The sequence below is a fragment of the Phytophthora cinnamomi genome (genome assembly GCF_018691715.1).
Source record: "Phytophthora cinnamomi strain GKB4 chromosome Unknown Contig102, whole genome shotgun sequence".
Lineage (NCBI taxonomy): Eukaryota > Oomycota > Peronosporomycetes > Peronosporales > Peronosporaceae > Phytophthora > Phytophthora cinnamomi.
Window position 1 is genome coordinate 526,676 of NW_027151035.1, and position 269,583 is coordinate 796,258.

A 269,583-nucleotide genomic window follows, 5' to 3' on the forward strand; every position below is an offset into this window, starting at 1 on the left:
CGGAGGGGTAAAGCTGACCACGGTCATTGTAATTGGCGGCACCCGGTATACCGGTGAAACACGTTGGAATGTTACCCCTACCCCGTTAAATTTAGATCTGTACCGGACGGTATTTACAACGTTTCGCACCGGTAGAAAACCGGTTTAAATCATTTAATTAATTGTATTTTAAATGTGGTATTCTATTTTTAGAAAACACAAAACCTTCTTTATTTTGGGGATCCTAAAGTAGGAGGTACAATCCAAATTAAGATTTGTCCACGTATTTAAGAACCGGCAACCTGAAATAGCGTTGTTTGAACTAGGAGGGGGTCGATCAACGCCATTGGTCGTTCTAAATTAGAAGGGATGATAGGTGGACAAGTTGGAGGACCCTTCTTGTAGACTGGGGGCCGATGTACGAGAAAGAGAACCCGCGGATTCCCGGGCGAACGCGACCTCAGGTTGGTGGTCTACGACAAACCTGGTATGGTTGTTTGCAACCATACCATTTGGTTGTTACTCGAGCTCACATGCGTACTGAGTACTGAGTCCATCAAAATTATCGTGCGTACGTTCGACTATTGCTTCTTACAAGCTGCGACCACGCTGTGGGCCATTACATTTCGTGTCGTATTGAACGACCTTCGCGTGGTGGTTGTGCTGTCCTGCTGGACGAATTTTTACCTGTTGACTTCTTCAAGAAACATACCTACGCACTTCTTGCTTTGTCATCTGTGTCGCTCCGTGGGAGTGACCAGTACCTGAAGAGCGCGTTCTTGCGCCGATCTCGGTTCTCCTTCACATTTCTGGAATTGTTGTGGCCTTAACCGACATGCGCGTCGAGTGCGTCAAGATCATTGTGAGGCCTTCGACTTCTGCTTCTTGCAAGGTTCGAACACGTTGTGGGTTATTGTGCTGAGTATTGAAATAAACGACCTTCGCGTCCTGGTCGTGCTAATTTGCTGGCTAAATTTCACGTGTTGGCTACTGCAAGAAACATATCTGCAAAATTCGGACCTCATTGTCGGTATAGGCTTTTGCGCATGGGTATTTTTCGTGATGCTGCTACCAACTCTATCGCTTGAACTCGTAGAGGGCCTCCAGCACTACATTTTGGTCACTGCTCGTCGGCGAAAACTTTAAACAAAGGACGTATTAGCAAATGCTTTGGGCACCATGGCAATGCTGAAGTTGCGCAATCTTTATCGGAGGTATCAAAACGTCAAATATTGCAAAATCAAACCAGGAGCGGCCATGCAATCGCTTGGATACAGGTGCAAAATCGCATTGGTGTCGGGCCCATTGGTCGACTCTAAACATCATTTCACCACACAACTGGGTAGAACCCCAGAGAGTACGAGGTCCTTCGCGCCATCACAGCTTGGGAATGGCTGGTGGTACATTTGCAGCGCTCTCCATGTTCCTCCCAGAGAACACGTACGGGGCAGACGTAGGTGCTGTATTAAGCGTTTTCACAAGCGCCATGTGTACCGGGATTTTTCATAGATGTTGCCACCGCCAGTTGCTCAAACGAGTAATGACTTCTTTTAATTTTCTGTCTATCGTAGCTCAGATGATCACCACAGCCTTTTGCGTTATTGACATCTTCAGCGGGCGATGGATCCCGACTTGCGGCGTCGTCTCTAGTGTTGGCGTACACTGCTTTAGCACTGACGCCTAGTATGAAGCGCTGACTTCGCTACCGGTACTCGATTGTGGTCGGCGGTATTATTTTCTTTTGGCTGGTAGAAGCAGCAGTGCTGTTAGACATCCTGGTGCTGGAATCTGCAGGATCGAGTTCTCTTGGACTTTACGATTACCGGTCGGCGAGCAAGATTTTACGTAGCACCATTCATGTTGAGTCGAGTAATTACAGTCATCATTTGGTCTGGGCGGTTCATGTTCGTCGCACTAACACGGCAAAACGATAATGCGCTGGTTTTGCTTCGTGGGGATGTGGAATTCGACTACGAAAGGTGGAAACGAGGAGCTTGTCGGGATCCTCTCAGCGTTGTTCAAGGTGTCATGTAAGAGTTCGTCTTGAATTTCGACACTTTCTCGAATGAAAAAGCAAATGCGGAATTGTTGATCGAATATGAATTCAACATAGCTTATTAAACTTGAGCGATTAGCACAGCTTTTGCTGCTGATCGTGAGAATAGTTTGAACACAGTATCAGAGCTCTGGTTCATGTGCATTAATTGGAAGTTTGTGTTATTGTTAGATAGGCCAAACTGAAACAAACATAGCAGCTCATCGAGCCGCTGTTAAGCATGATCTATCCCTGTGATTCTAGCCGCGTGACCAATGCTGCCGATGGCCGCTACCGAATAGTTGCGTGGAATGGCAGTCTACCAGCTTTTGACCCCCTGCCGACATTCAAGACAGCCTTGCTGAGCCCCAGCTCGATCAAGCAGTTCAACCGCTTCACGGTTGGAGTTGCCCCGTTCCTTGGAACACTTGGCGTTGCTGGTATCTCGGTACGAATTGCGACTTTCGCGACGCCAGCACCAGTTGGGTGTATTCTTGCGCCAGTTTCCGTGCTGTTGCAAACTCCTGGTTTAATCGTGGCAACAGCTCACATGCGTATCGAGTACATGAAGATTCTGACGTGTACCTTCGACTTTTGGTTTATAGAGTCGGCCAACACGTTGTGGGCTATCACGTTCTGTGCTGTCCTCAGAGATCTTCGCGTGATTCTCGTGTTGTTTTGCTGGGTGGATTTTACTTTTTGGTTGCTAGAAGAAGCATACATGCGCAACTCGCGCTTGATCGTCGGGGTAGCGCTAATGCAGTGGACATTTTACGCGATGCTGACGGTGATGCTATCGCTGGGGCTTGTAGATGACGTGCAGCACTACAAGCTGATCACAGCAGGGGGTCGAACGCTTTCAACAGACGACATACTTTCCAATCTCCTGGTAACGATGACGATGCTGTCACTGCGAAATGTTTATCGCAGATACAAACATCTCAACCATCAGCAAAACAAACGAATGAAATCGCTGGGATACCGTTGCAAGATTGCATTGAGCATTTTAAGCACCCAGGTCCCTTCAGCTTACGACATTATCGCCCCAAAGAAATTGCAACAACCAGATCGAACGACAAGAGGCACAAAGTTACCTGTCAAAGAACAATGCGTATCTTCACACACACACCAAGTAACCAAGCGCCCACTTTTGCAAATGGTATTAGCTGTGGAAACCATCCACATCGACCCTCGAAACACCGTGTGGCCTCGAATTGGAGCACTTACACCGCTTGCGATATGGGAACTCATCGCTCTTCATGTGTGCGGAGGAATGGGCGGTGTATTCGCTACGCTTTCACTCTTTCTACCGACGAATACTTTGGGCGCTCGAGTTAGTGGTGTATGTGGACTGGTAACAAGTGCTTTATACTGTGGCGTTCACACTTGCTGCTCGCAACGTCAACTACTCAAGCGGGTTGTGACATCATTCCACTTCCTTTTCCTTGAATTTCAGATTATTGCTGCAGGCGTGTGCGTCGCAGAAATGTTCGAGTGGAAATGGGCACCAACGTGCGGTGTTGGTACGAGTTTGCTTCTAGGTTTCCCCATACTATCCAACGACGCGCTGACACCCGTCATGAAGCATCGGCTGCGCTACAAGCACTGGATAATTATCAATGGGATCGTGAGCTACATCTTGGTAGAAATCATGGTTCTTCTAGACGTATTGATGTGGGGGAAATTGGGGTTGCACGACCGGGTGATCTTCGACTTGACAATTTTTACCCGACACACGAAATTCTACGCGGTACCGTTCTTTCTGAGTCGTATAGTCACCATTACCGTTTGGTCTGCACGCAATGCGTTCGTCGCGCTGACGCGTCCGGACGATAATGCCCTCATTTTGCTGCGTGGAGAAGTGGACTTTGACTACGAAGGGTGGAAGAAGCAGTTTATGTTGGGCCCTCAGCTGAGATAATAAGCGAATGGAGAAAAAAAAGATTCGTTTCCTTTGAATGCTTGGGATAATAGACTCTTTCATTGCTTGTTACAGTCCACCTAACACAAAGCCATTACGCTACGGGAATCACGCTACTCTGACGACACTTTGACACGACACATACCACGCCCTGACCACTTGACTTGGACGCTCATTCACTCATGACCGGACAGTACAGTACAGTACGGTACCACACTTAGAACTGGTAGTTGTAGTTGGGGCGCTGCTGCTGCTCCTCGTTCTTCATGAGCAGCGACGCGATGGACGGTAGCTTGGGGGACACGTTGCCCACCGGCTGCGCGTACGCCGCGGGCGTGGGCAGCTGGAAGTGCACGGCGGGGCTCACGACCTGCGCCTTGTCCGCGACGGTGGGGGTGGCCACGTCGCCCATGGGCGAGCACGGCTCGGACAGCACGAGCTCGAACGCGGCCTTGCTGCTGGGGCTGGCGGGGCCCTTGAGGATCGTGAGCAGCTTCGATCGCTGCTTCTGCAGGTGGTCGTTGTACGAGCGGCGCTGCGCCTCGGACTCGCAGCAGCGCAGCGCCTTCTCGATGGACCAGATGCTCTTGCGCAGGCCGCGGATCTGGCGGTGCGGCCAGCGCGGCACGCCGTTCTTGCGGCAGATCTTCTTCATGAGCGTCATGCAGATGCCGAAGATGTTGGCCACCTCGGCCAGCGGCTTCTCGAAGTGCGGGCGCAGCATGTCCAGCGTGATGGACTTGGACGCGTTGGGCAGCGCGCGCACGCGCTTCTTGGACGGCGACGCGGCCGGCTGCATGGCCAGCGACGCCGCCGGCGACGCCATGGGCTTGTGCATGGGCGAGTAGCCGTACGCACGCGACGGCAGCACGTTGAGCGGCGGGAGCGCCATGCGCTCCTGCGCCGGGTTCATGGCGTAGCTGGCCAGGCCGCCGAAGCCCTGGCACTGCGGATACTGCTGCATGGGGAAGGAGCGGATGGACGAGAAGGCGGACATGCTCCCTGTGTGTGTGTGTCTTTCTGTGTGTGGCTGTCCGCTAGGCGACCAAATGAATAATGAGGCTGCGAGACGCGCGCCACGCGCACCATGAGAGCGGTCGGACCAGAAGGCAGTGGCTCTCTCTCGCGGCGCCGGCGCCAGCAGGCAGCGGAGACCGGAAAGGCAGGGGCAGCGAATCCGATCCACAAGCGAGCATGGCCCACAATCCGGACTCTTGACACCTCGGCGGCAGCTGGGATTCCGGGTGGATGACAGCTTCCAGCTGGCGCCGCGCCGCGAGTGGAGCCCCAGCGGCTCGACGCCGCGATACATGCCGAAACGCGGCCTTGCCTTGCCACGTTCGAGATGGCCATGACACCGTTCGACTGTTTGTGCGGCGGCACTCACTCACGGACGAACGTGCGTCGCTGTGACGGACACGGAGCGCCAAGCTGGCAAACCATGCAGTCTGCAGCCGTCGAAGGCCGAGGTGGCGGCAGGCTGGCGAACCATGAGCCGAGCGAACCGTACACGGGTCTTATGCCCGGTGCCTACGTCTTTTACATGCCAGGATCACAAGTCCTGATGCATGGGTGCCCGACGGCAAGAGCACGAGCGCGAGTCGCCGAGTCGCGCCGCTACGTGCTGTCAACAGCGGTCAGAAGCGTTGTCCTCGCGCGAGACAGAGGCAGGCGGGGAGGACCACGAGAGAGCGAGCTGGTCACCGTCGCACCGTTACGCGCGCCGCGCTGAGCGCAATTTTTCAGGCGTTGCCCGACTGTACATGTACATGGGACGATCGCCGAAAGGAGCTGGCTAGGCTGGCTGGATTTTCCTGTAACCTGTACACGTACAGTAGCAGCTCGCGGGGCCTTTGCTTCCTCTTTGGACGCGGGAGCTCAAAGGCGTCCATTGCACCCTCGAGGGGATGCAGGCAGGCATCAACGCTACCGAAAGCTCCGGTATCTTCCTTCGGCCAGCTGACCCAGACCTTCCACTAGCTGTGGACGGCCACCACCTCCTGGAGCAGCCACAACTGGCGATTACCACGCCCAGCGCGGCGATCAATCAAGCCTCGCCCCATGGCCAGCGTTGCCAGCGGAGACTTGCGTGGCCAAGCCGGGCGCCGTGCCTCTCGGGGCGCTGCCAGAAGGTAGCCATCTGGCCGGTCAAAGGACACTGGCTCCACCGCAGGCAAGCAGGAGGGCCGGCCGGACGTCCGTCGTCGCGCGACAACGAACGTCTGCCGCGATTGAAGCGAGTCACCGCGATTCACCGCGATGGTGAGTCTGCCTGACAGTTGGTGGGCCGGCCAGCCAGGTGACGGCGCTTACGGGCAGGGCAACGCAGGTGTCTTATGTAGGGAACCGTCGATCTTGTCTCGCCGGTCCATTCCTACCGCCGGCGCGAGGCTGACGCTCGTGTTCATGCCACCGCGGTGCGGCTCGGCTCGGCCGCTGGAGGATACACCGATCTGGGCTGCCCAGACCGTCGCAAATTTTGCGGAGACTTTGCCCGGGTATCCGTTCCCGAGCTCCGCGTCCGCGTTACCAGCTGGATGCTCCGAAGGATGACAGTTGAAGCAGGATAGGCAGGCGTCGAGTCTGCGCTGGGCGTGTGAGGAACTTCCGCGTCTCGACGCAGAGGCCCCGGCAGAAGCTGGAGCTCGGGATACCATCGTGTACATGCATATATCGATGGCGCGGGCCGCGCAAAGGCGCGTTCTTATCCAGGTCTATCCAACCAAGATGTCGGCAGTGTAAGATCTGCTCCCAAAATTTGCGCCGCAGCGTCGGCTTCTACGCGTCGAGCACGCATGGCGTCCGGGTGGTTGCACCCGCTGCGGCCGCGGCTCCGTATTTTGTAGTAGCCGACCATCTGCTGCAAGATGTTCACCGTGGGTTGAAGTGGCCGATGGAGCAGCTTTGAAAAATGTTGGGTTTCTTCTTCGCGCCGCCACCTTATTGTACGGCTTCAACGTGCTGCACTACAGTACACTTACAATTGCAACGCGTTTTGGTGTAAACCGCGGTGGGGCACTCAACTCCCTGTGCGACTGTGTCGCGTAGGCAAAACGCCAGGTTCACGAAAAAAAAGATCAATATGTTGAAAATGCCTGCGCGGAAGCCTAGCCAGCACAGCCACCCAGGTGAGCCCACCCGCTGGTGTCCAGGATAACTGAAGCAGACAAGCAAGAGTCTCGCTCGCTATCAGCAACGCTGGCGCAAGCGTGGCAGGAAGCAAACGCCGAACGACAACGCGACCAACGTAGTTATGTCGAACAGCCGTCTGCATGGACACTTCCGTCGCACCTTCGACAGATGTGCACAAAACAACGGGTGAAACCGCATTCGTCTACAAGCGCTGAGCAAGATGTGCATGCCCGGATTTAACGCTGATGTTAAACGCTAAGGGCAACATGCACGTCAACTTTAGCTCTAGGATTCATCGGCGCGATATAATCGCCGAAACAGCTACACATTCTTACAGCTCGTTGATGGCCACGCGTGGTCCCCCAAGCGCCGTCAACCGACTGACATCTACTGTTTGCGTATACTATACGCAAACAGCAAAGTTATAAACTTTTGCGTTTATCGCTGCTACAGGCGCCGCCTCCGTGAAATGTGGCTCAGATTTCATTTCGACCATCATAGCCAAATAGCAGGTCGTTGTCCAGATTTCTAAAATATTTCCGCGGCTCGGATGGTGGTGGCGACAAGAGGCACAGACATTAGTCAGGGCGGTAGAATACTCGGTCGATTCGATTGTTGGTACAGCATTCAACCATCCTTTTCGAGTACCGTACTACAAGACTATAATATAGTCTAATATATAATAATCTTTGATGGAATGATCCGCTATTAGCTTTGTCCATTACATAACTGCCGAGTTAACCCTTTCGTGAACAGAGCTTATTGAATTCAATCAGCTGCCCGAGATATTCAAATGATTGCAAATTCAACGTTGCCTTCGATATACTACGCTTTTGTATGAGCAAAGTTGAAGTGTGATGATGGGCAAAACAACGGCCACTTCAACTCACGGTGAACATCTTGCAGCAGGTGGTCGGCTACTACAAAATACGGAGCCGCGGCCGCAGCGGGTGCAACCACCCGGACACCATGCGTGCTCGACGCGTAGAAGCTGACGCTGCGGCGCAAATTTTGGGAGCAGATCTTACACTGCCGACATCTTGGTTGGATAGACCTGGATAAGAACGCGCCTTTGCGCGGCCCGCGCCATCGATATATGCATGTACACGATGGTATCCCGAGCTCCAGCTTCTGCCGGGGCCTCTGCGTCGAGACGCGGAAGTTCCTCACACGCCCAGCGCAGACTCGACGCCTGCCTATCCTGCTTCAACTGTCATCCTTCGGAGCATCCAGCTGGTAACGCGGACGCGGAGCTCGGGAACGGATACCCGGGCAAAGTCTCCGCAAAATTTGCGACGGTCTGGGCAGCCCAGATCGGTGTATCCTCCAGCGGCCGAGCCGAGCCGCACCGCGGTGGCATGAACACGAGCGTCAGCCTCGCGCCGGCGGTAGGAATGGACCGGCGAGACAAGATCGACGGTTCCCTACATAAGACACCTGCGTTGCCCTGCCCGTAAGCGCCGTCACCTGGCTGGCCGGCCCACCAACTGTCAGGCAGACTCACCATCGCGGTGAATCGCGGTGACTCCGCTTCAATCGCGGCAGACGTTCGTTGTCGCGCGACGACGGACGTCCGGCCGGCCCTCCTGCTTGCCTGCGGTGGAGCCAGTGTCCTTTGACCGGCCAGATGGCTACCTTCTGGCAGCGCCCCGAGAGGCACGGCGCCCGGCTTGGCCACGCAAGTCTCCGCTGGCAACGCTGGCCATGGGGCGAGGCTTGATTGATCGCCGCGCTGGGCGTGGTAATCGCCAGTTGTGGCTGCTCCAGGAGGTGGTGGCCGTCCACAGCTAGTGGAAGGTCTGGGTCAGCTGGCCGAAGGAAGATACCGGAGCTTTCGGTAGCGTCGATGCCTGCCTGCATCCCCTCGAGGGTGCAATGGACGCCTTTGAGCTCCCGCGTCCAAAGAGGACGCAAAGGCCCCGCGAGCTGCTACGTGTACAGGTTACAGGAAAATCCAGCCAGCCTAGCCAGCTCCTTTCGGCGATCGTGCCATGTACATACATGTACAGTTGGGCAACGCCTGAAAAATTGCGCTCAGCGCGGCGCGCGTAGCGGTGCGACGGTGACCAGCTCGCTCTCTCGTGGTCCTCCCCGCCTGCCTCTGTCTCGCGCGAGGACAACGCTTCTGACCGCTGTTGACAGCACGTAGCGGCGCGACTCGGCGACTCGCGCTCGTGCTCTTGCCGTCGGGCACCCATGCATCAGGACTTGTGATCCTGGCATGTAAAAGACGCAGGCACCGGGCATAAGACCCGTGTACGGTTCGCTTGGCTCATGGCAACCGTGATGGTTTGCCCGCCAGCCTGTCGCCACCTCGGCTTTCGACGGCTGTGAGGAGGTTGGTAAAGAATCAGCGCAAATGCCGATCGATACTCTACGACCTGGAGGTGATGAATCATTCTTCGTAAAGACTCCTTACCGTAACGGGGACTCGCTACGAGTCAAGTCACAGTCAAGCTACTGTGCAGAGAGTTTGTCTCTTCAACTTCCTTTCAACAAGGTAGCACGTGATCTTTTACCTAGATTCACGAAGGTATACCGTAGTGCGAACAAACAGGTTTATAAATCTGTGCGTGATATTACTGGTGACGCTGCACGACGTTCCTCATGCTGAGCGAGTCTATCTGCATCTCGAACGCGGCAAGATTATCTGGCAACCCACAGAGCGTATGGGCTGCCAACTCGCGACGTGTAGGCCAAACGGGCCCACAGCCCCTGTCGGCTCCCGAATAATACTCAAGACTAAGGTAGCCCTTTTCGGGGAACCCGCCGTCTTTGAGCCACGAGTAGTTGAGTTCCCATCCTGGCATTTTCTCGTCTCGGCTCCAGCCAAAAGTTTCGTTCTGCCAGTTTTCACCAGGCTCGTCGATTGCGAGTCGCACAAGCGCCTTGGCCACCTCTCGCTCCTCGTAGCGAGAGAGCGCCAGTTCATAATAGTTGTCAGGCCATAACGGGGTTAGCACGTTCAACATACCCAAACGATACAGCGCTTGTGCAGCTTCTTCGTCTGTGAGCGCGGACAATACGCCACTAAAGTTGTGCAGATCCGTGACTCGATCGAATATGGCGCACACTAAATCACAGCGGGAGTTCGCGAAAGCTGCAGGCCACACGCTCAGCAAACGTATAGCCTGTTGCACAGTTATCCAGCGCGTTGACAAACACCACTGTATGTTAAACAATAGTCGGCGCGCAGTGCAGATGTTCGGAGCCACAGGGATCGCAGGGGTAGCCACGCGCTCAAACCCACCATTTTCTCCATCAACTGGGCTATCACTGCTTGGCAGGGATTTCTCTTCGGCACCTACGGACGAAGTTGCTGGGCGAGAACCAAAGTCGCTGACATTTTCATCTTCACTGTCGATTTTCAGAGGAGTGGCGTCTTCTCCAGGTAGTTGCGTTAATTCGATAGATCGATTCAACCCAGCCCCGAATTCAATGTAGTTCCTTAGGGTGTTCATCTTTTCGAACTCCTCAAACGTTTTTTGGGTGAATGGACGCTGGGGTGGAAATACATATTCTGCAGGGATAGACATGGGTGAAGGTGTCGACACCGAGTTCTTAGCCCCTCGTGCATTCTTGACACCTTTCGAGGCTGAAGGAACTGGGGGCGTTGTTACCCCCATTCCTGGCCCCATGCGGTCAATCTGACACAACTGAAGCATTTGCTCAAATCGCTTGGTCGAGAGCGCGTGAGCTGGGGCTCGTCCAATCTGAACGTAGTCAAGCTCCAAGTAGCCGAATTTTGGTGCGTTGTCCAGGAACTTAGGCTCCAGAACGATAGATTTACCATGAAGCACTTCGTTTCGAAAGCCGTGGTAGTTGGCATGCTGGCTTGTGTCTTTCATCCCTCCTTTCTTACGGAGAAAAGCTGTGCGATTACTATTCTCCACGAGCTTGCGTAGTGTTATCCGATCCATATCGTTACTCAAATCAATTCGATAGTGTCCTGATGCCAACCCCAGCATGGGTTGAAGCGCCTGGCCCATAAGGTGCTGTACGCGCAGCCGATCAGAGGCACTGAGGTTGCGCTCCATCAGCGTATACGAGTTACGAGGGTCCACCATATGAGGCAACAGCGCTATAACGGCTTGCGAAGGATCACAGACATCACGAACTGCTTCGAGAAGTAGTTGAGCCTCGTGTGCTTTGAAAACGAGGCCAGTCTTAGCCATATACAGCATCTGGGTCTTGTTCTTGCTCGTCGAGATATTTTCAATTAGACGCTCTACACTTGCGTCTGACTGAGCGCTATCGTTGCCCACGGATACGTGCAGATCCACAAAGTCTAGCTGCAATCGACCTTCAATAGGGATCTCGAACGGCAGATCGGTCTCGACATCCACGCATTCGCGGGCGAAACCACCATCAATTTCGTCTAGATTGAAGCTTTCCATTAGCTCCACAAACTCGTCCATCTCAATTGTGCCCGTGCCATCCAAATCGTACAGCGCGACATAGCGTGGCACATCGTCCTCGCGGAACTGCAGCCCAAGCTTCCGCATACCGACACGAAGTTCCGTCTCGTCAATAAATCCCGAGTTATCCTTGTCCAGCTCATGAAAGAGTTCTTTTAGTGAAGCTCGATCCAGACGTCGTGATATCAGTTCGCGAGCACTGGGGGCTTCCACGTCGGTCAAAATACCAGCGGTTTTAAGCAATTTACGTCTCGCTTCGAGCCCCTCTCGAGTCTCTCGCAGCTCAACACGAATATTGCGGCGCTGCTTATTGATCGATGTAGTGTGAACGATCGACAAGAATTTGCAACCCTGCTTCGTATTCGCAACTCGAAGCAGCTCCAACGCCACAGCGCGCTCGTACGGAATCTCCATGCTCAAGTCGTAGCTTCCTGTAGGATCCGCTGGGTCGAAGGACCCGTCGCCGTCACCGGAGGCATCGAAGTTACAGCCTTCGAGAGACACCGACAGCTTCTTCTTGTCTGCACACGCGGCGGCGGCGTGTAATACGGCTCGACCGCCCATGTTACCCAGCGGATTGCCACCCAGCGCCAGTTCTGTGAGCGGTAGTGCGTAATTAATCTTGAGTGCGCTTGCAATCGCAAGCGCACCTTGGGCAGGAATATTGTTGTGGCTCATGTCCAGACGCTGCAGCGTAGTATTTGATAAAAGCGCGTCGCCTATAGCCTGAGCACCGGCATTGCCGAATGCATTATAGGCCAGATTCAACTCTCGTAACCCCGAGTTGTAGGCCAATGCCTTCCCGATATCTACTGCACCTGCAAGCCTAAGATAATTCCACGATAAATCGAGAGACGTGAGAGTACTGTTGATACTAAGCATTGTAGCCAGCGCTTCGCCACCCGTGGTGACCGAGGGCCTAACAACGTTGAGATGCTCGCTGCTGCCCACAGAATTTCGTGACACATCAAGCGTTTGAAGCGAATTGTTGGAATGCAATGCTCGCGCGAAGGGCACGAGCTCATCGTCGTCCACATCGGCGTTTGCAAGACGAAGTGTTTGCAACCCGCAGGAAGCCGACCCCAAATACGACGCAAGTGCATGAGCAGCTTGGCTGTCCACCTTATTCTCCGACAGATCCAAGTGATACAGATCAGACTTGGACACGACCACATCGACGAGAGCTTGAAGCCCTCGATCGCGCAGCCGATTATTGCGCGCGTTGAGCCCTGTCACCATGGGTAAATCCAACAGACAGGCAGCAAACACGCACGCGAGGTCGTCGCCTATTGACATGTGCGAGACGTTGATTTCTGGAGAGAAATACTGGCGTATGATGAGTCGGATGCACGGAGGCAGGTCGCGCTCAAGACACAAAGACGAAAACTTGTGCCGTGCAGTGAACGGGTCGCCGCTTAACACACTTCCGATTGCATTTCGTTGACTCAGATGCGAAGGTGTAGACAGGGTACCGACTTGATGCTGCTTGTGGGAGCCACCGCTGTTCTTAACAGCCTCAGTAGATAAGCCAGGCACCGCTGAAGTGCCGTCTTCGTCTCGAGTGCCATGCAACGGTCTCGTTCTCTCTTGCTCCGCAAGAAACTCGCTCAGAGGCTCGACCGAGAAGTATTTCTGCGCTGCAAGCTGCCTGAAAATCGTGTAGCATTCGCTCTTCGCAGCCTTGCCGAAATACTTAGCCTTGGTCTCGGCGTTGACCGTGACTGCTCGTTGCGAGACGTTGCGACCACCGCGAATCGGAGTTGCCAGGTCTAACAGCAGTGAGTCAGGTGGAGGCGACGCCGGCAGCGGGAGCTTGCTCAGTCGCAGGAACTTGTTGCTGGCCGACTCGTTCTCAGCTCGTTTGGCGCGAGCAAGCGCAGGTAGACTCCGCCGCAGCTCCGGGTCGATCTCCCAGTGCCTATTGATACGCGAAATATCCCACTTGTCCCGATCCCTCCCGGGCGACACGGGGCTCGACGGGCTGCTGTTCTCAGCCGGCGGCGCATCCTTGCCTGGCATGACAGCTCAAAGTCTCGAACAGGAACAGCTTGCACTATTTCGAGTCGCGTCGTTTCGTGCGCACAATTGTACCATAAAAAGGGTACAAGTTGAAGTGGTCATTTCGACTTCAGTTTCTCTTCCCATGTCGAGACGATGCTGAAGCACTGGCACACGTGGATATGCAATGCTGTTGCCACGAGTTCTGCGCTCAATAGCGATCGCAACCTTGGTCTCGGCGGAGTTACGCGCGATGACGCACAGTAGTGAGCACGGTTGGATCCTGCCAGCTTTGCCCAGTGCCTCTTTTAGTCGCGCGCCAAGAATCCGATCCTTGTCTCGGGCTCCAAGGGAATCCGTCACACGCCGTCCAGCCATAGGCTTTGCGGCAGCAGATTCTACGGCGACGAAGACTGGTCAAAACCCACAGCCCTACCGCTAGTAGCTTGCGCGCAGTGCTCCAGCCGTAAACTGCTTTTGATTCAGTCGCCGTGCTGATTGGCTGCTCTCCGCCCAGGGGGCCTGGCGTGCGGAGGACAAAAGCACGCCAGCGCGCGAGCAATACCGGCTAGCGCTGACAGGCATCGCTGGGTGTTCGCCTGGGCCACTGGCTAGTACATGTATAGCTGCCGCTGCCGGGGCGGCAACATACAACCTTCGGTCTCCGAAGCGTAGATAGTCAAAGGCTCGCTCAGCCCCGTCTGAAAAAATCACTTGGTTTCAGTATGCAACCTGATATCGCGCCAACGTAGCGTCGTGGTCCCACACGCAGCACCGCCGCCCCCCGCTCGTGAGGCTTTAAAGGCGAATTATATGCTCTCTGTGCGGACTTTGTAGAGAGGAGAGAGGAAAGTCTCTGAATGGCGTAAAATTCAGACTCGCAACCGTCGCAGACGTCAGCCAGGGGTGGGGGCACGAGCCCCGATGGTGCCGAAACTTCGCACGGGCGAGAGCACACTCCTCTATATTCACCGCTCGCACCAAGGCAAAGGGGCCGAGAACCCCCCGCGGAGGCAGCAGCGCAGCAGCGGCGCGTCGCGGCAACCGGAAACCTTCGCCCGGCGGCAACTTCAACTCAAAAGTCTCTAAACTACTCTCACTGGCAAAAGGCAACTGGCAACCGCAACAAGAGAGAGAGGGAGAGGGAGTACAAGTAGTGTCTTCATCTAACCAAGCGCACCTTTCCACCTAAAGCGACAGGGGCATGTACGAGGGGATGTCCACCCCTCAGGGCGACAAGATGACGTCGCTGCGTCCCCGCATGTCCGACTCGGAGGCCAAGACGCTGTCCAACGAGAGCCGACAGTCGGCCGGCGGACACGGCGCGCCGCGCGAGGACGACCAGGAGGACGCTCAGCGCATCCCCATGATCCCGCTCATGGGGCAGGGCACGGCCAAGTCGGTGGCGTCCAGCGTGGTCTCGCGGCTCAGCGTGGGTTCGCACCTGTCGCTCAACCAGTTGGGGACGTCCAGTCAACTGCGCCGACGTCCACCGACGTCCATGTCCAGCAAGAAAAGGTCCTTCTACCACGGAGCCAACGGCGCCGTCAAGCTGCGTGGCAAGATGCCGCACGTGCCGCGCCACTGGCTCAACGCGCGCTTCCGACACAACACCTTCTTCGCGCGACGGCTGCTGCACACGGGGCTGCCGCTGGCGCTGGTGCTGGCCACAGGGCTGGGCTTCTACTACTTCTACAAGCCGGACTGGCTGGTGCTTAATGAGCCTCTCGCGCCCGATGAGTACGGCTTCATGCTGCACTCGCCGAGTCTGGTGTACACCTTCCAGGCCTCCAGTTGCGAGAACGTCGTGGGGTTCTCGGCACTGATCTATCACACTCTGCCGGCGGTGATCTTGCTGTGCTTGCCAGGTTCGGGCTGGCGGCTGTTCGAGCCGTTCAAGCGCGAGGAGGAGTCCACGCCGAGTGCTGGCGCTCCTGGCGCGCAGTTGGACAAGACGGACGTTGAGGCGGGAAATGGGGGAATGGATCTGGACGATGACGAAGAGGACAATGGCAACCTGACCAAGATCAAGCGACGACTGGTTTTCCAGTTCTGCGAGCTGGTCGCCGTGCTGCTGCTGCTGTTCCAGGCAGTCGTGGTCATGTTCTTCCTCTACATGTTTTTCAAAGGAGGCGTCTTCTCGTGCGATATCCACGCGGTGCAGTTGTTCGCCATCGTGAGCATCGTGTGCTTCGTGTGGATTTTCACCGAGCTCCAGTACTTCGCACGATTCCGGGAGCACGTTAAAATGCTCTTGGGGGCTTTCCAGGAGAGCGACCAGACTGGCGATGTGCGCAACCATGTCATGGACCCGGGTGTCGATCAACTTATGAACCAGTCCGACAAGGCGCTCGCAGTAGTGCGCAAACGTTTGTACAAGGCTACTCGCCAGGGTGACTTGCGTGAAATGCGCGACATCTTGGACTACGCTGAAGCTGCAGGGTTGACTAGTGAGGAGCAGGGATTTCCACGCAAGAGTTACGCTCCGTCTTCACTACTATTAGGCTTTTTCGCGCAGTCTCGCAAGAATCCAGTGCACGTGGCGGCTTATCACGGCAATATTCGAGCTTTGGAGCTGCTGGAGTCTCGTGGATTTGATGTCACTGCAATGGACAAGTTCACTCGAGTACGGTTTTCTACCGGAGATCTCTTTTGGTACTTCGCTCGGTTCTTCGTGACTCGACCTGGAGTCGATGGAGGTGGTGCTGATGAAGAATCGGCCGCGTCAATTTTCCGTACGACGTTGGTGACTCCGTTGCACTGTGCAGTGTCCACGGGTCAATTGGAAGCTGTTCGATGGCTACTGGAGCGTGGTGCCTCGGCTCGAACTCTAGCTCTTTCATCATACCGATCGGATCGTGTACCGCCACTTTTCCTGGCTGAACACCCTGACGTTGTCCGTGAGCTGCTTGTGAACGGTGCTGATCCTTTGGCGGTTCCGGATCCGGGCTTTATGAACACGCTAACTGCGCTGCAACTCGCGTATTTGCGTGGAAATTACGCCGTGGCCCAGGAACTCGAGGAGTGGGGAGGTGACGTAGCTCTCACACCCTTCCATTCCGCAGCGGGTCGGAACGACGTGCTGGCTGTGCGCAAGTTCCTGCGCAAGAAGACCGATGTGGATTGCCTGGGCGAATTGGGCTACGTAGGACTCAACCGACGAACTCCGTTGCACTGGGCAGCCGTGAGTGGTGCACTGGAGGTGGTTGATTTACTGCTGGAAGCGGGGGCTGACCCCAATTTCCAGGATGCCCACGGACGTTCGCCGCTGCACTGGGCAGCTCGCCTCAACAAGTCCGACGTGGCGCGCTCGCTGATTCAGGCTGGGGCCGATCCCAGGTTGATAGACTTGGACTTCATGACTCCGCTGATGTGTGCTGCGAGTGGACTGGATGCGTCTCGCGAGTTGTTTGGCGTCCTGACGTCTGCTGGTGCGGACATTAATTATCAGCTTCCCACCACAGGCGACACAGCACTGCACATCGCAGTGCGTGAGGAGAACGAGCAGTCCGCGCTTGCAATTTTGGCGAACGGCGGCAACCTCATGAAGATGAACATTGAAGGCTTGCGCCCGCTGGACTGCACGACCTCGACCCGACTTCTTTTCGAGGTCAAGCGTGCTGCTGGACAACGCGATGTGATGATCAGCTACACGCACTCTCATGCCGAGTTTGCTAAGAAGATTCGCAAGGCGCTTGAAGATGCAAATGTGACGACGTGGTTGGATTTGATGGACCCGAGCGGCATAGGCGGCGGATCCGTTTGGCGCGAGGAAATTGCGCGAGGTATCACGAATGCTGCGGTTGTGCTGTGTCTTCTTACTGAAGACTATGCGGCGTCGGAGTGGTGCTTGAAGGAATTGGCATTGGCCAAGCAGGTCGGCACGCCCATTCTGGCCGTGTCTTCTGAGAGCGTGAGCATTGGCGAGGACCTACAGGTGTACCTGTACACCCGCCAGATCATTCCGTTCGAGCCCGCCATCACTCAGACTCGGCGCAACAGCACTAACGTGCGGCAGATCGAGTACGATTACGACGAAGCCAAGTTCAAGTCGCAGTTCCGCCTGCTGCTCGACGGTGTCCGCGATGAAATCGAGAAGAATCGCGATGCCGTTCAGCAGAAGAACATCGCCAGTAGTCGTCGCAATGCTGCTGGGCTCAAGCAGACCGCAACCGGAACGATTTTGGCGAGCGGTGGCGGCGGGTTCTCGAGGCTCTTCCAGCAATGGGACCCGAACGCCAGTAGTGTGCAGAAGCAGTTCGTGTTCCTCTCACATGGTGACAAGCACGCAGGCTTCGTGCAGCAGCTGTACTGTGAGCTCACGGACTCTGGCATCATGTGCTTCGGCGACCGCAACGTGGAGGGCCAGGACTTTGAGGACCGCATCCACGCTGCTCAGGAGGCCATCATTCACTGCACGTGCTTCATCGTGATCCTGTCCAAGCAGACGATGAACAACGAGCTCGTACGCGATCAGTTAGCATTCGCTGAAGACAAGGGCCGACCCATTTTCCCGATTGCGCTCAACGACCTGGACCCGGGCCTCGACAAGCGCTACTCTCTCGCTCGCAACGAGCTGTTCCACTTCATGGGCAACGGCATGAGCTTCAAGCCCAGCGCCGACCGGCTCGTTCAGGGGCTTCGCCGCCACTATACGGCCCGCGACGAGAACCTCGGCACCATGCTGGACAACGGCACGCGCATCGCAAGTGCCAACACCTCGTTCGTGAGCTTCACCTTCGAGAACGAGGCCGCTGTGGACCACGACCACGAGGCCTCGGGCGAGCCGATGATCCAGGAGGGAGCCGTGCTGCGCGAAAGCTCCGATAGCAGCGAGCCGGACCCCAGCACCGTCACGCGCAACTTCGAGTCCATTTCGGGCATCGAGGACGCACAGCTCGACCTCTCGAGCACCCACGTCCGCATGTAGGGAGCGCCGATAGACGCAGGGTAGTCGTGTAGAAATACCTAAACAGCAACACCACCATAAACTAAAGGTGCTTATTGACAAGACCCGCGTTTCAATTTCCATCCGCGACGGATGACTCATTCGAGCGGACGACGTGGTGGTGGTGGGTGAATTCCATTCAGATCTTATTTTTGTCTTAAATAAATAGTGTTTCTGAGGGTATCTACAGTACACTACAGCTCGAGCTGGAAGATGAGGTCTTCCTGGTCCTGGGCGTCGCCGTCATCGTCGCTTTCGTCCTCAGATTCGGGCTGGGCCCAGGCCGCGAGCAGCGACGAGGCCGTGGACGTGTCGGACAGGTCGAGCGCGTCGTCCAGCAGGAAGGCGGCGGGCAGCTTCTGGCCGGGGCTGTAGTACGTGTGGTCCTTGCTGGCCTGGTAGTAGCCGCCCTCGTCGTCGCCGTCTTCATCGTCATCGTCGTCGCTGTCCTCAGCCTCGTCGTCGGCCTCGGAGGCGGCCACGAGCTCGTCGAGCCCGCGGCGGATGGACGCGAGGAAGTCCACGGGCTCATCAGCGGCGCCTTCCTGCTGGTGGCAGCTCTCCATCTGACGCACAGTGTCCTCATCACCGTCCTCCTGGACGCCCAGGCGCAGCGCTTCGTCAATGTCGGTGCAGCTGCCCACGACGGCGATGGGGTCCGAGTGGCGCAGGAAGGCGCCGGCGGGCTGGAGGGTCTGCGCCTGGCGGAGGAAGGCACCGGCGGGCTGGAGTTGCTGCAGCACGTCGCACATTCACGTGGGGGAGTGGGCTTCGGTGGAGTGGGGCGGGGCTTGAGGTCCGAGCGAGCAATTCGAGAAATGACCGCTGGGGGCAACGGGTTGGCGCGTCTACGCTTCGAGGGCATAGCCGTGCGCGGTCGCACTTAGGCGAGCGCGTGGTTCCGGTGCGAAAACGTGAGATTCGAACCGACCTCTATGAACGAGTTAAAAGTACGGTACTGTTTTTAGTGTTTGATAGGTGTTGCATCTGAATGACCTGCGAGATATGGTATGTATAGAGGCGGAGAGAATCTCGGCTTTTTGCACCGGGGCAACGCGGCGCTGGCCACCAACGGGCCTGCTTGCGCACACAGCTTGGTTATGAGTATGCGCGCCTCGCGCGACCAGTGATCTGGGTGGCCCGAGGTCCTGCGCTTGTTGGATGTTGGTGGGGGCCGTGCTCCACCGCCCAGCGCCGCCACTCCACGAGGACTGGCAGTGTTTAACGAGACCCGTATGAATGCGAATTTATTTTTAAAAGTGTGTCCTCATGCACGGCAACTTGAAGGTCGCCGATTGTGCGCTGGAGACGCACACCAACTTCACTGGAGCTCTGTATGGTCCAGGTTCAACCAGTGCATCGTTTTTGTCACAAACCGTAGCCAATTGTTGCGCTGTGGCAATGCAGGTCATACCGTGCCAGCCCCACCTTCGGCTCGCTCAACCGTCGGTTGTGTTGACAACCAAAGACTCGAATGGAAGTCGCTTGGGTGGCAATGCGTTCAGCGCCCGGAAATCAGCGGTGCGTGCGCTTTCTGGTGCAGTGGCAGCGGCGTTCTGGTGCGCTGCCATTCTGGTGCATTGGCTCGCCCGCGGCGGGTCGTCAGCGGCAGCTCTTCCGATCCCTGTACTGCAACTGCAACTACAGCAGTTAAACCGGCGGCAACTTCAAATTCAGGAAACAAATCGCCTACATTGGCGCGCGTTCAGCTGCACAATCCACCGCAGACTCTGCGGCGTAGAGCTCGACCAGCTAGTCGGGCTGGGCTCGAGATGACTGCTGTCGGGTGTGTCCTCGTTCAGCTTTGTCCAGCCAAGACTGCTGCGTTACTTTGGACATGAAAAATTACCACGGTGCTCGCAAAACGCCTTCACATTTTCGGCTGCGTCTGCGTCGATGACTGCGGCTGGGTTGCCTTGCACGAGCTCGTGAGTGCCGGCACTCATAGGTACACGTAGAGCATGTCATACGTTGGACGAGCGAGGAATACGGTGAAGATAAACAACACAAGTCCTTATTCTCTGAACGTGCACAGACTTTCATGCCTTTGGTAAATGCATGTAAGGTCAAATCTAATCCACGTACAGTCAAGTCAGCGACACTACTTTCAATGTGGTGCGCTCTATTCTAGGTTACACAGCTTGAGGTCGAGCTGAACTCACACGTCAACGCCGCGACCAACGACGACGAGCTATCGGCCCACGTGTAACTTTCAATAGTTTTCATGCGATGTCGTCGATGCGTGCCCCTGGGTTGCTCGCCGACTCCAGGTGATGTGATACGTGTGCTCCGATGGTTGTACTGTCGCCGCCGTTAATTAACAAATCGCACTAGGTGGGCTTCCACACTCCTTCAGCACAGCGCCATTAATAGTGATCGACGGCCTGCTGCCTCGCATGGCAACGATAGAGGCGATGCATGCGATGCTCAGGTCAAGGTTGGAGACGTCACTGCATTTTTGCATTTAACCTACAATTGTCCTAGTCCACAACGAGCTAATTCCTTCCTGCAGACATTCAACGTGGAGCTCTGCATCACGACGTCGGTGTGCACTGCAGTTATCTGGATATCGCAGAAGCTGAAACTGCTGAATTCATACGCACCAAATCGGCACCAGCAGCTTCGCAGTGGTATGGCTGCGGGTGCCGTCACTTCTCGAACTGGGCAGAAGGCGCCTCGGTACCGTGGATGTCTTAGTTCCGACGGCTAACAATCCCACAGCGGAGTCCAGCATTGCATACACCTTTCCTCTGCGCCCGTGGAGCGTGTTACGACGATCCCACATATCACCGTCGAGCGGTGCGCTCACTGCCGACAGGGCTCGGCGCTGGTGGGTCGGATTGGTTCATCACTGCGATGACGCAGCGACGGCAGCTAATGAGCGAAACTAGCGGTCTTAATGTCACTGCGTTCATGGTTATTTTGCAACGTGCCAGCCTCTGCCCCGACGCCCAATATCCACCAGCGCAGGATAAGACTCGAGTACATCCGGTATACCTCGACGACTTGGGGGGCAGCAATAAGCTTACCACTTCAAAGAGCGATCACGCCACATCTTGTGATAGATCGAGCCTTGCGCTTTGCACTCGCTGCAGCCCCAGCATTGCTGGCAGCGTAGACATCGTGTCCGAAGAGCTGGCGGCGGCTCTGCGACGCTCGGTTCCCCACACTGCAAATGAGTCACTACACTGGGGGCAGCCGCGTCGCACTTGACGTCAGCGAATTACCTTGATTTCTGTGGTATCTCGCCTATCTCACCCTTCTGACCCCTAAAACGCCGCGCTCTGGTAACGGCCGTTGACTTGCGTCTTGTATACCGTCCGACTCTCCACCCTTATTTAGCAGCTCGAGACGGGGTGTGTGTAACGCGAAGCGTCTATCCCATAGTCAACCGTCCACTCCGGCACTCGCCGACTTCCCCGTGTGCCGAGATGGAGATGGAGACCCCGGCCGCTGCGGACGACGGCTCTGCCGCCATGGAGCTCGCGCGCAACCTGCCGGCGCTGGTGAAGCAGCTCAAGGCGCTGCGCGAGGACATGGAGCGCAAGTCCAAGCTGTACGACGCGCTGCTGCTGAGCGCGGCCGACGGACTCGAGCCGCGCGCCGCCCACGCGCACTCCGCCGCCGCCGCCTCGGGGCTGGACGGCAGCCAGATCGGCATGCGCGGCAGCATCTTCACGCCCTTCGCCAACTCGCAGCTGGACCCTCGCGCCAGCCAGATGACGCTGGAGGACCTATCGGCGCTGGACGCGGCGCTGGACGACGCGCACTACTCGAACACGCTGGTGAGTCGCCAGAGCTCCATCATGATGCGCCAGCAGCAGCAGCAGTACCGCCAGGCGTCCCGCAGAACGCAGCACCGTCCCACCTACGCGGCCCCCACGGGACGTGTCGGGCCCGACAACTACACGGTCATGTGGGTCAGCGGCGAGTGCGGCATCTCGCTGCGCAACTTCTCCCGCAAGGACAACAAGGTGGGCGCGCAGATCGCCGTGCTGCAGCACGCGGACGGCGTCACCACGGGCATCAGCAACTGCCGCCTCGGTGACCAGCTCGTGAGCGTCAACGACGAGCGCGTCGACTCGCTGCGCTTCCGCGAGATCGTGGACAAGCTCAAGACCACGAGGCGCCCCATCTCGCTCGGCTTCCGCACCAACCCTAACGTGGCCACGTCGCCTCGAGGCGCCACCTCGCCTTCCAGCAGCTTCAGCAACACCACGGGCGGCTCCAGGTCCAGCAACTTCTTCTCGCGCGGGTCCTCCAAGAGGAACAAGGCGACGTCTCCGTCGGACAAGCACTTGGTCAGCGGAGACAGCCACTCGCACTCCAACTCGAACGGACGGGTAGATGAGGACGAGAGCAGTGACGTCGTGCACGAGATCATGGGCCAGCACGAGTTCGGAGACCTCGGCATCAATCAGCTCCCGAGGTCTAGCAGCGCCGGCGCCGTGCTGTCGGCGGACCGCTCTACGACTACATCGGTGCAGTCGTCCTCGTCAACGCTGTCGGAGGATGTGGAGGTCTGGTGCCGAGAACAGGAGGAGATGCACAGTGACATTATCGTGCTGCTGACGGAGACCGTCATGCGCTGCGAGAAGCTGCAGCAGGAGAACTTGGACCAGCTCCAGAATCTCATGCAGCTCTCGGCCGCCGAGTCGGCGGGTACTGGCAGCCCACGCCCCAGTGACAGAAGCAGTGCAGCGTCATCGTACGTCGCCATTGAAAATGTGGGCAAGGCGGACGATAACCAAGCAGATATGTTGGATGTGGAAGCTATCGCGCCTGCTACAGCAACTAGCCCGGCGGCATCGCCCCGGGCGTAAAGTTAGCAGGTCGTCCGAAATCCTGGGCTAGACTACTAATTGGGTGGGATTCTGGAGGAGATTCAGAGGCGAGGAGGCATGCTGCTTGCCATACCTGGTTCACTCCAGTCTACAGCTCTATATCCTGCGAGCAGAGGGCGTGTCGTTCGTGGTGGTACAATGTTTGAAAAGTGCATGTAGCTATAGCGAGTCAGTGGACCGATCTCCAGCGTAGCGCGTGCAATGTATCCGTGATCACCTCAACACCCTCGTCCGTGGCTGCATGGCGATAGACAGCAAACAAAGGAAGGTTTTAAGTATCTACCTACTGAGTATGAATTTGCATCTGTCCGTCTTGACTTGAACCCCGCTCATTACTTCGGCTTCCTGGTCGAATTCTCTGAGGCTTACTGTAGGTTATTGTTGCCAGAGTGACCATTACGCCGACGGACCCAGCAAACATTCACCTCGAGTGTAGCCATAAGCACTACAGTAAAAAACATGAAAGTACAGTACATAATAACCTTCATGAACGGCACCACGGCACCAGAGCTGTCGATGCCATCCAAAGCACTGCAATTTTTTTCTGCGTGCGTCGAGGCGCGGGACCGGGGTGTCTCCTTCAGTGACAAAGCGGCACTGCGGATGTTTTTCAGTGCCCAGCTAAACTTCAGGAACGGCGCACTCGACCTCGGATCGGTCTGCTTTTGCTGCACAAACCTTCACACGCGCTGTTGTTGTCCCCACGGGGTTTATGGTCACTGTTGCTACACCGAAGTAACACGCGACACCGAGCAAAAGCTGCGCCAGCCAGAAAATTTAGCAGCTCGCGATGCTCTGAGCCTATCGTGCGCCCAATCTCGCTTTTATCCTCTCCTCCAGAAACCGGGGCATGCTGCACGAATAGCGTGGCTAATTGGTCCATCACAGGATAAAGCGCTCTGCCAGACCGTCCGGCGCGTAAAGACGAACCCAGGCCTATCGGCGAGATCGGTTGAATTGAGCGGGCACCACTTCGCTCGAACCTACATCGCTCGTTCATTTTCATTCCCTCATTGCGTTCCCAGCGAGGCTAGAGCGTTTGTTGAATTCACACCACAGCAGCACTCGGGCGCGACAGGTGTTGCTACTAGCGAACTGGAGATTGGTCGGACTACATTTGCTGTTCGCAACCTACACGCAGGAACTCTCTCAACAACGTTTAGAGCAAGCGCACAGGCTCAGCACGGATCACATGATTCGTACACGCAGGTCTCTCAAGACGATGGCGACCTGCTCGGACGTGACGACGTGTCTGTCCGAGGGATCGACCGAGTGCAGCCTCTCGTCGAAAACGTGTCCGCCGTGCGTGTATGCGCTTACGGGCGGTGACTACTCCTGCTACAGCCGAGACACGTCCGGAGACTGCCCGTTTTCGGGGACCTACGCGGAGTGCGATAAGTCCTCGTCCTCTTCTTCCACGAAGAAGTCCACCTCGACTTCTACTTCTAGCAAGGACAGCAGCAGCAGTGATACCACTCCGAAGCCGACTACTAAGACGCCGGCTAAGACGACGGCAACCCCGTCGACTTCAATCGAGGACACCCCCTCACCTGAGACTCCGTCGCCTGAGACGCCGGCGCCTGAGACTCCGTCTACGGGAACCACTAAGTCTGGAACCTCTGCCACTACGCCTAGCAGCCAAAACAACGCGGGTGACAGCACGTACACGACGCAAGCAACCACGGCTCCGTCAACGACGACGGCGTCTGCCGATTCGGACGTGACCCAGTCGTCTAAGTCGGACAATTCGGATAACGGCACGGAGAAGGCGTTGACCAGCAGCACCACGACCACAACCGGGTCGCCTGCCGTTGTCAACTTAGCGCTCATCGGAGGTGCGGTGGTGTTCGTCGTGATCGTGATCGCGTTCGTTGCACGTCGGGTGGTGCGCAAGAAGAAGATGGCCCACTCGCAGGAGCGCACGGTCACGTCGCAGAACAGCGCGTGGTCGGACCGAACGCTCGGCACCAACACTTCTGGCGGCAACCTGTATTCGACGTACAGCTACAAGGACGAAGCCGGTAAGGCTAACGTTGTTTCGATGGCGGACTCGCAGACCAGCAGCACGTACGGCCCAGCGTACGCCGGACAAGCAGTGCACAGCAGTTCATCGCCCAGACCGACGGCCGACTTCTCTACCTACGGCGGTGAGTCGAACTACAGCGAGTCGAACTACAGTGAGTCGAACTACAGCGAGTCGAACTACAGTGAATCGCAGTACTCCGAGACCTCGCAGTACACGGGACCCGAGCTCTTGCCGGTGGGCGAGGTTGCTGGACACTACGGCGACAACAATATGCCTCCATCAGCAAGGAGTACCAGCAACTTCGTGAACGTGACGGCGTCGTCGATGCGGGGATCCGAGCTTGATTCGATTCGTTCAGGACAGCAGCCCCTGACTGTGAGCCAGCTTATGCCTACGTCGATCGGAGAAGACGAGGAGGAGGCCTACGCCAGCCGGAGGCCTGCCCCGAGGGCGTACAACATCCAAACAGCAACCCCCCCTGTCCCACCTAGCACCAGAACCCCTCAGGTCTATGCTACGTCCGGGGTTTCAGCTACTAGCAGCATGAGAAGCGACTACGACATCGTGGACCCGATCACAATGCGCGATGTTGAAGCTCGCAACACCGAGATGTTGGCCGAGAACGGCCAGTACCCCAAGTTCTCCTTCGAGTCCGAGGCGGACATCTACGACGGGTCTTCATCCGGCGAGGAGAGTAGCGACGACGAACGAGTGCACCAGGGTGAGCACACGATTTGAGGTGCCTTGTGAGCCGGAACAAGTCAAATCCGAAGCTGTGTCAAACAAGCGTTCGTTCAAGGATTGATAATTGTAAGCGCCACGCTCTGTCCGTCCCAACCGTCGGGCAGACTTGGTCGCAGAGTCTCCGTTTGCATCGCCGCAACGCTGGTTATTGCGGGAAATATGAGCACACCGTCGGTAAGGAGGGCGGGTTGAGGCGGACGCCGTTATTCATCGACGTCAACAGATTCAGTAGGAAGTTTTGAGTAAGGCAGTGCCAAATAAATTCGTGTTTTGTCTTAAACCTCCGCAACCAATCTCAGGTCAACTTCATACTGTACAGTGGTGTACATGCAACTCACAAGTTTAGTACTTCGAAGTATTATAATACGTGTAATGTTTTAGGCAAAGCATGATGGCATTAAAAAATCGATGTGGTCGCAGAAGCTAAGCCGATCGGTTCTGTCGGGAAGCATTTCGGCGCGGATGGCTGCCTGGGTAAGCGATGTCGCCCTGCTCTCGTTTTAACCCCGATTGCATGAGAGGATTGGGGAGCGAACCGAAATTTCACGCGGATGTTCGATGGGGCAGCACCACTCGATCGAGCCTCTATGGCACGGCCTCCTGCTTTCCGCGCCACCAGACAGATCCACCGATAAATGCCACCATCACCCTGGCTACGAGGTGTCAATTCATAAGTGCGTGTTAATAATTAGTGGCGCTATCTCTCTACATACATGTCTTCCAGTCGTCGGAGCCGCCTCCTGTTCACCAGGTTGAGGTTGGTGCTGGTGGCTGGATGCTGCTCACTACCAGTGACGAAATCGGTGGCAGCACCGATCGCGTCTCTCGTCGCAGTGGCGGCAGGTAGATCGGTGGCGACGAAACACCACCGCTCGACGTAGCCGCATCCGTAACGTAGTAGCTTGAGGTAGGGTAGATCTCCGGACGAATTTGCTGGAGCTTGGACAGCGGACAGAGCTGGTGGTACTTCTGGGTGTAGCTCGGTTCGGAGTGGTGCGCGGCTGACAACCACATCGGTGACGTCTGCGTCGGCATCGCCGCGGAGGATGCACCGTAGTAGGGCGACTCCACCAGCAACGGACCGGTGGGCGACGACGCGCGGGTCACCGATGCAGGCGGCACCTCGAAAGTGCCTTCGGGCTGCACCGGCGGAGCCTTGGCGCGGCTCCGGACCACCTCGTCGCGCCGGTCGTCATCCGACGCCAGCAGAGGGTTGCTCGTCGTCGGGTCCTCGAGCAGCGCGGCCAGCTTGTTCTTCTGCTTGAGCAACTGCTCCGCGTACGACTCGCGCCGGTCGCCGTCGAAGTAGCCGATGGCGTGCTCCATGGACGCGATGCTTTTGCGCAGGCCAGTGATCTGGCGGTGCGGCCAGCGGGCGATGCCGTGCCGCCGGCAAATCTTCTTCAGGAGCGTCACGCAGATGCCGAAGTTGGCGGCGACCTTGGCCAGCGGCTCTTCAAAGTGCGGGCGCAGCATGTCCAGCGTGATGCTGCTCGACGCCGTCATGTTGGGGCGCGTCTTGGCCGTCTCCACCGAGGATGTCGACATGGGCGAGCCCGGCGGTGAGACGGGCTCCGGGAGTCTGCGTCTCTTGACGGGCGATGATCCGGCGGTGGTGGTGGCGTCCGAAAGCTGGCGTTTGTGCACCAGCGGCTGTAGCTCCGCGGATCCGGCGGCCATGGCGACGATGGCGGTGTCTCTTGGGAGCGCGAAGGCCTCCATTTAGCTGGCAGGCTCGTGATCACTTGGGCGTAAAACGAAAGATGGGAGACGACGCCCCGACGACCGACTGCAGCTTGTGCTTGTCGGACTTGGCAGATGGCTGCGCGTTGCTGGCGTGGATGACTGGCGCTGAGTGTCGGATTTGAAGCGGAGACTTGCGTTGAGTCCGGTCGCTGCGTCTGTCCAGGAGAGAGGACAAAGGCAGTTTGCAGCTCCGTTTTCTGCAGCGGTGAATGCCGCTGGCACTGGCAGGCAGGCAGTTCTGTTGGACGAAGGCTCGAAAAGCTCGATGGGGTAGCGGTGACAAGGGCTGTACCTATCTATCGCTCACTTCAAAGAGCGCTTAGCCGGGATCGGACAGTGGTCGCGGCGGGATTCGATTCAGCGGACTACGCGGCTGGAGCAGCGCCGTGCGTGATCGAGTCGGCGGCGGCGAGCAGATTCGGAAATGGAGCACTCGGTTCGATTCCAGGCACGCAGCTGGAGCTGCGGCCGAGAAGCTCAGCTCGCGACGCCGTGTCTTTTTACTGCTGATACATGTACCGAGCTGAAGCAGGAGCTCTTGAGGACCTCTCTTGCGTACCACGCGAGTGCGACCGCGGGGAGGTCCACCGCCGCAGTCGGCTATAAGCTTTGATGAGTGCTTGGCATGATGGATGTGCCGGCGGGGACGCTGCATCCAAAGTGCGTTTGTCGCCACTTGGTGTTTAACAATGAACACCAAAGGCGAGCAGAGCGAGAATCTCCTTCATCGCTTCATGCAGCCAGCCCGGAACCAGGTGACGAAAAGGGATGTTTTGTATTCCACCCACACGTGACACCGAGGTGGACGTCTTGTCGCGCGTGGCTGCAGCTCGGTGCTCTGTTCAGCTCGGTGCTTTGTTCACGGGCTGCAGCCCGTGATCCGGTCTTTGCCCGGTTCGTCTTCTTCGGGTGGATCCTCGCCGCAGACAGGCAAGCGAGTTGCGGCGCTGCCCAAGGCGAGGCCATTCGTCTCGGCTCTAGCAAGGCGGCGTCGAAGAGCTGGAAGGAGGCGGAGGCGGCCAGGAAGCCCCCAGGCTCTCTGCTTCTTATGCCCTGGACACGCGCTGCATTTTTGCAGGGACTGGTTGGTTCTGGCCGCGGCGGCAACGCGGTTCCATTTTTCACCATGCACCAGCGCCGGAACGGCGGAGCCAGGGAGGGCGGATGGAGCAGGTGCCATCCCTGCATGATGCAGTGCATCGCACAAGATGTGGCCGGCCAGCCGCGGCCGCCGCCCGCAAGGGAGAAGCCCGGCTGCCGTCGCAGACCGCGGGCCACATAGGCTCCGTCGTCTGCGTTGCAGTCGGCAGGTGCCCGCGCGCGATAGACCGCACGCGCGGCTTCCGCGACAACATTTGCGCCGTTTACCTTCAACTGCGTATCCTGGGAGAAGGCGCAAGGGCGCGCGATTGTCGAGGCAAAGGCGCTCCATTGCAGACCAGGCTGGGCCGTCGGTCTCCGATACGGATGCGAGCGGATCCCGAGGATGGCCCGCAGCATCCGATGCGTCCTCGACATCAGTGGAAGCAGCAGAGAATCCACACATTCAAACCGGGTTCGTAATCCGCGCTGCATGGGGCACGCAAGCCAAGACGGCCAAAGCGATCGACAGACACCAGCGCGTCAAGCCATCATCTGCCATTTGGCGATGCCCATCCAGCGTCCAGCGTCCACCGTCCACGGCTTGATCACAAACGTTGTCTGTTTACTTTTGCAGGCGAGCCGGCTCTTCCGTGACCACCTGGCTGAAAACCACCACCTGGCCAAGTTGGCGAGCCAAAGTACACGTTCGGCTTGGCCATAGTATCTAGGATATGGTTGATGCACTTTTGCGCTGTCTTACGTACAAGGGCTACCTCGCGGCCACGCTGACGCCGAGCCCTGCACATATCGCACCGCAGTAGAGCCCTGTACCTCGAGACTCCCGCATGGAACTTTGGTGTCCCTCGACCACCAAGACCCGCTCGGCATCGCTTCAAATCTGAGGTGATACCGTTCATCTTACCATAAACGGAGAGTACATTATAAGAAGATCATAAACGAAGTTCGCGGCAAGTTAGCGCTCTTGAGCACACGTTTGATAGCAGCTCGAGATGACAACTGCGCACAAATTACCAGTTAACTTCAATCACGTCACGAGCAGATCCTTGAGGGCGTGAGTCAGGTTGTCGCCAACTACAGGCCCTGCAATGCATTGCGTCCACCATGTTAAACTCGTGGACACTGGTCACCCAATCCACGTTAAGCTCATTGTCCTCCTGAACTCTGGGAGTGAATGTTCACGCCAATTTGCAAACGTTCTGTATTCGTCTGCACGACAGTGTCCGCGCGAGGTATCTAAGCTACCCCTGGGTCCACCTACGCCGTCATACGGCATCGCCGTTCGTCGGGGGGAAGTATCGCCACTGTTGTTGCTGTTGTTGCTGCTGCTGCTCCTCATACCGTGTGGACACAAGCGTCGTTCTTGAATTTTGCGTCGACGCGGCTCGACTCGGGCTCGAGTAGCTCTGATGCTGCAGAATGGACGCGATCGACGGCAGTGCGCGATGATGTGTAGCGATCGTAGGAAACACTGGTGGCCCTTGCGGACGGGCGTGCATGCCATCCCATGGCCCTACTGTCGTAGCTCTCGTCGGTGTCGTGTGTTGTGTTTGCACTTCTGGTGGGCTCTGGGCCACGTGCATGTTACTATAATGCGGCTGTGCAATGCTGGGCCTGGTCGTCCATGTGGGCACCTCCCGCGCCTCCTTTTCCTCCTCCTCCTCTTCTTCGTTGTCAACCCTTGTTGTGTCCGAAGCGGTTCGATCCGATGGGCCATCGCTAGCAGCCTCCTCGCTAAGCGTTCGGAGGAACTCCTCCGTGGGTTCGTTTCCTGTACGAAGGTACGACTGGAGTTCTTGTTCGAGCTTCTCTAACTGATCCGCGTACGCGCGCTTCTGCTCGCCGTCAAAGTAGTTCACTTGCTTGGCCATAGACGCAATGCTCTTGCGAAGCCCACATATCTTGCGGTACGGCCAGTTGCTGATGCCGTTCCGCCGGCATATTTTCTTGAGCAATGTCGTGCAAACGCCGAAGCTGTCGGCCGCCTGCTGTAATGGCCGCTCGAAGTGTGGTTGCAGCATGTCGAACGTGATGTTGCGCGTAGCGTTCGAGATCGGGCGAACGGGTGGCGTTACCACCGACCCAGGAGATGCCGCAGAACCGCGAGATCGTTGAGCTCTCGACGCCTTGGTGCCGGCCATGGAAGGAGACCATCTCGTCGTGGTTGTAGTCCGTCTAGTGGACACTCGCAGTGGCGGGGGCATCTCGGCGACAGCCGGTTTGTGTGCTTCATTTCCTTGTGCTTCTTGCAATACAGCTTGGTCCGAAGCAGCATCGACGGTGTCGGGGTGATCCGCTGTCGAAACGACCGCCCGCTCTGGGAGATCCGGGCGGCGAATCTCGTTCCCGGCTTGTGGGGTGTCCGGTTGCATCGACTTGGACTCTTCCTCGTGGTGGATCATCTCGCCCGAGGCCCGGCGCTTGCCGGTGTGCCGCCGGGTGTCCGAGCCGAGGTGGGGGCTGGCAGTCGCTTCGACTGGAGACGGCGAGGCGGTTGCAGGGGCGGTGGCGCCGAGCGAAGTCAGGGCAAGTGGAGAATGCTGCTGCTGCTCGGGCGGAGTTACCTCGGAACGAGCAGATGATCCACGGTCGATTGGGGTGTGGTCTCCGGTATTCTCCGCGGAGGAGGAGTCCGGGACCGATTCGCCGGATCGGCGGCGGCGGCGTCGACGGGATTCCTCTTTCGAGTCACCCGTGGGTTCCATGCTGCTGTAGTACCTGATAACGCTGGTGGTGTAGTCCCTGATCTCGCTGTCCTTGCTGGAATAGCTAGCAACCGACTTGAGCATTCACGACAATTTGCGCGGGGCTCAGCGATCACTGTCACGGGAAGAAGCTGAGTAGCAGGAACGAGTTGGGCGAGTTGGCCACTCGAAGCCGAAGATGGTCAATGGCGGATTGGGCGCCGTCTAGCGGAAGCGGTTGCAGCGGAGCGGTGCCCACGGCCGAGAGACTATCAAGTAGGCCGGCAGCGAGCTTGTATCTATCCGGGATAGATGTCGGAATGAGCGATCTCAAGCCAGGAGAAGTCGGCACTGTACTCCTTCTCGGGGCTTCTCGCTAGTAGTGGGATCCGCTGCTGGCGTGTTGATGTGTTTGTGTTCGCTTGTCGTCTTCCGACCGGTGCGTGCTCGTGAGCGATGTCCCACAGCGGAGTTGGCTGCTCGAGCTACAACGAGGTAGAGTCTATCTCGCTGTCCAGGGTGGACCGCTCTGCTTGGAAGAGGGAGTGCAAATTGCAGCGGAGAGAGCAAAGGGATGGCGGGCGGTACTTCTGCCAACTTGGCGAGCTTCGTCGGACAGCTCGCAACTGCAAATGAGGAAGGAAGGGACGGCGTTCTCGCGTCGCTGAGGTCCGCCCTGCCCTTCATCACGACGCCGTCCTCTCTGTCCTTTTCTTGTTGGTGGCGGAGATCGGCGCTCGCAACCTTGATGGTGAGCGAAGCAAGCTCCTGATTCTCGCCACAGCTCTCGACGTTCCGTTGACCCCACCGCAACGCGAAACCATTTCCCGATTCCAAGCAAAACCACCGAGCTTGCTGCCATAACGAGTCATCACTACACAGAAAAACTTTCGCGGTTTGCGAGGCCTTCAGTCGTCTCCCGAAGGTTGTTGCTTCACTCAGCAATTTGCACCCTCGAGCGCATTGACATGCTCGGGTTGGAGGATGTTGTTTTGGTGCTTTGCGTCCAGAGGAAGGGGGGGGGGGGGGTAAATGGCATCATGCTACTCGTGCTCGTGATTCACGGCAGCAGAAACTGGCCGGCGGATTGCGCACTCGACGCGGACAACCAACTTCCTACCGATGTCTTATGCCGTTGTTGTTCACCATGGAAACGGGTGCACGTATTGTAGGCTTCAATCCAATACAACAGAACCCCTAAGCGAAGAGTGACAGGCTCGTGGAATGGCGTGTGTACGTGTATCTCGACGTCGCGTCTCTACTATCTTCAAAACTTTTGAACCGAAAGCGCTGTTGCTGTAAATTGGCGTCTTTTTTAGCGACGATCAAGTGACGGCGTGTGTACATACATGTGCATGCACGTTGAAGTGCACACGCGATGTGGGGTCCGATCGTAGGGATATTTTATAGAGGTGCGCGCGGGTACAGCGAGGGACACAGGACGCATCCCTTGACGTGGCGCGCGTACACAAAGCGACATTATTGCGGTGAGTAACGCGCAGCGAGGGGCCAAGCAGCAACTCGGCCGCCCGCGCTGCAGCCGAAGAGGTGACCGAGCGGATGGTGTGGCATCAATGATGCCTACATGTAGTTGGAACGGCACGCGCCTGGAAAATCAACGTACGTTCATCTTTTCATCCTGCAATCTCGTCGATGCTGTGACGTGCGGGCGCTGGAGAAGGCAGGCCCAAGTCGATTCACTCAACCAGAGGAGGTGTGTGCAAATCTCGCACTTGATGAAAGGCGTAAGTGTATGTAGCAGTGTGACACACTAGCGCAAAAGAGGCGAAGAAGTCGGCCTGCTTGGTGTCCAAGTCATGTTGAAGAGCGACAGAGCAAGCAGGCACAGTAGTCTCGTGAGTAACGCGCTACGTTGGGCTTTCGAAAAAGAGGGGCTCAGCTCGCTGCACGGCGCGCGGCGGCGGGCTCCTCCCAAGTCGACTCGCTGCGAGCGCAGCCCGTAGAGTACACGTGCATGCAGCAGTGCACCCACCGCACGCGTTGTTGTCGCCCGCACAGGCGTGGCTATTGAAGTCTGGGCACCGATCAACGCTGGCTTACGACTGCTGCTCGCTCCGAACTCGCAGTGCTGAGCCCTTCAACTTTCGATTTTGGAGGAGCGTTTCGTACGTTCACGCTGCGTGCGATAGTATGACCTGTCCTCACAGTTCGTGTAGGAAACGGCGAAGAAGGCAACCGAATGAAGACGTCGGGCACTCTGCGCTGCTGTTGCTGTTGTATCAGCAGCAAACTGTGGTATCCGCGCATCGGCGTCGCTCGCGTCACATTGAGACTGCTCCACATATTGAAAACATATTGAATACTACAAATGCATTGTGCGTGAGAGCCTTCTAGCATGGATCGCTATCAACAGATCAACAAATAGCAGCGATACAAGTCAAACGAAACCACTCCGAAACCACTTCCTGAAGAATGACGTACAAATATATTCGGCCTCTGCTCCTAATGGTCCTGGATACTACGCAGTGTGGAAAGCTATACTCCCGTCTACGAAGTCATTCGTAGTCTCGATCGGAAGTCTCACAAGTATGCTGTCTGCTCCGCTGCCATTTCCCGACAGCGGGAGGCGGGACAACTTAACATGGACGGTTGGGCGGCCCACTTCAACTTGAGGGGGCACCCACGCGGCACCACTCGATACCGAAGAACGCGCACGCGTCGAAGTCGGGGTCCTCCACGTTCACGTCGTCGAGCCTGCCCATGACTCGGCGGTACTTGAGCACCTTGCGCGCTACCAGCGCGTTGGTGGTCATCGCTTCGGGATCTTTCTGGACGACGTCGAGCAGCCGTTGCACGTTGCCACAGACCCGCGCCTTGGCGTCCTCGTCCTCGTAGATGAACCGGACGCGCGTAGGTGAAACAACTCTCGAGCGTGCTCTGGTGGTGTTTGGTCGGCGGGGGTAGTCGCATTCGTCGTCCGAGTCGCCATGGGCAGCAGCTCCGTTCCAGGACATCCGGCGCTGGCGAGGGTCCTCCTGCGCGATCGAGACGCTGAGGTTGTGGTGCGCCTCGCCGCCCGTGGGCTTCCAGGTGCCCGTCCAGCGGTACGTCGTGACCGGGTGCACTACAGCCGCCTCAACGGGGGTTTGCATGTTTCGTTCGAGGTGCCGCCGGAGACGTGCGCGAAGGCTCGCAAAAGGCCGAATGGGTTGGGGCTCCGCCTGGCGCGGCGCCGCCGCGGCGCTGGGCACCGTACAGTGCAGGGATCATCGGCCACTGCTGAGAAGCGCCCCCGCAAAAGGACGCACGGTTACTGGACGGAGAATTTCTCGGAAGACAGCTCCATCATGCGCGCTTGTGCGCGGTGCCGGCCACCGGTCCGCTCTGCTGAAGCGGACTTGCTCGCGGCAAAACTTCAAGCGTTGCAAACGCGGAAGAGGAAGGGATGACGAGCGCGCTCGTTCTCGTCCCGCGCTACGCTAACCAACCGCTCATAACGCCCCGCCAGCATTGCACGGAGCTTTGAGCTTTGAGATGCCGCGGAGACGAGCCCCCGCGCTAAATTCACGACACCATGAGACAGCGGCGAGGGCAGTTTTCCGGGCAGGAAGCGGCCACCGGTTACCGGACCGAGAGCTCTGAAGCCTCGCCAATGCGGCGCGCGAAGCCACCGCTGAATATTTGCTCGCCCGCGGCGAAGTAATAGCCGGAGGCTGCGTCAGGTGCTAGACGAGCCCCGAGGCTGACGTCGGTCGTTGGCGCGAGCGCGCGGGTCTAAAGTTGAACCCTTGAAGCACCAGCTCCTGGCCATCGACCAACAAATATCACGTGCGTCGGCCAAGCGCGCCGGCGCCGCCGTCAATTGAGTCCAGTCAATGCGATCGCGTGCCACATGCCCACTACCCGATCGGTTGTCGCGACGCTTGAGAGCTCGATATCTCTGAAGGGGTTTGCGATGCTGCTGTGCAGAGTTTTGCTGGCTGTGACTTTGCTCGCGATGCGGCGGGGCGTTGAGAGCTGCCCGACGGAGTGCCAATGCATTGGCCAGGCGCGCGTCTCCGTCCACTGCGACTTCCGCGGGCTCGAGGTGAGATTTCGCGATTTCGTGGGCGCGGTGACCAGTGCGCGGCCGATATGCTGGCTGACCCCTTCGGCCTTCGCTCTGCAGGAAGTGCCGATCAACATCCCGGTAACCACCACGCACTTGTACGAAGGAATCAAACCGCACGTGACAGCGGGCGGCAGAACTGAACGCCTGGGCATCATCTCATGTGGGGCGTTGGGCTGAACTGACAGGGATCTCTCGGGGAACAAGTTCACCAAGGTGGTGCCCGAAATGTTCCTCGGCTACGTGGTTGACAGCGACGGCGTATTCACCAAGCAGACAGCCGCGCTGGCGCAACTCAAAGTGCTGTACGTCAAGCAACGAGAACTCACCACTTTGGACTGCTTTGACACGTTGGCTCACAACGTTCCGGCCGCTGCTGCACTCACTAGCCACCTGGACTTGAACCCAGTTGCAGTCGTGAACGAGCACGCGTTTGAGACGACGCCATCGCTGGAGCTCATGTACTGTACTGCATTCGTCACACACCTGGCACATTTTCGCAGTCCACTTTGCTGACTAAAAAAACATTGTTTTTCGTTGTTCTGATACAGCTACCTGCCGTTCGACGTCAAGATCCAACGCCAAGCGTTCGCGGAGATGAAGACGGATAAGTTGACATTTGACGGCTATGATCGCGTGGAAACCCACCCGCTCGAAGATCCGCACTTCGTCGCGTTCTCCCGCTCTGCGTCCTGAATCATACTACTAGTACTAGTGAAGAGACCGAGCTTCCAACGCACGTAGCTTCATCGCTTGCTATTCACCGTTCATACTCTCTTACTACTGTAGTTAGTGCTCTTCCTAAGTACTTGCTTCTCTTCAAAAAAATAAAATATCGCCGTCGCCTTTTATACCAAACTACTGCTACGTCCTCCTCTTTGGCGAAGAAATCTTGATATACACCGCCGCCTTCCCTTCCCTCCGTCCGTCATCTTCTCCTCGTGACGTCGCCAGACTGCCTTCCTCCGCCAGTCTGGCCGTCGATCATAGTAGTTTCCCCAAAACAAAACAAAAAACCTTTTGCTGCCGTCGATCCCCATCAAATCCACTCACTTTTGGGCATGTTGGCGCTGCCCTTCTTCACGCCGAGGAGCAGCGGCTTCGGGGACGGCTCCATGTCCGGCTGCCGCTCCGGGTGCAGCGCGTAGTCGAGCGCGCTGATGGCCTCGGCGTACAGCTGCGTGGCCTGGCTCATGCGGCGGTTGACCTCGGCCGAGTACTCGTCCCGCTGGGTCTCGTGCGCCAGGATCTCGTCCTCGCGCTCCTGCTGCTCCTCGGCCGCGCTGCGGCGGCGCGACGAGGTGCTGGACCTCCTGGACGACGAGCAGCGCGAGTGCGCCGGGTTGCTGCTCAGGCTGCCGCGCAGCACGTCGTCGGGGTCGTCCACGACGCGCAGCCCGTCCTCCTCGTCTTCAGAGGAGGAGGAGGAGGAGGACGACTTGTCCTCCAGGTCGTGCTCGGTCTCCTCGGCCACGCCCTGGCCGTCCATCCGCCGCTGCACGAGCTGCAGCGCCTCGGCGGACTGGCGCTTCATCTCCTGCAGCTGCTGGCGCAGGAAGCTCTTCTGGCGCACGGGCTTGGGGCGCCCCAGCTCCTCGCGGCGCGCGGCGTTGGCCTGCTGCTGGTTGGTCACGGCGCTGAGCGTGCCCACGGGCCGCCGCCGCTGGTTCTGCGCCGTCTCCTCGTCGTGCTCGCGCAGCAGCTTGCTCTTGCTCTTGCCGCCCGCGAACTTGCTCACGAACCACGAGCCGAGCTTGCTGTTGGCCTGCTGCCGCTGGCGCCCCGCGCGCTTCTGCCACGAGCCGGGGGCGCTCGTCGGGACGGAGCTGCTGCTCATCTGGCTTCAACCTGCCTGCCCCTAATCGACCTGCCGCTGCTGAGGCGCGATTTTCCTTCTGAGCGCTTCAGGCCCTGGGCAATTAGCAAGGCCGTTTTTGTGTAGCCGGAATTTTGTGAGTCGACAAAAGGACCACGACAGAGGTTGGTACGAAGATCTGCCGCATGCGGGTACCGCGGATTTTCACGCGGATTTACTGTGCTGCGTTCGTTCGTGTACGCGACAGCGCTGACGCTGACGCTACGGCAAGTGCTGTGTTAATCGAAGAACAAGCAACGTTGCGGGGACAGCTTCAGTATCCGTCGGAGAAGACGGTCTGCGGGTGCGGCCCTGCGTCTCGTAGTGCTAGCCTAGTGGCGGGAAACCATGCTGTGATTCGATCCATGATGGTATCCATATAGGATACCCCCCCTTGTTGAAGTCAGATTCGATACTGAGGGATTTGACGTGCTGGCAGGCTATAATAACTCATAGATCGACCATAGTTTGACGATATGTTCAGCAGATAATGCAGCGGTGACTAGTTACTGTACTTGTACGCAGAGGACACTGGACACCCCGCTGTGCTTCATATCACGGTGGGGACAGCATGTCCCGACCAAAGCCCGAAAGGAGTGCTACGGAGCGCAGTGGCTTGGCCGCTGCCTCGCTCGTCATGCTTGAAAGTGCGTGCTTGGACAAGGGTACCTGTCCCTGCGAGAGTACCATCCTTTGGCAAAATCGCATCCGCTTAAGTGCGACGCCGAGCTTGAAGGAGTCGGAAAAGATACACTTTCTGGCGTATTCACGGACAGTTACGTTTTTGCGAACGAAAACGCCAAAGAAAATGCGGTCGTCAAGTCAATATTTGGGAGAAGTTGGGCTCCCAAAGCACGTGTCGAGCTCCATCGCCGCCGCCGCGGTCACACCTCCACGCGGCGAGGCCGGGCACGACGGAACATGGGCAGTCTCTGCTGCAGAGCTGCAAGAAGCAGGCAGCCAGCGCGAGGGAGGAGCCCTTCAAGGACCCCAACTGAGTGATGCGCGGAACTCGCGCGCAAGTATCCACGGGGACGGGTGTCATGGCTCTGGGTCCTGCGTCAGCGGCTCGGCCGCAGAGGGGGTGAATCCTGCCGTCGCGTTGTGGCGCTCCTATCGCGGTCGAAAGCGCAGCCGACCAGCCCCCGAATTGGGCTTGTTCACGCCATGGTCACACGCCGAGCTTCCTGACTCCGAAGCTGCTTGCATTGCACTGCACTGCACTGCAAGTTGAGTTGAGTTGAGTTGAGTTGCCGTGGCGTTATATTGCAGCGAGTTCTGCTGCGGCCGAGGAGCGTTGCACTTGTCCCGTGCCGACGTGGCGTCAGCCCCAGATGGCTGCACTTCCGCGGCAACAGCAGCGCCTGCGTCACTCGACCCCGGCAGATTTCGACACTTATGGCAGCGATCGCGGCTGCAACACCTACAACGAGCTCGTGTCTATGGTGTCTATTAGATTAGCTTTACCTACACAGTCGAGTCGAGTTCGGTTGATGGTACAGTCAGTATCTATAAGGTGCTCCTCGGGTGCCTGCGTGGTTATCGTCGCCACTTGGGGTCGTCACCGTAGGCCATGGTAGTGTTTCACAACTTCACTCACTAGTAGTGAGTAAAGTTGCTGCTTCGCAGCCGTCATAGCTCAGAGGATGCTGCTGCTGCAACGGCGGATCTCGAACAGCCCGAAGTCGCGGCCCCAGTACTCCTGCGGGAGCTGGAAGTCCGGGATCTTGTAGAACTCGAAGCCGTCGCGCTCGAGCTGCCGGAAGAACGTGAGCCGCGTGTCGGCGCGGTTGAGCCCCAGCAGGATCAGCGTGCGCGCCGAGGCCAAGCGGTTCATCGTGTGCAGCAAGGGGTCGTACAGCTCGCGGAGATAGGCCACGTCCGTGCCTAGGATGACATCGACCTTCCCGACTTCAACGTCGTCGGAGCCGTCGCTCGTCGCGGCGATGGACTCCAGCAGACCCGTCTCCTGCTCTGCCGAGCCCCAGCTTAGCTCCGACACGTGTACCTGCACGCCCGGGTGCAGGGCGCCGGCGTTGCGCTCGACGTTGCGCTGCAGGCCCCGGACATGGGTCTGCAGGTCCGTGAGGTACACGTGCGCCGGCTTGAAGCAAGCGGCGATCATGAGCCCCACGTAACCCGTGCCGCTGCCGAGCTCCACCACGCGCGCGCCATCGAAGATGGGGCGGTAGTGCTCGCGCTGCAGCTCCAGGTGCGCGGCCAGCAGCTCGCCGCTGGTCCAGACGGAGCCGCCGATGCCCGGCGCCCAGTCGCACTCGAACTCGAGCAGCGCCTCGCGCTGCGAGGCGTCGTCGACTCGTACGCGCAACGGGACGATCGTTGTCGCATGCTCCTCCTGTTCCTGCCGCTGTTGGTCTCCGTTGTCTGCACACGCGCTGGCATCTGCGCCGACCTGTTCCTGTTGCTGCTGCTGCACTTGCTGCCGCTGGACCATGGCGCTGGCATTGCTGCGTGGGGCCGCACCCATTGCCGCTGAATTGGCACGAAGGCCCCAGAGAGGGAGCTCTCTGTTGGTGGCGCTCGAGTCGATTCTGCGTTGCGCCAGCAGAGCGAGCGTAGCCATTCGACTTGTTACGGCCTTATATTTGGGGTGTAGCCATATGCTAAAAATGGCTACACGAAAGCTCGCACCGCTTCGTGCGCAAAGCAGCATAGTCATTGCAGAGTATTGCTGTATTGCTGCATTTACCCGGGTTTACCGCAATAATGGAGGAGAACTCGCCGGTTGTTTGTGACGATGGCAACAATGAGCACGCGGATGGAGCCGTCGCGGAATCGAGCGGCGAAGAGCTGCCCGCTCCACAGACAGATCCTGAAAGTGACGTCAAGGAATCGGTGGAGCCTGCCAGGGCGTCGCTATCGCCATCACCAGTACTAGCACCGCCGAAACGTCTGAGCGACCTGGAACAGTTGGAGGAGACACACTTCATCGAGAACCAGAAGGAGCTGGTGGCGCTACAGAGGCTTGACGACAAGTGCGCGCAGCTCCAGCAAGAGGGAAGGTACACCGAGGCTCTAGAGTGCATGGAGAAGGGGCTCGTGTTGAGACAGCACTTCTTCGGCGCCGACAGCGACGAAGTCTGGACTTCGTGTCGAACCGTGGGCGAAATGTGCAACCTGCTGGCGATGACCTATCTGCAGCAAGAGGAGTTCCGCGTGGTGCTCGAGCTATTGAAAAAGGCTGAGATTCTGACTGAGCGACACCCAGCAGGTCGAGCTGTCACGCTGAATAACCTGGCGTGCTACTATCGTCGACAAGGAAATCTACATAAGGCGCTTACTTACTTGAATGAAGCGCTCAAGATCGAGTCGCGACTTGATAATTTACCGAACAAAGCTGACACCCATCTCAACATGTGCGCAGTACTCTCGCAACTCGGCAAGCACCAGAGTGCACTTGGTCATGCGCAATCAGCACTTATCTTCCTACACGAGGAACTTCATTTAGGCCGCGCGGTGAATGGCGGGTCAAGCCCAACACGCAAGGGGAAATCTGGGGACAAGGTTGACCCGAGCGTCAAACTGGATCGTGTAGCAGTTCTGGGCATTGCCTACCACAACGTAGGCGTCGAGCAGGAGTTTCTCAAGTGCTGGGATCTGAGCCTGCAGTCCTACAAGAAAGGCATGGAAATCACATCGACATATCTTGGTGAGTCGCACGGTATAGTGATCACGCTGCAGAACTCATTACTTAGTGCGAAGCGCAATATGGCCAGCAAGATTCGCACAGCTGGAACGCGCGGTGACGGCATCTCTCTTCCCAATATCAACAGTTCTAGGAACGGTGGTAAGTCTGCTGGAATCAAAGCACTTGTTAGTCAAAAGGGCAAGGCGAAGAGGGTGATCCGATCAAAGGACGAGTCTCCCACCAAACTCCCACTGGCGTATAGCAACAACGGTAGCAGTAGCACTCGCTTTTAAGAATTATCTAGGCATTCAATCTGTCAATCTGTGCACTTGTGCATTGACCTTGGTCATTACTTTCCTTGCTGATAGCATGTTTGGGAACAGGCCGCCCAGCGCGTTCATACAGCCTCGAGTATTGCTCCAGTGTTCTGTGGGTTGAGAAACGCTCTATGATAGTCTGCCGTGCTTGCCTACCGAGATAAAACCGAAGATCGTTGTCGTTGACAAGCGTAAGGAGACCATCAGCAAACGCTGCGGGAGTAGCTTTAGTGACAGCTATGCAGTTCACACCATCTTCGAGAAACTCTCCCGTGCCGCCAGAAATGAACGCCACTATAGGAAGCCCTACGCTCATAGCTTCCAGAACGGCTAACCCCAGCGTCTCTGCGAACATGGGACTTACAAACACGTGCATTTCACGGAGCTCTTCCACTAATGCTGAATCGTCGTTATATATCCCATCCACAAACTCAACGCTTGTACCCAGCATACCCCACTCAAAAGCAATCGACTTGAGCTGAAGCTCTTGTGGGCCATCTCCAATAATTCGCAGCCGGCACTGAGAACAAATAGGAGCAAGAAGCTTCATCGTTGCCAGTAAAATTCCTATACATTTTTCTGATGAGAGTCGCCCAATGTACCCTATGACAAAGGTCTGGTCCGCAGAAAGCGGGGCCGCTCCAGGCGCAAACTGCAAAGTGTTCACTCCCGTTGAGAGCACAACTCGATGGTGAGCACGTATGTTTCTCGTAACGGAGTAGTGCTCCATTGCGAAGTGCGAAGGTGACAGCAGAATATCAACATCAACACGGGTTGGATGGAGATTCGCGAGCTCCATGATGATAGCTCGGGGTCCAGCAAGCCGGGCCGCAAGTACTAGCAATTCGTCCGAAACACTGCGTGAGTTTGAAAATACAATGAGCCCCTCGCCACACGGAGAGCGCAGTGCATTGACAAGATTTGTCCAAACTCGAGCAGCATAGGGGGGATGAAGCTGACGAAGAGCAGGCTGGTCCAGCACCGAAATTTGTCGCGAGTCATGTCTTGCGAATGGAAATCGTCGATAAAAACTCGCTAGCAAAGCCTTGATCACTCCATTAGGGGAAGTATCTTCACCAAACAACTCATTCCGGAAGATCTGCAAGTGTTAAACATCAATTTAGACTGCTCTCATTACCCTCAGCAATTGCTCACAACTTACCTCCAGTGGAAGTCCGTGAACACTGACGTTCAATCGCCGTAGAGCCTTTATGAGTGGATCGTCCACCACCACATGCTCAAATGTCTTCACCTCAAACTGAAAACCAATCGACCCCCTGCGATTCTCACCATGGAGCCCCTCCATAATCTGCAGCCACATCCGCCGCTGTCCGTCAAAAGCACCAGACGTAGACAACACGTAGCACACCGTGTCCATACCTACTTCCTGTTGAAAATTAGGATTGCTGAACACAATTGGCCTCCTCTCACGCTCCTGCAACCTGTATTTCCACGGTGAACGCTCGTCCGAGGGGTCCACCACGACCTCGACATGCAGCGTCGCCTCTGCAGCCGCAAAAGAGCTGTCGTTCCACGATCTCAGCTCCAGTTTCCAGAAGTGCGTGCCCGGGTCGATCCCGCCGAGCACCACCGAGTTAGCGTCCGCCGTTTGTCGATAGCCATCGTCAGGCACGCTGTCCCCCGTCACGAACAGGAATCCGTCGCGCGGGATCTTGAAGTTGTGTGTCTGGAAGTACACCGGTAGACTGGTCAATAGTCCGTCGGCGTTCGAGACCTGCCACCAGGAATGCTGCGCCGGGAATGTGATCTCAAGTTTAGGATCTGAAAACGAGCTGGATGCAGTCACCACAGACACTGCAAACCATAGTGAGCTCAGCAGCACCACGTTGCGCATGACTGTTGATAACCAAAAATGGTCCTTCGAGTCGCGATCTTTCACCAACGAATCTGATTCACTGCCGTTGTCTTGAGTTCACTATCCATACATCTGATTCCGCGATCATGGAAAAATGGGTTCATGTGAGGAAAACGCAAACTCACTGTACTACCGGTATATAGGTGCCATGGAGCTGGACGTGTTGGTGTGCTCGACTTCCGGGAAGCCCGTGTTCCGCCACAAAGTGTCCACCTCGAGTGACAATCGTCCACCCGAGGAGGACGACGACTCGTCCACCAGCTCCTTCGCGAGCTCGCTGCAGGGCCTGCTGTCCTTCGTGGCCTGCACGCAGCACGAGGAGCTGCTGGAGCTGCGGGCCGCCGACTGCCGCTGCGTGTTCCGCAGCTCCGACAGCCTCACGTTCGCGGCCATCGAGCGCTCTGTCCACGAGGACACTGGAGGTGTCCACAACGGTGAGACGCCCAGCGTTGCATCGGAATGTCTGCAGCATCTGCTGCGCCTGCTGCAGCACCAGATCCTGTTCGTGCTGAGCGACCGCGGGCTCGACGTGCTGCGGCGGCAGCCAGGCTACGACCTGCGCGAGCTGCTCAGCGGCACGGAGAGAGTCACCAGGTCTCTCACGGAGCTCTGGGCGTCCACGCCCAGCGTGAGGTTCAAGGACTGCGGCGTGCCATTCGTTCGACTCAAGCCGGAGAGGCGGCGAGAAGTGGCCAGGGCTTTGGAGTTTGAGGCGCCCAGGGAGAACACTACTACTACTACTACTACTACTACGACCACAATGATCTGTGGGTTGCTGCTTGCAAAGGAGAAGGTGGTGGCGGTTGCACAGCCCAACAAGAAACAATTCAGCATGCTCGTGGACGGTGAGCTTTCACTATATTCTTTTCAGAGGAGAAGATGTTGTTGGTGTATTTTTCTGCTGACAATGAGTTGTTGTACGGGTAGATTTGTTGTTGTTGATTAATTTCGTGTATCACACGCCGTCGCTGGAGAAATCGGAGACTTGGACGCCGATCTGTCTGTCGAACTTCAACGCTAGGTGCGTGAACGACTTTTCTGCAAGTGTTGGCTTTTTATTTGTGGCTGATACACTGTTGTCATTCTTGCAGCGGGTTCCTGTACGCGTATGTGGTTTTCTTGACGAGCGACGTTTGTTTGTTGCTGCTGAGCAGCCAGCAGTCGCCAGAACAGTTCCCGCATTTCCAGGCGAAGAAGGATTTCGTGAAGCAGCGGCTTGAAGAAATTGGAGCAATGGAAGCAATTGACGCCTCGGTGAAAAACCATTCGGAGTGGCGACCGCACAGCGATCTACCGCTATTGCACCACTTTGTCTACAAGAATGAGCTTACGGGAGAGTGCGCTGAACCCGACCTATCGTTCCCGTTTGATGATAGGGACTTTAGCACTCGTCTGCAGCTGTTGAACCAGTACGCTAAGGTACACCATCTCATGTTCCCGACGCCAGCCGAGCCTCAAAGCCGTGAAAGCCAAGTGCTGGGCAAGCGGCTATCATCGTTGCAAGAATCCACCGCAGCGCGTATGGTGTATGAGCGCAGCGATACAGGCCTTTTTGTTGGCATGTGTAGTGCCGACTATCGGCTGTACGTGTGGTTTGACTCGCTCGCCACGGTTTCCGACGCGCGCGAGCAAATGCAAGTGCTACTGGACCGACTCCGGCATGACGAAGAGCTAATGTCTGTAGCGCTCTTTCTTTCAGGTGGCGGATTTCCTTCGGTCAGCTCCCTTGGCATGTGGCCATGAGATGAAACAGTAGTCCCGTAGTTCAGTGTCTCGATCGGACTTGAGGTATCGATGCCACTTTATATTTTGAACGCGAGAGAGATCGCCAACACTCCAAGTATAAAACCAAACATTTTGACCAGAATGACGGCCGGCATCAACACAAGAGTTTATGCTTGACTCGTGGACAAGCATCTGGAAGGCGAAAACAATTACTTCGAAGTATGTTGACTCCGAGGCAGGAGTGAGTGCTGCAGATGCATGCGGCTTGCTGCTGCATTCCGCCCACAATCCAATTTCCTGATCATTACCACAAGCACGCCTCCTAAATCAAGCAAGATGATGATGCCCTCGATGCCTTCCGAGCAATATGAAGTCATGTACACGCTACGATCTGAGTTCGCCAAGAAGAATGGCTATGGTCCTGGCGGCTATGGTCCTCCTCGTGGGTTGGGCCCACGAGGCTTTGGTCCCGCACCCTGGCTGTAAGTGTCGACAGTATTTAATGCGTAGGAAATTTCATTGATAACACTGATTCATCGCTTTGTGTGCAGAATGGATGCCAGTCCGGCGGAGAGGGAGGTGTTCATGAAATTTCGCGCGAGAGGTACTAGCCGCACCGCTTTTGGAGGGTTGTTGGGAGCGACAGCTATGGCTGGCATTTGGAACGCGGCTGCGCTCGGAACGACGATGGGAGTCGTCGGTGTGCTCGGTTGGTCCTTCACTGATCACATTGAGCTATCGTTGCGAAACAACACCGCTGCTAACGTACCTGTTTGGCTTTAAATTCTGTAGTTGGTGGAGCAATTGGCGCTGGGGCATCGATTCGGACGAGCAACACCCGCCAAGAGTTGTTCACAGAGCTGTTGAAGCTTCCAAGTGACCAAGCTCCTCACGCAGCTCAAGCGAGAGAGATGTACGTGATAGACCCGAATGCCTTCTCGGTTTATGATGAAAGTAAGTAACCTTTGACATGCGTTGTGGTTGAACAATAGTCTCCAAACGAAGCTGGCCCACAACAGCTACGCTCAGGAGCTGCTCCGAGGTGCGGAGCCATCGAAGTACGTAAAGCACCTAACGGCTGGAATCTCACGGGCATTGCGGTGCTGACTTGAGCCTACCTCCTTAATTACCAACATAGGTCTCTCTAGGCAGGAGATAGTTTAGCCTTCGGGTGAATGACAAGCGAGCCTACGAATGCCGGCAGCATTTCCCCTTTACTGCCACTAACTTAGGACTACTGTAGTAATGCTGAACATCGACGGAGTTTCCAGGTCGTTTAGTACTTGTTCGCTCTGCAGCCTCGCATAATTTCCGGAGACTTACATTTGTGACTTCACGTAACCATGATCGGCCGCGGTCCGCACACGAAAGCTCGAAAAACGACGTCGACTTCACCCGCTTTTAACAGCGACATAATGCACATTAAAACCATGGTCACGTACCGGGCAGGATGTTTTCTTCTTCAACGTTGCGTTCCAATTAGTGTGAGTCGGTCGATAGATTCACCAAACGCGATAACTCCTTCGGATCTACACGGCGACGTAAACACAGCAACGACAACTGATAAAGGGATTCACTTGTGTCAACTGCGATGTACTATGAGATGCAGCGCCACCAAAGACCGCAGCAAGCCCTGCTACGATAGGTAAGAGCCGCGATTCCTACCTGGGCTCTCTAGGCGTGCTTCGGCTTCTTGTTCCGTGCATCCTGGAAGGTCGTCATGCCCTGGCCGCTGCCAATCACGCCCACGCGGCCCTGCACTGTATCTGGCGACGCAAACATACTCGAACCGCGCTTAGACAGCACCCCGCTGACACCTTTCTTCAAACCTTTCTTTTTGGCCTTGTGCTGGAAGGCCTTCCAGTCGTGCTGCTTGATGTTGCGCTCGTTGTCAATGTTCTTGTGTCTGTTTAGGCTCTTGATCGCGCGCACGCGTTTGCGCTTGCGCTCCTTCTCGGCCTCCGAGTCTGTGGGCAGAATCTGCAGGTTCTCCGGGATCTTAATGGGCTTGGCAATCACCGCAGGCGCGAGCGCTGCCGTTGCTGCAGCAGTAGGCGTGGCAGTAGCATCGGCTGCGTTAGTAGAGTGAGAGGCCGCCTCACCAGCAGTTTCTACCTGGTCCTGCTGCGCCGCTGCTGCAGGCTTCAGATACTCGTACGGCACCTCCTCCGAATTGCCGTAGCCGTCGAACAGCACCTGGAACCCTAGAGCCGTGACCTTGGTCACCGAGCACGGGTACACCACTGCGTCTGCGTAGTACTTGGCCCGGCACTTGAATCCCTCGGTAATAGTCTCTTTAGGCGGCAGTTTAGCAGCGTCTTCCGTATCCACCTCAATGTCTCTCAGAGCGTCGGCCTGGAGCTCTGCAGCAGTGCCGAAGCCCAGGAACTTGACATTGTAGCTGCCTTCACTCGTCACGGAGTCCACGTGCGCCGGGTACCAGACTCCCTGCTGCAGCGCTTCCACCACGGAGCCCGGAGAGAACTTTAGCTCTAAAATGTAGCAAAATAAGATAAAATCAAGTCAGCGTTTTCGTCCGCAGTAGCAGGTCCACGACGTCATTTACCGAGCGTGGGCGGCGTCTGCTGCTTCGTGTAGGGCTCCTGCGGCGCTGCAACGTGAGCGGACGACGCGGCATTCACCTTGAGGTCGATCTGGTGCAGCAACAACAATAAATAACGCCGAATTAGGCGTAAATAACGCCTCGAGCGCACTGAAACACGCCGCGCCCCACCGTCTCCTTGGTGAGCTGGATGACCTCCACCAGGTCCTTGGCGATGCCCAGGAACTCGGCGTTCGTCGGGTCGCTCTGCAGCAGCTCGTGGATGTTCTGCAGCTGCTCCGTGAACGTCACGAGGCGCGTCTCCAGCTCCTCCAGACTCGCGTCCGTCGCCATGGCCAGCTCCCCAGCGTGCAATTGAAAAAACCCTCTCCTAACTTTTAGCGTAAAACGCAGCCTCTCATTTTTAATTCCCCTACATATATATGTGGCACACACAACTTCCCGATCGTCGACGCTGTCATGCCAGATCCTTCCTGCCTTCCCGGACTCAGGTGCCTTGCATCCATCCCTGCATCCCCCGCTCGCGCCGCGCCGCCCGCCCGCCCGCCATGAAGAAGCTGGTGATCAAGCCGTACCGCCAGAACATGGGCATGGACCAGGCGCGCGCCGCGGAGATCTGGGCGTCGCTGCGCACGGCCATCCACGAGATCTTCTCGCACAACGCGAGCCTGCTGAGCTTCGAGGAGCTGTACCGCAACTCGTACAACCTGGTGCTGCACAAGCACGGGGACCTGCTGTACGGCGGCGTGGTGGGCGTCATCACCGAGCACCTGCAGGCCGTGGCGCGCCAGGTGGCCGCCGCCTCGGACGACCTGCTGCTCGTGGCGCTGCACGACCAGTGGGCCGACCACCAGGTCGTCATGACCATGGTGCGCGACATCCTCATGTACATGGACCGCACGTACGTCACGCAGAAGCGCAAGCTGCCCGTGTACGACAGCGGGCTCTACATCTTCCGCGACGCCATCGTGCGCCACGACAGCGTGCGCGAGCGCCTGCGCGCGCGGCTGCTGCGCTGCATCGAGCGCGAGCGCCACGGCGAGCTCATCGACCGGGGCCTCGTCAAGAGCGTGCTGCGCATGCTCGTGGACCTGGGCGTGCACTCGAACGCCGTGTACGAGGCCGACTTCGAGCGCTTCTTCCTCGACACGACGCTCGACTTCTACCGCGCCGAGGCGCAGGCCATGCTGGACGTGGCCACGTGCCCCGAGTACCTCGAGAAGGCCGAGCAGCGCCTGAACGAGGAGGGCGCGCGCGTGCTGCACTACCTGAACCCGTCCACCGAGCACAAGCTCAAGGCCATCGTCGAGACGCAGCTCATCAAGAACCAGGCCAAGGCGCTCGTGGACATGGAGCACTCGGGCTGCGTCGCGCTCTTCCGCGACGGCAAGGCGCAGGCGCTGCGCAGGATGTACTCGCTGTTCCGGCGCGTGCCCAGCACGCTGCCCGAGATCAGCGACTGCGTGCTGCAGTACATCAAGACGAACGGAGACGAGATCGTCAAGACCCAGTCCAACCCGGAGACGGCGCTCGACGCGTCGCAGTTTGTGGAGAAGCTGCTGGCCCTGCGGGAGAAGTTCGTGGGCTTCTTGTCGGACTGCTTTTTTGACGACCCGCAGTTCCACAAATCGATAAAGCAGGGCTTCGAGGCCTTCATGAACACGAACACAGTGTGCGCCGGATACCTGGCGCACTACCTCGATGAGCTGCTGCGGTCAAAGAACAAGTTTGAAGAGGAGATGGATACCCGCGTGACGCAGGTCATCGCGTTATTCCGATATTTGCAGGACAAGGATGTGTTCGAGGAGTTTTACAAGGTGCTGCTCGCCAAGCGACTTTTGAACAGCCGTGGCACCTCGGACGAGGCGGAAAAGCTCGTGATTTCAAAACTCAAGGCAGAATGTGGTTATCAGTTCACGTCGAAGCTGGAAGGCATGTTCAAGGATATGAGCATTTCCAAGGATCTCATGGAGTTATACAGGAAGTCGAGCTATGACACAAGGGGAAGCAGTTTCAATATTGATCCCTCCGTCGCTCCCATGCCGCTATCTGTGCATGTGCTGACAAGTGGATTCTGGCCGACAGAGATGGCGCCAATGTGCGCGCTCCCTGTGGAGCTCGTCCAGTTAACGCAAACGTTTGAATCATTCTACTGCGCACGGCACAACGGCCGAAAATTGGCATGGATGGCAAACATGGGTACAGTTGACGTTCGCGCTACGTTTTCTGCCGGCGTCGAGGACACGAAGCGCCGTCACGAGCTCAACGTGTCCACGTACCAAGCTGTCATTTTGATGTTGTTCAACCAGCGCTCCGAGTGGCGTTTCAAGGAGCTTGTGGAGCGCACGCGCATCGATGTGAAGGACTTGAAGCGGCACCTGATCTCGCTTTGCACGCCCAAGTACAAGATTTTGATCAAGAGTTCCAAGGGCAAGCGCATCGACGAGGAGGCCGATACCTTCTCGATAAACGATGCGTACAAGTCCAAGCTGCACCGCGTACGGATACCGCTGGTGTCGCAGAAGGAGACGTCGTTGCTGCCAGCTGTGGCCTCCAGTACGAGCAATCCGGCCGACGCGCTGCCGCCCACTGTCGCCGAAGACCGCAAGCACCTCGTGGAGGCCGCCATCGTGCGGATCATGAAGACGCGCAAGCAGATGCAGCATAACCAGCTTATCGCCGAAGTCACTCGCCAGATGGCGGGACGCTTCACGCCATCGCCGCAGCTCATCAAGCTGCGCATCGAGAGCCTCATCGAGCGCGAGTACCTGCAGCGCAGCACCACGGACCGACGAATGTACAACTATTTAGCTTGAGCGCGGCGCCGACAGCGACAGCAGCAGCCGATCCGACAAAATGGCAACATCAACCCTTACTACAGCCCAAGACAACGCCAGAATTCGAGCGACCGCAGCAATTTTAGAGCCTGGAGAGACAACCACCAACACAGAGAGCAGCAGCCTCCCACCAACGCATGCCCGGGACATGCCCACCCCCAATTGACGCTTGCTTGCATGCATTTCTTGTCATGACATTCGTCCCAGCATTTTCCTATTCGCTTCACTACTCTACCTGACTATAGCGACTTAATCCATTACAAATCCGCGCCCTCAACACCGGAATGCCTCTCTCCAGTCCCTCGTTATACAAACATGCCGCGATTACGACACGTCGCGCAATAACGCCTGAGCCCGAGCCAAAAGCCCAATAGGTCGCCCAATCGCGAGCCAACATGGCCGAGTCGGAGCTCGCGGGGCTGCGCTCCGTGGCCGTGCAGTCCACCCACATCCACCGCGTGCAGCTGCTGAGCCTTCCCGCACCTGCATCCGCTGCCGCCAAGCCGCGCGCCGCTGCCCAGCCGAGTCTGCGCGCGCGGCTGCAGCGCCAGTGGCGCGCGAACGCGTGGCTGCTGCTGACGCTGGGCTTCCTGTGCTGCCTGGGCCGCCTGCGCGCGGACGCCGCTGGGGCCACCGCAGCCAAGAGCAAGGCCGACAGCGACCTGTACGTCGTGCTGGTGAGCATCCCCGTGCTGGACAAGATGCTGCCGCTCAAGCACCTGGCCGAGACGCTGCTGTCGCGCGGCGCGCGCGTGGGCTTCGCGCTGCCCGAGAACTGCCGCCAGTGGGTGAGCGACCTGGACGGGCTCGAGTTCATCTCGCTCGGCAGCATCGTGGGCAAGGGCCGCGCCACGGCGCTGGACCCGACGCAGCTGCAGACGCTCGGCGTGTACGAGAGCTACGCCAGCACGCTGCGCTACTACGCGTCGTTCCAGCGGCCCATGTTCGCGCCGCTGCTGGAGGACCTGGAGGACGACCGCCCCGACCTCGTGGTCGTGGACAGATACACCTTCGCGGGCTTCGACGCCTGCCATCGCCTGCAGCTGCCCTACGTGGTGAACGACCCGCACCTGCTCTTCGACGTCGACTCGCCCCCCGCCTACATCCCGGCGCCCTTCTCCAACTTTACCATGCACGTACGAAGTTGGCTGTGATGTCGGGGGTGGTTGCTGGAACAAACTAACTTTTTTTTTTATTTTTCATGGTGTGTTGTGGTTCTTTGTAGACGACGAGTGTGCTCGAGCGGTGTCTGAATAGTTACTATCGCCTACGCTTCCGACTGGGGCTGGTTCATGTGTATAAGGAGATCAACGCCGTGCGAGAAGAGCACGGGCTCGAACCGATAGACAGCAAGCACCAGATGCACGGCCACTCGCTCGTGCTGGTGAACTCGGTGTTCGGGCTGGACGAGGCCCGCCCGATGACCCCTCAGTTCAAGATGGTAGGCTTGCTGCAGTCGCGGAAGCTGCAGCTTGAACGTGCAGCATACGAAGCTAGTCCTGTTGTGCATACCAGCCTCCCCGAAGCGCTGACCACGTGGTTAGAGGCTGCTGCGTTTCGCGACGACAAGCCGCTGGTGTTTATTAGTTTTCAAACGGACGTGCCTTTGACCCCAGAGTTCATCACGACTATTGTAGGTCTCGAGCTATTGCGATGGGTATTGGGTTTGCTGGCATTGACTGTGCTCTGTTGATTCTTTACAGATGAACGCGCTGGAGACGGTAGATGCCCGACTCCTGTGGAAGATAACTCTGCAGGAACAAGCAGCATTTGATTTGCGCTCTCGTCCCCGAGACTCGGTGTTATTTCTCGGCGACGGCGTGGACGATGCAGCAGTGCTTGCGTTGGCACCCGAGATAGAGCTGCTGATCACTGCAGGAGAGTTTCAGACCATGCAGGAGGCTCTTGTCGTGGGGGTGCCCATCCTGGGGCTACCTCACTCAGCTGAGCAGATTGAAGGCATGAATGCTGTCGTACGAGCGGGGGCTGGTCTCCGACTGGACGGGAAGTCGTTCTCCGAGGGCAATCTGCGCTTGGCAGTGGATAGAATGCTGATTGACGAGCGCGAGCGCTTTAAAGCAAAGGCCGAGCACCTCGGAGAGTTGGTGAAAACTGGCGGTGGAGTGGAGCGCGCTGCGGACGAACTGCTGGCTGTTGCGGAGTTCGGAGCCCGTCACTTGCTGCCCATGCGCAACCTGCAGCCTCTGTACAAGACGTACCTCGTGGACGTGTACCTCATCTACGGAGCCATCCTCTGCGGCGCGGCCATCATCCTGCGCACGTTCGTGTCGGTCGTGCTGTCCGTCTTCCAGCCGCTGACCCCGCTGGAGGTGCTCGAGGCGGAGGAGCTTGCCGCAAACGGCCTGATGAGCCGAGCCGACGAGGTGGGCCGTAAAGCGGTCCAATAAACCAACAACGACAACACTGCGCGCCGTGACGAGGTGCAGTGCCCCACCAGTACTGTAGTTGCAGCCCTCCTTCCGTGTGCACTCTTACCGCAGGCTTCAACTTCGCGCGGACGATGGGAATCTCGTCACGAGATCAGGTAAGTGCAGTACATGTATCCCTAGATAGGTATTTTGCTGGGCAGGACGAGTTCTACGGACCCCGCTTTTTCGTGGCAAACCTGCGTCTGAACTCGGGAGCACTCGCTGCAACATGACTGTCCACGGCACCAGCAGGCCGGCCACTTGCGGTACGTTCTTGTCGCACCCGTTGCGTGCAGTGGTACGTTGCCAGCTCTTCGGCGAGTCGGTCAAAGTGTAGGATCCATGTAGTGGTGAGGTGTCGTTCTCAGCCGTGTCGAGACTGCTGTGGCGCATTGCAATGCGTGAGTATCCTGCCAACGGAGCGGAACTGTGGATAGTCCTCAGCAAAAGTGCTGAACATCTGCAGACACACGAGCTGTCGTTACGTCGTGCCATCAGAGCGGTCACCACATCCCCGTCACTCGCGACGCAGCGAAATGTCCTCCGCGGCGCGGTGGAGTCCACCCCCGCCGAAGCCAGTCACCTTGACCGAAACTGCAACATGGCCAGCAGTTCCACGGGCGCAGGGCAGCACCACGAACGCTGACACTTCCGCAGTCCCAGAGCGTGGACTAATGCCCGCCCGATGGTATCACCGCGAGCTGCGGTCGTCGTCGTCGCGGCGGCCTCATGCACGAACGATGAACATGTCTGCGCTCTTCTTGCCAGCAGTCCTCGAGGCAAACTCGTCGAGGCGTCCACTGCAAAAACTGCCCAGCGCGTGACGTGGCGTGACGTCCACCGCCGCACCAGAACGTGTCCTCCGCCTGCTGGATCCGTTCAGACGCCACGCGCGCCGCGTCTCTCGCTGGCGGCTGTTCCACGGTACAATACGTTCGGTCCGCGGCGTGCTCGACGGCTCTTACAGCAAAGAGAACCGCAGGATTAGTTAGTTAGCTTCTACACTGCAGAGGACTGGGGACGACGACGACTCTGCTGCATTCGACTTCCACGCGCCCCAGCGCGATGGACCCCAATAGCCATGGCAATCCCCCTCTGACCGTGCGCACGGACCACGACGAGGCCGCGCAGCAGCAGGAACAGGAGCAGGAGCAGCAGGAGGACGCGCAGACGCAGTACGCCAAGCTCGAGACGCCCGTCAAGCTGCGCGCCAAGGAGTTCGCGCGCCAGGACACGTTCAACTCGGACGCCGAGTCGGGCGGCCAGGGCTCGCTGGCCTCGGCCGCGGACGCCGCGGACTACGCGGCGCGGCAGCGGTCCACGATCGTGGCCAAGTACCGGCCGAGCGGGAGAGCGGCGGACGGCTCGAGCGTGCGCTTCAGCGGCGCCGACAGGATGGCGCACGACATCCAGTTAGGACCCAGGGCCAGCACGCTGGAGGACGACGCGGACCACCGCAAGGGAGACGAGGTAGAACAGTCCCGGAAGGACACGGACGAGAGCAGCAAGGCCGACGCCACGGAGCACACCGTGCAGATGAGCTCCATCGAGCTGCGCGACTCCGTTCTACCCGTTCTACCCAGGCGGTACCTCAACGGCCAGTTCCTGAGCAACTCGTACTTCTCCCGCAGGCTGCTGAGACTCTCGCAGCTCATCGTGCTGGGCGACGTAGTGGCGCTCGGCTTCTTCTACTTCTACGAGTCGGATGCGGACGACATCCGCCACGGCAGGCTCTACGTAGGGTCCCCACTGAAGGTGCTGGTCTCCAGCGACGAGCCGAGCTGCTCGACGTCGCTCGCGCTCGCGGCGCTGGTGTATCACTTGTTCCCGGCCGTGTTCGTGCTGGGCCTGCCGGCGTCGGGCTTGAGGATATTCGAGCCCTTCAGGAGAGAGCAGAGATTCGACCGCGGAGGCAGGCTGCAGAAGGTCAAGCGCACGGTGTGCCTGCAGCTTTGCGAGATCGTGGGGGTCGCCATCTTCCTGTACGAGGCGCTGATCCTCGGCTTTTTCGTCTACTACGTCGCGAGCGGCAAGATCTTCGTGGACTGCGACTCTAACATCCCGGCCTATGTCTTCTGCGCCTGCGCCGTTGTCATGTTCTGGCTCTTGTTCGTGCTCATGCGCGCCTTTGCGAGGTTCCGGGAGCACTTGAAGATGCAGCTGGGCGCGTTCAAGGAGAGCGACCAGACAGGAGACGTCAAAGCGCACATGCTGCGCTCCAAGATGAAGCGCAAAAAGCGCCAGCAGCAGAAGAACAACAACGGCACCCAGACCTCGCCGCCAACTCCGTCCAAAGCAGCCGTGACGAAGGACATACGAAAGAGGCTGTTCCGAGGAGCGCAGCTGGGAGATCTCAAGTTAATTCGTCGCTCGATCCGCATCGCCAAGAAACATCTTGGAGACAATTTTGCGCGCGATCTGTACCCGGACCCGGTCATGGTGCTCGGCATTTTTGGGCTGGCCAAAAAGAACCCCATGCACGTGGCGGCTTATCAAGGCAATATCGCAGCGATGGATCTGCTGTTCAAGGCAAATTTCAAGGTAAATGCTTTTGACAAGGTCTCGCGTGTGCGATTCAGCACGGGCGATTTGTTCTGGTACCTCGCAAGCTACTTTATTCCCAAGCCAGTGGTGTCATCGGACGAGACGTACAGCTCCGTGTTCAAGACGACGTTGGTCACTCCACTGCACTGTGCCGTGAGCACAGGCCGTCTTGCTGCGGTGCAGTGGCTCATTGCCCATGGAGCTGATGTCAACCTTTGCTCCAAGTCTTCGTACCGATGCGAGAGTCGGCTCCCGCCTATTTTTCTTGCCGATCACCCCGAGATCGTGCACGTATTGTTGCGCGCTGGTGCGAATCACCTGGCCATTCCTGATCCTGGTCACATGAACACCATCACAGTGCTACAACTCGCGTATCTGCGGGGTAACTATGCCGTTGCGCAGGTGCTGGAAGATTGGGGTGGTGATGTAGCACTCACGCCGCTACACGCTGCAGCAGCTGTGGGCGATGTCGGGGCAATTCGGAGTTTTTTACGCAAGAAGGTAAACCCTGATGTTCTTGGTGAATTGGGCTACGTTGGACTCAATAAACGTACGCCACTGCATTGGGCTGCAGTGAATGGCGCAGTAGGGGCCGTCGAGATTCTACTGGCTGCCAAGGCTAACGCTAACTTCCAGGATGCGCATGGTCGTACCGCACTTCACTGGGCTGCTCGTGTCAATCGCGTGGACATTGTACGAGTACTTCTGGCGCACGGTGGAGATCCGACTATCGTTGACGACGGCGATATGACTCCTATTATGTGTGCCGCATGCGCCGGTGGAACAACTGTGGATATGTTCAAGGCGCTGGTTGCTAGTGGTGGTGATATCAACCACCAGCTTCGTTCCACGGGTGATACAGCGTTGCATTTGGCTGTGAAATTAGACGACCAGCAAACGGCACTGGCACTGTTGAGTATGGGAGGTGATATTATGCGCACGAATCACGATGGGTTCCGGCCGATTGACTGCACTACGTCAACAAGACTACAGTTCGAGATTAAGCGCGCAGCAGGAACGCGTGATGTGATGATCAGCTACACGCACTCTCACATGGAGTTTGCTCTCAAGTTGCGCAAGTCGCTGGAAGACGCGAATATTACGGTGTGGCTCGATCTCATGGATCCAAGCGGTATTGGCGGTGGATCTGTGTGGCGCGAGGAAATCGCGCGTGGTATCACTAATGCTGCGGTGGTGCTCTGCATCCTGACCGAGGACTACGCGCAGTCTGAGTGGTGTTTGAAGGAACTGGCATTGGCCAAGCAGGTGGGCACTCCCATCATGGCCATCTCTACTGAACACGCGAAAATTTCAGAGGAACTGCAGGTGTATTTGTACACGCGGCAGCTTGTCCCGTTTGAAAGTGCTATCGTGAAGGTGGAACAGGCTAACGAGAAGGAAACGCGATACGAATACGACGAAGACGCGTACAAGAACCAGCTACGTATGCTGCTGGATGGCATGCGTGATGAGATCGAGAAGCGAAAGGAAGATAATATTAAGCGCAACATGCGTCGTGCGGAGACGAACCCGATGGCAGGATCAGGCCACGCAAGTAGTGGAATACGTAGCCGCCGCCTCAATCACGCGGCGTCCGGTATGAGCTCTACGAACACGTACGGCATGGACTCGATGAAGTTTGACGAGCGCGCGCTGGCACTGTCAGCATTCGACACACCGAACTACTATGCATACGATTCAGGCAGCTCGTCGGTCCACGAACTTGGTGATGACTCGGCCATGCCTGTCGTAATTGGCAACAGCCGTCGGCGCGGCCCACCGGGATCCTCTCGGTCGATCGGATCCAATGGTGTGTTCTCGACCAGCCAGCGGCAAATGCGTCTGAACTACGACTACAACGCCACGAACCTGAGCATTGTGAGCAGCACCAGTAGTTCGAACAGCTTCGTGGACGATGGTGGTGTATCGGATAGTATTGTGCTTGACACTGGCGGATACTACTTCCACAAAGCTACGAACAAAGACAAACCTAAGCGCGGAGGACGCAACAACGCCATTACGGAACGAGACTCGAACGAAATCGACGAGCCTGGCACCAGTGACAGCATTGTCGAAGACTTGCAGGAGCTGAATACGGCTACAGCTAGCGGTGAGCAGTTTGTCTTTATCAGCCACGGCGACTACCACGGGCGGTTTGTTCGCAAGCTATGCGTTGAAATGTGTCGCGTAGGGGGTCTAAGATGCTATGTGGATCGCAAGCACATGGCGAAGCTGTCGACTGCGATTGACGAGGACATGGAAGAGGAGGCAGACAAATCCAAATCTAGCCGCCCGGTGTTGTCGCGGAACGAGGATATGTCAGTGCGAATCCACGAAGCAAAGGAGGCGATTCTTAAGTGCTCAGCTTTTGTTGTGCTCATCTCCGAGAAGACGTTGGCAAGCGAGTTAGTGAAGGATCAGCTTGCATTTGCGGAAGACAAGGGCAAGAAGATTCTGCCGGTTGTGGTAAACCGCATGGACTTTAGTCTCGACATCAAGTACAGCCTCGCGCGCAGCGAGTTTTTCCACTTCTTCACGAAGGGCGACATGGTAGGCTTCCGTCAGTCACTACGGCACCTGCTGGACGCGTTGCGTGAAGAAGTATACGGCATCAGCATCGGCGGTCCACTTCCCGGACAGCTTCCTAGCTTCAGTTCCGGCGGCCAACTCCCCAGTTTCAGCTCAGTGCCCAGCTTCAACGGTGGCGGTCAGGGCAACGGTAGCGACGTGAAGCTTCGTGGCGGGTTTGCGGATTTGCGTGACAGCTTTGTGTCGAATGGGTCCTACAACCCGTCCTTCCAGGGTCCTAGCGTTGAAAGCAGCATGCGTAGGCGCCGTCCAAAGTCGCAAGGCCTCAAGTTTGCGAGTGCACGGAGCGACACATCCAACTTTGGGTTGCCTCCCACGCGGCTTTCTCAAACGTTTGCCGAGACGACAGGAACTACGCGCAGCATCACGTCGGACATGAGTCTTTCGCATTCCATGATCGGCAACTTTTCCACGCTCGTCGGACGCATCGACGACTTCGACGAGGAAGAGGAGTTATCCTACGCTGGCATCCAAGACGACGACTTCGATTCCGATGAGGAGGTGGAAGTGGAGGAGAATGGAGAAGTGCGTGCTGTGCAGGAAGAGGCTCCATCGTTTTCCAGAGCGATGCGGCAGCACCCTGCTCTGGGCGCGCTCTCCAGTGACGGCAGTTTCGATACGCGCCAACGAGGATCCAACTCGTCCATAAGTATGCTCGAGCTTGCCGAGTCAAGCGAGACCATCAACATCAGCTTCGATGCCTTGCTCGGGGACAAGACACCGACAAAATAATTAGCTACCCCGGCCGTGCCAACGATACGCTCGTCCAACAAACCATCGATTGGATGTGCGCTCATTTTATTAGGTAGTTCCGACAAATTTTGCTCAAGTAACACAACTGTAATACAACTTTTAAACCGAAACTACATGTAGAGTACATATTCAAGCCTTATAAAACTCCAACATTGCACGTTGCAGTGCGGCACTTTCATTGAGGGATTGCTGCCGTGTATTGATCTGCATTACTAATCTATCGCAGTTAGTGCAATTTATGCAATATCCCCCAGTTTGCAGGCGCTTAGACAATGTCTTCGGCGGTGCTGATGCTGCCGTGTCGATTGCGAGCGGATACAGTCAATCGTAGACTGTTTTCCCTGCTCTGGCCGCCGCCGGCACTTCCGTTAGAAGTGCCTGACCCTGTACGTGATCGGTCATTTGAGCTGTCGTAACGAAGTCCCTCGAGGACGTCAGGATCACTCCAGCCGTGGCCTCCGAAGCTTGACGCCGAGCCACCTCTGCTCCCAGTTCTTGATGTGTTCAATGCCGCAGGCGAGGTCATAAAAGTCCGAACAGGTAGTGTGGGCAGCAACAACGACGAGTCCGATGATAAAAACTCCCCATCAAACGGTGACTGCACCTCCACCGCGTCTGTATAAGCTCCAAGTGATGATCGGCGTGACTGAGAGGAAACCGAAGACACTGGAGACAGCACCGCCATCGCCCCCAAGCCTAGGCCGAGATCACCTTGATCCTCGTCCTGACGACGCTGGAGACGCCGCAGCCGAGCTTCATTTTGTTGTTGCAATCGCAAAAAATTCGTGAGTTGTTCCACGCTCTGGTCGTAACCGAGCGAGATGTTAAAGTGATGCACCATACTGCGGGAAAAGGTATACCGCTTGGCCAGGTCCACCTTGTGCAGAGACAGAAGAATGGGGACTAAGAGTTTCCCACGGTCTTCTGCGAATGCCAGTTGATCAGCGAGGAGGTCACAGGTGGCTGATAGCGGTGACAGCACCACTAGCACGGCAGAGCACGCGAGAATGGCATCTTTCGCTGCCATTTGCCGTGCTTGAACAGGCAAACGTGCCACTGGCTGGTCAGCCCCGATATCTACGCCGAAGCCACCACTTTGAGCATCATTACTTGCAGCATCCTGTGATTGATGAGCATACTGCACCGCCGGCACAGTTTGATCCACAACACAACGAATGCCTTGCTTGAGCATTGACTTCTGCAGACGCAGACAGAATGAGCGGTGGTAATCTCCATGTGCAATGAACACGAACGCGTCGGAATCTGACGTAATAGCAAGCGACGATGTCAGGGATTTAATCCTTCGCAGTGGACGGATAAGGGGCACATTCAATGGGCCATCCGGGAAATTGATCTCCGCGCTTGAGGCTTCATGGTCTTCACTCTCGCTATCTTTGTTAGTATCGCCACCATTTCCACATAGTATTCTGTCATCTTCCTCAGGGTAGCATTCGCTGTCACCCCGACGGCTTCCGTGACGAGACGAATCCCCAGCATTACAGTCAGTCTCATGTCCAGGAAGTTGAACTTGTTGCTGCTGGTGCTCCTGTCGCCGAGCTAAGCGCGCTCGATGCTCCTCAATTTGGTCATGAAGACCATCCAGGAGCATTCGGAGGCAGTGACAGAAAGCCTCATCATTGTAGTCTGGTACCAGTTCAAGGCTGCTTGTAACGCGTTTGCCTAGCGTGTTGGTCACCTCGTTTGTGGCAGTATCACCCTCACTCTGGAAAATTGATTCACCTTCCCGGGAATCAGTATCTTCCATGGTGTGTGAGCTTCGTGGACGCTCGTCTTCACCATCTTCTTCACCAGGATCCGAAGCTGGCACGCTGGCACTTACATCATAATTGTGTTTAACTGCCGGCCGGAAATCGATCACCTGACGTGTCCACAAGTACACTTGCAGCTCTTCAGAAATCTCCATGTCCTCGCACTGGATGGCAACAACTGGGATGTTCTGCATCTTGGCAAAGGCAAGTTCCTTCATGCACCACTGGGACTGTGGGTAATCTTTTGTTAATACAGCCAGTACAAGTGCACTGCTCTGAATGCCGCGCGCGATCTCCTGACGCCACACTGAGCCACCTGTGATTCCTGTGGGTCCCATAGTGTCGATCCATGTGGTGACCCGTTGGCGTTCCAGCGCATCTCGGATCTTGCGTGCCAACGGCGCGTGTGCATGACTGTAGCTGATCATAACATCGCGCTGCCCTGCTTCCTTCTTGACAGCGAAGCGTAGCGCTGGCGAACGCGCACAGTCAATCGCACGCTGACCGAGGAGATTAACAGCCGTCAAGCTTAAACCAGCACGGACAAATAGCACGGCAGCGGTCTGGTTTCGACGCCGAAGAGCAACGTGCAGAGCTGAATCGCCGTTGTTGGTGCGCGTCGCGTGCAGATCTACTCCATTCTCCAGAAGCATCTGAAAGATGCGTGGGTCAAGGCCACGCGCTAGTGCGACCTCGCCCTCAACACCGCCACATTCGTCAATTTCATCGTCCTGCACGCGGTCATCACCTAGTTTGTCTCGTTTACCTGCCGAGGTTTTAGCGCCCCTCTTGATGGATGCGCATGCCCCAGCAGCACAAATGCAGAGCAACGGATCCCCTTGTGCGTCACGTACATTAACATCTGCACCGCTTTCCAAAAGAGCCTCCACAGCGCGTGTTCGATTCAAAACACAAGCCCACGCCAACGGCGTACGTCCAAATATGTCGCGTGCATCCACATTAGCTCCATATCGTATAAGGTGGCGAATGATCCGCGCGTGCCCACGCATCGCAGCCCAATGAAGTGGTGTACGGCGGAAGCAGCCGATCACTTGTTCGCCGAGTGTATCTGGATCTGCTCCGTGCTCCAGCAAAAATTCGACTTCATGCCGGCGTCCACCAGCACAGGCATCATGAAGCGGAGTTAGAGCCACATCTCCACCGTACTTTTCCATCTGCCGAGCGACAGCGGCATTTCCTGCGATCCGCGCAACTTCAAATGCAGTCAGCAGCAAACCGTTAGCATCGCCAGGCAGAGCTAATGGGTTACCATCAGCGTCCAAAAGCAGCCGTGTACATTCCTTATCCACGGCCCAATACAGCGGCGGAGTCGCGAATCGTGGATGGGTGGATAATGCGGGTGCATCCGGTTTTGCGCCGTACCGCAGCAGCAGCAATGTGAGCTCTACGTGGCCCAATGTTACGGCCACATGAAGAGGTGTCAAAAGTGTGGCTTGAAACAATCCAACTGGACCGAACGGGTGTGAGGCACTAGCTAGTCCAGGAGCAGCACCGCCATTACCTGCTCCGCCACCTGCTGAAGTATTGGCAACCACACCTGCACTAGACCGTCGCGCCACGAAGAACAGCAAGCGGAACATAAACTGATATAACCACGCCAGGTCTAACCGCAGTAGCTCCAGCTTATCAAGTTGTTGGACGTCGAAGTGCCCATTAGCAAGCAATTCACGGACAACCTCGATCTGGTCAAAAGCCACAGCCACGTGCAGCGGGTTGCGTTGGCCACGAGCGAATAACGCCATTCCTCCTAGCTTCCAAACGCGCGGCTCGTACCACTCGGTAGCAAATTCCGGGCCGGATATGCTGACTGCCGTCTCCAACAGCGACCGCACTTGGTCAACATCGCCACGCTTTGCAGCACTGTAGAGCCCAACCTTCACGTAGTGCACTTGCTTTCTGGTGCTGCCCTTCGGAACCGATCCAGCTTCATTTTGGCCGTCTTGTGTGCCACCATATCGGTTGCCTCGAGCAGCATGATGCAGTCGCTTACAGCGCCGCCAACACGCCCACACCGGAGCCGGCAACCAGGCGTACAGTGGCGTGGCAAACGATTGCTCCACATAGTCGAAGCGTGAATGGCCTGGCACGTAGCCGCGCTGGAACAGGAAGTGCTGGTGCAGTCGGTGGAACAGCAGAATCTGCCGCCAGCGCAGCATATACGCAAGTACTGCCACAAGTTGCACGCCGAGCAGCACCAGGAAATACCCCGTGGCGAGTTGTCGGTCGCAAGACACCATCATATCCGACACGCTGCTGGAGTGCGACGGCACGAAGATGGCCACGAGAATATAAATCAAATACGGGATCTCCAGCACCACAATGAGCTCGCAGAGCGTGAACAGGTACGTCTTCTCGAAGCGTTGGTGCTCCTTGGTAATGTCCGCGATCGCCGACGAGGGCACGACGACCGCCGAGGGCTCCGCGCTCGCGGCGGAGGCGGACGAGGACGTCGAGCTCACCGTCGAGTACTCCCTCCGCGCGCGGCGGTAGAGTCTGCAGGCCTTGAAGTTGAGCGCCGGCAGACACAGCAGCACGTTGGCCACGAGCGAGTACGCGTACATGTCCAGGAACTCGAGGGTGTGGTCTCGGCAGCGCGCCTCGGCCTGGCTGCCGGCGCCGGCGTCCCTGTGCTTGACAATAGCCGGCACGAGCGCGTGGTTCAGCAGCTCGCGCAGCAGGTAGACGGCCACGATGAGCGTCGAGTTGGCCACCATGCGCGCGCACAGGTACGTGTTGCTGTCGCGCTTGAGCCACGGGAACACGCACCAGAGCAGGCGGCGCACGCGCCTGTAGCACCACCAGAGCTTGCGGATGCGCAGCTGGCCGCCGGCGTCCACGTAGTAGTTGCCAGAGGGCAGCGGCGCGTCCTCCGCCACGTCCACGTGGACGCTGCCCGAGTGCTGCAGCGTCGCCGAGCTGCCGCGCGGCTGCGACGCGTGCGCGGACGCGGCGGAGGGCGCCGCGCGCCGCGGCCAGTGCGTCGTCGTGGCCTCTGACTGGATGGAGCCGTGCGTGCGCCCCGCGGAGCTCGCGGACACGGCGGCCTGGCCGGCGGGCGACGCCTCCGTGTCGCTCGGCGGCGCGCGGCGCCTGCGGCCGCTGGCGGACAGCGGCGAGCGCAGCGTCTTGAAGTAGCTGGCCACGCCCGAGGGTTCCTGCGGTTGCTGCCGTTGCTGCAGCTGCTGGCGGCGCGCGCCAGCTGAGGACGAGGCGGAGGACGAGCGCGAGGACGAGGCGCACGAGTCGGCGGCGCTGCTGGTGCCGCGCGCCGAGCCGCGCAGCGCGGAGAGCTGCGGGTCCGCCATGGCGGGCTGCTGTAGTAATTCTGGTGAGTGCGGTACTAATGCTGGGTCGGGCTGTTGCTGGTCGCGCTAAATATGAAACTGGATGTCGGGACGTTGACACCGGATTACTATTATATTTTACGGCGGATTACGCGGGCCGCGGTATTGGTGGGCCAGTTTACCGTGATGCGAGGCCCAATCAGCAGCCGAGTTATTTAGCTGTTGGAAAAGAAGAAGATGGCGGGTGCGTGGATAAAGAATGGGAGGTTTTATCTCGTTGTTTTATTTATTGATTGACGACGCGGCGCAGCGGCTATTGACGAGGGGCTGCAGCGGCTGCAGCTGGCGGACGAGGGCCTGCGCGTGATCGAGCTGCCGGGCGCGCTGCTGGACCAGCGCTACCTGGTGCAGATCTGGCTGCTGCGCAACTGCGTCTTCGTCTGGATGGGCTCGGCGGCCGACAAGCCGCGGCTCGGGTGCGTGCGCTGCTTGCAGCAACTTATTATTATTGTTCTTATTATTATCTTATTATTCTGATATCTTATATTGGGTGGGCAGGTCGCTGTCGACGGCCATCGCCACGCGCTACAGCCCCATGCCGCTCATCACGTCGGTGGTGGGCGCGCCCGAGATGGAGGAGCAGCAGATCGCACAGAGACTCGCGCGCCGCACGGGCCGCCAGTGCTTCGTGTCGTGCCAGCTGCCCGACCACGTGCCCGAGCTCTTCGCCTACGTGGAGAAGCAGATCACCAAGCGACTCGCGGACGAGGGCGTCGTGCTCAGCAAGTGACTGGCGTGGAGACCTACCTAAGTAGATAGGGGCAGTGGACGAGAGGGTACATGCAACCTGGACTTGAAGTTTACGGGTGCACGTGCTGCATTTAAAAAAAAATGTTACGGTGTTCTGCTGGTCGGAGCTGCACCGAAAACACGGATAGGATGGAAACATGTACGTAGCTCGATTCACGACAGCCAATCCGTATTGCTTTTTATAATGTCATAGAGATGACACTTCCGATTAGTCTCACGAAAGGAAGATCTCGAAATCGGGATGTGAGCTGGCTAACGCGCGAACAGAGAAACCGTTTCTTGGTCTTCACGGCACAACAAGAAAACGACAAACTGGACAAGCTTGAGATATAGTTGAACGAGGAGGAGTGCAGCGTACTGTACCTGCGCGACCCTGAATCTTCAGGCGAGAGCCGGCGCGTCCGACTCCCACAACACTTCATCGCACATTGAGGTTGTTGAGGAAGCTGAAACACACAATATCTCATTGTTTTTGGTCGAGTCGCGCAACCAAAGTGCTCAAAGGCTTACCACGCGAATACCATAGAAATGTTGTCAAGATTGTCTCTTGATTTCATTGCTAGGAAAATGGAGGAGAAAGCACACACTAAGAAAGGCAAAGCTACGTGTATGGTCTTGAGTTCTGGACTAGCCAGAATACGATTCGCATTGCTAAGCTGGTCCACATCATGCTTGCAATTTTTTGTTGTTGTCCATCGTTAGCTCAGGCTTTACTTGTCCTTGGAGCTTTCCGGTGCCGCCTTCTCCTGCTTCCAGTCACTAACATCAAATCGAGAATGTCAAACTGTTGCTGCGTTTCAGTGAGTTTAGACACTAAATCACTCAACAAACCTGGCAAGCTCCGCTTCCTTGAGCAGCTTCTGCGCGTAAGGGTTGGACGGGAGCTTTGTACGGAGACTACTCGTACAATACAGACAAGAAATCAACAGACAGCTCATAACTACTCAAGTGGAAAGTACTCAGGACACCCATACATTTCTCTCGCCTCGGCTGCGTGGGGGGATTTGTCGTCCGGCAGCTTGATCATCTCCTTGACCATTTTAAGGCGAATGCGACTCGCGCGCATTGACATCCAAGCTCCGAGTAGGCCACCCACTGAAAAAAAAATGTGTCCACTCAATGTCAAGGCCCATCGAGACTGAATGTGCTGTTGAGCCGATGAAACGCACCGATCACCCCGGTGACTCCGAATGCCGTGCCTAGCGCCGCAATCTTCCACACACCAGCCATCGCCAATGCTCCAAGCAGACCGCCGATGGCAGCACGACGTGCACCTTTCTTCCTGTACTTCATGAAAACCTCCCTCTCCGCAGGCGTAATGTCTTTCCTGCTCAATGTGTAAGCAAACGAGATTGAGCAACACAAACTTTGGAGGGGTGGTAAGCGAGAACCATAAAACACCTACATCCAGCTTCGACGGCATCCAAATCGCCCGAAACCTTTCTTCGCCAACTCGGAGCGCAGCGTGTAAATGACTTCGTATTGGTCGGAAGTCATCATCGTGCTTGTTTTTGACAGTGTTGTTGTGTTTTAGTGACTGTGTGCTCGGGGTCTGGAAAGTTGAAAAGTGAGTGGATAAATCGTGATCGCTGTGGTCGGACTTTAACGGCTGGTTCTGCAACCATTCTTGCTGGTTACGAATGAATGTTCAACCTACAGGTCGGAAGTGGGTAAAGTGCGTGGTAAGAAAACTGCACTCCACACTAGCAAAGAAATGCTGGTGGACGGTGGAGAGGAATACAGTATGCACTTCTCATGTCTCCAGTCCCGATCAAAGCCAGGTAACCCTCAAGGTAAATATCGTACGTCGAATTCATCGGTGACGGTGCTAAAGCGCCCCCCACCCATGCAACACTTGCACTTGCAGCTTGGACCATCTGCTATGCTGTAGCGACTCCAAACGGAACTCGTATTCTCTATTGAAGTTATTCGGCTCACACTGCGTTATGACCATGTTCTTTACTTTAGTAATGTATATCCGCGATGTGGGGTTTTAGGCTCAGACTGGAAATTCTTGTAAAAAAAACGCTTCAGAGACGCCTTGACATCTACATGCGCGCAACGTATGAGAATGCTATACGACTCGTACTAATACAATACGAGATAATGCACAACGAGCCAAGCACAACACTGAAAAACACGCTTCAACACGCCATGTGCCATCGCAGATGGTTACATTCACTCCTACCTTCAGGTGCCATCCACGAGTATCTACCAACAAACATTCTGTTGCACGCCTTGCCGCAACTGAAACAGACGAAGGTCTGGTGTGGAGCTGGTGTCGAGCTGGTGCACTCACAATTCAATTCTTCAGCAACCAAGATCCTCCATCCAGCACGATGACGTTCTGCATGTCCTCCGAGCAGTACGAAGTCATGTACACGTTGCGCTCCGAGCTCTTCGGAAAGCAGGGGAATTCTAGTCCTGACCGTTTCGCTGGTCGAGGTTTCGGCCGTACCTGGATGTACGTGTTACGCATAACACGAGAAACCATCATTTGATCGATCAATGCTGTTATACTTACCTTGCTTGTGTAGGATGGAGGCCACACCAGCGGAGAGGGACGTCTTGATGAAATACCGAGGGAAGGGCACGCAACGTGCCGCCGTCGGCGGACTTGTCGGCGCGACTGCGATGGCTGGCGCGTGGAAGGTGGCGAAGTTGGGCAGAGCTATGGGTGTCACGGGCATGATCGGTGAGTGTTCCTACTTTTCGTCGACAGACCGGCTGACAAGGTCCTGAGATTGTAACTTGTTGTGTTTGTGCAGTTGGTGGTGTGATCGGTGCAGGGGTGTCGATGCGCACTAGCGGAATCCGCGGGGAGGTGATATCTGAAATGCTCAAGCTTCCTGAAGACAAGTCGCCCCACGCGGCTCAGGCACGAGAAATGTAAGTTGATGCTTGATACAGATACTGTGCGGAGGCTAGGTATCTGACGTCCTTCCGTTCGCCTATGATCCTGTAGTCTTGCCACGAAGTTGCAACATAACTCATACGCGCAAGAGCTGCTTCAGCAGTCCGGCTTTGCCAAGTAGCTTTGGAGGAGAGGTGGGTAAGGCGACCGAAGCTTGAAGATACTTCGATGACGTAGATCTCGCGATGAAAAAGAAGGAAACAAAACACTTCATACACTTACACAAATGCACGTACTAGCCACATTACTGGCTAATTGTATCATCTGCTTAATAGTTTTCTAATAATTATTGAAGCCCTCCCCGGATGAGAAAGATTCACAGACGATATAATTGCCACAATCACATTGCTTCATTTTCCAATAAATACAGTCCTTTAACTTTTCCTGCACATCGTATCGCATGTAAACAGTTGCCAGTGTACGCGGGAATCAACACCGAATGGAGTCAACACGTTGACGCCCTGAACAAACATTCGCAGAGCGCTGCATCGATAGCCTTTGTGATCACAACTCAATCTGCAAACGCATTGCGAAGCAAGCCTACCGGAGATGATGTCGTCCGAGGAATACGAGGTCCTGTACACGCTCCGCTCCGAACTCGCCAAGAAGGGAATTAATCCAGGCGTTTTCGGCCTCGGAGGCTGCAGTGCCCCTGGCCCTTGGGGCTTTGGCGGACCTGCACACTTCGGCCCGTGGGGCTTTGGCGGATCCGCACATTTCGGCCCGTGGGGATGCAGCGGATCAGGTCCCTTTGGCCCAGGCTCCCGCCATGGCTGGATGTGCGTGCTGGCGCAACTTGTAATTGCTGTCTTCCGTCACTTAGCCTAGATTTTTTTTGCTTTGTGCGTAGGAAAGATATCACCCCGGCGGAAATGGGCGTACTCATGAAGTACAGGGGGAAGGGTAGACAGAGAGCTGTAGTCGGAGGAATCGTAGGGGCTTCGGCAATGGTTGGCGTCTGGAAAGTGGCTGCGTTGGGAGGCTTCATGGGTGTCGCTGGAGTGATCAGTACGCCATCTTGCTGTCGCGTTTTGGCAGGACGGAGACACTGACAAGTGCGATTCTTGCTCCCTTCCTGCAGTGGGTGGTGCGATCGGTGCCAGGGTGTCCGTGCGCACAAGCGGGATTCGTCAAGAAATGTTCACCGAGATGTTAAAGCTGCCGAGCGAGAGATCACCACGCGCCGCTCACGCGAGAGATATGTACGTTGTGGAGTTTGGGAGCTATGGATATCGCAACGTAGTTGCTGACCTCGCTATTTGGTGGACTCGATTTTTTCGTACAGAATCCGGCAGAAGTTGCCGCATAATGCCTTTGCGCAGGAGCTGCTGAAGTAACCGACCGGGTAGGCTGTGGGCAAAACGTTTGCCATCGCGAGCACGAAAAATTCTAAGTACAGGAACGCGTTGAGTAGGCCGGACTCGCTTGACTAGTACGAATAACTCCACAGCGCAGCATCAGAGGAGGATAGTTTCGAGGGAAATGCAACAAGAATTGATGATACTTACATACACTTTTCGTTTGCACCTAGTGGTGTGTTCAAACAATTGCTGCTTGCCTACCTGCAGCTGAATGGCGGATGGATACGGCTGTGCGTGGGCATGTCGTTGCATATTCATTCTGACACTTCGGCATCAACACGAACGTTAGACATGGCTAACCGCAGCCATAACGGACAGCACAGGATCCTGCTAGGAGTCATGGGATCCTGCTAGGAGTCGCTGTGCCAGAGGTCGCAGTGCTACGGACGACCATTGCAGGAGCTGTTGGCAGCACCTTTGATTCAAACTTTGAATTTCAAAGGTGTCAAAGTTTGATTGCAGCACTATCGATATCAAGAACAGCGCAAAAGACACGTTTACTCCAGCGTTGGACTATCGGAGCGGTCTCCTTGCTCACAATTCAATTCTCCATCCCACGAGCACAACAAGCTCCAACGCAAGCAGACATGATGCCTTTTATGTCCTCCGAGCAGCACGAAGTCATGCACACCATGCGAGCCGAGATGTCCGGCAAGAAGGACGACTCCGCCCCCCAGCGCTTCGGTCCTCCTCGTGACTTCGGGCCATGGGGTTTCGGACCTCGAGGATTCGGCGCTGCGCCTTGGCTGTAAGTACATATCGTCGTGCTGTTGACGGCTCACTGTCAGGAACAGACTGTCACTAACTGTTGCTACTAACTTTTCGTCGAGTAGGAAAGACATCACCCCGGCCGAGCGAGATGTCTTCGTGAAGTACCGCGAGAAAGGGACGCGTCGTGCCGCGCTCGGTGGCCTCTTGGGAACGACAGTCATGGCAGGCGTGTGGAAGGCCGCTGCTCTTGGAAGGACTATGGGCGTCGTGGGGGTGCTCGGTTCGTTCAAGTTTTCATCGATGGATGAGTGAGCATTTCGCTCCAACAGCTAGCTTGTTGTGTTTCAGTGGGCGGTGCGATTGGGGCCAGTGCGTCGGTGCGTTCGAGCAACATCCGCCACGAGTTATTCACGGAGCTACTACAACTCCCAAGCGACAAGGCCCCGCACGCTGCGAAAGCGAGAGAGATGTGCGTGGGGACGACTCGAATTACCCAAGTTGAGATGTGTGAAAACTTATGCCGTCAATGACCGTGATTGCTTCACAGCCTCCAGACCAAGCTGGCGCATAATGCCTACGCGCAGGAACTGCTCCGAGGTGCGGGAATCCCAATGTACGCACAGTACTATACCGTGTTCATGATCTGCATTAGTGTACTTGACGTAGAGCTAACTTGCCTGGTGGTTACTTTCTTTGCAGTGGTTTGGAAAAGAAGGAGGACAACCTCAAAGCCAAGTGACGGGCCCTGCGACACAACCTTTTCATCACCGGGTGCTGGGTGTGGCCACACTTCGATCGTACTGGCAACGGATGATCTTACTCACACAATACATTCAAACACTTTATTTTTCGAAAGTGATTGATCCATCATTATTCACGTTTCCGAGGCGGTTCCGAATCCCTGAGCGACTAATTTACGCCCTGTCGGGCATCTCTGCGCTGCCACTCGATCCCGAAAAATGCCGAGACATCAAAATTTGGGTCACGAGGAGCGACTTCTTCCAGACGATGGAAGATGTTGCAGGGAGGAATTTCCAGAAGTCAGTACCTGTGATAAGTACTGAGATTTAGTCAGATGATAGGATTGCCCCGCTAGTGGATCCAGACTTGGATGCCTCTGGTTATATTATATAGTTTTTCCACTGTGCTCGTGACCACAATGAGGAGATCGCGATGAAAATACGCCAAGTTCGACCCTGTTCGCAAGCCGTTACAGCTTGAATCGTTCCCACGATTACGATTGCGTCCACTGTAGGTTACGGGTTTCGAAGCGCTGTACTCGCTGCCATTCGCAAGATACACGAGGGTTCGTAACAGAGCTGGATTATGTTTTATTTACTGCGAGGAGTGGCTTGTCACCGATCAACCTGCGTTTAATAATATATTTAACACCAACAAGCATCGACAGGTGCTGATCCGGATCATTCCACTCAGATATAGTGTCCTGCATCGTTTCCGGCATCCCTGATTCCCGGAACATACCCCAAATGCGCAGCATAGCAGCGTCCCTATGGAGGTCGGAAAATATGCTCAGAGCTGTGTTACCCAAGCCATCGATCCTCATCAGCCAGCAAGAGAAGTCGTCTGCAAGTTGAAGTGCTCTTCGGTCTCCTATTGGTCCAAATCAATCACTCCTTTCATCCAATCCCCATTCCCCGTTCTATTAGCCCCACATTCCCTTACAAACTCCCGAGCGCTATGACGTCCTTCGGCACTGTGCCCGTGGACGACGCTATCCGCACGCTGAGCGTGGAGATGTCCAAGGACAAGGACGCGTCCTTCATCGGCAAGTACGTGGCATCAATTCTTCACCTAAAACAACGCGGATACCGCTTAAAACCCACCATAAAGCTAAATCCTACCAACAGTAAAAATTAAGATTAACCTAAATTATCCGCAGGACCGAGGCGGAGATGGAAATCCTGGCCCACTACGCGGCCACAGGCAAGCGCCGCGCCGCCATGGGCGCCGTCTTCGGCTCGTCGGTCATGGCTGGACTGTGGAAGATTTCCAAGAACCAGAAGAAAGTGGCGGGCGCCTTTGCCATGATGTGTGAGTTATCATCTCGAAACAATCTTTTTTTGAACCTAAAAAACTTTTTTCACTAAGTTTTTTTTTTTCATGATGTTGTTGGGTTTGTGTAGCTGGAGGCCTGTTTGGAGCCTCGTACGGCATCATCAGCATCCGCCGGGACCTCTTCTCGGACCTGCTGATGCTACCGTCGGACAAGTCGCCGTTCGCGGCCAGGGCCAGGAACATGTGGGAGTTTTTGCTGCTGCGAAACTAGCGCAGTTGGATAAAACTCTCACTTTTTTTGCTGTTGTTGTGTTAGTTTAATGAACAAGATCCCGGACAACCCGTTCGTGCAGGAGCTTCACGACAAGTTCAAGCATTCGGCGGCGTCTACGTGAGTTAATTTCTCCTGGTAAGAGGGTGCTTCAACTACGTCAGTGCTGACGTATTTGCTCTCTCTCTCTGTGTCTGTGTCTGCGGGTGAAGGGACTCATGGAATGAGGAGGCTGCGGAGCCGGGGAGCTTCGCGTCCAAACCGACGGCAAAACTTCCTCCTGCGCCCCGCCGCTCCGACAACGGCATCGCCAGCAGCATCCCGCCGATCACGGGTCTAGACACGCTGCGTGACAAGAAAGAATCCAAGGACTGGCAACGTGACGACCACGATCAGGAGGCTTTCGGAGAGCCCAACGATAGTGGAACTCGCTCGCCATTTTTCTTCGGCGCGAAGCCTCCTACGGCTGAGGATGCTTCCGAGTTTGGAGACCGTGATGCGCCTATTTCTCGTGACCCATACGCGAACTACTCGCGGGATTCACGTCGCCCAGGGTCCGATAAGAATCTGCCGCCTCTCCGCCACGATGAGGACGACTATTTCTTCGGAGTACCCAGTGATGCCCCAGCAAAGGCCACAACCTGGGAAGAGATCCGTCGCCGCGCTGCCGAACAGCGGAAGTGAGCAGTGGACTACCGTAGCAACTGCAAAATCAGCAAAAATGGAGTGCCGTGAAGCAGTGCTTGGGAGGCGACTGAAATTGGATCCGCTTTTCAAGCGCCGACTGTTCAGTATTTTGTTAGTGTGTGTGTTCCTAGGACGACCAGGATGCAACCAGCGAGCACCAGCGACGAAAAGCCTAAGACCCATGAGAATCTGAAGCCGTACATGTCTGGTGTGCAGAAGCAGAAGGAAGGTGGGCAGCAAGCTTCTAGCTCGGTTGTGAGGTTCTCCAGCACGAAGGCGCTGTCGTATGAGGGATTACTATCTGAAGAGGAGCTTGTCGTGCTGAGAGCAATCGTCGCTCGAGAAGCTGGGATGGATGAGCTGTTGAGCTGCTGCTGTGCCTTTGAGGAGGACCGAAGTGTTGAGTTGCTTGAGGCTCTAATTCGTGTTCGAGAGCTGTCTCTTGCGACGGTGGATGCTGTCGCAGGGTGGCGACGACGCATGATCCAAATTCAACCATTTCTGTGGCGAGACCTGAACTACGTGTTGAAGATGACCTGTGACCTCGACTTCGTGAGCAAGAGCCAGCTCGCCACTGCTGCGATGGATGGAGTACGTTTGCCTCGTCGAAATCCGTTCTCAACGATCGGAGGACTGGACAACAGCATGCGCATCTTCTGGGCGATTGAAATGCCCGAAGAAGATGACTTGTCCGTGCTGTTGGACTCGGCGTCGTTCGCACCCAGCCAGGTCACCGTCGACCTTCCGTCCAAGATTCGTCTTGCTGAGTGTTTCTTGCTCTACGAAGAGAAGCGCTATGGTAAGTTTTCAAGGGTGCAAGCTGCTGCAGACCACCGATTGAAGGAGTTGGTGCAGGGGGAAGCTGAGTACTCGTCCAAAGCGCGCTTTGGTGCTGTGACAGCGCCTGGAGAATAGCGAAACTACTAGTACAAGGAGTATACGTACAAGAAACCTGCCAATAAATAATTTTAAGCCTTTTATTATTGTACTCGTGGAACATCGATGATAACTTACTACTTCTGTAGTAGTTGCCGTCAATCCGAAATCCGGAGCAGTGGAAGTACTTCCAGCTGGCCGAAGGGGCCAGTCGCTAGGGGTTGAAGGTGTACATTTGAAAGTTCCTGTGGGTACTGTTGTGGGCGACTTCTGCGAAGTGCTCGCGACCCGCAAAACTCTTTTGCCCGTAAACGGACGCTTCGGCCATTGAAGTATCCGAACTGCGAGACGGTGGAGGCTGTGGGTATGAATGAAAGTTTTGGTGAGTACGGAGTGGATGAAGATGATTCTCTCTCTCATCGTGAAAGTGCCCACGATCAGGTTCCAGCTAACGGAAGCCAACGCACCGTTGCAGCTTGGGTCTCGTTCACCAAAGATATTCCAGTGCGGGGTCTACGGAATACAGTCTTCTCTGCGTTTCGACCCATTCTCCCCAATCTGGTGGCAAGTCAATTGGTGGTTTACGAGAGCCACGCGGCGTGTGGCACGAACGTTCATCTGGAGAGCTTAACTTGCTTGGTCAAACAGAGATGACAGCGCGTGTGCCCCGACTGTCGCAGCTTGCACAAGTCGACTTTCGTCCTGCCGGACCATCGCCTGGTGCAGCAGAAGGTAGCATTTTGTCCTGGTTGCCAGGCTACTGCGCTCAACGCGAAGGCCATCAAAGTAGCTCGCGACGAGCTGAACAGTGGGTGGTGGTCGTTGTACGAGTCGAAGTACGCGCAACACGTTTCTTTTTCTTTTGATCGCGACAATATCTGTCGTGAGACTTTGATAACTGAATTGAATTTACGCAGTTGCTTTGCTTGCAAACATCGACTGAAATTCACCTTATTGCTCGCGAGGAATCTAAGCATCGAGCACTCTGCCATCCAAATTCAAAACGTCACGGTAAGTTGCCAAACTGTTGCAGATCATCACTGCAAGATTGAGAGGGACCATAAAATAACTTCACTATCAATTAAAGCCGCAACAGCGACTAACAGATTATCCCTTGCGGTTCCTGCAAAAATAATAAGTTGGACCTCGGTCCACTCGGCACCACTGCCCCAGCGAAATCGAACTAATCGAACTTGGTCAGATCCAGCGTCATCGACTTGGACTGTTGCAACGTGATATCCTTGCAAATGCCGACGAGCGCATCCGCCTTCTCGTAGAACGAGTCCTTCAACGAGATCACAACACACTGAAAGTCGCAGTTGGCGATATATGTCGATACCTTGTTGACGTTCACGTTGTCCAATGCGGCATCCACTTCATCAAGCACGAAAAATGGAGAAGGCCGGTAGTTGTGAATTGCGAAGAGTAGAGCTAGTGCTGCAACGGTCTTCTCTCCACCGGACAATTGCTCCATCTCCCGGAAGCGCTTCATCGGTGGCATGGCGCTGTACTTCATTCCGCCGAGGTAAGGCTCTTCGGAATTCTCCAGGTTCAAATATGCCGTACCTCCAAGAGGGTGCTTGGAGCTCTTGGTAAGCTGCTTGTACGTCGAATCGATCACTCCCGAGATGTGGTTGAACGCCTCCATGAAGCGATCGAAGCGAGCCTGTTTAACTTCCTCGAACTTCGTCGCAGTTTCAAACGACTTGTGCTTAATACGATCCAGCTCCTCCTCTTCTTTTCCAATCCGGCTCTGGATCACATCAAATTTGTCCAGAGCTCGCATGTTCGGCCGCATGTGTTCCAGCTCGGTGAGCAGTGCACCGATTTGCTTTTCGTACTTCGCGTTGATCTCATCAAACTCCTTATCGTCCACCACCACGTGAGCATCAGGAAGCGAGGAGAAATCAACTTCTTGATTTGCTGCGTCGTCCCCTACTAGCAGATTCGAACCCCCAAGGTTGTCTTGACCATTTGAGCTGCTTGCGTTTGATGGAATGCTGGCCTCACTAACGTCTTCCATCTCGACATCATCAGTGCCATTAGAGGACTGATGAGGAATAGTTGGCAGTGTGACCTGATCCAATGACGCCCGCTTGAAAATTTCAGTCTTGTGATCTTTGAGGCGCTCCAGTACGGCCTCTTCGGAAGCAATTCTCCGTTGAATCTTACCCTTCCGCTCCTCGTACTTGGACTTCTTGCTGCCGATCTCTCGAAGCTCTTTCTCGAGTTCCTCCACTTTTGCAGACAGGTTTTTGCGTAGCTGTTCTTGTTCCTTCCTTTCTTTCTGCAAAACTGCCACTCGTTTCATCAGACCGGCTTCCTCCTCAGTTAATTTCTTCAGATGTTCTGCTTCCCGAGATGCCCGTTCCTTTGCGTCGAGCATTGGCTGGTTGAAGTCCTGCGACTGCAGGTACTCGATCTGGCAAGAACAATACAACCATACTGGATTAGAGCTGTACTAGATCTACAACAGCACACTGAATCACCAGCTAGTTACCTGTGCACGTAGTTTCGCTTCGTGCTCCGTGATTTTGCGTCGCATCTCGATTGCCTTTTGGTGCCGCTTCAATACTTTCTCTTCGTAGACTCGGATGCTTTCAACGCCCACTGCCTCGCTGAAATCAGCAAACATCTCATCTTCTACTCCGTGGATTTGCTCTTGCAGTGCTGCAATGGTGCCCTTACGAGAGCTGGCCGCTGCTTCAAACTTGTGAAGCTCAGGCTCGGTGCTCTTGAACATTCGCTTCTTGGCCTCGTCAATCCGCGCTTGGATCTTTGGTTTCTTAGTTTCGGTGATCACGAGGTCGGCCTTGGCATGACTCAGTCGGCTCTTCAACCCCTCCACTTGCGTCCGCAGTGACTGCATTTTTGCGTAAGAAGCACCATGCCGCTCCATTGCACGGATTGTATCAATGAGACCATCTTTTTGTTGCTGCAAAGCCTCGACCTCCTTCTCATCCCACCGACCTGCCCGACGCACGTCATTCTGGGTTCTACCTCCAGTCATACTTCCGTTCTTGCTCACAACCATTCCGTCCAACGTCACCGCCTTCACCTTCTCGTTCTGGCGGAAGCATAGGTCCCGAGCAATGTCAATGGAGTCGCACACGACAGTGTCGCCAACTGCATAATGGAGCGCCGGTTCAATCTCAGCGTCGCACTCAATCACGTCAACGACCATCTTGATGTTGTTGCCGAGACCACGGAAACGCTCATTGATCGGCTTCACACGAATTTTGTCTAGAGGAATAAACTGTGCACTACCCGCACGGGAGTCACGGAGGTACTGAATGCAGTCTTGACCTGTCCTGTAGTCTGTCACCACAATTGCATCCATGTGCTTTCCAGTTGCCACGGTCACAGCCATGTTGTACTTGCGTTGGATCGGCTTGCACAGATCTACAAGGCGGCCACGAACACCAGGGTACAGTCGTTTTAGCGTATCCAACGTCTCTGCTCTGCGCGCTTCCGCCTGTGACTGCCGCTTGTCGTCTTTAAGGTCGCGCAACTTGTTGTTGACTCGGTCCAACTGCTGTGAAAGCTTTTCTTTCTTCTGAGCCTGCCCTCGATTCTCCGCATCAGCATTTTGGATGTTCTTTTCAGCTTCCGCAATGTCTTGCTCCGTTTGGGAAATGACGTGCTGCATGCTGACGATGCGTTCATCGGCCTGCTTCAAGTCCTCCGTCAGCATTTCCACCATCTTGAGGTTTTCCTGGCGGTCTTGAGTGAGAGTCTGTACTTTGTTTTGGTCCGCCTTTTGCTGGCGCAGAATCGACTCCAGTTCGTTCCGCAGCAGGTTTGTCTTTACCTGCACGTCTTCCTTAATGCGATGGTACTCCTCCAAGCGGGTCCCTTCCAAAACCAGCGCAGCCGCCCCGCCTCCTTGGCTAGCATGGCGGCTTTGGTTTGCGTCGAGTTCTGCCTTCGCTCGCTCCAGCTCCTGCAAATCGCTCTTCAATGCGTCCACTTCCGTCGACTTCCCCTCCAGCCGCCCCTTCATCGTCTTCTCCGTGGTCTCCGCTTCCACGATCTTTTTCTGCGAGTACCTGGTCTGCTCTCGCAGCTGAATCACCTGCGGCTGGATGTCCTCCATCTCGTTCTGGAAGTCCTGGATCCGCTCCCGGTTGGCCTTGACCTCGCGCAAGCTCGCGCTGAGCTCCTTCTTCTTGTCCTGGTACACCTTGGCGACGGCGTCCTCCTTGGTCGCGCACGTGGCGCCAGCCTCCTGGTACTGCCTCACCGTCTCCTCGCGCTGCTTGATGTCGTCCTGCACCTGGAACAGCTGCCACAAGTAGTGCTCCACCCGCAGCTCATTCTACAAAAATAAACATAAACAATAAAATAAAATAAATAAAAGCTCCACAGCACCTCTCCTCCACCTCCCAGCAGCACACGCAGCGTACCGCCTCCTGCAGCTTCTGCCGGAACTGCTCCGCCTCCTCCTTCTGCTCCCGCACCTAACAAAAAAAAAAAGTCAACGACCAGTCAGCAAATAATAACAAAAAAAATAAAAAAGAAAGAACTTCCTGCCCTACCATCCTCTTCTCGGCCACGAGGCCCTTCCGCCGCTTGTAGGCGAAGATGGTGTTCTCCTCGGCCGTGTTCTTCTCCTCCAGCAGCCGCTCGTACTCCGCCCGGAGCGCGTCCGACGCCGACACCTGCTCGAACAGCCGCGTGAGCTCCGCGGGGCTCTTGCTGGCCACGCTCTCCACGTCGCCCTGGAACACCAGGAAGTTGCGCGCCTTGACCAGCACGCCGATCTGCTTGAGCTGCGCCTGGTACGCGTCGGCGCTCACGTCGCGCGCGTCCACGCGGTACGAGCCCACGCCCCTGTGCGAGATGAGGCGCGTGAAGCGCACCTCCCTCCGGGCCGGAGCCTGTTGTTGCTGCTGTTGCTGCTGCTGGGCCGCGGCGGAGGCGGACGGGGCCGCCTCGCCGTCCGCCAGCTCGTACACGAGCGTCACAACGGCGGCCCGGGCGTTCGTTGTGTCGCCGTTGCCGTTGCCGTCGCTCGGCGCGCGGTGCACCAGGTCCTTGAGCGCCGTCGAGCGCAGGTGGCGCGAGGGCACGCCCAGCACGAAGGAGATGGCGTCCATGAGGTTGCTCTTGCCGCTGCCGTTGGGCCCCACGACCGCCGTGAAGCGCGCGAACGGGCCCACGACGTGCGCGCCGCCGTACGACTTGAAGTTCTCCAGCTCCAGCCGTGCGATGCGCCCCATCGTCACGAGGTTGCTACAGTGTAGGTTGATGGAGTGCTGCGGGTTGCAGGGCGTTATAGGCTGTGGATTCTGTCGGGTACCTAATCGGTGGCGTTATGCTATGTCGTGAAAACGCGCATGTACTGTTCACACGCGAAGGCCGCGTGGGCGTTCGCTCTCACCCATTAGAAGCTCGATACGCTTTCAAACGATTTACGGAATCCACACGAGAAGAGCTCTTCTCAACTTTGGCGTAGCTCGGACGTAAATGAGCACTCAGACATTTCTGATGCCACACTTGGACTGGCTGGCGTTAGGAGACGGCAGTACCACAGTTCTATTGACCCGATCGAGTACATCAACTGTAACAACAGCACGCAGGAAGGAAGGCATAGAGTTGCCCTTGATAATTGAGCGTCGAGAGAGTGACTTATGACTCGCTCACTGAGTGTCATGTCACTCTGACTGTACGAGATTTTCTTGCTACACTAAACTCACTTCCGTGGCGAGATCCAACACCAATAACAAGAAACCCCCATAGGATACGACGAAACGGTACAGTTCCAACCAAATGGAAGAAAAACGCCACGCACATTTTTCTGGTCGTACGTTACTGGGGGCTGGGCTTCGCCCTGACGCTGTCGGTCCCGCACGTCGGCCGCTTGCAACACATGTAGGAAGCAACGAACGGATTGAGCCGTTGCAGCTGGGCCGTATCGGCCAGATAGGAGTTGCTCGGAGGAGATACTACCAACGATCCTTCTTCGAGGAACATGGAGTCTCCTCTGTGGAGAATTATATGCACCGTTCGTGTCGATCTTCCGTCCGTGGAAGATCTACGGTGCTCACCACTTATGTGACCTCCCTTATGGGTAACGGGGCTTACTCCGAATCCGAGACTCCAGCACTCTCCGGCGCTAAGCCTAGCACAGTTCGCCAGAGCGTCTCGAGATGGAGGGCCCGGCGATTGCTAGATGTTGTGGTGAAATCGACGTATCAGTGTACAGTGCGCTTAAGCACCTCGCTCCTAGAGAAGGGGCTCAGCGTTTAGGCGCAACGCACTTTTCTTCTTCATATCTTGTGTTGGTTGAATGCTTGAGCTATGCAACGGTCAAGCGCGTTCCGAGACGATACGGCGCGCTGTTTCGAGAGACCTCATTTTGCGATTCGCTTCCGCGGGCACAGACAACTCCAGACGCCAATGCAGCCCGACTCTACACGCAAACCACCCAGCATCGACGGCGCCCACCTCGCGCAACCAAAGAGTAATACCAAGCAAGAAATCCTCAACTTCAACACCCTTCAATGGCCGCTCGACAACGATGAATCCTTAGATGAGCAACTGCATCGATTAAGCGACAAGCTGCTGCGCACAAGCCACGCCGACGCAACGAAGTCGCCGCGTGTGCTTCTGCTCTACGACGACGAGCGAGTCCGTGACCGTTTCTGCTCCAACGCACGGCGTCTTCTGAATGCCGCTCTGGAAGATCCTCGCGCGACTTCGACGAGCGCTCTCATCGCCCACAAAATCCTCCGCTACCGGAAAATCACGCATCGGCTGGAAGAAGTCGATCCTCGTGACCCAGCATTCGACGTCTCTGCGTTCTTCGGGGTCGAGTGGCGGAGGAAGGACGTCCAAGTGCGTGCTGGGTAAGCTGGTAGCGAGACAGCCCGAGAGTGACCACCACCTGAAAATGCATGAAAAGTTTATGGATTCGTTTGGCAATATAAAACCCAACACTATTTGTAAAAGCGTACGTACGTTCCTTCACATGGAAGATCTCAACACACCACTACTGCAGCATGTCCGTTGAAGCCATTTGTACATCAAGAAGCGCTCGTAAACTAGAACGGCGGCGGAGTAAAACCTCAGAGATGAAAACGTATGCTCCATTTCGGCACAAGTCTAACTGAGGAAGCTCGAGCGGACAATTCGATGACACAATAAAAACTGTCTCAGTGCACGATATGGTGATTGTAGGGCGATGCATGGACGAGTGATAGCAAGAGATACTGCTCAGCGGATTAGTTGTATGCGCACTGAAGCTGGAGGATGCCACCGTCGTTCTCCACAACGGTGATCTACGCACGGAGGGCCCGCGCCCCAAACCGGAAGCTTCGACGCGCGAAACACGCAAGCGAGATGGCCCCAGAACGACCGACGGCTGTTGTGAGTCTTCAAATAGACCAGGTAGGAGAGGTGCATCACAAGGAGTTCCTAGCTTCTGTTTTTACAGCGCCCACCAGCGACGTTCGCGTTACCGTCCTCGCGGATGTTCTCTCCGGACGGACGAGACCAGTGTCGGTGTGTTCTTCGGGTGCATGCCAGCGATGTCGGTTGAGCGGTACAACACCTCGTAGAATTTTCGGGTGAGTCGGAGGCCTGTTGTCCTTGCGTGGTGCGCTCAAGGGTTGAAGCAAGTTGACTAACAACCTGTCCAGGCTATCATTCAAGTCGACCTTAGTAGTTGCTTACTTGTGCTGTGGTCTGGCGGCGCTTTGATTGGTCAGCAGGGATATTCACTCATTATAACGAGCATGCCGTTCATACAACCTCGCTGATTCGTGCAAGAAAGCAGCTCAACCCCAAAGCAAAACCGGAAAAAGTGTAGGTTTGGGTACACGAGTTACACTTTGTTGACTTTTATTTTTCTCCGCATCACTCTTCAAGCGATAAAGCTTTGAGGGCCAAGTCATCGCGTGGCCTGCGTCAATCAAGTCGACGACCTACTCGCGAGACGACGACTTGGTGCCGGCAGGGGCCGGGCCGGCGCATTCTGCACCGAGGCCTCCGAAATTGGCAACGTGGCCAGCGCGATCGTGGCGACGGTGACGACGATAAGGAGCTTGACGATCTTGACCATCGTGGAGTGGGGGTGAAAGGAATTCTGGAGAAGTTTCGGGTTGTGCTGTGGATGGCAGATTTCGCTGTGAGGGTTTTCCGGACGAATGCGATCGCTGCGACGGATATTAAGGCTCGTGTTCGAGGCAGCGACAACTAAAGCAACGATTTGTGCGTGGGATATTTTCCCTTCATTTGGATTCAGATGCTGACATTGCACGCTTCACAGAGCTTCGTCGAGTTTGTAGTCAAGTTTATATTCATACAAGCTGGGACGGGAGAGTGGAGCTGGAAAACAATGATGCATTTTCATTGGCATTGAAGCTGGATTGCTGGCGTGGAGGATTGGAGGACACCTGTAAGGATTGGATGATCAGCTTGTGTGTAAAAGGTCATCGGCGTAAGAAGCAGCGGATTGCGACAAACTTGGGGAAGAGGTTATCGGACACGTGATCGGGAGTGACGTGGTACCGTGGCAGTGAACAAGCACACACAAAACGGATACATCAGTCAGTTGACACTGCTAGGTTGTCCACCTGAACAATTCATGAGCCTCAAATACTTGTGTTGGGTTGAACATCTCAGCGTGATGCTGAAACTTTTGAGTTGGCCTCGAACGCGGCTTAGGTGCACAGCAAAGGTGCAGCGCAACCGGAGAAATCGTTGTGAGTTTTCTACTTTCACGCGGCGTGGAGGTGGCGCGTGGCACAATTCGATAACCTCAATGACGTCTCAGCGGAGTGTCATCTTGCGAGACTAGCAACACGATTACGCTCTGGCTATGATACGGCTCATCTACACCTACGCACTTGTGGCTTCGCTAAGCTGGTGCGACGTGCATCCGTCATTCTTCGCCAAGCTCTGGCAACCGAGTGGAAACCCACTGTTTGTATCACCCTCGACAACACGGGTGAATTTCTGGTCTTCTTCGACGATGGCTCTCGAGGCAATCCTGGTCCAGGAGGCAGTGGAGCGATTGTTGTACGTGTCGGCAGCTCCATTGCAAACATGGAAGTCTGCTGAGAATGATCAGTATGTCATATGCCGCTTGGTCCACCACCAACAACTCTGGGTGGGCTGAAGGCCCCAAGTGCCGAAAAATGCCCCATAGTGTACTGAGGGGTATCGGAAGCCGGTCCCGAAATGGGTCGGATAGCCACAGGCATCCCTACCAGAGCAAGCCTCAAGCCTGGTGTGTGGGTTCTGGTAGCTTAAATCTCTCTCCATCACCACCAACTCGCCGAAAATATGGGGCTACTATCTGGGCTACGTGCCTGCAAGGAGCACGACTGGTTCCCTTCGCATGTCGTCGGGGATAGCGCGATAATTATACGCCAGTACGCTACACGAACACCTCCTCGCGCCACTCGACTGAATTCTATTCATTGGCAATGTCGGAGGCTTGCGGACACGCTAGGAGTTATTTCTTGGCACCATTATCTACGGGAATTTAACAATGCGGCTGATGCATTGGCGAGTATTGCTCTGGACACCAAGAAAAGTGCTCAATGAGTACTACGTACTGTTGGACATGACCACCCAAATGTGGGAGACAGCTGCGATGCTGATTCATCCGGATGTGGGACACTGGATAGCACGCAACTGGAATGCGGACCCTTCGGGGCCCGAGGTATCACCGGTGTGATACCAGGGGGCCCTAGGCTGATGGAGGAAGATCAGCTAGCGATCACAGAGCAACTCGCGATTTAGACACGCAAGTTGGTATGGACATAGGAAGTCGTTAGATAACTAAGTGACATCGATGTTTCTAAAATAAAATCGTTGTAAGTTTGCTGGCTATCGGACCAGATCGAAATATGGTGCACGGTGTGTGATGATTTCCACGCATGGTTAAGTATTATGACAAAAGCTTGCCGACTGCGCCACACAACCCGAAACACATGTTACGTAAGTCCTCCAACTTCGATGTCAATACACGAGATCGAGGTGGATCTGCCAACACTCAGTATAAGTGCGTGTACAGCGATAGGTCAACACGAAACTCTCTCGAGATTCAAACGCGCAGATCAGCCTGCACTCCAGTAGCCGCAATCGAGACGTTCCGTGTGTCCTCCACATCTGTGAAGCGTGCAATGGCAGCATCTGAATCCAAATGAAGGGAAAATATCCCACGCACAAATCGTTGCTTTAGTTGTCGCTGCCTCGAACACGAGCCTTAATATCCATCGCAGCGATCGCATTCGTCCGGAAAACCCTCACAGCGAAATCTGCCATCCACAGCACAACCCGAAACTTCTCCAGAATTCCTTTCACCCCCACTCCACGATGGTCAAGATCGTCAAGCTCCTCATCGTCGTCACCGTCGCCACGATCGCGCTGGCCACGTTGCCACTTTCGGAGGCCTCGGTGCAGAATGCGCCGGTTCCGACCCCGGTACCAAGTGATCGTCTCGCGAGTAGGTCGTCTACTTGATCGACGCAGACCACAAAATGACTTGCTTCCCACTGAGAGGCTCCCAGAGCTTAGTTGTTGAACGCGTTCGAGTGGAGAAGAATAAAGTGATCTTGTATCCACATCTTTACGAACTTTTTTTTTGCTGAAGTGCCCTCATCTTGGCGTGGATCATTTCCTCCAAAGTGACCCACCATACCTATCACCTAGCATTTATCATGAGATCTCCCCAAAGGTGTAGAGAGATTTTCGCCACGATCGTTTACCGTTATTTCTCGCTCGGGGAGCTTGGGCCACCATTTAGAGCATTGATTTCTTAGTGTAGGGTCCGTCTTGCCGTTACTGCTGGCAGTCGGCTTGGCTTCCTACGTTGTAGCCTTTCCCACCGGACAGTCGAGAAAATACTCGTGCCTTGTGGTGAGGACGGTATCTTACAGTCAGTCAATTATCCGCTTCGAAGTTAGTGCGTCAAAACGGCACCATCGTTTACACCTGCTTGAAGAGTTCTCATTTTGACGTATTCTCTCGCCGACAATAGAGCGATTGAGTGCGCGCGGTAGATTGCAAACTCTTATCAGCATCTGATGGTTCAGCAGCAACTCGATTGTCCGCCAGAAACGCCTGTAGGCCTATCTTCTCGGTCGAACATAGTCGAAGTCACGGAGCGATCAGTGTTTCTGTGGACAATACTGAACGTGCCTACAAACCTGGGACTGTCTAGCGTGGAGAGATTATGCAGTCCGGATTGCAGCAGCGATGTGACCTCGAGTAACTGCGATCGGATGCTGTTGTAACGGACAGCGCTGGTTCGGAGGTCGCTCAATTGCGAACCCGAATCCGACCGAAGAAACATGTCGGCCCGCTGCTACGAGCGTAGGAAGCAGCAAACAGTGTGTGGGGGTGCCTTGCTTTGCACTGGTGTTTGTTGACAGCGTTCAAACTCCTTTGAGGATAAAAGCCGCTTTACACCGCCTTTCCGGCAAAATCTTGGTTCCGGCCTCTCCTTGAACGATGGCGCTTGGCTGCAACCATACCCAAGGGCTTCTCCAAGAAGACTCGAATGCTCGAAGATATGGCGGACATTTAACCTTTCAGCACAGCTCATTTTTCTGCTGGTATCTTCTGCTGGGTGCGTGATCTATGCGTGCGCGATACAGAAGCCCCTCGTGTTCCGAATGACTTTCCTCAGGTTCATTTACCGATTCGCGCCGACGACCACACATACCCGACGAAGGCAGCTAAGCCAAACATGGCAAGCAAGGGCGCCAACGTTGACTGCTCTCTCGCCACGCCACAAAACCCGGAAGCCAAGCAAGAGGACCAGAACGTCGCCGACCCCCTCCTACCACTTGAGATAGACGAATCCGTGGACGAGGAACTAGACCGTCTGCATGATAAGCTGCTGCGTTCTTGCAGCTCTGGTGCAGCGAAGTCACCACGCGTACTTCTGCTCTACAACGACGAGCGAGTCCGCGACCGCTTCTGCGCCAATGCGCGGCGCCTTTTGGATGCCGTGCTGGAGGACCCTCGCGCTAGCTCCAAGAGCGCTCTTATTGCGCACAAGGCTCTCCGCTACCGGAAAATCACACATCGACTCGAAGAAGTCGATCCTCGCGACCCAGGTTTCGACGCCTCCGAGTTCTTCGGTGTCGAGTGGAGGAGGAAGGATACCCGGGTGAACGCGGAGTAGGTGGCTGCAAATGAGGATGGTATCTTACAGCCTTGCATGGGTCGCGCATAAAATGCATGTAAGACGTTTGAATCCAGTTCCACTATTGACGACCTTCGTTCTCACCGTAAAGATAATTACTGTGGAGTGTTGCAGGTCGTCGAGTTGGTGGAATTGTTCTCATCAGACTTTGTTATGGTTGACGTGTCTTCGTGTCCATGCGACGATTAGTCCGAGGTGGTTCGAGCACATGTGCGTTTTTCAGAGTAGCCTCTGTGCTTGATTGCCGATCACAAGAGCATACCCAACAGTATAGCATGATGCTTCTCTTGACGACTTTTGGTATTAGAGCAATCATAGACGGATCTGCTCTATTCACGATAGGCTCGCTGCGCGGGAACGAGTGCTCACGTTCCAAGTTGGAGGAAAGCGCACCTGGGAATCAACTCCGATTGAATATTAGTTCGCAGGAAGAGGGAGTCTGTTACCGTACCACGACTGGAGAGGAAGTAAGATAATTCACAGCGCTCCAAATTGGGGGCGGCCGATTGTCTTAAAACGACCGACGGCTGTAATGCCGGTACCACCTGGAATAGCTCGAGTAGACTTCTTGCCCGACAATGACCTACCGCCTTTTATTTATGTTATTTCTGCGACGCCCGTGACTTTTACCGCCGCTGCGGACGCACACGAGTGCTTGTTCTCGGTTATTCTAGTGCAAGGCCCAGTTCGCATTGTTCAGCACGGTGGCCCACAAGTTGCTGCTGCCGGTATCTAGATACAACCGGCGTCATTGCGGCCTAATACTCCTGCAGAATCAGCTTATGATGACGCTGGTGTAAGCTGGTCATGGATTTGCTTCTAGCCTTCTCGCAAAGATGTGCTGATATCACCCTGTTTTTTTTTTTTTCTTTCGCCAAGACGCAGTGTTTGCAAGAACTCAAGTAGAGCGATTTGGCCAGGCTTGATTATTCTAATGCACTTGCGCTATCAAGAGGTTGTACGGCTCACCGGGCGGCTGGGCCGATTGTGCGTTTGGGTCGGCTTTTACTGTTCCATGCCATGACTCGACCAGATAAACCTGAATGGCGCAGTTGCTTAGCTGCATTGGTGCGTTGTCTGAGACGTCGATCGCTACGGTCGGTTCCCCAATTGCACGCAGCATTTTGTGTCGGATCCACCTTGCAGGGATTTGCCAGTTATCGCCTTTCACTTTGGGGGAATCCAACGAGCTGCCCAGGCACGATGAAGAATCTGTCGGGCTGCGGAGACAATTTCCTTCTTTCCTGAGCCGCTCCAAGTCACACAATTGTTGCGCTATGTGATGATGAAGAAAGCGTGTGCGCATGCCAATTTTTGCAAGCGAGGGCAGATATGGTAGATTCTCGGGAGAAAACGTGCAATATCTCCTGATTCAGTAATTCCAGTCGGATGTCGTTGTAGCTGGCAAATATTGCGTCCGGAGGTGGGCGACATATAGAAGAAAGATTTTTCTCGTTGTGACATCACCTACACGTTGGCCATCAGCTTTGTACTGGATGACTCCCTTCCTATGTGCTCGCAACCTCGCTGGCTTGGCTAAGAGGGAGGCCCACTATTGAGTTTTTACTGCCTCGATAGGGTGGAAATAAGGAATAGAACAGGACTGGGTAGTCTCGAGTTGGCAACGACTGATGCCATTAGTTTGATGTCAACACCAAGTGATATTCCCTTCAAATGCAAGAACGGATGCCTTACGCTGTCACGGTGAACGTGTTGGACGTGGCAGTGTACGCTGTGAGTGCACCCAGCAAACTCTTCGAGTACCCGCGGTGCACGAAACGGTAGGTGCCGGCGACGCTTGTGCTGCCGCCCTTGCGGATATTCCACTCGCACGTATTCTTGCTCTCGGCAACGAGGTACCGTTCCCAATGATAACGGAGATCCCAGTGTGCGTCGGTCATCACGGTGGAGTACGAGCCGCTCGAGCCGAGCTTTTGGACGTCACAGAAGGACGAGACCAATGTCAGCGCGTTTTTCGGGTGTGCGCCGGCGAACACAGCTGAGGCCACACTACCAACAGCGTAGGAGCTGGAGGGTTGCGTGCGCACGTAGCTGAATGAGTACAGCAAAGGGGAAGAGTCGAACACTACACCGGTCTGCAGCGTGATGAGTGAACTGCGGTCGAGTTGCAGCGGTGTGGGCCCCACGTCCAACTGCACGGAGGAATCCGCCACGGAAGCCGCCACGCGAGCCAATTCCTGCTGCACCGCGGCCAACTGGTTGGGGCCGAAGAGTGTCGACGCACCCTCGTAGTTTTGCGTAAGGTACTCTTCCTTAGTCGTCATGTACTGCGCGTAGGCGTTGCTGACGGCTGCAAGCTCGACCTCGGTTACCCCAGCTCCAGCCAGTGCCGTCTTCACGGTGTCTCGGATGCGTCTGCCAGCCATGGTGGTGACTTCGAAGTTGGTGACAGCGATGGCGAACTGACCGATCTTGACGACCTGCACTGGCAGGATGTTGGGCACCCAGGGCACGGGCTCCATGAGTCCGACGGCCAGCAGCGGCACCTTGTTGGCGTTCTGGCAGGTCTGCACCCACTGCGGCGTCTCCTTGATGACAGCTCCGATGGTCTTGAAGAGCACGTTGGCTTTCAGGTTACCCTCCGTGAACATGCTGAGCCCTCGTCCGTCCTCGGTGCCAGCGGCGAAATTCTGCCCCACAACGGCTGGGCAAGTTCGGTATGCGTAGGGATCGGCGGTGGTGGCCTCGACACCGTTCAGCGTTACATTGGAGAAGTCGACGTACGAGAGCTTGGCGACGATAGAGCCCTGGATGAGCTCCGAATTTCCGTTGATAAGCGCCGACAGCGTGTCGTACTGCCGCTTGCCCATGATCTCGGCGGACTCGATCGGCGTACTTCCTTCGCCACTGAAAGTGCCGTTGCCGTTGTCAATCAAGTTGGGGCTCACGTCACCAGCGTTAGCGATGCCGATGCCGACGACCACATTATCCAGCTCGTTCTCGAGTAGGAACTCGGCGTAGCCCTTGTTGTCTCCACTGATAAGCAGGTTGTTGGCAGTGAGACTGGTGGGATGAACTGGGTAGAAGGCCAACACACCACGCAGCTTCCCAGTGCTGCTGAAAAAGTGCAGTGCGCGCATTGTCGTGTCGATATTACTCGAGTACTTCGCCCGTTCGGATGCTGAGTTGGCCAGGTAGGCGTCGGGGGATCGGTTCTTGCCTCCTTTGGTGACCTCGCCCTTGTTCCAACGGATGGTGCCGCTCGCCACGGAGTTGTGCGCCTTGTCGATAGCGTCCATGATGCCACTGACGATCTTGTCGAAGTTCTCGTTGATATATCCGAGGATGGAAACGTCGTAGAGGAAGTAGCCTGAAGTTCCTCCGGGTCCGGCGTGCGTGTGCGTGGCGTGTAGAATGACGTTTTGCTCGGTGTAGACGCCGTTGTACTTGGTGGCGAGCTCGGCGAGGACTTCTTGGTGGACGAGTTGCATGACAGAATGCAAGTCGCAATGGACGAACATGACACGCTCGCTTGTGTCGGGATCTTCGATGAGGAAGGCCCTGGCATACAGTCGGTTGAGGATTCCGGCATCACTTTCGTCGGTGTTGGCGAACCCCATCATGATGACCTCCGCGGCTGGCCCAGTGATGTCACTCTTGCCGATGCCGATGTTGTATGGAGCAGCATGCTGGACAAAAGCCACACTGAGTAGGAGGAGAAGAAACCAGCGTGGCATCACGTCGTTCGTCTCGATTCGGTCTACCGATGAAGAGCTTGAGCACTTGTCCGTAAATTTGAAAATGAAGGCCTCGTCGGGGTCGAAAAGGAATAGAACCAAGATGGCCAACTTGAACATCCATTCCGGTGGAGAGAGGGCATGTTAAACCAGCTAGAGCTGATCGGACCTCTTCAGCAAGGCCAACGGTGGCACTCCAACGAGACTCATCAATGTTGAAGTGGTCTAATGATGGTTGAAGCACCCTGAACGAGCACCAAGAACATGGGGAAGTTATGCTGGTGCCGCCAGCTACGCATGCAAGACAACCGAGCGCCTGCATTAGCTGAACTGAAGCAGCGCGAACCGTGCCGAACTTGGATAGTCCCAGGGAGTTTCGTATCCTATCTTTTCAGCAGTCGCGTGAGTCAAGTCGTGCTCGCTTCAACTTACTAGAGTGAATTCAACCGATGAACAACTCGCTCCATTCGACTGGCGACAGGGTTCACACAATAGCCGAGCACCACATTGTAATGCCCTGTACGATTTTCTCTCTGAATGTCGGTCTTGGGGCAATGCGACGGGGGCGTCTTCTTCCATGCAGCTTTGAGCTTATATAAATCCTTATCCATGGCGGAGGCGAAAATAAAAATGCATGCCACAGCAGCAATTCGTCAAAACTAGGCAGAGGACGTAACGACTATTCGAGGCACAGGGGTCGGTCGTTCTAGGACGATCGACCCTGTTCCTGGAGCCGACACTTCCAAATTTGACAGATAAGCCAGACTTGCTGCGTTCACCTTTATCGACTACGACGACGACGCCAGTGGCAGTACCCGTGTCACGAGCCGACCAGCGGGACAACATTACCCGAGATTTCCCTTCCGGCAGTTGCGCCCCGGGGGATATCGGGTTCGATCTTCATTTGGTTCGACCCTCATTTGCCAGTTGAGCCCGACAACGGCAATCTCGGAGGCGACGAAGAGCCCCGAGGAATTACCACTTCACACAAACACGACCCCGAGCGCGTCTGCTGTATATTGACAAAGGTGTACGCGAACGCTTCTGCTTCAATGCGCAGTATCTTCCGCAAACGGCGCTACAGGACCCCCAAACTAACTCCAAGAACACTCGATTCGCTTGCAAAGCACTCCGATACCGCAATGCACCGGAGGAGCTGACCTCGAGGACCCCACATTCGATATCTCGGTGTTTTTTGGCGTCAAGTGGCAGCGCGACGACACCTTGGGGGCTAAGCGAGGAACATGGTGGATGAGACAAATTGCCGTCAATAATTTTACATATGATTCCTATCGATGTGAAACTGACACCTGAATACCTTTATTTCCCCACGAGCTGCGCCACGCACTCGCTGCGTATTTACGTGTGATCTCTGCGGCAATATTTTCTAGGTGTGCAACTTGTATGATGGTGTGGTAGATCCGAGCATGGTCAATTTCTCCAACTCGGCCCTAACTCGAGTGGCATTTTCCATGATGACCATTACTACCACTGACCCACAACCAAGTAATACTTGGCAAGTACAGCGACATCTTCCGATAGATGATCCGCGCAGCTCCCACAATACATGACTGCGCCCGCCCCAAACGGAGACGGGCGTGTTGGCCTCATCCCGTGTGCAGTTCATTACTGTTGTGCACGTCCAGCTACCTGCACACGCTACCGACTGGGCTCCTCGGCCGTCGATAGCGTGGCTTCGACCGTGTTCGCCGGCGTGTACCCGAACAACGCGCTGGTCTCGACCTTTTAGCGGCACCCAGTGTATTAGGTAGTTGGGAATGCTACCAAGAGCAAGATCACGTACAAATACTTCGCGCATGTACAGTTGAACATTCAGTGTGCTGTACGTGCTCATTCACTGGCGGCTCACTTCAACATGGTCAGCAACGACGTGATGGGGCCGGGACACGAACAGCACAGAACCTAGACCCTGCGACTCGTGTGCATTTGAGCAGGGTGGGATCTTGGATCAAGATTCTTGATACACTGTAGTATATAATACATGTAACAGTGTCCGCGATCTTGGTTTCAACTGGAGGTGACGCCTGACCTGCGTCACTGGTGGATGTGCAGTGCAAACACGATGGGAAGGAGTGCGGACTAAACGCCTGTAGAACAGAAAAGGTCAACGGGCGTTCCTGCCAATCTTTGAGACGAGGAGGCTGCCGTTCAGACGCTTTTTACTGCAGCTGCAATTGATGACCAGCTTTCTTTGCCGTCCCTATTTTCGCCACCTCACTTACGCACAATGCATGCATGTCCGATTATGGATGCTCACCCAGTGTTCGGGGCTGCAGTCCAACAAGATACTCCAGCTGGTGATCTTATACTGTTGTCATGACGTTTGCAATGCGAGTCCCTGTCTGGTCAACATTTGATAGACTCTGCCGGTTATCTTTGCATTTGTAGCTTATCAGCATAATAACCGCTCACCAAGCCTCTAAAATGCGGGAGCGCTGTCGTCCTTCCGGTAGAGGAGGTGACCGTGTGGCCACCGAAAGACAACCTGCAACTTCGTAGGACACAAGGTGTCTCCTCGAAGTCGTCACGAGAGATTGCCCCGATCTCATTTTCACTTTTGCTCCGCAGCAACAAGCACCGCGGCAAATAGTTCGCACTCTCAACGTCCAGTCCAAGTCATAAGTCTTTCCTGTCCAGTCCTCAGTGTCTTTGTTCAAAATGAACCTCACCAAGATCATCGCTCACCTCGCCATTATCGCGGCCGCAATGGGCTCGCTTACGGAAGCAGGCAACATCAGCCCGCAGGCACCGCAAACCGGCGTCTCCAACGATGATTCGTTTACAACGCCCGTGCCAACAACCGGCACCCCCATTGTCACGCCGGTTTCAGCGCCTGCTACCCCCAGATCGGGAGGTGCGCCATCCCCAATGGCAACCCCTGCTCCAACGATGGCAACCCCACTCCCAACTCCTTTTGCAACGCCGTCTCCGACGACTAACGCAGCGGTTGAAACTACAACGCCATGCCCAACTAAGCCGGGTGACGAGAAAAATGATTCCTCCAACGATAGCGACGACTCTCCTGCTACCAACAAGGGCAATAGCCCAAGCACAGTCGGCAAAGACCAAACCGAGAGCACAACAATGCAGAAGCACGGGGAGGACGAACGTACTATTAGCGGTGCCAAAACTGCTCCAGCAAGCGCTGGTCAGGACGACCACGTCGGCGGAGGAGCTGCCGGTGGCGTCGGAGCTGGTACTGGTGTCGGTGGCCACATCGGTGGCGGTGCTTCGGGTGGCGTCGGCGCCGGAGCTGGTGTCGGTGGCCACATCGGTGGCGGTGCTTCGGGTGGCGTCGGCGCCGGAGCTGGTGTCGGTGGCCACATCGGTGGCGGTGCTTCGGGTGGCGTCGGTGCTGGAGCTGGTGTCGACGGCCACGTCGGCGGAGGAGCTGCCGGTGGCGTCGGAGCTGGTGCTGGAGTAGGCGGTCACGTCGGCGGCGGTGTTTCGGGTGGCGTCGGCGCCGGAGCTGGTGTCGACGGCCACGTCGGCGGAGGAGCTGCCGGTGGCGTCGGCGCCGGAGCTGGTGTCGGTGGCCACGTCGGTGGCGGTGTTTCGGGTGGCGTCGGCGCCGGAGCTGGTGTCGACGGCCACGTCGGCGGAGGAGCTGCCGGTGGCGTCGGCGCCGGAGCTGGTGTCGGTGGCCACATCGGTGGCGGTGCTTCGGGTGGCGTCGGTGCTGGAGCTGGTGTCGACGGCCACGTCGGCGGAGGAGCTGCCGGTGGCGTCGGAGCTGGTGCTGGAGTAGGCGGTCACGTCGGCGGCGGTGTTTCGGGTGGCGTCGGCGCCGGAGCTGGTGTCGGTGGCCACATCGGTGGCGGTGCTTCGGGTGGCGTCGGTGCTGGAGCTGGTGTCGACGGCCACGTCGGCGGAGGAGCTGCCGGTGGCGTCGGAGCTGGTGCTGGAGTAGGCGGTCACGTCGGCGGCGGTGTTTCGGGTGGCGTCGGCGCCGGAGCTGGTGTCGGTGGCCACATCGGTGGCGGTGCTTCGGGTGGCGTCGGTGCTGGAGCTGGTGTCGACGGCCACGTCGGCGGAGGAGCTGCCGGTGGCGTCGGAGCTGGTGCTGGAGTAGGCGGTCACGTCGGCGGCGGTGTTTCGGGTGGCGTCGGCGCCGGAGCTGGTGTCGGTGGCCACATCGGTGGCGGTGCTTCGGGTGGCGTCGGTGCTGGAGCTGGTGTCGACGGCCACGTCGGCGGAGGAGCTGCCGGTGGCGTCGGAGCTGGTGCTGGAGTAGGCGGTCACGTCGGCGGCGGTGTTTCGGGTGGCGTCGGCGCCGGAGCTGGTGTCGGTGGCCACATCGGTGGCGGTGCTTCGGGTGGCGTCGGTGCTGGAGCTGGTGTCGACGGCCACGTCGGCGGAGGAGCTGCCGGTGGCGTCGGAGCTGGTGCTGGAGTAGGCGGTCACGTCGGCGGCGGTGTTTCGGGTGGCGTCGGCGCCGGAGCTGGTGTCGGTGGCCACATCGGTGGCGGTGCTTCGGGTGGCGTCGGTGCTGGAGCTGGTGTCGACGGCCACGTCGGCGGAGGAGCTGCCGGTGGCGTCGGAGCTGGTGCTGGAGTAGGCGGTCACGTCGGCGGCGGTGTTTCGGGTGGCGTCGGCGCCGGAGCTGGTGTCGGTGGCCACATCGGTGGCGGTGCTTCGGGTGGCGTCGGTGCTGGAGCTGGTGTCGACGGCCACGTCGGCGGAGGAGCTGCCGGTGGCGTCGGAGCTGGTGCTGGAGTAGGCGGTCACGTCGGCGGCGGTGTTTCGGGTGGCGTCGGCGCCGGAGCTGGTGTCGGTGGCCACATCGGTGGCGGTGCTTCGGGTGGCGTCGGTGCTGGAGCTGGTGTCGACGGCCACGTCGGCGGAGGAGCTGCCGGTGGCGTCGGAGCTGGTGCTGGAGTAGGCGGTCACGTCGGCGGCGGTGTTTCGGGTGGCGTCGGCGCCGGAGCTGGTGTCGGTGGCCACATCGGTGGCGGTGCTTCGGGTGGCGTCGGTGCTGGAGCTGGTGTCGACGGCCACGTCGGCGGAGGAGCTGCCGGTGGCGTCGGAGCTGGTGCTGGAGTAGGCGGTCACGTCGGCGGCGGTGTTTCGGGTGGCGTCGGCGCCGGAGCTGGTGTCGGTGGCCACATCGGTGGCGGTGCTTCGGGTGGCGTCGGTGCTGGAGCTGGTGTCGACGGCCACGTCGGCGGAGGAGCTGCCGGTGGCGTCGGAGCTGGTGCTGGAGTAGGCGGTCACGTCGGCGGCGGTGTTTCGGGTGGCGTCGGCGCCGGAGCTGGTGTCGGTGGCCACATCGGTGGCGGTGCTTCGGGTGGCGTCGGTGCTGGAGCTGGTGTCGACGGCCACGTCGGCGGAGGAGCTGCCGGTGGCGTCGGAGCTGGTGCTGGAGTAGGCGGTCACGTCGGCGGCGGTGTTTCGGGTGGCGTCGGCGCCGGAGCTGGTGTCGGTGGCCACATCGGTGGCGGTGCTTCGGGTGGCGTCGGTGCTGGAGCTGGTGTCGACGGCCACGTCGGCGGAGGAGCTGCCGGTGGCGTCGGAGCTGGTGCTGGAGTAGGCGGTCACGTCGGCGGCGGTGTTTCGGGTGGCGTCGGCGCCGGAGCTGGTGTCGGTGGCCACATCGGTGGCGGTGCTTCGGGTGGCGTCGGTGCTGGAGCTGGTGTCGACGGCCACGTCGGCGGAGGAGCTGCCGGTGGCGTCGGAGCTGGTGCTGGAGTAGGCGGTCACGTCGGCGGCGGTGTTTCGGGTGGCGTCGGCGCCGGAGCTGGTGTCGGTGGCCACATCGGTGGCGGTGCTTCGGGTGGCGTCGGTGCTGGAGCTGGTGTCGACGGCCACGTCGGCGGAGGAGCTGCCGGTGGCGTCGGAGCTGGTGCTGGAGTAGGCGGTCACGTCGGCGGCGGTGTTTCGGGTGGCGTCGGCGCCGGAGCTGGTGTCGGTGGCCACATCGGTGGCGGTGCTTCGGGTGGCGTCGGTGCTGGAGCTGGTGTCGACGGCCACGTCGGCGGAGGAGCTGCCGGTGGCGTCGGAGCTGGTGCTGGAGTAGGCGGTCACATCGGCGGCGGTGTTTCGGGTGGCGTCGGCGCCGGAGCTGGTGTCGGTGGCCACATCGGTGGCGGTGCTTCGGGTGGCGTCGGTGCTGGAGCTGGTGTCGACGGCCACGTCGGCGGAGGAGCTGCCGGTGGCGTCGGAGCTGGTGCTGGAGTAGGCGGTCACGTCGGCGGCGGTGTTTCGGGTGGCGTCGGCGCCGGAGCTGGTGTCGGTGGCCACATCGGTGGCGGTGCTTCGGGTGGCGTCGGTGCTGGAGCTGGTGTCGACGGCCACGTCGGCGGAGGAGCTGCCGGTGGCGTCGGAGCTGGTGCTGGAGTAGGCGGTCACGTCGGCGGCGGTGTTTCGGGTGGCGTCGGCGCCGGAGCTGGTGTCGGTGGCCACATCGGTGGCGGTGCTTCGGGTGGCGTCGGTGCTGGAGCTGGTGTTGGTGGTCGCTCTACTCGTTTTCTGCGGGACTAGGCTTGTGAATGTAGTCGTGATGTTATCTTAGTCGATAACCTGCTGTGAATGTATGCATGCATTTGATTGGTTTGATCATGAATTCAATAACTAAAGCCGTGCTTCGCCCGGAACAGCTCTGGATTTTGCGGTGAGCGTGCGAAAAGTAATATGCTACATGTATTCCAGCCACTCAGTTATAGGAAGTGGTAGGCTGATCCGCAGCACGCGCAGTGAAGTAATGACAGGCTGGCTGGATTAGTCTCTGCGACGCCGCTGAGCGTCAAATGAGTGCCAGGCGGCATCCACTCCGCCGTTTCACCGCTGGCACTCCATCTCGTGCACCACAGCGCCTCAGCATCTCGATAAGCATGCGAGCCCAGCGCTACTACAGCGGTCTCTCTTTCCACTCTTTATCTTTGGCTTGGACCCGCTCAGCCGCAGGCTGCGGCTGCGGACAATTATATTTATATCTATTTTATCATTTCGTTAAATAAATACCAGTTGCAACTATAACATACAAAATGCCAAAATGAATTATTTTCCTAGAATATTGTAAACATGGAATTGGTCGCCTTAAAAAAAAACGCACGACAAACTGAAATGCGAGAAAATAAATATCGTGATGGCAATCAATTCATACGACAAATAAATTGTCAGATCGTAAAATATAAATATATTTTCAAAAAGTATATTTTTCGGCTTCAGGAAGGGATCGATTAGGAATTCCACCCGCCCAGCAGCAGCAGAGACAACAACAAACCAGCGACGTCGGCCGTCGTCGCCGGCAACGCCACCAACGTACGCCCGTGGCAGCCACGTCGACTGCTGGACAAGTTGAAGAGGTGAGACGAGTTCGGCGACCCATCTCTTCGTCTTGGATCCACTATGGTCTGACTCCCTCCGCCGGATCAGCCCCAAGCACCAGAGAATCTCTCCTTGGAAAAAAAGTACTATAATAATAAATAATACTATTTGTGTACGGCATTTATTATTATTGTAAGTTGAAATGTCGGGGAATATTGCTACTTTTATAAATATACTTTTCCGAAGTAATGAGACCTCATAGTGAATGTAAGTCAGGTTGCTCGATGAAGTTGCGTCCACTCAATGTCCATATTCCTAGTCAAACGGGTTAACAACGTGCAAATGTATACTTTAGTGAACACAAGTAGTTTCTTAGAGTCCATCACATCCACTAATCACCTAGTTTGTTTCCCTGCATCGCAAATGGTGGATATATCTAGGCTAGCTCATGCGTGTCGGTATCGCGGACATCGAGGACGCTTCCGCTAATTAGGACAACTAGGTACAGCGAAGAGCAGTAGCGTGCGCGCAATACAATAGCTATTGTCCCGTTATTTATTATTGCTGAAGTCGCAGCGCAAGTATTTATTATTGAGTGGCGAAATTGACATTTCAATTCTTTATTGTAATTGCCAGAGATTGACAACCAGTTGATAGGTAGTGCCTTGCTCGTTCCTCCTCGAACGAAAAGCAACGGAAGGGGGGATGCAAATATACATGCAAGTCTATCGAGGAAGGCGCGAGAAAGATCGCGGCCCGAGCCGCTTACGCCAGCTCCTGCGCCAGAATGTTGAGTGCTTGAGGGGATTTACAAATAGGCACGCACGTCCGAGCTCTGCCAGCGCCATGGGTCCCGATTCAGAGAAGAAGACGCGGAGACTTCCCATGGTCACCTCCTGCAGGATATCGGCCTGCTGCAGTGGGCACCAGCTCGAGTCGCAGATTTGTTGCCGCGCCTGGGCGTACAAGGCCGAGGGCATGTCTAGCTCCGACAGCACCACACTGAACCATAACATATCGGCGTCGGTGCTGTACATCTCATCGCGAATGACCTCGGGGGCCATCCACAGAGTCGCATTCTTGCTCTGGTTGAGCGTCACGGTGATCTTGACTTCGGCCACGAAGCTGTCGACGTGGTCGTCGTTCTCGTGAGTCTCGGGCGGCAGCTTCTTCACCGCCACCCTGTCGCCCCTGAAGGAGCCCGAGAACACTTGGCCGAAGTTCTCTGATCGATGGGCTGGTCCACCTGCACCTCTTTCCACGGGATCCGCTAGCTGACCGATTAATAATCATTAATGAACGGAGGCGACCACCCCTCACCTCCACAATGACTGCATGTTGCCTGAACGCGGAAAAAATCCGCGGCTGTCGCTCGAGTGATCAGATAAATTACCTGTCACAGGCATTATGTACTCGAGTACAAGTTATTTGAAATAATAGGTTTTTTAACTTAATAAAAACTGGATGGGTCAACGTACCAGCATAATTTGAGCACAGGTAATTCAACATCACAGTCCAGTCAAGGGCCTGCAGAACCAAACTCAATGAATGATATTCAGCAGGTATTTCGATTGGAGAATAATGGCACCTGAGTGGCAACCGCATAAGGACTTTGGATAAAATCCAGTCCAGAGAAATGTCGTGACAGTTCTTTGGAATTACAATGTTAGTACGTTCGTAGTATAATGTTACAGGGAGGGCTAGGTAGTTTTGCCTGTTCGGCTTTTCTTTCGCTCCAAAATGTCGGCTGGGTTACATGCACATGTATTTTTCGTGTACCATCCCGTCAGTTTCGGCAACCTTAGCTCAACTAGAGTATCGTGCTATTCACTCTGCAGATTCGCTACCAACTTGGAGATTGTTGTGCCAGCGGCAGCAGCCTCTGTTCGGCATCAAGATGCGGTTCACGAAGGCCGCGAGCTACTTGACCGCCGCGCCGTACCTTTGCCGCGGGGAGAACGGGAACGCCGCTGTCACGCGCTGGAAGTTGTCGCCCTGCTCCAGCCACGGCACGATGGCGCTGACCAAGGACAACGAGAAACTCAGAATCTAGAGGAGGATCGTGCACTCAACGAGCGGTAAGTGTACGAGCCACTTGTAATCAAGGAGTTGATGGGCATGAAGCGGTCACGCACAAGTGATTTTTAAATCGATTAAAATCTTACCAATCGAGGTAATCGCGGGCGGGGGGTCAGAATTAGCAAATCGTCAAACCATTTCCAAAATATCACCCTGCTCAGATATAAGCTGACCGGTCATTTCTATCTGACAATCACTCTAAATAAGCCCCGCTCGAGCGCAGCAACCATGCCTTGCATCCCTCACTGCAGGCAGCTCATGGCGGGTCATCAAAGGAACACGAGTGGCGGTCCTCGACGAGGAGGACTATGAAGACTTCCTGTAACTCGATTTCCTGTTTGACGTTGGCGGAGAGCTCTCGTTGGTGGACGATCTCCCTGGCACCCGAGGGTCGGGCATTTTCTAGGTCGTTAGGTAAGCTATGTGACTGTAATGTAGCTCAACGAAAAAGGAACGAAACGATCTCGCTGGGGTGCTGGTCGAGGCCAACCGATACCTTTCCCCGCGCCAACTCTACGACAAAACCCGCAACTTTGTGATGAACTACTTCTTCAATTTGCGCTTACCAGTGTGGGACAGCAAAGGAACAGTGGCGGGATGCATCGTACTTGCTGCACGCGAGCGAGAGGTAAGTTGCCGCGGCTGCCTTAACCTTCCAAGTGTGCGCTGCGGGGGAAGATTCAAGACTGAGGGGAAACTTGCCGTTGCGGATGGTCGACTTTTCGGACCATTTCAGAAATAGTTGGTCATTTCGGAAATGGTTGGTCATTTCGGAAATGGTTCAACCAAAGAGCTGAGCGTTTTCGCAAAATGTTATGTCCGCTGACCATAAAAAATATGTTGACCATTTCGGTCGGAAAATGTTGGCCAAAAAGCTAGTTCTGACCCCCCCCCCCATTTTTAGCTCAAATAACGATTTAAGCGACAGCGATCTAGTTTTTTTAATGAAGTCCCTCTTTGTAACTTTTTTTTCGTGTTGATTATTGCCTCTCTTGCTGTCTTGCTCTGCTTGACCATGACCCGAGTCAAAGATTTTCAGGATTAAATGCGGAGTTGGTATTGACCCGCACGCGTAACGTAGCGAACCCACTTCGTCGTCGGGTAAGAACTCTTTTCGAAGACCTTGAGGAACCGCACGTGCAGCCCAGACGACGTGAACATGGGCACCTGGAACTCGATCTGAAGGGGCGGGCGTGACCACAACTTCTCTTTCGTGCCCTTCATCATCTCAACCTCAGCGTCCAGCATCCGCTCCAGTTTACCTTGGAATTTGCGAATACGCCACACAATCGCGTGATTTTCTGGTTCGTGCTTCGCCCTGCCGATGGGAACGTTAATACGAGCCCTGGCAGTGTTCGGTGGTGTCTGCAGAAATGAAAATGTGGTGAGTAAATCAACAACGGCGAAGGATCAGGGAGTCACCCTACGTACATACCGGGATTTTAATGACGACATTGGTGGCAAACAACCGTGGGCTGAAAAGCGAGGCCAGCTTCAGCGTGACAGAGAGACGAGTGGTGCCCTGCTCCTGGTAAGCCGGCATGATCTTGAACGGCAGGTTAATATTCTCGGTGACACGATACTTCATGAGCTCGAACTCTCCGTCCGGCGGGATGAAAGTGATAGTACGGTCAGCATCGAACTTGCCCAGGCGAACGCAGCGGTGGAAGGTGCAGTCGTCAATCTCAACCTCGCGCGAACCGCGCTTCTGGCCCGCCACTTTGGCGGAGGGGGCGTCACCCTTCTGCATCGTGAGTTTGTCGTTGAGTCCAAGCTTGCACTCCGGCATGCCCGTAAGCAGCGTCTTCATGACCACTTGGCCCGCCACTTCGTTGCGAAGTACCGTACCCGTCGAGGACATGAGCAAGTTCACGCTCTCAAATACGTCCAGGTACACTTCGTTCCTCTTGTATCTGATGCCCTCACGACGCCAGTCGATGGCACCGGTGATTTGAGACGTCAACTGCGAGGGAGGAGCTCCACCAGGATTCTCGGGGGTCTGTTCAGCCACAGCCAGTATATTATTGAGTATAGCAAAACAGGACAACATGACATACAAATAAAGAGGGCGTACCGCCAACGAGGATCCGAGGTTGATGAACAGCTTGAGCACGTCGCTGGAACAGTTTTGGGGATAGCCGTGGTCCATGGTTTCGTCCAGTAGCTCGTACACGAGCGTGAAGTTGTCTCGAATGGTGTCCTCACTGTACTTCTTGCCAAAGTACTCTTTGAAGATGATGTTGAGCTGGTAGAGGAACTGGAACACCAGGGCGGCGTTGATGTTGGCGCGCGAGACGGCCACGAGGTACAAGTTCTCGTGGCGCGTGTAGAGGAACGAGCACCCGTCGATGACCTTGACGGGCGGCAGTGTGCCGGTCTCCTTGGCCGCGATCACCTGCAGCCGGAAGTTGTCGGCCGCGCGTCGACTCACATCATCGCGATAGAAACGGTTGAGCACGACCTCGCCCTTCTGGCTGATGAGGAACAGCGCGCTGATCATCGGAGCTCGCGGACGCACCGATCGGGTCGAGAGATCTTCCGCCTCGCGCGAGCAGGGCTAGGATCGAGGGCTTATCTGCTCCGCGCCGCGCTTCCAGGACTGGTGCGACCGGTCGAGAAGAGAAATCCTCCTTGTAACGACCCGCCTTCGGGTCGCGTCGCTTCGCGGCATTTTGTGTAGCGGTGGTGTTCAACGGGAGTCCTCCCATCCTGCTTGTGGGCGGCTTTCACCACCGTGCGGCTGTCTTGAGAACGGCAATTTATGGCAAAGTTGGACACAACTTTCCTAGCCAAGCGGTGTGTCCAAGTAAATCTAACTTAGATTGAGCGGCTCTGTAGTTGAGGAATCCTCATCTACCGAGCTCCATGAGGAAAAGTGCAGGTACCTGCTAGCAACAAGAAGCTGGAATGACATCCCGAATGTGGTAGATAAGATTCCTTGAAATACGATGTTGCATCCTGCTGCAGGATTCTTGTATGAGTAGGTTCTCGGGAATATCTTCTCGACGGCCGCGGTTCAATTTCGCGGAAGTGACTTCGGTCGCAAATTCGTACAACTTCACATCCGCAAGCCACACCACATGGCTACAATCTGCTGCACACCAACACTTCGGTACAATCTATTGTGACAACGCGCATCAACATCGAGTCGTTCGGTGGCGCATGTTGACGCCAGATACCGGTGGCGCCATCCACCCATACAAAGTCCAAGCGAGCCCGACGTACGTCAGCCGGCCGTCGGCACCGCTTCAGCCGTCCTCTGCCTTCCCCACTTGCCAATTCGCCGCCCTCCTGCCACGATGACCTCCCCCGCCGAGAACTACAAGAAGTACCTGGACGTGTCCAATGCGCCGCCCGTGTACACGTCGGCCGAGGAGCTGAACGCGTACTTCGGCCAGTTCGGCGGCTGCTTCGTGGCCGAGACGCTCATCCAGGCGCACCACAACCTCATCGACGAGTACGTCAAGGCCACGCAGGACCCGGCCTTCCGCGAGGAGCTGGAGCACCTGGGCCGCGACTACATCGGCCGCCCCACGCCGCTGTACCACGCCAAGCGCCTCACGGCCCACGCCAAGGGAGCCCAGATCTGGCTCAAGCGCGAGGACCTGGCGCACACGGGCGCGCACAAGATCAACAACGCGCTGGGCCAGGCCGTGCTCGCCAAGCGGCTGGGCAAGACGCGCATCATCGCCGAGACCGGCGCCGGCCAGCACGGCGTGGCCACGGCCACGGCCTGCGCGCTGCTGGGCCTGGACTGCGTCGTGTACATGGGCTACGTGGACACCCAGCGCCAGTCGCTCAACGTGTTCCGCATGAAGATGCTGGGCGCCAAGGTCATCGCCGTCAAGAGCGGCTCGCAGACGCTCAAGGACGCCGTCAACGAAGCCATCCGCGACTGGGTGACCAACGTGAACAACACGCACTACATCATTGGCTCGGCCATCGGCCCGCACCCGTTCCCGACCATTGTGCGTGACTTCCAGGCCATTATCGGCCGGGAGATCAAGGCCCAGCTGCAGGAGGAGATCGGCCGCCTGCCCGATGCTATCGTGGCCTGTGTGGGCGGTGGCAGCAATGCTATCGGCATGTTCCACCCCTTTGTGAAGGACAATGATGTAGCCATCTACGGCGTGGAGGCTGGCGGCGACGGCGTGGACACGCCCCGACACTCGTCCACGCTTCTGGGTGGCCGACCTGGCGTGCTGCACGGCACGAAGACGTACATCATGCAGGACGCTGCTGGCCAGGTGCTGGAGACCCACTCGGTGTCCGCTGGCCTGGACTACGCTGGCGTGGGCCCCGAGCACGCGTTCCTCAAGGACTCGGGCCGCGCCAAGTACGTCAGTGTCACGGACAAGGAGGCGCTTGAGGCCTTCCAGCTCATCTCGCTGCACGAAGGAATCATCCCCGCGCTTGAAAGCTCTCACGCTGTGCACTACGGCGTGAAGCTCGCGTCCACATTGTCGCCCGACCAGGTTGTGGTCATTAACATCAGTGGCCGCGGAGATAAGGACATGCTGCAGGTCGCCAAGGAGCTCGGCGTGAACCTGAACGACGACCTCACCGACAACTAAAGATACATCCACAACACATGAGTAGCAGTGCATTAGGAGGAGCTTAATATGATCGCTCTTTGTCTGTTTAAAATTGTATGTCCACTCGGAGACACGGGTCCAGCTGCTGCTGCTCTAGACCGTCGCTTTGTGCTTCAATATTCTAGCGATGGCGTCTTGGAGGTGTGCTGGGCAACGAGCCTGATGCGTTGATGCCGTTGGGGTCGTCGTCGTCGAGGTAGTTTCCGTCCGGAATGGGTTCGTATCCGTCCTTGGAGTTCTCCGCGTCGTCCGAGCTCTTGCCCCAGAGCGTGTACAGCAGGAAATACAGCACGAAGATCTCCACGAGGTGTTTAGACGCGACAAAGAGCCACCACCACTTGGACTCCAGGTAGGCCCCGGCTTGGTGGAAATGTGCGAGGCTGATGATCGAGTAGGTCAGGAACACGCAGTTCGAGACGAGAAAGAACGCGCAGATGGACGTCGCCCAGTTGACCGCCTTGATCCTGTCGGTGGTGTCAATCTGGCTCACCTCGAGGAAAGCCTGCAGCACGGTCTTCATCCGGAATGAGTAGACGAGCACCGCCGCAAGCGAGCCCAGCGACAGCAGACACATGATGACGTCGTCGTAGACCATGAGCCAGTACGAGTCCTCCCGCTTGGCCGCGAACACCGCAAAACCCATAGCCTCGATGGCCACGATGGCCAGCAACACGAAGAAGAAGAGCCGCAGCGGGTGCGACCGCACGCTCTCGTGCGTGAAGAGCCGGCGCAGCATGTCGGCCCAGAAGACGACGATGAGCACGAAGACGCTGTAGAGCAGGAAGGAGCCCAGCAGCTCCACGGCCTCGGCCAGAAGGAACTGGGCCCAGCCGTCGTCGCCCATCATGATGCGTGGGGGCTCCACCAGCACCGACTGCACGCCGTAGGGCGTGGCGAACCACAGCACGCGCGTGAGCGAGGCCAGTCCCATGAGCAGGTAGAAGCCCAGCGTCGCAGCTTGGCGCGTGGGCGACTGCGCGTGCATGGCGAAGGCCCAGAAGGAGAAGAAGCAGGCGCCGCCATAGGCCAGCGCCAGCACTGTGTCCACCTGGCGGTAGCGGAACTCGAGGTGGATCAGCGGCGCTGGAGGTGGATCGGTTGATTGATTGATACACATGCGACAAGGGAAGCAGGTTAGAACGAGAGCGGCATGGCCAGGGAGAGCGAGCAGCGCTGCAATGGGAACGCACCGTGCGTGCCGTCGTCCAGCGGCAGGGCCGGCGCGCTGGCGTCCGTCATGAAGCGCACAGAGGTGGTGGTGTAATTAGGTCGGATAGTGGCGCTGTGTATCCGCTGAATTGTATTGAATTGAATTGCGGCGTGCAAAAACTCAGGGCTCAGTTTGTACGTACTGTTTTAGCGCCGTGCGAGATCGATGTGATTGGCTGAAAAATTCGAATGCTGTTCGGAAATGTGGTCCACACAAACGGTACATTGTACCAATCGCGTCAAATATCGTATTATTTGCCAATAAGAGGTCGATTTTTTGAAAATAAAAAAGTACTGTAATCTACACTGTAATAAGCCGTGCTGTAAAGCACGGAGAAGCTCTGGATTTTATCATGAGGTAAGTTTTGCGTCTAACCTACACAGCCTCTCTGTTTCTGTCCGTGTATCTTGTGTTGGCGTGACGTATTATAGGAAATCCAGTGTAAATCGTTCCTCTAGATAGAGTTCTTTCATTGTCTTAACTCGGGTCACCGCGACATAAAATGACGTTTAGACCGTGAGCCCTTGGCATTTTTCGCTTGCTGGTTGAAGTTGAGCGCTTCGATTGAGAGTAGTGCTGTGACTATAGAAAATGGGACTAGCAGAAGTCGAAACGACAACTCGCAGGTTGTTCTTGTCACGCGAATGTCGCCCCTAAAAGACTCAAGCAACATGCAACTGGACACCGTAAAATATCACAACGGTATAAAACCTAACAGGTTCGTATCGATGCAATATTATTTTGTCACCTTATAAGTAATTTAGGTATATGTGTTTTTTTAGTGATTTGTACCTCCACTCGTATCGCTTTAACAACTCTGGAAAAAATCCAGAGAACTGGCGCTGCCAGGAAGCATAATATTTCGTCTTTTCTTTCACAGACAACACCACACACATTCTCGATTCTACAACACACGTACACTATCACGGACACTAAAATAATCGCATAAGTTAGGTAAACACAACTAAAATATATGCTGTAGTTTTTGCATAATTAAAAAAATACTGTTGAAAAAATGGTTTTATTGACAGAATTTTAAGCGTGGCTATATAAAGAAAAGTGGATTTAGAAGACTTAAATCCAATTATCTTTATATCTTCTAAACTCAAATTTCGTTGTATGCAGTAACGAGAAGGTGAGAGTTACCCATTTTAGGCGTCAAATGATTTGATTCAAATCCATACCATGTATTAAGATAGGATCATAAGTGAACTTTTGTGTTCCTTGCCCTCCAAATTTTAGAGGCGGTAAGCAAACCAAGTGTAGTAGCAACCAGACTTAACTAGTTAAGCTACTGAATCTTACAACTTTCTTCCTTTATAAATTATACGACGGGCTCCACGTAAAACATCGAATCCTTGCTAACATTGTGATGCATCTTGGCAATAGGGGACCCTAGCATCCCTTTCGGTTGTCGTTGTGCTATGCGGAGCCGACGATTTTCCTAAAAAGTAAGAGTATGCGTATGTGTCAGCCAAATCAAGATGAACCACTTTTTCTAGGCCCCTACCTCTTCGAATGCTTGCTCGAAGTGAGCGTGGCGGTGCAAAGCCTTAGCAGCCAACCGCATGGCCTCGTGCTGCTCAGTAACCTTTTGCTGATGTTGCGAAAACGCCTCAATCCGATTGATATGCGCAAGCAAGATGCGTGACTTGGCTTCAGCTCGCCGCTCTTTCCTCACTTTGTCAAATTCATAAGATAAGCGGTCCACATCTGTAGCAGCAAAACAACTTGGATATTAGTCGGATACGATGCAGCCCTGGGCTTGCTAGAGACGCACCATTATTTTGACTCGACAATGCTTTTCGGCTTGGCCCGTTGTTGGTAAGAGGCGGGAGAACGATCGAAATCAGCTCTCTAGCGCTGTCAACCATGGCTCCTGCAGGGTTTCTTCGAGTAGACGCAACGTCTAACGCTGCTACCTTTTCGATGAGCTGTGCGGCGTGCGTCCGGACGCGATTAATGTAGCTTTCTTGATAGAATATGGTTGGGTCTTGCCCCGGCTGGTTCGATCGTTCGTCGGATAGCCGAAGGTGATTCACAAATTCACGGTAGGGCACCTTGGCACGTTCATCCAGTAATTCGGCATCGAAGTCAATCAACAGCGATCGAGCTTGCCGTCCTCCAAGCCCGAAGTTGGGCGCTTGCAGCGCCTCGATTAATTGTTTTGAAGTGATGACCCCGGATCCCCCAGGGTCGCGAGACTTGAGTGCCGCCATCAGCACCGACTTCTTTGACCCGAATCCGATGGGACTGCTGTACCAGTGCTCATTTTTGTAGGACTTGGATGCCGTTTCGTGGGCGTCTATCGAGTCCCCGAGTACGAGCTAAAGACGCAACATGGAACAACGCGGACGGGACGGGCAGAAAGAAAGTTAGTCGCTAACAGACACACAAACTCCGACTCCAACCGCGCGACTTACTTTTGCCTGTTCGTGCTCAGCGAGCTGAGCTTCTTCTCGCGGTGATAGCTTCCGTTTGGTCCTGCCCTGCCCAGCCCGGTTGGCCGTTTCACTGTTCGACGAGGGTATCAGAGGCAGCTTGAACTTGTCGTGCCGCGTCGGTTTGAGCTTCACGTCGCGGAGGCGCTGGTCCATCGTGTCGTTGTGGCATGTCGGCGCCCCGCCGCGTCTGGCCGCTTTCGCGTCTTGAAGTGTGGCGAGTGCAGTGCCTCTCGAACTCTGCAGATGGTATGCTCCAGTGCGGGCCTCACAGTGGTGGGTGAGCACAGGCAGGTTCGTGCTGCCCATGACACCTCGCCGCTGTCGCCCCATGGTCCGCCCCACAAACGGGTGCAAGCTGGTCTCCACAGGTGCCAGGCCACGTGGGATCCCAGCTCGAGCCTTGCCTTCCGACGTCTGACGCGGCTGGGTTTAACGCGATGCTCGTGGCGAGCTGGAGCCGCTTGGAATTCTCGATCCGCAACCGACTGCGATATGGTGGCGCTCGGTGTTGGCCCTGAGTCGACACATGGTGAACCTGTTCCTGAAGTTCAGGAAGGTCGGAAGACTTATCCGAGATGGCTACATCGGATCGGGTTGCAGGGACGAAATCGGATTTTAGCGGAGACAACGCGAGTTAGCGGAGACTTGCTAAAAGTTAGTACCGCCGATCCTTGCGTCTGACTAGCTAAGGGTTCAGCAGCAGCATGGCCCCACAGTGCAAGTTCGCGCCGTTACGCGTATGCATGCCTGCAGAGGACATGCGCACACGCGCGTACTCATGCTGACCAGCAAGCTGGCGCGCGGGTGTTCTCAGGTCTTGAAGCCGCTTGCTGCTGGTTGGCATCAACTGCCCGCGCTCTACGCGGCATTCAACTCGACGCACATCTGGTGGTTGCAGCTCGCAGAGCAGCGCGAATCGCGGCATCTCGACTCTGCACCGAGCTGACAGATACGGGTCTGTAGGAGACACCCAGCCAGCTCCGCACTGGTCCACTGTGTGGGTCTCTGCGCGCGGGGACCGTCCCCCGAGCCTCCGACTCTCTTCTACGTTGGGCCGGCGCGAGCGGGTTTGGCAGCCAAGTTGGCTCGGTTTGGGGCAAATTTTGCCCCGGGTATCCTCGCGCGAACCGCCGAGATGATGAGGGCTTCCCGACGGGGGAAAATACTGCCGCGCCGTCTCGTTACTCGCGCCCACGTGCGTCTGTATAGGGCTGTTCTTCCTCAGTGACATCGGCTTTCCCAGCTGGCTGGACATTAGCCGCCAAAGCAAAACAAGCAAGCAGCAGCGCTGTTTTGACGCGATAATAATCGCAGTAACGACGTCGTCGCCCAGCCAGGCTTCCGTCGCACCCACTCGCCGCAGACGGTGGCCGCGAACCAGCCAGCCGCGCTCGCTGAGGGGCAGGCAGCTCGGCTCGTGCGCCCAAATTTCCCGATCTCCCTGTGTCGCAGGACCAGGACCAGAAGCAGGCAGGCAAGCGCGACGGGCGACTCGGCAGACGAGAGTCTCGCCGTTTGTATGGCTCACTCACACCCAGCGGCGCTGGCCTCCGAATTAGCGCTAAAACCCCAAGCAGAGACTTCAGATTGATTCGATTGGCTCAGTGGGCCTTGTGGTGCACAAACGGGGCGCGCGAGAGAGGAGCGATTTGGTCGAGCCAGTTGGCGAACTGACTTCTACCTGGGCGGAGCGGCATCCGCGACCGCACCACTTTGGCAGAGACCGCGAAGCGCACAAGAAGGCGAGGAACGCTCAGCGAATCGCTTGCTCGGACTTGTCGAGAGAAACCGCTTCGAGTGCTTGTGACTTCAGCAGCAGCAGCAGGCCCCACAGCAGCAGATCCGAGGAGACTTGCCAACGCACCTCCTCCGCAGCATCAGACTAACCCACAGCAGCAGCAGCACAGGACGGCAATGAACCATCGCGCCCCCTCGTCGGGGCCCTCTCGCCGCGGCGGGGGCCGCAGCGGCAACGGCCTGAGCATCCCCGGGCTCAACGTGGACATCGAGATGCTTGTGCAGAGCACGCAGGGCTCGGCCATGCACTTCGGCCGCAAGACGGCGGGCGAGAAGTTCCACGGCTGGCTCTGGAAGAAGTCCGGCCGCTTCTCCAAGTGGCGCAACCAGCACTTCGTGCTGGACGGCGCGCTGCTGACCTACTACGACACGTTCCCGACCGACCAGTTCGTGTCCGAGTCCTCGCTAATGCCTATCGCCGGCGACAATCTCTTCACGACCAAGAGCGAGTCCACCCCTGCGGGGGCCGTGCGGGTGGCACACGTGGAGACGTCCCAGAAGTCCAAGATTGCTTTCAAAGTGTACGCCGTGAGCGGCAAAATCATTGACGTGCGCGCCAAGAACGAGACGTTGTGCAGACAGTGGGTGGATCGACTGAACGAAGCGGCGGCGCTGGCCAAGCGACAGGAATCACTAAACACTAGCACCACCAGCACGGCGTCCTCAACGCTGTCAGCAGGTTACTCGGACTCGGAGCTCGACTTGCAGTGCAACATTGTGGACAAGAGCGGCTGGCTCGAAGTGGGCGATCGCAAGTCGAAGCGAGCACGGTTTTGCGTCATGCAGGGCAACATGTTTACTGTGTACGACACGGAGGACGCATGGGCCGTTCCGCTCAGCCGAGCCTACGTGACCCACGCCGAGAAAATCAGCGAAGCCACCTGCGAGTTTTCCGTGTCGACGTGTGCTGGAAAGAGCACCAAAACGCTTATGGTCAAGGCCAAATCGCACGACGAAATGCACTTGTGGATGGAGGCGCTGAGCAATGCGTTCGAGTAGGCCCAGCAGCTTCCGTTGCATCGCCAGTTTTTCATTCACCCACCGCGATCAAGCGACCCGCGGTACCTAGCGTAGTAGATGTGACGGCCACGCCGAGCGCCATGTTCTCCTCGGTTCAAGCGGCAGCTCCCAAGCACCAGCTCGACTCTTATCATCGTTGCCACCCCGACTCCAGCGCTTCTGTTCAAATTGTCGCGAGGGGTGGCGAGCGTGTGCGGCGTATTTAAGTTATTCACCGGCCCGACTGAGACCGGCAAGTTAGTAGTAAGCGTTTTGTCGAGACCACGTAGTCCAAGTGCAGCCGATTGGAAGTTGCATGCAGTTAATCAAGCAAACACGCGATCTTCATCCGTTAAAAAAGTCACTTCAAACTAGGTGTTTTCTCGTTCTAGCAAGGTGTTTAATTCGTATGGAGAAGCAGAGGTAGCTCAATTCAAGTCGCCACCATTTGGCGTCGTCATGTAACCTTAGTGAACGGCGTTGAATGTTCAGCGAGATTCACGGCGTTGCACTAACGAGCGTTGCATTGCATCGCGAATCCGTAGACATCCAGGCGCTCGACTCCACGGTCTCCGTTGCCAGTGCCAACCGGTCACTCCGAACTTACAAATCGTAGCACGTGAGTTAAAGGATGGAGCGCATTGCTAACCACAGTTTTGCAATCGCGCAACCGATTCCTCCGCACTCATATTTCGTGCTCTCGCGGCAGCGAACCCACGAATTCCATGGAGCGACGCACGCGCTGACAACGACACGCTGTGCCCCAAATCTCGCAAGTCGGACTGTCCATCCGTTACAAGTGCACTTCAACACGTTGCCGTTCCATGGCTAGCGAACCCCTTCAGCTGCAAAATGCTCGGAGGCGTCCAGGGAAAGTTAATAAGATTCATTACATATACCGGGCTCGTATCCAGGTTCACCGACCGCTACTAGCGGTCTGCAGCTCCATCACATCTCCAGCTGTGCCTCATAAGACGCTCAGTCGTCATCATGACTTCGCATAAGATCCTGCAGTCCGCGGCGATTGAGTCGCTGGTGCTGCTGCATGAGCACCAGCCGGCGCTTGTCGGTGACGACATCCGTGGAGTTCTGGTCGAGCAGCTCTTGGCGCACCTTGTGCTGGAGAGCGTAGAGAATCTCCGTCATCTTTGGCCGCCGCTTCGGATCATTGTCCAGACAGCGTGCGATGAGCTCACGACGACAGGGCGAACAGGAGGGCGGGATGGTTGGCCGCAAGTCCCCACGTGACACGCCCATCATGATGTCGATCGTCGTGTAGTCCTTAGGGAGGTCATGGTAGGGTTCATGCCGCGTCTCCAGCTCCACCAGGATGACGCCAAAGCTGTAGCAGTCCACCTGCGTGTCGTACCGCTCCTCGCGTAGAATCTCGGGCGCCAACCAGTACGGCGTGCCTACGATTGTACTGAATAGCTTCCCCGGTAGCAACTGCCGCTTCGACTCGCCGAAATCGGACACCTTGCACGAGTACGTGCGTGTGCACAGCAAGTTGGAAGACTTGAGATCGCGATGCACCAGCGGTGGGTCACAGTTGTGCAAGTACGAGACGCCTTGCGCCACATCAGTAGCTATCTTCAGCAGCGGATCACTCCAAGCCAGCGCAATGGGGCTTCGCAACAGTGATAGCACGTCGCCACGCTCTAGATACTCCATCACGAGGCCTACGTTCGATAGGTTGTCGAACGTGGCGCCGATAAACAGCACGATGTTTGGATGCCGTAGGCACGCAAGCAACTCCACCTTGCTCTTGAAGGCTGCAAGGCCCTCGGCTGTTAGGCACGATTGCGCCAACCGCTTCACCACAACATCCGTCTGGTGGTATTCGCCCACCAATACTTCACCGTTTGGCGTCTTGGCCAAAATCTCCTTCAACTTCAGGTCTGCAAACGGGATGGACACCGTCATGAACAGCTCCATATCCCCGGTTGCACTCAGGGCTCGCTCCAATGCCTCCTTTTCGTCGCGCGTCATGGCATTTCGGTTCTCCAGACCAATCTGCTTGACGGACAGATCCAGTTTCAGTGTTGTGTTAATGCGCTCAGCACGTACTTTTGAAGCATATGCCATGCGAGCGGCACGATCCTCCGAGTATGTGGCCGTGAGGGCGAAGCATGTCGGTAGGAATACACACAGGAAGAACAGGAATGCCTCGTTACTCATAACACGCCTGCTGGATGAAATCAGTGGTGTCGCGCCCAAGAAGCACAGCATCAGCGTTGTGATCCATTCTGCCACGGACAGCAATAGTACATGCGTGAAGTCCAATTTCATTGCCACCGCAACGATGCCAGCAAATGCGGCCAGTATGGCAAGCACACCCATAAGCAACGAGTACGCCAGCTTGCTATCATATAGCTGCAGCCACGACAGCATGGTCATCTCGCCGTCCACACCCGATATTTTCCCCCATTCCGACGTGTCATACCACGACCTCGGCATCACCGTATCGTACGCGCAAACCATGCCATTCGCCAGACTCAGCTGCAAGTTCTTCCGCATGCCCACCAGTTCATGGTGTACAAACACCGCCAGCCCCACGGACCAGCACAGCACGATCAACGAAGCAATCACCTTCCAATGTCGCCGGATGTAGTACACCCCGATCCTGAGCCTCATACTCCCTTCAAAGTACTTCAACGGCAGCATGCCGTAGATCACCGCAAACGGCGCAAAGCTCCACAATAGCCACGTGAGTCCTTCGTCCTTCGACATGGGCTCAATGAACGTGACGCAGCTCGTCTCGGAGGCGTTGGAGCTGCCCGAACGCTGCTCCTCCAGCAGCGACGCGAGCAGATCCACCCACGCGTAGTCGTTGCCCGAGGGCGCGATGCACGTGTCCTTGAACCTGTGGAACAGGAAGTAGGCCGCCCCCTCGAAGGCCACGAGCGCCAGCATGAGTCTCCGCGCCACGGGGAAGTCCACCGTGGACGAGTAGAGCTGGTACGACTCCTCCATCCTCTCGTCCCGGAAGTGGTTGCTCAGCAGCTTCAGGTCCACGCGCGGGTCCATGTGCGCCTGCCACGTGGCCGAGCCTTGGGCCGAGAGCAGCTGCACGCCGCTGGGCGTGCGCGTGGCCTGCTCTGCGTCCCTGGAAGACGCGGAGGAACTGTGCGACGAAGACTCCGACGAGCTGGACGGCGAGCGCAGGCGCATCTGCGCGTCATGGTCGTCCGGCTGCCCGTCGGGGGTGGTCACCTGGCTGTACACGCTGGCGCTGCCGTCGTCCTGGTCCACGTCCGAGCCCTCCAGCACGTCCAGACGCCGCTCCAAGCGCGACGTCTGCATTATTGCTCGGGATCGAAAAATTGTGTTATTTTTTTGTGACGATGGGCGCAAAAATTAGGGTCGGACTAAAATATACTCTCTCCCAAAAACCACTTGGAGAATGTAACGGCGGCTACTCGCATCAATCCAAGCCAGGGCATCGAGGGGCTACGCTAGGCATTAACTTCCGGTAGCAGCTCGACACCTCCGCCCCGCGACCATGAACCACACGCGCCCGATCCCCATCGGGGGTAGCGGCAGCCAGCGCGGCTCCCCCGTGACGCGCAGCCCCAGCGGCGCCGCGCTCGTGGCGCACTCGCTGCCCGCGGACATGCACCACGTGCACCTGTCGCGCTTCATGACGAGCTCGAGCAGCGCCAGATCCGGCGGGCTGCAGCCGCCCAGGGCGCCGCTGGTGGGCTCCATGCCCGAGCCGAGCTTCCTGGAGCTGGACAGCATGCCCGACCTGGCGCTGGGCCCGCCGGCAGAGACCATCCGCGAAGACTCGCCGCCGCGAGCGCCCGCCGTGATCCAGGTACAGTTTTTTGTGTGTGCCAGTGGGTTTTATTGCGTGCGGTGCTGTGTTCTAATGTTTTTTATTTGGGTGATTGGGTTTTATTACTGGTCCTGTCGCAGTTTGCCAGCTCGTGTCCTGGGGATATCGGCTTTTTGAGGAGCAACCCGGCAAGGGGCTCGTGGACGCCGTCGCTGCAGCCGTACCCGGCCGAGCACGACGACTTTGACCTGTCCAAGAGTCCGGCGCTGGCGGCCATGTCGGCGCTGAGAGAGAGGATGCCGCCCGGTGGGTTCGGCGGGGATTCAGCAACTACACAACAAGCGAGCAACGGCTCGTCGTACAGGTCCTTTAGTGCGCGCCCGGCAGGAACACAGCCCACAAGGCATTTCTACGCCTCGGACGAATCGTCGAGCTACGCAGTGAGTGCGGAGCTGCTGGAGAGGCTGAGTATCACGTCGGAGGAGGAAGGAGAGGACGCGGAGGACAGAGAGGAGCGCTATCGGGTGCCAGAGTACAACTTGCAGATGCCGTCAGAGCAGAGACGGCGGTCCGAGCGGCACGGATCGTATGGCAATGTGTCGGATACCGGCGACACCGGCATCTTTGAATTCGACGACCAATAGACTCGGCAGGCAGTGCGATGATTAAAGCAGCAAAAATGACAAACAGCGAAAGACAGGTGCCGGGGCTGGTGGCTTATGTAAGCAGTAACAGGACGGACGGATGAAGCTGCTTGGCTTGCCAAGGCAAGACAAGGCTGCTGCTACGCAGCAAGACGAGAACAAGCCAAGAAGAGCGGGTGGCGGCGACGACCAATTGCTCCGAGACCGCCGTCCGCTCATATTTGTAACGAAATGCGTGGTAGGCGGCGAACAGGCCGAGTTGTTGCCTCCAGCAATGTATGGCAATTAATGGCCGAAACGCAGCGAAGCTGAGCGCCGCGAGCCCGTAGACGCAGCTAGTGTAGGTACTGTACCACGCCACTCAATGCACCAATCGTTTCTTTGAACTGCAGCTGAGCTCCTCCTGCTCGACCAGCGAAAAGCCGTTGCAGTCCGTTAGACTCGCTTGTCAAAATCCACCGCCCGCAAATGCACACTGTCCATATATTGCATGCAGCCCGCGCTTCGCATTCTTACGATGGATAGTGTACGCCGGAATCAATGCCTTGTGGCTTGCATCCTTGCGACGGCAGCACAGCAACCGAATAGCGGATCCCTTCGTTCTGGCTTGTAGCAGTCTCTCCGTCGCCTCGTCTGGCTTGAGGAGGGCCATCATGGACTTGTTGGCAGAGCTGCAGCGCTCGCTCGCTGCTTGGCTTGCATTTCGGTGCTAAGGTTTACCGTCGCCATTTCGTGGGTGGCGGCGACTGCGAACACTAAAAGCGCATGGCGGTGGATTTTGTCCATCTGTCTCACTGCGTTTGAAGCTGCTAGACGCCACACCACCCCTACACAAAAAGAACCCTTCAAGGTCAGGCGGGGCGACATCACACGCACTATTCAGCTCCCACAGTACCGGGAGGGACGACCCGCCTTCTGCGTGCATGTCAACGTGTCGTCTGGTCGAGCTCGAAATGCACCCAGCTGCGGTAGCGGGTCGGTCAATCATCGCGCTGTCGCTCGACCTCAACAATAGTCAGCGCGCACCAGTTCCCTACTTGACCAGCACGACTAAAATCACGCCTCCAGCCGCGCTCCCTGCCATGTTATTAGTCGACTCCAAGCCCGTGATGATACACGCCACGCCGGAGGCGGTGGAGCTCGCGCAGCTCCCCAAGCCTTGCCCCACCCAACCACCAGGTAGAGAAGCCCAGGCCGCCGCCCGCTGGGGGCTGCTCCGCGCGCACATGGGCCAGTTGACGCGCGGCATGAAGCGCTGCAGACGCCGCAGCGCCGACGGCGAGACGGAGCTGCTGTGCGGGGCCTCCATGCTGCACAAAGACTTCTGGCTGGAGGCGCTGGACGAGCAGCACCGCTACGGCTTCAACCTGCGCGCGTTCCACAAGGCCTGGAAGCACGAGATGGCCGAGGGTCCCCGCAGAGACAGCAGCGACGACGCGTCGTTCTTCCACTGGCTCGACCACGGCAACGGCAGCACACTGGAGCTGCCCGAGTGCAGTCAGCAGGAGCTGCGCTCGACCCACGTGGAGTACTGCACACACGAGCAGCGCAAGAAGTACGAGCTGGAGTTTACATCAAATGGGGAAGAAGGCGGCGTTAGGGTGCAGTACGCGGCATCAGGACGCGTGGTGCACACCGACGAACGCAGCAAGTGGATCTTCGTCATGGACCTGGCGGGGCGCATGTACCTCGGACGCAAGCGCAAGGGCCGCTTCCACCACTCGAGCTTCGTGTCGGGGGCGCCCATTTTCGCAGCGGGCAAGATCATCATCAAGAACGGCGTCATCATCGCCATTGAGCCGCACAGCGGACACTTCAAGCCGCGGCTAGAGAACCTCTTGTCGCTCTGCTCCATGCTGGCTAACCACGGCGTGGACATTGACGACATCGTCTTCATCAAGCCCAAGAAATGGACGTGCGAGTGGCCCTTCCCGCCACAGCCAGACGTCGAGCTCGAGGATTTTGCTGGTGCGTCCGACACGGACTACGGCGCTGACAAATCGGACTCGGAGGAGCCACAGACGTTGCTGCCTGTACTGTAAGAGCAGCAGAGTCGAAAGAAGATCAGATGTGCGAAGAAGTGTAGTGGTGTGTTGGTATTTATCGCAGAGCGGCGTCTCGAATAAATGTCCTATGAACGAGTTGACGTTTTCTATCGCCGTTTGTACTCGCAAGCCTTGAACTCGATCGGACCCACCTTCTGCGGCTTACGAGAGGACTTGACAAACTCAAACAGCACGAACATCTTGTTGCGCTCGTCCTTGTGTTTGCAGTCGAAGCCCATTTTGCGCAGCGTCTGCACGAAACCCTCGATGCCGCCCAGCGACTCGCTCTCAAATCGACTTTTCACCTCCGCAACCTTCAACACGCCACCAGGCTTCAAAACACGGTACACCTCGCGCACATACTCGCGCACACTCGTCCCCATAAGCGCCAGGCAGTACACACCGATATCAACCGTGCTGTCTTTCAATGGAACCTGCACCACAAAATCCCACAAAAAATCCTCATCAGCCACAAACCCCTCGTCGACACACCCGTGCAACGTCAAACTCACGTCGGCAATATTGCACGCAGTGACGTGCGACTTGCGGGACACCAGGTCGAACGAGTGCACCTTGTTCGGCACGCTCTCCGCCAGCCTGGCGTCTCCACAGCCGAAATCCGCCACCACCGCCTTCGGGTGACGTCTACAACACGTGAAAAACAACAGAAATAACATTAAAATCAACTGCAGCACCGCCTCCAATTGGGTTTCGTTGGCCACGCACTTGACGTAGTCGATGAAGGTGTCGAGCGGGTTGGTGGGCCACTTGTCCGCCATCTCGCGGAAGCCCTGGTGGTACACGTCGAAGAGCTCCGGGTCGCTCTGGAACGTGGAGAAGGCGGCGTCGCCCGTGGTCGTGTACAGCTGCTCGTTCAGCATGCGGAACTTGCCGCCGTCGATCTTGCGGCGCATCTCGGCCAGGCGCTCGGCGGGGGTCAGCGGCTTGGACTTGGACTTGGCTTTTCCCTGGCTCTGCTGCGACTTGTGCTGCGGTTTCGACACGGCTGCGACCTGCCGCGTCTTGTGCTTCTGCTGCACCTTCTTGCTGCTTCCGGCCGAGGCTGGCTTGCCCTTGGCGCCGCCCTTAGCGCCGCCCTTGCGACCCTTCTTGCCCATGGTCTCCGATAGCTGCTGGACGAGAGGAATTGGCAACAAGGAAATTCTCGCTCCGCCAATCAAAGCGCAGGATTGTCTACAGTTGAAAATTGGTGTGGACGTTGTGTACACGTTGAAGTGAGCAGGACATTACGGTCCGCTTGGTGCTTGTGGCATTCATCGGTAGAGATGACGCGGCGGGATCCAGAGTCGAGGCTCTCGCTTTCCATCGTTGTGAGTCCCACGGAGCGGGGTCTCGTGCCGGCGCGTGCCATGCACCACCAGAAGTCTCTGATTGGCGGCATGCATCCTGCCAGGAGGCCACCTCCTCGCTTCAATTAGAGCAGCTCGCAGGGATTTGTTGAGCGGCGCGCGTGGCTGAACCATCGGGATCTCGCGCGAGCCAAAAGGGGCGCGTGCCTGCAGGTTGCAAATTGCAATGGCGTGACACCTTCCGGGCCGCGGTCAAGCTCGGCATGACGCCTTCCTCGCTCACAAGTCAACTGGCGCTGTGGAGCACAAGTCGCGGATCCAACTACTAACTATGAGCACCAAGTCCGGCATCTCGTTCCTGCTCAACCCGCAGTCCTCCGATGAAGCGGGGCTGAAAGTGACGGCGCCCACCAGCCCGCCACCCCCCACCTTCCAGCGCCTGATGGCCATGGCGCAGAGTCCCGACGCGGAGGCCACATCGTCGCTGCTGCTATTGGGGTCCTCCATCGCACCGCTGGAGAAGAAGAACGCCAATAAGAAGACGGTTGTGCCGGCACTGTCACTGGCTGCACTGTGCGAGGCCAGTAGTGGCAGCAGCTACAGCACCAGCGGCGCCTCGTCCGGCGACAGTGACGATGACGAAGCAGAAGAACAGCAAACCGTAGTAAAGACAACGGAAGTGAAGGCGGATCCCCCTGCTCTCAAGACACATGCCAAAGCCAAAGCTAAAGCTACCCGAAAGCGCATCCGAAAGAACCGCACGCCGCCCTGCAAAGTGGAGGGGTGCACCAACATCACCGTGTCCCGAGGCTGCTGCGTGCGTCACGGCGGCGGCTCGCGCTGCAAGATCGAGGGCTGTCCGAATCGTGCCAAACTGTACAAGCGCTGCTTCCAGCACGGCGGATTCAAAACTTGTGCGACCGAGGGCTGCACGCGGAAATCCAAGCGCTACGGCCACTGCTGGTCGCACGGTGGAGGCCGCATTTGTGTGATCCCCGGCTGTGACAAGGTATCAACGCAGGGCGGACTGTGCTGGGCCCATGGTGGCGGCAACCGATGCAAACTAGACGGCTGCAGTCGCCGCTCGTACCAAAAGTATGGCTACTACTGCGTCGACCACGCGTCTCTGAGCAAGGGCGAGGAAGCTTGAGCCGATGACATCGTAATTGTCGATCGTGTACGCTAGTAACCACTTCTGCACGTCATGCTCCTTGTAGATTCCAGTATATGTAAATTGTAAAAACACTTCAAATAGTATGTTTAACCTCAACTTCGACCCGGGGTAAAGCTGGCGATTGTGTTCCCAACGACACTATTTTTATTGCTGTTCTGGTGGCTTCGCCCAGCTCGTCGAGAAAGATGATGATCCTGGACAGTGTGTCGGAGAAGCTGCGCTCGAAGCACGTACGCACATTGGAGCTGCTCCAAAAGACACTCGATGAGAACGTCGAGCTGCGCGAACACATAGCAAAACTTCAAAAGGTACAGCACAGTTGATTCCTAGGGTGGCCTCATCGAAATCGACTAACGTGATCCAACCTGTGGCGTAGGGAACACTCCATCTCGGCCAAGGTCTGCCACGCTCGAACTTGTCATCGGAACTGGAGGACGAGATCGAGCGGCTCAAAGAAGAACATGCACGAAAGTTGCAGGAGGTCGAAGAAGCTGCTAGTGCGAAACTGGCCGAGCAGGTTCATGCTGCGGAGGCAACACTGGCTGCAAACAACAAGCTGAAAAATGACATAATCACGATGAACGTTGCGTTGTGTGACGCGCGTGACAGGCTGAAATACGAACGGCAAACCTGGAATGGAGAACGCGCTCAGCTTGAAGCGACTACAAGGGAGGCGACGAGGACCCAGCCACCCCCAAGTCCCACTCGAGCGAAGCGAAATCAACCACAAACCGAGGTTTTGATCGAAGAAGAGAAGTCAAACCAACGTCTTGAAGCGGAGCTTGAGTTGAGTCGCCAAGCTTGCATCAACGCAGATGCTGCTCGTCGGTCAGCAGAGGCACGCCTTGTTGACGTGAAAAATGACTTCGAGCGCATAGCCAAAGAGGCTGCAGCTCAACGAGAGCAGATAATAGCGTTGCAGACGCAGCTGGCGACCGCACAAACTCAGCAGAAATCGATGTTCGACGAACTCAAAACCGTTCGCGACCGCAATCGAACTCTCGAAGCCAAATCTCCAAAGGAGCGTCCGTCATCCACAGCATCAGCAAAGCTTCAGCTCCAACAAATGACGCTGATGGCAAAATTGCAAGACACAGAGGAACGCTATACAAAACTCGAACTGGAGCACCGAACGCTTCAGTCCCAGACAGTAAGGCTACAACAACAGCTCGCCAACGAGGTTGCACAGCGCAGGGCGGATGCCGCCGAATCTGGGATCTTCGCGATCCATGTTGAGCTCAAACGCGAGAACTTCCAGTTACGAGCACAAGTTGAAGAGCTCAAGGCAATTCAGAAACGCTTTCTGACATCTGCAAAGAAGAAAACCATGAGTTTCCCCTCCCTTTGAAACAGATAGTATGCCTACATGAACACGGCCGGTTAAACGTTCACACCATGATTGCTCTATTTTCTCGATAGTTCCGCTCCACACAACATCACTCAGCGTAGTTGCGCACCCGAGAATTCAGCTTAAGTCTCCAACGATCCGTACGTGTGTCCAGCCGGATCAATACGTCGCCGCGCATCCGCGTCAGCCACAGGCTGATACTCCGTCATAAACTCGCGCCGGACACGGTCCCGATCATTCGCATTCGGTGTCCGGCGTGCAATTTCCGCAGCCTTCATAGCATTCCGCGTGATCAACGGCGAGCGCGAGAACGTCGACGCCGTGAGGGCCTCCGGAGTACGGATCGGCGTCAAGGCCTCCTCCAAAGGCTCCAGGTACACGAAGCCCGGCAGACGCAGCGTGCCGTTGTACACCGCCGTGCCCACCAGCAACGTGAGCATGCCCGCCAGCTGCAACCAGCTCCAAACCGTCCAGCGCTCACCGAAGTCGCCCTGCGTGAAGAGGTAGAACAGCAGCAAGTCGGCCCCCCAGACTGTGATCGGGCGGAAGTTGTCCAGGATCGCGTGCCAGATGGAGTTCAGCAGGTACGTGACCGACACGGCGAACACGTTATACCCCAAGATCACCAGCAGGTAGACCAGCACCACCACCTGCGCCAGGCCGCTGTTCAGGAGCATCTGGTACGCGTCGTCGAACCTCTCGTTCGAGCCCAGGTCGTTGCCCGGCACGAGGTAGGCGACGGGGTACACGACGAACGTGGTGAGCACGAGTCCCCAGACGCCCTCCATGCCCACGACCACGAGGGGCGGGGCGCTGTCGCCCTCGTCCATGAGCTTCTCCTCGAACACGTACTGCACCGCCTGGATGGCGCAGCTGAGCACCACCATGAAGACGCCGAACGCCGGGTGCTGCGCGGCCGCGTTGTTGTCCTGGCTGTCGGCGTCCGCGAGGCTCGTGGCGCCCACCATGAGCGCCGCCAGCATGTTGAGGCCGATGCCGATCCACATGTAGCTGCGCAGGCGGTCCTTGAGCACGAACACCTTGAGCAGCGCCACGAACACGATGACGGTGCACTTCATGAGCTGGAACACGCTCACCGTGACGTAGAGCAGCCCCAGGTTCGCCACAAACGTGGCCAGCAGGTCGAAGGCCGCCGGCAGCGCCAGCATCAGGTACATCTTGCGCGGGATGCGGTAGCGGTACTTCATGTTGTTGCGATTGCGCCGCCACTGCCGCTCCACGTGGTAGTGGTAGGCCCAGTGGATGGGCAGCGCGAACACCATGGCCAGGAACATGAGCCACGTCTGGAAGATGGGCTTCTCGAACTTCTTCACCTCGCCGTCCAGGCCCACCGAGTCCACGCCGTACAGGATCTGACGCACAACCGCGCGATTGGTGTTAGATCAGATTTAGGATAGTGTTAACCGGGTAGGAGGGTTTTTTTGCACACCTTGCCGGTTCTGGTTTAAGTGGGGGAAAGAAATGGTTGCCGTGACAAAAGGCAACATGCAACAGCCGGTGAGACTAGTGTTAAACGAGGAACTTGACTCGGCAAACACGTACAGTGTGGTGCCCGTGCCCGTGATGAGCCCCATGCCGAAGACCACCGCCTCCCTCGTGCCGCACGACATGGCTGCTGCGATGGAGAGAAAAAGTCTCGAAACGCCCAGAGCCTTGCGTCTCGCGCGGTCGAAGTGATTGTGAGGTCCTGTTGCAGGCAAGAAAAAAGAAAGATGAAAGATACCTTCAGAAGATCCCTGCGCAGTGCCCAATCAGCGCGCGTTCTGAGCGGCCTCCGACGCTGATTGGGCGGAAGTGGTGCTATCAGTCGGACAAAAGTTGACACATCCATACAAAATGAAAGTGACCGATAGAATCAGGTGCGGCAAAAGCACCAACAAACGTCGCTTATCAAAATGTGACGTGCGCGGGAGGGATCAGCAAGTACGTCGCCGAACGGATGACTGGCGCCCGTGCGTCGACACGCATTGCAACCCCACCTTTTCCAACCAATTGAGACTTTACCGTCAGCGTAACAGCTCGTGCTAAGCGTCCGTCTCTATTTGGTTTGGCTGGTTCTGATTAGCGCTGGATGTTGAAGTTGCCGTTTGCTTCAACTGCCAGTCTCCTCTATTGGTTTGGCTGGTCTCTCCGTGAACCCTCGCAGCATGGACGCGTAGATTTGCCCCGATGCGTCCCCCGACAGCTTTTTCCAGAGCTCAGTCACTGCAGCTTCCGTCAGTTGCGGCTCGCAGCTTTCTTGACTCGGCGGCTGCTCAGGTTCGGCGCCAGCAGCTTGGATGCGAGCTTCAGCTTGGCTCTGCAGCGTGGCGACAAACTTCTTCCGCTCTGCTTGATACTTAAACAGAGCGAGCGACGCGGTCTCTTTCGTGACGCAGCAGCGCTCGAGCATCGCAGTTTCCAGTGCTGTTAGCCGCTGGGCGGTGTGTGCATCGATGAAGGTCGGGGTGCTGGTGACATTTGTGTCCACTTCGGTGTCTGCACTATTGTCTGCTACACGTGACGAGCTCGATGCTCGACTAGACGACCGCGACGTTCTGGAGGAGCGCGATGAAACACCGGAATTGTTTCGACCGCTGTTACTTGTGGACAAGTTGCTGTCGGTTTTCGAGGCCACCCTCGACCAGTCCAACTTGTGGAAGACCACCCTGTAAGGCTTTCGCTTGAGAAAATTCTTCGGTGGTGATTTGGGCGAGTTCGCTTTCGTTTCGATAATCGGCTCTTCCTTCGGCGGTGAAGGCGTGGTGGGTTTGCTTTGCTTTTGCTGTCGCTTGGGCGGGAAAAAGCGTCGACCTACTTGGACCGGTCGACTGGCTTTAGGCGAATCAGTTGAGTGCGTGCTATCGCCAGCTTCCGATGATGTCACAGAGGACGGGGATGGAGGGGGCGAAAGTGCCTCGGCACGGGAAATCCTCCCTATTGGATTTGATAGTGAGTCTTTCATCGACAGCACCGGAGGCTTCAGCTTCTCTGGTTTGTTTGCTTGATCTGTAGCTTGTATCGCGCGTTTCCGATGGAATATCTTGTTATTTGATACTTTTCGCTGAGCCATCATCGTTACACCTGCCGTCTTCTTTATTCGTCTCGTACTCGGCTTATTAGGTTCTTGGGCTATGGTTTTCTCATCGAGTTTGTTCGAATTTGTGGTGTTCACGTATGGAACCATTGTGAACTTGTCGTTATTCGTCTGCCGCATAAGATAACATACACTGACTCGAAGATCACCACGAGCGGTATGTCCTGGATAGGCTTTCTCTAGTGGAAACCATCGACATAGTGCGTATTCAGTCGCCAGTGGTGTCTCGAGCAATGATAACGGGATGCCGACGACACCCAACGCGTTGGAACTTCCTCCGCCATCGTTGCTTGTATTCTTCACAATCACAGCAGCACTTATTTCATCAATAACGCTCTGAGGCGAAGATATTCCATGCTTCATTCCATTGTTCAGGTCGATTGCGAACCGAAGTGAACAATCGCGCAATAGAATCTCCGCACTATTGTCCAGAAAACTTGAAACAAATTGCCTCGTCGGCGCAACACGCGCGATTACTTTAGACTGTCGCTTGAGCAGCAGTTCTACCTCGATGTATTTTCCGTCGAAAGAACCAGCAGATCCAAAGCCAAGCGCTAGCTCACGGGCAGAAACCAACTCGACTACTACTTCGTACGGAGGTAAAGCAGTACTTCGAGGTGGGTCGATTTGAGGCACGTAAACATCAACTGGAGCAATCACGATTGGATTCGTAGGAGGCGTCGCAGGTTTCGCGACCTCCAAAGCGATCAGGATTGAAGTGGAGGGCAGCTCCACTTCGCCTTCTCTTGCTACATTTTCACGCAGCTTTGAACGCCTTCGGACAAAGCTCTGGATCACGCGAGCTGACTGGTGTCGCTGGGCTCTGATTTTCTCCCGATCAACAGCCAAACGCTTCTGCTCAATAACAAAACCTCGACATACAGGAAAGCCATCATCCTTGTTCTCTTCCTGATTCCCAGCATCCGTGCAAGCGTCGACTTGTCGCCGTCCATGATCAACCTCGGCGCCTACCGTCAGCAGAAAGTGTCGAAGATGCACTCGAAGCAGCTTCTGCTGAGCAGTTATCGTCCGCCCAGCATGCTGACTGGCAAATTCTTGTCGCCTGCACGCCTTGAACGCTTCGTACGTCTCCCCAACCACGCTCTTAGCCATGACCTCCTCTTGCAGCGACCTTTCATGGAACATGGCTACACTCCAGCCGTTACGCGCGCTTCAACCTGCAGCCCAGGTCCCCGCAAACCACGACCAGAACTCGAGTCGACCCCGAGAACTACCGTCCACTACTAAGTTACGAGATAATAGTTCTCCATCGTGCACCTTTGGGCCCCATGAGCTCCGTGCGCCTTGCAGTCGAAAGCCTCGATCCTCAGCTGTACCTCAAAGTTTGCGTCAAAGTCGCGTTCTGCACACAAAACCTGCTCGTAGAACCATGCACCAGCCGCGCCGTCATGGGGCGGACGACGTGGCCTTCTCGGCCTACAGCGCCGACAGCGAGGATTACTACGCCTTCCTGCCCAGTGACGAGTCCATGAGCGACGTCGAAGAAGCTCCAGCGTCGCCCAAACGCGCTGGAAATCGCGACCCGGTGGACGAATTGGCGTCGGCCTTCGCGTCCTCCAGCTCCATCGGCGCCACCTCGAGGGTCCTGACGCCCATCGGCAGCTTAGGCGGCAGTAGTTCAGTGCACAAGGAGGCTAAAGGCAGTAGACAACAGGTCACAGCTCCAGCTCCGGGGGTCTTCGACCTCGGAGGCGGCCAGCAGCTCAGGGTCTCACCTCGAGCTCTGGAGCAGCACAATGCGCGCAAAACGCAGCTGCAGGCGGCGCTGGACGCTGCTACGGGCGATACTATGAGCGACGGGGGCGTTGGGGAAGCCCCGTTCCGGTTCGTGACGCAGCACAAGAGAGCGGTCAAGTTTGCGGATGAGGTGGAGATGCTGGGGGCCTCTCCGGCTCCGGAGCTCGAAAGGGTGGAAGGCCATGCCCCCGAGAAGAAGAACGTAGGGGTTGACAGGAGGCACCGAGCTGGAGCAAGAGGAGAGCAGAAGGAGGAGGACAGTGAGGACGAGACGGTTGAGCCCGATCCGCTGTATGACGAGCAGCTGGACGAGGCGGACGAGCAGTGGGTGCAGACCAACTTTGGTGAGGTCGACGCTGGGGTGGAGAAGGCATTTGCATCGGATGGCTTACGTGGTGGCTTTGGGGCGTTTGGTGTAGGTGGAGCTCGGGCTGCGAAGCCAGAGACGGATGCCACGTTGTGCTGCCCGTGCTGCTTTGTGACAGTGTGCATGGTTTGTGAACGGTACGCATTTGCCGTCAGGTTGTCGATGCTGCGTGGTAATGGATATGCTCATGGTAGCTCGAGTGTTGCTCTGTTTGCAGGCATGCCACCTACGCCAACCAGTATCGAGCCACAGCAGCGATCAACTGTCGCGTGAAGAAAGATGAGATTCTCACATACGCCACTAGTGAAGGCAGTCGCGTGCCAGCATCGCTGCCGTTCCACAAGCGTCAAAACCTGGCAGCAAGCAGCAAGGCTGCTACGACCGGCCAGCAGATCGCACGACTGCTGCAAGAAGACGAGTTTTATCCTGTGGCATGCTCGGACTGTGGCACGATGGTGGGCGTCTTCGACCGAGAGCAGCAATACCACTTCTTCAACGCCTTACCCAGCAATTGCTAGCAAAGCTTTCCTGGCGTCAACGATGTGGTGGATGTGGTGCATCGTGCTCATCATGATAAGGGCTGGCTACACTGCCTGGTGGCCTCACGATAATGCTATATGATTACAAGAGGAGTTCGCCTCTGAATATTGTGTTCGACCTAGGTGTTGCCATGAAGATGGCATTTCGATGCTCATAGGCACCTGCGCTCGCATCGCTTTCGACTTTTGCTTTACCACTGTACATTTCACGCACGCACGATTTCGTGGGCGCTGATTGTTTTACTTCGCACACACAAAAAGCCACTAGTTAGCGAGGATCGCTTGTCTGCCAGGTCCCTTCCAGGTGTCGTAGGAATCCGCCAGAACCGCTTGCCTCGCGCTGCTTCGCTGCTATCTGCTTTTTCGTTGGGTTTCGGGATTTTCCGCTGCGGTATCTTGTGCGCTTTACGCCACAGAACCAGTTGCTCGCTTTCTCTAGGCAAGAGCAATGCCTACGTTCTGGACCTTGTCATTCAACTCGGACACCAGAGCTTCCAGCTGCAGAGTAGCCTGCGAGCGGTCACGCACCTGGCGAACAGCGGCAGCCAGCTTCGCTTGAAGCTCGCGCAACTCCTCCAGAGCCGATGCCGGCGTAACCGTAGTGCTCGACGCTGCTATTATTTTGCGTAGCTGCTCGCAAACTTCTTCACTCGTGGGTCGCTCGCCAGGATCAATCGAGGTCATGCGCAGCACCAGTTCCATCTCCATAGGAAAGTGTTCACGCGCCTTCTGAGGCACGACACCGTGGCGCACTCCGGTAAGAACCTGAGAACGCTCCATCATCGTACTGAACGGGCAGCACAGCTCCAACAGAATTACACCCAGCGCGAATATGTCCGACTTGATCGAGTACTTGGCGCTTTTGAGACGAGTAGCAGCATTCTTTAGCACGTTGCTACTGCTGAAGCGATACCCAAGCTGTTCAGGCGACGCGTAGGTAAACGTGCCTAGTGCAGTTGTGTGATCACCTTCACTTAGACCAAGCTCTTGCAGGCGTTCACGCGGAGACACTGATCCATCAGACGAACTGTCAGCGAATACTGACTTCGACAAGCCGAAATCGCCGATCTTCGCTACGTCACCGTGAATGAAGATGTTGTCAGGCTTCAAGTCCCGGTGGATCACTCCGTATGAATGCATGTGAGCAACGCCCTGTACAGCACCCAAAAACAATCTAAGACCCTCCAGGTGCTTCGCCGACGTGTTGGACCACGCAGACCGTTCCTCAATCGAGGACCGAAGCCAAGCTGACAGGTTGGAATGAATTTCTTCGCCAGCCTGCTGTCGCTCTTGCTGGGGTGTGTTCAACTGGTCCAGGATGTGATGAATCGGCTCGTGGCTGCCAGTCGGGGTCGAAGGAACGGAATTCACGGCTGTGCCGCATAGCTCCATCTGAATGTACAGGATAACCTGCGACTTCATGACCACTGGCTGGACAGCTACATCAGGGGGAACAACTTTGCCCTCGCTCTTCAACTCGCTGGGTTGTCCGAAAGACGCCTCATCATCCATACACAAACCGACAGAGTCCTCGCCCTCTTCCTCAAAAGTGAAACCAGGAGTGGAGTACTGGTCGTCGTAGTCCAGTGAATCCGACGAAAACTCCAGTGAAAACGACTGATCAGCAGCCTCCATGCTACTCATACGCAATTCATCTTCCTCGTCCAGCAGTTCCAGTTGCTGGCGGTGAAGATCCTGTGGACCACAGTCACTTTCCAACGACGGTACATCCGAGCCACGCACGCTTTCTGTTGATGAGCTCGTGTGAGGAACGCACGCATCCACTTCCGTCCACGCCGTATGGTAGCGCACTACGTTCGCATGGGGGGCCATGGAGGCCATCAAGCGCACTTCACGCAATGCTTGGCTTTCAGCACGCTTAGCGTCCAGCTCGGTAGCACGCGGCAGAACCACCTTCTTGACAGCGTAGTAGCAGCCATCCACCTTGCTGCGCACCTTGAACACGGAGCCTTGGCCTCCTTCACCGAGAGAGCCCACTACTGCAAAGTCCTGCTCGAAGCGGGAGTTCGAAATAGTCGAATCGTGAGAAGTCAATGACGCGGTGGGTTTCATCTCCAGCGGCGTAGTATCAATTGGAGTCAGTCCTGCTGCCGCCGCTTTGGTGGACATGGCAGCAGGCATCGACACTGTCCGCTTGAAGGAAGAACCCTGTTGCTGCTGTGCCTGTTCTTGATGATATTCATCCGTCGAGACCTGCGCCAGCGCTGGCGCGTCCAACTTCAGCGAATTTAGGAACGCCGCGCGCTTCTTCTGCTCGTCCTGCTGCTGCTTTTGCTGCTTCGACTCGTTCTCGTCGCGCTGCTTAAAGAACGGCGGGAGGCGACTCTGCGAGCCGATCCACTCCGTCATCCGCGTCTGCGGCGTAAAGAACGCCGACGGGTAAAACGACGTCATGGACGAAAGCGTCGCGCTGCTCTGCGTGCGGATCGGCACGCGGCGCACGGGCACTGGGGGCGACGGCGGCATCGGAGAAGCACTCGCCCTCGTCCGAGCTGCTCCCGGCGCCGCCGCCGCCAACACATCGTTCTCTTCTGTCCCTGTTTGGAAGTACCCAATGAACGGGTTCGTCTTGTCCACTGAGGTGCCGCGCTTGCTCGGGTGCAGGTCGTCTGCGGCCTCGCAGGGCGTCGCCGTCCTGATCACGCCGCCACTGTGTGCTGCGGCGGCCTTGGCTGCCAGCGCCGCCTGATCGCTCCCCAGGTCCGCGAACGCGATGGGCGAGGACGCCACGCGCGGCATCGCGGCCAAGGACGCGGCCTCGTCGAACGTGTCGTCGCCGCTCTCGGCGCCCACCGGGGAGCCCGGCGTGGACAGTCGACCGCCGACCTGCGAGGCCGTGGCCGCGCGCCGCACGCCGGGCAGCCCGTTGACCCCGTTCTTGGCGAGGCCGAAGGCGAAGGCGCTCTGCATGGGCAGGATTCCGGGCGTCTTGGCTGGTCTGGTGGCTGGGCTGGCTGGCTGGCTGGCGCGGCCAACTGCCTGTCAACTTATGATGAAGACGCAATCACTCGATTTCGGTCGCAAATGCCCCGCTGGCAACTTTTGCGAGAGACGCGGAGCGCACTGCCCTCGACCGACACGTCTGTCGCCACTCAGTCACTGCCGCCTCCCGCTCCCTCGGCTGCTTTCCCCCCTCCCCCTAGCTCTGTGTGCTGCGTGCGAAGAAGTCGCGCAGACCCCTGCTGCTTCGGGGCGACTAGCTGACCTGTAGACACCTGCTGCTGCTCCTGCCAATAGCGAAGTGTGGGGAGCACATGTCGACGGGCCGGGCCCCCCGAAAACGCATTCTAGCTGTTTTGACGGGGGTCGACGTCACTTCTCGAAACGTCGACCGGTTGTGCAACGCCCAAGAGTTGATGAGCATCAAGCACGCGCTCGGTACTGTACATGTACAGCGGCGACACTCTGGCATGCATTTGGGCTGAAGGCGGAAGATAGAGATCGGCCGTTTGCGCCTTGATGACCCCGTGGTGGCCGTCGCAGCGCGCGATATGTGCGTTTGGCATCCGTTTTCAGTGAAATGGCGTCTGATACACTGGATTTGGCGGGGCTGTGCGTCGCGCGTTGCACCCAACGCCTGCGCAGTCTCGACGTGCGAGTTCAACATGTTGGACATTATTTGCAGCAACGATGGCCGAAAACGTAGAGCAGCACAGGCCGGCAGGAACGTCCGGGTGTATTTCGGCCAGCAGTGCGAAGGGCTACAGTGCTTGGAGCGCAACGCCTGCTGCAACTTGTACATCAAGTTGCCCCCGCGTTTGGCCGAGCCAAAAACGGCTAATAGTCGCGGTCCGCGCAAAGCGTTTCTTTGCTCACTCAGGAAAGGCCACCTCCGCGAGCCTGGGCGACACGTGGGCGGCGCTGGCCTGGCCAAAACGCCCAGCTGGAGCTTCAAGCCGCGTTGAAAGCCGGTGTTCAACCAGGTGCGGCAAAGCCCGCCAGGCGCCTCTCAAAAAACTGCTGCGCATCCGCCCAAGCAGCACGGCGGGCGAGCTTCATCACCGCTACCGGCACGCGAAGGCCACGCTCCTCGCGGGGCTAATTGCGTGCACCAGTGCACCAACGGGCCTCGCCACGTCACCGCCGTGGTCTCTGCAGGCAGCAACGTGCGGGGCCAACAATGCGAGCCAACGTAGCATTTCGATGGCTTGCGCTGGGTTCCCGTACTGTACTTGGCATACAGCGGTTTTTAGCTTAAGTATCGTTCATACTCCCTCACTACAGCTGCAGTGGGACGCCGTTAACTTAGCCGAACTATCCTTCATTGAAGTTCCCGTATGCGACATGTGTGCAGAGTTGCACTTTGTAATCAGATCCATGTGGTCCACCCAAAACGATCTTATCACCTGAGCTGAGCAGCTCAAGACTGAGCACCATGGCTGGGCGACACCTGCGCCTGGAGGAGTACGCTTCCTCGGGCCTCGCGGTCGAGTGCGAGGACGCGGGCGACGCCCTCTCACGCGTGAAGGTCCGTCCCGTGCGTGCGGGAAGAGGCGGCGACCAGCAGGAGGCCGGCGGCGCAGCTCGCGTGGCGCACCGAGCGGCCGCCTCCCACCGCGAGAACGACCGCTACATGGAGGCGTTCGACGCCGCCTTCGAGGAGCTGTCGGCAGCGGAGGCGGCACGTTCGGGGAGGGAAAGACACGAACCCGACGAGGCGCCGCTCGACCCGCGAGAGGCCAAGACGAAGATGACGTTGCCCGCAGCCAAGCGGACGTCATCCGCGACGACTGACTCAGCGCTTGGAGGCGCGTGGCTGCAGGGCCCGAGTGCCCCTGAGGGCCAACTGCACGCCGTGTCGGCGCAGCCGCTCATGTGCATGAGCCTGAGTGCGGACGAGAGCGAGGTGGTCGTGGGCAGCAGCGACCACGCGCTCTACGTGGTTCCTCTAAGCGGCGGCGGCTCGTCCTCGTTCAGTAGACCATCGTGCGGAGCTAGCAGTAGCAGTAGTAGCAGTAGCAGTAGTGGTAGTTGCGCCAAGATGCTGTACACCAAGAATTCTTCTGCATTGGGCATTTCTTGAAGTAGTCACAGATATCCCGCAATTTAATGCAGGCGAGATAATGCGCGACGTAGAATGGCGAACCAGCAGCAACAGCACCAGCACCAGCAGGTGCTACATAGACCTGAGGCTTTGAAGATTTGCGCTGCCTCTCATAACATCGAATGCAAGCTTCGAGCTTTGTTGGTCAAGAGCGGTCGTTCAGCGGCTCCCCTGCTCGAGTAGGTGTTAGCCAATCCAAACTCACCAACATTACTACACCTTTGCCCGTCCAAGTTCGCGGTAGTGTAAAGCAACATGGAATGGGAGCAAAAATTTAGACATAAAATTGAAAAACACATTTTCTCAAATTTTGGCTTGTACTCCAAAGTGGATTTAGTCCACAGCTAAGTCCCGTACTTCATGGGCTCGCCGCGGATAGCGGCCGCCACGGACAGAGCACAGTGGCGAGCCATTTTATTGACCAGGCGGAGGTCCATGCATGGCATCGCATGCTCGGCTGCCTTCTCGAGTAGCTGCATTCGCAGCTCGGTCTTCTGACCGTAAGGAACGTTCATCACCTCCTCGTGGCTGAGCGCAAGGTAATCCTTAATGCGTGCTTTCAAGGCGCTGATGCAGCCTGTCAGTTGTACATGTACTGTAGTCTACCAGCGCGCTCTCCATCGCTGGTGTGCAGATAGTGGTGGAAGCACGCGCCCCGCCTCTCTTCATCAGCTCTGGTGTCCCCCGCTCGACAATATTACGTGCAATGGTGGGAGGAATACCATTGTGGTGCGCTACTAGCATCCAGTCGCCGCCGTCTCGGTGAGCATCAAGGACGCGCGCGCGTGCGGCGAACGTGTGTTTCGGCTCCTTCGGCATGCTGCCGCTGGAATACTCACCACCAATTTGCCCTGTACTAAATCCACCTTGGAGTAAACCCAAATTTCAGTATTTTTCTCTAAATATAGCAGTTACTTCAACTACTTCATACGATATTGCTTTATACTACCGCGAACTTGGACGGGCAAAGGTGTAGTAGCTGTCATAAACGACGAAGTAGCCAAGTTATCGAGCGATTGCGCAGCTCCGCTAGTCCCTTGGATCGTTGGCGTGGAATATTCATCCAATACAAAATTGCTGGTTGGCCCATGCTTGACATACGAGTTGTAATCGGTTTCAGTCAGAGCCTTGAACGTTGTATTCATATTCTCATGAACCTGATTCGTTTGGACAGTGGTTCTGTCAATAACAACTTGAACACTATCAATGAATTGCCATGCGCCGGCCTTAGGTACCAATTGGTCAATAGTACAGGCTGCAGTTGAAGTGACCGAACCGGCACCGCCATTGAGAATTAGAAGCTTAATTGGAAGCTCGATAACAGCTTCTTCCCAATTCACAAATGCGGCCTGCGAAGAGATGGTCGAAAGATTAAATTGGATTTGCCCGACATACTGACCAGTGTTACTAGTCGAATCCTGAACGTATGCCCATTTCTTATCACAGAAGAGCGTATCAGCTGGAGCTGGTTCGACGGAGTGTTCGAAAGCAGAAATATCGGAAGCGGAAGACATAGTTTATGCGATTATATTGATGACGATTATGTTGTACTTGCCGAAAAAATAAAAGCACCATGAGCAAAAAAAGAAGTATTAAATTGTCTAGAACGACGGATGATCAACTCATGAAACTCGCCAATTCTCTTGGAGTCAAAGTAGATCATATTGATTTCAAACAGAATTTAGACAAAAGCAAAGACTATTGCATAATCAACATGGGAAATCCGATGATTGGCGGCCAACACTAGATGGCAGTCTCAAACAGAGATAAGGCCTACTTCGACCCTCTAGGATTACCAAGGCCTCGTGTCATTCCAAAAGATTATTCCTACCGCGAAATCGGCATCCAAAATCCTCGATGTGGACACTGTGGGCAGTATAGTGTTCTGTGGCTCTACTATCTGCAACACAATCAATTAGATAAGTTCTTCAAACTCTTCAAAGATCAGTATGATAATTTTTGATCAATCGCTCAGTATAGAGATGGATCTTACAATTCTGGATTACAGAACAATCGACAAATATGACAATAATGACGGGTTCTTCGTAAAAGTATGTGGCCAGGGAGAAGCCTTTTGGTGCCGTTTTATATCATATGATCCAAACCGAAATGCGTTTGTTTTAAGGGTCGATCAATTGCTCTGCCGGGAACATCCATTCAAATACGGACAGCTGATTATGGTAGATATCGGCTGCTGCGAGATCGAGCTGTAATACAATTTTACTTCGTTCTAATATACACACAGCAATGGATGTTGAATACATTGAAACGCACGAGTCAGAACCAATTCGCATTGATGAGAACTACTACGCATTGCTAACTCCCAAATCAAAGCCAGAAGTCGTAGTTGAGTCGAAAATTACCCTGGATGACATTAATCGCATTACCAAGAATACTTCTCCAGCCAAGGTTTATATAGTGGAAATACCAAGTCTTGGGCAGTTGCGCGCTAAGTATCAGTGAGGATCATAATTTTTTTATGATGTCACACTCTGGAGCGCTCCAGCGGGAGTCACAATAGCGGATTATCGTTCGAGTGTCGCTGTAGATGTCGATTTCGAGTGATTCACCACTGAATCACCATGAGGTATCACTGAGTCACCACTATGGTGACTCATCAGCTATTTCATTTCGATGTTTATTCATTCTCTAAGTCATTGTAGAACGACCTCTATTTACCTGAGTCAACTGAGTCACCACTTTTTATCAATATTCAATATATATACTTATAAGAACGTATAGTATGATAGAGACATACATGATATAGTACAGTCTTTTGCCTGAATAAAGAACAGGTAGAAGCTGATAACCTTCTGTTTCTGATGTTACTGAAGTTGTAGCCACTTGCACTGCTACAAGAAGGGTTGAACTTGGGATTCCGCCAATTAGATGGTATCTACAACGATTCCGCCAATCAGAGACCGCAAACCGAGGACATCGACGAAAAGCTGGTATCCATGCACGAGATCGAAAATGGCAACGATCAACCCTACAAGGTAGGAATGCTTCGAGGAATTCAATGGTGTGCGGATGCATGGCGGGAGTTACCCGCTGAGACTATTGAGCACTGTTGGCAACACACCGGTCTGCTTAGTAAGGCTGATATCAGTTTCATCCTCAATTAACATAATTTAGTTTTTTGCTGTTATCGAGGCTCAAGCATTTTGCCTGTATAGTCCGATGACCTTGGGCTTTGAATATATATCAGGTGTTCTTTATTCAGGCAAAAGACTGTAGTGACTATAAAGTATATATAGTGGGAGGAAGTTGCAAAAAGTGGTGACTCGGCGACTCATGCTGACTCTTATATCTAGAGTTACTGTAGGCGGCTGTCATTGAGCGGAAGGTGGTGACTCATGGTGACTCAATCGTTTTTTAATGCCTCTTGGCCATTTTTTGTGAATACCGGGCTTTTTGTTTTGATAGTGGTATATACTGGTTCTGCTCGGTTAGGTTCAGAAGTGGTTGGTTCGTATTCTAAGGTGGATCTAATACATTTGGGCACTAAAATAAGGTAGTAGATGGTGAGAATATAAAGTTCATTAAACGCCGCCCATCGCTCCGCGAATCGCTGACGATATGCATCGACACTTAAACATGTCTTCACTAGTTTTCCTGAATTAGCCTCTCTACGAGCGGAAATAAATCGATCACTACATTGGGCCGAGAAAAGCCTTGGGGAGTGCCACCTCGTCCAACGAGGCCTAACAGACGGCGCGAATTGAATGCCACATTTGTCGGATTGACGATAGGTATCGGATTCATGGCCGGAAGTGGATTTGCTCGATTAACCACCGTGTAGAGCTTGTACTGACGAACCCGCAGCGCTGGTGATAGACGAATGCAGAGAATGTACTCGACGCCGGGAAATTGCCTCCATTGATCCGCTTTTCGATCCAGGTAGGGCCATCCTCGTGAGACTCCCACTTCCACCTTCAATGTGTGGTATTCTCCCCAATCCATTCCAACTGGCAGAGCGGCACCAATACCGGGAGGAGGACCAAAACTGCAATCGGGCTCAAGCTTTCGAAGAGATTCAACGTAACTCGATCCTCGTGGCCGCAAGTGCTGATTTCCCGTGCCAGTCGCAGTCAAGATAGCGAAGTCCAGGTCACGACAGAAGTTATCGTGTATCTCGGTCGGTAGCTCGACAATGTAGATTCTACCATCTTCAAATGCCATCGCCCTCGACACCAGCGCTTGATTCTCCGACTTGACATATCTCTCCCAGTCTTCTAACGAGGCTTCACAAACTTCAAATCCAGGATCCGCGTCAACGCGCTCAGTAGAGAACAAAGTAGCCTCGACTTCCTTCCAATCCAGCTTCTTGATGATGCCATTAATACGCTTGGTCGCCATGTTCCGCGCCGATGAAGCCGCTGACGGCGCAAAGTATGAATTGCATCGAGAATGTTCTTCTCGTCCGCTCGTCGTGCCCCCATCCATCCCATATAAGAGCATCTCCCATATAAGAGCATCGAGAGTACCCCTAGACACCCTCAGAGACAACCATGTAGTACAGCGGCGACACTCAGCTGGCATGCATTTGGGCTGAAGGTGGAAGCTAGAGATCGGCCGTTTGCGCCTTGATGACCCCGTGGTGGCCGTCGCAGCGCGCGATATGTGCGTTTGGCATCCGTTTTCAGTGAAATGGCGTCTGATACACTGGATTTGGCGGGGCTGTGCGTCGCGCGTTGCACCCAACGCCTGCGCAGTCTCGACGTGCGAGTTCAACATGTTGGACATTATTTGCAGCAACGATGGCCGAAAACGTAGAGCAGCACAGGCCGGCAGGAACGTCCGGGTGTATTTCGGCCAGCAGTGCGAAGGGCTACAGTGCTTGGAGCGCAACGCCTGCTGCAACTTGTACATCAAGTTGCCCCCGCGTTTGGCCGAGCCAAAAACGGCTAATAGTCGCGGTCCGCGCAAAGCGTTTCTTTGCTCACTCAGGAAAGGCCACCTCCGCGAGCCTGGGCGACACGTGGGCGGCGCTGGCCTGGCCAAAACGCCCAGCTGGAGCTTCAAGCCGCGTTGAAAGCCGGTGTTCAACCAGGTGCGGCAAAGCCCGCCAGGCGCCTCTCAAAAAACTGCTGCGCATCCGCCCAAGCAGCACGGCGGGCGAGCTTCATCACCGCTACCGGCACGCGAAGGCCACGCTCCTCGCGGGGCTAATTGCGTGCACCAGTGCACCAACGGGCCTCGCCACGTCACCGCCGTGGTCTCTGCAGGCAGCAACGTGCGGGGCCAACAATGCGAGCCAACGTAGCATTTCGATGGCTTGCGCTGGGTTCCCGTACTGTACTTGGCATACAGCGGTTTTTAGCTTAAGTATCATCCATACTCCCTCACTACAGCTGCAGTGGGACGCCGTTAACTTAGCCGAACTATCCTTCATTGAAGTTCCCGTATGCGACATGTGTGCAGAGTTGCACTTTGTAATCAGATCCATGTGGTCCACCCAAAACGATCTTATCACCTGAGCTGAGCAGCTCAAGACTGAGCACCATGGCTGGGCGGCACCTGCGCCTGGAGGAGTACGCTTCCTCGGGCCTCGCGGTCGAGTGCGAGGACGCGGGCGACGCCCTCTCACGCGTGAAGGTCCGTCCCGTGCGTGCGGGAAGAGGCGGCGACCAACGGGAGGCCGGCGGCGCAGCTCGCGTGGCGCACCGAGCGGCCGCCTCCCACCGCGAAAACGACCGCTACATGGAGGCGTTCGACGCCGCCTTCGAGGAGCTGTCGGCAGCGGAGGCGGCACGTTCGGGGAGGGAAAGACACGAACCCAACGAGGCGCCGCTCGACCCGCGGGAGGCCAAGACGAAGATGACGTTGCCCGCAGCCAAGCGGACGTCATCCGCGACGACTGACTCAGCGCTCGGAGGCGCGTGGCTGCAGGGCCCGAGTGCCCCTGAGGGCCAACTGCACGCCGTGTCGGCGCAGCCGCTCATGTGCATGAGCCTGAGTGCGGACGAGAGCGAGGTGGTCGTGGGCAGCAGCGACCACGCGCTCTACGTGGTTCCTCTAAGCGGCGGCGGCTCGTCCTCGTCCAGTAGACCATCGCGCGGAGCTAGCAGTAGTAGCAGTAGCAGTAGCAGTAGTGGTAGTCGCTCCAGGACGCTGTACACCAAGAAGTTCGGCCACACGGAGTGGGTCACCTGCGTCGCGCACTTGCCGGATCGGCGCGTCCTCAGCGGCGGCATGGACAGCAAACTCTGTCTGTGGGACGCCACGGGCGTCAAGTGCGAGGACCTGCTCGGCCACAGTGGATCCGTGTCGTGCGTGCTGGCTGTGGGCGACGAGGTGGCGCTTAGCGCGGGCTACGACAAGATGCTAAGGCTCTGGAACGTCGGTCGACGCGCGTCGAGCCGCCAGCGCGAGATCAGCGTCATTAAGGCGGGCACGGCGCCGATTCTGGACGTGTCGCTGCTGCTCGGCGGCCAACAGCAGGCGGCGGTGTGCGGAGACCGCGACGGAGGCGTGCAGCTGATCGACTTGCACGCGAACAAGGTGCTCCGCAAGCACGCTAATGCACACCGAGGACACACCACCAGCGTGCTGGGCAGTAGAGGCGACGACGGCACGGATGAGGCGTCGGTGTTCTTTTCCGGAGGGCAGGACGGTGCAATTAAGGTGTGGGATACGAGACAGAAGAGTGCGGCGTTCTCGCTTGAGCTCCACGTCGATCCACGCAGCGGCAAATCTGGTGCGGTGGGCTTCCTTCGAGAACCGGCGGAGGATGCCAACATACTGATAACAGGCGGCGCCGATGGAGTCATCAACGTGCTGGACAAGAGGCAATCCTACGGTGTCGTGCACAGCTTCACCGAGCACTTGGACTTCATTTATTCGCTGCATGTTCGCAGCCAGCTATGCTTTAGCGGAGCTGGAAATGGTATGCTGCATGTGCACGACTGGAAGCAAGGCAAGCTGTTATATGGTCTCGGCGCGAACCAGGCAGCAGTTAGGGCGGTAGAAGCATCGGAGAACCAGCTAGTTGCGGCTGGAGACGATGGTGGAGTTATTGTCTATGATATGTACTAGAAGGCCGAATGCTTCTCCTCAAAAGTATCTATATGCACACGAGTGGGTATACTTGACGCAAAGTATCCCAATGAGTTCAATATGAAAGCGGGGAAATTCTCAAGCAGCGCCCTTTACATCCACAAACTTGAGAAGATGCCAGATCTTTTGGAGTTACTGCTCGTCGCCCAAGCCACCTCCATCAAGTCAAGTTGTTGCAGCTTTGTTACGCCGCTTACATGCACAAAGTGACTATGAGTTGTGGCTGTAAGGGAATTTTTTGACGTCTGAAGGCTTTTAGTGATAGTCCAAAACAATATCGGGGCTAGCACAAGGCCATTCAAGCTGACCATTCTCAAAACTTCCTGCGCGAGCTCAAACCACTACTTCCAAGCTCAAACATCAACTAGCCAAGATGATTCGTGCCATCGTAAGCTCCTACGTGCTTTTCCTGCTGCTTAGTGTCCTAATCCAGCTTCCTGCGGCATACAACATCGGCATTGGAAAAAGCGACATCACTGGCCCCGCTGCCGACGTCGTCATGATGGGGTTCGCCGACTCAACGGAGAGCTCTGCTGGCATTTTAAACCGTCTGCACGCTCGCGCGTTCCTGATCGAAGATCCCGACACCAACAAACGCGTCATGTTCGTCCACTGCGACTTGATGTCCGTCATGCAACTTGTGCACCAAAAAGTTCTTGCCGAGCTTGCCATCAAGTATCGTGGCGCCTACACCGAACAAAATGTCGTGCTTCACGCATCTCACACTCACGCAAGTCCCGGAGGCACTGCCGGATATTTTCTCTACGACGTCTCTATCCTCGGATTCGTCAGTGAGAACTTCGACAAGATCGTCAGAGGCATCCTGGACGCTATCGACAAGGCGCACAGCTCATCTCATAGCGGAACGATCCGCTGGAGCAAGGGTGAGGTCACCAAAGGAGGCAACAACCGTTCACCAAGTGCTTATCTGGCTAATCCTGCGTCCGAGCGAGCAAGGTACAGCAGCAACATTGACACGACGATGCGCGCGCTGCAATTCTTCAGCAGCTCTGGCAAGCTTCGAGGGGTGTTGGCATTCTACCCTGTGCATCCGACTAGTCTCACTGCAAAGAATCGGTTGGTTAGTGGAGACAACAAGGGGTACGCCGAATTTCTGCTCGAGGACGAGCTCGACAATGTGATTGTCGCCATCGGAATTGCCAATGCTGGCGATGTGAGCCCAAACCTAATCGACAACGGCAACGGCACTTTCCGTGGGGAGGGCAACACCACGATCGAGTCCGCTGAAATCATGGGCAAGCGGCAGTACGACACACTGTCGGGGCTTATCAAGGGGAAATCGGAGCTCATCCAGGGCCCCGTCGTCGCCAACCTCTCCTACGTCGACTTCTCCAACGTCTCACTGAACGGCGTCAAACCCACCACTGCCAGCCCCTACGCCCATAGAACCTGCCCCGCTGTTGTGGGACAGAATTTCGCTGCAGGTACCGAGGATGGTCGTGGGCTGAGCATGTTCACAGAGGCCAACCTGAAGGCCAACGTGCTCTTCAAGACCATTGGAGCTGTCATCAAGGAGACGCCGCAGTGGGTGCAGACCTGCCAGAATGCTAACAAGGTGCCGCTGCTGGCCGTCGGACTCATGGAGCCCGTGCCCTGGGTGCCCAACATCCTGCCGGTGCAGGTCGTCAAGATCGGTCAGTTCGCCATCGCTGTCACCAATTTCGAAGTCACGACCATGGCTGGCAGACGCATCCGAGACACTGTGAAGACGGCGCTGGCTGGAGCTGGGGTGACCGAAGTCGAGCTCGCCTCCATTAGCAACGCTTACGCGCAGTACTTGACCACCAAGGAGGAATACCTCACGCAAAACTACGAGGGCGCGTCAACGCTCTTCGGTCCCAACCAGTTGGCAGCAGTGCAGCAGGAATTGGCTCGCGTGGCGGCCTCCGTGGCGGATTCCTCGGTGCAGCTGGACGTGGGGCCCACACCTCTGCAGCTCGACCGCAGTTCACTCATCACGCTGCAAACCGGTGTGGTGTTCGACTCGTCTCCTTTGCTGCGCTCCTTCAGCCACGTGCGCACGCAGCCCTCCAGTTCATACGCTGTCGGTAGTGTGGCCTCAGCCGTATTTGCGGGCGCGCACCCGAAGAACGCACTGGCATTGGTTTCCTCGTTCTGTGACGTCCAAAAACTCGGCTCGAGCGGCTCGTACTCAACCGTGATGACCGACGCACACTGGGATCTCCGCTATCATTGGGAACGGCACCTCATTGCCGAGAGCAAGAATACGTGCGAGTGGAATATCCGCAAGGGCGGCAGCACGAGTGTCGCCGGCACCTACCGCTTCATGCACCGCGGGTACTCGAAGAGCTTGCTGGGTGCACTCACGGCGTACACTGCCACATCCAATGCGTTTGTTGTGACGGCGTAGAATCCAAAGAAAAAATGTGGAGGCATCCACCTTGCGCCAATCTACTACTACCTTACATGTTGTTGTGGCTGCTACGTGTATTGTACTGAGGTTACCTTGGCAAGCGCGACTGGCTGCTACGAACGGTGCTGGAGCTTGTGTCGGCTGGATGCACAAAATCGTTCGTAAATGTAGCAAAAGCAAAAAAAAGGAAATGTACGAGAATCAAGGTTTGAATTACGGTTATCTCGTGCGAATCGTCAGGGTGCTGAGCCCAGAGGCTCACCTCTGCCAGCCAACGTTTTGATCGCCGATTATGAACGAAATTCCTGGAGATTCACACGCGTAGATGTGTTAGCCACCACCAGGACAATTGCTGTGTTCAATGGTACGAAGTATGCGAAAGCAGCATATGAATATGAAGGAAAACAAAATATCCCAGCAGCCCCATTGTCGTTGCCTCGAGCAGCGATCGATTTCTTCCGGAACACTGCACAACGAAATTTACCTTTGCCAGCACAACTCGGAACCACTCCAAACTTCACGTCGCCTTCACTCCACCATGATCAACATCATCAAGTTCCCACGATAGCCCTGGCCACGCTGCCGCTTTCGGAGGCGTCGGTGCAAAATGCCGGCCCCGACTCCAGCAGGCACCAAATGGTACACTCCTCACGAATAACTCACGTCACCCTGAGTCGAACCGAAGGTTTGCTTCGTACCGAAGTACCAGTACTACGGTAGTACTATGTAACGTTAATAGTACTACTGTATAATAATACCGTACGTTATTTGAGGCCACCCCTGGCACAGATGGCTACAAATCCTCAAAAAGACGAAAGCAATGGACACCTCGAGCTCGGACGCCTCCGACGTGACGTCTCCGCGCCAAGTGGAGCTGCAGCTGCAGCTGCCAGACGCGGCCGCCGCCGAGGACGCGGCCACCAAGTTCGCGTGCAAGAAGTGCCGGCGCGTGCTGTTCACGAGCGAGCAGCTGACGGCGCACGAGCCGGAGCGGCACCAGATCTCGGCGCGGCGGCGGCTGAAGGACCTCAAGCAGCAGGCGGGCGGCCTCGTGGACTGCTCGTCGCTGTTCCTGGAGGAGACGCTGCCCTGGATGGACGAGGCGCTGCTGGCCGAGGGCAAGATCCACTGCCCCACGCCCAAGTGCCAGTCGCGGCTCGGGGCGCTGCACTGGTCGGGCTCGCAGTGCTCGTGCGGCACGTGGGTCACGCCCAGCATCAAGATCACCAAGAGCAGGGTGGACGCCGTCTTCAGGCAGAGCTCCCTCAATATCGTCACGGGCGTCGTGCTGCCGAACGCCGCGCAGGCGGAGGCGCCCTCCAGCACCAGCTCAGTGAATTGACGGGGAAAAAACGCGCTGAACTGGCACTTGACTTGTTGGCTGTTGATTGAGTTGTCTTGGCCAGGCTCATTGGCAATTGAATCTTGGTTGGAAGTCTGCTGAGGCGCGATTCCTTCGTTCCACTTTTATTCGACTGCTACCAGCTGGAGGTGCAGGTATGAACTCAAGTGTTATCTCCCGCTGGTCAGGTATATATACGCCTGCTGTTTATTCTGGTGGTTTAACCTCACCACGCTGGCTGGGCGAGGACCGTGCTGCCCAAATTCGCATCGACGGTAATAACATTGTGAGAGGTTCAACGTGTGCCCGCAGAAATAGCATGACATGGCAGGTGAATTATTCTCGTCCACGGAGGGGGAGGGGGGGGGAGGAGGAACAAATCGCTTTGCTGCCACCTCTTGAGTCCTCTAAAGTCCATCCGCCACAAGACGCGTGCGATTGTCAAGTTCATCAATGATCTTGGCAGCGCCACGGTAGAGCACAAGCACAGTACTGAGATCGGGCTGAAGAGCTCACATGAAAACGAACACAAAAGGCTGCCCAGGTCGGAACTCGGTGGTGCAGCATGCAACGATTGTACCTCAGCCCGAGACAAACCGGCTTGGAAATACACGCCAAGCATGGCGGAGTTCACTGCACCAAGCATCACTCGGAGGATCGCCCGTGTTCGAGCTGGTGCCACTTGAGCAATTGCCTGCATTTGACGCATCAAAGACGCTCAAAACCATGCTGCTGACGCCGGAGCAGATCCGACGCCTCAACGCGTTCAAGAACCAATGGAAGTACATAATCGCTGTCATGCTACAGCTCGGAAATTTGCTTATGCTATTGACAACCGCTGCACCACGGCGAATCGGGTCCGTGATGGCAGTGCTAGCGCCTGTGATGCAGTTTCCGGGTATGTCGTTCATCCTGGCTTCTGTGCGCATCGATATGTTGCGCTTACTCTTAAGCACGTACGACTTCTGGTACTTCACTGTGAACAATCTTGTATTCGGGGTCTGCTTCACAGCAATGTTACGGGATATCCGCGTCACCACTGTATTTGTGGGCTGCGTGATTGTGCAGATTAGTATCGGCGCCGATGCACTCGTCGGCGATAGACGCCAGCTTTTCATTTCCAGTGCCATCAACTGCGGGACGCATTTTGCTATGTTCGTCGCTGTATTCTTAAAATTTGTGGACGACAACGGTAATGGTGATGCCTTACTTCTCTCCTATTCATCGACTGGCTACGGGTTCTCCGTACGCGACACCCTCATGAACGCCCAACTCAATATGGTTCTGTTGTTTGGGCGACTGGTTTATCGAAATTGGGTCGCCATGCGCGAGCAAGATGTTGCTAAGGCCCGACGTGTCAACTCCGAGACCAGCTATATCCCCGGCCGGCGTCGATGTGTCAGCTACTATTGCACAGTTGGACTACGCCCGAAAACTGGTAGCGCCCCAACTACATCTATTCGAGAAACCATTGGTCGAGCTAGGAGTACCAGCTCCATCCCAAGAACCAGTACTGCTGGCAGCACGAATGACAGATCAGCTCTCACCCGAACAGGTAGCGTTGTCAGCATGTACGCGCTGGACAGTTATCACATCCCAATCAATTCGCGGGGTTTGACGAGAGGAGCCCAACCAAGCGGAAGACGCACTCATACTCGGCATCTCTCTAAAATCCAGCTGCTGTTCGTGCCTATTGAAGAGGATTTCAATTCCTACAAGACAGTCGTACCAGGTTTTGGACGCCTCCTTGACCGGGTCTTAGGATCTTCCTCTTCGAACCAGGGACGACGCATATTGCTAGATCTCTTTCACGTGCTGGGTTATGTAGGGATGGGAGTGCTTGTGGTGGGAGCTTTTGTTGCTTGGGTATTGAAGGACCAGAATCTTGACCACCTGCGGCCAGGTCTAGCGCGGACCCAGAAGATGGCATTCTTCGCATCCCTCATTTTCTGCGGCGTGTTTTTTGCGGCTTATCAGCGAAAACTACTCAGGAGGCTATACTCATCTTTCAACTTTATTTTTCTGTCCACGAAGCTCACGGTGGCCTCGCTGGCACTGTGTCAATTTTTCGCTTGGGATCGACGCGTGGTTTGGGTGTGGGGTGCGTGGCTTTGGATGCAGTGGGCTATTACTCTGGATGCACTACCGCCGAGTGCTATGCGTTTGCTAGCATTTCGAAGAACCACACTCATGCTCTCCGTGCTCGCGTTTGAACTCACGGGACTAATCATTGTGTCTCTAGAGCTCTTTGTCTTCGATGGGTGGATCGTTCCCAACCGCACTGTAATCGATCGAGTCGTCAGGGGGCGGCATATTCAAGTGAGTACTCTGTCCGCTTTGGTATCCAGGCTCTGGACCATTTTTCTCTGGGACTGCAAACTCATTTGGTTCCTCACAGCTGCGCTGCGTCGCCAGCGGCGCCGTCGCATGAGCACAACCGACGTTACTAAAGGCAATGATGACGACGAAGGAGAGCGTTTGCTTCTCACGGGCCGAGTCGAGTTTTTCTACGAGTGGACCTCGCATTCACGAGCGCGAATTGCCAAGTCGCGCTGGTCGAAAGGTTTCCGGACGCTGCGTATATCTCGAGCACTGCTACGTCGCTACACAGATACGGCATTGCCCAGAGAAGAAGCCAAAGAACCAGAAGCCAAACCAGGTTGATACGCATGTATTCTGCTAGTCTACTCGCCAGATCGTTACGAAGTTAGCGTGAAGGTGTTAGACGTGCCCTCGTACGCTGTCAGTTTACCGGTGAGACTCCTTGAATACCCGCGATGAATAAAGCGGTACGTGCCAGCCACGCTCGTTCTGCCACCAGATCGGATGTTCCACTCGCACGTGTTCTTGCTACCAGCGATACCGTAGCGTTTCCAGCGGTAACGGAGGTCCCAGTGAGCATCGGTCATGACGGTGCTATAGGATCTTCCGTCTGAGTCGAGCTTCTCCACGTCACAGAATGAGGTGACAAGTGTTAGCGCATTCTTTGGGTGAGCTCCAGCAAAAACGCAGGAAGCCACGCCGCCGACGGCGTATGAACTTTCGGGCTGCGTGCGAACGGCGCTGAAGCCACCGGATGGAGCAGTGTCGACAACTACGCCAGTTTGAAAAGTTACGAGGGAGGCGCGGTCGATTTGCAGCGGAGTAGGACCCACATCCAACTCAACTGAAGTATCCACGATAGAAGCCGCGACACGAGATAGCTCCTGCTGCACCGCAGCAAGCTGGTTCGGACCGAAGAGTGTGGAAGCGCCTTCGTAATCTTGGACAAAGTATTCCTCTTTCGTGGTCATGTACTGCACGTACGCGTTGCTGATAGCTGCCAACTCGACTTCTGTGACGCCAGCATCTGCCAGGGCTTCCTTCACCGTGCTTCGGATTCGCCTCCCAGCCATCGTCGTGACTTCAAAGGAAGTTACTGCGATCGCAAACTGACCAATCTTCACGATCTGAACCGGGAGGATGTTCGGGGTCCAAGGAATGGGCTTGGCGAGCCCAGTGGCTAGCAGCGGCACTTTGACGCTGTGTTGGCAGTCTTGCACCCACTGCGGCGTCTTGGTCGTGAGAGCAGCACCCAGTGCCTCGAAGAATGGATTGGCCTTGAGGTCACCCTCGCTGAACCATCCCAGACCGCGTCCGTCTTCAGTACCAGCAGCGAAATTTTGTCCGACAATTCCTGGACACGTTCGGTTTGCGTACGGATCATCCTCGGTAGTCTCAACTCCATCAAGCGTCACGTTGGACATGTCCACGTACGACAGTTTGGCGACCGCGCTTCCCTCCACCAATTCAGATGTGCTATTGATCAGCGTCGACAGAGTATCGTACTCCCGCTTCCCCATGATTTCAGCAGACTCGATTGTCGTGTTTCCCTCACCGCTGAACGTGCCATCACTGTTCTCAACAAGATTGGGGCTAACGTCGCCAGCGTTGGCGATGCCAATGCCTACGACGACATCGTCCAGCTCATCCTCCACCAAGAATTCGGCATAACCCTTGTTATCACCGCTGATGAGAAGGTTATCTCCCGTTAAGCTATTCGCGTGAACTGGGTAGAAGGCCAACACACCGCGCAGCTTGCCAGCGCTGCTGAAAAAGTGCAGCGCGCGCATCGTCGTATCGATGTTGCTTGAGTACTTCGCCCGTTCAGATGCCGGATTGGCCAGGTATGCATCCGGTGAACGATTGTTGCCTCCTTTGCTAACCTCGCCCTTGTTCCAGCGGATGGTGCCGCTCGCCACGGAATTGTGCGCCTTGTCGATAGCGTCCATGATGCCACTGACGATCTTGTCGAAGTTCTCGTTGATATATCCGAGGATGGAAACGTCGTAGAGGAAGTAGCCTGCAGTTCCTCCGGGTCCGGCGTGCGTGTGCGTGGCGTGTAGAATGACATTTTGCTCGGTGTAGACGCCGTTGTACTTGGTGGCGAGTTCGGCGAGGACTTCTTGGTGGACAAGTTGCATGACCGAATGGATATCGCAATGAACAAACATGACCCGCTCACTGGTATCAGGGTCCTCGATGAGGTACGCTCTGGCGTACAACCGGTTCAGGATTCCAGCCGTACTCTCTTTGAGGTTCGAGAACCCCATCATGAGAACTTCTGCAGCAGGACCGGTGATGTCGCTCTTGCCGATGCCGATGTTATATTCTGCGCGAGCACTCGTTGACACAAAAGCCACCCATGCCAGCACGGGAATCACAAAAAACGTCTTGAGCCAACGCATCCCAAGCTGAGTCGGTGCCGTGTTCGTTGTGTGGGCAAAGGAGAAATGACAAAATTGATCGTGCTTCTTCAAAAGACCGGGCTGTGTGTAGGTAAGATCGCGGAGCAGGCATCGCCGATGTTGGAGCCGATATAGACACACGCCATCAGCGCCATTGAGATCTTTAGCAACAAACAGTGCACTGGTTCTCATCGGCTTGGGGCGCCCCGTGTCTTTATTCAATTTCTGGTCTGTCTTGCACAGCTCGATCGATCGTGCTGCTCGTATCCATAGCGTGCTGACGTGTCGTTCAGCGAGGCCTTGAGCAACAGCAAACTGCGACTGGCAGCCACCGCCATGGCCTCGCACGTAGTGGGAGGCAGCATGAATATGCCCCACGCCGTGTTAAGCGGGACACGAACAGCACAGAACCTACTCAGATGGACTGGCCCTGGTGCATTTGAGCAGGGCGGGATCTTGATTCCGTGATAGCAGTTTCCGCGATCTTGGTTTGATCACTGCAACGGGAAATGACGCCTGACCTGGGTCGCCGGTCGACGTACAGTGCAAACACGATGGGAATTACATGTAAACGTTCCTGCACCCCATCGCGCACAAGTAGCGTAGGGGGGGGGGGGGGGCTAGTTCGTATATTGCAAAACCCATATAAAACCGTTTGATCAGTTTAATCGGTAATGTATTTTAAATTATCGCAGCGTTTAATTAGAATGTTTTGGTCCGACCACTTTTTTTGTCGGATCTGATGCGACTTTTACGCAGCAACGTGATTAAACTAGAAACTGAACTTCACTATACCCGATTGGGGGCGCATTAAACGCGTCGTAATTTAAAATAAATTACTGATCAAACTATTTATCACTGGGGTTAAGGTGCATTAAACAGTCGAAAAGTAACACGGGCAATTTTCTCTCTGTGTTTTAGTTCCCAGCTGTGGTACACGCCTAGAAAGTCCAAAAGCAAAATACCTGCGCCATCTTCGGACTCAGATGACGACCTCGTGCAGCAGGTTAATGCTATGCCACGGCCCGACAAGTTGAAATGGCCTACGGGCACCAGGAAGCTTCCGACAACGAGGACTACCGTCGTGGAACTTTTTTTTTTCTTCTGGTATATGAGTTGGGTCAGTTTTAACTTACGAATTATTAAGTCGAGTCTTGGTATTGCTTAGTTTCTGCGTATGCCACCAGTGGGTTCCTAACACTTCGTATGTACGAGTCGATTCTGATGACATCAAATTACTCTGGTACATCAGACAACGGATAACGCTGGATACTGCAAGTCATCGTGATTCAACGACCCTATAACGACTTCGCGTTGTTGCTCACCAGCTAGCTTAATAATCACTAACTAGCAGCCAAGCACGGAATAATATCGAATTCAAGCGGATTAAGGCTTTATCGTATGTTCGCATGTAATTGTTTCCGATCGGCGTTCAGCGCAACGGACTACTGCGCGCTGCTGGAGTCCGATGCAGCCACAGTGGATGCAGGGGCTGTAGCAGTACTGGTGGCGGCGTCGGCTACGCTGTCTCGTACTCCAGATGCATACGTCTTGCGAACGAGCCTCATTTCTTCCGCCATAACTTGCGAGGCTACGGCGGAGAACTCCTTCTTCACCGGGTCAATAAAGAGTTTCTGCGGGGGGCAACATTCAAACGGGATGTCAGAGAACAACAAGGTACCACTGAGTTTAACCTGTTGGTCAGCCCGGCACCTTTATGCGATCGTCGAACCGGATGATGGCCTGGAACAGGTTCACGTTTTCGGAAGCACTGCTGTCCTCGATCAGCTTGCTGTAAATAAGCGCCAGAATGTCGCACAGAGACAGCAGCACCTCCCTGTAGTCCAGCGGGAAAGGCTGCCAGCACAACCAAACAAAGCAACACCGCGAGCCGAATTAGCGATCACATCGACAGCATGTAGGCGCAACAAAGCTCCAACGCAGCATACAATCGGCGGCGTCATGAGGCGGCGATATACCGGACGCTGGTTCCACTTGTGCATCGTGGGCCGGAACGGCTCGTCGATCGAGTACTGCGGGCTGCTCTCCTGGCCCAGCGGTTCGTGCAGCGTACTGGACGTCGCCACCATCATTTTCTACCAAAACAAAATCGCGCAACCAGCAGCAGCACCACCGTCAGTCCTGTCTGAACATCCACACCTTCTCCACCCGCCGCCTCATTGCTTACCATGCCCTGCACCGTGGACGACGAGAAGTAGAACTCGAGCTCCTCCAGCAGCTGGCAGCAGTCCATGGCCAGCAGCTCCGGGTGCAGCGACTCCCCCACGAGCCTGCCCAGGCCGATGCCCAGGTAGAAGAACTGCGCGCCGCGGCGGACGCTCTGCTTGTCGCCGAGGTGGCTCATCACCTGCTGCTCGCGCAGCAGCGCCACGTTGAGCCAGTAGTTGGAGCCCTCGTGCATGGCCTTGAGGTAGTTCCAGTCCGAGCGCCGGTGCTGCACCAGGTCCTCGAGGATGCGCAGCCGCTGCTGGGCCGTCACCTGGTGCAGCACGGCCGCCGCCTCCTCGGCCGCTCGGTCGGCGCCGTCGGCGGCCTCGTCTCCGACGCTGGAGCTCTGCGACGAGAAGAGCAGCGAGCCGAAGGACGACGACGCGCTGGCCAGCGACGACGTGAGCCCCGACGTGAGCGACGCGACGGACGCCAGCGGGTCGGCGTCGCCTGGCGCCGTCTCAGGCTCCGCAGCGGCAGGCTTGGCGCTGCTAGAGGTGGAGGTGGCGCTGCTGGGGCTCTTGGCCAGAGGCGACAGAACTTTGCGCCCGCTCTTTGCGAGCTTGGACGCCATGGAGCGTGCGGCGGACGAGGCCTTGGCCGGCAGCTTGGAGGCGGATGCACTGCGGGTGCCGTCGTCGTCCGCGCTGGCCTCGTCCGCGTCTGCATTGGCGTCCGCGTTGGTGTTGTCGGCCTCTTCGCTGCGCGAAGGGTAGTCCGGCAGCGCCGAGGGCGGTGGGGGCAGCGACGCCAGCACCTCCTGCTCGCTCCGCGGTGGCGCGTCCGTCGCTGCAGTTGCTGCTGGTGCGTCCATTGTTGCGCAGGATCTCGTAGACGACGAAAAAGTAGATACAGACTCGGCGCTGTGTCGCTTCCACGACATATCGTAACGCCACTGATGACCCGACAGAATACACAGCCTATAACGCCCGGCAAACGCAGGCAAAAATTGACACGGCAATCGCTATAATAGAAAAGGGGTGGTGTCCACGCGTCTGGAGGACATCCTGGAATGGAAATTGGTAGCTGGTTTGGAATCTATTGATGGTAATAATATGCTTAGAGCAATATTTATTGCTTTACGAGTGCAATTTTGCTGTACAACATCCCTGAACGTGCCCGCCTGAAGACAAAGTGTAGAGGATCATTTAGAAGCTCCCCCACGACCACTCTTCCCTTCTCACGTAGTAGCTATTGTGGCCGAGAGAAGGTTGCGACGCGTGGTCACCACCGTTTCCGAGCCATTTTCTATTATAGCGACCCCTCTCACTTGCCCGATCAAGTGGTAATTACCCAAACCAAAACGTTCAATTCAAAAATTGTTCTTGTGCAACCACGGCGCTGGATTGTTCTTGCGCAACTACGGAGCTGGTATTTGTCCCCACCCCACCCACCCACAGGCAAATCACGATACACCTTTTACGACGAGAAGAGCGTTTAGTGACGAAGCGCGCGGCGGGATTGAGTGGCAGACTGTTGTGTGGTTGAGTCCGCATACGAATCGGCCGACGAAGTACCCGAGGAAATGCTTGATGCCGTCTTGGTCGAGACGCCTGTTTTACCAGACTTGGTAGCAGTGGTGGTCGATGGGGTTGACGTCGCCGACGGGACAGTCGCCTCGGCAGTACCAGAGCTGGTTGAATCTGTCGAGGGGGCGTTGGTGGCCACTGAACTCGGTGACGAGACCGAGCCGGTCAGCACACCGTGCTTGTAGTCCGGTGTAGTCCAAGAAGTGGTTGTGCCCGTTGAACTTTGGTCGCCAGAGCACGGAGTTTCGGAGGATACACCGACTTGTCCAGACATGCCTAAGCCAATCGATCCTGATACAGTCGTCTGGGTCGACACTCCCCACTTGCCCGCTCCGCTCTGACCCTGCTGGGTGCCAGCAGAAGTTTGACTAGATTGACCCTGCTTCTTGTTACTGGTATCCTGCGATGAGTGGTCCCAAGTTTTAGCCTGTCCATTCGATGCTGAAGTCCAATGGCCATCCGTCTCCGCCGACTTACCTCCTTGGCCAGAACTCTTCACGCCAATAGATCCTGACACGGTAGTTTTCGAGTTTTGCCCCTGCTCCTGGCGGGAAGAAGACTTTGAAGACTTTTGCCGTTGCTGCTGTTGCTGCTGCTCACCGGTGGAGCTCTGGTCGCCCGAGCACGGCGTCTCCGCCGACTCACCCTGTTGGCCCTGAGCCGAGGTATCCACACCGACGGAACCCGACACGTTCGTCTGGGTCGACTGGCCCTGCTGGCCCTGCGACGAGATGTCCACACCGACGGAGCCAGATACCGTCGTCTGGGTCGACTGGCCTTGCTGCTGCTGCTGCTGCTGCTGTTGCTGCTGCTCACCGGTGGAGCTCTGGTCGCCCGAGCACGGCGTCTCCGCCGACTCACCCTGTTGGCCCTGAGCCGAGGTATCCACACCGACGGAACCCGACACGTTCGTCTGGGTCGACTGGCCCTGCTGGCCCTGCGACGAGATGTCCACACCGACGGAGCCAGATACCGTCGTCTGGGTCGACTGGCCTTGCTGCTGCTGCTGCTGCTGCTGTTGCTGCTGCTCACCGGTGGAGCTCTGGTCGCCCGAGCACGGCGTCTCCGCCGACTCACCCTGTTGGCCCTGAGCCGAGGTATCCACACCGACGGAACCCGACACGTTCGTCTGGGTCGACTGGCCCTGCTGGCCCTGCGACGAGATGTCCACACCGACGGAGCCAGATACCGTCGTCTGGGTCGACTGGCCTTGCTGCTGCTGCTGCTGCTGCTGTTGCTGCTGCTCACCGGTGGAGCTCTGGTCGCCCGAGCACGGCGTCTCCGCCGACTCACCCTGTTGGCCCTGAGCCGAGGTATCCACACCGACGGAACCCGACACGTTCGTCTGGGTCGACTGGCCCTGCTGGCCCTGCGACGAGATGTCCACACCGACGGAGCCAGATACCGTCGTCTGGGTCGACTGGCCTTGCTGCTGCTGCTGCTGCTGCTGCTGTTGCTGCTGCTCACCGGTGGAGCTCTGGTCGCCCGAGCACGGCGTCTCCGCCGACTCACCCTGTTGGCCCTGAGCCGAGGTATCCACACCGACGGAACCCGACACGTTCGTCTGGGTCGACTGGCCCTGCTGGCCCTGCGACGAGATGTCCACACCGACGGAGCCAGATACCGTCGTCTGGGTCGACTGGCCTTGCTGCTGCTGCTGCTGCTGTTGCTGCTGCTCACCGGTGGAGCTCTGGTCGCCCGAGCACGGCGTCTCCGCCGACTCACCCTGTTGGCCCTGAGCCGAGGTATCCACACCGACGGAACCCGACACGTTCGTCTGGGTCGACTGGCCCTGCTGGCCCTGCGACGAGATGTCCACACCGACGGAGCCAGATACCGTCGTCTGGGTCGACTGGCCTTGCTGCTGCTGCTGCTGCTGCTGTTGCTGCTGCTCACCGGTGGAGCTCTGGTCGCCCGAGCACGGCGTCTCCGCCGACTCACCCTGTTGGCCCTGAGCCGAGGTATCCACACCGACGGAACCCGACACGTTCGTCTGGGTCGACTGGCCCTGCTGGCCCTGCGACGAGATGTCCACACCGACGGAGCCAGATACCGTCGTCTGGGTCGACTGGCCTTGCTGCTGCTGCTGCTGCTGTTGCTGCTGCTCACCGGTGGAGCTCTGGTCGCCCGAGCACGGCGTCTCCGCCGACTCACCCTGTTGGCCCTGAGCCGAGGTATCCACACCGACGGAACCCGACACGTTCGTCTGGGTCGACTGGCCCTGCTGGCCCTGCGACGAGATGTCCACACCGACGGAGCCAGATACCGTCGTCTGGGTCGACTGGCCTTGCTGCTGCTGCTGCTGCTGCTGCTGTTGCTGCTGCTCACCGGTGGAGCTCTGGTCGCCCGAGCACGGCGTCTCCGCCGACTCACCCTGTTGGCCCTGAGCCGAGGTATCCACACCGACGGAACCCGACACGTTCGTCTGGGTCGACTGGCCCTGCTGGCCCTGCGACGAGATGTCCACACCGACGGAGCCAGATACCGTCGTCTGGGTCGACTGGCCTTGCTGCTGCTGCTGCTGCTGCTGCTGTTGCTGCTGCTCACCGGTGGAGCTCTGGTCGCCCGAGCACGGCGTCTCCGCCGACTCACCCTGTTGGCCCTGAGCCGAGGTATCCACACCGACGGAACCCGACACGTTCGTCTGGGTCGACTGGCCCTGCTGGCCCTGCGACGAGATGTCCACACCGACGGAGCCAGATACCGTCGTCTGGGTCGACTGGCCTTGCTGCTGCTGCTGCTGCTGCTGTTGCTGCTGCTCACCGGTGGAGCTCTGGTCGCCCGAGCACGGCGTCTCCGCCGACTCACCCTGTTGGCCCTGAGCCGAGGTATCCACACCGACGGAACCCGACACGTTCGTCTGGGTCGACTGGCCCTGCTGGCCCTGCGACGAGATGTCCACACCGACGGAGCCAGATACCGTCGTCTGGGTCGACTGGCCTTGCTGCTGCTGCTGCTGCTGCTGCTCACCGGTGGAGCTCTGGTCGCCCGAGCACGGCGTCTCCGCCGTCTCACCGCCTTGGTCGGTGGTTGTTTGTCCCCATTGTGACTGTTCTGAGGCAGCCGTCACAGTTCCCGTCCACTGGTTGCTGTCGGTGTCCGAGTTGTTACTTGCACACGGGGTCGCTGCCGATTCACCACCCTGGGTTGTTGTGCTCTGGGTTGCAGATCCCGTAGTTGAAGATGTCACGGCAGTAGACGGAGCAGTTGTACTCTGCTGGGTGGCCGAGTCGCTCGTGGTGCTTTGCTGGGTCGTCGAGGTGTACGTGTCATCGCTCGAGATCGATGAGGTCGTGGTCGTGGGTGAAACACCGCCGCCGCCGCCAAGCTTCCGCACTGCAGGGCCAGTTGCCGCGACGGAGGCGTCTGTGAGGGAGCTCACCGTCAGCGACGCGATTGCCAGGAACGCGATAATCTTGCCGATCTTCATCTTGTGACGAAGAGGAAGTCGAGGCGAAGGTAGCACGCCCAGGTGCTGGAGGAAGGCACGATGCTTGTGAGCGAAGCAAGGTAAGTTGGGGAATGGCCATGCTGGAGGTAGAAAACTCGATCGAGTGCCCCCACGAAGGGCCAGGCGGTCCCCATAGCACTCTCTCGATGTGCCGTGCACGGACACATTGGGTTGTCGTCGGGTCACAAGATGCAGTGAGCATCGGTAGCACGATCGCCAGCAGGAACCGATCGCACGGGGTGAAGAGTATCCAAGCATGTCCACTGACAACCATCACCAGCTGTCACGCGCGACTTCTCTCCGTCTGTAATCCGGTCCTGCGCCAGAACGTCGGAGACGAGGCCTGTGAGATGCCCACGCCGACCATCGAACTTCCCCGGGAGCTCTCGCGTTTCAGTCCAGCTGGTCGTGCGCGTGTGGCTGGGAAGTCGGGTATGGTGTCCTTACTAAAGAGTTTAACCAATGAAAACGCAAGTTCGTTCGGAACGACCAACTCACGAGCCGAACCGAGCTACCGTCTCAGACTCACCAGTCTCTGCAAGTTGTACAAGTTGTCGCTCCATCCTCTACGGTGTCAGACGTCAGACAACGCACTCAGACTCCAACGAGCGTGGCTGAAGTAACTTCCGACGGGATACTGTAGGTGTCCTGAATCGGGACCCGATACCCCTGCCTTTAGGAGGTACTTTGGAACTCCCACGATTGGTACTGCAGCTCAACCATCGAAAAACCTGCAGATGTAAGGCGTAACAAGGTCGCTGCGTCGTCGCATTACAGTCACTGCAGTGCCACGAGACTGCCTAGGCTTCCGGTGGATTTTCCCCGCGCCAGTGGGCTGTGTAAAGGCTCTTTACTATAACTTGCGTGATGGCGGTAGAATCGGCCCCAGCTCACCAAGGTGCATTGTCCAGTGCTCGCACAAGAAACGAGGTCGGACGCATCACGGACGCTCGCCAAACCAAACCCGATCAAATAAGCAGTCGGCAAGGTCGCCGGTGCTCTCGGAGTGCTGAGCCCTTATTGCACATACTCGTACAGACGTGAAGGGAAAAATGCACACCGACTGCAAGCAGCACCAGCGTCGGGGAGCCAACAAACAATACCAGTACGAAATGCCTCAGTCCCCCAAACATGCTCATGGAGGGAAGTTATTGCTGCAAATTTGCTGCACTCCCTGGCTGCATGTACATGGTTGTTCAGCCATGGATAATATAATAGCTCTCGCCACGCCCGCACTCGTCGAGGGCTACACGGTGCAACCAAGCCCTCCCGCCGCAACGTTGAAGACGCGGCTCCGTCCACCGAAATGGTCTCCGTGGCTCATCGCGTTGTTACGTCGTAGTGCTATGCTGGTCGGTGATGTGCCAGACCGATCCGAGCGCGTGGATACTTTCGTACAGCGTGGTGCGCCGCTTGGCAGGCCTCTACGATAGAGCCTGACCCCGCACGTAAAGACTTCATACAGGGACTTGCCCTCGACGAGCTGGTCCGGGGACATAGTGGCTGCTCGCACCTGATACGACAATGAAAGCGAAAAAATTGCCCCAACGATAGGCCTCTACGACCGCGAACCCGCAATGCGCCGGCGGGATCTCTCATGCAGTTCCATGTGGGGCGCGTTCCCATACGCACAGGCGGCTCGAAGCAGCCCCGAGTCCTTCCGAGTGCCAGCAGGATGTGAGCGGGGCGGATGGCCAGCTGCAAGGCCTGTGAGCTATTCGCTGTGTGACACAGGTGCCATGGAGCAATGGACACCTCGGTTGGTCATTAATTAGCGTCGCCGCCCATCGTGTTGGATTGTAACAGCGCAGTGAAATGAGCACGCCGGCGCACTGCGTTGCAATTTCCATCACACTAGTCTGCAGACTGCAGTGCGTGTAGCAGCTAGCGGTGAATCTGGAGCTTTACTGCCGCCGCACCCGACAGATGGCTGCCTCTGGGCATATCACTGAAAAGGATGTTCACCATGGACTCGATCCGCCTCTCGGTGTGAGTGAGGCTTAGCTCGAGCTGGAGCGAAAGGCTGCCGTACATCTGCACTCAAGACGCCGTAGGATGAATAGGCCTCGCCAATGCGGAGTTGCAAGAAGACGGCTCCAGCTCCCATTGACTCGAATCGAGCGTGTCACCTCGGCTCATTTCCAATTCTGCTTGGCTCTCCACAAGCAAAACATCCAACCCGAGCACTTGAGCTTGATACCTCTGCAACTCGCTCCATTCAGCAGTACCCGACACTTGCAGAATGAACCTCCGCAAGATCTTCGCGCACCTCGCTTTGCTGTCGCTGGCCGTGGGGTCCTTCGCGGATGCCTCTGTCAACGCAGTGGCCCCCATCACGAGCTCGGTGGTTCGACAGAACAACGCACTGCGCAACCTGAAGGTGGCAGGAACGGGCACGGGTGTCACCACTTCCACCTCGTCAGGCGACTCGTACACCAGCGGGACAGACTCGACCACGAGCACCACGACCGACTCGGCCACCCAGCAGAGCTCGACAACCGCGAGCACCCCGTCAACGGACACGACGACGACCTCGTCGGACACGACAGCGGCTTCTTCGCCGTCCACTTCAACCACCTCCACGGACACCACGACGCAGGGAACTGGCGCGACTACGCAGGGGACAACTGCCAGCACTGGAACCACCAGCGGCACGGGCGCGGGAGGAACCAGCACGGGAGCCGACACTGCCACTACTGGCGGCACGGGCACATGGGGTGCGAGTACAGGCGCGACCGACACCACGTCTCAGCAGACAACAGGCACGTCGGGCTGGGGCACTAGCACTGGAGCTGACACGGCCACAACGGGGACGTCCGGTTGGGGAACCAACACGGCCACGACTTCCGCCGAGACGCCTTGCTCGGGCGACCAGAGCTCAACAGGAACGTGGGGAACTTCGACCGACACGACGGGGACTTGGGGGGCTTCAACGGGCACTACTTCGGGCACGGACACGACCGGCACTACGTCTCAGCAGACGACGGGCACGTCGGGCTGGGGCACTAGCACCGGGACTGACACGGCCACAACGGGGACGTCCGGCTGGGGAACCAGCACGGGCACCACCTCCGCTGAGACGCCTTGCTCGGGCGACCAGAGCTCAACAGGAACGTGGGGAGCCTCGACCGGCACGACTACCGGCACGGACACGACCAGCCAGCAAACGTCGGGAGGCACCACTTCCCAAGACACTACGACGGGGACCACGTCGACTGGCACGACGCAGCAGACGAGTGGCACGGGTACGTCAAATGCCGACACTACCACTGGCACCTGGGGCGCCACGGGGACTGAACAGGCTGGAACGGTGACGGCCGCCAGTGAGACTTCCGACACGTGGGGTTCTTCCACCGGCACGTGGGGCGCTACGGGCAACACGGCGGAGACTCCGTGCTCGGGTTCGTCGGACACCACGCCGGGAACGTCGACGGGCACCTGGATTGAGATCACCAACAGTCCTAGCACCGGAAGCACCACCACCACCGATACGACCCCGGGCAAGACTGGTGTCAATTCTGCCTCGTCCGCGACGTCGTCAACCGCGGCGACGTCGACTGCTGCTACGAGCGCCTCGGAGACGACAGCCCCAGCAACCTCAGCCCCGGAGACGGCGGCTCCTGCTACGACGGCTCCTGCTACGACGGCCCCAACCACCACTACAGCGTCGACATCTTCGACTTCGTCAGGCACCACGTCAACCGGCACGACCACGTCGGGCAAGACGGGTGTCTCCGCGACCAAGACGGCGTCGACGACGTCCTCGGGCACCTCGTCGGCGGACACGTACACGGCCAGTTCAGACGAGTCGACCACGCAGCAGTCGGCGACGCAGTCCCGCCGCCGCTCGTTGCGCCACTAAGCGGTCCTCTCGCAGGCAAGAAGATCCCGGCGGCGCAACGGTCGTCACTCGCTCGAGCCCACCTTCGATGTAACCACAGGGACAGTGCTTTACTGCATCTGACCTTCCTCGCGTAAAACCAGTAAATATGCGTAATAAATACATGTCTTCAATCCGATCCAGCCTGAAAATGATTTTAGAGCTGTTGGTTCTGGGGTTGGAACTACAGAAAATCTGAATAATTTGAACAGATAATAGTTCGGATAAAATATTGGCCTCTGTAATACCTGTGTTTTTGTGATCGCCAATTTAGGTTCAAAATCTGAAATAGCTGCGGAAAATACAGTTCTCTATGTAGTATGCCTGTCCGACTTGCTTATTAGAAAGGATTACGATTAAGTGCCGGAAACATCAAGCCGATCCCTGGGCACAGGTAACTGACATGCGCGCTCTGTTATTTCGATCCTAATGCTAGGAATAATACACGCTACATCTAACAGAGAATGTTGAAATATCTGGGGTTTGAGCTAGGACAAAAGTTGGATAGAATACAGATAGATTATTAGAAGCAGATGCTGCGGTTGTTATACAGGAATATATTAAGACGTATCTGAAAAAATTGGCGAAAACATATTTGGTGGTCCTAAACATATTCTTGTTCTTCGTTGGTATCCAACTTTTGTCCTAGCTCAAACCCCAGATATTTCAACATTCTCTGTTAGATGTAGCGTGTATTATTCCTAGCATTAGGATCGAAATAACAGAGCGCGCATGTCAGTTACCTGTGCCCAGGGATCGGCTTGATGTTTCCGGCACTTAATCGTAATCCTTTCTAATAAGCAAGTCGGACAGGCATACTACATAGAGAACTGTATTTTCCGCAGCTATTTCAGATTTTGAACCTAAATTGGCGATCACAAAAACACAGGTATTACAGAGGCCAATATTTTATCCGAACTATTATCTGTTCAAATTATTCAGATTTTCTGTAGTTCCAACCCCAGAACCAACAGCTCTAAAATCATTTTCAGGCTGGATCGGATTGAAGACATGTATTTATTACGCATATTTACTGGTTTTACGCGAGGAAGGTCAGATGCAGTAAAGCACTGTCCCTGTGGTTACATCGAAGGTGGGCTCGAGCGAGTGACGACCGTTGCGCCGCCGGGATCTTCTTGCCTGCGAGAGGACCGCTTAGTGGCGCAACGAGCGGCGGCGGGACTGCGTCGCCGACTGCTGCGTGGTCGACTCGTCTGAACTGGCCGTGTACGTGTCCGCCGACGAGGTGCCCGAGGACGTCGTCGACGCCGTCTTGGTCGCGGAGACACCCGTCTTGCCCGACGTGGTCGTGCCGGTTGACGTGGTGCCTGACGAAGTCGAAGATGTCGACGCTGTAGTGGTGGTTGGGGCCGTCGTAGCAGGAGCCGTCGTAGCAGGAGCCGCCGTCTCCGGGGCTGAGGTTGCTGGGGCTGTCGTCTCCGAGGCGCTCGTAGCAGCAGTCGACGTCGCCGCGGTTGACGACGTCGCGGACGAGGTAGAATCGACACCAGTCTTGCCCGGGGTCGTATCGGTGGTGGTGGTGCTTCCGGTGCTAGGACTGTTGGTGATCTCAATCCAGGTGCCCGTCGACGTTCCCGGCGTGGTGTCCGACGAACCCGAGCACGGAGTCTCCGCCGTGTTGCCCGTAGCGCCCCACGTGCCGGTGGAAGAACCCCACGTGTCGGAAGTCTCACTGGCGGCCGTCACCGTTCCAGCCTGTTCAGTCCCCGTGGCGCCCCAGGTGCCAGTGGTAGTGTCGGCATTTGACGTACCCGTGCCACTCGTCTGCTGCGTCGTGCCAGTCGACGTGGTCCCCGTCGTAGTGTCTTGGGAAGTGGTGCCTCCCGACGTTTGCTGGCTGGTCGTGTCCGTGCCGGTAGTCGTGCCGGTCGAGGCTCCCCACGTTCCTGTTGAGCTCTGGTCGCCCGAGCAAGGCGTCTCAGCGGAGGTGGTGCCCGTGCTGGTTCCCCAGCCGGACGTCCCCGTTGTGGCCGTGTCAGTCCCGGTGCTAGTGCCCCAGCCCGACGTGCCCGTCGTCTGCTGAGACGTAGTGCCGGTCGTGTCCGTGCCCGAAGTAGTGCCCGTTGAAGCCCCCCAAGTCCCCGTCGTGTCGGTCGAAGTTCCCCACGTTCCTGTTGAGCTCTGGTCGCCCGAGCAAGGCGTCTCGGCGGAAGTCGTGGCCGTGTTGGTTCCCCAACCGGACGTCCCCGTTGTGGCCGTGTCAGCTCCAGTGCTAGTGCCCCAGCCCGACGTGCCTGTTGTCTGCTGAGACGTGGTGTCGGTCGCGCCTGTACTCGCACCCCATGTGCCCGTGCCGCCAGTAGTGGCAGTGTCGGCTCCCGTGCTGGTTCCTCCCCAAGTGCCCGTGCCGCTGGTGGTTCCAGTGCTGGCAGTTGTCCCCTGCGTAGTCGCGCCAGTTCCCTGCGTCGTGGTGTCCGTGGAGGTGGTTGAAGTGGACGGCGAAGAAGCCGCTGTCGTGTCCGACGAGGTCGTCGTCGTGTCCGTTGACGGGGTGCTCGCGGTTGTCGAGCTCTGCTGGGTGGCCGAGTCGGTCGTGGTGCTCGTGGTCGAGTCTGTCCCGCTGGTGTACGAGTCGCCTGACGAGGTGGAAGTGGTGACACCCGTGCCCGTTCCTGCCACCTTCAGGTTGCGCAGTGCGTTGTTCTGTCGAACCACCGAGCTCGTGATGGGGGCCACTGCGTTGACAGAGGCATCCGCGAAGGACCCCACGGCCAGCGACAGCAAAGCGAGGTGCGCGAAGATCTTGCGGAGGTTCATTCTGCAAGTGTCGGGTACTGCTGAATGGAGCGAGTTGCAGAGGTATCAAGCTCAAGTGCTCGGGTTGGATGTTTTGCTTGTGGAGAGCCAAGCAGAATTGGAAATGAGCCGAGGTGACACGCTCGATTCGAGTCAATGGGAGCTGGAGCCGTCTTCTTGCAACTCCGCATTGGCGAGGCCTATTCATCCTACGGCGTCTTGAGTGCAGATGTACGGCAGCCTTTCGCTCCAGCTCGAGCTAAGCCTCACTCACACCGAGAGGCGGATCGAGTCCATGGTGAACATCCTTTTCAGTGATATGCCCAGAGGCAGCCATCTGTCGGGTGCGGCGGCAGTAAAGCTCCAGATTCACCGCTAGCTGCTACACGCACTGCAGTCTGCAGACTAGTGTGATGGAAATTCCAACGCAGTGCGCCGGCGTGCTCATTTCACTGCGCTGTTACAATCCAACACGATGGGCGGCGACGCTAATTAATGACCAACCGAGGTGTCCATTGCTCCATGGCACCTGTGTCACACAGCGAATAGCTCACAGGCCTTGCAGCTGGCCATCCGCCCCGCTCACATCCTGCTGGCACTCGGAAGGACTCGGGGCTGCTTCGAGCCGCCTGTGCGTATGGGAACGCGCCCCACATGGAACTGCATGAGAGATCCCGCCGGCGCATTGCGGGTTCGCGGTCGTAGAGGCCTATCGTTGGGGCAATTTTTTCGCTTTCATTGTCGTATCAGGTGCGAGCAGCCACTATGTCCCCGGACCAGCTCGTCGAGGGCAAGTCCCTGTATGAAGTCTTTACGTGCGGGGTCAGGCTCTATCGTAGAGGCCTGCCAAGCGGCGCACCACGCTGTACGAAAGTATCCACGCGCTCGGATCGGTCTGGCACATCACCGACCAGCATAGCACTACGACGTAACAACGCGATGAGCCACGGAGACCATTTCGGTGGACGGAGCCGCGTCTTCAACGTTGCGGCGGGAGGCTTGGCTAGTGCGGGCGTGGTGAAATTTACCAACAAGATTTAGCTAAGTTTGATTTGGTGGTAACTGCCGCCCGAGTGCGGCAAACCGTAGGGAATGCCGCATTGAATACCGCAGCTCGTCCCGCTCTGCTAAATCGATGTGGGGGCGTGATAACTGGATAAAGTAAATACATCTACACGTACATACATGTTCATGTCGTTTCGCGTCCGATTTGCGCGCTGCAAAGCCCATTTCTATCGTCCAGTCCTACGAGACTTCACGAGGCGAAGCATAGGATATCAATTGTGAGGCGGCTACACGCTCAATCCGTTCATTAACGTCACGCGCGAGGTGCTCTCCACCTCTTGACCCACCTGTACAGAGGGGAGGGGTCCGTCTGAAGGCTCACCGCTCTCGATATTAGGAGCTCGCACCGATGACTCCGCTCTATTTAGCAGTCGCTTCTTCTACTGCGCTCTGCGAGGCGTGGATAATATCCATATTATGCCATGCCCGATCCTGCCGATTTGCATGAATTCCCTTTTTCTCGACACATTTCGCAGCAAAAGTCTCCATATTTTGGGATCACATAATGAAGCGCCGGACGCCCCGCGGCCGGCCCGAGCGCTCGCCGCCGGCGCCTGCGCGGCCCCGCAGCGCTACGCGCAAGCCCGAGTGGAACGCGTACCTGACGGACGACTCGCGGTACAAGCTGAGCCAGCAGCAGCAGCTCCAGCGCGCGCTGCAGCAGCTGAGCGCGGCGCACTTCTCGGCGCGCAGCCCGGCGGCCTCAGCCTCGGCCTCTCGCCGGCGCCTGGCGGCCAAGAGCGCGCACAGCTCCGCGTGGAGCACGCCGCAGGACGTGCGGGTGGGGCGCACGCGACTGGCGGACGTGGAGGACACGGGGCAGCTCAGGACCGCGAGGCGCCTGCAGTTCGCGGACGTGTCGATGGACCTGGAGGAGCCCCCGCCCGCCGCCGTGACGTTCCAGGAGCAGAGGATGGACCCGCAGCACAAGGCCAGCTTGCAGGGCGAGCTGGCGCTGCTGGAGCAGATGCTGTGGGAGCTCGAGACTGAGACGGAGCGGCTCGGCTGGCAGCAGACCCCGCAGAAGGCCAAGGCGCAGCAGAGGAGCAAGTCGCCGAGGGTGGCGAGCACAGGGTCGGCGGCCAAGTTGGAGCCCCGGGAGGAGGAGGAGGTGATGCAGGATGGAGAGGAAGAGGAAGAGGGAGGTGGGGCGGAGACTGCCGCGGAGGAGCGGCTTGGAGACGTGTGCTATAAGTCTCTGGAGATCGGCCTGGAGCTGGCTCGCACAATGGACACGGTGCGAGGCTGGGTGGACGTGGGAGGGGGAGGTCTGCGGGGTTAACGCTGGGTTTTTGTGTGAGTGTAGCTGAAGAAGGAGCTAGATAACGAGCGAAGGCTACGTGAGGACCGCGACCTAAAGGTGGAGATGCTGGAGCAAGAAGTGCGATCGACGCAAGCCAAGTGCAACTACTTAGAAGCCAAGTACCAGGGCATTGCGGCTCAGGTCGAGGGAATGGTGCGTGGCAGCGGAAAGCTTGAGCTTGATGCGCCAAGTACGTTTTTGGAATGCCTTCTCTCACCCGTTTCGATGTAACAATATGCCTTTGCAGCGAGAGGCGGTCATTGCCACGGAGGAGGCCGTTCACCGGATAACTCTAGAGTATTCGCAGCGAAGACGAGGCAAGACCTCGAATTCAACGACTCCTAGCAAACCAGGTAAAGCGCAATGCGTCTGCCTGCGCAATACTACGCGAACTTTTTACCAACCTCACGTTTGGTCTTCTGTTGGCAGGTGTTCTCCGGTCCCCCCACCCCGCCAACGATTTCAAAGAAGTAAAGAAAACCATGACACCAAAAAAGCAGAGGAAACGGTTGGATGGCCAGGAAAATTGGACACCCAATGGCCAACAGTAGCTCTGGCAGTTGCTAGTGGTACCGAGTCCGTGAAGCGCAGTCGTGCTTGAAGTTTTCCTTGGCTTCGTGGGGTACTTCTACTGATGCCCTATATACCCGACGAAGAAAGATAGACAACTTGAGTATTAGCATGATCGATGTATTCAACGTTTAATATGATAAAAGCCCGGTAACGATATACTGATTTTGTGCTGTACCAATAACCTGAGCACACTGTGACACGAGCTCAATAGAACAAGACTCGGGGAGCTTAGCTAGGATGACGCAGGCCCTTAACTTCACGTTTGTGGGTTTTTCCATCGTGTGTACTACAGTACATGTAGTTTGTAACTGCTGTTGCAGACGTGTTTGCCTGCCACCCTGTGATAACTCAAAATCAGCTTGCGCTAATTCGTTCTCACCATAATAAGCAGTCTGCAAACACTAATGTATACAACTAGTGTTTTGTGCGAACTATCGCGTACCTAAGTTTCGAACCTAATGGTGAATATTCTCTATTCACGTATTTGCGACTACCAACGACATGGAAATCAGATTTTCACTTAGATAAGGTAATCCCTCGACGGCAGAGCTGGCTTCCTGCAGAAAGTATCCAAACACGGTCGGAGCGCTTCAACCAGATGCAGTGCCTTCAGGGAGAATCAATCAGCGAAAAAAATTGACAACATGCGGAACCAACGACTATCCGAAATAACAGACTTCGACACCCAAGAGATGCATCGAAGACCCGGTTCGCCTGGAATATCGTTGGGGTACATGTGCGTCCACCACGACACGGCGACGACGAGGCTTTCCACGATGTCCATCGACAAATAATTTTGGTGGGGAAGCGCTTAGGCAACGTGGGGCCAGAGCTTGTCAACCGCGGGCGTTGGGTCCAGTTGGTGCCACTCGATCCTGGCGCGAGGTGCCTACAATGCGGACGATGATCCACTCTGCATAATGCCGGGTGGTCAACATTGCTCTTGCCAGTCGTCCTCTTGTCCATCCGGTGTTTGTCTTCAAATTAGAGTATCCAATGACAGTGAGCACATGGCGTTGGGTTCCTCCGTTATCTGCATGTGGCAGCCTAAACAGCCTGCAACACTAGAGAGCCGTGTCTGTACAATGGTTCTGTCAGACTTCTGGCAGATAACTAGAATCCGTGTGGCGGCGTTGGTGAGACGGCCTGCATCTCGCTGAGCGATGGCCCGTCGAAAAAGGATCGCTCCAGTTTTGCTCACTTTCAATTTTGCCTCGTACTCGTTAACAGCCCAGCAAGTGGTGTCCACCTTCTCAACGTTCTTTTGTCCAAGTCCGTCCAAGTCGTCTTCGTCCAACCCCAGCTCTCTTTGTCCAAGATGAACCTCACCAAAATTATCGCGCACCTCGCCATCATTTCTGCTGCCATGGGCTCGCTCGCGGAGGCTGGAGAATACAACTCGCAAAACCAGCAAACGAGCATTTCCGGAGATGACTCGTACACGAGCAAGTCTACGAGCACCCCAACGGCGACCCCAGTCGCCAACTCCGGCACCATCGCTGACGCACAAACCCCAACGCCTTCCAGTGACACTCCAGCGGTAACCATCACAGAGTCACCTTCGACTTCCTGGTCCAGCTCCTCGACCGAAAGCATTCCCACAAGTTCTCCTAACGGCGGCGTCGGTAGTGGTGTGAGCGGCTCGGCCAACGGAGGCGTCGGCGGTGGTGTCTCGGGCTCCACCAAGGGTGGTGTTTCCGGCGGTGTGTCGGGCGGCATCGGCGGCGGTGTGAGCGGCTCGGCCAACGGAGGCGTGTCGGGCGGTGTGAGCGGCTCGGCCAACGGAGGCGTGTCGGGCGGTGTGTCGGGCTCTGCTAACGGGGGCGTCGGCGGTGGTGTCTCGGGCTCCGCCAAGGGAGGTGTTTCCGGCGGTGTGTCGGGCGGCATCGGCGGCGGCGTGAGCGGCTCGGCCAACGGAGGCGTCGGCGGTGGTGTCTCGGGCTCCGCCAAGGGAGGTGTTTCCGGCGGTGTGTCGGGCGGCATCGGCGGCGGTGTGAGCGGCTCAGCCAACGGAGGCGTGTCGGGCGGTGTGTCGGGCTCTGCTAACGGGGGCGTCGGCGGTGGTGTCTCGGGCTCCGCCAAGGGAGGTGTTTCCGGCGGTGTGTCGGGCGGCATCGGCGGCGGCGTGAGCGGCTCGGCCAACGGTGGCGTGTCGGGCGGTGTGTCGGGCTCTGCTAACGGGGGCGTCGGCGGTGGTGTCTCGGGCTCCGCCAAGGGAGGTGTTTCCGGCGGTGTGTCGGGCGGCATCGGCGGCGGCGTGAGCGGCTCGGCCAACGGAGGCGTGTCGGGCGGTGTGTCGGGCTCTGCTAACGGGGGCGTCGGCGGTGGTGTCTCGGGCTCCGCCAAGGGAGGTGTTTCCGGCGGTGTGTCGGGCGGCATCGGCGGCGGTGTGAGCGGCTCGGCCAACGGAGGCGTGTCGGGCGGTGTGTCGGGCTCTGCTAACGGGGGCGTCGGCGGTGGTGTCTCGGGCTCCGCCAAGGGAGGTGTTTCCGGCGGTGTGTCGGGCGGCATCGGCGGCGGTGTGAGCGGCTCGGCCAACGGAGGCGTGTCGGGCGGTGTGAGCGGCTCGGCCAACGGAGGCGTGTCGGGCGGTGTGTTTAACGGGGCGTCGGCGGTGGTGTCTCGGGCTCCGGAGGTGTTTCCGGCGGTGTGTCGGGCGGCATCGGCGGCGGTGTGAGCGGCTCGGCCAACGGAGGCGTGTCGGGCGGTGTGTCGGGCTCTGCTAACGGGGGCGTCGGTGGTGGTGTCTCGGGCTCCGCCAAGGGAGGTGTTTCCGGCGGTGTGTCGGGCGGCATCGGCGGCGGTGTGAGCGGCTTAGCCAACGGAGGCGTGTCGGGCGGTGTGTCGGGCTCTGCTAACGGGGGCGTCGGCGGTGGTGTCTCGGGCTCCGCCAAGGGAGGTGTTTCCGGCGGTGTGTCGGGCGGCATCGGCGGCGGTGTGAGCGGCTCGGCCAACGGAGGCGTGTCGGGCGGTGTGTCGGGCTCTGCTAACGGGGGCGTCGGCGGTGGTGTCTCGGGCTCCGCCAAGGGAGGTGTTTCCGGCGGTGTGTCGGGCGGCATCGGCGGCGGTGTGAGCGGCTCGGCCAACGGAGGCGTGTCGGGCGGTGTGTCGGGCTCTGCTAACGGGGGCGTCGGCGGTGGTGTCTCGGGCTCCGCCAAGGGAGGTGTTTCCGGCGGTGTGTCGGGCGGCATCGGCGGCGGTGTGAGCGGCTCGGCCAACGGAGGCGTGTCGGGCGGTGTGTCGGGCTCTGCTAACGGGGGCGTCGGCGGTGGTGTCTCGGGCTCCGCCAAGGGAGGTGTTTCCGGCGGTGTGTCGGGCGGCATCGGCGGCGGTGTGAGCGGCTCGGCCAACGGAGGCGTGTCGGGCGGTGTGTCGGGCTCTGCTAACGGGGGCGTCGGCGGTGGTGTCTCGGGCTCCGCCAAGGGAGGTGTTTCCGGCGGTGTGTCGGGCGGCATCGGCGGCGGTGTGAGCGGCTCGGCCAACGGAGGCGTGTCGGGCGGTGTGTCGGGCTCTGCTAACGGGGCGTCGGCGGTGGTGTCTCGGGCTCCGCCAAGGGAGGTGTTTCCGGCGGTGTGTCGGGCGGCATCGGCGGCGGTGTGAGCGGCTCGGCCAACGGAGGCGTGTCGGGCGGTGTGTCGGGCTCTGCTAACGGGGGCGTCGGCGGTGGTGTCTCGGGCTCCGCCAAGGGAGGTGTTTCCGGCGGTGTGTCGGGCGGCATCGGCGGCGGTGTGAGCGGCTCGGCCAACGGAGGCGTCGGGCGGTCGGGCGGTGTGTCGGGCTCTGCTAACGGGGGCGTCGGCGGTGGTGTCTCGGGCTCCGCCAAGGGAGGTGTTTCCGGCGGTGTGTCGGGCGGCATCGGCGGCGGTGTGAGCGGCTCGGCCAACGGAGGCGTGTCGGGCGGTGTGTCGGGCTATGCTAACGGGGGCGTCGGCGGTGGTGTCTCGGGCTCCGCCAAGGGAGGTGTTTCCGGCGGTGTGTCGGGCGGCATCGGCGGCGGTGTGAGCGGCTCGGCCAACGGAGGCGTGTCGGGCGGTGTGTCGGGCTCTGCTAACGGGGGCGTCGGCGGTGGTGTCTCGGGCTCCGCCAAGGGAGGTGTTTCCGGCGGTGTGTCGGGCGGCATCGGCGGCGGTGTGAGCGGCTCGGCCAACGGAGGCGTGTCGGGCGGTGTGTCGGGCTCTGCCAACGGAGGCGTCGGCGGTGGTGTCTCGGGCTCCGCCAAGGGAGGTGTTTCCGGCGGTGTGTCGGGCGGCATCGGCGGCGGTGTGAGCGGCTCGGCCAACGGAGGCGTGTCGGGCGGTGTGTCGGGCTCTGCTAACGGGGGCGTCGGCGGTGGTGTCTCGGGCTCCACCAAGGGAGGTGTTTCCGGCGGTGTGTCGGGCGGCATCGGCGGCGGTGTGAGCGGCTCGGCCAACGGAGGCGTGTCGGGCGGTGTGTCGGGCTCTGCTAACGGGGGCGTCGGCGGTGGTGTCTCGGGCTCCGCCAAGGGAGGTGTTTCCGGCGGTGTGTCGGGCGGCATCGGCGGCGGTGTGAGCGGCTCGGCCAACGGAGGCGTGTCGGGCGGTGTGTCGGGCTCAACGGAGGTGTCGGCGGTGGTGTCTCGGGCTCCGCCAAGGGAGGTGTTTCCGGCGGTGTGTCGGGCGGCATCGGCGGCGGTGTGAGCGGCTCGGCCAACGGAGGCGTGTCGGGCGGTGTGTCGGGCTCTGCTAACGGGGGCGTCGGCGGTGGTGTCTCGGGCTCCGCCAAGGGAGGTGTTTCCGGCGGTGTGTCGGGCGGCATCGGCGGCGGTGTGAGCGGCTCGGCCAACGGAGGCGTGTCGGGCGGTGTGTCGGGCTCTGCTAACGGGGGCGTCGGCGGCGGTGTCTCGGGCTCCGCCAAGGGTGGTGTTTCCGGCGGTGTGTCGGGCGGCATCGGCGGCGGTGTGAGCGGCTCGGCCAACGGAGGCGTGTCGGGCGGTGTGTCGGGCTCGGCCAACGGAGGTCGTCGGCGGTGGTGTCTCGGGCTCCGCCAAGGGAGGTGTTTCCGGCGGTGTGTCGGGCGGCATCGGCGTTAGTGTGAGCGGCTTAGCCAACGGAGGCGTGTCGGGCGGTGTGTCGGGCTCTGCTAACGGGGGCGTCGGCGGTGGTGTCTCGGGCTCCGCCAAGGGAGGTGTTTCCGGCGGTGTGTCGGGCGGCATCGGCGGCGGTGTGAGCGGCTCGGCCAACGGAGGCGTGTCGGGCGGTGTGTCGGGCTCACAACGGAGGCGTCGGCGGTGGTGTCTCGGGCTCCGCCAAGGGAGGTGTTTCCGGCGGTGTGTCGGGCGGCATCGGCGGCGGTGTGAGCGGCTCAGCCAACGGAGGCGTGTCGGGCGGTGTGAGCGGCTCGGCCAACGGAGGTGTCGGCGGTGGTGTCTCGGGCTCCGCCAAGGGAGGTGTTTCCGGCGGTGTGTCGGGCGGCATCGGCGGCGGTGTGAGCGGCTCGGCCAACGGAGGCGTGTCGGGCGGTGTGTCGGGCTCTGCTAACGGGGGCGTCGGCGGTGGTGTCTCGGGCTCCGCTAAGGGAGGTGTTTCCGGCGGTGTGTCGGGCGGCATCGGCGGCGGTGTGAGCGGCTCGGCCAACGGAGGCGTGTCGGGCGGTGTGTCGGGCTCTGCCAACGGAGGCGTCGGCGGTGGTGTCTCGGGCTCCGCCAAGGGAGGTGTTTCCGGCGGTGTGAGCGGCTCGGCCAACGGAGGCGTGTCGGGCGGTGCGAGCGGCTCCGCCAACGGCGGCGTCGGCGGTGGTGTCTCGGGCTCCGCCAAGGCAGGTGTTTCCGGCGGTGTGTCGGGCGGCATCGGCGGCGGTGTGAGCGGCTCGGCCAACGGAGGCGTGTCGGGCGGTGTGTCGGGCTCTGCTAACGGGGGCGTCGGCGGTGGTGTCTCGGGCTCCGCCAAGGGAGGTGTTTCCGGCGGTGTGTCGGGCGGCATCGGCGGCGGTGTGAGCGGCTCGGCCAACGGAGGCGTGTCGGGCGGTGTGAGCGGCTCGGCCAACGGAGGTGTCGGCGGTGGTGTCTCGGGCTCCGCCAAGGGAGGTGTTTCCGGCGGTGTGTCGGGCGGCATCGGCGGCGGTGTGAGCGGCTCGGCCAACGGAGGCGTGTCGGGCGGTGTGTCGGGCTCTGCTAACGGGGGCGTCGGCGGCGGTGTCTCGGGCTCCGCTAAGGGAGGTGTTTCCGGCGGTGGTGTCTCGGGCTCCGCCAAGGCAGGTGTTTCCGGCGGTGTGTCGGGCGGCATCGGCGGCGGTGTGAGCGGCTCGGCCAACGGAGGCGTGTCGGGCGGTGTGAGCGGCTCGGCCAACGGAGGTGTCGGCGGTGGTGTCTCGGGCTCCGCCAAGGGAGGTGTTTCCGGCGGTGTGTCGGGCGGCATCGGCGGCGGCGTGAGCGGCTCGGCCAACGGAGGCGTGTCGGGCGGTGTGTCGGGCTCTGCTAACGGGGGCGTCGGCGGTGGTGTCTCGGGCTCCGCCAAGGGAGGTGTTTCCGGCGGTGTGTCGGGCGGCATCGGCGGCGGTGTGAGCGGCTCGGCCAACGGAGGCGTGTCGGGCGGTGTCGGGCTCCGCCAAGGAGGTGTTTCCGGCGGTGTGTCGGGCGGCATCGGCGGCGGTGTGAGCGGCTCGGCCAACGGAGGCGTGTCGGGCGGTGTGAGCGGCTCGGCCAACGGAGGCGTCGGCGGTGGTGTCTCGGGCTCCGCCAAGGGAGGTGTTTCCGGCGGTGTGTCGGGCGGCATCGGCGGCGGTGTGAGCGGCTCGGCCAACGGAGGCGTGTCGGGCGGTGTGTCGGGCTCTGCTAACGGGGGCGTCGGCGGTGGTGTCTCGGGCTCCGCCAAGGGAGGTGTTTCCGGCGGTGTGTCGGGCGGCATCGGCGGCGGCGTGAGCGGCTCGGCCAACGGAGGCGTGTCGGGCGGTGTGTCGGGCTCTGCTAACGGCGGCGTCGGCGGTGGTGTCTCGGGCTCCGCCAAGGGAGGTGTTTCCGGTGGTGTGTCTGGGAAGGCTGATGTATCGACTGGACGTACTACGGGGTTGAAGGGATCGAGCAACAGTCAGTCGCTTGTAAACAAAGACATTCAATCCGGTACTGCGTCGACGGCAACGAAGAACGGTTCGTCTACCACCGTCTCAGGCAAGGTGTCCGATGCCAGCAATACTGCAACCTCGAGCGGCTCCTGGCTCACGAACTGGTGGAAGCCTGGATCCACGACTTCGACGACCCCGTGCCCGAGCTCGGCCACGACTTCCGCCTCCTCCAAGTCGGGCAAGTCGTCGTCGACAGCGACACAGTCGACCCGTGCGCTTCGCCAGTAAGCGCCCAACCGCAACTCAGTCCAAGTCAACGTCGTGCAGTTCTGTGTAGTGCCCAGTACCTAGTTCCGTGTAAAACTTCAACCAGGCAGCAAGTTCACACCATTCCAATTCGTACTTAGCCTCTCGAATCTACACAAAACAAAGTCTCTAATATTATAATAAAAATCTACACAAGCAATTCGTGCTCCGCGATGGCGCAGTACACTCCGCCGGAGTGGAGCGCCGCGGGGCGCAACGTGTTCGGCATCTACCTGGAGGTGATCAAGGGCGGAGTCGTGGTGGAGTCGCTGCAGCTGCCCCGCCGCGACGGGCGCAGCTTCGCCGTGGCCGGGCGGATGGAGACCGTGTGCGACCTGCCGCTGGCCCACCCGTCCGTCTCGCGGGTGCACGCGGCGCTGCAGTTCGACGAGCAGGGCGCGCTGTTCCTGTACGACGTGGGCAGCACGCACGGCTGCTTCGTGAACAAGAGGCGCGTGCTGGCGGAGGAGTTCGTGCGCCTGCACATCGGGGACGTGCTGGTGTTCGGCGAGTCCACGCGGCTGTACGCGGTCTGCGGGCCGCCGGAGCTGCTGCCGGCCGAGTACGAGTCGCTCAACCTGGCCAAGTTCAGGGAGAAGCTGGACCGGAAGCGGGAGATGCAGCAGCAGAAGAAGCGGGAGGAGGACCGCGGCGCGTCCTGGGGGTTCGGAGAAGACGCAGAGGAGGAGGAAGAAGAGGAGGAGGACGAAGACACTGCAGCTACGAGCAAAGAGGACCTGCCGGACTACCTCCGCAATGTAAGGGGGGAGAACGGGGGAGGGTGGAGGCCGTGGTGCTGACTTTGTGGGGGGTGTATTGGTGTGGTGCTCTTGTAGTTGAAGGAGGAGGAAGACCAGCCGTACAAGTCGAGTGTGAGCCACTCGCAGGTTAGTGAGAAGGACCAGCGGCTGTACCAGCAGCTGCAGACACGGATTCGCAAGATGGAGAACTTAAAGCTGGAGCGCTCGAGGATTCTGGCCAAGCAGAACCAGCTAGATGGACTGTCGGAAGGCCAGCAGCGCACGCTGGATCGGAACGAGCAGCGTATTGAAGCGTTGATGAAGGAGATCGACGACTTGGAAGGGAGAATTCATGCGAAGAATGACCAACGATCGAAGACCGGCGCAGCGTCTGGTACTGCTGCGCGGAAGAAGCGGAATATTAACGAGGAGCTGTACGGCTACAGCAGTGACGAAGACGATTTCTACGACCGGACCAAGGCCAACCAGCAGAAGATTGCCGCGCGGAAGCGGAAGGTTACGGGTTCGTCGACGACTCCCGAGATGGCTGTAGCGACAACAGCAGCGCGATCTCAGAAGAGCGAGGTGCTTACTGCCGAGTCGATTCAGGCCAATGTCAAGAAGCTTGAAGCCGAACTAACAAAACTCCAGGCTGAGCTGACTACTGCGTCGGCAAAGGCGGTGGGAAATCAAGCAACAAGTGGCGAGAGCAAAGATGAAGAGGAAGCGGACTCGTTGGATTCCTTTATGGCTGCAACAACCACGCAGTTGCATGCGAGCGAGGTTGACACGTTAATGAAGCGTAAGACAGAGGTGGAGGTGGAGCTCAAGCGCCAGCGGCAATTGCTAGTCGTTGCAACACCAGCATTAGCTGCGTTGCCAGTTCAGAAACCGGCATCCAAGTCAGCAATGGAACCTGTCGTGACCCCCTCCTCATCACCAGCCCGAACTCCCGTCTCCACTTCTACTGCGGCATCTCCGCCTGGCAAAGTAAATGTGCCTGAACCTGTCAATGCTGAGGCTGGATCCTCCGAGAAGAATGACGCGGTGTCTGCACGGCAGATTTCTTCCGCGGAGAAGAAATCCACCGAAGACAAGCCAAAAGCACGCTCCGCACGTCAAGTCGTAGCGCAAAAGACTGCCGATCAAGATCAATTGGAGTCATCAGCCCCGAAACGACGACGAATCTCTGGTCCAACAATGGGTCCTCCGCAACAGTCGAAGCTTAGCGAGCAAAAAGGTGACGACGCGAGTGTTTTGGAGGGAGGTGATCAGGTGTGGGTCCCCCCGACAAACCAAACAGGAGATGGCCGCACGAAGCTGAACGACAAGTATGGATACTGATCTCGCTAAAGACTCCGTTCAAGCAAAGGTTTACTCCATTCATAGTTTGTTATTGTACTTGGAGTCTGTTTTACCAGTCACCACGGTATCTAGCGCTGCCTAGCAGTTGCTCTTCTCCTTGCTGGGCGGCCATCGTGTTGAAAATGTGCTCCAACGACGTCTCGCTCACACCGTATTCACTCACGTGCAGTTGCTCCTTGCTCTCCTCGAGCAGCCCGAAGATGGCATACGGTCGGAGAGCACGCTTGGGAACTTGGAACCGGAAGTGTCCACCTTGGTGCTCGATCAGCTGGCTGCCCGAGAATTTGACCTGGAAGAACTCTTGCAGTGCTGAGCCCAGGTTCTCCGTGTGCCACCACGCACAGAAGACGTCCATAGGGATGATGCCTGCCGTCTCGAGGTAGCTGTGAAGAACGCTGCCATTGCCCTCGCCGTTCGTGATCTCGGGCGCACGGTTCGGCACCCCGAGAGATGAGCACAAGCTAATGACGTCGTCCGATGTTATGCCAGCTTTGTTGCCGCCCAGGATACGATACACCTCGAGCTGCAACCGGCCCACCGAGGACGAGCTCGGCTCCCGCAGCTTCACCTCCACAATGTAGCCTCGGCCAAATTTCTGCTTCAGGTGCTCGACACTGCCCAAGCATTTCAGCTTTCCGCTCACCAAAATTCCCACACGCGTGCACAGCGCTTCAACTTCCTCCATACTGTGCGTTGTAAGGACCACACACGATTCCTTGGCAGCGCAGACACTGGCGATCACGTCCCACATTTTCCTTCGCGAGCTCGGATCGACTCCAGTCGAAGGTTCATCAAGGAAAATAATACTAGGGGAACCAATCAAGGCGATGGCGGTCGAAAGCTTACGCTTGTTGCCTCCACTCAGTCCACGCGTCAGTTTAGTGCGGTACTCAGTGAGACCCACTTCCTCGATCTTTTGCTCCACAGCTTTCTTGACACGGTCGCTCGGGATACCCTTAAGACGTGCGTACAACTCAAGCTGTTCTTCCACAGTTAGCAAGTCGTGCAATGAATCAAATTGAGGGCAGTACCCAACCACTCGACGCGCTTTATCGCGATCACGAGACAAGTCGTAGCCTCCCAGCGTCACGAAGCCGTTGGTCGGAGCAATCTCGCCTGTCAAGACTTTCATTGTCGTAGATTTGCCGGCTCCGTTGATACCAAGGTAGCCAAAGCATTCTCCCTTTGAAATGGAAAGGCACAAGTCATCCAGCGCAACTTTGCCTCCGTCAGCGTACTGCTGGCGCAGGTTTCGGATAAAGACGCTGTCATTCTGGGTGGGGTACGAGCGTTCGACTTTTTGACGCTCTTTGGCCACATCATCGTCCTCATTGCGCGGCCATTGCTGGCGTTGTTCTGAGCGCCAGTGTAAACTGCGGTTCTCAAGCACAAATACCAGAATCATGAACAGCACGATTTCCACCACTGCGTACGCAACGGGAGCTCCAGCTACATCAAGGTCAAAAACGTTTCGCTCACAGCAATTTTCACCACTTGTAGCATCCCAACACGAAGTGCACGTGTAATCCGTGCCGAGACCAACCCAGGCTCCGAAAAACGAGGGCGGAGCAACCGTCTCCGTGTTGCTACCATACAGCGAGCTACGACTCAACTTTCGCGTGGCAATCTCATAAATGCCATTGTTCAGGCTGTAGCCAGGGAAGAGAAGGAAAATCCATCGCAGATAGTTTCGGTCGAGCGACGACAGCGTCAAGTTATCGGAGGAGTTGTTTGGGGTCAGGTCGAAGTCGATGAGCCGGCATAGGAACGAGAAAATACTCAATAACCCGCCGGTGCAAAGCGCAAACACCAGCAATGAGGTCTGCGCCACTGCGTGCTTCTTAAACTTGAAGCTGAATAGGTATGCCATTGGGATCACTGCTAGAGCGTGGGAACCGACCAGGCATACAACTCCCCACACTTCCATTGAACTTGTCAGCGTCCGATCCGACAAAGGCACAATGATCATGGCGGCGATGACTGTTACCATCATGATGACAATATCGTGCGTCCATGTAGACAGCCAGTAAGCTGACACGTTCGCACCACATATCAGTTGCAACCCCTTGGCGTTTTGGATAGGATTCTTCTCTCGAACGACGAAGGCCACAATTGCAGCTGGAACGAAGGCAAATGCCAGCATCACCACAACCGACGTCAAGAAGGCGTTCAACGTAGCCTGAAGCTTCGCGCCATCCCGGTCGAGGCAGTATTTGTTGTAGCACGGAGTGACTGGGTTAGATGATGACGTGCCAGCGCACATGTTGCACGCGTAGTAAGGAGATTCAACATTCGTTTTGTCGCAGCAAGTCGAAGGGCTGCAGTCGATCACACCGAGGTCGCAGTAGTTGAAATTGTAGCTGTCGCAAGCGCTAGGAACGGATACCAACGAGAAATTGGCGCTTGAACATCTACCCTGTCGCGACGATGAAGCAAGGTCAGTTGCATAATCACTCGTCGTTATAAAACTTGCCACTTTGATCTCAGGAAGCGAAACCAGAATAATCAGGAAGAGCAGAGGAATGCACACGGCATTCAGAAGATTCTTCTTGTCTCTTTTTGCAATCCGCACACGCTTTGTCAGAAGCGCTGCGTATTGGCTCCACAGTGTTGCACGGTTAGTCGCCTCGGATGAGATGGCGCCCGTAAACGTGTCACGGGAATTTGCTGATGTTGCCGACGTCTTACGGATTTGGTCCACAGCCTCCACTCCACAAGCAGCAACGCCCAATTCAGCTTCCTCTTCACGGTCGTGCGAAATACGCAAGAACACTTCTTCCAACGTCGTCACGGACACGCCATATTGAACGACGCGCAGACGACGCATTTCATCGTCAAGCACCTGCAACATCGTCGAGAACACTCCCGACGATTTTGATGGGAGCTGGAATACGACCTCGGAGCCAAAGTTGCTCAGGCATTTCGCCTCCGGGACGAAGCTACGCAAGAATGCGCCAACAGCTTCGACGTCGCACCCAGGCGCCTTAATCATAGTCAAATTGTACCCGGCACCATAACGGTTTTTCAAGAAGAGCGAGCTTCCAGCGCAACAGAGCTGGCCGTCAGCCATAATGGCAATCCTATCGCCCAGAATGTCAGCCTCGTCCATAAAGTGCGTCGTTAGCACGATGACACGGTCATCGCGGTTCCGTTGCAGCAAGTTCCAGGTGAAACGACGAGAGTAGGGATCCATTCCCGACGTGGGCTCATCCAAGAAGACCAGCTTGCTGTCTCCCATGAACGCCAACGCAACGCTAAGCTTGCGCTTCTGGCCACCCGACAGGTTTCTCGCGGCAACCTTCCTTTTCTCCACCAGGCCCACCTCTTTAATCATGCGCTCCACTTCTTCCTTCAGAGCGACCAACGGAATATGTTTCATAGTTCCAAACAGCAGCAAGTGCTCTTCCACGGTCAATTCGTTGAAAAGCACGTCATGCTGCGGGCAAATGCCCATGATCTGGCGGAGCTCGTTGAAGTCTTCACGGACGGAACGGCCGTAGAGCGTCGCATCACCCGACGTAGGCGGGATAAGGCCTGTCAGCATCGAAATTGTGGTTGTCTTTCCTGCACCATTGTGGCCCAGTAGCGCGGATATCTGTCCAGCGTACAGCGTAAGATTCAAGCCGTGAACTGCTACCTTCACCTCGCCATCATCCGACGGGAATTCCTTACGAAGACTGCGAATCTGAAGACACGTCCCCTTTTGTTCCTGCGCAGCAAGTGTAGTGTTGACCGGTTCAACAGACGCTACGAGACCAGGTCGGTCCTTCATCATCACGATCGATCCATCCGACGAAGCCTGGTGCAGGAGACGCATGCCCCGCGGTGACCCAAACGAATAGTTGGTTTGCGGCGATGAAGCCGTGCTGGGGGATTCCAACACCATCACTTCCTTATCAGTTTTGGCCGCACTCGAGGGTAGCCAGTATTCCTTCACGAAAAGGAAGTTCCACGGTTTGCGCACGCCAAACTCTTGTGGGAGTACGTTGTCGAAGTACCAGCCGAGTGCGACTAGAATGAACGAGTCGAGAATCAAGAACCAGCTCATCGCAAAAGCCGAGGGGACCGTAATGGGAGATTCGATGAGTCCAATGGCATATGCCAGCCCCCTTCCGAGCTGCGCGCGACGCACCAAATCATCAATACCCAGCGCAAAGGCAGTCGGGGGCGCGAGCGCTCCCCAATACTTGGACGAGTTGGACTTGGACATGACCGAGAAGAACGGGAAGAACAGCACGAGCCACAAGAGAACGGAGGCGATCGACGCCGCGCGGGACTTGTTGAAGAACGGCGTGATGAAGTAGCTGAAGCTCACGATCGACAGGCTCAGCGCCCAGAAGAGAAACACCAGCGTCGCGTACTCGGTCATGGGGAACACCTGTCCGTACTTGAGCTCCGCTGCAATGACGAACGCCAGGGGCGTGGCCAAGATGGCCGACGTGAGGCACCACGAGCTCAGCAGCGTGACGTTGGACAGCCCCATGATCTTCATGACCTCGCGGATCCGCGTCTCCTTCTCAATCACCATGGTCGTCGTGGTCGTGGACACGAACTTGATGTAGCTGATGAGCAGGAAGAGCCCGATGACGCTCTGGCCGCTGCTGTAGAAGGTCGACATGTTGGTGCTGAGCTTGCCGTAGTCCGTGTACTGGAGCGAGTCCAGGCCCGTGCACAGGATGGTGCCGGACAGCGACGCCGCCTCGGACGAGCTCGAGTACTTGTTCCCCGTGCCGAAGATCGAGTCCAGGTTGGCGATGAACACGAGCGCGAGCGTCAGCACGGGCGGCAGCAGCAGCTCGAACACGAAGGACACGGGCTTGCGGCGGCGGATGACCAGGTTCTTCCAGATGAGGTTGGTCACCTGTCTCCAGGCCGCGAGGGCGGCGGCCCACGTGGCCCTGCCGGCCGCGGCGAACCTGGACTCGAGCGCGGCCTCTCCGTCCGCCAGGGACGCGTGCGTCGCCTGCCTGCGCGCGTGGATCCTGGCGGCCAGCATGACGGCCGCGAACAGAGCGACGATGGCGGCCACGCACGCGATGAGCGCCGTGTTCTGCGCCGAGAGGCCGCACTGCTGGCTGTCGGCCACCGTGTCCTCGATCACGTCCTTGCAGTACGAGATGTTGCTGGACGACTGCGGACAGCTCAGCACGGTGCTGGCGGCGGAGCAGCACGAGCTGGAGGCCGCCATGGCCGGCTTGGTGCACATGAGGCTGCACGTGCCGCTCGAGTCCACGGCGGTGGAGCCGCTCGTACTACTGAGCGAGGCGATGGCGGTGGACGTGGCGGCGCCGAAGCGAGACGAGTCCACCTTGAAGAAGCCCGAGTTCATGACGCACAGCGCGTACGTGTAGTCGTTGGCGACGATGGTGGACAGGCACGTGGTCAGCAGCTCCGTGCCGGCCGAGGAGGACGAGGAGGAGGAGGAGGAGGCGGACGTCGACCCGGACGTGGAGGACGTCAAGAGCGACGCGGCGGACGAGGAGGAGGACGACGTGGCCGTTCTGCTTGTCGTGGTGGACGAGGGTCCACCATTGGGCATCATGGTGGCGGACTCCTGGTGCCTCCTGCGCCTGCTGTAGACGAATGCGAGAGATGCTGGACGTGCGGCGGATTCCAGAGTGCCAACCTATCGGCCGCACGTCAGGATGGCCAGGCAGCAGCCATCTGTGTCCTACGACAGGTTTCGCCACGCGACTGGGATACTGGATTATGAGACCCGCAATCTGAGAGATGATATCCCGACGTAACGAAATGGATACATAAACGATGTGTGTCCGGGATGTTGACGGGACGGGCTGTGTAGCTTTATATTCTGCTTTTGTCATAGCGTACCGCCGGAGTTCAGTTTTTCGCTGCTTGTACCCAAAGTTTTTGATCGCAGAACTGATACGTTCCGCCCGCCCGCCGCGAGGACGTTTGGCCGTTGATTCAAGCAAGCTGCTTTTAGTAACGCAACTAATCAAGCTGACTTCTACTTCGCGGAGTTCCAGTTCGAAACCGCGCTGGTCGGAAGGTAGTCCGTAACGGTGGGGAGCTGCTTTCAAGTGGGGCGCGTTACTCGGCTTGGGATCGGGATAGTAACCTTAGTAGATTAAAAGGAGGCGGCAAGTCGCCGTCCGTAACTACAGCAACCCCCAACGTCTATCACCGATAACCAACACCCGAGCAATGCCATGCCATGCATAACGTGAGCTTTTGCGCTGCAGGGTGCATGCCGGATGCGGGGCATACTTGGCCGCGGTAGATGTACGTAGGTACAGTGCCCATGTCCAGAAGCTCGAGTCCGCACGTTTACCGATCATGTCCTGCCTTGTCACAACTTGAGACTCACAAGGCTCTTGTGCAGGAGGCCGTGCTCAGGCCAACGTGGGCATCGGTGCCGATCCGGATGTGCTGTTCGTGCACTGTGTTCTGGCATCCAGTATTCCTTTCGCCAGTCCATTTTCGCGACTCATGGCGCGGACACCTCCACCGCGGCATGGCGCAGATTCCCATGCGTCCGAGAGCATGTTCCAGCGGTACGATCCCCACTCTTTCACGTCCGCCATATTCACCACCGTCTCCTCCATCCATCCATGTAGTTATCTCCCTCAAAGACCCCGTAACTCACGAGAAACCCAACGGTATCTGACAGCCACCAAGCGCTAATGCGACTCTACTCCGTCTCCACGCGCCGCAGCAACAGCGTCGGCAGCCACACAAGCTCCGTGTCAGCCCGTAATGACGGCGGGATATCGCAGACCGACCTGGCGGTGCTGAGGCAGCAGTTCCAGTTCATCCGCGATGACGAGGCCGACGCCGAGAAGGGCGAGACGGACTGGCAGGTCCGCATGAGCGTGCGCTACTACCAGCAGCTCTTCCGGGAGTACGCGCTGGCAGATCTGTCACGCTTCAAGGAGGGCAAGATCGGGCTGCGGTGGCGCACGGAGATGGAGGTCGTGGCGGGCAAAGGGCAGTTCTCCTGCGGGAACAAGCGCTGCGAGGAGCGAGCGGGGCTGCACAGCTACGAGCTGCTGTTCGCGTACGTGGAGCACGGCGAGCGCAAGCGCTGCCTGGTCAAAGTGCGTGTCTGCAGAGCTTGCGCTGAAAAGCTGTTCTATAAGAAGTTGATGGAGGTGAAAAAGAAGCAGGAGCGGAGGATGGAGAGGAAGAGAAGGCAGATGGAGGAGAAGCGGGGCTGTGGTGGGAAGCAAAAGGCGAAGCGACGGAGGCGGTCGGTGTCTAGCTCCGAATCTGGAAGCAGTAGTGACAGCGGTGAGGAAGCGGAGGAGGAAGACACTCAAGACGCGGTGTCAGGCGAGAACATCCACGAGCTGTGCGCGAAGATCAGCGCCGAGCAGAAAGCTGCGTACCCTGCTGACACTTCTCGAGCCGATAGCCGCCGAGCAGATAGCTCGGACGAGCGTGTGTTTCATGAGCTATTACCTTGACGTAGGTCGAAGAAGTTCAGCGTGTCGTCACTGTGCCAGTCTATTACTCATAGTCCTTGAGCCAGCCCTTCTCCTTGGCCTCCTGGAACATGTCAGTGATAGCCTCGCGCTCCCCCTGGACGAGATCCGGATGCCAGAAGTCAAACAACAACAGCACGCGGTCGCCCTTCTTCCCATTGTGCCAGACCTCGTGGTCAAACGCGTCTACGAAGAAGTCACAAGCACGTCAGAGCCATCATCATCGTCATCAACTCAAGCCTAGCACTAAATACCACACACTGCCTTACCGTCCAGCACGAGCGCCTTGCCCTCTTCCCACTGTCGTGTCTCGTCGCCCACGCGAATGCCACAGCCTTCCGGCACAAATAACGGGAAGTGGCAACGCAAGCGGATGTTGCACGGAGCCGAGTGAGCCTTGATACTCGATTCCGGCTTGAGGACGGAGAAGAACGCGTAGGCGAACGGCAGCCCCGCCATAAAGCCCGGGATGCTCTCGAGGATCTCCACCGTCTTGGGGCAGTGCACGGCGAAGTCCGCTTGGCGCCGGCCCTGCGTCACGTACGAGAGCCAGTCCCATTGGCCCTGGTGCAGCTGGTGCTCCTTGTCGTACACCTTGTAGTCACTGGAAGTCTGCTCATTCTCAGCCAGCGCCTCGCGCTGCCGCTTGAGCGTCAGGTACTCGTTGGTGATGGTCTCGCGGTTGGCCTCGAGGCGCTGGACCCAGTCGAACTTGCTGGCGTCGTGCCAGGGCGCGGACTCGAGCCCTGGGAAGCAGAAGAGCGTGGGCGACGGCCGCGGCTTGGCCGTCGTCAGGCACAGCGCCGAGCGCAGCAGTGCCGCTCGGTGTGTCATATTGGTTCAGTGCAGGCTCCGCCCACGTGACGAAATGTTACGAGAAGGTCGCTTGAAATAGATGTTGCGCGAGCGAAACACGACGCTGATTGGCTGGGCAACTTCAACGAGATCATATCACGGATGTTGGCGCTGACGAGGCCATAGAGTGCGGTCGTCTTCGCCGTCAGGATGAATGGGGTGCTGTAGGGCTTCTTGTTACAGCGCGGCGACGAACTGGTCGAGAGGAGGCCATTGTCTTTCGGCTTGGCCTTTTTGCTTACAGTCAGTCTACCTTTGTTGTGCGCTCCGAGGCGGAAGACGTGCTCTCGTGATATCTAAGACCAAGACAGGGAGGCTGGCGCCATGCGCTTGTGGCAAGGCGAGCTCGCTCTTGGAGCTACACATGAATCAAGCGGGCCCTTTCTGCTTGGCAGCTCGTGGCTCGCAGCTCGGCCAAGTTACTGATGGATCGGCGACATAGCAAATAGCTGTTTGGAGTTTGCATCTTCTGATGGGATCAGGCAAGGAAGCAGAACACTAGCACTGGACCGCGTTGGACTGGCCCCATCGGTGCCGGTCAACTGCGCCGCGGTGGAACCGGGGGTCGAGCCTGCAAGCTCGAGAGATCAGCTCGCAGCGGCTTTCCTTCGGTTTCCCAACCATTAGCGAAAAAGGTGGTGCTTCGCGCGGCGCCGAACATGTAAAACCAGCAGAGAAAATTACCAACCACAACACTGCGGCGGTGTTTGGCGGAGTCTACTGTACTGTACGAACGTCGGACTTTGATCCCGTGGCGCACCCGTCCATCCGCATGGAAAGTGTCGACCAGCGCACCTCCCCCGCCGCGAAAAGTACACCCTCGCTTGGCGCCGGCCTGCGCCGGCCAAGCAAACCAAACGCCATTTCTCCAGCGAAACGGACCGCGAAATGTCGTGGTGGTGAGTGCATCGGCTAGGAGTTGGAGGCTGCTAAGGCGGCAAGCGAAATGGCCAGAGCTTATTCGGTCAGGCGCCACCGCTGGAGCAGTTGTGGTGCGAGGCTCGGCTGCTGTATTTAACGCTGGCGCCGCCCCAGCTGGCAACGGAGTGCGTCACTAGGGACGCGTATATCGTCCGGTTGCACCTGGCTTCAACTTGGCTCAGCCAATGGGCGATTACGACCTTTCGGCGCGTTGATACGCGGCGTGTAAGGTGAAGGTGTGAGAACAACAAGGCCCGGCGGAGCCGTCTTCTTGCTCGGCTCATTCCTCATCTTCCGCCCGCGAGGCAGAGAGCGAGCGCGACGCAGCAGAAAGCATGGGAAGAGGCGGCGACGAAAACGAGGATGCCAACGCCTGCGCCAGCGAGGAAGAGCTGCTGGACGAAATGTTCACGGAGCGCAGCGACAAGGACGACGACGACTTGACGATCTCTTTGGACTGCAGCGACCACCGCATCGAGACGCAGCGACCCGATGACGACCTCGTATCCAAAGACTCGTCGGCCAACAGCGCCGACTCGGACGTCCCGACCACCGACCGCTCGAGCTCGAGCAGCGCCGTGGAGCGGCTACCCGTGCTCTTGAGGGCCACCAGCCAGGGCGCGTACTTCGACGAGCACCAACGAAGTTTAGACCCGGACCACACGGTGGGGCGCACGCGGGTGCCGTGGCACTCGAAGAGTGCCTCGGACCTGAGAGACCCGTCCACCAAGCCCACGCGCATCGTCGCGTTCGACGTCGGGGGCAAGCTCTTCCGCTGCAAAGAGAGCTTGATCGCCAAGTACCCGCTCAAGAGACTCAACCAGATCATCACGTGCGGCTGTGGGAAGATTAGCTGCCTGGACGACGCGTTCTTCATTGACCGCAACCCGCAGCACTTCGAGATGATCCTCGACTGGTACCGCACGGGCAAGCTGGTGCGCCAGCGCAACGTCGACGAAGAAGCGTTCAAGGACGACGCCATCTACTTTGACTTGTACGAAGAGCTGTTCCCTACGACTCCTGCTGGAGACCCGCCGCAGTCGTGGCCGACCACCAAGCCTCCGCCGGGGCTGCCCACACGAAGGCGGTCGGTCAACGACGTCGACTTGGGGCGCGGTAACACCAAACGGGTTAGCATGTTTGCCAGTATGCCGTCCCCTCCGGCGCATCAGGTGAAGAAGGCACCGCCGCAGAAGGAAGCGACCGAGTCGCCGACTGAAAGTGAGGACGAAAAAGCAGAAGATGTAGGCCTTCCTGCTACTACAGACGACGGCCCATTGCGCTTCTATCGACGCGAGAGACGCGTATTGACGCCTACTAGCATCCCTTTAGTTTTCAAGATCCGCAAATTCGAGCAGCTACTCGTGGAAAGCGTGAAAGGCCGAGGCAAGCTCATGCTTCGTGTGTGCGATGTTACAGGGATGCAGGCGGTGGATGTCCCTGAAGCCGTATTATTTGACAGTCATTCCCGTTTTTACTTGAAAGGTGAACGTGCGCAACTGCAGCACACCGCGTTGCTGCCCGGAGACCATGTCTACACATTCTGGGTCGAAGAGAGCACGAATGGTGCGAGCGTTCAGACTTCTTCGTCTCCTGCTTTGGATATCGAGTTTAAACTTCTCTTCACCTTCGATCCCGGTGATCGTATCACTCCAGCGATGGAGTCCGAATTGTCGCGCGCAACATCGGGAAGCCACGATATTCACGCGCTCACCCCAGAGGGGACCCCACAGCCAAACAGCAAGACGGAGTCGTTCTCTCCGTGTTTGTTTTTGCCGCCGTCACAGGTACAACGCGCGCCAGAACTCACCTCGCTCCAGGACGAAAGTAATGACAGGGTGAGCCAGGCGAAACCAGCCAAGAAATTGGCGCCGTTGTCGAAGAAGAACGGGGTGAAGCGTGGAAACCAGCACCAGCACTTGTCTTCTCCGATCCGCCACGCTGGGGCTGCGATCGTGCGTAGCGCTCAGCAACCTCACCCACGACCTGCTGAGGGAAAAATTACTGTTTACCGACCGGAGAAGCTGGATCTGGACCCTACGTTACTTGGGCTGCATCGCCACCCTGCGAGCTCCGAGCGAAGGATGATCAACCAGGCAGTGGAGTCAGCGTACCAGGACATGCAGCCGCGTCTATTTCGATGAGTAATTTGCCTTGCGGCTCCTGCTGATAGAAGAAGGATGTCTAACGCTAATCGACTTACTGTTGTTGTCTACAATGGTGGGTTCACGCTCCTTGGGGGAGCAGCGACGTGAGTAGCCGCTCCATTTGGCCGAGACTGTCGGCCGACAGACACATTTCGTCGCCCTCCGAGGTGCTGCAGACCTCCTGGAGCAGCTCGAGCATGCCTAAGTACTCCTGGAACTCCTGGATCGTCCACGACGGCTCGTCGCCCCGGACGACCTCATCTCGAGCGAGCGCGGACACGCACGTTGGGCTCAGCGTGGCGCTTCGCGAGCAGGCGGCGTTCGGGTCCGCGGGCTTGCAGATAATGGGCGAGCGGACGTTCACGACGTCCTCCTCCTCGTCGTCGGCGGCCAGGGCGAAGCGGGGCAAGGCCGCCATGCCAAAAGGCTTGCCCACCGACTCGAAACCGTCGTAGGTGACCATGGGCTCGCAGGCGTCGTCCGCGCAGCCGTTGATGCCATGCTGGTTGCCACTGTAGTCGCCGTCGTGGCTCGCTCGTCGGCTGTGCCGCTCTTGCTGGGACTGCTCGTCGTCTTCGTGGTCGACCTCGGGGCCGTCGAGCTGCTGCTGCTTGGGCCCTTTGGCGAGCGCCGTGGACGGCGCAGGAGGAGGTCCCAGCGGGGCCGACTCTGCAGCCGCCGCCAGGTGCGTGCGCGGGTCGCGGGCGACGGGTGCCTCCAGTTGGTTCATGCTCGTAGCTGGTCGACGCGTTGCTGGCAGGTAGCGAATTGCAGAGTGCATCGAGCTCGCGCGCGGCCGGCGGACAGAGTCGCGCGTGGCGGCGTTGGCCCTTCCGCTCTATTTCCGGCCCTCTCTGAGCTGAGCCGGCAGTGAGTCGAAAAATAAATGCTGCTAGTGCATGTACCACGCGATCTTGGGCGTGTCGCCCGCCGGCACGACACCGAAAGCGCGTTCCCCACCGCTTCGCGCGGGATGTCGCTGCAAGCGGCGCCGGCTTGGCGCCGCTGTTGGCCCTGCCACGGGGACTTCGAGCTGCCACCTTGCGGTGCCGTGGACTAAGATGGGGCCGTTGCGGCTTGCTGGCAGAGTTGTTAGGTGGCTGGCTTATCCTGAAGTGCCGTTAAACCGGCGACGTGCTGAGTTTGGGGACACACCGGCAACCTTGAGGGTCCGACTTGCATTCGATGGGTTCACTGGCGTAGGCAGCTTCGGTGGGCTTGTAATGGCGACATTGGTCCAGCGAGTTCTCGAGCATGAGGAGCGCTTTCGCCCGGCACGCGCGGGCTCACCCTGCTCTGTTCGGAGCGTGCACTTTTGGCTGACTTAGCCCACGCCATGCTATCCAGCCGTTACGCAGGACTTGCGCCGCCGATTGTATATCGCTTTCTCTTGCCATTGCCATGCCGCTTGCGATCTCCCTGCCTTCACCCAAGCAGTTTGGAGTTGCCACTCCAGGCTTGAGTCTCCAGCATTACCCACACTTCCGTCCTTGAGCTTGGGCGCATTCAGAGCCCAGCTTGACCGATTTGCCCGCTAAGTCGGGCAAATCGGCCCGAGGTTTCATTGGCCGCCCCAGTTGAAGTGGTCGCTCCGTGTCGCCACCTTGGGCGAACGCCCCGGGAAGGCGTCCCGCGAGGTCGCCGACAGTTCGAAATCTTAGTCGTGCGTTATCCCGATTGCCGAGGTGTCGGTGAAGCCGCCTTGCTGCCTGCGTCGGGTCCACACTGCCTTCAGTGCTGCAGCCTACGCTGGTCCTCCGCCGTTGGAACCCGAATCGAATCAACTGCAGCTGGACTGGAAGAAACGTATCCGTAGCATGTAGGCCTCGAGCAGCAGCAATTTGGTCCGTGAGTCTCCTGGTTGTCAGTGCTCGGTGGACTCCACCGCGGAGGCTGCAAGCCGATCATGGGCTGGTGCAATTGCTCCGCGGCTGGAACCGTGAGCCGCACTAACACATGCAGAGTCAAATGGCTAAGGATGAAGAGCATTTCCGCTGACGTTCTGTAATAAGGGCGACGTTGCGTCGGGTAACTTAAGTCAGTAGAATCATGGCTGCCCTCAGCGTCGTATCCAATAGCAAAATGTCTAAAACTTGCTGCTCTTGAAAACCACTTGTGGAGCAATTTTATCGGCACCCCGTCTCTGTCCCGTTTTGCGCTCGCCCCTTCCCACCTCCCTCGACTCCGGCACAACAGCATAGCGCCACTTTTCCTGCCTGCCAAGCCGCCGTCATGTCGGCTTCGCGAGCGAGGCACCACCTGACCATCGGCGACAAGAACCGGCTGCGGCGCCACCACCGCGAGCACCCGGAGCTGACGCAGGAGCAGCTGCGCGAGTGGGCGTATGCGGCGTTCGGGCAGTGGGTGGCGCGCTCCACCGTGGGCCACATCGTGCGCGCGCCCGAGGAGGCGTGCGCCAACCCGGAGGCCACGCGCTTCCAGAGCGGCCGCTACCCGGACATGGAGCAGGAGCTGTACGCGCTGATCGCGGCGCGCGGCGCGCAGCTGGGCGTGGACATCCGGCGGCCGGACGCGCCCGTGCTGAGCGACGCCGAGCTCTGGGCCAAGGCCAACGAGATCCTCAAGCGCACGCGCGGCAGCGACGAGAGCGTGTCGGTGGCCTGGGTGCACCGCTTCAAGAAGCGCCACGGGCTGCACCGCTCGCAGCTGAAGAGGGCAAGCAGCACTGATAGTCCTACTGCTGCTGCTGGAGCTGCTGCTGCTGCTGCAGGTGGACCAGAGGTGCAGGTGCAGGTGCAGACGCCCGAGCTCACAGTTGCAGAGCAGACGCTGGAGGCGTCGGCAGGAGACAAGCGGAGTGCGGCGGACGCTGCAGTCGGTGCAGAGCTGGGTGGGCTGGAGCAGTCGACGGCGCCGCCCACGAAGAGGCCAGCTACTGGCTCCGCTGCTGATGTTGTGGTAGTTCCTGCTGCTGCTGCCACGGAGGCCGCTGCTGCCGCCGGCAACCGGTCGCACTTTGTGTCGTCGGAGGACATCTTGCTGCTGACGCAGGCGCTGGCCGTCAAGCCGTGGGCGTTCCCGTACGCGATGGACGGGTGGCAGCAGGTGGTGGAGAAGCTGCGCGCGGACGGCAATTTCCGGCTGGAGAAGACGGCGGGCGCGTGCCAGGCCAGGGTGAACTTGCTGCTGGGCCACATGAAGGCGGGCAACACGGCGGCGCTGCGCAAGTCGGGCACGGAGGACGAGTTCGACCGCAAGTGCGCGTTGATCGGCGAGGTGTCGGCGCAGATTGAAGCGCTTGGAGGCACGCACACCGCGGAGACCCCTGCGTCGGTCTCAGCTGCAGCTGCAGCACCTGTGGTCGTTCAGGGTGCGGTTGGCAGTATCGACATGCCGGACCTGGCTCAGGAGCGCGAGCGAATGGCTCAACGTCGGCTGGAGTTGATGGAGCGGAAGTTGGAGCGGGAACTAGCCGCTCAGAAACGTCACTCCGAGGAACAGGTGAGTCGACTTGAAAAGCTTCACCGTGAACAACAGAAGATCCAGCAAGAGCAGCACGCCCAGCTACTTGGTACGATTCAGCAGCAGCAGGCGATGATGTTTGAGCTGATCAAGTCGTTAGCTCCTGGCGCTAGCAACCAGGCACAATCTCTGTAAAATCACGATGAAGAGGAAGCGATGAACCTACGCATAGTTTTGTCAACAGGAATGAAGAACGTCAAAATGAATCATGCTGTGCATATATTAGTGCATGACACGTCTACTTCGTCGAGTCAGCCGACTTCAACTTGGCCTGGTGGTCCGAGCGACCACGCTTGACACACTCCTGGAATCGGCGTTTGAGCAGCTTGTCATCAGGAGCAAGCTGCATGGCAGACCACATAGCGCAGGCGGCCTCTTCGTACAGTCCAAGCGCCTCCAGGCACTGGCCCTCGCGGAACAGAGCCTTCGGCCATTCCGGCCGTAGCTTCTTGGAGACACGCACGTCGTGCAGGGCCTGCTTGGCGTCGCCCGCGCCAAGGTGGGCCGCGCAACGGTTGCTGTACAGCACGGCGTCAGCCGGCACGATCTCAATCGCCTTCGTGTAAAGATCCACAGCCAGCGCGTAGTCCTTCGCCAGATACGCCTTGTTGCCCTCGTTCTTGAGGTTGGTGGCCTCCGTCTGCTTCTCCTTGCTCACCTCGACGGCTTCAGGTACGGCGATATCCTCCTCCTTCTCAATCTCAGCCAGCTTCTTCTGGTTCTCAGCCTCCAGCTTTTCCTCCACCGTCTGAGGCTCGTCCGCTCCAGCAGGGGCAGCCGGGGCCTTGTTCTTCGCAGCCTCCTCGTAGTACGCATCCAGCTTCACCTTCTCCTCCGCCATCAGCTTGTCCAGGTCAGCGTCCTCGAACCCCTTGGTGATCGGCTTGAGCAGCGTCACGATCTCGTGGTGTCCCATGCCAGCAGCAAGCTGCAGCGGCTTGGCTCCAGCGTCCGAGGCCGTATTCGCCACCTCTTTCGTGTCCTCCAGACGGCAGTTGAGGAACTCCTGCACCACCTCGGTGAAGCCGGTCTCAGCAGCCATGTGCAGCGCCGTGAGCCCGCCCTCCATGGTGAGCGACAGCGTCGCGCCGCCCTCCAGCAGCTCCTTGACCACCACGGGTTTGTTCATCAGACACGCCAGCATGAGCGGGGTCACGCCTCCGGCGTTGGTCACGTCCGCCTTGGCGCCAAGGCGCAGCAGCTCCGCCACCGTCTTCTCGCGGTTCTCGCTCACGGCAAAGTGCATGGCCGTGCCGTTCTTGGTGGTGGCCTCCAGCTGCGCCTTCATCTCCACCAGCAGCTTGACCGTGCGGATGCTGCCGTTGGCCGCGGCCTCGTGCAGCGCCGTGGTGCCGTTGGTCATGGCCGTATTGGGGTCCGCGAAGTACGCGAGCAGCAGCTTCACGGCCGCGAACTCGTTCTCCTTGGCCGCGTACAGCAGCGGCGTGGCGCCCTCCTCGTCCACGCACTCGACGCACTCGGGCGCGCGGTCCAGGATGAAGCTGATGACCTTGCGGCGCCCCTTGGCCGCGGCGAAGTGCAGCGCCGTGCGCTTGTGCGCGTCCTTGAAGTCCGTGAGCGCCTCCTTCACGTCCGTCACGCCCATGACCTGCAGGGACTCGAGCGTCTTCTCCAGCTGCTCCAGGTCGCCATCTACACGTGCGCAGAGAGAGTTAGAGGCGGCGGGCGCTTCGGCTGGGGCGCAGAGCAGCAAGACACGCACTCTCGGCGCTGGAGAGCAGGTCGCCCACGACCTTCTTCTGCTTCTGGTACTCGGACGCGCCCTCCTCCTTCTTCTTCGCGAGCTGCTCCGCCGTGTTCGCCGCCATCGTCTCGCCTGCCTTGGTGCCTGCTTGTTGCCAGTCAAAAGTGATGGCTACGGCGGGGGCCAATGAAAGCGCACCTACGCAGTAGAATGGAATGACGGAGGCGAGGTTGCAAACTTCAACGCCTCCAGCCAATCGACTGCGCGCAGCAAGGCGATGCGGATATTCACAAGTTAATTAACTCACTTGTCTTCCACCGTGATTTTGTACGAGATTGTTCTTTTCCGCACTTCAATCTGATAAAGCGACAGGAGGAGAGAGGAACGCAAACAAAGCGAATGAAGTCTACTCTTTCGCGCGCGCTGGTCTCGGCTGACTCGTTCGACGAGACCAGCTCACGATATTAATGACAGTTGCGTTGTGGTAGATTGATGAATACTTGTCGTCAATCCAGATCGACGACGATAATCCGGCTTTCCTGTTTGACTGGCAAGAAGACAGCGTGAACGCGTTCGTGGTCGCGGCAAACGGCTTGAACCCGGCTCAAGCGCCTCGGCGGCTGCGAACGCGACCACCACATGTCACGGCGACGTCTTTTGTAGACGATGTCGTGCACAGACTTCAGCCACCACTGGCAGGAGGCCGCTTTGGACATATAATGCTGGCGCCAAATAACCTGCAGCAGTATGGCGCCATTGCGGTGACGCTCGCCTCTCTACGGAATGACGCGTTCTTGCAGAATGCCGTGCAGCTGGCCCTTCCGGTGGTCAACAATGTCGAGCGATACCTCGCCGTGACGCCTCACCTCACTGACTCAAGAGTGCACAACGCGCGACCGAACACTCTTCCACAGACTCTTCTCAACGGAGAACCAGTGCGTCGGCATCTAATGTACTGTTGTCTGTGCGCGTATCGAGCCCACAACGCTTGTGAATGGCAGCCACCCGTATGCGTCACTCAATGAGTACTTCAGAAGTAGTATTTAAGCGCCCTATCGAGACAATAAAAAAAAACTCACAAGAGCGTCATCACAACTGGCAAAACCATGCCTCAAAGTCTTTTCGAGTCTCTGATGGGCCTACTTGTGGCTTGTTCGACTGTTTAGACAATCTAGCTTGACGAGCTATCTTCTTTGAGTATGCCTATGAGGAACCCTTCTTTGATCGCAGTATCGAGAACGATGGAGATTTGTTCACCGCTCGGAGCTTGTTGACCCACAGCTGCTCATACAGCTCAAGATGTATCTTGTCCACAACGTCATACGTCTCAATCACAATCATCTTCAGATCGCTCCACTTGAATTGACTGCCGTAATCGTAAACGAATAGACCGTTGCATCCATCCCAATGGGACTTGTGAGAACCAAAACGAATCCGTGAAGCATTAAGCGTTGTCCCACCGTACAATTCGTTTTTCTTTGTGCAGACAAGCTTGTAGACGTGTCCCTTTCGAGTTGAGCTCATGATTTATATATTGCAGTGCTAACATCATGATCATGCAGTCTGCACCATCCGCGCTACAATTTTCTCTCCTTTGAGAACTACAATGCACGTCAAAGTAGGAATGGATCGCAGTGACTCTATCGTCGGAAATATTTCTTGGAAAACGAGATAGAGCAAGAGAGAATAGCTCTCGCGATATTTTATAGTTGTCTTGAAGAAAATGGCATGCTTTGATTTGATTTGATATCGTTTTGTACACCAATACAAAGGCAGGCAAGTTTGCTAACTTGCTCCATCAAATTTGAACTACACCTGTTTACTCAGTTGGAAGACTTTCAAAGTTAAAGGGTCTCTTCGTTGGCAGCTTTGGTGTCGTCGTCTCGGAGAAGCCTCTGCTCGTTGTTGTACTTGACGAAACTTGGAAACTGCTGCGAGAACCGAGGCAGCAATCACGAGCAGAATGTAGCTGAGTCGCGTGGTTGCCTGAGGGTAATTGCTGGAAGTCGAATTGTAAGGTGAACTGAGTGTTCGACATGAGAAAGTGGCTCGGCCTGAAGAAAAGCGGTGCCACCAACGCTGCTGTCAAGATCCTCGAAGTAGATTTTTCTATGGAGACCATCACAGACGCGCTGAACGTCAAGGCGGCCAAGAAAACACTGTTCAAGACGTGGAACCACTACACCACGAAGCACGAGCGAGTTGGAAACTACTCAGGGAATATATCCCCCACGGACAGGGGGCAAAGTTGCCGATCTAACACCCCTTTAGTACAATGATCAGCTTTCTTGTTGCAATGGGCTCAAATGCAAGTGTCACACTACATATTCGCCTTTTGATGCTGCACCCTCAACCGTCTTGCCTTCAGGGTAAAACAATACAGATACATTTCCACATCCTCATTTCAATGTTTCCTCTATGCTGTTCATCATGTAGGGTTCATTACACATTCACTCACTCGAGATCATCACGCTATTTTCTGGAGTTAGTGCTCTACAAGAACGTTGCAGTAGCGTGCTGCACTTCGAGCAAGTTGTGAATGACGACCTCGGGCGTGGTACCGATGCACCGTGCGAGCTCCTTCTGCGCCACGTAGTCGAGCTGCAGAAAGCGGAAAAGCACAAATGCGTCCAAGAAACTCTTCTTCCACTTCTTCTTGCTCCATGCATCAGGCCGACCGCATCGTCGCTGTGCATTGGTTTTAAGCATGCGGAACTCCCTCGGGTTTAGCGCACAGTTCTGCGGCAGCGTGTTCACCATCACGTTCTGCAACGTAAAGAGGCGGCGGAAGACACGCTCGCCCACAGGAATCAAAGCGCCAACTCCGCCCTCTGAATTGCCCATAACGTTCACGTAGCAGGATGGTGGAGCCGATGGCCCCCGACCATTTGCAGCCGGCGCGACATGCCCAGGACCATCCACCTGCTTGCGAAACATGCTCGCCACTTGCACACCCAAGTGGAAATCGCTTACACGTAGAAGACGCTGACCGCCACGAGACTCAATATCCTGCGGTGCGAATTGCATCACGTGCAGATTTTCATCCATGTCGACTGCCAGCAGCGCCAACTTCTTCTCGAACACGCTAAACTCAGTAGCCGAGACCGCCAGCGGCTCATAGTCTTTTGCAAGAAGCACCAGCTGCCGCTGCATCTCCCTCCAGCGCAAGAAGTGCACACCCTTGTAGACATCGCCATACATGACGAAGTCCTTCACGACATTCAAAGTAACGATGAACATCTGCGCATCGTAGAACGCACAGCCGATCAACTGCTCCGACTTGAACTCGTACACAATGAGCTTCGATCCAACGGCCGCAAGTACGTACGGCCCGAGCTGTGCAACCATCGAAATGGCTCCCTGGCGGTGTTCCTTGATGAATACTAACCGCAACTTGGGCAGTTTGCCACTCGTGGAGCCACCCTCTTCGTTCACGTACTGGGCGTAGTCGAGTTCGTACAGTAAGAGACGACCGCGTCCACTTTCGTCTTCTCCATGCGGGCCGACCCACCCCGTCCCTATCACTAAGTACGGCCGCTTTTTCTTGTTCCACTCCGCCGAAGTCGAAGCCACTTCTTCCTTCATCAATGACGAGTCGTAGAGGTACATGAGTTTTACACTCAGCACGACCTCGTACCGCTCAAAATGCACGCGGAAAACCCCACGCCGTCCCCACTCGCCGAACTCATTTGTCTGTACCAAGCGTAACTCGTAAACTTCCTCTTCTGTGTGGGCCATTTGGTCGAGCTCGTAATCGGGGAACATCTCCGCTGTGGGTGCCATCACATTGCTTCCGACAGGATTTCCATTTGCGTCCAAGTTTTCAGGCTCTTCCTCCTCCTCTGCATCCTCAACTTCTGTGGCTCGCTTCGCATCTGCCGGCTTCATTTTCACACTGCAAACCACAGCATACGTGGGCGCTTCAAGCGCCTCGGACACACCACCAGGGCCGTGGTTGCCTAAGTACAGCATGTGATGCAAAGTAGTGCCAAACTCGGCTTTCTGGAGGACGAATCCGCCACTTGACGGAAGGATGGTCGATGTTTTGCTCGAAGGAAGTTCGCACACACGCAGTGCACCACGAGAATGGAAATAAATGAAGCCATTCGGACAGTTCCAATGGTGAAATGGTGTAAAGCTCAACACTGGCACACTCACCTTGGGGGCTACGTTCTTATTTGATGCACCATTTGCTCGTGGAGCTGACGGGGCAGATCCAGCAACACACATCGGGATAAAAGACGGTTGCCCTCGGTCGCCCAAAATCCACATCGGGTGCGCACCTCGGAAGAAGGCACCGCTCATGTTGTTCACATTGTAGAAACAGGTCAGCATAGGGTATCTGAAACCAGCTCGGAGTTTGGCCAGCACTGCGCTCGTGTTCACTTCTGGATTATTACCGGCCTCGTTGTGAGTGCTGGTGCGCGTTCGTGGAGGGAGGAATGGCCGCGTGATTAAATCGGACCCCACACGAACGAAATGGAACACGGGGGCAATTTCTCCGTTTGCTCGTGGTTTTAAGCTCTCGAACTTGGGTGTCGCAGAATACATCAGCAAGTCGCCATTCGCCAAGAACACCAGCATTACCATCCGCGAAAGATATTGCGCGTTGTGTTGGCCTTCACTTGGGCCGACACGGTGGATGACAATGTCGGCCACCGGCGAATTGATTGTGTGCGACTTCTTGATACGACCGTCGTTCGCGGAAGATGTCGATGCGTTGAGGCCGAGAACTGGAGCGGAGAACTTCACGGTCTTGTTTTTGCCGACGTGGTAATGCTCCAATGTGTTCACTAGTGACTGCGGAGCAAAGGTAAGGTAGGGAAACACGCCTCGTTTCTTAAAGTCGGGGAGGGAAAACACATGCAGAGAGCCATCTCCGAAGCACATGCCACACATCATCTTGGCATCCTTCTGCTTCAGCATTGGGATCGACACGGAACCGTCGGCATTCGTTTGGGCACTTTGACGCACCGACTTTGCTGCGCTGCTTCGGCTAGCTGGAGCCACCTTCGGGCTTGGTTTCGAACTGTACAAGGCGTCCATGTCATCGTCGTCGTCGGCAGCAGCGCTTTCTGTCTTCCTCTCGGCCGCAGTAGACTCAGTACGCTCTTCTCGGTCGTCTTCACCCCAAGCATTTTCACGGAACATACCTGCCCAATCGTAAAACAGGCAGGCAGAGCTACTACCATGCTTGGATGCGTCCGCAGTTCCATTCGCTTCCACAACTCCATCGAGATAGTCGATATCTGGATCGATAACTGTTAACTCCATGTCTTCGTCGTCCCCCATCAGCAGTCGAACCGACCCGTCGGTCAGAAGCAACAAAATGTAAGGATCCACCACATCCACAGATACAATTCCCACGGATGCAGTATCCACGTTCATGCCTCCACATTCGACATCACCCTCCAACGTAATCTCCTGGGTGCAGACCAACTTGACCTTCGGTCCGTCATCTTCATCGTCGTCATCGTCTTCTGCATCTGCAGCCTTGTCTGCCCCGTCGTGTTCATTTGTTGTTTCCTCCTCGGGCACCTCCATCATTACCCTCGCGCCTTGCTTAAATATTTGAACAATCCGCTGCTTGTTAAAAAGGTTTGCTGCAGCCAGCGTTGGGCCAGACGTGTAAAAACCGCTGTCATCTTCTAAGGGCTCCATACCCTCTCCAGTTCGCAGCACCATCGTTCTGTGTGCGACACTCAAAATTAAGTACGCGTTGTAACTCCGTCCATCCGAGCTCTTCGTTGCAGAAGGCAGCGACGACGACACTGTCCACATGGCGCGGCATCCATTCAACTCAGCTTCCGTTCCAACAATTGGGCGCAACCCATTGTGCAGCACTGAGATCGCGCCGCTGCGCTCGTATCCACCACTAATCACAAGCTCCTCGCGTTTTTCATTCGAGTCAGCGTTGTTTTCAATACCCAACTCAATTGACGTGATCTGCCCGATACTCGGTAACACATCAATTTGGCGGAGCACGTAATCGTATGGGCCACTTTCATCTTCGGCAGCATGCCCGTTCTCCTCTTTCTTGACAGTGGATCCATTTGTGCCATTGGCAGCCACTGCAGACTCAGTTGCTGTCGGCTCTTCTTTCGTTGGCGCCGCGCCATACAGGAACAAATCATCTTCGTCTTCCTCCTCATCTTCAGCGGGCTCAGTCTTTACCTCAGCCACGGCTTCTTCCTTAACTGTCTCCTCTTTGATCGGCATTTCCTCGTCTTGCTGCTTCGAACCTTCATCTTCAGCACTGATCAGCTTCTTTTGGTCCAATGCGAACAGAACGGAGTCGCCTGACCGTGAACCCACAAACAACGTCCGTTTCTCTTCATTTACACAAAGGCAGTGCGCCTGAATGCCAGATCGGAGCATTCGTAGCGACAGTGACGCATGTCGGCTAGATGATGCATTTCCAAAACCGTACATGCTGCGGCTGGAGGTGTCTTCGTACGGCAAGGACAGAATATACGCATCCCCGTTCGGCAATGTCAGCAACATCTCCTTCTCGTGCAAGTACTCGTACTGGCAATCGTAGAGAACGATGTTAAGCTGCGCCGTCTCGTGGTCTGGTGTCTCGTAGACAGCATCACTGAGGGGGAACACCGACTGGTTTACCGTCTTGCTCGCGAAGACGTTGGTAGCAAGTCCGTGGAACTGTGTCTGGTTAAAGTAGAGGAAGGCGTTGGCGGACAAGACCACCACGCCACCTAGCGGCGCGCGGCACGGGATCAATCGAAAACAGTCCGACGGCAGGTTCTTCACCGTCCAAATCTTCGGGTGCAGTCTGGCCACGCATCACACAAAAAAAATCATCAGCACAATGAGCATCTCCATTCAGAGCCCCCAACAGCAGCACTCACCGCGTGTTCATGTTGATCGAGATGACTGTGATGCAGTACGTGTCGAAGCCGACGGCCAGCCGGCCGCACGTCGAGTTCTTCTCGTTCTCCTCGTGCAGCACCATGAGCGTGGGCTCCAGGTACCCGTCCAGGAAGGCCATGTCGACCACTTTGCCCGTGATCTCGAGCTCGCGCAGACGCAGCAGGAACTCCCGCCCGGTGAGGTCGTTGGGCATGAGGCCGCTCATGTGGTTGCGCTTCCTCTTGGCGCCCACCTTGACGCTCTTGTCCAGCAGCGCGCTGAGCGTGGAGCTCATGTCGCTGGTCACGCCGCGGTGCCTGCTCTCGATCACGAGCTCCTCGAGCTTCTTCTCCTCCTCGTCGTCCTCGTCGTCGTCCGAGTCGGCTCCCGCCTGCTCCGCGTCGTCCAAGTCGTCCTCGTCCTCCTCCTCGAAGAAGGACAGCTCCATGGACTCGCTGCGGAAGGGCACGACCACGAGCTGGTCCGAGTACACGAGCATGGCTGCGCAGCGCGTCTGCGGGTCCACGCGCGCGGCGGCGTGCGTGGCGAGGCCCAGCAGCTGCTCGCGGCCGTTCCTCTCGCCCTTGAGCGTGGCGCCCGGGCCGATGGCGTCCTCCTCGAAGGAGAACATGGCCAGCGTGGCCAGGCTGCGCGAGCGGCGGTCGAAGCCCACGACGACCCACTTGAAGCGCGGGAAGGCCAGCAGCAGCACGTCCTCGCCGCCGCAGAAGCGGTGCCTTCTGCGCAGCAGCGACCGGTCGAAGCGCAGCACGTGCGCGCTCTGCGCCACGCCCGCCAGCGGGAACGACGCGAGCAGGTGCAGCACGTGGCCCTTGGACGCCTCGGCGCTTGGCGACGGCGACGGCGACGGCTCCACGCGGTAGATGCGCAGCCACTGCGGCCCGAGCAGCACCAGGTCCGCCTGCAGGTCGCTGGTCAGCCGCGCGTGCACCGCGTGGTGCACGGCCGTGGCCGCCACCAGGTCGCGGTGGAACAGGAAGTGCTGCCCCATGGGAGCTTTGGAAGTGGTGGGAGCCCGTTATTGGATTGAGGGTACAGGGTACCCATTGAGGAGTGAATGTCCTCTGTAAGTGTATGTGAGGGAGTGTCGCAACTTGTGCTCTGCAACTGTTGTGTGGAGAGTACTGTAGCCATCTGTGCAGACGAGCAAATGTGGCGCCGCGAGCTGCGCTGGATGCAGCACGTGGTGCGCGCGCAGGACGCCGAGCAGCGGCTGGACCGCTGGCTGCGGCGCCAGTTCCCGGCGCTGCCGCAGAGCTTCTTGCAGACGCAGCTGCGCAAGCGCAAGATCCGCCTGCAACCCCCGGAAGACCAGGCGGTGGCGGTGGCGGTGGCGGCACGGGCCAACTCGCTGCTGCTCGAGGGCTCCGTGGTGGCTGTCGACGCTCACCTCTTTCAGCACAAACTGCAGCCGATTGCAGAGCAGCAGCAGCGAGGCGCGGAACAGTATGGCTCTCCAACGACGGCGGAAGACCAGCAGAGGCTGCAGCGATTGATGCAGCGCGTCGTGTACCGAGACGACCACTTTCTGGTGATGAATAAGCCCCACGGACTGGCAGTGCAGGTACGTGGGAGGCTGCTATGATACTGTGGAGTATCCGTAGTGCTGATTGATATGTTGTGCTACTCCAGGACGGCTCGGCGTTGACGGAGTCGCTGGCGCGGTACTTGCCGTGGATTGCCGATGCGCTGAGAGGAGGCTGTCCGCAGCAGTACGAAGAGCAAGAGCTGAGGTTGGTGCATCGACTGGATAAGAAGACGTCTGGCGTGCTGGTGCTGGCGCGCTCCCGGCTGGCAGCGGCCAGGTTCTCGGACATGCTGCGAAGTGGTGATGTGCACAAGACCTACGAAGCGCTGGTGTCGCCGCCTGGTGCAGCAAGCACTCGCGACAGCTTTTCGAGCTTGAAGAGATTTGAAGGACGAGAAGTGAAGCTGCCAGTGGACGGAAAGTCGGCTTGTACGTTAGTGGAGCGAGTGCTGCGGAGAAACGATCGTAGCGAGCCATCGGGGACGTGGCTGCAGCTCCAGCCGCGCACAGGACGCAAGCATCAGCTCCGGGTGCACTGCGCTCGAGAGCTTGGGACACCAATCGTTGGGGATTACAGGTACGGTGGGCGTCCTGCCGATCGGCTTTACCTCCACGCGAAGCGTATTCGGTTCCCAGACCCGTTCGCACCTGGACGTTGGATCGATGTGTCGGCTAATCTGGATGGTGTCCAGCCGAAGCAAAAGATCAGAGAATGCCTTCGGACCACAAGATGAGCCGGCCTCTTGGTTGTCGGCGAACACCTCACACTGAGTTAGCAAAGGTTCACTACGCACATTGGTGAACCAGGCCCACGGTACAGCAAGATCACCGAGCAAATAGAAAATATATCGATAAAGTAAACTCTAATCCTTACTCTTGGACTGAGCAGCGACCGATTTAATAAGATCCAACATCATTGCCTGCTGCTGCTGGATGGTAGCCAGAAGTTGGGCGTGTTGATTCTGCTGGGCTTCTAGCTGGGCACGCTGCAGTCGTTCGAGCTCCCGAACCTGCTCGTCGGCGTGTCGCCGCTGCTCTGCGAGTTCTCGTTCCATCCTAATCTCCAGCAGCTCCAGCCGACGCTGTCCATCCAGGGCTGCCTCCCCTGTTGCCTCCGCAACGGCGATAGCTGCGGCGACTTCGCCCACCTTGGCGACAGCAGCGTCGTGCTGCGTGACGCTAGGTGGCGGAGACGGTTCACCCCTTCGCTTGCGCAGGTCCTCCTGGAACTCCTCGAACGCGGCCTGCTTTGCCTGTACATCAACCAACAGTTCGCGCTTGCGCTCATACTCCTCCGACGTCCCCGACTTCCTCAGCGCCGCTATGTTGCCCGCTTTCAAGTGGTCCAGCAGCAGCGTCACGCGGGCCTGACACGCCCCTGCCGTCTTGTCCAGATGAAAGTCGCTGTGTCCCCTTAGCTGGTCGCACACCTCCTGCCACCCGTCCATCACGTGCGGGTACGCCCAGGGCTTCGTGGCCAGGACCTGCGTGAGCAATATGATGTCGTCCGCCGACACAAACTGCTTCCTGCTCGCCGCTCTTGGAGTTGACGCCGTGCTCTTCTTCGACGGCGGGATCAGCGACAGCTCGTCCTCCGTCTCCTCTCCGTCGTTCGCCTCCTCCCTCGCTCGTTTCCCTCCAGCAGCAGCAGCGGAATCCCCCTCCACCTCCACACTCTGCTCCACTCCCTCTCCACTCTCACCACCCCGCACAGCCTCTGCAGCTGTGTCCGTCACTGTAGCCGTGACAATGGCCGTCTCCGTCGCTGCCTCAACGCTCAACTCCACAGTTCCAGCAGGAGCAGCGACGGCCGAGCTCTCCTCCGCAGCCTCCCCCGGCTGCGCGCGCCTCTGGGAGCGGTGCAGGCCGTGGCGCTTCTTGAAGCGCTGCACCCAGCCCAGCGACACGGACTGGCTGGGCCCGCGCGTGCGGCGCAGGATGTCGTTGGCCCTGGTCCACAGCAGGCCCTCGCTCAGCAGCGGCAGGTCGCCGCCGCCGCGCTCCTGCTCGCCCTGCCTGGCCAGCACGAACTCGAACAGCTCCTGCTCCATCTCCGGGTAGCGGCCGCTCTGCACGCGCTTGGCGCTCGGGTTGGCGCACAGCTCCTCGGGCGTGGCGGCGATCTTGCCGATGGTGGAGCGGCCGATCCACTTGCCGAACTGCACGTGCGCCCACTCGCGCAGCTGCTCCTGCGTCAGCTCCGGCCGCGAGCGGTGGAAGGCGCGCAGCTGGTTCTTCTCCTGGATGGTCAAGTGGTGCCGCGCCACGGCCATGATGCGCTTCAAGCAGGCGCTCTTACGCTCTTGCTTTGGGTTGTTCTTGTGCTCGTGCGTTGATGGAGGCGAAAGGGCCGCCAACTGTCTCTTCGACCTTAAGTTCGAAACGGCGACGGCGCTAAGTACGCACAGACCAAAGTGGCCCCTCCCAAATGGCTACCCCGCAGGAGGAGGACACTTTCCTGCACGACTGCGAGCACTTCGAGCGCGTGTACCAGCGCCGCAAGCGCCGGTTGCTCGCGCTCCAGCAGCGTCGAGACGTGTCGAAGGACCGCCTCTTTCTCGTCGGCGACCAACGACCCTGGCGAGTGTTTCAACATGGCTACAGTTCCGGGAAACTTCAACGTCGGCAGCTGGTCTTCGAGCACAGCCGAAGTTTCCCAAAGTTGCACGAAGCGTGCGCCAGCGGCGATCGAGAGCAAGCTCGACTGCTTATTAATTGTCAAGGGGTTTGTGCGTTAGAACGAGATTCGTGCGGCAGAATCGCACTGCACCACGCCGTCGTAAATGAACAAATCAAAGTTGCCAAGAAGTTGCTGCGACGGCGAGATGCCAAGCTGCAAGTTCACGTTCGAGACAATTCTGGGCGGGCTGCTCTCCATTTTGCACTAGGGAAAATGGAGTTATTAGCACTGCATCGACGTAAAGGGCTGAGAGTTCCGGCATTGGTGACTGCAGAGATGAGAGCGGAGAACAGGCGGTATCGGCGACTGTGGGAATTGTCGGACAGAATGCTGGAGATGGTTGGTCGGAAAGTGTTGGAGGGAGAATTGGCTATTGACGGAAGAGATATTGAGGGTTTGAAAGTGCTGGACATGCGCTGCCGTGGTGACGCCTGGGATGTGTGTCGGTCCGGAGACGTGGAGCGGCTGGAGATGATCGTGAAAACTTACGGCTGTTCGACGGATTTGGAGTTGAGTGAGTTAAAGCGGACACTACTGCACGAGGCCTGTGAGAATCAGCAGCTGCAAGTCGTACACTTCTTACTGTCCACTTTGGGAATGCCAGTGTTAGTGCAGGATACGTCGGGCGGGACGGCGTTGCATTGTGCAGCACGAAGAGGCTTCCTTGACGTCTGCCAGTTGTTACTTGGGAAATCGCCAGGAGATTGTAGTGAACCGTTGAATGAAACTGCAGAGCAACTCGCGCTTATTCAAGATGTTCGTGGTAGAACTGCGTTGCATTGGTGCTTGCTTGGACCTAGTGATTCACTGGCACGACTGGAAGTTGGCGTGCTGTTATCGCAATCATGTCCAGCCACACTACACATTCGTGACCATGACGGTGTATCCCCGCTACATCTTGCTATTTGGCGGGGAAATCTCGAGTTGGTTCAGCAATTCATTAGTCTGGGTACGAATGTGTGCTGGTCTTCTTCTAGCGGTCCTCCACTGTGCCGTGAAGAGTATCCCGAGAAAGCGCCATGGGCACCATGTGGCATTTCCTTTCAGCACCGCCGCGTAAGAAGATTAAAACAAGATGAACCGACTAGTGCGTCGATTGATAAAGCACCGGATGCTTTTGATAATGACGAATCTTGCAAAAAGGGGGCACCCGACTGGGATAACGTACAGCATCCAGTAGAAACATTGTGGTATTGGACACAGCAACGGCGATCATCTATGTCTGAGGAGAAGACAGCTGCATTGACATCAGAGGCGATCGGAGATGCTGAAGAAATTCTCGCCGAAGACGAGTTAGGCTGCCGGAAATACGGTGGGATTTGTGATCACTGCAAGATCATTGCCACAAACAGCGCTAAGGATTCGAGGTCTACGTGTAGTGTCAACCGATTCCAGTTATCGCCGTTATTACTTGCAATTCGAGTTTGCGCGTTGAATTGTTCATTGTTGGATCATCGAATCAAAATTATCGAGCTACTTCTAGTGAACGGTGTGAATCCTGACGAACCGCATAACGATGGTTGTACAGAACGTGTATGTTCAAGCACGCTTACAGCTCTGGAAGAAAGCCTCCGTGTCTTTCCTCGGTATCCTCAAATACTGTCAGTGCTGCTTCATCACGGAGCTGAACAAATTAGTGTTGACTTCATTGAACGATGGCGTTTTTCACTAAGTTCAACAGATGCAAAGAAGGTGGAAAATGCATTGTGCGCACTGCTTGCGCTTGATAATATCGCTCGCAGTCGCGAGTTTGTGGTCATGCTCTTTGTTCGGAAGTATTTTTGCACGTTGCGTGGATTGCTAGAGTTGTGGTCACAGATGGCATCCAACTTCAGTTTGGTGATGGATTCAGCGGTGGCTGATGACGGTAAAATTATATACTTATCAGGAGGCTCTCCATGGCAACTGATCCATGAAAAATTGCTGTCTTTGAGGAATAGAAGGAGGAAACCTGAGGTTGTATACACTATTGACACCGAGCACCTGGAATATTTGTGCGGACAATTCTCACTCATCGAGCGAGACAATGGCGATGTTGCTACACTATTAGAGCTTCTTGAGTACTGCGTTAGTCAGTACTTTCAGCAACAAAAATATCTATGCACTTCCGCCGGGTATGCGACAAATGCTACAGCAGAAAATTTGCCCGCGGAATGTGAACGTATCCTACACCTTTGTATTCGAATTATCTTTAAGCGCTGGAAAACGATTGAGAAAGGTGGTCAAAGTATGAAGTCGAACGTGGCCACTTGGCTGCAACCTACAATTTTTCTCGGATATTTTGAGTGCGCTTTGGTTCTCCTTGAAACGTTAAATCGGCTGGGAGGCCGATGCGGTTTACTGGACACTGTTTTCGAGTTCTACGCTTCAGCAATAAACCATCGAGGATATCAAGGTCGTACAATACCCTGCTACCATCGAGAGTTTTTAGTAATCTGCACTGAAAATCTGTTGACACCCAAGCGCGGTACTAGTACGACGGGTCCAGACCAACCTCAGTCGGATGAAGTAGCCTCCGTCCGATCATTAGTGTACATGTGTAGCTTCAATATGGCTCTCCACCTCATCAAAAGCTGCTTTAACGTGGTGTTTCGAGACGGCATCATGCTCCCAACAATGAAAACAATTCAAGTGGGTGGAAAGACAATGGTGCAGTGGATTGCTTCTCACGCTCGAGTCGATATCATGGAGTGGCTTCTGGCCACGATTCCAGAAGGGCAAGAGCGCGTCTCATACTGGATCGATTTTGTTGCTGCATCGGCAACTCGATTTTCCGTTTGTGAAGAAGGAGTCGAGGATGCCTCCAGCTTTGTGGGCAAAATATTTACAGCTTATCAGAATCGTGTTCAACAGCACATCAGTATAAGCGATCGTATAGACCTGCTTCTAAATTTGATGATAAAACACGTAATCCCGAACGACAGTGTTGAGCTTACAACACGATTACTAGACGCTTCGAGGACAATGAACATTTCGAATGTAAGCGACACAGGATGTATCACGCGTGCATTGAAGGAATCACCTGTTCTCCACAGTATAGCTCGATGGGGTGCTGTACGGATTGCTGAGTATTGTCTGTCTGGACGGTGTTCAATCGATGACACAGAGAGCGACCGTATAAATTTGCAACAGATATTCGTCGATCAAGTTCAGAAACGACACGAATTAGATGAATGCACTCCGCTAGAGTTGTGCCGATTGCTGGGACATAACCACCTGTACAACCTGCTAACAGTTGGAGTGCTGCAAGCGAGTATTTCGCCATTGAAGACCAATGCAGACACAGAAGAAGTGGTGTTCGATGAGCCTGAAACCGCGATCGACAGTGATGCAGAAGAGGAATCGACTACACATTGGCAAGTCGGTGTTCTTCGCAGCGTTCTCGATACCAATCAAAAAATGTTGGCGGAAAACATGAAACAAGGAGAAGCCTTCAATGGCTATCGACGCTGGACAAATCTGCAAGATGACTGGATGTGTGCGGTGGCGCTGAATCAAGTGTCACACTTGCAAGCAATGGCGATAACACGCCCTCAATGTATCGGCCCAGACACTTTCGTGTATACATTGATCACCACGGCCGTAAAATATGCCTCACTGAAGTCTTTGAAGTGGATTGTGGAAGCAAATGCCCCCGTCACCAAACACTTGACAGACACAGAAAGTGTTGAGTGCATCTACGCTGCAGCCAAGCATCCAGGCGACGTATATGCAAAGATGACGTTGTTGCTTTTAGAAAACCAGCTCAGTCCTGGACGTTTGGCCGGCGATGGAATGGGTATACCTCTACTGCATCGTGCAGCTTGCTTCTCCAATGCGTTTCTTGCATGCCGTATCATGACGATGCTGTTAGAGAGGAGCGATTGTGACGTGAACGCCCTGGATGCCTTTGGAAACACCGCTGTGACGTATGCACTTGCAGCCGGACGCTTGCACAATGTGTGTTTCCTCATTCAGAACTTGAAATGCCGACTGGAGGCTGAGTACGAAGGCCAAGCATGCTTTTACTACGTGCTCCACCTCGTCCCGTCCTTCGCCTCTCGAGTGATAGTGCGGATGTTGTTGACTGCAAAGCGAGACCGCGCATTCCTCCACTGCGATGCCGTTAACAAGACTTGCGGTTGCAAAAGCTACGAGCACCCTCGAGACAACGAAGGTGATAGCCGATCATTGTGTGGCTTTTGCGGCCATGAATCCTCCAGCCACCGCACCATGCCGCTTCCGTCGTGGTTTCGAGACCAGTACGACACGTACATCGCTGCGCAGATTTCAGCCCGGGAACGTTCACGCTCAGATGATGAAAGCAGCGACAGTGATGGCGAAACGCCCCGGCACTATCTAACGGACGGCGACTGTGGTGCTGCTGGTGACGAAGACGAGGAAACAGTACTTGAAGACGGCCGTGGGCGCTTGGACGTTGGTCTACTGAGGCGAATAACCGTGCTCCGATATGACGACCTCCTTCAGGCCAACGGACTCGCCGTTGCTGCTCAGATAGATGAAGAAACAGTCACCGCAAGTTCAGATCATGTGCTGGGCGATAACTGCAGACCGACTTGGAATAGCTCCACCGAAATCGAGCGTGTTGCGGAGGAGAGCTGCACAATGCAAGAGACACCGGTTCAAAGTGCTGCCGCTGGTATTTTGCAACGAGATGCAGACAAAAGCGTTGGTTTGAACGGTACGTGCTCACGTCGACGAGATGCAGCCAGCGGTGCGAGGTTCTCGGACTACCCGTGGTGGTTACGATCAGAGCTTGCGATGGTTCACTCCCCGCGGTGTCTTTGTCAGCAGTCTGCATTCGTGACCAGCCCGACGCAACTTTTGCACGTTGCAGTGTGCCGATGGCTGCGCCACGCTGCGGTCGTCCATAGGCAACAGCACCACACAGCTCCGATGAGAGACTTTGGCCCATCTTGTTCCTCTCCTGGCGTAACGGAGAGCGCGATTGTCGCGTTAGCCTCCGTCCAACCGGTCTTCGAGCATTGGCGTGACGTTGCGCGGTTAGATGCGCGATTGCCCGCTAAAGCCGTTGCTAGCCCGCCCACGCGAGTTCTTAGCAGCGTACTGTTCCATTGGCAGCATGGCAAGGAGTTCCTCGCCTTTCAACGCTGGAAGAACCACCGCACGAGCGCTGAAGTCACGCACCATCGCCTCGCATCGCGCCTAGAGCAAGTCGCCGCTGACATGCGTCGCAATCGGTTCGCAACGCTGCTGCTCCGCCAGCAGCAGCTCCAAGACTCGACACGGGACCTCATGGTGACGCCGCCACGACAACACTATCCCGAGTAAAAATGTACAGTGGTCGTTCAATATTAATTCCATTCTTCACGCTACTTCACCTCCTTCACCTCTGCTCTCTCACACCTAAAAGAACTATCACTATCTGTCGATTCGTCCTGCTGTCCCCTTATCCCGCCACCTCTCGCGTATTGGGCTCCACCAGTCCGCACCGCCTTGAAACTATAGGTCGTCCATCTCAAAGACGCTTCCGTAGCGGTGCACGTGCTCGTCTTCCTCGGGACCAACGCTGCCGTCCAGGTCTTCTTCATCCTCGAGCACTGTGTCGGCTGTGGAGGTCATGGACGACTCGGATCTGTACTTGAGCAGGCGTCGCTCGTCCACCGAGTGGTCGCTGCTGGCGCGCGCCCTCGTGCCGCACTCCTTCAGCTGGCAGTTGTTGGCCTCGAACGACTCGCGCGACTCGAACGAGAGCTTGTAGTTCCAGAACTCGTCCCAGAGCCTGGCCTCGCACTGGGATTTGCTCAGATGTTGAAGTTGCTCGGCGTCCACGCCGTGCGTCATGTGGTCGCCCAGGCCGCCGGCGGCGCTGTAGCGGCGCTGGGCCTCGTGGTGCTGCGGGATGGGCACGGGCGGCGAGCAGGGCATCGGCGCGGGGCATTGGCCGCTCGTGAAGGACGCCGCGCGGCGCACGAGCCGCTGCTGGCGGTAGAGCCAGTAGGAGCCGCCGGGCTGGGCGTCGTCGTCCTCCTCGTCGTCGTCCTGCGCCACGGCCTTGGGCAGCGGCGCGTCCACGTCGATCGGCGGGGGCAGCAGCCCCATCTTCTGCAGCTCCTGCTTCTCGAGCTGCACGGCCTGCTTGAGGTCCATCTGGAAGCCGTGGCTCAGGCCGGCGGCGCAGCGGCGCAGCCCGGGCTTGGCGTCGATGCTGCGGCTGCGCTGCATGGGCGGGCGCGAGCTGCACGTGGAGGTGACCATGGTTGTGCTCAGAAAAATCTTGTTCGGAGCTGCTCGCTGCGGTTTCTGAAGTTTTGACACGCAACACTTCAACGTGTGGGGGGAGGAGTGTGTGTGTGTGTGTTGATTTGTGTGGATGTATTCTCGGGTCTGAGGGTATCAACCTCGAGGAGAAGCTCGTCGAAGCGTGGCAAAATTGACTGCGGCGGGTGTGCAGCGCCGACCGGGTCCGTTTCGATGTGAGCGCTAGCCTGCCGTTTGCTATCTGAGCTCAGAGCGGCCCGGGGCGAAGGAGAGGCGCAGACGCGGGCGGCTTCTTTTTTATTGCGGCTGTTCGCGTGTCTTTATCGGACGTAAGCGGGAGCATACTCAAAGCGAGTGCCGCGTTGCGTTTTCCAATGTGAAACCTGGGGCGGAAGGCTTCGAGAACCTGCGTGCCTTCAAGTCCCCAAGCAGCGCCCCTCCTGGGCGGGGCGGCGTTCGTTGAAGGCGAGCGGCGCGGACTCGTCTTGCTGGCTGTAGTGCAGCGGATTTTATCGAGCCGGTCGGCGGCCTGCCTGCCGGCGTGCCTCCCAACATTACATGTACTACGGTGCTTCTTGTGGCTCCGGACGCAGTGATTTTTATCGCGATCGCAAAGATTTGAGAACACGTGTAGTTTCGCGCGCGCGGATTGGCCAGATTCCTGCGACTTTTCATGAGCATCAGCGCGAAATATCACCAAATCGTCCAGGAAAAGCTGAGTATTACTGCCCCACCAAGCACAAAGACAGCAGACACCGGGTGGCTGCGCTCGCTGCTAGGGACTTGTACGCGTCCTCGGTTGTGGTCCTTGTCAGACATGGCGCGGCTGCAGCTGGCCGCCACATGCTTGCGGTTTCCTCCTTTTCGCGGCATCTGCAGCCGCGTACGACAATGGGCGGATCTCATGCTTGTAATCCTTGTACTCCGTGCCGCGGGTGTGCCGCGGGTTGCTGGCGCTCGCAGGGAGCAGCTCAGCGTGATTTGAGGCGCCTCTGGCTCCACCCTTTCACCCTGAGGAACTTACGGTACGCGAATCGAGAGATTCAACGAGGCAGCACGCTACAAGAGCATGGGGGAGCGCAGCCTTCCTAACGCTAGCCGCCGCGGCGCGGATAACGCGGAGGTCTTGGCGAGGGCGCTCGGCCCATTTCTGCCGATCAGGACGCAGTGTTAAAAATGTTCGTCAATCTTGGCGGATCGCACAAATTGACAATGCGCGTCGAATATGAGTAACGAGTAACGGCCGCGCGAGGAGGGGCTCCTCGCTGGATCATCGGAAATGCTAGCGCTTTGCCATTCGTGTCGACCTTGCCGTGTGGACGGCAGGCGTCAAGCCCGGATCCATGACCGGTGCCGCCCGGAGCTGGCGATTGGCAGGAGGCCGCTCCGGCCAGCGGCCACGCACGCACGCAACGGGTCAAAGCTAGCGGGCGGGCTCCGCTGGCCTGTCTACCGTTCCATTATCCAAGGCCACCCGTCGGGGCTTCATGTGCATTCATCCATCGCCGATGGCAGGAGGCCATGAATACACACCGCCAGGTGATCGCTGCGGACTGCGCTCTCTAAGTGGAATCTGGGCGCAGCGGCATGTTGCAGCAAGCCGAGAGACTCGGCGAGCCGGCATACAAAGCGTAAGCCCCTCTCTAAACTGCCAGTTGAGGAGCGCAGGAATCTCTGCAACGCAACAGCGTATAAAGCTGCCTGCAAACCGAGTTTCGCACAGACCCAGTCGAGCTCTATAAGTGTAGGATAGATTGTTGAAGCCTCTCCAACTGTCGTTTCCCATGTCGCAGCACACCCTCCCCTCCCCAACCGTAAAACTACGGTACGCCCTCCGCAGAAAAACGCACTTACGCGGACTCGACACACGGTGCCACATCATAACCGGAGAAACTGTACCAGCCGAGCGGTACCATTCTGACGTCAGCACAGCACAAATGCATACCAGTAAATGCAGAAGGCAATAAATGGAGAAGGCAATAAATGCAGAAGCGTCACCATGCGAGTCGTTCCAAACACGCGGACAGATGCGAGCAGCCCGCCGCGACGTCCTCCATGAGTTCTCGCTCACCAACAGCGCCGCAAACGGGGCCAGCGACCAGTGGCGCAGCTGCTGGTCCAACACTCCGCTCCACCGAGGTGTCACTGCCGACGCACGATGAGAGAATATCGGTTACGCGGTCAAAATTCTCCCGAGCAGCAAATGCCTCGATGACTCCAGCCTCGTCGAGAGCGTGACGATGCTCGACACGCGAACCCGGTAGACAAAAATCGGATCGTGTGGCGGCGACTGCAGGACGGGCCTGGCCTTTCTTGACTCTGAGGGCAGTCCCGTTCACAGGAATACTCGACTCTGTTGGACCGAACGACGCTCGTGGCAATGCAACTAAATGCAGTATCTAGTGGATACGAATATTGCGAGTCGCAGTCTGTACCGCAAGCAGGGTACCATTTTGTCGCGAAACGGTTTGGCCCAAAAAAGACAACAATCTCGCCAACCTCACCCCACCGCAAACTTTGTCGAGCGTCGACACCATGGACCAGCACTACGACGAGCTGTACAAAGGTGTATATGCTTTGGCCGCATGCGATACTTGTCACTGCTGTTGATTAACTACTACGTGCTTTGTGTTGCCAACCAGTGGTGCTCGTGGGTGACCCGGGCGTGGGTAAGACCAATTTGCTAGCCACCTTCCTCGCTGCAGACTCCGTCAATGAGAATGGCGTCTCGCCCTCCTTCTCAGCTGTGCGGAAACCCACAATTGGCGTGGAGTTTGCCACCGCTATTGTGTGCCATCCCAACGGCAAGCGCCTCAAGGCGCAGATCTGGGACACAGGTACCCAGTTCTCGTACCTAACTACATCGTGAAAGAATTTTTGCGCTAATGTGTGGTTGCCACGTTGATGCCGTTGCTGTTAGCCGGACAAGAGCGCTATCGCGCGATCACTAGCTCGTACGAATCCGGTTGTACATTATACATTTTGTGATTTCAAGAGGGACTAACACTTGCTGCTGCTCACAGGCACTACCGCCGAGCAGCAGGGGCACTCATCGTATTCGATGTGACCAGCCGCGAAACATTCATCAACGCCCAAGAACATTGGCTTAAAGAGCTTAAAGCTGCAGCGGGTCTCAGCACCACACTGACAAGCTGCATCATGCTCGTAGGCAACAAGGTGGACTTGGAATCACCACAGGCGATTCTGGACACAAACTACGTCGACCAGGAGCAGCACGAGGCAGCGGCCACAACTCTTGGTATCATGCACCGGCGTGCATCTGCCAAGACCTGCCACAATGTGCGTCAAGCGTTCAAAGATCTTGTGATCGCGATTTACAATGCCGACAAGAGCAAAACTCAGCGACCCGACGCACTCCCAACGATTCAGCTGGACCAGCGAACTCCAGTATTGCAGCAGTCTACCCCGAAAAGCCTGAGACTTGCGAACAACAAATGCTGCTAGGTAATCACAATAGTTAGACAAAATGCACCTCGAGTATGCATCAACCGGCGTGTAACCTCTATACACACGCTGTCATCAAAGCGGTCTACAGTTTGCTGAACGAGTTTCGAGCTTGTTTAGCGATTCCAGAGTACAGTGGGTCGATGTGTTGCTCCTCCGTAGCTGCATCTCCGATAGGCTTCCCGTCTGGCGATATGAACAGCGTTCCTACTTGTTCCCCGTTCAGAATTCGCAATAGCACCCCAGGCTCAGCCTTGGCGATAACAGCCGCACGAACAGCCCCGCTATCCACGGCTCGGATGCACGAGTGCACCTTATCGTTCTGTCCAACCGAGGACACCCTCGATTCTGGCGCAATAAACGGTTTGTCCCCGTGTTGGAATCGCGAGGTTAGCTTCCGATCCTCGTCCGAGGACATCGAGGCCGCGTAGACACCGTCGACGTCAGTGATTAACACCATGAGATCAACGTGCATTTCTTGAGCAAAGAGCGAAGCCAGCGAATCGTTGTCCCATGCCATCTTGTCACCGCTCAGTAGAGGTGCCGTCCGACGCGTGATGACATCGTTCTCGTTGATAATCGGGATGATTCCAACCTCCAGAAGCGTGCGCAACGTGCGCTTCAAGTTCTCGCGGATCTGCGGCTCTCGGAAGTCTGCGTCGGACGCCAGCACCTGCGAGCAGTTTAAGTGATACTGGGCGAAGAGCATCTCGTACAAACTTTGCAGTCCGCTCTGCCCTGCGGCAGCGCACGCCTTCTCGTAGAACTGCACGTTGTCCCCCACTTGACCACCAAGGTGCGACTGCATGGACCCCGACAGTAGATACTGTCGGTGCAGCACCATTTTACCAATAGTGATGGAGCCGCTGGACACGAGAATGATGTTGTGGCCGCGCATGTGCAGCATCGCGATCTGCTCCACGATGTTGCCGATCTGCCCCATGGCCAGCAGCCCCTCGGGCGAGTGCACGATTTCCGTGCCGATCTTGATGAGGATAGTGCAAGCCCGGTTCAAGTCATGGCTAAATTCCCGCATCTTCTGCTCATTGCTAGACATGCTCGCTTGAGTTCGTTGGCGGATATGGCGAGTTCTGGAATGGCAAGCACTGGAGCACGAAGCTTGCTCGCATAGATTAGATGTACTGTGCGATTGGAAGGCCCCATAACCTGGACAAAAGCGGGGGCCATGAACGTTGCTTACATTCATTTGTTAGACCGTGAATCACGTGTCATGAAATTCGGAAAAGCTCTGAGTTTGTCAGATAAAAAAATGGCAACATCTTCCAGATGGCTACCTTGGCTGTTAGTGACATCTGACGTGAAGTATTTCCTCGCGCTTTTGCGTAATACTCCTAAAAACGCTAAAAGAAAACAAAAAGACAGTTCCGATATAACGTTAGTAGGCGAGCTTCTCGTTCTCGTTGCCCTTGTCAGCATCGCCACGGGTACTCTTTTTGCAGTATCTTCAGGTTGTCCGCAATTTTCGAAACCGTTCCACAACGCCCTCCGCAGTTTTATCTCCATACCCAACAATTTTGTAGTGAGAAGGGAGTAATGATAGAAATCGCAGCACTAATATCGGTTGCCCCAATCCAGAACCACCACTCGCGTGGCTGAGGATGTTGGACGAGGAAGATGCTTGGTTGAGAAATGGATGTGAAGGCTCAAGGAACGCTATATTACGTCATCCATTTAGAGAGTTAAGCGCCAATCTTGGCGATCATTTAGAGAATACCCAGAAAGGTAAAGAGGCTTTTGATCAGTTAGAAAACCACTGAAGTGAAATTCATATAGTCCGGCTTGCATGGAAGAAATCCCAGTCAGATAGGGAACGCGTGGTCAGTTAGAGGGGCTCAATTAAGGAGGTGTGACTGTACCAGCCCAACCCTCTTGTGAAACATCGCTCCTCATTAGATTTGGTCGTTTTTTTCTATCCACAATAATAACAATGTTTTTAAACCCAGGGATATTTTCTTTTACCGGCCCGATTCTCTAACCATTGCAAGGCATCCACTTGGTAAAAAGTAAAATGGGAGAGTAAACAGAGTAACTGAATCAGAGCTACATCATTATAGGGGGCTTCGGTGATAAAGACTCAAACCCTTCGATCAATCAAGCGCGTATCGACCAGATAGAGATTACCCACGATAATTAGAGGCACTCTACAGCTTGCTCATGGGATTACGAGCCTGCGGGGCGATGCCCGAGTACAGTGGGTCAATGTGTTGCTCCTCCACGTCGGCGTCTCCGATGGGCTCTCCGTCCGACACGAAGAGCGTGCCCACCTTTTCTCCGTTCAGGATGCGGAGCAGCACGCCCTGCTCCGCCTTGGCCACGACCGCAGCTCGCACGGCGCCGCTGTCCACGGCGCGGATGCACGAGTGGAGCTTGTCCTTCTGTCCAATGGCGCCGACACGGCTCTCGCTGGCGATCAGCTGCTTGTCGCCCCTGCGGAACCTCGAGAGCAGCTTCCGGTCGTCCTTGGCGCCCGAGTAGATGCCGCCCACGTCCGTGATGAGCACCATGAGGTCCACCATCATCTCCTGCGCGAAGAGCGCGGCGAGCGAGTCGTTGTCCCACGCGATCTTGTTCTCGTTGATGAGCGGCGTGGTGCGCCGCGTGATGACGTCGTTCTCGTTGATGACCGGGATAATGCCCACGTCCAGCAGCGCGCGCACCGTGCGCTGCAGGTTGGCGCGCACCTGCGGCTCTCGGAAGTCGGCGTCAGACGCCAGCACCTGCGAGCAGGCCAGGTGGTACTGGGCGAAGAGCATCTCGTACAAGCTCTGCAGGCCGCTCTGGCCGGCGGCGGCGCACGCCTTCTCGTAGAACTGCACGTTGTCGTCCACCTGGCCGCCCAGGTGCGACTGCATGGACCCCGAGAGCAGGTACTGGCGGTGCAGCACCATCTTGCCGATGGACACGGAGCCGCTGGACACGAGGATGATGTTGTGGCCGCGCATGTGCAGCGCCGCGATCTGCTCCACGATGTTGCCGATCTGCCCCATGGCCAGCAAACCCTCGGGCGAGTGCACGATCTCCGTGCCGATCTTGATGAGGATGGTGCGCGCGCGCCGCAGGTCGCGGCCGAACTCGCGCATCTCGGGAGCGCTGGACATGGGCAGGGGGACGACAACGAAGGAGTTCCGATAGGGGAATGACGTCGGTCGGACGGGCTCAAAGGACATGCGCAGGCGCCGTGTGATTGGTCGACGGCGACTTCGCGGCTTTTTCTTCTGGCGTCTGCGACGTGTGAGAAAGGCAACAACCTGTCGAGTGATGATGACTCAACAGGGAGTTGGGTTCTACGGCAGCGGGGCGAATGGATCGAAGCCGAGGGCGCGCCTTGTTGGTTTGTGTATCGGAGGCCTGCCAACGGCGAAGTTGAAGGTTGGGCCTGGGACCTGGACCAGTGGTAAGACATGCAGAGAACCAGGTCCCTGCATGAGAAAGGGGCAAAGACCCGTAGGAGCTGGTAGTAGCTCAACCGCTAATCACTTAATATTTGACAAATTCGTAGGACAATAATCCTATGATGAAGGAAAGGAATTTTATTAGTCAAAATTAACCTAGTCGTTGCGTTTGTGCTCTGGTGTGGATGTTGAAGTCCGAACTTGCTGTTGCCGTACCTCCCTCACAAGCCGAAGTATAGTAGTGATTAACAGCTCTGCTACGCGTCTTTTTCTCTTCGAAGGTGCCAGTTGCAGATAGTCCATTCCTACACGAAAAACTTCCGCTGCCTGCTGCTCAGACATACTCGATGGAATAGCCAATCCAGCCGACACAGCCGCTGCTTGAATGTGCCGAATCATGACCGTCCAGTCAGAGAAAGTTTTGTTCAATGCTTTGCTAAGCAGATCATGTGCTCGAATAGTTTTAAAAGGAGGATATTCTTTGTGGGAATCGCCAAACCACCACAGTTTCCATGCTCCAAATGGACCAGTTTTTGGAAACTCAAAAGACTTCGGAAGTAGATGAAATTTCCCGTCACAGTAGTGTACTGTTCGGCGGTTGTTTGTGTCCCCATCACTCGAGGCTCCTGGCGCTGGAGGATGCGCAATCCCTGCGCGATCAAGTAGTTTATCAATGGTCGATTCGAGCTGATCCTTGATAAAATTTCCAGCTGCAACTCCCTTTTCCTCAATTAGGTTGCTGATTCCTACCAAAAGCACTGGCGGCAACTTGTCAATAGAGTTTTGCATTGCACGTAGCTGCTTGCACAGTTCTACATGTGGCGGAATTCCCGTTGCATTCATCCACAAAGGCGTGCTCACCACTAGTTTAGATCGTAGTTGACTCAATTCATCATCATGTCGAAACAAGTATGTTGAAAGCAGTGGGTGGGTAGCTGGCAATGTCTCTCCGAGGTACTTAGCATGGTAGACGAGAGATGCTACGCACAATTTCAGGATATCTTGAAGAGTGCTAGTGGTGTGAAGTGCGGGGAACATTTCAGCTAAGCAGTTACGCAGACTAGAATCTTGATTGTCTTCAAAATGGAGAGGAAGTATTGAAAAGTCCGCACGATTAAGCGGGAGCCCAGCAACAACACGCCCAAGGTACTGATCTCCAGCTGATTCGTATCGAATATACCGGTCTTGTACAGCACCTAACGACCAGCAAACTCGTAGACAATCACTAGCAATAGAGGGCCCACCGGTCGTCCCGCTGCAGGAAAATGTTGCGACACCTTTTCGAATAGAGTGTGTTCCATAGTGATTCATGCCTGAGCGCTCTGTAACGAGCTTTCTTAAAATTGTTCCAAAACGCGACTTCTGTTGGGACCCAGGAAAACGTGATCCAGGCTGCTGCGTAGGGCGACAAGCTAAGTATATTGCCAGGGCTGTGATCCAGCAGGTTGCAGGGTTGAACCGGTTCGCATATATGTGCCGTGGGTCTTTAGGCCCGCTTCCTTCCTGATTTGTCTTGGACTTATGCATGATGCAACCTACACTATCATCATGCGCGCTTAAGTGCTCGGTGCAAATGGTCTGTACCGATTCAGAACGGCACATGAGATTCCATTGCGTAGTAAGGAAAAAATGCGCAACTCCGGCGTCCTGACGCTCAATAGTTGCATTGCACAACTCCTGGTAAAGTGAAAACGGTAATGGGTCTTTGCGAGACTCGCGCGGGGCTCCCGACTGATACTTTGATGCCTGTAGCCGCTTCAACCCCGAAAAAAAGGTTGACATGCTCTTCTCGCACGAAAGAGGAAGAGGGATCTGCTTCCGACGGTAAAGATCTTTGATAGCACTTCGGTAGTTGTTCAGCGTGCTAACATTCACTGTCTTCCGCTTCTCCACTAGAAACTCTTCAAACTCTTGCTATGTGAAGCGGCTAAGGTCGATCTGGCCGCTTCTGCCGAAAAAATGGCGTGCTTCACTGTTTTTGGTGCTGATGATCCATCGCGATATGGCTCGCAGACTTTCTGCGTATGCGTGCCGAGTTCTCGTTGAAATGCATGCATCGCGTACATCTTGGGCGGTAATGTCTCTACGTGCATTGGTAGCAATCGCCTCATCAACAGCTAGGACTTCGCTCTGCTCATCCGCAGCGAGCACCAAAATGCAGTCTGTCGCAGTCTCCTTAGCTCCTGGAGCAACCGCTGGAGTGGGAATGCTGTCCACGCCCGAGGTGCACTTCGTCCCTTTGTTACAGGGCCTCGGCTTGTCCGTCGTTTGAGACACATCACTGGCATCATCGAGCACAGGGGTGCAAACCGTGGGCTTCGAGCTCGGAATGGCGATGGCATTGACGTCCTTAGCAGTAGTCAAGACGAAGTGGCAGCTGTGGCGGTGTTGGGTGAGCACGTACTGGTCGATGAGTGACGGGTAACTGCTGCGGCCACTGAGGCATTCTTTGAGGCCGTTGCCGAGGTCACGAAGTGCTTGGGAGTGTGGTGAAGCGGACCGCGAGACGAGAAGTGACGAGCACGGCGCGCCAGAGGACCGTTGCCCAGAGTGAAGGAACGCGATCAGTACGGAATCTTCTGCGGAAAGGGGTGAAAGACGCCCCAAACGCCAAGTCTGAGTCGGAGCCGTCATTCAGAGCTCTAGGACGACCTCATTTTAGTGACAACCCGCTTGAATGACCCGTCTCAGGTCTGGGACGACCCCGTCCTAGGAACCCCTGAGACGCGGTCTGGAGGACCCCGTCTCAGAGATCCAGCATCATAAATCAGGGTATGCGTCATCGAAGTAGGGTTAGGCATGGAACCGTAGCTTAGCAATCTTCAAGTAGTCGGTCGGTAGCATAGGATAGGTGTAAGGCTCAGTCCCGAATCTTCTTTGTGCCGCTCAAGTGGATTTCTCCCTTCCGGTCCAAGGCTTCCGAGTGCCGGCGAGCAGAGCCGCCCCGATAACGCGGCCCCCGTCCCTCGGTCGTCGGTGTACTCACCCTCAGACCCGTGCCCAACAGGAGGGACACGTTAAACGATACCGCTCAAGCATGCCCGATAACGCGTCGCTGAAAGCGAAGACCCGTGCTGGCCCCGATAACGCCGCACAAGACCGCGTCGGCCCCGATAACGCCACGCACCCAAAGGACGCGACGCACCGATAACTGCACGTGTTCAAGGGCAAGACAGGAGAAAAGACGGATCAAGGACAAGACCGTCCCAGTAAGGAAGACTTCACGCTCCAAGCTTGAGCTACTCGTTACCCTATCCTGAGATACGCTACTCATGTCTCGGGGAAATATCCGACGCGCCCACCGACAGCGGACGCGACGGGTTTGTGCGAGGACGACTTTGCAGATTTCTGTGAGGGCGCTACTCCACAGGAGTGCTGCCGGAGTGGGTGGTGAGTGATGAGTCGATAGAGAGGCCGTTCTGCATGCTGCGAGACGCGGAGACGGGAGGTGCCGGGATCGATCCCCGCCGAGTGCGGGACTTTCCACGGAGGCCGGAGATAGTCAATATCTTGGACGAGCAGCCACTCCGTGGAGTGGTCCGCCCTGCCAACCCGCACCCCGGTGTGGGATAGTTGGGTGGGCTGGAGGCCCCAAGTGCCGAAAACTGCCCCATAGTGTAATGAGGGGTATCAGAACCCGGTCCCAAAATGGGTCGGATAGCCACAGGCATCCCCACCAGAGCAAGCCTCAAGCCTGGTGTGTGGGTTCTGGTGGCTTAAATCTCTCTGCATGCTGCGTGTGCGGATCGTGCGAGAAGTGCGCGAAGTTGGCTTGGCGTTTGGTGCTCGCGTTTATGCGAATCACTGTCGACTATTTCCCGTCGGATTTTTCTCCGACGAAACACACGCCACTCAAGCATCATACAGCAGCAATACAAACTTCAAGTCATTCGCTTTCTCCTCATTTATAATTGCAGCAAAAACGTAGGCCAAAAATCCTACGATCCAATACAAAGACGTAGATACTGCCTACGAAACAACGACAATCTATTTTATCTTTCCTTCCCTTCTTCGGTGAAGAGCGTTCGACCGTCGGGTTTGGTTCGACGACCAACACGCCTTACTTCCTCCTCAACAGGTACGTGTCTCGATGATTCGGCGATTGAAAGAATGCTGGGCTGCGAGTTGAGACCGTGGTCAGTCCGACGTCGTAGAACTCGTACGACCAGCTCTGCAGTTCTGTGGACATCTTGGCGCAGAAGATGTACTGCACGTCAGAGATCTGCCGATACATTTGGCCCTTTGGCTTGACTTCGCTCCACTATTCGATGTGCAAAACCACCCCACTCTCCATATTGTACACGCCTCGGTGCCTAGGGCAGCCCATTCCGGGGTCTGGGGCGTTGAAGAGAAGTCAACAATGGGGCAGATCAAGTAGTACCGGCTGGTCCACGGGGCGAGTCGCCTTAGATATCAGAGCGATGGTGAACGTTTGGTGCTTCCTGGTGGTGCTGATCTTCGCGAGGCCGTGTTCGAGGAAAATAAGTATTCTCATTCGCCAAATTTCCACACTGAAGCCCTCCAGTGTTCGAGAACAGCGAGTCCGAGACGCCTCTGGCCGCGGGCTTACGTTGAGATGGCTATAGAGAAGTGCCCATGGTATGATTTCGGCTACAAGAAACCGGCAGTCGCACTCCGTTCGCGGGCACCGGCGCGGATTACGCCTCACTGACCGCAGAGAACGCAATATGGAGCATGCGGGACGCCGTGTTCGCTGCGTGCCAGCCAATTCTCCCAGTTCTGATACCGAGTCAGCTCAGAGTATACGAGAACCAAGAGGCATGCGGTTTAAATCAGCCTTTGATCCCCGACTCGCAAATTAAAGCGCTCGGTCAAACAGAAGCGACGGCGATCATCATGACCGTGCCAGTACGGATGAGATCACAGGAGGAGTCAAAGGATGAAGTTGCTGATGTCACGTAATAAGCTGAAAGTCGATGAGTCTTGGGCAACTTGGTAGGTTGAAGGCAAAAGAAAGACTGATGTATTTTGGTTAAGGGAAAGAATGCCGTGCGCTGGTGGTGGTTACCTACGAGCACAGGGGAGAGTAAAGAGTAGTTACTAGCGACTGCTGCGTAGAAGCTGCAGCGAAGCCTGACGTCTGAGGAACGGCGAAGCTGCCGATGCTGTCGTGCTCGTCCGTTGGGAACGGATGCTAGATCCGTTACAGTCCCTCCTGTAGACGAGCTGTTGTCCTCGTGGACGGCAAGCTCGAAAGATATTCGCGAATAAGACCACGAACTTGATTGAGATTGGAGAGCGGTTCCCAAGAGGGTTTGATGCCTGAGTCCATCCAGCAAACACGATACTGCTGGGCACCCTTGCGGCGGCGATGCCCCGTAATGGATCGGACGAGCAAGCCCTCGCTTCCGTCGGCGACAATGACGCGAGGAACTCGATTAACACGACTTGGGTCGTCGTCGTGGACGTAGGGCTTCAAGAGGGAAACGTGAAATTCAGGAAAAAGACGTAATCCTGGAGGTAGCGTGAGCCGATATCGCGAGGGACCTGCCACTGCCTCCACTGTGTAGGGTCCGAGGAATCGTGATGCCAGCTTTCGTCGGCCTGAAGCGCCGATGTGCGCCAGATCGAGGTTCTGGCTGTCGAGTAGGACTTTGTCACCCACAGCGAAGCTCTGATGACGCCGATTGCGATCAAATGCGGTACTCATACGCTGCTGAGCTCTTGCCATCGCGTCCTGGGCTTCGAGTAGGAGCGAACGCTGGTGGTCGACGAATGATACAGCAGCAGGAAGCACATTCTGCTGGGGAATGGTGAGGTCGAGCACGGACCGGGGCTGATAACCGAGGTCCGCTTCGAATGGGGACATGCCGATCGATGCATGTGGACGCGAGTTGTAAGCAAATTCAGCGAAGTGCACGTAGTGGTCCCAGTCAGTCTGATGAGGCCCGATGAAATGTCGTAAAAATTCCAAAACAAACTTGTTCGTCACCTCCGACTGGCCGTCCGTGGCAGGCTGGAAAGCTGAACTGAGCCGAAGCTGAGTATCCTGGAGCTGCATGATGCCAGACCATAGCTTCGAAGTAAATTTCACATCACGATCGCTGACAATCGTCCGCGGGAGACCATGTAGCTTTTGGTAGGACGAGCAAAACAGTTGAGCGATGTCCTTGGCCGTCGCGTCCGTGCGGGTTGGAAGAAAATGCGCGCGCTTCGTCAGTCTGTCCACGATGACGAGGATAGAGTCGAAGTGAGTGTGTTGGGTCTCTGGTAGTTGAACGAGAAAATCCATACTGATGTCGCTCCACCTTCTATCCGGAATATCCAAAGTGTGCAAATGGCCAGGTCGCTTGCCGCGAGGTAGCTTGTTCCGCTGACACCGTTCGCAGGATGCAACGTAGGCTTGAATATCGACAAACATGCGCGGCCAGAAGAATTTCGCCGCCATCAGCAGTCGAGTCTTGTGCTGTCCTGGGTGTCCGCGGGTGACTGCGTCGTGTTCTTCAAAGAGAAGCTGATTGCGAAGCTCTTTGTCCGTTGGAATACACAGTCGACGCGGCGCCGTGGGGTTGACCTGAAAGTACAAAAGGCCGTCTTCTAGGGAAAATTTAGCGAGCTGACGCGAATCCTGTGGGTTATCTTCGCCCAACGCACGAAGAATCGGAGCAAAGTACGGGTCCTCCAGATAACCACGACGACATCGAGTCGGTAAATTTGACCGCGTAAGGCGCTGATACAGTAGCGCGTTGGGCTCCTCATCGGGTTGCGACGTCGTTAAGGCCTGGAGTACTGTTTGGAGGCTCACTGCGCGTGACGTTCTGTCCGACCAGAGTGGGTTCCTCGAAATTGTGTCCGCGACGACGTTGGTGTTGCCAGCCACCCAGCGGAAGCGCGGCTGAAACAGAGAGCTCGTTCAACCAGCGAGCGAGTCTCTGTGAGCACGTTTGTTGCGTGAGCAGGCTCTCGATCGTCTTGTGGTCAGTATTGATGAAAAATGGGCTGTCGAGCAGGTATACCTTCCACAAGCGCATGGCATGTAGTGCCGCCAGCAGTTCCTTCTCGCGAGTCGGGTAGATAACTTCGGCCTTGGACAATTTGCGGCCACCGTACGCGATAATTTTCTCGGATCCATCTTCTGCTAGCTGGAACAAGTAGCCGCCGACAGCAAAATCACTGGCGTCCATATTAACGTGAAATGGTCGAGAAAAGTCAGGATGTGAGAGAATGCTTGGCGACGACAGCCTTGACTTCAGCTCGTTGAACACCCTGGTGTGTTCCTCCTCAAACACCACGGGGTCTCTGCGACCCTTTCCTTTGGTAAGTTCGATGAGGGGCACGCTCAGCTCAGCGAAGTCAGGACAGAAGCGAAGCACGTAAACGCATGTCCCTAGGAAAGACTGCAGCTCGTGCTTGGTCTGAGGAACGGGCCAATTGCGGATCAGCTCCGTCTTAGCGGGGTCCATTCGAACGCCGTCACGGCCAATGCGATCGCCGAGACAGGGGATCTCCTCAGCGCAAAATGTGCATTTGGACAGCTTGATAAAGAGCTGCTGCTCCTTGCACCGCTCGAACACCTGCTCTAAAGCGGCGAGATGGTCGTCGATGGAATCGCTGGGCGTGAAGACGAAAATGTCGTCAAAATACGTTCGGCAGAAGTCTTGTTGGTCGGCGAAAATGTGCTGCACCAAACGGTTGAAGCACGAAGGACTGCTAGACACGCCCATCGGCGTGACTAGGTACTCGTACAGTCCATCGGGCGTAGCAAAGGCTGTAAACGGAATTGAGTCCTCGCGCAGTCGGACTTGGTAGAATCCCCAGAGTAGATCCATGGCGGAGAAAACGCGACCCTGAGCCATTGCACGGTAGATATCGTCCTTGCGCGGGATAGGATTGGCCGGAACTCGCATCTTGGCATTGATTCCTCTGAAGTCGTGCACGATTCGCCACTCGCCGTTCGCCTTCCGAACGCAAAAGGTCGGGGCGCAGTACGGGGAGTTTGAAGGACGAATTATCTTGGCGGCGACCATCTCCTGCGTCCACGCACGTATGGCCTCGCGCATTGCGGCAGATAGGGGGTACTGCTTGCGGTGAACTGGCACGTCGTCATTGAGCTCAATTGTCGCCTCCATTCCGGTGAAGCGAGTCGGCGGTACTGACGGCAACTCCGAGCGGAAAATAGAGTCCTTGTAGCGAATTGCAAGTGGGTACACGGGGTTATCGACGAGATTTTCCCATGTCAGCTTCTCTGGAACCGAAGCATTTTCCTCAGCATTTTCGCCCGCAGTGATGAAGAAGCAGAATTCGTTATCGGAGGCACGCAGCAGTTTCTTGAGCCGGTGACTCGACACCAACCGAGTCATTCCGCGCGCCGACAGGTAACCGTGCTGGTGAATGTAGTTGAGGGAGCCCTGGTCTGTAGCCGAGGGAGCGCGGTGTACAGCCGAGCGGCGCGAGCCCCAGCCGTACGAGCTCGAGCAGGTTGCACGCACTGCTGAAAAGCGAGACGGAGGTCAGTCGAGCGAGGGCGGACCGTGCGTTCGGACCAGTCGACGTCGGGATTAGCCGTACTAAACCACGGCATGCCGAGCAGCACTTCGCGCTTCTCGGGGACGTCCATGACGAAAGCCTCGGTCTCGTAGGGTCCGAAGCCAGCGATCTGAACCGTTATTGTCGTTACTTGCCGAGGAATTGTAATAAACTTGTTGCCGCCCAGTTGAAGCTCCAATGGAATAGGGAAGTCGCGAACAGCGAGTTGAAGCTGGGAAGCAAGCCGTGGGGCTATAGCATTAAAAGAAGCTCCACAGTCGAGAAAAATAGAGCAGACTCGGTCACCAATCGAGCCTGTCTGCTCCAAAAAACCATAAACACCACGTCGCTTGCGGGGCAGTCGAGGGTTGTCCGTCGCGTAGTTGAACGAGTGCGAAGACTTGACCGCGGCGCTAGCAACATGGTTGGCTGGCTCGCCTGCAGGTGTATGGCCACCGCCTACAGGGAGTTGCTCAGCGGGGCGCCAGCCCGCCGAGCCACTTAGTTTTTTGCCGCGCGCGGCTTGCCCTTGTCTGGACAATCCGGCGCGATGTGGCCCTTCACGCCACAGATGTGGCAGATGGCGTTCTTCAAAAACTCGGGATCGTGGCGGCGGGCTAATTTCGGCTTCGTAAATTCGGTCGATGCCGCGGCAGCCTTGGCACTGGACCACGATTGTTACCCGTTGCGCTCTTCGTTGCCGCGGCAGGCTTCCGGGCATCCTCGAAGCGCTGGGCATGCTCAATAGTCTCCCGCAGAGTAGTTGGCACATTCTGGGAGATATGAGTGCTAGTGTCCGGTCGTAGATTCTGCTGGTAGAGCCAGCGCTTCATCAGGTCAGGCAACTCCAGCGAGGATTGGGAGAGTAACAGCATAAACTTAGCTGTATACTCCTGCTGGGTGCCCGTCGCACGCAGGTCATAGAGACGAGACAACAGCTTGTACTCGAAGTCGCTGTCCCGGAAGCGAATCCGCAGCTGTTGCTTGAACAGGTACCAGGTGCGTGGGTGTTCACCAAGCGTTTGTTTGAACTCTCGGTACCAGGACATTACGTCCGTGCCTAGGTATGGCACCACCAAATCTACGAAGCGCGAGTCGTTGCCGTCTCGCTCGGCTGCGTAGCTGCTGAAGTGCTCTTCAATCTGGAAGAGCCACAGCTCCAGATCCTCCTTAGCCGAGCCGTTGAACTTCGGCGGCTCGCCCTTGCTCCTCTGTCGGCTGGCCTTGGCCTGCTTCTCGAAGAGCTCATTCTGTACTCGGGCCTGGTGCTCCAGGAAGGCCTGGAACTGCTGCTGCTGGGTCTGCATGGCCTGCTGCTGCACGGCCATCATCTGCATCATCTGCATCAGCACACTCTGCTCGGAGACTGGAGGTTGGGTTGTAGACGAACCCACCGGAACTCCCTCAGCCGATGGCATGCCGGCCCCTACGGGTGGCGAAGTACCAGTTGTGCCACGCGGCGACGCAGCCGGTGCACTAGAAGGAGCTGGATCATCCATGTCCGTACGAGGTTGTTGGTGTGGGCGGAGGTTGGGCGACTCGTCTTCGGCAGGGCGAGGTGTTTTCATACCCCGTGTTGAAGTTGAAGTGGTCGAAAATAGTCGGGTCCGAAATTAAGAATCCGGTGCCTTGAATTCGGTCGATCAGAGTTTTACTCTAATTTCGAAATTGTCACGTAATAAGCTGAAAGTCGATGAGTCTTGGGCAACTTGGTAGGTTGAAGGCAAAAGAAAGACTGATGTATTTTGGTTAAGGGAAAGAATGCCGTGCGCTGGTGGTGGTTACCTACGAGCACAGGGGAGAGTAAAGAGTAGTTACTAGCGACTGCTGCGTAGAAGCTGCAGCGAAGCCTGACGTCTGAGGAACGGCGAAGCTGCCGATGCTGTCGTGCTCGTCCGTTGGGAACGGATGCTAGATCCGTTACAGCTGAGGTTCCATCGAAACGACTGGAACTCAATGCCTCGTGGGAAAGGAAAGAAGAGGAGCTAGTCTAGTGTGTGTGTGTGTGTGTGTGGGGGGGGATTATTTTTCGTGAGCCGGGATCGTGCGATTCAGCAGTTCCTGGGGTTTCACGGAAAAAAAAATATCGCGCTGAGACGCATGATGGAAACACGCGGGTGGACCTTTTGGTCGATAGTATCTCCGGCCTAGGCAAGTCAACGTTTGGCCAGGCGTACATTCTGAGAAGCAACCGATGATTCGACTTCTACCAGTCCCATATTCTATTGTCACAGCCCACTCCCAATCATAGGATTCAACTTCAACCAGCAAGCGATGTCAAGGGTTCACGGTTGATCGAATGATTCTCGGTCTTTTGCGCCCAATCAAGTCATTCAAGGCGTACTGCACCACCTGTACTGTAGTTCAAGTAAAACTCCAACTCCTGTACTAGATAGACTGAGTGCAGTACTAAAGTACAAATCTACCTCAGCTGCATGCCAAGTTGCCTGCAAATTAAAATCCAGAACTGTTCCGGGCGAAGCACAGCTTTGTATTTAAGCTGGTGTTGGGTGCAGCGCCTCCACCATCCCTCGAACGCGTTCACTACCATTCTATAATATCGCTCAAACTGCCCCTCCTGCACCAATCAATCACGATGACGCTCCCAGTCTAGCCGGTCACGCTTAACAACTTTCGCACGTTTTCGGCGCCTGTATTCGTTCGCTATCACAACCGCGGCAGCACACGCGAAAATCCGAGACAACTTTATTGTGCTAGCCTGTTGGCTGTTGTGAATCACAACTTGTGATCCGTGATCCGAAAGTGGATCACGCTCTTTGGCTCGGATCACCGAGTCATACCGAACCCTCCATTGTAATCAGCCAATCAGCACTTTATAAAGAGGATCATGATCCGAGCATGATCTCGTTAGGAATCGCCTTAGGATAAAGTCGCCCAACTCCACCAACATGTTGCTTTTTTTCGCTATACACTAGCAAACAGTTTGCAAACGTTAGCGTTTGTTATACAGCCAGTGTTTGTGCAAACACTAAGTACACTAGTTCGCAAACAAGTTGCCAGACTTCCATATCTTCCAAATCTGGCCACGAATTCATCGCATGATACTAATACCTGATCGGTTGAGTCAGGAAGACAAACGTTAACTTAGACTATTGGTTTGTAGAGAAATTAGAGCTCGCAGCCGTTGCTCGTAATAACAACCAACTTCAGGATACAGAAAGGAGATGTCTATTATAGCTCCAACATTATGAACAGCCGGATTCGCATTGCATAGAGCGACAAGGTGTTCAATTCGCGTTTAAGGCAACCTGCCTATATGTAACGCAGTGGAAGTTTGGTTTTGATAAAGGACTACATGAAAAGTGATATTGTAAGGGTAATCGGAACCAACTTGGCCGACTTTTTTTCTAAATTATTCACATTTCAACAAATATTGACTCAAAAAATATGGTGAGCATACCGATCGAAAGCTGTGCGCTTCAGCTATCTCCCAGATAGCTCCGAGCTGAGACTACACGCGAACTCAGCGACTTCTGACGTGTTCAAATGTTCACATATTTTCAGAGGCCCCAAATGGTTTGGGAGCCTTCTTGCCATCCCATTACCATATGGATTTTCGATCAAAATCTCACGAGCGCCACGATCTTGGGCGGACCGAGCGCGCTGCCCAGCCCGAAGCGGCGCTGCAGCAGCAGCTCCTCGCGCTTGTTGCCGCGCAGCTGCTTCTGGCGCTGCAGGCGGGCCGCCTTCTGGCCCGACAGGCTCATGCTGCCGATGCTCGAGCCCGTGCTGCGCACGCTGGCCCGGCGGCCCTCGACCTTGCCGCCCGTGCGGCGCGCCAGCAGCGTCTTGGACTCATGGCGGCCGGTCTTGTGCTTCTTGTTCTTCTGCTTGAGCGGCCCGGAGCGGTGGTGGTGCGACGTCATGGTGGCGGGGCAGGATGCACTATGGCCGCCATGGCATACACATTGTATTCAAAAGCTAAAGTCGGAGGACTCTGGTGTGGATCTAGATGCCTGTTCTACTTGCTCAGTAAAGCTCAGCGTAGACAATGACGTTGGCAACGACCAGCTCGGAATAACGTCGGGTAATGTCTCCGCTACCGGGCTCTTTTGCGTTTGCTTCGTTGGCCTTCTCCCAGTCTTGTTCTTTTGATTGCGCAGTGCTTGTGCTTCTCGCTCTCGCTGCTGCTTGAGTTCTTGCTTTTTACGCTTTTTCTCTGCCTTCTTAACTTCAATCTGTCGGCATCTTTCGGTTCGTTCTGCAGCCCGTAGGTGTTTTCTGGCTGCAGCTTGCTGCTTCTTTTCTAATTCGTCCTGTATCTTTTTCCAGGCTCGCTCGGTTAGTTTTTCGGCTCTCATCATGCGTTTGATTTCTGCAGCCTCAAATGCTGCGGAAGCTTTTCTTTCTTCAGCAGCCATGCAAACTTCTTCAGTAAGAATACGTTTTGTAGTCAGCTTGATTAGTGTTTTGTTTGGGGATCGTTTCTTCACGGATTCGGTCTTCGCCAAGTTGCGGTTTGCAATAGTGTATCCTCTAAAATTCTCGAAAGGAATGCCTTCTTCGCGAGGCCTCTGGTGGCCTTCGGCGTCGACTTCTTCCGCTGGGAACTCTCTTCGCTTAGCAACAAATTTGGAGTATTTGGATTTCGGCACTGTTTCCACATTGGAAGTTTTCTGTACCCGTGACGTCGCTTTTTCCAGAGCTATAGGCCACATTCCGGTGGACTCCAACGACTTCATCATCCCCGGAATGGTTACTGAATTCAGCAAACAACCACCAATTAAGGATGACCGGCAATGCCTTGGTAAATTTTCTGCGTTGTGTAGTAGAGACCATTCTTCAATTGCATCTCGCCATATCACTAGGTAAGTACTCTCCCTTGAAAATGTATAGCGGTGGGATTAGCTGGCCAGTTGCACTGATTGATAGCAGAACCGTTGTGTTCTCCCTGTCTTGGCCCCGACAAACTGAAATGTTTTTAGCTCCGCGAGGAGCAATAACTCCCTTCGGAGTTCCTCCTTGAGGATCAACTCCAGTCTCATCGCAATTAAAGATTTGTGAGGGAGGAATCGCATGATCCTTCAAAAATGCGCTGTATTCAGCGAAGAAATACTCGAGATCCGACTTCTTCACCGCGTTGACTCGTGTTGTGTCGAGAATTCGAACCTTTCGAACAGAAATTCGATCTTTGTGCCGCTTGAGAAAACCGGCAATCCATTTGACCTGCCGCACTGAATTGGTGTTCGCGACCATCGCTGATCATATCAAGAATAATTCCTTTGAGGCGTAGGCGTGTAGCAGGAAATCCGCGCCTAGCGAGGTCGATCAGTCCGTCGACTATGCCTTCTTCTTCGCCGTCTGACAATGCGGACTTGCGTCCAGGCATGATACCAACTTCAGCTCCATCTAAATAGCGAGTCAGTGTACGAACAGCAACTCCGTGCGCCCGTTTCGCTGCATTTTTAGAAATCTCGCCGTTTCTGACAGCACACACAGATCTCTTCAGATCCACATCCGTCCACTGCTTGTAGTTCCTCTTCAACGGCTCTTGCTTGCGTTGGACCTTGCCAATCTTGGTCTTGCTTAGCCGAGTAACTGCCATGCTATCTACCTGGTAAATTTGAGAATGACTTCAGGTTGAGCAGTACTATGTGCAGGTAGGAGCAGTGTGGGTAGGAGCTGCTTCGAGGAGACAGGAGCAGATTCACAGCTTACGCGCGGATAGACGCCGAAAGCAGTTCACAAAACGTAAAATAACTCGATTGTTGAAGAAATTCGCTTGTTGAAGCTGTTTTGGGTCACATTCTATACAGGTGGCGAGTTGGGTATCTCGGCAAGTTGGTTCCGATTACCCTTAACCTAAAGTCTGTGCTCTCTTGTACTCTAGACCAGCTACTCACTGGTCATTCGTAACGTTAGTTGAATGCAATTGTTAGTTGACGGGTCGACCCATAAACTTCACCAGCCGTCCCGTATGTCGTCCCGTAATACGTATCGTAAATTACCACGTAATTATAAATTACGTGCCCCGCAATAAATTACGAAATCAGTCATGTACATAACGCATTTACTTCAAGATCAAGACACTGTCGGAGTGACTACACACTGGAGTTGACCCGATGCAGGCTGAAGTCGGCGTGGAGAAAGCGCACGTCGTTTTACAAAGTTCGGAGGATCGGAGGCATCATACATGTAATAACAAAACGCGTGCTTTGTCTGATACGTTTATTATAATACATAGCGGCTTTAACTGCAGAATGTAAGTTTTGCGAGAGGCTCTTTGACATCCCTCACAGTTATTGTGCCCACGCGCATCCACGGGGAGACCCAGTGCGCAGACGGCTACCATAATACGGAGTTGCCTACACCTTGGAGAGAACTCAACTAACGGGTAAGGGCACCGACACACTGTTACCTTTTGCCAGGCAAAACAGAAGTCAAGTCGGTCTGCCCGTGCTATTTTGTGCGTATACCTTCGTGTGCACCACATAAAAACAGTGCGTGCCACGCTATTTAACGAGCAAGTTGCTTCGAGCAACAGGGGGCAACGTTCTTCCTTTCATGACCAGTATGAATTGGAGTAAGTTTGTACAAAGTATTTTTTAATAGTTTGTATCAGTGTACTAGTACTTGTTATGGATACAAACCAGCTCAAAACCGGCTCCCTGGTTTGTAACAATAGTCTCTGTCACAGTACTGGGCAACCCCCCTAACCTGGTGGACAAATCGCCATCTCGTGAACTTTCCTATTTGCCGACGGACTGCTATCCTGTAAAGTCCATATCGGAATCGGCTCCACACCCACAGAGTGGAAAAAACTTTAAAACCAACGAGAAGGAACTATGCAAGCAACCTACTTACTGCTTCTGTCTCTGGCTACACTTGTCGTCAGTGTCAATGCTGCTGCTACCGAGGAAATTCCCCCGACAAGGAGCCTTCGCTCCCTCTTGGACAAAGATGACGGCAAGCGCGGAGGGTTGTCATCACTAAACGACGACGGTATGAGCGACTTAGTGGAGAATGAAGACAGGGGCTTTACGTCCTCAGTAACGGAGTCACTTGCCTCGAAAATCAAAGGCTTGTGGAAGAGCACTGGTCTCAGCAGCAAGTTCGGTCGTTCTAGAAAGAATGCCTATCTGGTGGCGACTGTGGAGAGAATGCCTATAGTCAAGAAACTGGAAACTACGATTAAGAAGAACCCGAACTTCATCAGCCAGTTAAGTGAGAATCCTAAGTCGATCAAGAAGCTGGCGGAGAATCCTGAAGTTGCAAAAATGTCGGTTATTCTCAAGAATAACAACGTCAAGGTCACCAAGGACGGCATCAATAAGCTGCGTACTGCTGCATCGAATGATCCCGCAAAGCTGAGCACGCTGGATGCAATCGAGCGTATAGCGGAGATGGGAACTGTGGCAGCGTTTGGCGCGCTGTTCTTGTCTATATTGGCAGGTGTAGGTTATGGGATTTACATGGCGGCGACTCTTGAGTTTAAAAGTTGAGGCAGCATGCAGGTTCCAACTATGTGAATGTTGCCTAAAACAAGTGGAAAAGGAAGGGAAGCTGATTCACCGCTAGAGAGTAGAGCTACAGTAATAACTAGCCTGCGGAGTTCGGGGTTCTCAGGGAGAAGTATAGGGGGTCCTTTATTTGTGTTTACCCCGAAGCTACCTTCAAAACTGCAAATTCCAATTGCAAAATGTAAGATTGAAACAGCAATATTACATCATTGTATACACTAAGCCGTCCTAAAGCACGGAGAAGCTCTGGATTTTATCGTGAAGTAAGTTATACTTCTAAGCTACACAGCATCTCTGTTTCTACGAGTTCCTCTTGTGTTGGCGTGAATGGGCGATCCCGACGTTTACGTTGGAGGCCTTCCCAAAGTTGGTGGCTGTGGTCGCGAACATCGCCGCTGACCCCAAAAGAGCCGCCTACCTTGTTCAGCAAACGCAAAAGAGAGTAAGTTTGGCTCACATTGCGCCTGGCCACGGTGCCTATGCCAGACCACTATGAACAGAACCTCGTACGAGTGATAAGAGTGCCATCACGCTGATAAATGAAAGAAAGGCAAATAATCAGTCGATCATAGAAACTTCGCTTTAATTATGCTACCGCACTTCGCGCCGCAGCCCTACTTAGTAGCTGCTCGCGTTGAAGTGGTCGGCTGTCATGTCCTTGACTCACGCCGAAGAGAACACGTGCTTGAAGATGCACTCCACCGAAGCGAACAGCTGCACCGCCTCGTTCAGCTCAGGCGCGGCCGGCAGTGCCAGGTCCGTGTCCATCATGTACACGTCCTTTCCCTCCGCCTGCGTACTCTGGATAAAATCCAGAGAATAGTACAGTCTTCCCTCCCACAGATGATTATCACGGGAGAACAGGCCAGCTCAATCAGTTATCATACTTGGCAAATCATCATATTCAGAAGGGAGCATGATTGGCTCTCAGTGAGAGCCTCTCACTCAAGAATCCCTCCCTGTTCGCCACACCCACACCCATTCTTCGCACCCCAGCTCGCGATCATGCCATCCAAGACAACCACGCTCCGCACAGGAAACCTTACTCAAAAGGAGAAGCGGCAGCTGATCGAAAAGCACGTGCGCGAGCCAAAGCTCACGCAAAACGAGCTGAGAGAGTGGTGTCGCGTTCACTTCCAATTGTCCAAGGCCCCCGCACAGGCAACAATCTCCAGTATTCTCAAACGTTCCACCGAGATCCTTGATGCCGTGGTGAGCGACGACCGCAAAACGAATCATGTCGTCAGCTACCCTGGCCTCGACGAGGCCCTAAAGCTCTGGGTACTCGCGCAGCAGGGCAACCGGGTCCCCATTTCCGACGATCTCATCCAAACCAAAGCCCGGAGCCTCTTCGTCGATATGCAGCGGGGAGGGCTAATCGAGAGCTCGGCGGAGCCCCCCAAGTTCTCAAACGGCTGGCTGGCCACGTTCAAGAGCCGTCATGATTTCCAGGGTCTTAGTCGCGTCTAGAAAGCAGCAAACAATCACGCACCACTTTAAACCTGTCTAATATAGATGATATTTGGTCCCAGAACTTATCACTTATCAGTACTGAGAGGGAATATCGAGTGCTTAGCTTTAGTATCGGAAACTCCTATTGCAACAATCGGGGGACGACAAAAATGAAAAATCTGATCACTTATCATATCATATCGATTGAGGGGGGTTCAGATTTGGGAGGGCAGACTGTATTAGCCCCCCCAACCCGAGGCCTTTTGGTTGCGCCCGTCAACCGAATCCCTAGACACGATAATTTTTATCCCAAGGATGGGCTTCTATAGTGAAATCAACATATTTGGTAACGTGTCCTTTTCAAAGTCGGTACGGCACCCGACCCCTAGCTCTTCCTCAGCTTCCTTACCGTGTATATCGGATACAACGTGTCTTCTTGATAAAGGATAATACATGATAACACGTACGTCGTGGCTTTTGGTGATAGGGAACAAGCACTGTCTAGCCAAAGACGGAGCAATCGATGAGTATTCAGCGCACAGATTTGTTGAAGTAACTGCATGGCGACGTGCAAGCACGACAAGGTAATGTAGTATATTATTATCGAGTCAATTACACCTACGTGGACCGTGTCCGAATCATCAATGGCGGGTGTACGCTGAAGCCACTTCGGGGGGGCGACACTTGCCGAATCGTGGCTCGACTAGCCAACCGAATCGCATTTACCACCGAGGCGGCCTTCAGATTACATACCACACAGTAAAACGCCGTCTCCCCTTCACGCGCTTTACTCGCGCCACGATTAGGGAACTTGTCGCCGTAGGCGTAGTTGATCGTGGACATCAACACCGCCCACGAAAGTCTGGTAGTCCTTCTTGATTCATGGACACTAATTCAGCTTATTCTCCGGTAGCTGGATCACGACGTACAATACGATCCTGCGTAGCGCTGCCTCCTGCTGCGAACACGAAGATCCCTTGGTTACCCCACCAGCGAGTGAATTGGGCCCGAATGACTGTAAGAAGACCAATAAAGATGCAAAGATTTCTGCCCAACATTTCATGTTTTTTTTTACAGTTGTCTTGATTTGTTGTGCGGTTTACACTTGAAAAGTTGGTCGCCTTCGTGCCGGGTCTGTTCGCTTGACATGTTGTGTTTGCACGCGAGCTGTAGTGGGTCTAACTTGACTCACTACTTTAGCTTACACGTTGCGCAACGTGTATGAGGAAGCGTAAGTACTTAGTAATTACTTAGATTAATTATATTTGAATACACAAATATAAGTTAAGTAACAAAAGGATTCCAAGTGACTTAGATTAGGTAAAATGAGAACTGTATTGTTTGTAAATTGATCTTCCTCTAAAATCTGCTAAAAACTGTTTATCATCTATAAAAGGGTTGGCAGCGGCTGGCTGTCAGAGCCCCGCTAATATGCATGTCTCTGATTGGTAGAAAGATGCTGCTTTCTACCAATAGGATCTTTTGGGTATGTGTGGACCACTCACTGTGGTGGTCCACTTCAATGTATCCATCGGTGTGTCTTACACCAATGTGAGGAAGTATCCATAACGTTTAACAGATAACCTATCTGTTAAATTCACAAGTGGCTTGCAGCCACTTGTACGTGTAACCCCGTTACACCATCCCCCCTATAAGGTTAGACGCGCGGGGTCCCCGCACGTCAATCTTTGGAATTGACCATTCGTCAATTCTCCGCGTTTGGAGAAGAAATCCGCGCTCATTCAACGATGAGCGCGCCTCAGAAGAAGTCCGCTAAGTCGATGGGGAGTCATCTCTCCATCGACGACTACTCGAACGCCAGAAGGCGAAGTACGGTGACGTCGTCGACTTCGACGACGACGATGAAGACATGGAGGGCGAGGAGGACTCGCCCTCAAAGCGTAAAGACTCAGTGTCGAGCGAATCGCTCGACCCTCACGCCAAGAACGTTCGCCCGCGTGAAGGGGGACGAATCGGACGCTTCGAGCTCGAAGCGTTCGCGTACTGAGAGTGATACCCCACTCGCTTCGGCTGGGGCTCTCAGTACTCCGCGCGCTGCTGCTGCAGCGCGTGATGTTAAAGCTCAAGGCTCTCCGCGCGCTGCGCCTGCAGCGCGCGATCCATCGATGCCGTCCGCGTCCGAGATCGCGGGCCGGTTTGGGAACTCGGTACCTCCGAATGAGGTGCCGCTGTACGTATGCAGCGCCATCAAAGATGACGCTGTGGCTGCCGAGCTGCACTTTGATGCGGAAACGCATCAAAGGCGCGATACTACATCGGACTCTTTCATGAGCTCCGATGGTTTCAAAGCAAGAAGACCTCTTCTCGCAGCAAAGTGCCCGAATGGCAGGCACTTTGTCAAGCTGGAACGCCTTTGTTGAGAACTTCAACAAGAGGCCGAGTGCTTACCGTGATCGGATTAAGCAAGCGCGTGATCGCTTCGAGACGTACTCGAAGCGTGGAAAGCTGGAGCAACTTCATGTTGCTGCTGAGGAGGCAAATGTGCCGTGCGCTGTGCCCGAGGGCTTTCAGTGCACGAAGTGCTTCCAGGTGCGGTCCGCTTGAGCGACCGCGACCTGAACGGGTACACGTCGTTCCGTGTGCCCGAAAGTCTCAAGAGCTCCGTGCTAAGTTCTTAGCACGTGAGGGTTCGGGCGCTGGCGATGATCGCAGCGCTCGCTCTACTCCGCTGTGCCAGTGCGTACTGCTCCTCGTACGCCCTCACCATTTCCGGAACGTCCTCCAGCAAGACGTTCCGCGGCTCCCATGTATCTCGATGGGGAGGAAATCCTCTCCAACGAATACGAAAACGAGCCCCTAGAGGGTTCGTTTTCGGGATACTATGGTCAACAATCCGCTCAACAATCCAGCGGGTTGAGCCGCGGGCGTCACGGATCGGCGGTGGCGGGGGTGGGAACACGCCCCGGGTATGATCAGCCCCGGGCTGATCAGTATGCGCCTCTCCACGACCGGGTGACCGTCGTGGAGCGTCTGCAGGGCGCTGAGTTCGCCGCCCTGAAGCAGGAGCTGGCGAACCAGAAGGCCCAAGTCGCGGCGGTCTCGCAGACCGCCTCGAATATCCAGGTCGAGCTGGGGACCCAGATGAAGGGGTTGCTCCAGCGCGTCCGCGCGCTGGAGGAGAGGTTGCTCGTCGCCGAGGCCAAGTCCTCCGCTTCTGCCTCGGCTCCTGCCGAGGCTTCGGGTCAGCCGAGCTAGATGGCTCGTGCTGCCGGTATGGCTTCAGCCGTCCGACGTAAAAGGTCGGATGGAGGCGCATGCTAGACGGTATGTCTAGCGTGTATGCGTTGCCGTGCCGTGCCAACACAGTGAACGGCCCCATGAAGCGTGGAGCAAGCTTACTTGCTCCGAAGTCCGAAACTGCATGTCTAGGCAGGTTTTGTGTAGCTAACAAAACTAATGAACCAACTTTAAATTCATTTGTGTTGCCTCTGCCCGCATTGTCTGCGTTCAGCTTCTGTTGATCAACAGAAGCTGCTATAGTGTCTTGGACAAACCGAATCACGGCTTGTCTTTTGGTGATGAAACTGATTGCATCCGAGCTGAAGTCATTCAGCTCGCTCTCCGCTAGAGGCCCGGCCTCTGCGTGGTTCTTTGCGGTGTCTGCGCCCTGCGCAGACCCGTGGTCTTTGTCCTTGTTGTTGGGGGAGTCTGCGCCCTGCGCAGACTCATGTGGTTTGTTCATCGTTGCAGCTGACACTGTGCAAGTGTCAGCGGTTTTCTGCGGCTGCTGTATTGCAGTCGTAGATCCTCCCCCACTTAAAGTGGGAGCCATCACTCCGAGTAAACTCGGTAGACGTGGGTGCCGCATGGCATTCACGTAGAACGGTGTATGCCCGGTCGAGGCATGCACTGAGTTATTGATGGCAAACTCTGCCATCGATAAGCACTCGCTCCAGTATTGGAACGAGTGAGCGTAGCTCTTCAACATATCGACGAGCACGCGATTCACGCGCTCGGTTTGACCGTCCGTCTGCGGATGATCCGCAGTCGACATGGAAGCTGGCTCCCAAGAAGTGTAAACACTTCTTGCCACAGATGCGCTGTGAAGCGCGGGTCTCTGTCCGACACGATGTCGGACGGCATGCCATGGTGTTTGAACACCATGTCGACGAGCAGACGGGCTGTCTGCTTCGCGGTCACCTCTGCTGGCACCGCAGCAAGATGTACCATCTTGCTGAAACGGTCTACAAAGACCACAACACCGGTGTTCCCTCCGCTATCCGGGGGAAGACCAAAGATGAAGTCCAAAGACATGGACTTCCAACACTCCGACGGAGTCGGTAGTGATTGCAGTGGAGCCTGCGCGAATGGCGCAGGCTTTACGCGTTGGCATACCTCGCAAGCACGGATGTACTTGCGCACCCACTTATACTGGTGGTGCCAGTAGAAGTCGCGCGTGAGAAGGAGATATGTCTTCTCACGTCCGAGATGTCCCGCAGTCGGGGCATCATGATATTCGTACATGATCCTGAGTCGCAGGTCATGGTCATTCGGCACGACAACGCGATCCGCGTTGTCGTCGACTGCGTTGTAGAGTAGCAGTCCTTCGTGCACACGAAAGCGGTGTGCACGCGCTCGAAGGTGCTTGGGCAGCTTCTGACGGGACTTGTCAGAAGGCGCTGTGCCATAGGCCAGCAAGAGCTTCGCGTCCGCGTCGTGCGCGTACGCGGCCTTCACATCATCCAACAGAGATGATGTGGGTTTGCTCGATCGCATGGCGTCAATGGCATTGACGTCAACAGCTTCTGCATAGTCCGGCCGACGTGATAACGCGTCGGCCACCACGTTCAATCTTCCGGGTTTGTATTCGACCCGGAAGTTATACTCCGCAAAGAATGAGAGCCATCTCGCCATTCTTTGTGAAATGTGTGGCGACTTCACTGCGGTGCGCAGTGAAGCATGGTCGGTGTAGACCACAAATGGTCTACTCCCAAGCAAGTACACTCGGAACTTTGCGAGTGCATACTTCATGGCAAGGAGTTCCTTGTCATGCACCGGATAGTTGCGCTCAGCTGGCTTCAGCTGACGCGATTGGTAGTAGACGACACGATCACGGCTCTCGTGATCGTGCTGCATTAACGCGCATCCGATCGCGAAATCGGATGCGTCACACACTACGTGAAATGGGCGATCTTGGTCGGCCACTGCCAGGATCGGCGCCTCAGTCAAGCCCCGCTTGACTGCATCGAATGCCTTTGGCAATCGGGTGTCCAATTCCACACAGCTTCTTTCTTAAGAAGCTGTGACAGCGGGCGGATCTTGCCCGCATAATCCTCCACGTACTTGCACAAGTACGTGGCCAAGCCAAGGAACTGCCTCAGTTCCTTGACACTTGAAGGCGTTGGCCATTCATTTATCACTCTGACCTTTTCCGGGTCAGGGCGAACACCATTCTTCCCTACGAGACACCCGAGGACGGGTATCTCGCTCGCCCCGAAGATACACTTCTTCAGGTTCGCGTAGAGCTTATGCTTTCGCATAAGCTCAAGTAGCTTCCGGAGATGCACCCTGTGCATCTCTACGTCGGTCTTCCCGTCCACAGCCCGGCTGTGGATGAACAAATCATCGAAGTAGCTCGGCGCAAAGACGCGCACCGAGCGCAACAAGTGCGTCACGCACCTGTTGAAAGTCGCAGGGGCATTCTGAAGCCCCTGTGGCATTACTAGCCATTCCCAGAGCATGCCGCTTGGCGTGCTCACTGCCGTGAGAGGGATATCGCTCTCACGCATTAGGATTTGATAAAATCCATCTCGCAAGTCGAGAGCACTGTAAACGGTGCTCCCGGCCATCGAATCGATGATAACATCTTTTCGTGGTATCGGCGTCTGCGCCGGTACCGTCGCATCGTTCAGCTTGTTGTAGGCATGAACGATGCGCCATCCGCCCTGTGGCTTCTTGACACAGAACGTCGGAGCACTGTGCGGGGACTTTGATTCCCGCACTTGTCCTGCTTTACGACGACTTTCAAAGAAGTCGTCGATCGCTTTCACTTGCTCTCGCGGCAGTGGCCACTGCCGCGTGACACAGTACTTCGTGCCCGGCACGAGATCAATCTCGTGCTGAATGCCCTTATCCTGCGGAAGCTCCGCAGGAATGTCTTCCGGGAGTACGTCTTTGTACTCCCTCAACAATTCGTAATAGGGACTCGACTTCAGCGAGTCCCAACCTTGTTCCTCGAAGCGCTCTCGCTTCGTCTTCGCACTGAGAGTGTCTTCACTCTCAGTGGTACTTCCCATGAAGAGCTGCCTCAGCTCTTCGCTCTCGCTCGCCGTTCTTTCGCTGTCCGAAAGAACGCAGACTTGTTCGATGCGTCCTTCGTGCAAGTCGCGCGTGAAGCGCTTCCAGCTCATGGCTGGAAGCGAAGTCAACTCCGACGCCGTCGTCGGAGGACTAGCGAGTTCCATGTCACGATACTGGAATCCAGTATCGGTGCGCGTCAAGACGCTTAGCGTCTTGACATTCGGCGTCACCGCCGCAGTCTGCCCAGCAGACTGCTCTTGTTGCGTCTCGGTCCCGGACCGAGACTTGCGCAGCGTTCTCCGCTTGCGCCGTCTTCTTGTTGTGCGGAGCCCGGCTCCGCACAGTTGTTCTTCTTGTCCAGGCCCGGCCGTGGACAGTCGTTCGCCGGCGGACCCTGTCCGCGGGCGCGCGGTATCAAGCCCGGCTTGACCGCATTTTCCTTCGTGCAGCCCGGCTGCACGGTAATGTGTCCCTTCGCCGGCAGACCCTGTCTGCGGGCGCGCGATATCAAGCCCGGCTTGATCGCATGGCGCTTCGTCGTGCAGCCCTGCTGCACGACAGCATGCAAATTGCGTCAGTGCGGTATGTTTGCAACCGTCCGCACTGTTTGCAGCGTCAACTCCCGGAGTTGACACGCCTTCGTCACCTCGACGCCATTCATTGGCGGAGCCCCTCATGACTGAGGGTGCGTCGGCTCCCGGAGCCGACGCGTCGTTGTCGACCTGACCGCTTCGGGTCAGGGACTGTCCCTTACTCGCTTGAACGTGGGTGTTGGTTCCCGGAACCAACACATCTTTACTTCCGACGTCGGCAGCATTGCCGACGTGGGTCTCACTGTGCGCGCCCTCGCGCACTTCTTGGCACTCCGGGACAGCAGCATAAAGCGCTGTCTCGACTGGTGAGCCGCGCGCACCTGCTGGTGCGCGCGCTGCGGTAACAGGGCCATCGCTCTCTGTTCCGCTGTCGCGTCCGAAGCGCACGAGCGTGCGCTTCTTCCAGTCTATCACCGGATCATGCCGTGCAAGCCACGGCATGCCCATTACTACGTCGAATTTATCGTCCAGGTCCAGGACGATAAAGTGTTCGACAAACACTCGTTGTTTATACGAGAAGCGCACGTTCACGACGCGCTTCTCGGTCTTCACGATGGCACCTGTTGCCAGTCGTACCTCAGAAGACTTCGAGGTGTATCTACCTCCTCGAAGTCAAGTCTTGACAGGCTTCGTAGTCGAACAAAGTTGTTCGACGCGCCTGAGTCTACCAATGCTCGAAGAGAGTCACTCGCTCTCTTCGAGTAAACCTTCAAGATGACTAGGTTTGGCCTGTCATCTTGTTTCTTGCAGTGAGAGCTGGTCTCACTGGGGGCTGCAGTCCTCAGTGTCGCGTGCCCGATGTCGGCACGCGCGACTGCATTACCAGTAGGGCGCCCCGCGCCTACTGGATGTTCGCGTTTTTGTTGGTCCGCGGCGATGCCTAGCATCGCCACGACGGCCACCTCCAGGGGGCATGGGAGCTGTACACTCCCGTGCAAAGTGACCGATCCTTCCGCAACGGAAGCATCGCACGTTACCTCCCTGCTGCTGGTAACCAGCAGTTGTTGCATTCGAGAGGTCCATTGGTTCTGGACCTCCCGTCCTCGCTACCGGGCGCGGTTGCGGCCTCGGTACGTTTACATGGAGTTTAGCCTGCCGCAGGCTAAACTCTTCTTGCATGGCAAGAGTTATTGCAGCTTCGAGAGTACTCGGGTACTCTCGGAAGAGATAGGTCTTCACAGGCCCATCTCTAAGCCCCTTCATGAACGTGACGACCTTGGTCGCTTCGTCAATCGGGTTAGTCACGATATTTGATACCAAATATCGTGCGCGCTGCGCGTAAGCATGGACGTCATGCTTACCCTGCTGAAGGTCAAGGAACTCCGCCCTCGACCGGAACTCGTTTTGCGGGGGCTCAAACGCTTGTTTGAGCTCCTCTTTGAACACTTCGTACGTGCTGAAGCACGTAGGATCGGAGAGTCGGCGTCCATACGCCCAACTCCTTGCGCGTCCGCCAAGGCAGGACATGGCGAACGCGACCTTCGACAGCGGGTCGACGATGCGTCGAGCCGCTATGGCTGTGTCGAGTTCGACAAGCCATCGGAGGAGAGGCTCGCCCTCTCTTCCCACGTAATTGCTTACGCTCAACTTTAATGGTTGAGCACGCGGTGTCGTCCCTGACGACGCCGTCACTGAGGAAGCAGCGTCACGCTGCTCCTTCATGATGAATCCCAGAGCAACACCATGTTGCTCCGTCGGCGATAGCGTACGCAGCATTGTAGCTATCGCCGCTTCTCCAATGACTGTTGACAGTCGTTGGAGGGCCTCCCACTCTGGGTCAGACAGGTGGGGGCAGTCAACGCGTGCAACATGCGTTGCAGGCGTGTTGGAGCTCTCCATGGGCACCTCCGTGCTCATGTGGTTCTCGGCTCCGTGTTCGTACACCGCGTACGAACGTCAAGCAGTCGGTCGTTGGACGGACTACAAAGTGTTACCAGGTGTAGTGGGTCTAACTTGACTCACTACTTTAGCTTACACGTTGCGCAACGTGTATGAGGAAGCGTAAGTACTTAGTAATTACTTAGATTAATTATATTTGAATACACAAATATAAGTTAAGTAACAAAAGGATTCCAAGTGACTTAGATTAGGTAAAATGAGAACTGTATTGTTTGTAAATTGATCTTCCTCTAAAATCTGCTAAAAACTGTTTATCATCTATAAAAGGGTTGGCAGCGGCTGGCTGTCAGAGCCCCGCTAATATGCATGTCTCTGATTGGTAGAAAGATGCTGCTTTCTACCAATAGGATCTTTTGGGTATGTGTGGACCACTCACTGTGGTGGTCCACTTCAATGTATCCATCGGTGTGTCTTACACCAATGTGAGGAAGTATCCATAACGTTTAACAGATAACCTATCTGTTAAATTCACAAGTGGCTTGCAGCCACTTGTACGTGTAACCCCGTTACACGAGCGTCAAAGTTCTCGTCAACGTTCTCGTCAATGTTCTCGTCAAAGTAGCCATTATTCGCCCCTTCGATTTTATCCAACAGTTGGGGTACTACAAAACGCAGGAACGCTCCTAGAGCGGTCTGGTATCTCCAGGGAGGACAATGCTTGGATCCTCTGTAAAAGTGTCTAACACAATATAACAATACACGTTAAGTTTGATGACATGTATCATTAGCGTGTAAGTACACGATACACATACCGAATGTTGGAGGGCTTTTCGTCTTCCTCCGTTTCTTCGTATAGTGCGTGCGTACGAATGGGAGCCGTAGATCCATTTGATGTTTCTTCGTCATCCGAGGGTGAATCAGGTCTTTCATCGCTACTGCCATCATCAGCTACAGCGACTGGAGACAGCATCCACACACCGGTTAGTTCCCACCCAAAACAATAGCATTGTCAGCAAAACTCGCCTACCGGTTGTGCTGTCACCACTTTGTGAGCTTGTCTCGCTTTCCCCTTCGGTCATTACGTGTGGCGACGTTGCAATCAGCTCACGGCTAACTGGGGACTCTACGTGGTGAAAACGATTGTCAGTATATAGAATAGAAGTGGCAAATATAGCCACCATTTACCTGCAACCGTCGGATTACCCGAGTCGTCCCTGCCTTCGGTCAGCGCTGGGGTCTGCGCTGACTGATTATACGATTCTGTATAATATATGATAGTGTCAGCAGTGTAATGGGTATATAGTACAAGTCATTCAATACGTACCCTTTTGTGTGTCATTGCTGCTTGTGGAATGGTTCTGCGCGTCCGAGTACGCCTTCTGTCGACATTTACGACGTGTAAGGTACTGTAAATTATCCACCAAAACGTCGAGCTTACCGAGGTCCAGCCGATCCAAATACGTCATTAGCTCGTGCTCGCCGACAAAGAAGTCATCGCCGCGCACACCTTTCTTGCTCTTGCCGGGCTTGATGTAGAAGAATTCATTGGACAGGCCTGCTGGGCGCTTGGAGGTCCAGCCTGCGCGCTTGAGCTTTCTTCAGCGAACTTGGAACGCCACGATGTGGACGTTTGGCTGGAGCGAGGGAGATTTCGAGCTGAACTGAAAATGAGTGGCGCGCAAAACCACCTTCCACTTTCGATACGAATATGTGTCCCACACATAAAGTTTTCGAAATGCTATATTCTTGAAGTTCAGCTTGCTTGCATCTCTATGTAAGCCTGCGCACAACCCATGCACACTTGTGCAGGAACGATGTGCGGAACCCCATCCCTATTTGACGTCAATATGTAGAAGCCCATACAAAAACTAAGTAAAAAAACTCCTTTACGTGCCTTATACAACATTAAGCTTTTTTCTTATCGTGCCTTATACAACGTCTCGGGTTGGGGGGGGGGGGGGTTAATAGAAATAACAGCATCTCCACCGGTCGTGAGTGAAACAAAAAATCGTTTTTTTTCTTCCAAATAATAAACTAAAGTTATCACTATATCATAGTGATAAGTTTAGTTTGTGCGCTCCACCACTTGAAGTAAATTGCGCTAGATTTGCTGAGAATTTACGCGGACCGCGGATTTGAGCAAGTTCGCTCATGGAGAGCGTCTTGAGTAAATCCATGAGGAAAGCTCAACCGCCGATTTTGCGGACAAGACTGTGGTGGCTGCCACGGACACACAACGCCCTCAACGCTCTCCTGATATTGGCACGAGATCAGGCTGTCTGCACGCCATTGACACGCTGACTAGCGGCGCTAACCCTCCTGGCTGTACTTGCTCCCTTCTTGCCGAACCTTGTTTGACTTTGCAACTTGCTTTGCGTCGTCTACATTATTTCTTTTGCTGCTAAACAGTAAGTTATGCAATGATACAATGACAAAGATGACTAGGGGGTGCAATTTGTGCCATCACGCTGATATTGCCTAATGTAGCGAGAATGTAGCTGAATGTCGTTCGATGACAAATTTGCCTGGAGCGGCAAGCACAGTTCTAACGAACTGCGAACAACGTTCCAGTATTGAATTTGGAATTTGCAGTTTCGAAGTTGAAAAGGTGAAGTTTCTGGAATATCCTCGCGGCTTGTAGCCCAATTACTCGAAAACTTGTTATTTGGAGATTGTGGCCTCATACTTGTTTTGGAAGACGGAGAACTGGGCCGTAGTCTGTCTGGCCTTCCCGGAGGCCGTTCTCCTCATATTTAAGTCGAATCTTCGTGCGTTAATAGCTTCAATTTTAAAAATGAAGAATAATCGAGCCCTTCATCAAAAATGTTTTTTTTTACACGATACTACTATAATTTAAGTAGTAATAGACATCAATTTATGCGGTATCATCCGGGCGCGTGCTTCCGACCCACGCGCTGCCTCTTGACGTCAGAACGTACATATGTTGGTATATGGATGAATAACATCATCTCTCCGACCTCACTGATCTTTTGTATGGCGTTTTTTCGTGAATATTGACCAATGATTTGCATTGATTCTGTTTCTACCAATCCACTCGAGACATAGCTCGTATTTTTTTTACCAATAACAGCTCAGTATCAGTCAGAGGTCGGAACCACCTTAACTCCGACGTATCGGGTCGGAAGCAAGCCTCAGATATGTATATCTGTATAGAGAAGGCCGCCCAGCCACATATCATTTAGATATTACCTCCCTCTCCGACCCATTACGATGAGCCTCAACGATCTCAAGCCCGCCAACACCAAGCGCGCGCGCTCGACCGCTCTAAAGGCGTTCGAGCGCTTCCTCTCGAGCGAAGGGACCAGCCTCGAGCACGTTGGCGCCATGATCTTTGCCGAACCGAGCCGCGCAAGCGCCATCATCCTGACGATAATGGACAAGTTTGGCGTTTATCTTGCTTTCCACGCTGGCTCGAAGGGGCAGTATCTGTCACGGCACTCCGTGGCACAGTACTACCGACAGGTGAAGTGCTGGCTGCTCGATGAATATCCCGTCCCAGGTGGTGCTGTTGCAAGGCAGCTGCTAAGTATGGGTCGCACTCTGGAGCAGCACTGTATTAAGCGCGAAAGCGGTGGTTTCGTGAAGAAGGCGGTGGCATGCACCAAGACCGACTTGCAAAAGATGGTGGGATACCTGTATTCAACAGCTAGCTGCGCAGAGGGCTACCAAGATGCTGCATTGCTATGCTTGCTCTGGTACCTGTTTGGCCGCGCTTCGGACTTGACCTTCGTCCGCAAACAGCAGCTCTCCATCGGTGCTGGAGGGGTTTTCTTCATTCGCTTCATTCGGGTGAAGACGTCTGATGAGCAAGCGCTGTCGCTTTTCCCCGACGCTGACTTCCGGTCGTGTCCGTTGCTGGCTCTTGCGCTTGCGCTGGCATCTCAGGAAGCTCCATCGACTGCGCTGTTGAGCCATCTTCCAGCGCTAACGGCCCACGTGCCAGTTGAGTGACTGCCTCTGTCCCCCTCCTGGAGATGCTCGAGGGCTGCGACGACCAAACTCCTTCAAGTGCACCAGCTCAGTCGAATTCATCCAGGGCACCATAACCTCTTGGGATCCACGCTCAAGTTAATCGTCTCCTCGATCGAGTTGCGGGTCCAGCTGGAGTGGAAGAACCGCTGAGCTCGCACTCCTTTCGCCGAGGAGGTGCTCAGCATGCAAACGCTTGCTCGGACTTGACAGCGCAGTGGATCTTCGACCGCGGAGCCTGGAACATGACTACGACAAACAAGGCATTTGCATACGTCTTCAATACACCGAAGGAGGACCACCAAGTTGCGAAGGTGCTCAGTGGTATGGCACCAAAGCAAACCTCTGTGCTGCCGTCACTGGAAGCCTTCGACTCTTCTACGCAAAATCAGATCCATGAAGTCAGCCATAAAATATTCAGTGCAAGTCACTCACTGGGAAATCCGGCCTTCAACATCAGCGCTGCTGTGCGAGAAGTGCTGACTGCGACGCTGATCCTTCACTATCCGTCGCTGTTGAAGATTAACCCACGCGGTAAAGTAGTCGCGAAGATTGAGCACTGCGCCGAGGAATCCGGAGTGACGACGACCAACCTGCTCACTTGGTCACAGCAGCTCGCAAGATCATCAAACCAAGCAAACGGAGTCACTGAAGACATGACCGAAGGAAGTAAAGGAGCGAAAGCTGCATTCGATCATCAAACGGCCTTGATTGAACGATTAATCGAGCTGAATCGACAACTGGAAGCACGCGTAAACTCGTTAGAATCTGCAAACGACAGTAAAAAAGACGATATAATCGCACGACGAGGTGAGCAAGGATCGAAGCGACTGAGAGAAGAAGAATCAAACGTACCCCAGAAGCGCAGACGCCGTTCGAAGCTGCAACCGCTAACCGACACCTGGTTTGCGTGGTATGCAGGAGATCCGCGCGGCTGGAGATGCAACGACAAGCACAAAAAATCAGACGCCAAGCAGCTTGTGGCCTTCTTGAAGCTCTTTATCGAAGATGGATACGTGCTCGACGAATCGTCACCCAGCTACAAGGACGATGTTCGTCAGCTTGGGGAGTTAGCATCAGGCAAGGTCATGGCGTTCTTGCGGTTGCGAAACGTACCCTCATCAGGATCCTGCGCTGTGTTGAAAGCGCTTCGGCAGCTGCATCGCGAAGGAAGCCTGAACGTTCTCATCGGAGACTATCGGAAGCGCCTTGCCATCGGAAGAGTTGTAGATCCTGCACCAGCACACCATCAAAACACACTCAAACAAGTCCCATAGTCCAACACAATAACACAGTCATTGTTCCTCGTGTTTGTTGTTCTTGCTTCCGTTGATGTCGTTTGCGTGGAGGTCTGCATCGTTCATTCAATCATAGAAATTTTACCGATGGGTGGAATCGAACCACCTTCATCCCTTTCGGGGGCTCTTCCATTGAGCTACATCGGTGGGGGTTAGACAACAATATCGCAGGATACTTTACACTGGAGTGCTCGACGGGGAATTATCGACCACAGTTCTTCGTGGAAGCGACAACCCTCTTAGGTGCACCGATGCGCGGCACAACCCCCTCAATTCACCCTCCCGGGTGGTCAATCGAGCACTGAGTGCGCAGGGCAAACGGCGCAGTCAAACTTACGCGTGCACCACTCATTTGTTAGGTTATTTACGCGCGTAATTACCTGCTGTCATCCTATTTACGAAAACCTTCCCAAATTAGTTCGATATAAAGTTCTGTGATATGGTCGGATTCTGGTCGGAGTTGCATTCACGGTCGGAGACGTGATGATATGGTACATGTATAACTGTTTTGCGTTATGGTCAACTGTAATATTGAAGCTACTTGAAGAAATGGCAGCAGCAAAACCTGAGTCCGGTGTTTTGGGAACCACACCTCTGCATGCATTCATATTAGCAAACGAAAACTAGACTTGAAGACAGCTTTACATGGAATTACCATAAATCAGTGATTTTCACGGATATTCAATAAAACAACTGTGAAAAAGGCAAACGACTGACTCAGTGAGGGAGACCAGTAGTGTTAATACTAAGTGAAGTATTATATACACAAGCGCCGAACTTTGTGTTTGATGAAGTGCATGAGTGCAATATACCAAAGAAAATCATGTAGAATCATCTTAACTAAAAAAGACCTGAGTTTGTCAGTCGTAAGCTCGATAGTACTTACTTGCTGGGCTTGCCAACTGCTAGCAGAACTGGAAACCATGCAATACGATGCCCTGTACATTGATTCCGAATGTCTCCGGGTAACCTAGAGGCAGTGAGGCGCGTGGATCTAAGCAGAGAGCGCGCTTCGCAGCGTGGGCGGTAAAAAAAAGCAGACGATGGAGCGATGCTTCGATTCGCTGTTGTATGGCTACATAGGCATTTGGATTGATGATCTACTCCTATTCTCCGATGACATCGACACCTATGTAGCCAAGTTGGAGGAATTCTTCGACTTGGTGGCTATGTATGGGCTCAAACTGAGCGCGAAGAAAAGCAGTATCTACCAGCAGTCTGTCAAATGGTTCAGGCGCATCATCAACAGTGAAGGTGTTTCGCACGACCCCTCTCTGCTTTGACGTGCTACGGTCGATAGCTTACCCGACCACAGCGGGTCAGTTGCAGCAGTTCATGTGTGCTGCCAACTGGATGCGGGAATCTATTGTTGACTATGCACGAGCTGTAGAGCATTTGCAACAGCGACTTGATACCGCTCTCAAGAGTGGAAAGCGCACAAAGCGCGTCGCTGCTGGCATCTCGGTCACACTGACCGATGCAGAGCGGGTTACTTTTGACAAGGTGAAGGACCTATTGGCTACGTCGGCTACTCTAGCACTCCCATACGACTCGGCCACCACAGTTGTGTGCTCTGATGCGTCTGATAATGGCTGGTCAGTGATTGTGACTCAAGTGTCGGACTACGACGCTAAAATACCTGTCACCGCACAGCAGCACAAGTTGCTCACGTGCCTCAGCGGCACTTTTAAAGGTTCTCAGTTGTACTGGACGGTGATTGAAAAGGAGGCATATCCTATTGTAGTAGCCTGTGAAAAACTAGACTACCTACTGATGCAACCTCAGCAATTTCGCCTATTCTGCGACCACCGCAACCTTATTCATGTGTTCGCTCCGCACGTGAGCATTAAGAAGCACATTAGAGGCAAATTACTGCGGTGGGCGTTGAAGCTCATGTCATACCGTTATATTATAGAACATGTCGACGGTGTAGCGAATGTGTGGGAGACATGCTGTCCAGGTGGGCTGGGCAACCAACACTGAAGATCAAGTTGAAGCGATTTACTAAGAAGCAAACCAAGAAGCAGCAAACAGCCCCTCGAACACACTCAAGGCAGGTCCTCCGGCCTCTAGACGACGAAGGATTCGCCTGGCCCTCACTGGACGAGATTCGAACTGCACAGCAGCAGAAGCAGGCTCCTGTAGGGTCCGTCAGAGACAGCGATGGCGTCCTACGGGTTGACCAGCGGGTGTGGATACCGCGAGTGAGCTCAGACTTGACTCAACGTCTGTGTGTCATTGCACACTGTGGGGCCCAAGGCCTCCGAGGAAAAACGGCAATGGTAAATCACCTACGCCGCATCTTCCACATCCCCAACATCCGGAGTGTGGTGCACGCATTTGTGCGAAGCTGTCTACTCTGTCCACATGAGAAAGGTCCGCGAACGATCCACCGGTCATGATGAGAAACGATCGAGTGTAACGAGCGGAACGGAGTCCTACATTGGGATTTCCTCTCTATGGGTGAGTCATTTGGTACCAGACCACGCCACGCATTTTTGCGAGCTAGTAGTGTGCAACACTGCGGACAGTGCAGTTGCTACGGCAGCCATTCTTGACTGGCACAGCCGATTCGGTGTCCCACCAGTATGGGTCAGCGATAACGGTAGCCACTTCAAAAATGAAGTTGTGGCTGAGCTCTCCAAGAGACTCAAAAGCCAGCAAACCTTTACATTGGCATACAACCTTTGGATCAACGGCTCTGTAGAGCGCGTCAACCGCGACATCTTACAGGCGATCCGTGCTATGATTCTAGAGTACAAAATCTCTGCTAAGGACTGGGTTTACCTAGTACCTCTAGTGCAATCTAGCATGAACCATACTGCCGTTCCATCGCTCGACAACCGAGCTCAGGTTGAATTGTTCACTGGACTGCCCTGTCCATCACCATTGGCAGAATTCTACCACGCTCGTGCCAAGAAGCTAGTCAAATTGCCGAGCAATTCGGCAGCCATCTCCAAACATTTGGCCGCATTGCGCAACAGCCTGCACAAGCTGCACCAGCCCATAGCTGACCAGCGGCTGAAGCAGCGCCTGCTCAACAAAAAGCGCGAGCGCGGGGAGAATGTAGTTAACTTTGTCGTGGGGGACTATGTCCTGCGCTCACGCGTTGACGAGAAGAGAGGCAACAAGCTCCTCGTTACGAGGACCATACACAGTGGTCCGTGCCGACGCACACTCCTTCCGAGTACGTCACTTGGTCACTGGGGATGAGCTAGATGTCCACCCATCAAGACTTAAGTTCTATGCGGACAGTAGTCTTCACGTTACCGAGGAAATCCTCGAGCACGTGGCCTCCCAAGACATCATTTTAGCCATTAGTGAGATGAAAAAGCATCGCTGGAGCACTGCAATCAAAGACTATGAGATCCTAGTAAGCTGGAAAGGCTTGGAGTCTGTAGAAGACTCGTGGGAGCCGCTAACATCTCTAGCCAAAGAAGTCAAGGTTCTACTCGACCAATACATTCAAAAGCAAGACGCCAAGGTGCGCAAGTACTGGAAGGACTACCAGTTCAAATTTCAATAAATTTGGATGCATACTTTTGCCAAAATCAAACATTTTCTTCAATCCCTTCCTGGATTATGCTACCATGTAGCAATGTAATGTATAATTATTTTGCACCACTTCCAACCCCAAACAGTCCAATATTACTGACAGAACTCCCAGAAATGATTATCACCGTGGACTGAAAATCGTGTATCATTTATTAACAGTAGCAGATTATCATTTGATAGAATGTAGTGTGGACCACACATACAACGGAGCCAGTGGGTTTCGCAACCGACAGACGCGAACAGGAAAGAGAAGTGCAAGCCGTCGTAGCGAAGATGCCCACCAAGCCAAGAACTCTGCGCGAGGGCAACTTGACTGAGAGCGAGAAGTACCAGATAGCGGAGAAACGTAAGCGAGAGCCTAAAATGACGCAGGTTGAGCTCGCAAAGTGGGCGAAAACAAAGTTTAACCTAGCCAAGGCGCCAGTACAGGCAACCATCTCCAATATTTTACGCGCTTACAAGGACAAACCAGCTCCAGCTACATCTGCGACCCGCAAAACGAACCGTGCTGTCACTTACCCTGAGCTTGATGACGCTCTAGCTCTGTGGGTGCACTCCAAACAGGCAAACAACATCCCCATAACGGACGAGCTCATACAAGCCAAAGGCCGGCAGCTTTTCGACGCTCTGAAGGAACGTGGGCTAGCTACAAAGAACTTGTCCTTCTCTGCTGTGTGGCTAGGAGCCTTCAAGAAACGACACGACTTCAAGCATATCCGACTACATGGCGAGGCAGCTAGTGCCGCCAGTGAGGTAGCAGGAGCGTTCTTGGCTCGAGTTCAGCCGAAGCTGGACCAGTACTCACCGGATGATGTGTTTAACTTTGATGAATCTGGCCTTTTTTACAGAATTGCACCTCGCTATACAGTTGGAGTGCCAGATCGAGCTGCACGTGGCGTCAAGCAAGACAAAGCACGGATTACGGTGGGTTTGGCGACGAACATGACGGGTTCGAGCATGCTCGAACCGTTATTCATTGGCCATGCAAAGAAGCCTCGTGCGTTCAAGAAAAAATCGGCTCAAGAGCTGGGCTTCTTACACTATTATGCCAACAAAAATGCGTGGATGACTACTATTATATTTCGCCACTGGATTCAGAAACTTAATGTGGTAATGGCTCGCCAAGACCGTAAGATTTTGCTACTAATCGACAACGCTCCGTCGCACATTGATGTCCAGCTTACCCATGTCGAGGTGGTTTTTCTGCCTCCTAACGCGACGGCTGTGTTGCAGCCATTAGATGGGGGAATCATTGCCTGTTTTAAAGCTCACTATCGGCGCTTTCATCTCATGCACGCACTGGAAGTAGCTGACCCGCAACGAAGAACTCGTTTAAGGTGGACATTCTGACAGCAATGAAGTGGGTTGCGACGGCGTGGAGCGAGGTTTCTACCGATACTGTGGCAAACTGTTGGCGAAAATGTGGTTTCTCCTGCAACTTTTCTACTAGCTCGAGCGTGTATCCGTCAAGTGTAAAGCGCTCCATGGCTGATTCCGTTGCTGACATCTAGGCTGCTGTCAACGCTCTCAACCTGACCAATGCTGTCTCAATTGATGATATTCTCAACCCAACGGGAGAAAACGAAGTGCATTTTGCCTACTCTGATGATGCAGTGTTAGATTTAGTGATGTCAAGCCCAGAGAATGCTGATGAGGAAGCAGAAGAAGTGACCAACGCACCTGATTCTCTACTGGAAGGCGCTCCAAGCGGTGCAGAGTTTGCTGCAGCTGCCAGTGTCGTCATGCGTAGGCTGTCGAGTGAAAACGAGACGACGTGTGCTGTAAGTATGACGAAAAGCTTCTTAAGCAAATGGATCTTCAAGCATAACCTGAATAAGCTCGCAAACAAGAAGCAAGAGCTAATCACTTCGCACTTCAAACCGGTCTAAGCTCTTAATAATCGTCTGCGGGGATGATCAATTATTAGCTTAAAGAGAGAATATCAACTAGTATACAAATGCACTGTTTGTGAAAACGGTGGATCCCAGATTTGAAGATTATTATCACTTATTGCGCCATATCAAGTGATAGAGAATCATTTCTGGGAGTTCTGTCTGTAACTCCGAAACAATTCGGTAAGTTCAACTTCAACACGTTGCAGCTGTAACACTTGTTACATAGCATAGGCGTGGGTACAACGGCCCGTTACACCTGGTACATAACCCGGTGTAATTGTCTAGTCGAAACCACGTTATCGCCACTAGCTAGACCATGCTTGGGGGGGGGCAGTGTAGTGGAGGAAATCTCCAGCCTGTCCAAGCTAGCAGCTTCAGCACCAACTGGTCGCAGTCAATAACGGCAAACGTGATGACTGCGACAACAAATCGTGTGCATAACGAAAAGCAAGCGGAGCATACCGTAAAGCTGATGACCAGCCAGAAATCCAGTGCGCCATAACGACAAACTTGACGACTAGCTAACGACAACCTAGATTACAGTAGCTGCGGCTTCATTGGTTAGCAGGAGCCGCAGCACTAGGAGTACCTCGTGTCCTATTCACTTTGCTATTTACCTTTGGCAATACACTACGGCTAAACTTCCGGGAGCTTCGCCGACTCCCCCAGCGTGTCTTCGATTTCCCTGCAGACACTACAGAGAGGCTGCTATCCTGTAAAGTCCATATCGGAATCGGCTCCACACCCACAGAGTGGAAAACACTTTAAAACCAACGAGAAGGAACTATGCAAGCAACCTACTTACTGCTTCTGTCTCTGGCTACACTTGTCGTCAGTGTCAATGCTGCTGCTACCGAGGAAATTCCCCCGACAAGGAGCCTTCGCTCCCTCTTGGACAAAGATGACGGCAAGCGCGGAGGGTTGTCATCACTAAACGACGACGGTATGAGCGACTTAGTGGAGAATGAGGACAGGGGCTTTTCGTCCTCAGTAACGGAGTCACTTGCCTCGAAAATCAAAGGCTTGTGGAAGAGCACTGGTCTCAGCAGCAAGTTCGGTCGTTCTAGAAAGAATGTCTATCTGGTGGCGACTGTGGAGAGAATGCCTATAGTCAAGAAACTGGAAACTACGATTAAGAAGAACCCGAACTTCATCAGCCAGTTAAGTGAGAATCCTAAGTCGATCAAGAAGTTGGCGACGGATCCTGAAGTTGCAAAACTGTCGGTTATTCTCAAGAAGAACAACGTCAAGGTCACCAAGGACAGCATCAAGAAGCTGCGTACTGCTGCATCGAATGACCCCGCAAAGCTGAGCACGCTAGATGTAATCGATGGTATAGCGCAGATGGGAATTGTGGCAACGTTTGGCGCGATGTTCTTGTGTATATTGGCAGCTACAGGTTATGGGATTTACATGGCGGTGTCTCTTATGGTTAATAGTTGAGGCAGCATGCAGGTTCCAACTATGTGAATGTTGCCTAAAACAAGTCGAAAAAGAAGGGAAGCTGATTCACCGCTAGAGAGTAGAGCTACAGTAATACTACCTCCGTTCGGAAATAGATGACCATTTCCAATCATATTTCAGCCTCTCCAACATAATTCCCTTTCTAAACCAATCGAGTTTGAATGCTGAATCTCCCGCGCTTTCCCCGCTCACTAGCCACCACACACTGCTGGCCCCCGCACACTGGCTTCTGGATTCATTTCGAAAGTTGGCGGATGGGGGAGATTACCGATAGTGAACGCCAGGCCGTCTGGGAAACCCTACTGCTTCGCAGCGTAGGAGGCGTGCTTACACGTGGGGAGATCGTCCGGGTTGCAATGTACTTCCACGTGAGCCGCCAAGTTGTCGAGCACATTGGAAGCGTGGAATCAACTCGATGGGAGATCGAGTAGCAGCTGTGGTCAAGTCAAGAAAGAGTGCAAGATGGACCGCCGCCCCGCTGCCCCTGCCAACTGCCCGGACGACTCTCTCTCCCCCCCCCCAACCTCGCCGACGCCACGCGCTGACGCTGCTGCGCCGAGGCCTGGAACGCTGGATTTGACCTTTCGTGCCTGGACCAATTCCCCCCGTGTCTCGCATGTACTTGCGCTACGTGCCCCGCGCTTGACTTGGTGCGCGTCGTGTGCTGGAAGCGATGCGGGATCCGACGACGATGGAGGGCTCGGTTGCTGACGATGAGTGTGAGGCGAAGGCTGAGAGCGACGCTTGGACGGAGGGCTCGCGCTTCCCACTGCCAGCGCCCATGGAGCATATCATGAACTCTAATGGTGGAAATGATTACCGGCTCGAACATTTGCGAAGTACAAACTGATGCGAACGGACAGTCTTCCAACGTCATTGCCATCCGATGCAACATCTCTCGCCAATGCGAGCGCCTCCCTGCTACTCATCGCAGCAAGTGGGATCCTCGTAGCACCCGAAGTGCCCCTCAAGGATGACGTGAGATCTTAGATCCATTTTTGTGCGGCGGAACAAGAACGCCTGCGCCTCTCTGGACTGTGTCTTGCTTAGTGTCAACTCTAGATCTCCAGCCCTCCCACATTTTAAACGCCTGCGCCTCTCTGGACTGTGCCTCGCTTGGTGTCAACTCTAAATCTCCAGCACTCCCACAATTTTATAATCTGGAAAATGAACGAGGCGGAGCGCTGCGCAAAAAAAAAAACAAATGGTCATCTATTTCCGAACGGAGGTAGTGTAGTACTAGTAACTAGCCTGCGGAGTTCGGGGTTCTCAGGGAGAAGTATGGGGGGTCCTTTATTTGTGTTTACCCCGTAGCAACCTTCAAAACTGCAAATTCTAATTGCAAAATGTAAGATCGAAACAGCAATATTATACATGCATGATTGTATACATGCGCTCCACCGCTTGAAGAAAGTTGCGCTAGATTTGCTTAGAATTTACGGCCTATCGAGCTTACGACCGACGAACTCACGACCGACAAACTCAGGTCTTTTTTAGTTAAGATGATTCTACATGATTTTCTTTAGTATATTTCACTCATGCACTTCATCAAACACAAAGTTTGGTGCTTGCATATACAGTCAAATCTGTTTATATGATCCTCCCTATTTGAGCCTTGCCATTTATTTGATGCAAGCTTTGTTGCTACCAAATATTTTACTTAGTTTTTGTGTAACCGCTGTGTATATGTATACAAGGTATATGAGTCACATTTGGAGGACCAAATTAGGTCTAACCTGTTTATTTGATTCACACTGTTCACGACCACACACTCTTCAAAGTCCCCACTGCTCAACGCCCAACGCCCAACGCAAGCCCCCTTCCCTCGCAATGTCTCATCGCACCTGTTGACAGCGATTTTATCGAAGTGGGAGGGCGCTGTGAGCGGTAGTGAGTATCTGGCAGTGGACGAGGACGTGCCTGCGCAAGAGCCAGATGTGATAGTGGACGAAGCAGCAGGAAGTGATGCAGTTTCGCAGGACGAGCAGGAGGAGGAGGAGGAGGACCAGGAACCCACAATTCAACCTGCCATCGCTCTGAGACACTGCATGGAGCTGTCTGCATTTCTGCTTCAATGCGGAGAGCAGACTGATAGAGAACGAAGACTTTACAGACCGTGACCGCTTTGGTTCGGGAGACTACGGTGAAGGCAAAGCGGCAGCGAATTATGCGCGATTTCTTTACGTGCACCACATAATTGTTTTAACTGAGTCCATTTTAAATGGGCCTCATATAAACAGGTTTGACTTCACTTAGTATTAACTCTACTCAGGGGTTGCTGGGGCTGCCAACTGCTAGCAGAACTGGAACACATGCGGTACGATGTCCTGTACATTGATTCGAGAATGTCTCCGGGCTGCCTGGAGACAGTGAGGCGAGTGAATCTAAGCTGAGAGCGCGCTTCGCATCCATCTCAACTCGGTGCAGTGTCTGGACGATTGGGCGGTTGAAAAAAAAAGGCGGACTGCGAGTTGAAGCCGTGGAGAAGACCCAGTACCACGTCGCAGTATCGGACTTGCCGTTGATATATTTGCCGATACTGCCCTTGTTGCTCGAACAAAAATAGCAGTGACAGTGAGTGTAAACACCGACAAATTCATTTGTGATGAATCGTAGAATCAGTGCCGTACCTCGTGGCGCACTCGATGTTTCCCCACAACACCAGCTCCAGACGACTCTCTCTACCGATGTAGTCAACCTCTCGTATTGGGCGTTTGCAGTTTGGTGGTTTATTATCCTCGGTGTGCACGCGGTCACTAGCGTTTACAATGCCTTGTACGCCTACTGCTACTGGATATTGAAAGAGACGTCACTTGACGTATACTTGGAGTTCTATCATATTGGGTTGCCGCAAGAACACCATCACACGATCGCTATCGTCCACGCCATTATGTCTCTCATGCATGGAGCTTGTATTCTACTTATGCTAAGCGGTTCTTTATGGCACCACACGCTTGCTTTCTCTCCGTGGTCAAATAGTTCGTCTGGGCCAAAACGTGACGAAATAAAGACCGATTCCACGAACTCTGCTGTGCTGGAGAGTTTTATGGCCAGGGTGATTAACCAAATATATGGTCGATACGGATTTTGTGGTGTGAATGGAGCTCACTTTCATGAGATTTTCCTCTGGCGAGAGATTATCGAAACTACCTTTCAAACCGTCCAGGCCTACCGCATGAGTGCGCTCTTACCGAGGACAGTGCTCAACCGATTCTACGTCCTCTTACTCGCGGCAAACTGTTGGTCATCAATCATTATCTATTCAACGTTTCGTAAGCGAGGTGAAGCTCAGAAACGCCTAGCTTGCGTTGCCTGTGACTGCGTGCTGGATCTCGTCGCGTGCATGGGAATCGTGCTTATAATTGTGTCGAGCTATGCAGGTGACTACAACCGTCAAACTCAAAGTTTTGACGAGAAATACTGGTTCAACGATGAGTGGCTGGCTCGAGCTCTAAACGAGTTTCAGATGGTTGTTGTTGTCTCGTGGTCAGACCTGGCAAGTCGCTTAATTATGTCGCTAGGATTGATCGTGGCAACTACGGATATGAAAGCGTTAGTCAGATACCTACCGCGAGGTAGTAAACGTATTTCCCAATCACCGCCCGCAAATGCGTCAGACGTTGATGTAGCAAGAATGCGACACTGGGCTAGAAAACGCAGCACTGTAGGTCCACAACCGATAGATATGCGTTTAAACGCTCCAATTGTATTCAGGCGACCATCACTGAAGCACAGGGATAGCAACAGCGATATGGCAGTTCGCACACGCACGAGACACCGATTACTACATGCAGCTCATTTACTTTTCGGCGCGTGGGGTTTGGCGGTACTTGGTTTTCACATACACGCCACTTTCCAACGAACTTTGCCGCAATGCTTAATGCAAGTGAGACCATGGGCAGTATCGCGACCTGCTTGCTACTTGGCTGGACTTGACTGTCATTTCTTAGGTATATCCGGGACTGCCCAGGAAGTAGAAGACAAATGGAGCGAATTTGATGCTGCCACAGTTGTTCAACTATTTGTTCGCCATTGCCCCGCGTTAGAGATTCCTGATCTGATCGGCAACTATAACCACCTTCGCGGAATCAAAGTGTACAATTCGACCATTATCACCTGGGGCGAGTCTGCTGCGATAACAAACACGAACCACCCCGATCTAACGTATATGTCTATCGTTCGAGTAAATATGACGGATGGCTTGCTCCCGGCGGGGTTTAAATCGAGCGATTTTCCACAAAAAATGAACGACATCGAGTTCTGCGTCACGAATTTGCGCGAAATACCGGATGACCTTGACAAGAAGTGGCCTCTTAGAGCAATTATTCAAGTGGAATACAGCCAACTTTCCGAATTACCATTGGTGCTGACGAGACTACAACCTTATTATCTTTTCGTCACCGGAAACCCGATCACGGAGCTCCCTCCCGAATTTTTTGAAATCGAGGGCATGGTATATTTGGGCGTAAGTGGTACAAATATTCGTGAACTACCGCAAAATGTGACCCACGTGTATCCAGCATTGGTTTACGTCGGGATAATAAACACCAATGTGTCGATCTTCTGGTCATGGGTAGACGAGCTTGTAGGCCGTTTGGATAGTCCAGCTATATTTGATGGTGGGGGCTCAACTTACTGCAATGACCTTGAAAATGACACCATGGATAACCACCCTCCGGTCTCACTTCCGTCGGAGTATTCGGCAATTCTAATGAACCTATCCAAAGCAAACCTACAGACAATCTCGCATGCCGTTGACTGCAATTACGCGGGTGAAGAACCATTATATCCACTCGCATTTGATGATAACGCCAACGCACTGCAGCCCCCACCGCCCCTACCAAGACATGGCCGAGGTGCAACATAGCAAATTTGCTGACAGTATTAGAATTTACCTTGAATTTGTGAGCATTGTTACAATACGATGTGCAACCTTGACATTTCAACACGAACATGCATTTTTTTTAGCTTTTTATTAAACGGTATTTTTTTATTTTTATACCTCACGCCGGAACACAACTTGAAAAAATAGTTGCACATAAATTAGCTCAGATTGTAACACGCTGTGTAGGAACGAGATCAAAGTGATGTTGCACGTGGTCAACCAGTAACGTTCGCTTTATTGATCGAGACGTACGCACCCGAGCAACAGGTTCAATTCTCGATCGCCTGGGGATATTCTATAACAAGGTCACGTATCCGTGCAGTTTCTTTGGTGTAAAAGGGAAATATTTCGAGGTCGCTCTCATCACCCGCGAAGTCGTGGAGACAGCGCTGCAAACAGTCAAGCTTACCGGATGAGTGCGCTGTTGCCATGAGCTCTTCTCAACCACTTCTATGTTGTTTTACTAGTAGTTAACTGCTGGTCATCCTCCTGGATCGCTATGGCCTTCCACAAGCAAGACGAGGACCGAAGACGCTTTGCATGCATTGCACTAGACTGCTTCCTTGACCTGACGGCTTGCATGGGGGTCCAGCTTATCGTGCTACTGGCGTACGTGAAGGACTACGATCCAGGCATAAAGGGATTGGATGGAGTTATTTGGTACAACGATGAATGGGTCGTTCGAGCACTCAACGAATTTCAATTAGTAGTTGTTGTGTCGTGGTCAGACCTAGTGAGCCGAACTGTTTTTTCGCTTGGCCTGTTCATTACCACGATGAGCATGAAAAAGCTGATTCGGCAACAGCCCCGGGGCAGCAATCGGATTTTTTCGACGAATCCGAGTGCTGTCCCAGCAAATAGTGGATCGGAGACTGAGCGTGTCACGCTGAGTCTTCTACCACTTCCTCAACTATTATCAGTCTTGGTCGAATGAGAAAAAGGTGGTTTCGAGGTGATAGTACACTGCTCCTTGCAGCTCACATCACGTTTGGGTTTTGGGGGGTTGTGATTCTCGGACTTCACATCCACGCATCGATACGCCCTACGCTACCCCAGTGTTTAATGCAAGTCAGACCGTGGACAGTACCACTACCTTCATGCTACCTGGCCGGGCTTGACCGTCACTCATTGGAAATTTCCGGCAGCATCCAAGAAGTGGAAGACAAGTGGAACAAATTTGACGCCTCCACAGTTGTCCAACTACTAATTCGACACTGTCCAGCGCTCGAGATGCCAGGAATCGTAAGTGATTTTCACAGGCTCCGAAGAATCAAAGTATACAACACAACGATCACCAATTGGGGCGACTCTGCAGCAATTACCAATACCAACCATCCAGACATAGCAACGCTGTTTATTGTTCGTACGAATATCACGGACGGTCTGCTGCCTGCGGATTTTCAGTCGAATGATTTCCCGCAAAATCTGAATGACATCGAAATTTGCGTGGCAAACCTGCACGACTTACCCAACGACTTAGACGAGAAATGGAAGCAGGGGGGCGATAGTCAGTTGGAGTACAGTGAACTGACGAGCGTACCGTTGGTGCTGGCGAGGTTGAAGCCGTTCTATCTGTTTCTCACCGGAAGTTTAATCACTGACGTCCCTCCGGAGATTTTTGAGATCGAGGGAATGATGGGCTTGGGCATCGGCGATATGGATATCTCTAACCTGCCTCCCAACGTAACGAGTATACCGCAATCGCTAGTTTTGATCGAGGTCGACTACAGAATGTTTCATTCTTCTGGTCGTGGATGGACGAATTTGTAGGCCGTGCAGAAAATCCTGGTGTCTTGGTTGCTGTAGGATCCCCGTATTGCGAAGATTTCAGCAAAATCAAACATGGCGTTGCCCATTCCTTCGGAGTACCACTAACATCCGGGTACTCTACCATTCTGATGAATTCGTCCAAAGCCAACCTACCGGCCATCTCACGAGCTGTTGATTGCACTTACTACGAAGCCGGACCGTTTTATCCGCTTGAATTTGACGACAGTATAAACGCTATCAGTTCTCCACCTGCAATACTAAAGCAGCGGTAAAAATTGAAGTCTGCGGTTCCGGTGATTTGAGAGTTTCGGTATTAATATCACGTTGCCCTAAAAGAGCAAACAATTTTACTACTGCTTTGGTTTTTAGCAAAAGTGGCACCTGAAGTCTAAAACAGGAGCGCGTTTGCTGGCAGCTACAGATAGGATTCTGGGTGGGCGGAGAAATCGTGCTTAGCCTGAACAGTACAAGAATAGAGATCAGAGCTAAGAAACATAAGCTCGTCAGAGTGAAGCAGCAGATTGGATGCTGGATATCATTTCACAGGGAGGGCTTTCGCTGCGAACGTCGAGCGTCTGAACTGATAGGATGAAACTTTCGTATTGGGCCTTCGCAATGTGGTGGGTAATTATCCTTGGTGTGCACGTGGTTACCTGCCTCTACAATGCGATCTACGCTTACTGTTACTGGAAGTTGAAAAGCACGTACCTGAACGTCTGTCTAGAATTTTACAAAATCGGCATGCCGCAGCCATATCACAGTGCTATTGCTATCGTACATGTGATGATGTCAGCGCTTCATGGAGTGTGCATCGTGCTAATGTTGGGTGGTTCATTTTGGCAGCGTTCGCTAGCTTTTACTCCGTGGTCATCATGCGTCGCTGGCCCTGGAGTACCCACTGAGTCAATCAATTCGCTACTCGAACGTCTCGAGGCCTTCTTCGACAAAGTCACGTATCCGTGCAGTTTCTTTGGTGTAAAAGGGAAATATTTCGAGGTCGCTCTCATCACCCGCGAAGTCGTGGAGACAGCGCTGCAGACAGTTCAAGCTTACCGGATGAGTGCGTTGTTGCCACGAGCTCTACTTAACCGATTCTATGTTATTTTGCTTGCTGTCAACTGCTGGTCATCACCCCTGATCGATATCGCTATTTACAAGCGTAACGAGGCGCGAAGGCGATTCGCGTGTATAGTCCTCGATTGCTTGCTGGACCTTATGGCTTGCATGGGAATTGAACTCATCGTGTTGCTAGAGTACGTGAAGGACTATGATCCAGGAATCCAAGGATTTAATGGGATTATCTGGTATAACGACGAGTGGGTCGCACGCGCACTGAACGAATTCCAGATGATTGTCGTTGTTTCGTGGTCAGATCTCCTAAGCCGAACGATGTTTTCCCTCGGCTTAATTATCACTACAGCGAGCTTGAAGACACTGATGAGCCATCAACCGCGCAGTAAAACGCACATTTCGCAAGTTGGTATCGCAAACGCAGTTGCAGTTTGTCCCATTCAGAGAGTATACAGGAAAGTTAGCTCACTGAAGCTGATACCTGCAACTGATATGCATCCGAGGAAATCTGTAGTTCAGGCGATAATCGTGGGGTCCCAAGCAAAGTGGCGATACTTCCATGGTAGCACTAGGCTTCTCCTTGCAGCTCACACGTTGTTCTGTGTGTGGGGAGTCGTGATTCTGGGCCTTCACATCCACGCATCTACACGACCTACGCTACCTCAGTGCCTCATACAAGTCCGACCGTGGGGTGTATCCCGGCCGTCTTGCTACCTAGCCGGACTTGATTGCCACACTTTAGGGATATCCGGGAGTATAGAAGAGGTGGAGGAGAAATGGAGAGAATTTGACAGCTCAACGGTGGTTCAGCTACTCATTCGGCACTGTCCAGCGCTGGAGGTACCGGATATCTTCAGCGATTTTTACCGACTCCGAGGAATCAAGGTCTACAATACGACTATCATCACCTGGGGTGAATCTGCCGCGATCACCAATGCCAACCACCCGGAAATGGCCACGTTGTTTATCGTCCGTGTGAACATGACGGACGGCTTGTTGCCGCCAGGTTTCCAGGCACACGATTTCCCGCAGTGTTTGACAGATATCGAAATTTGCGTCACGAACCTGCGCGACTTGCCCGATGACTTGGATGAGAAATGGCAGCAAGGGACAATTATTCAAGTGGAATACAGTCAATTCGAGACGGTGCCGTCGGTGCTCGCTCGACTCAATCCCTTCTACTTGTACTTGACTGGGAACCCGATGACTGAACTTCCTCCGGAGATTTTTGAGGTTAGCGACATGGTATACTTAGGCGTCGGAGATACGAGCATCTCCGAGCTGCCTCCCAACGTGACGAATGTATCGCCATCGTTGTCCATAGTCGAGATCGACTACACGAACATCTCGTTTTTCTGGTCCTGGGTGGATGAGCTTGTAGGACGCCCTACCGGCCCTGCGCTCTTTGTCGCTGGTGGCTCCCCCTACTGTGAGCAATTCAGCAAAATCGAAGACAACACGACCGACTCGTTCGGAGTCCCGCTTTCCCCGCAGTACTCAACCGTTCTCATGGACCCGTCCAACGCGAATCGACATGAAATCGCGCGAGTTGTCAACTGCGACTCCATGGAACGAGGACCGTACTACCCGCTCGCCTTCGACGACAGCATCAACGCCATCAGCACGCCTCCCACCTTAACCAGACAACGGCACACCGACACCACTTCAAGTCGCTGTTGAAGTCGACCCTATACAACCTATCTGTCCACAACACTCGGGTCAAGTTTATCAAAGTGTTTTTGGTATTTTGTTTCCTGGTCTGTCGCAGTAGCCAGCCGCCCGCTGTTCCAAACGTTTCTCTTCCGATATGAGGTAAACGCGATATGACGGCACCGTAACCCTCCGTAACCCACAGCAGTCGCATCTCAGCCTACCCGAGCAGGATCTTGTTCTCCTCGATGAACTTGTAGGGCGGGATCTCGAGGTTGAGCGGCGCGGGGCCCTTGCGGATGCGGCCCGACAGGTCGTAGTGCGAGCCGTGGCAGGGGCAGAACCAGCCGCCGTACTCGCCCGCGTCCGACGTGGGCACGCAGCCCAGGTGGGTGCACACGCCCAGCACCACGAGCCACTCGGGCTTCTGCACGCGCACGGCGTCCGTCTCCGGGTCGCGCAGGTTGCCCACGTCCACCTGGTTGCTCAGGTCGATCTCCTTGGGCGTGCGGTGCTTGATGAAGATGGGCTTGCCGCGCCACTTGACGGTGACCGTCGAGCCCTCGTTGATGTTGCTCAGGTCGAACTCGGCCGTGGCCAGCGCCAGCACGTCGGCCGACGCGCTCATGCTGCCCACGAACTTGATCACGGCCAGGCGCGCCGCCGTCGCGTAGGCCACGCGCGCGCCGCCCAGCATGAAGTACGTGAAGGCGCGCTTGGACGGGTCGCCGGCGTCGATGCGGTCCTTCTCGAAGTAGTGGTCGGGCGACTCGTACGTGTCCACGAGCGTCTTGGAGCTCATGGCGACGCGGCCTGCGATATGATATGATCCACGACCGTCATATTGCACCGGTTAGAGATATGAGTGGCGAAGTTAACCAACTGTCTAAACGAGGTTCGAGAGTTTTTGTTTTGTTTTTTTTAGGTGTTGCGCGTGGGCAACAACACATTCCGCGGGTGCGTGCACCTCTCTCTCGATAGCTGCGTTTAGGTGGGAGGGTGGAGATGTATACGGGCCACGTACCCTGGAAGGCCTGCATGCAGCGCGGGGCCACAGAAGAGCGCAGCTTCGTCAGCATCATGGCGGCGAGCGGGGGACTGGGAGGTGGTGCTCGGGGCAGTCAGTCGGTCGGTCTCTGTGTGTGGCCGAAGCGTGCGGTCTGCAGGCGGCGTGGGGGGAGGACGGAGGTCGTCGCGCGGAGGGGGTGTGATTCTGAGGGTCCAGCCACTCGCGATTGGCAGAAACACGGCAGGATAAACATAGCGAGGACGGTATGCTTTATCATAGTTCTCTACCGAGCAAAGACGCGCGGGAATGCACCTGTCTCCACTATGGTGCTGGCAGTGGAAACCAACTCGTGACGACGTACTCCGCAGCACAGGAATATTCGGTTGCATAGGCTGTTACCCAGTATAGTTAGTTAGTGTACGCCACCCAACGTTAAACCATCCATCAGTTACTTGGGCCATTCGAGAAGCTCCACGCCAGGCACCAAGTCAAGCTCGCGATAGAATGTCGTTCTTCCAGCGCCTCGTGTCCTACGTGGTGAACGACGTGGCCGTGAAGGCGCTCGCCAACTCGCGCACCTTCCAGCGCTTCGCGCTCAAGACGCACTACCACGTGGAGGACGCCAAGACCATGGCCTCGTCGGGCGCCGGCGCGCTCAAGAACTCGTTCGAGACGTACGCGCCCAAGGTGAAGGAGTTCGGCGATGCCTTCCGGGAGGAAGTGGCCAGGGACCTCAAGAAAATGAAGTGAGCGGGGGAGAGTGAAGAGAGCGGAGGCTAGGGGACTGCAGTCAGTCGGAGGCAACAAAAGTCTCTAAATCTGTTTGCCAGTTTCTCTAATCTTTCCAGTTTCCTTTCCCCCCAAGTCGACGAGGAGTTGATGCAGAGGAAAAGTTGCAGTTGCCGCTTCGACTGCAACTCTTTAATGGTTTATAATATTCTCATTTGTTGATAGACAAACGACTGTTCTCTATTTTTTTTCGTTGTGCTTTAGTCTAAACCATTAAAGGTAGAGGAGGTGGGGTACTAATAGCGCCGATGCCGTCTTCATAGTCGAGAGGGTAGAATACCCCCCTGTATGGTTGATCAGCGTTGCACAGGACGCCGCGCGACAGTACTTGGCGATTCGCCTCTGACGGATCCATGAGCGTCTGCGAGTATTCCGGTAGCAAGGGAACACTGAAAGACGTTGCAGTGCCGTTCTCGATCCTGGCGAGTTGGTCGCAATACGGAGAAGGCCCAGCCATCCAGGGATACGACGAGTTCTGCATCCGCATCACAAGTGGGTCGGCCCAGTTCCAGAAGAAGGAGATCTCGGTGTTGCCGATGAAAATCCACGACAAGTCCACCGACAGATTCGTCACATTCTGTGGGAGCTCAGCCAATTTCATGTTGCTGAGACTGAGCCAACCCATGCCCTGCACCTCGAACACCTCGGGGGGAACAGCCCGCAGCGGGTTCCCGTCCAACATCAAGTAGTATGGCTGGAGGCGAGCCAACGTCGGGGGCACGACGGTCATTTGGCCGTATTCCATTTGGATGATGGAGTTGGGAGGCCACTTGGTGTCCAGGTCGTCCGGAAGTGTACGCAGATTCGTCACGCAGAACTCGAAGTCGTGCAAGGTCTGGGGGAAGTCGGTCGAGTGGAACCCCGCAGGCAGCAGGCCGTCCGTCATGTTGACTCGGACCATGAGCAGCGACTCCATGGCCGAGTGGTTCGTCTTGGTGATGGCAGCCGACTCTCCCCACTCCACGATGGTGGTGTTGTAGATCTTGATGTCGCGGAGGCGGTGGAAGGTGGTGAAGCTGTCTGGCATCTCGAGCTCGGGGCAGTGGCGGATGAGGAGCTGGGCGACCGTGAAGCTGTCGAATTCGCTCCACTTCTGCTCGACCTCGTCTTTCTTGCCTGTAATTTCCAGGTCATGGCAATTGAGGCCTACCAGGAAGCATGACGGTTTGGATACTGCCCACGGTCTCACCTGCAGCAGACACTGGCGTAGTGTTGGTTGTGCTGCTGCGTAGATGTGAAGGATGAGTACGACCAAACCCCAGACGCCAAACAAAATATGAGCCAACCGAAGCATCATACGTGCACCTCGAGTACGCAGACGAGTGTCGAGATAGCTGTCGCTGTCCGCCTTCAGTAAAGATCGTTTGGATGATTCCAGGTTTGAAGGAATGGGCGGTAAAACGTGAGCAGGGCTTTTGGAGCTCGTGCCATTGATCTTTTCATGCCAAAACTTGTCACTGTCGGTTCTTGTGTCAGCAACGGTGCTGGTTGCTTGAACAAACACACTCACTCGGTTTTCGTTTCGTGGTAAGAACTGGAGCAGCTCTTTCATGTTCGTTGTCGTCATGACCAGACTAAATGAGAAGATGGCGCGACTTGCCAGATCCGACCACGAGACCACTACGACCATCTTGAGTTCGTTCAGAGCTCGAGCCAACCACTCATCGTTGTACCAAATGATAAAAGGGAAGCCGAGGAGGTTCGGATCGTAATCGGGCAGGTAGGTCAGCAGAACGATGATCTCAATACCCATACAAGCCATGAAATCAATTGCGCAGTCCAACACAATACTTGCGAATCGTCTACGGGCCTCATCGCGCTTGAAGAAGACATTCGAGTAGACGATGACCGATGACCAGCAGTTGATCGTAAGCAGAATGACGTAGAATCGGTTAAGCAGAACCCTTGGCAGCAGCATACTCATGCGATAGGCTTGCATCGTTTGAAGCGCAGTCTCGAAGGTTTCGCGACAAACGTGAACGGCGTGGAAGTGACTCCCGTTGACTCCTAAGATGCCGTGTCGATCGGCGGCCTTGTCGTAGACCTTCGTAAAGCTCTCCAGAATGACAGAGCTGGTTCGGCTGGCTTTCGAATCCTTTCTCTTAGCTTTAGCGTTGCACGATCTCCACGGGGTGAATGCCAGTGATCGGTATTTAATTGACCCCACGAGCATAAGAAGGATGCACAGAGCATGCATTGCTGCCATGGTGGCGTGGACGATGGCTATCGTGTGATGATACGGAGGAGGCATGCTAATCTGGTAGGCGACCAGGAACAAGTTGAGAAATGTTTCCGCTAGTCTCAAGTAGCAATACGCGTACAGCGCATTGTACGCGCCGGTAACCACGTGCATAGCGAGGATGAAGATCCACCATAGCGTGAAGGCCCAGAAGGGGAGACGAACAACCTCCGTTGAAGCCTTGGGCACTCGGAGCGACATCTCCTCGGGTCCTTTAACTCGATTGTTTTCTTTGAGCTGACTGACTGGAACTCGCTGAGATCTTCCGGGGACGCGGTGTATTCGTATCTGAAGTTGCTTCGTGCGGTTTGGCAGTATGTGAAACTAGTGTACAAATATTCTTGTCGTGCAATACTTGGATCCAACGGCTAAAGCTCTGATGACATGCAACATGTCGGGGCCATCCCAGAATGTTAATTCAAAAATACTTGTCGATGGGGGCCGGATTATTTCTATTTTAACCCTTTCGTTATAATAAAAATACATTCTGTACCTTTTAGCAAAAGTGGGTAACAATCTTTCAGAGGCCATACAAACACCAAGCTAAAGTGGTCGCGGTCTACCTTGTTTTGATACCCTGATTTTTCACGGGCACTCGCATTTTCGACCAACCAAGGCGACGGAATAATATATCACTTTATTTTGTCCCGTGAGACGTATATGCAAACAGCGGAGAGCTTCAGAGCTCAGTCACAGCCACAGCGAATGGCCCGCATCATGGTGGTCGTGATGCACATCCTCATGACCTCCTTCTTCGCTGTGGGCATCGCTAGCTACACAGCTAGCGGCTATCTGACAACATCTTGTGGATGGCGGTTCCTTCGAAGTTGCTGGGTTGCTCTCTCCTGACTTCAGCGCTAACCGCTGTGCCGTCGTTATGCAGTACATGTCACGCCGATTCACATTCTCATCGTCTCCCCGACACCCACATCATCAGCTTTAAACCCGACGCCGATCTCACCCACATCGACGAAGTGCTGAAGTTGCGTGAGAAGTAGTCATCTGTCAAGGTTCGCATCACCATTGGAGCTGTCCAATCGGTTGAAGTCGGCTTTCAGCGTGTTAGACCAGGTGAACGACCCTCCTGTTGCTATCGAGTTTGCTGAGGAGATAATAGAGGAGAAGCTCCGCACGATACCGCAAAAGCAATCCCCGCTACATCCCGCTATGACTGTGATCCAGCGGATCCTGTTCATTCTCGACGTCGTGGCTTAAGGCAAGCGTCTGGAGCTTGGAGTCCCTACATCTACGCGGTCGCCTAAAAGGGTTTGCTGCTTCTCATCTACCGGATCATTTTCAGGAGGAAAAATGCCAGTTTTCACTGAGAGTGTTCATGGACGTGATGGTCATGTACGGATACGCAGGCTTCTACATCATGGTCCATGTCGCCGAAGAGCGTTTTTGTTCGTAGTTCGACGACACATCTCCAACAGCACCAACTCGGCTACGCAAGGAATCGACCGGGATCATCAGCAACTTCAAAACTGTCCCACCCAATATCGCGAATCGCTCCGACCGTCTGGCTGCTGATTGATGACATTACTAAGGCCGTGATAGATGACACAAACTCTTTTGGATAAAACGTTGGTGACTCGACACAGCTGAAGATCCGGTACAGTGCTACAATTCACGTCAAAATTAGTTATAGCCAAAAGAAAACGTCGTATTTTTGCGCTACATAGGAAACTAGCTCACTACGGAAATATATTGAATAATGTGTTGTCATCCATCTCCAACTGATGCTTTCTTCCCTCTGTGATGCTCTAATCTTGACTATTCTTGGTCCGTTTTTTAAGAAATAGAGCCTGGGCTTTGTAAATGTCGGAGCTCCGCATCAAATTCCCAGCAAGGGTATAAACCCTTTTGAGATGATAGTATTGGTGATACTTCTGCCAGCAAGTCCAAGTTGCGTCTTGGCAGAGATGCGGCTTAGTTGTATTAATCGGGTATGTACGCTTGCACAATGCTACATTGTGTGATTCACAGAAATCTGTCTTCTGAGTAGGCGACCTCCCCTCTAACCGGCACACTGTACATTCTCGCATCGTTCGACTCCGTCCCTTGAGCACAAGCATCGATTCCTTTGCAACACACCGTTGTTGGATACTAACGCCTGCACTGCTGGTGTTATCTCCATCGACTCTACTTTGACGCGAAGTGACCGTGATATCACCCCCGGCGTACACCAAACCGTCCTCAGCTTGTTGCCAGCGTTTCCAAGTCCCATCAAACATTTCACGCGCAAGCGCTGCAACAAATGCTCGGTGCTTGTCACGACCACTTCGCGGTGAATGCGACTCTGGCTCCGACCCGTCCTCATCACTATATCTATCAACAGCACCGCCACAATTGCTCATCTCTTGAACCATGTCATGACAAATATAGGCGTTTCATCTTGCAATATCGATCACTGCCATGGCGACCGTTTTGTGCCATTTAAATGAATGACCATTTGCTATGGAGAAACGACCTCTCAGTTGATCATGACGATCCACCCCCTGCATGGCCGCGTTGTATTCACTAACACGAGTAGGGGCTCGAAACGCAACTCGTTCATTCTTGATTCTACGAAAGACACTGGTCGTTCCAGAATCGTCTGCGTTAGATACGACGTTTACGATGGAACCGTCCATCCAACTTGCTGCAACAATGGTTTCTCTAGACAAACACCTTGCTTTGAACTGCCTCGCTCTTTGTCCACCTTTGGGTCCAGCATGGTGACGTGGGGGAAATGCTTACTAGAAGATCGCACAGTACCTCGACCATACAACCCAATCGAACGTAAACTTTAGAGCAGAAGACAGGAGGTATAAAAATTGTTTGTGTTGACAATTCGACGTGATCCATTCAGCGAGTGCGTAACTTCAAGTACATGTCGACGAACTTCTGATGATGCCTTCGTCAGATTTTCTAGTCGTGCAATTTCCGAAGCCTTAACAACGCCTTCGAGCCGATCGTGCAATTCGCTGCTGCAATGCAACTTGAAGTTCACCACTAGCCATGATGTAGAGCAGCAGCACATATAGAGTTTAAAATGATATTTACCAGTGGGTTTCCCAGGGTTGTACACAATTATGTGCCGAGTGTATTGAGAGCGACACGCAATACTTGCTTCATCTACTGCTACGTTTCGGCCAACCTGGATGTGACGAATACAGCGTGCCTTCAACATAGTAAACAATGGACGAATTCTTGCGGCAGGGTCCCTTTTCACTTCAGCATCTGTCCCTTTCGCACGAAAAGCCAGATTCTTACGAATGTACAAGAATCGGTTCCAATTCATCACAGACACCAAGTTTGTCGATCTTGCTCCCGGAAATATTTTTCTCTTCTTCATTGTCTCTCCAGTAGTTCAACATCTTACCTTTATCCACAAGAGCCATATACCACAGAACCCCTAGAAAAAATCATTACCTCCCCTAGGTCAATTGGATGAGGCGATGGATTACCATTTTCTGTAGCAAAGGAGTTACTAAATTCCACAACTTGTTTCCAAAACGTAATCGGAAGAAAAGCAAAAAAACTTGACGTTGCAGAGTGACCAAACAGACTTTTGCTAGCTTCATGTACTTTTGTCTTCGTAGACCCATCTTCATGTGTGAACAAACCGATGGGCTGTTCAAATGATCCTGTCGGTGTAAATGTCATAGATTGTATGGCTTCAACCTCGTCAGGATTAAGAGGTATGTGTAGTTCCTTGTGACCTCGAAATGTATTCAACTCCCGATATCCCGTTTCATCCTGTTCCTCAAACTATTCTGTCAATGCGGGAATATCAGAATATTTCGGGACCATATTACACAATGAACTCCACGACTCAGCGAGTGCTGCCTGACCTCGATGTATTCTAACAAACTGGTCAATTCCACGAACTATAACATCCTCACAAACTTCATGGATGTGGTCCTTCGTTTGAAAAGCCGTATTTGTCCATTGAAGTTTGAAAGTTGCTGTGGGAACGCTAATTTTGTCAAGATTTGGTTCATCGGCAACTTGATATCGAGTTGCAATGCCAATAAGATACGCGGCTCCGATATCACGATAGAACTTCGCAGTCATCCATGGCTCTTCTGCTGGGGAAAATGCAACATTCGCGTTGAGATACTTGTTCGCTGTCTCCCGCGCTCGCCGAACCAGCTCGGCCTTGAATGCTTTAGCTACGTCTGTCGCTGCCTTTTTCGTTGTCTTACCCTTAACTGACGGTGCTTTATGTTGTTTTAGGCCCACCTTTTTTTCGTTTTGAAGCCGTTTTGGACTGTCCCTGATGTGATTCCGCGCTTTTTCGCTTTTGAGTCTTCTGCGCCCGGGACGTCGCTTGCACAGTTTGGGTAGGTTGGGGACCGGCTTTGGTCTTCAGTTTTTGGGCTACGGGTATGTTATTTGGCGTCATACCCGCAGTCTGGACAATAGAGGTTGAGCAAGAAAGTTCACTAGCAGGAACTGTCGACCTCCTACTCGCG

The 269,583-nt window shown here is 55.8% G+C and overlaps 77 protein-coding genes across 83 annotated transcripts; 39 read left to right on the forward strand and 38 right to left on the reverse strand.

Moving 5' to 3' along the window:
- Positions 1-4,152: 4,152 nt before the first annotated feature.
- IUM83_07935 (putative RWP-RK domain-containing protein) lies at positions 4,153-4,932 on the reverse strand (the record flags this gene model as incomplete). Its single annotated transcript, XM_067932275.1, has 1 exon — positions 4,153-4,932. One exon carries the CDS (start codon positions 4,930-4,932, stop codon positions 4,153-4,155), a length of 780 nt encoding a protein of 259 aa, XP_067783007.1.
- A 7,362-nt stretch (positions 4,933-12,294) lies between these two features.
- IUM83_07936 (Leucine-rich repeat-containing protein) lies at positions 12,295-13,504 on the reverse strand (the record flags this gene model as incomplete). The annotated part of the gene is made up of 2 exons (XM_067932276.1): positions 12,295-12,311; positions 12,958-13,504. The coding sequence occupies 2 exons, from the start codon at positions 13,502-13,504 to the stop codon at positions 12,295-12,297; spliced, it is 564 nt and encodes a 187-aa protein (XP_067782991.1).
- Positions 13,505-14,687: 1,183 nt separating this feature from the next.
- On the forward strand, positions 14,688-18,413 carry IUM83_07937 (transient receptor potential Ca2 channel (TRP-CC) family protein; the record flags this gene model as incomplete). Its single annotated transcript, XM_067932277.1, has 2 exons — positions 14,688-15,933; positions 17,776-18,413. The coding sequence occupies 2 exons, from the start codon at positions 14,688-14,690 to the stop codon at positions 18,411-18,413; spliced, it is 1,884 nt and encodes a 627-aa protein (XP_067783001.1).
- A 212-nt stretch (positions 18,414-18,625) lies between these two features.
- Positions 18,626-19,183, reverse strand: IUM83_07938 (uncharacterized protein; the record flags this gene model as incomplete). Its single annotated transcript, XM_067932278.1, has 1 exon — positions 18,626-19,183. The coding sequence occupies one exon, from the start codon at positions 19,181-19,183 to the stop codon at positions 18,626-18,628; it is 558 nt and encodes a 185-aa protein (XP_067783006.1).
- Positions 19,184-21,862: 2,679 nt separating this feature from the next.
- IUM83_07939 lies at positions 21,863-23,254 on the forward strand (the record flags this gene model as incomplete). Of its 2 annotated transcripts, XM_067932279.1 has the most annotated exons (2): positions 21,863-22,732; positions 22,792-22,797. In XM_067932279.1, the coding sequence occupies 2 exons, from the start codon at positions 21,863-21,865 to the stop codon at positions 22,795-22,797; spliced, it is 876 nt and encodes a 291-aa protein (XP_067783005.1). The 2 variants fall into 2 exon arrangements, with proteins under 2 accessions (XP_067783005.1, XP_067783004.1); XM_067932280.1 differs by having other exon boundaries at positions 21,863-23,254.
- Positions 23,255-24,467: 1,213 nt separating this feature from the next.
- On the forward strand, positions 24,468-26,039 carry IUM83_07940 (Carrier protein YMC1; the record flags this gene model as incomplete). Of its 2 annotated transcripts, none has more annotated exons than XM_067932281.1 (1): positions 24,468-26,039. In XM_067932281.1, one exon carries the CDS (start codon positions 24,468-24,470, stop codon positions 26,037-26,039), a length of 1,572 nt encoding a protein of 523 aa, XP_067783136.1. The 2 variants fall into 2 exon arrangements, with proteins under 2 accessions (XP_067783136.1, XP_067783135.1); XM_067932282.1 differs by having other exon boundaries at positions 25,047-26,039.
- Positions 26,040-26,789: 750 nt separating this feature from the next.
- On the reverse strand, positions 26,790-27,767 carry IUM83_07941 (putative RWP-RK domain-containing protein; the record flags this gene model as incomplete). Its single annotated transcript, XM_067932283.1, has 1 exon — positions 26,790-27,767. The coding sequence occupies one exon, from the start codon at positions 27,765-27,767 to the stop codon at positions 26,790-26,792; it is 978 nt and encodes a 325-aa protein (XP_067783152.1).
- A 2,390-nt stretch (positions 27,768-30,157) lies between these two features.
- On the reverse strand, positions 30,158-31,681 carry IUM83_07942 (putative RWP-RK domain-containing protein; the record flags this gene model as incomplete). The annotated part of the gene is made up of 1 exon (XM_067932284.1): positions 30,158-31,681. One exon carries the CDS (start codon positions 31,679-31,681, stop codon positions 30,158-30,160), a length of 1,524 nt encoding a protein of 507 aa, XP_067783133.1.
- Positions 31,682-34,200: 2,519 nt separating this feature from the next.
- Positions 34,201-34,689, reverse strand: IUM83_07943 (uncharacterized protein; the record flags this gene model as incomplete). The annotated part of the gene is made up of 1 exon (XM_067932285.1): positions 34,201-34,689. One exon carries the CDS (start codon positions 34,687-34,689, stop codon positions 34,201-34,203), a length of 489 nt encoding a protein of 162 aa, XP_067783134.1.
- Positions 34,690-35,534: 845 nt separating this feature from the next.
- On the forward strand, positions 35,535-36,341 carry IUM83_07944 (RxLR-like protein; the record flags this gene model as incomplete). The annotated part of the gene is made up of 5 exons (XM_067932286.1): positions 35,535-35,624; positions 35,706-35,743; positions 35,834-35,950; positions 36,035-36,106; positions 36,197-36,341. 5 exons carry the CDS (start codon positions 35,535-35,537, stop codon positions 36,339-36,341), a joined length of 462 nt encoding a protein of 153 aa, XP_067783154.1.
- A 343-nt stretch (positions 36,342-36,684) lies between these two features.
- IUM83_07945 (Choline dehydrogenase) lies at positions 36,685-37,482 on the reverse strand (the record flags this gene model as incomplete). Its single annotated transcript, XM_067932287.1, has 1 exon — positions 36,685-37,482. The coding sequence occupies one exon, from the start codon at positions 37,480-37,482 to the stop codon at positions 36,685-36,687; it is 798 nt and encodes a 265-aa protein (XP_067783155.1).
- Positions 37,483-39,139: 1,657 nt separating this feature from the next.
- On the reverse strand, positions 39,140-39,829 carry IUM83_07946 (putative N2,N2-dimethylguanosine tRNA methyltransferase; the record flags this gene model as incomplete). Its single annotated transcript, XM_067932288.1, has 1 exon — positions 39,140-39,829. One exon carries the CDS (start codon positions 39,827-39,829, stop codon positions 39,140-39,142), a length of 690 nt encoding a protein of 229 aa, XP_067783113.1.
- A 398-nt stretch (positions 39,830-40,227) lies between these two features.
- Positions 40,228-41,442, forward strand: IUM83_07947 (Tetratricopeptide repeat-containing domain; the record flags this gene model as incomplete). The annotated part of the gene is made up of 1 exon (XM_067932289.1): positions 40,228-41,442. One exon carries the CDS (start codon positions 40,228-40,230, stop codon positions 41,440-41,442), a length of 1,215 nt encoding a protein of 404 aa, XP_067783153.1.
- Positions 41,443-42,624: 1,182 nt separating this feature from the next.
- IUM83_07948 (uncharacterized protein) lies at positions 42,625-43,321 on the reverse strand (the record flags this gene model as incomplete). Its single annotated transcript, XM_067932290.1, has 2 exons — positions 42,625-42,650; positions 42,757-43,321. 2 exons carry the CDS (start codon positions 43,319-43,321, stop codon positions 42,625-42,627), a joined length of 591 nt encoding a protein of 196 aa, XP_067783157.1.
- Positions 43,322-43,490: 169 nt separating this feature from the next.
- Positions 43,491-45,085, forward strand: IUM83_07949 (uncharacterized protein; the record flags this gene model as incomplete). The annotated part of the gene is made up of 3 exons (XM_067932291.1): positions 43,491-44,187; positions 44,270-44,363; positions 44,434-45,085. The coding sequence occupies 3 exons, from the start codon at positions 43,491-43,493 to the stop codon at positions 45,083-45,085; spliced, it is 1,443 nt and encodes a 480-aa protein (XP_067783176.1).
- A 318-nt stretch (positions 45,086-45,403) lies between these two features.
- IUM83_07950 (uncharacterized protein) lies at positions 45,404-46,215 on the forward strand (the record flags this gene model as incomplete). Its single annotated transcript, XM_067932292.1, has 5 exons — positions 45,404-45,549; positions 45,619-45,776; positions 45,860-45,980; positions 46,060-46,125; positions 46,206-46,215. 5 exons carry the CDS (start codon positions 45,404-45,406, stop codon positions 46,213-46,215), a joined length of 501 nt encoding a protein of 166 aa, XP_067782937.1.
- Positions 46,216-46,741: 526 nt separating this feature from the next.
- On the reverse strand, positions 46,742-47,963 carry IUM83_07951 (Splicing factor SPF30; the record flags this gene model as incomplete). The annotated part of the gene is made up of 3 exons (XM_067932293.1): positions 46,742-47,559; positions 47,634-47,721; positions 47,802-47,963. The coding sequence occupies 3 exons, from the start codon at positions 47,961-47,963 to the stop codon at positions 46,742-46,744; spliced, it is 1,068 nt and encodes a 355-aa protein (XP_067783114.1).
- Positions 47,964-48,178: 215 nt separating this feature from the next.
- IUM83_07952 (putative Cullin family protein) lies at positions 48,179-50,446 on the forward strand (the record flags this gene model as incomplete). The annotated part of the gene is made up of 1 exon (XM_067932294.1): positions 48,179-50,446. One exon carries the CDS (start codon positions 48,179-48,181, stop codon positions 50,444-50,446), a length of 2,268 nt encoding a protein of 755 aa, XP_067783035.1.
- Positions 50,447-50,862: 416 nt separating this feature from the next.
- On the forward strand, positions 50,863-52,875 carry IUM83_07953 (Cullin family protein; the record flags this gene model as incomplete). Its single annotated transcript, XM_067932295.1, has 3 exons — positions 50,863-51,603; positions 51,693-52,100; positions 52,171-52,875. The coding sequence occupies 3 exons, from the start codon at positions 50,863-50,865 to the stop codon at positions 52,873-52,875; spliced, it is 1,854 nt and encodes a 617-aa protein (XP_067782938.1).
- Positions 52,876-53,961: 1,086 nt separating this feature from the next.
- IUM83_07954 (transient receptor potential ca2 channel (trp-cc) family protein) lies at positions 53,962-58,761 on the forward strand (the record flags this gene model as incomplete). Its single annotated transcript, XM_067932296.1, has 2 exons — positions 53,962-55,437; positions 56,827-58,761. 2 exons carry the CDS (start codon positions 53,962-53,964, stop codon positions 58,759-58,761), a joined length of 3,411 nt encoding a protein of 1,136 aa, XP_067783031.1.
- A 3,029-nt stretch (positions 58,762-61,790) lies between these two features.
- IUM83_07955 (putative transmembrane protein) lies at positions 61,791-63,877 on the reverse strand (the record flags this gene model as incomplete). Its single annotated transcript, XM_067932297.1, has 2 exons — positions 61,791-61,809; positions 61,935-63,877. 2 exons carry the CDS (start codon positions 63,875-63,877, stop codon positions 61,791-61,793), a joined length of 1,962 nt encoding a protein of 653 aa, XP_067783095.1.
- Positions 63,878-64,093: 216 nt separating this feature from the next.
- IUM83_07956 (proteasome assembly chaperone 4-like) lies at positions 64,094-64,646 on the forward strand (the record flags this gene model as incomplete). Its single annotated transcript, XM_067932298.1, has 3 exons — positions 64,094-64,100; positions 64,167-64,332; positions 64,415-64,646. 3 exons carry the CDS (start codon positions 64,094-64,096, stop codon positions 64,644-64,646), a joined length of 405 nt encoding a protein of 134 aa, XP_067782990.1.
- Positions 64,647-65,376: 730 nt separating this feature from the next.
- On the reverse strand, positions 65,377-66,166 carry IUM83_07957 (uncharacterized protein; the record flags this gene model as incomplete). Its single annotated transcript, XM_067932299.1, has 5 exons — positions 65,377-65,425; positions 65,498-65,563; positions 65,641-65,761; positions 65,836-65,993; positions 66,072-66,166. The coding sequence occupies 5 exons, from the start codon at positions 66,164-66,166 to the stop codon at positions 65,377-65,379; spliced, it is 489 nt and encodes a 162-aa protein (XP_067782936.1).
- Positions 66,167-67,005: 839 nt separating this feature from the next.
- IUM83_07958 (uncharacterized protein) lies at positions 67,006-67,701 on the forward strand (the record flags this gene model as incomplete). The annotated part of the gene is made up of 4 exons (XM_067932300.1): positions 67,006-67,130; positions 67,204-67,361; positions 67,435-67,555; positions 67,632-67,701. 4 exons carry the CDS (start codon positions 67,006-67,008, stop codon positions 67,699-67,701), a joined length of 474 nt encoding a protein of 157 aa, XP_067783027.1.
- A 428-nt stretch (positions 67,702-68,129) lies between these two features.
- Positions 68,130-68,917, forward strand: IUM83_07959 (uncharacterized protein; the record flags this gene model as incomplete). The annotated part of the gene is made up of 4 exons (XM_067932301.1): positions 68,130-68,359; positions 68,431-68,588; positions 68,662-68,782; positions 68,866-68,917. 4 exons carry the CDS (start codon positions 68,130-68,132, stop codon positions 68,915-68,917), a joined length of 561 nt encoding a protein of 186 aa, XP_067782976.1.
- A 611-nt stretch (positions 68,918-69,528) lies between these two features.
- Positions 69,529-70,391, forward strand: IUM83_07960 (uncharacterized protein; the record flags this gene model as incomplete). Its single annotated transcript, XM_067932302.1, has 5 exons — positions 69,529-69,689; positions 69,775-69,932; positions 70,001-70,121; positions 70,200-70,265; positions 70,352-70,391. 5 exons carry the CDS (start codon positions 69,529-69,531, stop codon positions 70,389-70,391), a joined length of 546 nt encoding a protein of 181 aa, XP_067783120.1.
- Positions 70,392-71,350: 959 nt separating this feature from the next.
- IUM83_07961 (uncharacterized protein) lies at positions 71,351-72,623 on the forward strand (the record flags this gene model as incomplete). The annotated part of the gene is made up of 5 exons (XM_067932303.1): positions 71,351-71,442; positions 71,553-71,704; positions 71,797-71,911; positions 71,985-72,059; positions 72,152-72,623. 5 exons carry the CDS (start codon positions 71,351-71,353, stop codon positions 72,621-72,623), a joined length of 906 nt encoding a protein of 301 aa, XP_067783121.1.
- Positions 72,624-72,767: 144 nt separating this feature from the next.
- Positions 72,768-73,541, forward strand: IUM83_07962 (RNA-binding region-containing protein (RNP-1); the record flags this gene model as incomplete). Its single annotated transcript, XM_067932304.1, has 1 exon — positions 72,768-73,541. One exon carries the CDS (start codon positions 72,768-72,770, stop codon positions 73,539-73,541), a length of 774 nt encoding a protein of 257 aa, XP_067782899.1.
- A 1,144-nt stretch (positions 73,542-74,685) lies between these two features.
- On the reverse strand, positions 74,686-78,724 carry IUM83_07963 (putative structural maintenance of chromosomes protein; the record flags this gene model as incomplete). The annotated part of the gene is made up of 4 exons (XM_067932305.1): positions 74,686-75,924; positions 76,003-77,820; positions 77,909-77,962; positions 78,041-78,724. The coding sequence occupies 4 exons, from the start codon at positions 78,722-78,724 to the stop codon at positions 74,686-74,688; spliced, it is 3,795 nt and encodes a 1,264-aa protein (XP_067783175.1).
- Positions 78,725-83,831: 5,107 nt separating this feature from the next.
- IUM83_07964 (uncharacterized protein) lies at positions 83,832-85,647 on the forward strand (the record flags this gene model as incomplete). The annotated part of the gene is made up of 2 exons (XM_067932306.1): positions 83,832-83,939; positions 85,147-85,647. 2 exons carry the CDS (start codon positions 83,832-83,834, stop codon positions 85,645-85,647), a joined length of 609 nt encoding a protein of 202 aa, XP_067782909.1.
- Positions 85,648-87,359: 1,712 nt separating this feature from the next.
- On the reverse strand, positions 87,360-89,486 carry IUM83_07965 (Neutral ceramidase; the record flags this gene model as incomplete). Of its 2 annotated transcripts, XM_067932308.1 has the most annotated exons (2): positions 87,569-87,599; positions 87,664-89,486. In XM_067932308.1, the coding sequence occupies 2 exons, from the start codon at positions 89,484-89,486 to the stop codon at positions 87,569-87,571; spliced, it is 1,854 nt and encodes a 617-aa protein (XP_067782911.1). The 2 variants fall into 2 exon arrangements, with proteins under 2 accessions (XP_067782910.1, XP_067782911.1); XM_067932307.1 differs by having other exon boundaries at positions 87,360-89,486.
- Positions 89,487-99,773: 10,287 nt separating this feature from the next.
- On the reverse strand, positions 99,774-101,232 carry IUM83_07966 (AP-2 complex subunit mu; the record flags this gene model as incomplete). The annotated part of the gene is made up of 3 exons (XM_067932309.1): positions 99,774-100,097; positions 100,168-100,731; positions 100,807-101,232. The coding sequence occupies 3 exons, from the start codon at positions 101,230-101,232 to the stop codon at positions 99,774-99,776; spliced, it is 1,314 nt and encodes a 437-aa protein (XP_067783122.1).
- A 799-nt stretch (positions 101,233-102,031) lies between these two features.
- IUM83_07967 (tryptophan synthase, beta subunit) lies at positions 102,032-103,306 on the forward strand (the record flags this gene model as incomplete). Its single annotated transcript, XM_067932310.1, has 1 exon — positions 102,032-103,306. The coding sequence occupies one exon, from the start codon at positions 102,032-102,034 to the stop codon at positions 103,304-103,306; it is 1,275 nt and encodes a 424-aa protein (XP_067783123.1).
- A 142-nt stretch (positions 103,307-103,448) lies between these two features.
- IUM83_07968 (Vacuolar protein sorting-associated protein 45) lies at positions 103,449-104,566 on the reverse strand (the record flags this gene model as incomplete). The annotated part of the gene is made up of 3 exons (XM_067932311.1): positions 103,449-103,808; positions 103,869-104,410; positions 104,518-104,566. The coding sequence occupies 3 exons, from the start codon at positions 104,564-104,566 to the stop codon at positions 103,449-103,451; spliced, it is 951 nt and encodes a 316-aa protein (XP_067783118.1).
- Positions 104,567-105,861: 1,295 nt separating this feature from the next.
- On the reverse strand, positions 105,862-107,134 carry IUM83_07969 (uncharacterized protein; the record flags this gene model as incomplete). Its single annotated transcript, XM_067932312.1, has 4 exons — positions 105,862-105,981; positions 106,048-106,250; positions 106,318-106,864; positions 106,961-107,134. The coding sequence occupies 4 exons, from the start codon at positions 107,132-107,134 to the stop codon at positions 105,862-105,864; spliced, it is 1,044 nt and encodes a 347-aa protein (XP_067783119.1).
- A 1,761-nt stretch (positions 107,135-108,895) lies between these two features.
- IUM83_07970 (S-adenosyl-methyltransferase MraW) lies at positions 108,896-109,777 on the forward strand (the record flags this gene model as incomplete). The annotated part of the gene is made up of 1 exon (XM_067932313.1): positions 108,896-109,777. One exon carries the CDS (start codon positions 108,896-108,898, stop codon positions 109,775-109,777), a length of 882 nt encoding a protein of 293 aa, XP_067783025.1.
- Positions 109,778-111,591: 1,814 nt separating this feature from the next.
- IUM83_07971 (TKL/DRK protein kinase) lies at positions 111,592-113,080 on the reverse strand (the record flags this gene model as incomplete). Its single annotated transcript, XM_067932314.1, has 2 exons — positions 111,592-111,607; positions 111,669-113,080. The coding sequence occupies 2 exons, from the start codon at positions 113,078-113,080 to the stop codon at positions 111,592-111,594; spliced, it is 1,428 nt and encodes a 475-aa protein (XP_067783041.1).
- Positions 113,081-113,279: 199 nt separating this feature from the next.
- IUM83_07972 (uncharacterized protein) lies at positions 113,280-114,199 on the forward strand (the record flags this gene model as incomplete). Its single annotated transcript, XM_067932315.1, has 2 exons — positions 113,280-113,594; positions 113,696-114,199. The coding sequence occupies 2 exons, from the start codon at positions 113,280-113,282 to the stop codon at positions 114,197-114,199; spliced, it is 819 nt and encodes a 272-aa protein (XP_067783051.1).
- A 1,109-nt stretch (positions 114,200-115,308) lies between these two features.
- IUM83_07973 (IQ domain-containing protein IQM1) lies at positions 115,309-116,241 on the forward strand (the record flags this gene model as incomplete). The annotated part of the gene is made up of 1 exon (XM_067932316.1): positions 115,309-116,241. The coding sequence occupies one exon, from the start codon at positions 115,309-115,311 to the stop codon at positions 116,239-116,241; it is 933 nt and encodes a 310-aa protein (XP_067783039.1).
- Positions 116,242-116,351: 110 nt separating this feature from the next.
- Positions 116,352-117,362, reverse strand: IUM83_07974 (Ribosomal RNA-processing protein; the record flags this gene model as incomplete). The annotated part of the gene is made up of 3 exons (XM_067932317.1): positions 116,352-116,678; positions 116,757-116,889; positions 116,971-117,362. 3 exons carry the CDS (start codon positions 117,360-117,362, stop codon positions 116,352-116,354), a joined length of 852 nt encoding a protein of 283 aa, XP_067782986.1.
- Positions 117,363-117,885: 523 nt separating this feature from the next.
- IUM83_07975 (TonB receptor) lies at positions 117,886-118,996 on the forward strand (the record flags this gene model as incomplete). Its single annotated transcript, XM_067932318.1, has 2 exons — positions 117,886-118,233; positions 118,901-118,996. The coding sequence occupies 2 exons, from the start codon at positions 117,886-117,888 to the stop codon at positions 118,994-118,996; spliced, it is 444 nt and encodes a 147-aa protein (XP_067782985.1).
- A 1,202-nt stretch (positions 118,997-120,198) lies between these two features.
- On the reverse strand, positions 120,199-121,707 carry IUM83_07976 (Drug/Metabolite transporter (DMT) Superfamily; the record flags this gene model as incomplete). Of its 2 annotated transcripts, XM_067932320.1 has the most annotated exons (3): positions 120,199-121,449; positions 121,527-121,536; positions 121,640-121,707. In XM_067932320.1, 3 exons carry the CDS (start codon positions 121,705-121,707, stop codon positions 120,199-120,201), a joined length of 1,329 nt encoding a protein of 442 aa, XP_067782983.1. The 2 variants fall into 2 exon arrangements, with proteins under 2 accessions (XP_067782983.1, XP_067782984.1); XM_067932319.1 differs by lacking the exon at positions 121,527-121,536 and having other exon boundaries at positions 121,636-121,707.
- Positions 121,708-124,563: 2,856 nt separating this feature from the next.
- Positions 124,564-125,816, forward strand: IUM83_07977 (E2F-associated phosphoprotein; the record flags this gene model as incomplete). Its single annotated transcript, XM_067932321.1, has 3 exons — positions 124,564-125,275; positions 125,351-125,435; positions 125,516-125,816. The coding sequence occupies 3 exons, from the start codon at positions 124,564-124,566 to the stop codon at positions 125,814-125,816; spliced, it is 1,098 nt and encodes a 365-aa protein (XP_067782982.1).
- A 456-nt stretch (positions 125,817-126,272) lies between these two features.
- IUM83_07978 (PEK protein kinase) lies at positions 126,273-128,768 on the reverse strand (the record flags this gene model as incomplete). The annotated part of the gene is made up of 2 exons (XM_067932322.1): positions 126,273-126,847; positions 126,920-128,768. 2 exons carry the CDS (start codon positions 128,766-128,768, stop codon positions 126,273-126,275), a joined length of 2,424 nt encoding a protein of 807 aa, XP_067782981.1.
- Positions 128,769-130,233: 1,465 nt separating this feature from the next.
- IUM83_07979 (F-box/WD repeat-containing protein 7) lies at positions 130,234-130,881 on the forward strand (the record flags this gene model as incomplete). The annotated part of the gene is made up of 1 exon (XM_067932323.1): positions 130,234-130,881. One exon carries the CDS (start codon positions 130,234-130,236, stop codon positions 130,879-130,881), a length of 648 nt encoding a protein of 215 aa, XP_067782980.1.
- A 5,526-nt stretch (positions 130,882-136,407) lies between these two features.
- Positions 136,408-137,386, forward strand: IUM83_07980 (uncharacterized protein; the record flags this gene model as incomplete). The annotated part of the gene is made up of 2 exons (XM_067932324.1): positions 136,408-137,316; positions 137,375-137,386. The coding sequence occupies 2 exons, from the start codon at positions 136,408-136,410 to the stop codon at positions 137,384-137,386; spliced, it is 921 nt and encodes a 306-aa protein (XP_067783048.1).
- A 948-nt stretch (positions 137,387-138,334) lies between these two features.
- IUM83_07981 (Neutral ceramidase) lies at positions 138,335-140,353 on the forward strand (the record flags this gene model as incomplete). Its single annotated transcript, XM_067932325.1, has 1 exon — positions 138,335-140,353. One exon carries the CDS (start codon positions 138,335-138,337, stop codon positions 140,351-140,353), a length of 2,019 nt encoding a protein of 672 aa, XP_067782917.1.
- Positions 140,354-141,176: 823 nt separating this feature from the next.
- On the forward strand, positions 141,177-141,698 carry IUM83_07982 (dual specificity protein phosphatase 12-like; the record flags this gene model as incomplete). The annotated part of the gene is made up of 1 exon (XM_067932326.1): positions 141,177-141,698. One exon carries the CDS (start codon positions 141,177-141,179, stop codon positions 141,696-141,698), a length of 522 nt encoding a protein of 173 aa, XP_067782915.1.
- Positions 141,699-144,397: 2,699 nt separating this feature from the next.
- On the reverse strand, positions 144,398-146,425 carry IUM83_07983 (Neutral ceramidase; the record flags this gene model as incomplete). Its single annotated transcript, XM_067932327.1, has 1 exon — positions 144,398-146,425. The coding sequence occupies one exon, from the start codon at positions 146,423-146,425 to the stop codon at positions 144,398-144,400; it is 2,028 nt and encodes a 675-aa protein (XP_067782916.1).
- Positions 146,426-147,870: 1,445 nt separating this feature from the next.
- IUM83_07984 (uncharacterized protein) lies at positions 147,871-149,468 on the reverse strand (the record flags this gene model as incomplete). The annotated part of the gene is made up of 4 exons (XM_067932328.1): positions 147,871-148,059; positions 148,139-148,282; positions 148,375-148,521; positions 148,614-149,468. The coding sequence occupies 4 exons, from the start codon at positions 149,466-149,468 to the stop codon at positions 147,871-147,873; spliced, it is 1,335 nt and encodes a 444-aa protein (XP_067782914.1).
- A 6,408-nt stretch (positions 149,469-155,876) lies between these two features.
- IUM83_07985 (uncharacterized protein) lies at positions 155,877-157,496 on the forward strand (the record flags this gene model as incomplete). The annotated part of the gene is made up of 1 exon (XM_067932329.1): positions 155,877-157,496. One exon carries the CDS (start codon positions 155,877-155,879, stop codon positions 157,494-157,496), a length of 1,620 nt encoding a protein of 539 aa, XP_067783043.1.
- A 1,173-nt stretch (positions 157,497-158,669) lies between these two features.
- Positions 158,670-160,292, reverse strand: IUM83_07986 (uncharacterized protein; the record flags this gene model as incomplete). Its single annotated transcript, XM_067932330.1, has 1 exon — positions 158,670-160,292. One exon carries the CDS (start codon positions 160,290-160,292, stop codon positions 158,670-158,672), a length of 1,623 nt encoding a protein of 540 aa, XP_067782912.1.
- Positions 160,293-161,841: 1,549 nt separating this feature from the next.
- IUM83_07987 (uncharacterized protein) lies at positions 161,842-163,190 on the forward strand (the record flags this gene model as incomplete). Its single annotated transcript, XM_067932331.1, has 4 exons — positions 161,842-162,573; positions 162,643-162,792; positions 162,887-162,992; positions 163,069-163,190. 4 exons carry the CDS (start codon positions 161,842-161,844, stop codon positions 163,188-163,190), a joined length of 1,110 nt encoding a protein of 369 aa, XP_067782913.1.
- Positions 163,191-170,708: 7,518 nt separating this feature from the next.
- On the forward strand, positions 170,709-172,619 carry IUM83_07988 (Anion exchanger adaptor protein Kanadaptin, contains FHA domain; the record flags this gene model as incomplete). The annotated part of the gene is made up of 2 exons (XM_067932332.1): positions 170,709-171,293; positions 171,372-172,619. The coding sequence occupies 2 exons, from the start codon at positions 170,709-170,711 to the stop codon at positions 172,617-172,619; spliced, it is 1,833 nt and encodes a 610-aa protein (XP_067783049.1).
- Positions 172,620-172,689: 70 nt separating this feature from the next.
- IUM83_07989 (ATP-binding Cassette (ABC) Superfamily) lies at positions 172,690-177,969 on the reverse strand (the record flags this gene model as incomplete). The annotated part of the gene is made up of 1 exon (XM_067932333.1): positions 172,690-177,969. One exon carries the CDS (start codon positions 177,967-177,969, stop codon positions 172,690-172,692), a length of 5,280 nt encoding a protein of 1,759 aa, XP_067783050.1.
- Positions 177,970-178,003: 34 nt separating this feature from the next.
- Positions 178,004-180,070, forward strand: IUM83_07990 (FRA10AC1 protein; the record flags this gene model as incomplete). 2 transcript variants are annotated; one of them, XM_067932334.1, is made up of 4 exons in its annotated part: positions 178,004-178,197; positions 178,847-178,890; positions 178,975-179,158; positions 179,275-180,070. In XM_067932334.1, 4 exons carry the CDS (start codon positions 178,004-178,006, stop codon positions 180,068-180,070), a joined length of 1,218 nt encoding a protein of 405 aa, XP_067783054.1. The 2 variants fall into 2 exon arrangements, with proteins under 2 accessions (XP_067783054.1, XP_067783053.1); XM_067932335.1 differs by having other exon boundaries at positions 178,987-179,158.
- A 43-nt stretch (positions 180,071-180,113) lies between these two features.
- Positions 180,114-180,922, reverse strand: IUM83_07991 (Aspartyl/asparaginyl beta-hydroxylase; the record flags this gene model as incomplete). The annotated part of the gene is made up of 2 exons (XM_067932336.1): positions 180,114-180,274; positions 180,358-180,922. The coding sequence occupies 2 exons, from the start codon at positions 180,920-180,922 to the stop codon at positions 180,114-180,116; spliced, it is 726 nt and encodes a 241-aa protein (XP_067783052.1).
- A 1,277-nt stretch (positions 180,923-182,199) lies between these two features.
- Positions 182,200-183,196, forward strand: IUM83_07992 (Potassium channel tetramerization-type BTB domain; the record flags this gene model as incomplete). Its single annotated transcript, XM_067932337.1, has 2 exons — positions 182,200-183,085; positions 183,186-183,196. The coding sequence occupies 2 exons, from the start codon at positions 182,200-182,202 to the stop codon at positions 183,194-183,196; spliced, it is 897 nt and encodes a 298-aa protein (XP_067783146.1).
- Positions 183,197-184,090: 894 nt separating this feature from the next.
- IUM83_07993 (uncharacterized protein) lies at positions 184,091-184,741 on the reverse strand (the record flags this gene model as incomplete). The annotated part of the gene is made up of 1 exon (XM_067932338.1): positions 184,091-184,741. The coding sequence occupies one exon, from the start codon at positions 184,739-184,741 to the stop codon at positions 184,091-184,093; it is 651 nt and encodes a 216-aa protein (XP_067783055.1).
- A 1,502-nt stretch (positions 184,742-186,243) lies between these two features.
- On the forward strand, positions 186,244-187,629 carry IUM83_07994 (ARS-binding protein 1; the record flags this gene model as incomplete). Its single annotated transcript, XM_067932339.1, has 1 exon — positions 186,244-187,629. One exon carries the CDS (start codon positions 186,244-186,246, stop codon positions 187,627-187,629), a length of 1,386 nt encoding a protein of 461 aa, XP_067783057.1.
- Positions 187,630-187,732: 103 nt separating this feature from the next.
- IUM83_07995 (Ankyrin repeat protein) lies at positions 187,733-189,323 on the reverse strand (the record flags this gene model as incomplete). The annotated part of the gene is made up of 2 exons (XM_067932340.1): positions 187,733-189,147; positions 189,218-189,323. The coding sequence occupies 2 exons, from the start codon at positions 189,321-189,323 to the stop codon at positions 187,733-187,735; spliced, it is 1,521 nt and encodes a 506-aa protein (XP_067783056.1).
- A 2,369-nt stretch (positions 189,324-191,692) lies between these two features.
- On the reverse strand, positions 191,693-197,078 carry IUM83_07996 (putative cleavage and polyadenylation specificity factor CPSF; the record flags this gene model as incomplete). Its single annotated transcript, XM_067932341.1, has 3 exons — positions 191,693-193,401; positions 193,483-195,989; positions 196,066-197,078. 3 exons carry the CDS (start codon positions 197,076-197,078, stop codon positions 191,693-191,695), a joined length of 5,229 nt encoding a protein of 1,742 aa, XP_067783059.1.
- Positions 197,079-197,237: 159 nt separating this feature from the next.
- Positions 197,238-198,475, forward strand: IUM83_07997 (Pseudouridine synthase; the record flags this gene model as incomplete). Its single annotated transcript, XM_067932342.1, has 3 exons — positions 197,238-197,651; positions 197,720-198,044; positions 198,423-198,475. 3 exons carry the CDS (start codon positions 197,238-197,240, stop codon positions 198,473-198,475), a joined length of 792 nt encoding a protein of 263 aa, XP_067783058.1.
- Positions 198,476-198,478: 3 nt separating this feature from the next.
- Positions 198,479-199,888, reverse strand: IUM83_07998 (ARS-binding protein 1; the record flags this gene model as incomplete). Its single annotated transcript, XM_067932343.1, has 1 exon — positions 198,479-199,888. One exon carries the CDS (start codon positions 199,886-199,888, stop codon positions 198,479-198,481), a length of 1,410 nt encoding a protein of 469 aa, XP_067783030.1.
- Positions 199,889-205,758: 5,870 nt separating this feature from the next.
- Positions 205,759-206,481, reverse strand: IUM83_07999 (Gamma-aminobutyric acid receptor subunit beta-3; the record flags this gene model as incomplete). The annotated part of the gene is made up of 1 exon (XM_067932344.1): positions 205,759-206,481. The coding sequence occupies one exon, from the start codon at positions 206,479-206,481 to the stop codon at positions 205,759-205,761; it is 723 nt and encodes a 240-aa protein (XP_067783029.1).
- A 2,571-nt stretch (positions 206,482-209,052) lies between these two features.
- IUM83_08000 (rab family protein) lies at positions 209,053-209,982 on the forward strand (the record flags this gene model as incomplete). Its single annotated transcript, XM_067932345.1, has 4 exons — positions 209,053-209,083; positions 209,160-209,354; positions 209,438-209,471; positions 209,541-209,982. The coding sequence occupies 4 exons, from the start codon at positions 209,053-209,055 to the stop codon at positions 209,980-209,982; spliced, it is 702 nt and encodes a 233-aa protein (XP_067782903.1).
- An 85-nt stretch (positions 209,983-210,067) lies between these two features.
- On the reverse strand, positions 210,068-211,039 carry IUM83_08001 (putative delta-1-pyrroline-5-carboxylate synthetase; the record flags this gene model as incomplete). 2 transcript variants are annotated; one of them, XM_067932347.1, is made up of 1 exon in its annotated part: positions 210,068-211,039. In XM_067932347.1, the coding sequence occupies one exon, from the start codon at positions 211,037-211,039 to the stop codon at positions 210,068-210,070; it is 972 nt and encodes a 323-aa protein (XP_067782905.1). The 2 variants fall into 2 exon arrangements, with proteins under 2 accessions (XP_067782905.1, XP_067782904.1); XM_067932346.1 differs by having other exon boundaries at positions 210,068-210,889.
- A 1,105-nt stretch (positions 211,040-212,144) lies between these two features.
- Positions 212,145-213,101, reverse strand: IUM83_08002 (putative delta-1-pyrroline-5-carboxylate synthetase; the record flags this gene model as incomplete). Its single annotated transcript, XM_067932348.1, has 1 exon — positions 212,145-213,101. One exon carries the CDS (start codon positions 213,099-213,101, stop codon positions 212,145-212,147), a length of 957 nt encoding a protein of 318 aa, XP_067782901.1.
- A 7,010-nt stretch (positions 213,102-220,111) lies between these two features.
- On the reverse strand, positions 220,112-223,300 carry IUM83_08003 (reverse transcriptase; the record flags this gene model as incomplete). The annotated part of the gene is made up of 3 exons (XM_067932349.1): positions 220,112-221,847; positions 221,925-222,134; positions 222,565-223,300. 3 exons carry the CDS (start codon positions 223,298-223,300, stop codon positions 220,112-220,114), a joined length of 2,682 nt encoding a protein of 893 aa, XP_067782902.1.
- A 2,163-nt stretch (positions 223,301-225,463) lies between these two features.
- IUM83_08004 (Pre-rRNA-processing protein TSR1) lies at positions 225,464-225,769 on the reverse strand (the record flags this gene model as incomplete). The annotated part of the gene is made up of 1 exon (XM_067932350.1): positions 225,464-225,769. The coding sequence occupies one exon, from the start codon at positions 225,767-225,769 to the stop codon at positions 225,464-225,466; it is 306 nt and encodes a 101-aa protein (XP_067782940.1).
- A 3,234-nt stretch (positions 225,770-229,003) lies between these two features.
- Positions 229,004-229,345, forward strand: IUM83_08005 (Avr1b-1 avirulence-like protein; the record flags this gene model as incomplete). The annotated part of the gene is made up of 1 exon (XM_067932351.1): positions 229,004-229,345. The coding sequence occupies one exon, from the start codon at positions 229,004-229,006 to the stop codon at positions 229,343-229,345; it is 342 nt and encodes a 113-aa protein (XP_067783045.1).
- A 495-nt stretch (positions 229,346-229,840) lies between these two features.
- Positions 229,841-230,265, reverse strand: IUM83_08006 (Catalase/peroxidase HPI; the record flags this gene model as incomplete). The annotated part of the gene is made up of 3 exons (XM_067932352.1): positions 229,841-229,895; positions 230,031-230,164; positions 230,251-230,265. The coding sequence occupies 3 exons, from the start codon at positions 230,263-230,265 to the stop codon at positions 229,841-229,843; spliced, it is 204 nt and encodes a 67-aa protein (XP_067782939.1).
- A 103-nt stretch (positions 230,266-230,368) lies between these two features.
- Positions 230,369-230,833, forward strand: IUM83_08007 (ars-binding protein; the record flags this gene model as incomplete). Its single annotated transcript, XM_067932353.1, has 1 exon — positions 230,369-230,833. One exon carries the CDS (start codon positions 230,369-230,371, stop codon positions 230,831-230,833), a length of 465 nt encoding a protein of 154 aa, XP_067782906.1.
- Positions 230,834-240,036: 9,203 nt separating this feature from the next.
- Positions 240,037-240,587, reverse strand: IUM83_08008 (uncharacterized protein; the record flags this gene model as incomplete). The annotated part of the gene is made up of 3 exons (XM_067932354.1): positions 240,037-240,247; positions 240,321-240,465; positions 240,536-240,587. 3 exons carry the CDS (start codon positions 240,585-240,587, stop codon positions 240,037-240,039), a joined length of 408 nt encoding a protein of 135 aa, XP_067782898.1.
- A 10,760-nt stretch (positions 240,588-251,347) lies between these two features.
- IUM83_08009 (Avr1b-1 avirulence-like protein) lies at positions 251,348-251,689 on the forward strand (the record flags this gene model as incomplete). The annotated part of the gene is made up of 1 exon (XM_067932355.1): positions 251,348-251,689. The coding sequence occupies one exon, from the start codon at positions 251,348-251,350 to the stop codon at positions 251,687-251,689; it is 342 nt and encodes a 113-aa protein (XP_067783044.1).
- A 9,617-nt stretch (positions 251,690-261,306) lies between these two features.
- On the reverse strand, positions 261,307-262,168 carry IUM83_08010 (ubiquinol-cytochrome c reductase, iron-sulfur subunit; the record flags this gene model as incomplete). Its single annotated transcript, XM_067932356.1, has 2 exons — positions 261,307-261,899; positions 262,111-262,168. 2 exons carry the CDS (start codon positions 262,166-262,168, stop codon positions 261,307-261,309), a joined length of 651 nt encoding a protein of 216 aa, XP_067783084.1.
- A 431-nt stretch (positions 262,169-262,599) lies between these two features.
- Positions 262,600-262,845, forward strand: IUM83_08011 (uncharacterized protein; the record flags this gene model as incomplete). Its single annotated transcript, XM_067932357.1, has 1 exon — positions 262,600-262,845. One exon carries the CDS (start codon positions 262,600-262,602, stop codon positions 262,843-262,845), a length of 246 nt encoding a protein of 81 aa, XP_067783083.1.
- Positions 262,846-269,583: the final 6,738 nt, after the last annotated feature.